General features: G+C 39.1%; 4 protein-coding genes across 8 annotated transcripts in view; 1 reads left to right on the top strand and 3 right to left on the bottom strand.

Moving 5' to 3' along the window:
- LOC145978511 (uncharacterized) overlaps nucleotides 1–4,549 on the bottom strand; it is a 24,499-nt gene extending 19,950 nt beyond the window's left edge. Inside the window, exon 1 of the mRNA XM_083111141.1 lies at nucleotides 4,478–4,549. Within this exon, the coding sequence (XP_082967267.1) occupies nucleotides 4,478–4,492 (15 nt within the window). The 5' untranslated portion in view covers nucleotides 4,493–4,549. The remainder of the gene's footprint in view (nucleotides 1–4,477) is intronic.
- A 54,625-nt stretch (nucleotides 4,550–59,174) lies between these two features.
- On the top strand, nucleotides 59,175–68,154 carry LOC145978630 (uncharacterized). The gene is made up of 3 exons (XM_083111377.1): nucleotides 59,175–59,245; nucleotides 64,312–64,533; nucleotides 67,638–68,154. The coding sequence occupies exons 1-3, from the start codon at nucleotides 59,231–59,233 to the stop codon at nucleotides 67,920–67,922; spliced, it is 522 nt and encodes a 173-aa protein (XP_082967503.1). The 5' UTR covers nucleotides 59,175–59,230; the 3' UTR covers nucleotides 67,923–68,154.
- Nucleotides 68,155–74,326: 6,172 nt separating this feature from the next.
- Nucleotides 74,327–98,041, bottom strand: Glo1 (Glyoxalase 1). 2 transcript variants are annotated; one of them, XM_083112057.1, is made up of 6 exons: nucleotides 97,943–98,041; nucleotides 97,367–97,443; nucleotides 89,673–89,896; nucleotides 84,619–84,686; nucleotides 76,469–76,558; nucleotides 74,327–74,950 (listed from the first exon to the last, which is right to left on the bottom strand). In XM_083112057.1, the coding sequence occupies exons 2-6, from the start codon at nucleotides 97,436–97,438 to the stop codon at nucleotides 74,862–74,864; spliced, it is 543 nt and encodes a 180-aa protein (XP_082968183.1). In that variant the 5' UTR covers nucleotides 97,439–97,443; nucleotides 97,943–98,041; the 3' UTR covers nucleotides 74,327–74,861. The 2 variants fall into 2 exon arrangements, with proteins under 2 accessions (XP_082968183.1, XP_082968182.1); XM_083112056.1 differs by lacking the exon at nucleotides 97,943–98,041 and adding an exon at nucleotides 97,751–97,771.
- A 63,127-nt stretch (nucleotides 98,042–161,168) lies between these two features.
- Nucleotides 161,169–277,248, bottom strand: Cpes (Ceramide phosphoethanolamine synthase). Of its 4 annotated transcripts, none has more exons than XM_083111427.1 (4): nucleotides 277,226–277,248; nucleotides 219,046–219,261; nucleotides 181,539–181,756; nucleotides 161,169–164,676 (listed from the first exon to the last, which is right to left on the bottom strand). In XM_083111427.1, the coding sequence occupies exons 3-4, from the start codon at nucleotides 181,572–181,574 to the stop codon at nucleotides 163,612–163,614; spliced, it is 1,101 nt and encodes a 366-aa protein (XP_082967553.1). In that variant the 5' UTR covers nucleotides 181,575–181,756; nucleotides 219,046–219,261; nucleotides 277,226–277,248; the 3' UTR covers nucleotides 161,169–163,611. The 4 variants fall into 4 exon arrangements, with proteins under 4 accessions (XP_082967553.1, XP_082967551.1, XP_082967554.1 ...); XM_083111425.1 differs by lacking the exon at nucleotides 277,226–277,248 and adding an exon at nucleotides 268,812–268,917; XM_083111428.1 differs by lacking the exon at nucleotides 277,226–277,248 and adding an exon at nucleotides 227,972–228,079.
- Nucleotides 277,249–288,358: the final 11,110 nt, after the last annotated feature.

Here is a 288,358-nt window from a genome sequence, read left to right as displayed (position 1 = left end):
GGAAGTCCCAGTCCGTTGCTTAACTATGCTCTAATTGTTTTATGTAATCTATTTGTATGGCGATATCAATTTAATACAAGTTTGTCAAAATTGAAGCCTACCTTGTTCTCAGATAAGCTCCTCGAAACTGAACATACAGTTTCAAGTGAGTCCGAACCACTGTGACCCCTAATCCGAACCCATAAGCATAATTTGGCGGGGGAAAGGGGCCACTTGCATCTCTCCCCCAAAAGTCAATTTTATTAAAATTTACAAGTACTTTGTTAACCTCCTGTGATCTGAGGAGCAAAGTGAAAAGGAGTAATATTCGTGATTTCGAAAATATAACAGTTATTTAGCAAATCATCCTGGATGGTATTTTAATGAGATGGACAACTTTCCAAGACACCCCCACTCAAAAGTTAAGCCCCAAAGTTCGATTCTGTCCCCTCAAAATTGGGACCCAAGATACGCTTATGCCGGAACCCCTTCATTTCAAGAACCCAGAGGTTCTAGGTTCGAACTTTCGGTGAAGCATTTGTGTATCATTTTGTTTGTGGTATTATCAATGTCATGAGTTCGAACTATGTACTGGATGTCAGTTTCTTACGGGCTGTTTAACTTCGAGTTCTTCTAGCTACACAATCCATTACAATGTACCTTACTATTGAGTAGGTAACTGGGCGTTGGAATTGTATTAAGTTCTGATGCCTTGGTGCACAAGCACGTTGTGTGGTCGAATCACGATCTAGTCCATGAATGTTTCCGATTTCGAGCCCCGATGTCTGCCTTGGTGTTTTTGTCCGCTCATCAATGTCCAATCATGCTTCATCTTCATCGTCATGATTAGCCCAAAATAGCAGAAATACTGACATGGTAGAAGTAATCTAAGTTTTCATGCGTTTTAATATATTAAGCAGTAAGATACGTAATTTCATGCATTTCTTCTTTACAAACTACTATTTTTACTGCTCCCACAAATTAGGCCAACAGATTTCTTAAACCTTAAAGTTCTCTCCCAGATTTCATGAATTGCAGAGAATGAATGCAAAACACCTCTCAACTCATTTGGTGAGAATGAAACAGTGTTGATTGCAACGAGAAATCTCAAGCTTACCAAGCATTGCCGCTGCTCGAATTTACTTATTTTACGCCGCTTTTCTACTTCTATAGGGTAATCGTGACGATGGAATCAATGATTAGCTGAAACTAACGACTGGATAAACCCATATACTAAACACCAATTTCCAGATCGGGACTCGAATCGAGAATTTGTTACGTGTTCATATTTGACAAGCTTGACATATATTTATTCATAATCGTAAACAATTACAATAATGCATCGTTGGCCCCGGATCTTACAATAGAAGATAATAAATAATAAATCTTCAAAAGAAAAAAAGTATGGTGTGCATTCTCTTGGAAAAGTTCATAAAGCTCATTATGTCACCCATATTTTTCACTTATCACAATTAATGTTTTCATATCTTTTTCACCTGGCTTCTTTGTTAGCCTATTTGAACACTTACATCTGTAACTAATGCATTTCAATATTTGTGCAATTCACGAAAAAATAAGTTTTGTAGAGTTTACAATAACGCTTCCTCGTTCAACACAAACATATATTTAGCTAATGTTTAAACAAAATACTAAGACTGATAAAATTTAATTGAGAATTCTTTCATTAATAAGTTAAATATACACATTCTAAATCAGTTCTGTTAGTACTCAATAATTATGACTTTATTTGCTTACTTAACTAGATTTATCTTCCAGTTTTCTTTTACTTCTTTAAGGAGAAACTTAATGAGATCTTACAGCGACATCTGTGAAATGAAAAATAAACTTAATATCTTTAAAGCAAAAATTTCGCCACTATAGTTATTTCCTAATTTTTAAACTTTTATAAGAATCACTCAAAATGACAACTGAAGTTATACAGGAGAAGTGCTTTTTTTTGTCATGTTACTTATTTCACGTCGCTCTTCGGAATCCCTTTAAGTTAATCGTGACGATGAGATTGCTCGAAGTTTTGAAAATAGTAATTAGCTACTGACAATGAGTACACACAGAAAACTAAATACATTATTTTTTTATTAGGAGGGAAGAGTGAGATTTCACATTTTACCCTTCAGTCATAGAAACATAAATTTTACTTTTTATGATAATAATAATAATAATTATTTTACAAATCATAAAATTGAAATTGATTTCTTTGGTTTTGTTGACAAGTTCAGACTTCAGTCCACTTTTTAAACAGATACAGGATTCGTCTTGCTTCCTTTCCATCAACATCTATAAATTGTTTATGAATAGTTTTTTACACAGATATCAAACAGAGACTACTTAATGTCTCAGAGGCGTCTGCTGAGCGCATGCGGTGCATACGGCGCATGCGTCAATTGTGGGAAGAGAATGATTAGCTACTTGCTTTCACTTCAGATTCAAGAAATGTAATATAGAATCACTCTAATCATTCTTTTCCAACAATTGACGCATGCAGTCAGCAGACGCCTCTGGTATCTCTGATCCAAGGTTTTATGCGCCGAAAGATCATGTGTGTAAAAAAAAAAAAAAAATAAATAAATAAATAATAATAATATCAAAATGACTGCACATGAATTGTCAAGGTCAGATCCCGACTTCGGGAAATCATTTCCCGACTTTTCAGGATCCCGAACAGTTAAGAAATTTCAAAGGATCGTATTTAAAAGTAGTTAATTCTTGATATTTTTTGCACTGTAAGTGTCTGACATTTCTTGAAATGATCAGTTTTCATTCCGGAAGTGCAAAAACAATCAGTTTGAGGAGTAAATATTTTGTAGATTTCAAGATTTTAACCTCGCCTGGAAAGTTCGAAAATTTCTCACAGTTTCAACTCCCGGATGACCATCTTCAGTGATAATTTTCGTGGTTTTCCTCCCCGGCCACTTCAGGTGAATGCTGAACCTTTCAGAAAGAACTGGGATTGTGTGATGCTCAAAAGCCAACCTCTCATCTACGTAGTAGGTACATACACCCTGGGCTGTATTTGCTGGAGGCTGACGAGGCTCTGGCGTCTGGATCTACAGCCAGGACGATCGTCCGTAGGATCCCTACATGCATCCGATCTCATCACCATCATCATCCCCATCGTTGCGAATAGCCAAAAGTGGTATAAGAGCAACGTAAATAGGAAAAATAAGAAAATAAATCAACGATTACAAATACTCCTATCAGCACCAGGAATCGAACATTGGTCACTCGTACGGTAGCAAACTCATTACTGAGTGACTGGCGGAAATGACGTTTGCAATTCTCATGATTCCATGATCTGTCTTAGATTAAGTTTGTTGAGAAATTTAGAGTTGGTGCTCAAGTATCGAACTCTGTTTTTTATTCTTAAAAAAATAGTGTGTGTCCGAATAGAATTGATCATACATATTTATATTTGGTAGGCGCGTAACCTTTCTACTTCCGTAGACTAATGCATTATCACTTGATTAAATGAACGAGAGAATAGCTGCAATCTCGATCTGCATTCCAACCTTTGACCCGTGGATTAGCATCAGAGAACTTGCCTAATGCATAGTGACTGATGGTATTCGAGGTTCGATTTCACATACATATAGAAGTTCGGTCCATCTTTAAACTACAGACTATATCTTGTCAATATAACAGAGTAGAAACCAACCTTTGATTAGGCATAGATTAGACTAAGCACCGGGTTACATAGACATGTCCATGGTTAATAAGTGTTTCACTTATGCTTTCGTATCATAAAATTTACTAATTGAATACTATAAAAGTAAATTCAAAATTCTGAAAAAATACACATTCTATTTAAATTTTGTAGTATCGAAGAAGTGTAAGGGGTGAAAACACTCAAATGTCAACTTGTCTTCCACGTAGTACACCCTGCACTGCATTGTGCAGACTAACGAGGCTCTGGCGTCTGGACTCACAGCCAGTATAATCCTCTGTGGGGTTCGTGTTGTGTTTTGTCAATGTGTGTTTGTGACTGTCCCTTCATCCATTTCATCTTTTCACAATTACCTCATTTTCGCGATTAGCCGAAAGGGATAGAAAAGCAAAGTAAAATAAACCAAATCAATTAAGCAACATGATTGACATATCTACATGTCAACATCCCTCTCCGATTTAATCAGTCCTCATGCTTGATTTAGGTAGCATAGTGGTTAGCACCGTTGACTTGTATCAAAGATTTCAGGGTATATATTTTCCCCGGTGGAGTGCTCATATGTAACCTCAAGTCTTGATTAGTCTATTTGTGCATAAAGTCGATTAAAAATGAACTGATCAACCAGTTTCAGTCACTTCGGCCCAGAATGGGACACGAATGTCTTTAATCTACTAGACAAAAGAGGAGTTATATAATATCGGCTATGTGATAATTACGCTTGCTAAATTGTCATCTTGACAGATACACACTTATTGCTTCTTACACAACACAACTAACTAAGCAACACAATGTCAAAAGGATGCTCGATCAACCAACCTTGAGGAACTCCATGCCTGAAGCGATGTTCCCTTGCACCACAACACTACCACTCACTCACTTCTCTGTCACGAATAAGCCAAGCACGCCGCGACTCAAACCTTATATAACTTTCCTTTTTGAGTCGGGTCATGGCTGCGACTCGCCCGTGTGTAAGCCCACCAGCCGCTTCCCTGTAGATGATTCTCATAATTACGTAGAGAAAAGCTGGGTGCTCGCTCCCGGAACGGAGGCTGTGCATCGCGGCTTCCCATTGTCTTAACAGTGTCTTCTGGAGTGTGATAGAGGCTGAAGACTTCAAAAGTCTCATTGACTTCCGTCCGTTTTGCAGGCGTGTTTATGCCGACCTTCGTGGCGGAGTGGTTAGCACAGCGCTCTACGACGGCAAGGGTCCCGGATTCGAATCCCGGCCTGAGCATGGATGTTCTTTGTAAATATCCTTTCATTAATTTTATCCTCATCTTCGCGGTTAGTGGCAGGAAAGATAAGTAAAATAAACTAAATCAATCATCAGTACTTATGCCGGCCTTCGTGGTGTAGGTGTTAACGTTCTTAAGTCATGGGCGTGCGAAAAGGGGGACAAAGGAGACCGTGGCCCTCCTAGAAAATGGATGCCATCCCAAAAGTACATATTTTCAAGCATATAATTTCATTTCAGTCACAGTAATTTGCATTAATTATACTATAAGAAGACTGATAATTACCAGTTAGACTTGTACAAATTGCTGCAGGAATACGATAACTTCAAACTGACACGATGTGTTGAGAAAAAAATGCCTTGGTTGCTCCACCCTTCCCCCGTAAAAAGCCCTACGGACGTCCTTGTCTTCAGTTCGTTTTTTTCTTCTTTCTTTCTTTCTTTCAAGGAATTAGTGCTCTATTGTGTTTGTTCCACTAGTACGTAATCTATTTCCATCGTAACGATTAATCTATTAAACAGAAAATCTCAAAAGTAATATATATATTACTATGTAGCGGTTTATTGTCGGCAGCCATTGATCCGCACTGGACGTACAATTTAGTTAATGATTTTTGGGATTTGATTTGCTTTGCTTTACTTCGCATTTTGAGCAACTTTTGACTAATTTGCGAAGATGGGGATGAGTGATGATATGATGAAATTGATGAATAGACACAAATCTCCATGCCCAGGCCAGGATTCGAACCCGGGACCCCTGGCGTCATAGAGCGATGTGCTAACCACTCCGCCACAGGGGCCGGCAATTTACTTAATGAGAAATGGAACTGAAGTACGAGTGATATGTGGCCCCACTGAAAATCAAGAACATCTTATAAATGTGTAATGGGAACATAATGCTGTCAATTTTAGTTGTATGGCAGATCATGATTGCGCTTTTAACGAATTGAATAAATACTCTCTTAGAGAATGTGACAAATTAATCTAATGATTATAACATTTCATAATTGTGACAACCTTTACAATAAAAATGCATCTATCAGAAAAAATCTCGATGTTTTTGTTGTTATCTACATATTTCCAGGCCCTATGAAGTATTTTCTTTATTGCAGGTGCATTGCTGATGAGCATGGGTTAATAATTTAAGCTAATATTAATATCTAACTTCATATATCAACTTTAAGATTGAACAATTTCATGCTTTGGTGTAGTGCAAATCCCCTGACTTTAAATATTAACATATGATATTCGAAAGTGTTTTATTATCAATCTTAATGACATTGTGAATTCCAGGAGCATAATTAGCTGCTACTGGAATACTCAATACCTATTTTCAAAGATCCCACTGAATATGTTTTTGACATGTTTTGTATAGGATTCTAACATTCAGTATACTTTTTCTGTAGATAGAAACAGTATGTGTGATGTAATGCATCAGTTTCACTCAACGACAGAAAACACAAGCTGCAAATTGTGCAAGCACGGATAAAAGTATAGCTTACTTGACAGGCGAGTCAATGCTAGAATGACAGCGCTGACTGGCACACGAGGACAAAGACTGTCATTTTCCTCCAACTCCACCATTTTACATTGAGAGATGTGATTGCCAAATTATTTCGACAATACGGGTAACTGAATTATTTGAAGAGTTTGCTAAAGATGATTATTTATCTGACTCTTGCCATGGAGTTGTTAGAACATAACTTGAATCACTCGACTATCACCAACGTTTATCAAAAGTATTATATTAGCACTCCCAACTTTCTTCTGTTAAGAAAAATATGTAGCTATCACACTGAGCCTCAAGCGTTTTCGATGCTTTGCTATTCAATAACACTACAAGCAGATTTCATTTAGTTGTTAGAAGTTCTTATTCTGTCGTTGAAAAATAGTTTCCTAGGTAGCATTTGATATGATCCTGTTACGGGCTGCTAATTTAATAAATAACTAATTAACTCAACTGAACTCAACTGAACTGAGCTTAGCAACGCAACAACGAAGAATCGCTCGCCTCACCTGCTGGGCGAATTAAACATTACATGAATTATAATACGGTCAGGATAAGTGCCTAACAGTCGGAGTTACCAAGAATAAACCTAGGAGGATTTGATTTTAAATACCTGAAATGACGTTACATAATACTACGGTGTTTCTGAATATACACATATATTAAAGCACAGATAAATACACATTACATCTTGCCCTCTTTCACTCGATCTCACATTCATTCTCTCATTCTATGGCATATTGCGACAATATGACAAATACAAAGGTTAGATTAATTACTACCTTGACCATACTCTTGCTATGTCTTGGCTACATTGCCTATTACAATTTATCTTTTAGGATTTTAAGTATAAAGTGAATAATTGTTCCTTGTGCGAACCCCTTCTATCTTTTCTGAAGGTATAAATATATTCAATGAATTATTGTTTGCTGTTAACATAAACTCTCATCTTTAACATTTGATTACTCCGCCGGAAAACAGATGTCTAGGGTTGCCATAGCACTGATTTAAGTTATGCAATGATCTGATTCACGCAGATTCGCGGTAGATAGTCGTCATCCTTCTCACACACGCACATGGTTGGATCTTACCTTAGCTGCATTCCCTCTGACCTGGGTTGGGCGGAAGTGGTCCTACAGTTCTGGAAGACATCTGCACTCCAGTGTTGCACTTCGCGGTTATCCTGGTTGGCGAAAGTGGATCGGTCGGCGGCTCCATCTGGCCTCATCGGATCCTGGCTTCACTCGTTCACTGTCGACTCCATACGACAACTTGCGCAATAATAGGTCAGTTCTTCGCGGTCACTCGTAAGTACAGATTCGTGACTTGGGCGGTGAGACGAACATACGCGATGAGCCATTCGCGGTTTCACATGGATATCAAATGTTATTAACTTTCACTACTTTGGACGTTGTTTCGGACGATTGACACGGGTGGACGTGTCTGGCGTTATTCTCACATAACCACACGTATGTGCACGGATGCGTTGACGGCGAGGGGGAGAAGGACCCCCTGATTCTACTTTGCTCTACTCCATGGCTCTGAAACACTCACTCGAGGAAAAACAAATCCAGACTTCGAGTCTGCTTGCAACTCGCAGCTCGGTCGCGCGTAGCTCACACTCCGGTGGTGATTGTAGGCAAAACTGTGGCAAACTGTCTCAAATCATCCCTTTTATTCCAGATTTGAACGTAGTGACGCTGTACCCTCTATGATCAGGTGCTTGTTTATTGTTTCTGGTGCTTTGACCGTTGTCCTCCTATCCTGGCCAATGCTCACTCAGGTCCTTAACCCCTGGCAGCAGCCCCTCGCGCAGAGATTAGGCTAACTCTTCCTCTTTTGTATTCAGTCACGAAAAGCAGGAACAACTCGGTAGGGTAGCGCCTCCCTTTCAATTCGGCGATGAATCTTTAATAAATCATAACTCCCGTATTTCTGTTCTGATTAGGCTCAAATCTTGGAATCAGTACTTTCATGATGTGGTCTTCCGCTGGTGAAAATCTCATCCAATTCGGTCCATTGGTTTAGAAGTTGCATTTTTCTTGCTCTTCCCATAAGAATGCATGTAAATCCGAATTCGGGCGAAAAACGGTGGTTGAGCACGCTAGTGCTGGCTAAGACAGTTCACTAGACACCTGTATTCGCGACGGATATTAATATTACCAATTGCAATTAATTCCTACTAACGGGCAATTAGATTAATTACTTGTCACTCAATATTTGACCGTTATAACATTCCCCTCCTTTTAATTATGAATTTTTTTCAGAACGAACTTGCGAGTGACAGGAAAAAATTCATACCACATATTAATGATATTTGTTAGTGATCGCACACATAGGCGTCTGAATAGGGACTCGAACCCTGGACTGTATAACTTTTAACTCAACATTAGAATGAAGTTATACTTTCTGCAATCGTACTATAATTATGAAAATATAAACGAATATGATAACGTATACAAGAATACAATATAAAGTACATCTTAACATCAAAATCTCAACGTATATTACCACATATATACTAACTTTGGGTACACCCTGTAGTTTTATACATAATAATGTGAATACTGAATAATAAGCTAAATAAGATATAAGTAAATATTTGGTTTGCAACTTGCTCCCTCTCACACATATGTTTGCATACTTCTTGCATTAATTATAAGAAAGGTCTACATTTTTTGCCTTTTAATATAAAAAAAATAATCTCTAATTTTCCTATTGTTTACTTTACAATCGGGGTGGCTCTAGTGCGGTATTTTCTTCAGTGTCTCCTTTGACATGAGCCGGACTGACAAAGGAGTCTTCTAGTCTCCCGTCGTGCCTTGAATATCGGTTATCTGCTCCAGAGATCGCTGTTCTTGCCTCAGTCTACTTCGTCTGGGTTGGTAATCTGGGGAGAGTGAGTCCAAGTTACGGCTAGTAGACGGTCTATTCCAAACGAGTAAATTAACACCAGTCTGTGGGGACACGACTGTTCTAACCGCATTCACAGCACGATTCCTCTCAACTTGACTCGGATTGTTTTGACCCCTGCAGTGTTGCCATCTCGTGTTTTCTCCATCTCTATCGTCTCTGAAGTGTTGTTGTTGTGGGCGGTGATTGCTGTACTGGCCTCGCTGGGGATAAGGGGCGGTTAGCATTTCTTTCACTCCGTAGTCCTGCAATGTGCTTTTCCACTCGTTGCTCAAAAACTGTGGTCCTCGGTCATAGAGCTTCCGTTTCTCAGGGTTGGAAAGAACTTCATATGCCTGTTCAAACTCTTCAAATATATCGAATGGTGGATTCCGCTGCTCGAGCCAGATCCTTGCATTCCCTTTGGGTAATTTTCGCATTAGCCTCAAGCAGTCTGGGCTATCGACATCGTACAACAAACAATCTTTCTGGAAGCCCCCTATGAACATTGACGGTAAAGCCTCGTCGTGATCGGGGTTGTACGTTTGGAAATTATCCATGCCGACTTTTGAGAAGATTCCGCGAGTATTCAACTCCGGGTTGGACACACTGCGTGTCTCCTGCTGGGCGAAAGCGTTCAAGCTCGGCGAGCTCCCGCTCCGGCCGATGACGTCACGCGCTGCTTGGCGATCCAAGGAAGTTGGTGCTGATTGACAGGTCAGCTGGTCGGTCACGTCTGCTGCGACGAGCAAAGGGGTTGGGTTCGCATCCCTGGACGTTGCCTCCAATCGGCGAATCTCTTCGTCCTCATTTCTTCTCCGTTGCGTGATTTGGAAATCCTTCAATTCACGTGTCTCCGCTTCCAGTCGTTCTAATCGGCTGGTTATGCCCGTCTGATTCTCGGTCGTTCTTGCGTCCAGCGTTCCAATAGTTTCTTGAACCTGACGTAACTCTACACGCAGATCTTTCTCCATTGTGACTACATTGTTGCTAGTCTCCTGATGCCTCTTTTCGCATTCTTTCTCCGACTGAAGTACTTTCTCCTTCATTCGGTCATTTTCGGATAGCAGTACTTGGAAACGGCGGTCCCATCTTTCTTCCCACTCTTTTCTTCTTCTTTCTTCCATTTCTTCCTTCTGTTTTCGGCGTTCTTCCTTCCTTTCTTCCTGCTCTCTCCTTTCGGCAGCCTCTATCTTCCGCCTTTCTTCTTCTTCTCTCTTCCTCTTCTGATCTCTTTCTTCATCTCTGGCTTGGATATAGCTGATTAGCTGAGAGAACATGGCCTGCACGTCCATCTTCTCTGGAACTGGCAACCCTGTTACCGACTGATCTTTCCCTAGATCCTTATCGATGTTGCTGGTTGGCGAAGCGCCTGCGTCTGTGGAATGCTCAACCTCTGGGCGGTCCATCGTATTGTCGGCTAATCGCTGGCGGCGTCGAGTGCTCCTTTGCATGCCTCTCTCCCTTCGTCTTCTTCTTCTTCTCGTGGCTTGCTATCGCCGAAGGAAAAAGATATCAAAATTCTTTTCCTGGTTTCTGGTTTCAGATCCCGGGGATCGCACCCCTCACCTGCTTCCGTGTCATAACGCGTGTCCTTTTGTCCTTTATCGTCCGAAGTTAATAACGCCCATTGTTAATAAAATAATAAAATGCTCTAATAATTCTGCTAGAGATAAATGCTATAGTCGCGACAAATTATTTTCACTATTACACCATAAAAACACACACAAAATGGTTCTAGCTACACATCGATTGCATATTCAGTTAATTAAAATCACCGTACAAATTACACATTAATATTTTAAATGAACACGTCTTTATAGATTCTTATCAGGATTTTCAGTTACAGGTTGCAATTATTTAACTTTGAACAAAAAAAATCTTAGTTCCCCCTTAGCGTTAAATTCTTTTACCCTGTCGTAGACATTCGTAGGCTGAAAACTCTCTGTAACAACAAGTATTAAATCCCCTTGGGTAATAGACATAACTGATTGTTAACCATTACAATCAAACTTCATAAAAATTCACCTTGAGTAGATAAGCAACTAATTAGAATACTCGTGACCTCCAGGTTCCTTACTAGCCTGCCTGTAACATCGTTCAACGAGCCTAATTCCTATTTGCCTACTCTTCTATTTGCCTATTCGTCGATTATTCGGGCCTACTTTTTACACCCCTACTTGTCTATTCACATACTCGTCGATTATTCGGCGTACTATTTTACTTGCCTACTTATTTTATTTGCCTACTCGTCGCTTGTTTGGGCAACCTTTTATATGCCTACATATTTATTTGCCTACTCGTCGAATGTTCGGGCAACTTTTATATGCCTACATATTTATTTGCCTACTCGTCGCTTGTTCGGGCGCCATATTTTGTTACGGGCTGCTAATTTAATAAATAACTAATTAACTCAACTGAACTCAACTGAACTGAGCTTAGCAACGCAACAACGAAGAATCGCTCGCCTCACCTGCTGGGCGAATTAAACATTACATGAATTATAATACGGTCAGGATAAGTGCCTAACAGTCGGAGTTACCAAGAATAAACCTAGGAGGATTTGATTTTAAATACCTGAAATGACGTTACATAATACTACGGTGTTTCTGAATATACACATATATTAAAGCACAGATAAATACACATTACATCTTGCCCTCTTTCACTCGATCTCACATTCATTCTCTCATTCTATGGCATATTGCGACAATATGACAAATACAAAGGTTAGATTAATTACTACCTTGACCATACTCTTGCTATGTCTTGGCTACATTGCCTATTACAATTTATCTTTTAGGATTTTAAGTATAAAGTGAATAATTGTTCCTTGTGCGAACCCCTTCTATCTTTTCTGAAGGTATAAATATATTCAATGAATTATTGTTTGCTGTTAACATAAACTCTCATCTTTAACATTTGATTACTCCGCCGGAAAACAGATGTCTAGGGTTGCCATAGCACTGATTTAAGTTATGCAATGATCTGATTCACGCAGATTCGCGGTAGATAGTCGTCATCCTTCTCACACACGCACATGGTTGGATCTTACCTTAGCTGCATTCCCTCTGACCTGGGTTGGGCGGAAGTGGTCCTACAGTTCTGGAAGACATCTGCACTCCAGTGTTGCACTTCGCGGTTATCCTGGTTGGCGAAAGTGGATCGGTCGGCGGCTCCATCTGGCCTCATCGGATCCTGGCTTCACTCGTTCACTGTCGACTCCATACGACAACTTGCGCAATAATAGGTCAGTTCTTCGCGGTCACTCGTAAGTACAGATTCGTGACTTGGGCGGTGAGACGAACATACGCGATGAGCCATTCGCGGTTTCACATGGATATCAAATGTTATTAACTTTCACTACTTTGGACGTTGTTTCGGACGATTGACACGGGTGGACGTGTCTGGCGTTATTCTCACATAACCACACGTATGTGCACGGATGCGTTGACGGCGAGGGGGAGAAGGACCCCCTGATTCTACTTTGCTCTACTCCATGGCTCTGAAACACTCACTCGAGGAAAAACAAATCCAGACTTCGAGTCTGCTTGCAACTCGCAGCTCGGTCGCGCGTAGCTCACACTCCGGTGGTGATTGTAGGCAAAACTGTGGCAAACTGTCTCAAATCATCCCTTTTATTCCAGATTTGAACGTAGTGACGCTGTACCCTCTATGATCAGGTGCTTGTTTATTGTTTCTGGTGCTTTGACCGTTGTCCTCCTATCCTGGCCAATGCTCACTCAGGTCCTTAACCCCTGGCAGCAGCCCCTCGCGCAGAGATTAGGCTAACTCTTCCTCTTTTGTATTCAGTCACGAAAAGCAGGAACAACTCGGTAGGGTAGCGCCTCCCTTTCAATTCGGCGATGAATCTTTAATAAATCATAACTCCCGTATTTCTGTTCTGATTAGGCTCAAATCTTGGAATCAGTACTTTCATGATGTGGTCTTCCGCTGGTGAAAATCTCATCCAATTCGGTCCATTGGTTTAGAAGTTGCATTTTTCTTGCTCTTCCCATAAGAATGCATGTAAATCCGAATTCGGGCGAAAAACGGTGGTTGAGCACGCTAGTGCTGGCTAAGACAGTTCACTAGACACCTGTATTCGCGCGGATATTAATATTACCAATTGCAATTAATTCCTACTAACGGGCAATTAGATTAATTACTTGTCACTCAATATTTGACCGTTATAATCCTATTTTAACTGCTGGTGGTCATGATACTATTAAGTATCAACCCAAGACTGATAAGCCTAACACTAAAGATTCTCTTCATCAGTGTTGACATAAGATATTCTGTGCACTTCTTGCAGTTAGGTTAAATTAAATGGTATCTTTAGTAGGTTTCGGCAGAGAATAATGAAGCAGTAGTATTGTGCCTGTAATAAAATTGAGTTGAGATAAGCAATTTGTCGTAACCTTAGTATAATTCCGCTTTTTCAAGGTGCTACATAACTCAGGCTTGCATAATTTAACCATCACCTTCCTTCTGGACCTTGCACACTTGCACTTGATATTTGATATGCACAATTAAATATTACATTTAGAGCATGATGAATTTTAGTCAGAACTTTCACCCTCTCTTTCCCTTTGATTTTCTAAGACGTAGGAAGAGATAGGCGACCTTGCAGTCATTGTCCTACATCACCGATTAGGAACATGTTCTTTTTCTTTTGTACGTAGTCGGTACTTCACTTGTTATGCACGTTAGACCTGTTAATGGCGAACCAAATTCTTAACTGGAGCATAAGGCATGGAACCAGTGACTGCCCTTTGAGAGCCGCAATTTTCAAATTTCGTGCTCAGAGTAAAAGGAAAGGCAGATCGTTTTTGGTAAGTGGTCTGGTGGGCTAGTGGAGTGGAAGAAGGTAATTTAGCATCGTTTGAAGAAAGTTTCTTTGGGTGTTTCTTGACTCAGATGTGGCGATAGGGTGGAATAGCAAATTGGGCACGCGTTCCGATAGGTCAATGAAACCTGGTAATAATCAATATGTGAGGGAGTTTGACTGAGGGAAATATTTCTGAGAATATCTCTTGTGTGTGTCACAAGGTAGTTTGATACAGTGTGTTATGTCATGAGCAACCCCGGATATTTTTCATTCTTGCAGATAACAATCCCCACTAGTATGGATTAGTACTGTTAATTTGATTCTATATTAACACTCCAGTTGACCTCCGTGGAGCAGTGGTTATCACAACACGCTTCGACGTCCGGGGTTCGAATCATGTCTGGAGCATAGTTGTTCTTTGTAAGTGTTTTTTTCATCAATTCATCACATCAACGCTCATACTCATCGTTGCGATTAACCAAGGGAGTAGAAAAGCTACGCTAAATAACAAAAAATCAATACATTGACACTCCAAGATAACGTCACCTTATACTTTTAAATTACTGTTAACATAAAAAACAGAAATGATATGCTCAAGCATATTACTAGTTCAGTATCTTTACAAATTTAAAGTTCATTAGATATTTTTAATTTATTATTATAATGATTTATCAAAATTCCATTCTGTTTCTAAATTAATACGAGAACCACACAGCAAAAAGCATAATAGATATTTGCAATTTTCTGTTTATGTACAATTTGTCTCGCGATTTCAATTATACTTTCTCAAGAGAGAGACAGAGAAATAGAAAGAAAAAGATAAACAAGTTCATTGTCACCATTAAGAGAGGAACACAGTCATGTAGTTCATGTATAAAGCGACAGAAACAAAACCACCCAATTATAATAGTTTAGCCAAGAATAAAACATGCCTTAGTATGATTAATTTAAAGAACGAATTATTTCGTACGAAATGTGATTTAACGTTACACAGCTACTATTTAAGTTGTTGTTTTGGTATCTTTTTTTTGTTATTTAGCGTCGCTTTTTTACAACTTTCGGCTAACCGAAAAGGTGAGGATGAGCGATATAGGAAATTGATGAACGGACGCCCACAACAGACACCCAGGTCCAGGCTGGGACTCGAAGCCCGGAACACCGATGACGAGTCTGATAGTCGATCACTTTACGCGCTCGCCCACCAAGATGGTTACCTAGTATTTAAGACAATTATACACATATTATGTTCATAAAATTTATAAGGAATATAATATAAGATGGTTTCTGAACAGAGGCCAAAGTTGCGTCTTTATCCTACATGGCTACACTTCAAATTAATCTTATCACTACCAGAATATTACATTTCCTTCATATAAGTAACTCTTTATGTGGCTCTCGTATGGTTTATTTAAAATTAATTGTACTGAGTTCTTCTCTTGCAATTGAGACTTAATTCAGGACAATACGCTCCCTCAAGAATATTATAAGGGGTTCACCTACTGCATTTTCAATACCATATGGATAGAATGAAACACATGTATTATGTTGCTGTAGATTCGGCAAATTAAATTTTTGGAAGCAATAATATTTTTACCCTCCCCGCCCCCCAGACTTTCCATTCATATTGCATATAGTAATGCTATGTGCATTAATTAATTAATTAAGTGCATTAGTACTGGAGACGGTCGTTGTGAGATCGAGGAACTAAAAATTTCCGTAAAAGTTACAATTTTGTTTATAATTTATAATATTTTACTTTAGAATATTCTTTATTCTGATAGCCATTGAAGTATTCTTCCTTTGCGTAAGATATACCAACTTGTCAGTTCATCTAAAACAACTTCCTTTATACATGTGTCATGCGAACGTGTATCCTAGAATGTAGTTCTTGAGCAACGTGTTCACACTATCAATGGGCGACTTTTTCTCCCTTGCTGCTCAGGAAATCAAAATCTCCGTCACGAAGAGGTGATGTAATCAACAATGACAGCGATAGTGCATTAGCTAAAGGAAATGTGGCTACAAATTCATTTTCTACACGTTCACGTTGAATGAAGTTCGATTAGAAGTCAGCAAAGCAGATAACATCATTGTACATTCAAGTTCACTTTTTGCATGTCTGTGAATATATGGCTGACTAAAATGTGGAAATTGAAGCTGATGTCAGATATAGTGCTGTATTAATGGTTCGAGACTGGAATGCACATGCTATAAGGAAATCTGATTTAATCCCTCGACATACGAAGCAAAACAACACTCACGCAATACCAATGGGGTACATTTTGGACCCCAATGATTTGTTTCTTTATTTCGCGTTTAAAAATGAGGGTTTTTCAAATAACGTACAGAGAGTATTTTTATAATGTGTTTCCCAAGTTACAAGTATAAATAATATGTAATAATACAGTACTTGGAGATAAATATACCTTACTGTAATAGAACAACAAATATCATAAAGATATTCACAAAATATCAGTAAATAAAAAATCTTATTATCATATCTGCAACGCAGAGCCACCTGTCGTGCTGCAAGAAAACACGTCATCAAAGAATAAATGAAAATGTAGTTGACAAACAACTTTTCTAATGCCCAAAACATTGCATTTACTTTCATTATTGGAATACCAATGGGGCACATTTTGGACCCCAGAAACAAACAAACAAAAAAAATGCATTTTTTCATAGCAAATTTTTCGAGAAAGGTCACCTTTTACTGCTTGCCATTTACATTAGACTAAAAAATTCAGCTACAAAAAAATCCCAGTTTCAGAACTAAAAACCAGATAAAATACAGCTACAAATATATACGTGGGGCACAAAATGTACCCCTTTGGTATTCCAAGGTAAGAGTTTAAGGAGAAGATTTTTGGATTGAAGCTACAAATTTTTTGTTCTGGGTTTCAGTTCACTGAAGACTGATTGAAACATATACTCAACAGTGAATAACATTTTCTATGGCCTTGTATATAGTATAAATGTTTATACTATGTTTATTCTCTTTTATATTTATAACATGTTGAACAAAATTAAGATTAAAAAGGCAAAGCTTCCACCTGGGCATTGCGCCTAACGACGAAGGCATATGAGAGGTGTGGAAATGGGTCATACACATTCTCGATCTCGGACATAGTGGGAGCGATGTGATCGGCACCAAGCACCGGCCGCTTTTACCTCCAGGTACCCATTGTTTAGAGGCTAGGCATGTCCCAGAGCAGCTTAATTCTGGGACATTATCGGTAAAATTCCACCTGAGATCAACAACCAGAGAATCAAACCCACATGGAATGATGGAAGACAAACTCTCTACCTACTGAACCACTGCAGCTCGTACGGAGAGCTACAATAAAAAATAACTCTTGCAGAACAATAATCAAGAAAAATTAGGAAGGAAAAGTTTTCATAACTAGACTTATTCAGTATCTTAATCATAAAATTTTCTGAATATCAGTAGGCGTGCCTGAAGCAACCCATCAAAAAACAAATGAAATGGTTTTGCCATGTAACCAGAAGGAAGGAGGAAAGAAAACCCATGTAGTTTTTGAAAGCAAGACCAAAAGGAAGAAGGCCCAGGGACAGACCAAGGAAGTCTTACGAGCACATGGAAGAAGAAAGAGGAAGAAACGAGGGAAGACATTCTAAGAAATAGAGAAGATGACCAAGAAGAGAGAAGAATGGAAACAGTGTGTCGAGGCATTTCAAACGCTGTAAAGACATAAGGGGTAGAGAAAGAAGTTCCTGAGATAGTGGTACGGATTTGGAGGACCTTCGTAGGCAAATTTTCCTTTAAATAAAACACAATATGCATGAAAAGACTGTAAAATATACTACTGACTACTAACATAGAAACCACAACCCCTCCCCTATCCTGACGATATTCCTAAGCACGACACTGTCAACAATAATAACAGTGGTAACGATTATAAGATCAACAATCAACATGTACCTAAAGCAGTAGCGGCTTCTACCTATTCGCACATTCGCACGTGCACACCCAAATAAATCTGCAATGCAATAATTTTGTATTACACTTATTCACTGAACACTATTTCCTTCAAAACATCAAACGTTCCCACACCCATCGCCCCGTCGCGTCGGCTTCAATTTTTCGATTTACCAGCACCTGCAGCTGAGATACCTTCGCTCTGAACAGAAGTCGCCGTGTGCTCGTCTGCCGCTGTTTACAGCACGCAAGGAGTGAAAAGAGATTGGCGCCAGTAGCTTGCAGTATCATAGGCTTTACGCACACTGCAATGTCTGTATTCACGATACAGCAGTGTTGCAATCCCATTCCGTTCGAGATCATCGTAAATCAAGGGATTTTCTTTGGAAAAGGAACATTTCTATGGTATCTTCGCCCACCCTGTTCCGAGCATGACAGGGGCAAGGAAGAAGACAAGATAGGGGAGGACCACTGAAAGCGAAACGCGCGCTTTAAACAATGTCTTGCGTTGCCTTTGCTTCACCAAAAACTGTTCTTGTGGCGTTGTAGTCGAATTATCCACCAGGGGAGGGGGGAAGGGAGGGAGACGTGGATCAGTCAGCTGTTTCCATTGTGTGGCAAGATTGTTACACTATCAAAATCTCGTTCCTGTTTCATTGCAAAGTGAGCAAAGTGATGAAAGGGAAAACTGTACATAGCGAAAGCAGATATTTAACGTTGTTGAATATTTGGAGGGAAGTTAGCTACTCGTACAACGACTGCAGTAATAAGACAGATAAGGCGGAAGGACAACACAAATTCTGAAGTACGAAGCAGGGCAGTGTCGGCTGGGTGAGTGCAGTCATTTTCTTTATTCATTTTCTTGATTTAGCTTGAGTTTGTTGGTTTGGTTAATCGGTCGTTAGAAATAAACAACTGCTAGATAGATTACAACTGATTTTCTGCATGTTGCCGTTGAATCGGCTACCTTGTTTGCAGGAGTGGCTCAAGATGAAATTTTCACCCTAGCGAGATGGAATTTTGGCGTCCTCTACTTTCCACATTCCTCCAATATAATTCATAACTATGTTATATATATATACGGTTTTAATGTCGAAAAATAATAGCCAATAGCCTTATTTTAAAAATACTACAACCTCTGACAATAAAGTTCGGTGAATGATCCTGAATATCGAAAGTAGACGAATTCTTAATGAAACCTACCTTACTGTCCTTCGAAGTAGTCCCCTCCCATGGCTATGCACCGTTGAGAACGGCTATACATGTCCTGGAAACTTTTAGAAAAGTCTTCTTTCGGGATGGTGTTCAAGACCCTCGTCACGTTCCGTTGGATGTCCGGAATATCCTCAAATTTCTGACCTTTTAAAGCGGTTTTGAGGCGTGGGAAGAGAAAGAAATCTGGAGGATTCAGATCCAAATTTCTTGAAATGCATTGCTACAGAGGATGAGAGCTGGTGTGTGAGGTACGACCCTGAAACGAAACGCCAAAGCATGGAATGGCGTTCTCCTGCATCACCCCGTCGGAAGAAGGCCAAGGCGGAAAAATTTCTGTTCCCTCCGGCAGGAATTCCTTGTGGATCATGCCATCACTGTCAAAGAAAGTGATAAGCATCGTCTTGATGCGTGATTTTTACGCCATCCCGAAAGAAGACTTTTCTAAAAGTTTCCAGGACATGTACAGCCGTTCTCAACGGTGCATAGCCATGGGAGGGGACTACTTCGAAGGACAGTAAGATAGGTTTCATTAAGAATTCGTCTACTTTCGATATTCAGGATCATTCACCGAACTTTATTATCAGAGGTTGTATAATGCTGTTAAAGAACACGTTTATTGTATATGTGTGTTTATTTAATACCTACGTAATGACATCAAAACAACAATTATCTCTTAGCTTAGATGATTTTGCAATATACGTATTAAGTTATTCAGCAGCAACTTTAATTAATTCTTGTCAGTAATAAATCCAACTTTTTTAAAACAACTAGTCACGCAGCCGGTGGAGACACATAGTGGTTCAGATCCCTCCTTAAACCGTAGGTCGTCTCTATTTGCTTTTCTGTGCATAAAGTGGACTTAAAAAATAAACTCACGCTTAGGATTTGGCTCTAATCAAGAAGGGTGCCCCGGTTTGGCGCCCTGGGTAGTCGCCCGACCCTTCTTGTTTGATGTATGCAAATGTTGTTATTATTCTTGTTCACATTTATCAGCGGAGCGAAGGGGAAAGTTTTACTAAATATTTTTCATATCGACAATAATATTGAATATTGTAGATCGGCATTTCTATGTTTATAGTGATTTTGTCAGGTTATCGAATGTTGAATTATCAATACCCAGTAACACCGCTTTTTTCGTGATCGACGGAAAATTTGCCGCGGTATTTCAAATTTGTGAAAATTAATATTTTATATGAAATAAAACTCTTCCATAGCCTCATTTTTAGTAAAAGGTGTTCATAACTTGGGTTACCAATACATTTAGCATCATTATGGACGCAAAAAAGGGAGCGAGTATTTGAGAGCGGTGATAAAACACTTCTTCTGGACGCGATGCTGAAGTGCACACCCATAAAGTAAGACCACCAGCCGCCACTGACCTAAAGTATAAATTACCAATATGACTGGCACTCCATTCCACACACGTTAGTTGATTAAAGTCCTTACCCTGAAGTTAATCATTTTTAATTCAACAACTGCTTCCGGAAACTGTTGGTCCAATATCTCAACACAATTTTCAGTTTATGCTCTTCATCGAGTTTAATCTAACAATCAAACAATCAGAGAAGTTCAGTAAACCAAATCGAGATAATTTGGGACAGTTGTGCTTGATACTCGTGGAAACAATAGCCAGTCGTGTACTTCTGCTTTGATTGTTATAGGACATTTGTTCAGAGAGGACGACCTAATTCATGTTTGAAAATCTTTGTGCCAGGTAACTGTTGTTTTTCGCCGAAATTTTTTTTGATGTATTATATTGTGAATGCCTATGGCCACTTATCGTAGGATGACGTTGGCAATTTTAAAATATCAATTATGGTGTTAGTAACATAGTTTCAGCGTTCTTAGACTGGACGGCAAAAGTAAGAGAAGAAAGTGTATTTACTTAAAATGCATATGTTTCCAGAAAGTGACGTCATAAACATGGTTCCCAATTTCTTATTCCTTTCTTATACAGAAATGGAATTTTACTTATGCTGGAACAAAGGTTGTCTTCTGCTTATTGAATTTTTTTGTTTCAATTTTAAACATGGACAATTTATTATGTTTGCAGTCTACTACACTCGTACAAATATGTGCAGTATGCACGGTGTGACTTAAGCTCATATAACTTCTACTTGAGGCGGTAAATTACGTTAATACACAAATACCTATTATTAGCCCGCCTGTACAACATACCTGCATAAATGACATTACAGAAAATGCTGGACAATCGGCGCCTCTCTGTTGCAAAGACGGGGTAAATTGTCTTATCATATTGATGAAGGTTGAAACAAGCGTAGCAGAAGCGATAGTGCAATTTCGGTGCCGACGGTGAACGTACGTTAGTTCAAAGTGGGTTGTTTTTGTACACCCTTTGAAGCATCCCCCCCAAAAAAAAGCCAGGGGTGTCAGATCCGGATGGTCAGGGTCCTTAGTAAGCATTCTGTTCTCGAGGAAGGATCTGATGAACCGCATAAATTTGTCAGAATGTGACAGGTCTGGAGGATGATATAATTTAATATGCTGTTTATTCACTTTCGTAATAATTTACTGATCAAGGCAACCTAATGTAAACCAAGTTGTATTCATTACGTTTTCTTCTTCCACATATATACAACCCACACATTATTATTGCTTATGCAAGTAAAATCATTGGAATCTCGTCCTGATGTAACGGCACGACTTTTAGTAAGAAACTTGAAGTGCAGATCCACTTGAACCAAACAACCCGTTTTCAAGTTTTCAGCACAGTATCACACAGCGCAGAGGTGAAATGAGTTATGGTTTCCAGAACATGTGTAGATTCTGTCACGTAAGAGCATGTGTGCAATTTAACCTCCAACACCAATTTGTGCTTGCAGTTCGAATCTTCCCTTCTCAAAGGATCATAAATTTGGGAACAAAAATTGGGAACCTCCAATTATAAAAGAAACCTATCCTCGAGGTCATTTTGAGTTAGAATAAACTGCAGTGTTGATGCAAGAAGTCGCACCTTTCATGATACATGCTTATCTACCTCAAGTTGATTTGGAGGACCCAGTTGGACTGGTCTTTCTTACAAGGGTGAAAGGTACGATTCATCTTTACTGCCACAATTGTGTAATTCTCCTGCAAGTTTGAATTGGGCCTGAGATATGTATCACAATCCTTTTTATTGGCAAATAAAATTGGAAGCATTGAATGCAGACAATGGATTAAGGCTACAGGCTTTCTATTGTAAGAGATCAAGAAGAGGCAATAGGATAATTTCGAGTTATGCAATTTCTTTGATGATTAAAAACATTTTGAAGTTGATGTATGGTTTAACGTCACGACCTTTACAGGAGTTTGCCTCTTGTTCAATTTTTTGCAACTGCGAAAGTCTTTGATAGAAAATGGGGATCTTCTTTCAAAATGTAAATTGGGTTAGATTTCGAAGTATGTTACAGACAAGCGTTCGGAAATGTTCTGTTGAATTGCGAGGAAAATTTCGACATGTCTACACATTTGATCAATGTAAAGTATTCTCCAGATTCTTTCCATGTTTGCTTCGTTTTTCGCTGCAGTTTCATTTCAATGTACGAGGGGGTGCTGATAAGTTCCTAGCTTTACCCAGAAATAATTTAGATAGAGTGATGGTACTACATATTTATTCAACATATTCCCCCCCTAAGCCTAACACATTTAGCACATCTGTTCTGCAACTTCCGTAGTCCCTGCAAATAAAAGGTCTTTGATTGCTCCTGTAACCAGCTCTCTGTGGCTTCAATCACGTCAGAAATTTCACTAAATCGATGTCCTTTCAGATGATTCTTCAGGTGTGGGAACAGGTGATAATCAGAGGGGGCTAAATCAGGTGAATAGGGTGGATGTTCGACCAATTCAAAACCCCGGTTGGAATTTGTCCATCACAATGTAGGCCTTGTGTACGGGGGCATTGTCCTGTAAAAAGAAGATGCCTTTCGTCAATTTCCCTCGGCGTTTCTTCTTGATAACCTCCATTAATTGACCCAGAAGGGTTGCGTAGTATTCACCAGTTATCGTAGAACCAACCTGGAGGTAGTCCAGCATCAAAATCCCATCCCTGTGCCAAAACATTGACGCCAACACCTTTTGTGCACAAAACTTCTTCGGACGGGGTGACCCCTTGTGGCGTCATTCCATGGACTGATCCTTGGTCTCGGGATCGTAGATATGTAGCCACGTTTCATCCTCAGTCACTAATCTGCCCAAAAAATCCTCTTCACCAGCACGAAATCGAGCCAAAATGGCCTCCGATGACTTCACTCTCTGCCGTTTCTGATTACTTTTCAAGCATTTCGGAACCCATTGAGCAGAAGGTTTCCCCATCTCCAGTACATGTATGATGAATCCTACACGTTCCCGGGAGATGTTCATTATCTCGGCAATCTTTTTGGCTGATATTCGCTGATCCATAAGAATCATGTCAGGCACAGCATCACATGTTGCCGGATTCGTCCCTGATGAAGGGCTGAAATGTCCAGTCATGAATCGAGCTCAGGGCCTACCCCATGGCGCAGTGGTAGCGTCATTGCCTTGTAATCGAGGGGTCCCGGGTTCGATACCCAGTGGAGGCACAAGTGGTTCGGATCCCACTTTAAACTGTAGGTCCAGTCCCGATTAGCCTTACTGTGCATAAAGTGGACTTAAAACAGCAACTCAAACCAAACCAATGCATCGAGCTCTCCAGGTTTTTATGGTGCTGTATGAAGGACACTTATCTCCCAGTGTTTGTGACTTCTCACCGTGAATGTCCTTCGCAGACTTTCCTTGGAGGAACAGAAACTTGATCACACCCCGAACCTCCGGCGTCGTGGAACCGACTTGTGCCTCCGCCATGACTACTTCAAACCTGAAATAAAGAAAGAAGCTATTGCGGGAGGAATATTATTTTTGCACCATAACATACTCATATTACACACTTTCAAATGAGACATGAATCGCGAATGGGAAGCAAAGCTAGGAACTTATCAGCACCCCCTCGTATATATTTACTTCGTCCAAATATCACCGTGTTTACTAGGAATATATATTTACTGACGAATGTAATGAGCACCTCCAAAAGGCGCACACCAACGGTATTATGTTATAAACTAATTTTTCTTTATACAACAATGGGTTTATGTCATGAATTTAACATTATTACAGAATAACATCATTATGATACGCTATGTTTTTAACTAATTGTATCACAATATAACGTTATTTTATGCAACAACTGATTTATCTTATTTTTCACGTTATTTTTTTATTTTTATTACAATTCAGCTATTTTATGCAACAATGAGTTTATGCTATTTTTATTTTTAAAATGTTTATTTTTATTACAATATAACACAATTTTACACGAGAAATTTATACAACAATAGTTTTATGTTGCGCATTGCACTAAAATATAATATCCCATCGAATCTATTGCACACCTTAATTTTGGAGTCGAAATTAGACCCATAAAGTGCCCAATAAATTCCACTACATACGATAAATGCAAAGAATTTCATCATAATGAAAGTGAAGCTACATACATTTAATTTTTTAATTACTTTTTAAAGTTTGTCAATGGGACCCGTTTCCATTAAGTGAAATATCTAGATCAAATCAAAATTTGTACATAATTACTTCTGACGACAAAATAGACAGAAAAAACACATCACATTTATATTCCCTTAGAAAAAAACCAACCATCCTCGATTATCAGCATGAAATAATTTTTCACATAAAAGAAAATACATGTAAGCTTACGTCTCACTATACATTTAATTTTTACATTTGTTATTTGAACGGAAACTTTACAGAACATTGAAACAGTGGGAATCTGAAAATCATTTATGTTTTATAACTGCACTAAAGCAATTTCTATTGCACTTGTATCACTTAATTGTATAACTTGGTATTCCTAATGCGAATTTCCTGAAAGGATTCTTGCATGTTTTCTCATCTACATTGTGTGCAACGCAATAATATATTGTGTGAGTAAAATCTGAAATAATGTATGCAGTAATTTCCAACCTCGGGAACTCGTGTTCGAAGCGGAAGGTGTGCGGGTGAAAGCAACGAAAGTCACAGATATTATGTGCTCATCATTCTTGTCGGCATTGGTCTACACGAAAGGATTACATTTTATTTATTAACTCTAGTATAGGCAATGGTGGGAGAAAAGCTAAGTGCTAGCAGGAGCCAAGTGTGTTCGATTGTCATCAAGTAGTTTATTGTGTGAGTAATTGTGGGTGCAACGTTGTTATGCAATAGAAAATACAGATATTCATATTTGTCTTATTTCAGTGTTTAATGAAGTTGTATGGATACATAGAGTTTGTTATACGCTTACAATTACTAGATTTCTAATTGCGATTCAAACTTTATCAAAAATGATAGAATCAGAATTATAATTACAAATGTATTGTAGCTACTCATTTTGGTACTGGGTATATCAGTGCCGGATCTACACATCTTGGGCCTCCCTGCAAAATATCACCAAAGGCCCCCCACATGCCCTAAATGTGCCTTCATGGCTCGGTGAGATATGCACAGGGAACTTTACCTTTACCTGTATATATTGTATTCGTTTCTGTACACCTGAGCACCTACGTTTATCTTTTACATACGCATATACGAACCCCCTACTATGTCAATGGCTGAGAGCCCCCTAAAGGCTTACTTGTCTCCGCCCCCCCCCCCCTTCCGGGGGGTCTTGCGGCTTGTAGATCCGGCATTGGAGTATATTCTATAATTAGTCAATATATGTAATTATTGCAGAAACGTTTCTGTTCTTGTTGTATGGTGAAATACAAGTGAAAAATCCCGATTGAGTTGGCTGATTGAGTTGGTGTTTCATGTCCACTTTTTGCACAGTAAGGCTAATTAGGACTGGACCTACAGTTTAAAGTGAGATCCGAACCACTATGTGCTTCCACCGGGAGAGATCCCGATTCGTTAATTTGATTATTTATGATTATTTAATTGATTACTTGTATTATCAGTCTATGTATTTATGCATGTTAATTGCATTGGTTCTGTATGTTTATCTGCCACTGTTAAGGACAATAATTAATTAAATAAATAGAATTTGGCCATATGAATCAAGTATATTTTCAAAAATTAAAAAGTGAAATTTTGCTTTACGGCCACTTTGTGCTTATGTAGGCTACGAAGCACTGTGCATACCTACACTGGAGATTATATATTCACAGATGATAAGGGAAAATATGAACTTGCATATTTCAATTTCCCCTTTACTTTCTTTTATATTTTTCATTTCCTAGGCCCTGCTATTTCCATAAAATAAAAATAAATTATGAACACAAATGTATAAATAGAAAATTATATAAAAAGACCTACATTGAATGCGAAGCACGTAAAGACAATTCACAAAGCGTTTAATTTATGAGTATAAATTACCTCCAATCATATACTGTACCTAGGTACGTTGGATGCCTTAACTTTTAGTGACATGGAACTGTTGAACACATGAAAGGGTGAAAAAATATTTTTTTCCAGGTAAACATCATATTCACATCCCTTTGATGCTCATGAAATAATGTGAATTCTCTACATTATATTATTTACTAAGAGAAATGAGATTGATTTGGTGTTTTTAAGTCCACTTTACGCACAGTGAGGCTAATTGGGACTGGACCTACAGCTTAAAGTGGGATCCGAACCACTATATGCCTCCATCGGGTATCGAACCCGGAACCCCTTGATTAAAGGTGACGACGCTGCCACTGCGCCATCAGAGAGGCCCAAGAGAAATGAGAGTTGGTGAGGAAAGCCTGACCTCTATGATTAACAATATATTTAGAATTGTGAGAATGTACAAATGTAAGAATGTTCATTGTCACATGACTTCCTTAACGTTTGTCGAAGAAATATTACTTTTTCAATAGCCTACTTTCACAAGTCCCAACTCGATTAAAAGGAACTTCCATTACAGTTCCATAGCATCAATACGTGCAATTGTATAAACTTGCGTTTCACCTAGTTTGCTTTGGGAAAAGGAAGGACTGTATTGAAAGGAGTCGTCGTAATCTTTGTCATGCTGCATGCAATGTAGTGAGGAATCAAATGCAAAAGCAATTTAATGAGGTAAAAGTTTAACATTAGCATGCTTTCATGTTTCTTCTCTTTCATTTCCCGATGGAGGCAGCGTTGTTTCCTCGTTATAAGATTTTCCTGTACAGTAAGGTTAAAAAAATAAAAGTTGTTATTCCGTTGGCTTTGTTTACTAACAAGCTAGAACTAGTGTGAAAGATACGTTTGCCATCCGTCAATATCATGGTAATTCCACAAAATCAAGATGGCGGAAAATATGGCCGCTCAAAATCTAATAATGTTAAAGCTATAACACACTATACACTTTTTTTGGTGTTGATTTTTAAGGTTTTAGGGTTGTAGAATTCTAAAATACCACCAATATTAGTGTAAATAACCACGAAACGAGATATTCAGAAATATTGTGTATAATATACGAGTATTAGTTACAAAGCTGAAAACCTACTTCACAATGGAGGTTGTGCATTGGCTTTCAATTAAGTTGTCACAGGTCAGAAGTGCTAGAAAAGGCAATATTTAAGACTAAACTTCAATTCCGATTTAGTTACTATTGCGTACATGTAGTGTTGCTCAAAGTTAGTTAGTTCAGAAGTGAGTCCATTGAAATCCTATCCTGGTAATAATGGCGATCATTAAAAAAAAATGGCGAACATACTAAATTAACCCCACCTCTATGTATGTATTTGTGTGTTACTTAATCAATATCATTTTATTAATATTACTTTAGTCTTTTCTTCTCCAATTAGCTCCAATTGATGAAAAGTAAAATTTCTGATCATTATTTTTATGCGTATTATTATTAGTAGTGGTACACATAAATTTTCACAGGCAGCGTCGACAGAAAGCTGTACAATTACTATCTTATCCTTATCTTTATGTACGTTCTGGGGGTATAAACCAACTTCATATTAGAGCAGTAAATGAGTATTTTTCTTATTTAATTTTGAAGTTGGTAAGTAGCTACTTCGGGTGCGTCCGAACCCTTTCGACCTCCTCTTATGCTCCAGTGCCCAGGGGGGATTTGCAACTAAGCTATAGTCTAGGGTCACAAATCCAGGGGGGGCGCACAAAAGTGAGACGCTGAAGGGGCAGGAGTGACAAATATCATCTATTAAAATTCCTTAATATTGTGATAATAGCAAGATAAAACAACATGTCAGGTCGTTATACTTGCTTACTTCATAAATGAAGGTAGAAGGAAGGAATTTCTAGCGCTTCAATGACTTCTTACATCCTAACCCTGTTTTCAGAGGTCACGTAGCAGTGCTCGGTCAAGAAACGAATGTAAACATTTTGAATGCCAATAATTGAAAGTCAGGTGGAGGGATGTTGATTGGAGATGAACCGATATTACTTTGAACCGATACCGATCATCTTACCGATTCCCACCGATACCGATACTCTTACCGATACCGGTACTCTTACCGATTCCCACTGATACTGATGCCAATACTCTTACCGATTTTTTACTGATTCCCACCGATACCCATACTCTTACCAATTCCCACCGATACCTGTACTTGAAAATTGCAATAATTGAAATCTATTTAAAATATTGATCAATATTGGTGTATAAATATTCTTCTCCAATACACGCATCAATTTACCACGAAATTTGCTTCATAATATTCAAGAATTACATCAGAATATTAAAATAGATGTTACGTCATCACAAAATACAGTTTCTCGTGCAAAATTGGTGCAAAATGAAAAGAAAGTTTGAATTTTGCATAATTCCCAGGATAATTAGACTCCGTGAAAGTGTCGCGCGGCATTTTTTCGTACCCTGTGAAAGACCAATGTGACAGAAAATTATCGGCTGGTATCGGTAGGTATCAGCCCCAAAATTGATGGTTAAAATCAGTTCGCGGCCAGTGTAGCTGCCGTAATGTAGTGTCGGTTCCTTTTCCTTTGGTGCATGTGTGGTGTTAGTGTTGTGTGGCGAAATACATACTGTAAATCGGGCTTATAAACAAAAACCATGTGTAATTAATAATTTTTAATCAGACGTTTCTTTATATTAAAGTTTACAAGTATTATATATTAGGCTACTTACAGAGTATGCAATTAGTGGAAGAAAAGTACCATGATAACAAAACTGTTAATAATAATAATTATAATAAAATAATAATAATAATAATGTCGACAGGTGCCAAATTTTATAAATCCTCCTTGTATGTGCCCTCCCCCCAATACACACCAGGAAATCAGCCTCTGGTAATAAGATTTTACGTATATAACATACACGATCCATGTTATGAATGTGCACGCAAGCAGCGTTCCACCGGCAGAAACATGAACTAAACCGATTTCACGATTTTAGTTGAAGTCGGAAGGCGTAATAGTATGGCACGAGGCAATGGTACAACAGAATGAAATCTACACAACAGAACTATAACTGTAAACATGTTACTATAATGTATTGACAAACAAGAACAATAGTGAAAACGACAAGAATTCATAGTTCTTTTATTTCGCCAACCAACGTTGATTTTTATTAAAGAGAATAGACATCATGCGAGTGTGCAAACGTTGCATGAAGGAATATGTTGCATTGTTGCGACGGTTGTTCTCAGCAGACTCTGGTACGAACTTTCTATTTCCCCGAACACAATAAAGGGAGCAATGTCACGGATGTCGTCCTTTCACGATTTCAAGCACAGATGCTGTGTTCTGATCCTCGAAGAAAGTGGTATCACTTCACTGGCGGTAGTTATAAGCGCGTAACATCTTCGGTAAGAAGGTTACCGGTAGTTCTTTCACTTTCTGTCGAATGCGCTTCTGTTGCAGTTGCACGTGAAGGAAAAATATGCAGTAAAAAAATCATGTTTGTACGAGTATTGTCTTTTCCTTTACGCATGCAAAAACTTTTCTCTCTCTCTCTCTCTCTCTCTCTCTCTCTCTCTCTCTCTCTCTCTCTCTCTCACACATACACATACACACACACACACACACACACACACACACACACACACACACACAGAGGAGGAAAGGAAATTGCATAAAGGACGATGAAAGAGATATGAAAAGAAAGGGAACAGAGGAACAGAGGAGAAAAATATAAAACAGAGAGAGAGGCAGAGTAAGGGAAAAAGGAAGTATGGGTAAAGGAGGATCAAAAAGATAGAGAAAGAAGGAAGAGAGGGAGAAAAAGAGAGATAGGGAAAGCGAGAGGAATAGAGATAGACAAAATGATAGAACAAAGAGAGATAGAGAGAGAAGAAGAAGGAAGGAATGATGAAATATATAAAGAAAGGTATATGGAATAGAGGGGGGAAGTGAGAATAATGGAGAAGGGGAAAGGGATACAACAGAGAGAGAGAGAGAGAGAGAGAGAGAGAGAGAGACCTATTTATCTTCCTTCTGTTTACACTTGTCTATTTTCCTGTTTCTTTTCCTCTCTCTATTCCCTAGTCTTTCTTCATTTCTCTATTCCCTCCATTTTGCCTTCATTTCCCTATTCCATCCACTTTGCCTTCATTTCTCTATTCCATCCACTTTCTCTGTCTCTCTCTCCAAATTATTAGACACAATTTTTGGAGTGAACTGTTACACAAATGTGGTTAAAGAACATAGCCTTCTCTTTCTAGTTATGTCATCCGCAGTGAAGAAACACCAGTTTAGCTGTCCACTATGTCGGAAAACGTCACTGTAAGTTGGATTTCTCAGCATCCAATAGCTTCGATTTGCAGCCGACTCATCGGTCGAGATCGTTATGTGGTCGACTTTCGATCTCCGCATCGAAGTTCCCAGGTTTGAAATCTTAGAGTGGACACGGGTGTTCTTTGTGACTGTCCCTTCATCAATTTAATCTAATCATCACTCATTATCATAACAATTAGCCAAAAGTGGAAGAAAAGCGACGCTAAATAAAAATAAAATACAATACAATTCACTGGACACTGGAGTATTGTGATGAATTTTGGACTATAGCTATTCCTGACATTATTTAAATATTGAATTGTAAAAATTATATTAAAGGAGACGAAAAGTTGACATTCTGGATATACGTTTTAAAAAGTATAAAATAATAATTTCAGAATGTTGTCCTTAATATACGAATATTCCTCAACTACATACAGTGCACTGCTCGAAGTGGAAATTCCTAGCTGGCCGAATACTTGATCGAGTTTGAAAATAGGGGTTGCATGGTTCAATATGTGTGAATGAAGCATCTGAAGGGGTGTTTATTCAAATTAACTTACTTGGGAGGATGCTTTACAGAAATTTTCTTAACTGGGGGATGGCATCCCCTCATGTCCCTCTCCAATTTGTGCGCAGATATAGTTTAAAATTAAGCTTGGGGATTTTTTTTAAAACGAGTTCATTGAAAATAAGAGTACTGATCGCTATGTGTCTTATTTCAAGATAGCAGGCAGCTAGTTAGAGTATTTGGCATTGATCACGTAAGAAAGAAATGGCTGGGGACGAACCGGTTCAATGGTCGACTTTCGGTCTCGTCATCGAAGTTTACAGATTTGAGTCCTGCTTAAGGGACAGTCTTCCATTTAATATACCCCTAAGTATCATACAAAATGCGTATTTGGACTAAAATGCATATAATTTTCTAGTTTACTTGTTTCCGAGGAGTGACGGGGGTAGTCTTCCCCCTTGCACCCCCTCTGGAGTAGTCACTGTCACCTTCTCGCGACGTCATTATTACGTAGGGTCTTCCCGATGGCGTATTGGTAACGGGCCGCCTTTTATCATTTGTGTAACACCAACATAGACGGTGAACTGCAAGTATTATTGTATAAGCCAGGGGCGTATATTCTGGGCTAGCAAGGTTATCTGCGAAGCCCAGAAACTATAATACTGGAGAATAATCGATTCGGAATTGCAAATAAAATGTTCACTTCAATAAGAAGATGGTTGTGATTCTGGGGTTAGCAACCTCATTTCTTAGGAGTTTGCAACCTAGTTGCCGTTGGCATGGCAACGCAGCTTCCTTGAAGACACAGAGAAGGAGTAATGTGGGTGTGTCTAACCACTTGTACACGGTGTTTACGCGGGCGTAATTTCCTTTCCTCCATAGCCTAGGACGACGTGTCATATGAGATATCCAGATCTTGCAACCAGGATCCACCTCTGTCAAGGACACTTCTTGCAACTTTCAGCTAAACAACTTGAAAACCTTTTACGGAAACAATGATGAAGATGACAAAGTTGATTCAACTAGTACAAGGCAGAGCATTAGAAATCTTCTGATATCTCTGTAGACTTCGTGATAGTTCTGAAGGCAAATATAGTGGTTCTTTTTTTTTTTTTTTTTTGTAATTGCTGGCACACCTACATAGATAATGAAATGCTCATATTGATAGACCCTTGCGTATGCAAACGAACTATCCGTTTGCTCAACAACCATTACGAAAAACTCTTGTTGCAAGATATTGGCTCTTTCATTACTACTATTCCCTCTGTTATGCAACCTGGTAATCACAGTATTTCCAATTCCTAATTTATCTCTTAACAGTGAGCGCTGCAACATTAGCAGTGCATACTGACGACCAAGGCTATAGTGTTTTTTTCTCCACCTAGTTTGCATTCCGCTCGCTAATCAGTATTAAGACGTTAAGAAATATAAAAGGGTTGGATTTGGTCCAAGGACAATAAGGTGTCGTTGTATCTTGCAAAGATATCGGGAAGGAGCTAAACAATAGCTACGCATTGTAACATTTTCACGCAGAAACAATGCTCCATTGAAAAGAAAAAGGTCCCGCGGTCTTTGTAGCTCGTTATTCACCACACTTTGGAGATTGAGGGAGGTGATGACTTCGTTACGCAATTGTTTATGTCACTGACACATACGCCTTTTCTGCAAAGCATGTTTTTTCATTTCCACGCCTGGCGTGCCTTTAGGGACACAGGAGCAACTCAAGCAGCGGCGTAGACTGAAGATTTCTATTGGCTGAACGAAAGGGTAGACGATTTTTAGGTTGGCTCTACATAGGTGGTCATGAATGCTACAATTATATATCTGTTCTTCGTCCATTTCTTGTCTATATCTCTTTCTTTCTGTAGCCATATTTCTCCATCTTCCATTATACGAATATTCTTTTCTGTCTCTCTATTTCTTCTTGGGTTTAATATGTCTCTCTTTCCCCTCATCCACTTCCTTATTTTTATCTTTTTCTCTATTTATCTTTATCTTCCTTCCTCCATTCATTCTGTACATATTTTCTTGCTTTCTTTTTTATCTCTTTCTTTCTGTAGCCACCTTTCTTCATCTTCCATTACACGTATATCCTTTTCTGTCTCTCTATTACTTCTTGTGTTTATTATCTCTCTCTTTCCGTTCCTCATTTCTACCTTCCTCTCATTTCGTTCTCCCTTTTTCTCTGCTACTTTTCCTTGCTCTCTTTTCTGTTTATCCATTTCTCACTGATTGTCTTTGTTACTTTTCTCTCTCATTTTCTATTTATCATTCCCTCTCACTCTTCATCCAATGTTTATCTTTCTTCTTTTCTTCCTATGTTTATCTTCCTCTCGGTTCTCCTTCCACTATTTATCTTCCTCTTTTCCCTCTGTCTATCTACCCTTCTTTCCCATTTCTTTATTTTCCTCACCTTTCTTTACTCTGTTCCTGCGTTTCTACGTTTCTTTCAATCCCCTTCTGTTTCTTTCTTTCTGGTTCCTTATTCTGTTTCTCAAATTCTATGCGTCCGTAATGTGTGTGTGGGACAGTGGCGAAACCACAGGGGGGCCTTGCCCTCTAACCTTGGACGGAAGTGAGTTCTAGGGATAGGGGGCAAAAATTAATGGTCAAATGTACCTGCAGGGGGCAATTACGACCCACAACTTCAAATTCTATGCAAATAAAAATACTTTCCTTAAAATTTTCTTGCCCGCTTCGCTCACAATTACTGGTTTTCTTGATGGTAAGAGACCTGTAGGAAGGCCAAGACGAAGATGGAGGGACAACGTTGAGATGGACCTAAGGGAAATCGGTAGGGATGGAAAAGAGTATATAGATCTTGCTCAAGATAGGGAAAGATGGAAGGCCTGTGTTGCTGCAGCCATGAACCTTCGGGTTTAAGAAGACTAGAGAGTTAGTAGCTTCGTCTTATCAAGTTTCAAAACTGTAGCTAGGGGACGGCGGGAGTCGGCTCTGGGCGCCGAACGATCTCAATGAAAATAAGTTGTAAAATTGATTGATTGATTTGTCTTTTTGAAACGTTCCCGAGTGATTGTGGAATGCTTAGGTGCGAGTTAAACTATGATAGATACAACAAAATACATCCTGTTCATAGAAACACAAACGAGGTTTAATAAACCTTCAACATGCGTACAATTTGTTCTTCTTCCTCATATCTACATGATTGTACATACTATAATGCTCAATCACAACAGTTTTTTTAAAGTCTACTTTACGCACAGAAAGGCTAATCGGGACTGGACCTACAGTTTAAAGTTGGATTCAAACCACTGTGCTATGTGCCTCCACCGGGTATGGAACCCGCACCCCTTAATCACAAGGCGACGATGTTACCACTGCGCCATCGGGAGGCACAAAAGCTGTAAAAGAGAGAATGCATTGACGTCCCGTGAAATTATTTACACCATATTACATCAATATTGATTTCAACCTGCAAAAAAATTTGATCCAAACATTTTCTTGCTCGCTTCGCTTGTATTCCATCATTGTTCTCTCTAATGCATTCTACATTTCCAGACAGAGAAATAAGACTTGCCTTAATTAATTTTGTTTTAAATGCATGAACAATTATTTTGAGGAAGGGGAGCGTGCACATTTGAGAGACAATTTATGTAAGTTTTGCTGTTGGTTTATTGTGAGATGGATGAATTGCTTGTGTAATGTATTTAAATAGTAGCCTATATGTTGTATATACTATGTATTAAAGAAACTTTGAATACGTACGCAATTTAGTGTCCACTTCGCTCCATATTGCATATATGTGAAAAATATATCGTGCATTAAAGTTATACATGTTAATGTAAAAGAGCATAATATTTGGAATGCATTTATCAAGCATTTTCTGTCTTTCAAAAATAGTTTGTGTGCTTGTTTTCCATTATTGTGAAATTGGTTGTGTTGAAGAAATAATTCAAATCGTTTGTTCGAGCACAAATGCTTTAGCACAAACATCTGCCCTCTTTTTGCATAATTTACGAAGGTAACAACGTCTTTGATACTAATACTACTACTACTACTACTACTACTAATAATAATAATAATAATAATAATAATAATAATGTTGGTCCCGGGTTCGAATTTCGGCTTGGTCATGGATGTTTGTGAGTGTCCATTCATCAATTTTATCATATCATCACTCATCCCCATCTTCGCAAATTAGCCAAACGTGGCACAAGAAGCAAAGTAAAATAAATGAAATCAATAATAACAATAATAATAATGTTATAATATTATATATGTTATATATGTTATAATAACAATATTATTAACATTATTATTAAAATAATAATAATTATTATTATTATTGGTACGTTTATCCTGGTACTTGCCCCCCGCAGACAAAAGTTCGTGGTTGCGCCACTGGTGTGGGAGCATTATCGAGTGCAGTTCTCGAATTGTGGGCTTTCAAACTTACGTCCTCGTTTGGTATCGTAGACATGAAAGTGTGTATTAATATACAGAAAACAATATACAATTTGCAAGCCATATTAAGATATAGAATCATATCTGAACAACCTGTTTATGGAGCTGCTTCGATCGTTAAAACATCCGCTAGGATTAAGAGTTAAAAGGGCGTGTATCTTTGAAGGTAATTTCTTTACGGTATTATGATAGAACGGCACACGATGTTCTGTTTAAAACCAATTTACTTGTTTTCCTTCACCTTTGATCTCTGGAACGAGGAAAGCTGTGAAGTCGAAGGCGAACCGCCTTTTTATTCATCTTCTTCAAGAATGCAAGGACTTAGGTTTTGATTTGACAGTTTACGCATGATCTTCTGAAGATATTTGTTACTTAAAAATAAATTATAGTTTGTAACGTTTTCGATCATCGTTAAATTTTTTACGATGTTCACATTTACAATTTACAGAAACGGGTGTTATATTAAATGTGTAAAGTCCTACAATGTGTTTCTTTCGTACCATGCCGTAAAAATGGAAAATGGCATGGCGCTCTATACGAGCAATATTCAATCTGCCATGCTAGAAATTTTATGACCAGGAAGCTTATCCCGATTATTATTTTATATTCTTAAACAGGAGCGTTCCGAGATGAGTTTTGGGGGGATTCAACTCCAAATTCTCTTCGGCATAATTGTGGTCAATTTGAAACATATATCACTCACGTTTAATGGAATCTAAGTGCACAAAACTAGTACGCATGCAAAGATAGAATCAAAATGTTTATATTAATAAACCCTGCAGCTACATAGTATACACTTTTCGCCGCCAGGAGCGACGTTAGATTAAATGGCTTCCATCGAAAGACTGGAGAACTTGTTTCATATTCACAAAATCACAAACAGGTTTTTCGTGTGTAACATTTCCGTCTCACGTTTGTTGAATATCCATACAGTGGGCATGAAGTCCGTAAATGGTACTCCAAATTTAAGAGTCGAGGTTTCATCTATAAGAAAATGTTGACAGGAACCGCTGCACAAAGCTCTCAACCTCAGCTTCGTTGTGAATGCGCAGTGAACATTATTGTTTCGTACGTCAATATTTTCTTGCTAGTTCTTTAAAGTAATTGTAGAAATATGTGTGTTGTGAAATAGAGGAAAGGTGACAACTACAGTTAATCTAAACGAGATATACTCTGTCCCAGGAGTCTGTTGAGGGAGCGAACGAAAATAAGCACTCTGCGCAAGTGAGTGTAATAGGGGAAAACGCAACTGCAGCTACGATCCGTTTGCAGCAGCGCACACTACTTTGCTTCGCTTTGTAGATAGCTGTTGATCATCCACGTCATTTCTGCTGTTAGCCTCACGAAACAGCTACGTCACTTGTCTTCTTGGACTCATGAGTCTGGGGATGCTATCCCTTGAGAATTTCGTAATGGAAAGAATACTGTAACAAATTTATCGTGGCACTTTTCGTGTCGATTCGAAACTTCACGAACAGCCCTTTATCTTGGACAAAAATCGTACAGGTGGCGAAATCATCCTTTTTAAAAAAATCGGTTTAGGTTGCGTGAACGACTTATGGACGACGCCCACGAACAAGTATCATCATGCGCTGAGAACGTGAGAATTGACACCAGAGACTGAAACGTGGATCGTCTCACGTCATCGCAGAATTCATTGATAAACCATACGAACATGGTATCCAGATAGTGGCGTGCGCACGAATTTCTTAAGGTTTGGTGTATATTTTTTTTAGGAGTTACTGCTATACTTTGCCAATTTTCATGAATCTAATTGGGCCAGAAGTGGGAGGGGGGACAATACTACTATATACCTTCCCTGGGTAGCCACTGCACTCAGAGGTATCATTTACAAGAGCTTAGGAAATTGTCAGCGTAGTTCACATTTGTCTTTAGTAGTAATATGAATAAACATCTGGTGTCCTGAAGACAATTGGGTTCAATAAATCACCCACAGAAGCGTACGGTACATATACTCTGTCCCGGGTATCTCTGGAGCAAACGAACGAAAACAAGTCTCTGCGCAAGTAGTGACGCGAGACGGCTCCACCAATAACATGCGAGATGGAATGGGATTGCGTGAAGGGGAAAACGAGACTTCTGTTACCAACCTTCGCAGCAGCGTGTACTGCTTCGCTCTGCCCACTCGATTTCCTCTCCTCCTCTGCCGCTATGCGCTGCCTTGCTTCACACAGTCCGAGGATAGTATATAGTTAAAGCATGTTTTTTTTTCCTGGTGGCGTGTTCGATCCTCGGGGAAGCGCCCGTGTCTTTTGTTGAAGGTTACGTCCCGGTTTCTGCCTAACTTGACAGGACATCTGTGATGAATTCAGGGATGACCCGGGGGGGGGGGGGGGGGGTTGCCTTTGGTTTTCTTTCATTCACTTTAATTTAATGTAGGACGTACTTTTTCTGTTTATTTTTGTGTTAATAAGCACTGATTCAGTTCTCTTTATAATTAAAAGTCAAAATAATGAACGCATTTAAATTATCGTCCGTTTTGATAACTGTAAATTTAAGAAATAGGATACGTTTGAAGCTTGTGTGAAGGTGTCAATTGCGGAGGGGGCATGAGGAATCCACAGAAAGTTTCATTGATGATATAACCCACAGATATGCTGTAAAAAGCCTAGGGGCTTTAGTTTGCTGTAAATTTGAATTTAAAATTTTGGGTGCATCAGGACTAAGGCTATTTTGCACCCGTCACGTTATATAGGGTCCAGCCCCTTATCATAACAAAAATAAAAGCGTGTCTGAAAACTAAAATTTCCTTACCTGGGTTAAAAGCTGAGGCTGTATATGGGCACTCAGCACATGTAAGGACAAAATACAGGACAACACACACAATTATACTGGCCATAAGGCCAGACGCCAGAGCCTTGTTAGTCTGCAACAGGGACGGCGACAGGGGTGGGCACGGGTGGGCAAGCGCCCACCCAAAAATTCCTGTGCCCACCCGATTGCCCACCCAATCAAATTCAATAAGTACATATACTTGGAGATATGTGAATGACTCAATAAATAAGTGTATTCTGGTGTTCATAACATGTTTATTTTACTTGTGAATATTATCTATGTTAGAAATGTTCACATATTATTTTTTTTATTTATTTGTCTCTTATTTTTTTGTGGCGGAAATTAAGGATAATGCCTTTTCTTACACTCAACCACATTATTATCAACCCATAAAAAGCCAATTTTGTCATTAGAAAGTGAAAGTAATTACTAGAGCTATTGAAAAAAACAAAAAAAAAAAAAAACTGTGATAACTAATACTTCTACGCGTATGATTAGAAGCAGCTAGTAGACTTAGGAGGCTCAAAATTATGCAGGGTATGATCAAGATTAGATCAGAATTTAGGGTGAACTTGAAGACTGCAGCTCCGGCCTCCATATACGTATATATATCCCAGCCTGGGTATGGTTAAAGTAATCTCCAAATAAACAAATAAAAACATCATCTTAGCGTTACTTCCTCCAGCAAACAATAAATTATTTCGACTTTTTAATTATTATTAGAATAATTTAATCAAGAAGACTTAGATGGGAAGGCCATGTGACACGAATGGCAGAAGAAAGAATAGTTTACAGGATTCTTGTTGGGAAACCTGATGGTAAGAGACCAGTAGGAATGCCAAGACGAGGATGGAGGGATAACGTTGAAATGGACCTAAAAGAAATCGGCAAGGATGGGAAAGATTTGATTGATCTTGCCCCGCATAGGGGTAGATGAAAGGCTTGTGTTGCTGCCGCTATAAACCTTCGGGTTTAAGTATGCTAGAGATTGTAGTATAGTTTTAATTAGCTCTGCATTCCCGAAGTGTCCCTTTCTTTATTTAATTGCAATTTTTATATACCTGGCATCTTCAAATACCAATATGGCATGTGAAATATCAACTTTATATTCGTTCTAGTAATAAGAAGGAATCACAATAATCAGTACAATACCGAACTCAATAAATTTTGATAAACCAGTTATGTATGGAAAAAGCTACAGAATTACTCAATTGCTAATAAGTGGCTTATTATATGAAAAATTCAATATGCTGACCAAGGCAGTAATTTATTTTATTATAAAACATAAACTAAACGTAACGTTTCAACCTTCTAGCAAGGTCTTCTTCAGACTCTGCACCAAGTACAAATGTAACAAGGTACAAAAACAGGACGATATACTGTATATACACAAACATTGCTCCCCTACAGACTATTAGAAAGTTCTTCTGGAGCATATTGAATTTTTCATATCATGGAAACAAGGCTTAATGGTGTTATAATGACTTATCATATTTAGAAATCCTCGTTCGACACATAAATTTTGCCTTATGAATCAGGTGAAAATGTCGACAGAATCTGTAGATGCAGCTGAAGTAAAGAAAAAAGTTATGTCACGAAGTATCCAGAAGACTTTTTTAAGCCCAATATTATGCTCTGATAGGCTAATCGGGACAAAACCTACAGTTTAATGTGTAGTCCGAACCAGTGTGCATTGTGCTTCCACCAGAGTAGGGGGGAGTCGAACAGGACCTGTTCATTATAATGCGACAGTGTTATGCCATTGGGGAAAAAATATACAGAAAGAACTCTCAACAAACGTGTCATTTTACCTCTACAGAAGATGCGTCCATTTTAAGAGGGTGTATTGCCTGAGACAAATATTTGGGACTTTTAGAAAACAATGTCATTGTTCACGGAATTACATGCCTTGATCCACTAATGAACACTATGCAATGTGTTTCATTAGTAGAAACTACCACCTCAACTCTCGAAGTGGTATGTACTAACGAAACTCTATTTTTGGAAGAGTAAGTTGTGGATAATTTGTTTTACTTGTATTTTAAGTCATTTCTGTGCTAATTTTGATAATGACGACGATAAGGTTCAATGGTGATTATATGAAAACGACGAAGGGCCGAAAACAAACACACACGGACGCTCAAAATACAACTCCCCATAAATTATTATTTCGATTGTGGTTCCAGGCGCCAGGAACTCGTTGCCCTGCAAGAATATAGTTAGCAGGGTATGCTGTACAGCACAGAGGTTGACATTCTAGTGCGTTCGAAATGGTCATGCCGTGCAACCCAAGTAAGTCATCTATGAAAAAATAGATGTATTATTCCTGGCACGGTGATCAACTTCGATGAATTCCTTGTGTCCTAAATATTTTTGTTACCTCAAAAAATATGTTCATGTAACCATACGTGTATTGCCTATCCCGCATGAGTAACATGACTTAGTTCAGAAAACGATTACCAACTTAGCTAATAATATCTTCAATTCTGAACAGATTTTTCAATCTTACTTGTTTTTTACTTATGAGTGACATTTTGTCAAAATAGCCTTTCATTAGCCTAGGAATACCTCATGGACAACGAACAAAGAATTGGTTTCACGTGTGTTTTAAATTATTCCTAATAAGACGTTTATTTTAATCCAAACATTCAGTGGAGGCGATTAGGGGGAGCGGGAGGTGGGGGATGCAGTTCCCCCCGACACATTTTGCCACTTTTTGGCATTTTTGCCCATTTTTTTGACCTCTTTATGCTAAGCCTTTTCTACCAAAATAAAGTATATTGCCCTTGCTCCTCAAATGTTGACACCCAATCGCCCCTACTGCAAACATTCAGATAGATTTGTCAATTGTACAAACCTTGGAAGCTAAGAAAAATGACCCCCAAGGAGTGAGATAACTCTTCAGTCAAAAACTCATACGATCAAACTACTATGCTCATTAACATGCATTTAAATTACGAGAAACGTCACATTGTCTACCATTGCACTTTATATCACTGTTGCCGAATACATAAAATCAAGTATGTGCCTTTTTTTTTTGTTCACGAAGAGCAAAATGTGATGCAATGTAACGGGTTTGACCACTCGTCCGGAAGACCGAAGTCCCCAGTTCGAGGTGCCAAACAACTCTACCGCTAGTCCGTAGGTTCAGGGTTCCGCGGCCGCCCGATTGGACGGTCGTCGGTCCTTGGTTCGCGTCTCCGGTTAAGGAAACACGATTCCTACCACCAGCTAACGGTTTAAGTCCAGGTTCATGTCACCGGGTCGGTTATTTACACCTCCGGCGGTAAGCCACGTCGTGCATAAAGTGGTGCTGTTATTCATTTATAGCAATAATAATAATAATTGTTGTAATAATAGAAAACTATAAATCTTCTGGTCAATGGAGACAAGCTTTACAGCTTCAAACTCAGGACTGAAACCAATATCGACCATACGAGGATATACATCTATACATACATATAAATGAATCAAGAACACCTGTAGGATAACGAATATATACGTGTATTCGGCAAATATAAACACAACAATGATAATATAACACATTACTCGTACATATCCCCTCGCTCTCATTCTATCATGCACTCACACACACACACTGCAGGGGTGGACACAATATAGCATTACATGATAAAATATCTAACCGCCTCTTTGGTTTATTTCCCGTGTACCTTCGAATTTGAGATTTCTATTAGCCCCTTAGGCTTGCTTTCAATGTAAATACGCGCGGTTAGCGCTCTGTCACGTATGAGACGCGATTAGCTAGGCGTCATAGTTACCAAAAGTGAATAATAATTGACATTACACTTGTTGAGGCACTCTTATGCAAAAATAATAAGCATAGACTAAATGAGTGACAAGATGAAATAAACTTGATTACAAGTACACGAGTGCTGGTAATACAAACGACAGTAATATAAACTAGGATATATTCAAAATGATTAACTCAGCTATACCATTTAGTACCTAGTTTTTCTAATACCTATATATATCAAAGAGCACGGTAAAAGTCAAATAATTAATTATATAAATACTCGGCGCGAGAATAGGAAAACAATAACAAATAGTAGGTCTTTTACATTTATAGAACTTCGAAGGGTGAGCGAAATAGGTTCTTAATTTTTGAAGATTTATAGTACTTTCGATTTGATTGGCCAAAATAATTAATAATTGCAGGCAACATTGTTCGATTTCATCTCGCTTTGTGTTATGACGAACCAGTAGCGACGTAGGTGGACAAATGTTCACTCTCACACATAAAGAAATAACTGGAGGATACTATACCGACTCAATGGCGGCGTGGTCCTCGTTGCGGCGTCCTGACGACACTCGTGGCTACGCCAGTATGTCCTCCTGGCGGGCGAAAACGGTCTCTTCGACTTAGACGTAACATTAATTTTTCTTCCCTTTTTCCATCGCGGCGACGAAGATGGGCGGAAAAGCACCTCGCTTCCATCTGTCTGCTCGGGGCGTTGCATCCGATCATGGCTTCAATGGCCGTTCGGGGATACGCAGGGCGTCGGGTCGTCTAAGGGCGGACGTCGTTTCATCTCTATCTCTTCTTCTTTTCTCGGCGTAACATCCGTCTCACCGTTGTGGTACTTTCGTCTCTCATCTGGGTTGGCAATGCGAGTTGTCGCTGCGGCGTGACTTTCATCTCAGACATCGTTATGCAAGCGTCGTGGTGCTGTTCTCTTGACTTAAGGCGTCGTATACTTAAGCAAGGCGTCGTGGCTTCTTCTCTTGGCTTCATGGCAGCAGTAATCGGAAACCCGAAGGTCCCGTCCCTCTCGTAGCTTTCTCAGCCGCCCATATTTATTCAATGTCCCTCCTTACAAAAAAGGGGAAAAACACAACTGCAGCACGTGAAACACGTAATTAACACGGCCTCAATTCCTGGCACTGTCACTGTGATCACACACTCACGACAATTAACACGACGCGGTCGAAAAGTTAAAACAAAGCAAAGTTCCGTATCTCGCGCAAAGTGACGCGGAGATGGTGTTCGGTCTGAATATGGCGCTAAACTGTCTCAGTCCTCTGGAGTCCAGGGGTATTTAAGGAAAACTTGAAACTTCAAAAATCAACCGCCTCGCAGTTCGTTAGCTTAGAAAAAATGCTGGACGGTGGTCTTTCTTCCAGGCTCGTTGTCCACTTGGGAGGTTTGGGGGTGAAGAAAAAAACAGAGCAGCCCTCACACGTGTTGCGAAAGAACTCCCCCTCGGTCGGCAGCTCGGACGTTTTTTCCATTGCTGGACAAGTAAAAGTCACCCTTAGTGGCAAAAATTCCACAAGTCGCTATTGTTTTCCTACCCTCGCCGTCTAGAACCGAAAATCCAAGAAAAGCCAAAAAGCACAACTGGCTACAGAAAGTTGTTAAGAGTATTTACGAAATTCTAAAATACACTTACATAAACTACAAAAAAGACTGGTGACAAAAGTAATTGTCACATCTCGCCCCCCCTAACTTCAAAAAAAAATTGTAGGCTTTAAAATCGCTCTCGGCTGGGGAGATTTTTGAAGGTTACATATTTTTTTTAAAACACCCTGTATGTGAACACTTTTTTTGAAAACACCCTGTATATAAATCGAATCTATACATGAAAAATACTTTTTATGTGAGCACCCTGTATATAAAATTTCACACAAAAATTCCTTGATGAATCACAATAATAATACACAAGTAAACAGGGCTCAATTAATACATAATACAAAAATACATAATGTTGAAAAATAGCAATGATGCTAGTAATATAGAAATAAGTGACATATAAATAATAATACAAAAACAAATCAAATTGTAAAGTCACTGATATGAGAGCTGAACTTAACGGTATCCCGAAGGCTGTAGTCCGGAGACGCCAGGTGTTGGAGAGTCACTGCTTGTTTGCACCTGATTTCGCTCTTCAGTTCCTCGGTCCGACCGCGGGCTCCTTGATCGACCGTGGGGTCGGTAATACCCATCACGTATCTGACCTAGTTGAAACTTATCGTCGCGGTTGCCCTGCACTGTGCCGTGCGGCGGTCGACGCATATTTCCTCCTCCACGTCTGCCTCTCTGGTACTGCCGCTGTTCTCTCTGTGGCGAAGGTGGTGAGGGGTGAAAGTTTTGATCATTGGCGCGTGGATCGTGGTGCTGTCCTCGCTGAACCATCTGAACTCGCTGGGGTCGGTTCCGGCCGTGACGATCATCTTCTCCTCTGGGACGCTTATTCCAGCGCTCTGCCCTGTCGCGTTCTTCTTCTTCTGAGCACTGGTACAGGTTCTCCAGCGTCAGCGACATCGAGTCGGGGTCGAACACGCAACTGCCATTAAGGTGACGCCGGACATCTTGAGGAAAATGATATATCAGCGCCGCGATTATTTCTGGAGCCGTCATTTGAGGCTGCAGTGCCTTGAATTCATTATATTTTTTCCAGAAATATTGCGCGTACGTAACGCCCGCGTTTCGGCTGTAACGTTCATTGCGCAGTAACGTTAACATGCGTTCTACTTGGATCGGCCGCTGAAAGTGCCCTAGGAACATCTCCCGGAAAGCTTCATAAGATGTGAAATGCCCTTCATTCGTTTGAAACCAATTTTTCGCCCGATCTTCCATCAAGCCTCGCAAAACCAGGATCTTTTCATTATTCACTAAGGACAGCTCCTCTGAGGTAGTTTCAAACCGTTCCAAAAATGCAGACGGTAAAACCCGATCAGCCCCGTTGAATCTTTTGAAATGGTTCTTGTATTCAAGTGGAAAAATTGCTCGCCTCGCAATTGTGGGTGGCGAATAATGACCTTCGCAGCTGGTGGTCGCTGGTCGAGTGGGTAAACCGGGGAAACTCTCATTTATCGCTGGCTCATTGACAGGCTCCTCATTATTGCTGGTAACCGAAGTACCTGGGTTTGTCCTCGTAGCCGCGGGCGTTTCTCGTCGCTGAGGGTGAGAAAAGTCCAAACTGTCCATTCTTTTTTCCAAGGCCTGTATCCTTTGCGAATGGTCCTCAACCTCGCCTATTGTTTTCGTCACCCGCTCTCTCAGACCTTCAGAGTTTTGGTGACAGCTCGCCTCAAGCTGGGCCGAGGATTTTCTCATAAGTGCCAGTTTCTCTTCCGTGTGGTCTGTCCGTCGCGACAGTGTTGCCAACTGCTGGTCCTGGTCATCAACACGGGAATCCAAGCGAGCGATTTCCGCGGTGAGTTTCTGCTCAGTAACTTGCAAACGCGTGGAAAAACGTTCAGTCATCTGTTCCACCGAAATACGCACCACTTCCTGGAATCGGGTCTCAAGTTGATCGATTCGCTTTTGTGTTTCTGCGTGCTCCGCCCGGATCAGCTGTCTTATCATCTCGAACATCCTGTCGTTGGTGCCGGGGCCATTATTCAATGCATCATCTGTTTTTTCCATCGGAGCGACTTCTTCCGGGGGGGAAGGGGTCAGCTGATTCGGATCTTCAGAAGGTGGCGTGGATTCAGTATTTACCACTAAGCCCCCGTGTCCTGGAGTTCCTGACGAAATAGCACAAGTACTACAGCGCGGCTGCGCTTCGTTCAACGGGTCTATTTCACCTAATGGGATTTCAATCCCGCAAACTACACAATTCCGTGCTTCGCTCATCTTTCGATAAATAATTTTCTCACTTCTCAATTTCATTAGATATTTAAAACACTCACTATGACCTGAGGTCGTCAGAAAATAAATCTGCACTTCAAAAATATATAACGCACTACAGAAAAACAATACAAACAATTACCTATCAAAAATGCAGAGAGGAGGGCACGACGGGTCCTTTCCTGCTACCTTGTAGAAGCCTAATGAAAATAAAAACGACGCGCACACACAAAAAAATTGCCACTAAATCTGTATAACCTACTTCCTTGAAATATCGCCCTTGCCGATGTTTGCCTACATAATTGCCCTTTACGTTAATCAAATTCGCGCCGAGATAACATAAACACCGAATACTAAATATGGATATCAATAAACATAGCAAAATACGTATAAAAACATTTCAACGCTTCCTGAAAAAATATTATGCACTTGTAAAACTACTACCATTACACTCCCGACGAAGGCGAAAAAGAAGACCGGTCCCTGTTCGGGCGCCAAATTGTAACGGGTTTGACCACTCGTCCGGAAGACCGAAGTCCCCAGTTCGAGGTGCCAAACAACTCTACCGCTAGTCCGTAGGTTCAGGGTTCCGCGGCCGCCCGATTGGACGGTCGTCGGTCCTTGGTTCGCGTCTCCGGTTAAGGAAACACGATTCCTACCACCAGCTAACGGTTTAAGTCCAGGTTCATGTCACCGGGTCGGTTATTTACACCTCCGGCGGTAAGCCACGTCGTGCATAAAGTGGTGCTGTTATTCATTTATAGCAATAATAATAATAATTGTTGTAATAATAGAAAACTATAAATCTTCTGGTCAATGGAGACAAGCTTTACAGCTTCAAACTCAGGACTGAAACCAATATCGACCATACGAGGATATACATCTATACATACATATAAATGAATCAAGAACACCTGTAGGATAACGAATATATACGTGTATTCGGCAAATATAAACACAACAATGATAATATAACACATTACTCGTACATATCCCCTCGCTCTCATTCTATCATGCACTCACACACACACACTGCAGGGGTGGACACAATATAGCATTACATGATAAAATATCTAACCGCCTCTTTGGTTTATTTCCCGTGTACCTTCGAATTTGAGATTTCTATTAGCCCCTTAGGCTTGCTTTCAATGTAAATACGCGCGGTTAGCGCTCTGTCACGTATGAGACGCGATTAGCTAGGCGTCATAGTTACCAAAAGTGAATAATAATTGACATTACACTTGTTGAGGCACTCTTATGCAAAAATAATAAGCATAGACTAAATGAGTGACAAGATGAAATAAACTTGATTACAAGTACACGAGTGCTGGTAATACAAACGACAGTAATATAAACTAGGATATATTCAAAATGATTAACTCAGCTATACCATTTAGTACCTAGTTTTTCTAATACCTATATATATCAAAGAGCACGGTAAAAGTCAAATAATTAATTATATAAATACTCGGCGCGGGAATAGGAAAACAATAACAAATAGTAGGTCTTTTACATTTATAGAACTTCGAAGGGTGAGCGAAATAGGTTCTTAATTTTTGAAGATTTATAGTACTTTCGATTTGATTGGCCAAAATAATTAATAATTGCAGGCAACATTGTTCGATTTCATCTCGCTTTGTGTTATGACGAACCAGTAGCGACGTAGGTGGACAAATGTTCACTCTCACACATAAAGAAATAACTGGAGGATACTATACCGACTCAATGGCGGCGTGGTCCTCGTTGCGGCGTCCTGACGACACTCGTGGCTACGCCAGTATGTCCTCCTGGCGGGCGAAAACGGTCTCTTCGACTTAGACGTAACATTAATTTTTCTTCCCTTTTTCCATCGCGGCGACGAAGATGGGCGGAAAAGCACCTCGCTTCCATCTGTCTGCTCGGGGCGTTGCATCCGATCATGGCTTCAATGGCCGTTCGGGGATACGCAGGGCGTCGGGTCGTCTAAGGGCGGACGTCGTTTCATCTCTATCTCTTCTTCTTTTCTCGGCGTAACATCCGTCTCACCGTTGTGGTACTTTCGTCTCTCATCTGGGTTGGCAATGCGAGTTGTCGCTGCGGCGTGGCTTTCATCTCAGACATCGTTATGCAAGCGTCGTGGTGCTGTTCTCTTGACTTAAGGCGTCGTATACTTAAGCAAGGCGTCGTGGCTTCTTCTCTTGGCTTCATGGCAGCAGTAATCGGAAACCCGAAGGTCCCGTCCCTCTCGTAGCTTTCTCAGCCGCCCATATTTATTCAATGTCCCTCCTTACAAAAAAGGGGAAAAACACAACTGCAGCACGTGAAACACGTAATTAACACGGCCTCAATTCCTGGCACTGTCACTGTGATCACACACTCACGACAATTAACACGACGCGGTCGAAAAGTTAAAACAAAGCAAAGTTCCGTATCTCGCGCAAAGTGACGCGGAGATGGTGTTCGGTCTGAATATGGCGCTAAACTGTCTCAGTCCTCTGGAGTCCAGGGGTATTTAAGGAAAACTTGAAACTTCAAAAATCAACCGCCTCGCAGTTCGTTAGCTTAGAAAAAATGCTGGACGGTGGTCTTTCTTCCAGGCTCGTTGTCCACTTGGGAGGTTTGGGGGTGAAGAAAAAAACAGAGCAGCCCTCACACGTGTTGCGAAAGAACTCCCCCTCGGTCGGCAGCTCGGACGTTTTTTCCATTGCTGGACAAGTAAAAGTCACCCTTAGTGGCAAAAATTCCACAAGTCGCTATTGTTTTCCTACCCTCGCCGTCTAGAACCGAAAATCCAAGAAAAGCCAAAAAGCACAACTGGCTACAGAAAGTTGTTAAGAGTATTTACGAAATTCTAAAATACACTTACATAAACTACAAAAAAGACTGGTGACAAAAGTAATTGTCACAGCAACACAAGCTTATAACTAATTTACATTTGTTTCATTATACACTCCTCACAAAAATTTTGCAATATTGTTATATTAGGCACAAGTTTGGAATATTAATATATTAGGTGATAGGCACGGTGGCATATGTCGGCTTAAAGACGAGAACGTCCACCAGACAGGTATCATATATTGTTGCATTCCATGCCCGTGTCTATCACCTATTGTCTAACGTTACAATATTCCAAACTTTTTGTGAGGAGTGTATTAATATGCACGAAAGAATGTGACTGTGAATCTATGGCTGCGCATGGATAAACACTTCGTTCAAATAATTGTGTCCATCCGAGACAACGCGAAAGGAAATTGAACAAGTTGCGACAATAGATTAGAAAATAACGAAGAGGAAAACCTGAAATGGAAAGGGAAAAGAAGCAAGAAGAAAATCGGAAGTGTAAGAGAGAGTGGATACATATACGTCTTACATGCACATATACGTATATGGTCTTAAATTTGCCTCCCCGATGGTGCAGCGGTAGCATTGTCGCCTTGTAATCAAGGGGTCCCGGGTTCGATACCCGGTGGAGGCACAAGTGGTTCGGATCCCACTTTAAACTGTAGGTCCAGTCCCAATTAGCCTTACTGTGCATAAAGTGGACTTAAAACAACAAATCAACCAACAAATCAACCAATCTTAAATTTATACTGCCCACCCTAATCTATCAATATGGAGCTTCTGCCCACCCGGTCGAAAAGTTCTGGCGCCGCCCCTGGTCTGCAACCTACTACGTGGAAGGCCACCCCTTACACCAGTGTTGTAAATGTAAATTATTGCATGCTATATGATTCTCATAATTTCATTATTCTACACTTAATATAATTTAATTACATATCAGAAGTAAGGGGCAACTTTAAACTATTAGTACCTATTGCTTTATTGGTATTATAATTTCATGCCTATGACATTTACCCCGTGAAGTTTGATGCCCCTCCCCCGTCCCTCCGAGAAAAGTGGTTAGATTCAACCACAGAATTCAACACTGCTCTGAAAATAATAAGGATGGCCAACTGCGAAGATAAGCTTCGGGAGTTGTCAGGAGGTTCGAATCTTGTTTGTTCCTCCATCATTCATCCTCATCGTCGCGATTAGACGAGACGAGAGAAGCAGAAAAGTGACGTAAAAATAACCAAAATACAAACAAATACAGGTAGGTCGGAAACTGTTCCAAGCCAGAAGCGAATGGGGGCGTACAGTTACGTAGTTATTCACGCAACAAGAACAGTCGCCCATACTGCTGTTCCTTTGGGCGAGGTCCCGGCAGAACGCACGATCTTCTCCAAGGCCAAACTTTCCCTCTCGGGTGAAAGAAAAGGTCACGAGTGGGTAACGGTTTCTCAGTCGCTTCCTCCCCCAACGAAACAACGGACAAAGGGCGTATGGTACTAAATAACTAACCTGCACAATCTAATTCAACAGTTGGTTTTGCTACGTCTTGTTATTCACGCACATTATTTTTTTGTCCTCATGCGACGGTTTCCTGCCGGTGAAATCTCGCTGTTCCATATTAGCATTAGAATTATGCTTTATATGTATCTTGGTCATTTTTTCTTGCTCTTTAAGCTATTCGCTTCGCGAAGATGAAGACGAGTAACATAATAATGGTTGGATAAATAGCCGAAAGAATCAGGAACATTTGGCGACAAAGATTGGACCCATAGGCGTGCACAGACCCTTTAGTCTGATGGAAGTTCTTCAGTCGGAGAAAGGAAAATCTCATTGCATCTCACTGTTTGATTGTATTGATGAGTACTAAACAGGGGCGCAGTGGCGTCTCGTGGCCTCAAATTTGGCCGGGCTTATTTTTTAAAGAATTTAAAATATAATGACAATTCACATGAATTACAAAAAATAGGTATATTTTTCTTCTATACTACAAAACTGGACTTACTTTTTTTTAAAGAATTTAAAATGTAATGACAAATTACATGAATTACAAAAAAAACGGGTATTTATCTTCTTCTAACAGTTGGGCTGAAAAGTTCGAAGGCTGACTCATAGATGGCGTTACTAGAATTAAATCCATGTGATTTTTACTTAGTACTAACCTTCAAAAGATAATTTCACAGATGCCGGATAATTAGTTCGTGAGATATACATTGTGAGTGAAGCAGCTTTTGTTATTTGGAAAAATGGATAAAAAATAATTTCGTGTGTTAATAAAGCATTGCTTTTTGGCGAAAAAAAATACTGTTGAAGCCAAGGCTTGGCTTGATAAACATTATTCGGACTCTGCACCAGGAAAATCAACCGTTGAGAGTGGTTTGCTAAATTTAAACAAGGCGAAATGAGCATCGAAGACGATGCACGCAGTGGACGCCCCAAAGAGGCTGTTACCGACGAAAACATCAAAAAAGTCCACAAAATAATTTTAAATGATCGTAAAGTGAAGTTGATCGAGATAGCTGAGACTTTAAAAATATCAAAGGAACGTGTTGGACATATTGTGCACGAATATTTGAACATGCGAAAGCTGTGTGCAAAATGGGTGCCGCGCGTGCTCACAATCGATCAAAAGCAACAACGTTTTGATGATTCGGAGCAATGTTTAGTGATATTCAACCGTAATAAACACGAATTTTTCCGTCGATATATTACAATGGATGAAACATGGCTCCATAACTACACTCCAGAGTCCAATCGACAGTCAGCCGAGTGGACTGCACGTGATGAACCGAATCCAAAGCGTGGAAAGACGCAACAGTCGGCTGGCAAGGTTATGGCATCAGTATTCTGGGATGCGCATGGTATTATATTCATCGATTACCTCAAAAAGGGCCAGACCATCAACAGCGATTATTACATAGCGTTGTTGGAGCGTTTAAAGGATGAAATCACGAAAAACGGCCCCATTTGAAGAAGAAAAAAGTGCTGTTTCATCAAGACAATGCACCGTGTCACAAATCAATGAAAACGATGGCAAAATTATATGAATTAGACTACGAATTGCTTCCCCATCCACCATATTCTCCAGATCTGGCCCCCAGTGACTTTTTCCTGTTTGCAGACCTTAAAAGAATGCTCGCTGGAAAGAAATTTAGCACTGATGAAGAGGTAATCGCCGAAACTGAGGCCTATTTTGAGGCTAAAGAGAAATCGTACTATAAAAATGGCATCGAAAAATTGTATGACCGCTATAATCGTTGTATTGCCCTCGAAGGCAACTATATTGAATAATAAAATCGAATTTTGTCAAAAAAATATTTTTTACTATGTTAGCCTACGAACTTTTCAGCCCAACTGTTAAACTACAAAACTGGACTTATTTTTTTAAAGAATTTAAAATATAATGACAATTCACATGATTACATAAGAAACAGATAGATATTGTTGTGAAACACACCTTTCTACGAACGTTGACTCCTGTTCTTCTGCTCAGCAAATTTTGTTATTACTTTTTCGTTGAAGCCCTCTATGTTTGAAATGTATTCTATCTCTATTGTAAGCAAGTGCCAAGGCATTTGGTCTGTCTTGTCCCATTGCATTTCTTAAGCAGGTTTTAATACGCTTCAATGTGCTGAACCATCGTTCAGATTCAGCTGTTGCCACTGGATTTATTAAAACTATGTTTGTCATTTTTACTGTTTCTGAAGGGATAATAAATCTGGGAAGATGCCTCTGTTTAAAGATTGTTCTCTTTCATTATGTCCTCGTAGAGCAAGTTCATGTCGACCACAGAAGTTTAAGCAATCGATAATTCTATTTAATATATGCCTATTTTTCCGGACAAATTCATTGTGTCTTCTAATTGACAGCCTACGTCCTTCATCAATTTGTGTTCGAACATCAACCCTGCCAAACTCATTCAAACATAGCGAATGAAAGCCACCAAAACACTACAGAACATCACGCGAGATCGAACGCGACGCAACGGAATTAGCCCCGAATCAGCACTCAAATCCAGTGCACTCTCCCCTCCTCTCTCTGCTAGCATGTGACCTTCACTGTAGCGTAGGTGAGTGTAGGCCACGCCTTCCTTTGCGACGTGTCCCGGAAAACGATAATTGACATCAATGCCGCTAGGAGCGCTGTCGTATCCATTGCAACAGACGTTGAATTTACATGGGTAAAAATCGCCTTTTAAAAGACTGTGTGATAGTTATGCGTTATGGTGATTGATAATTACGTGAATACGTCCGTTTTTTTTTAGGGGCTAAGCCCCGGAAGCCCCACGGGAAGAGACGCTACTGCAGGGGCGTATATATTAGAAGAATTCCAGATTCCGTGGCAAAAAAATTGTCTGTTCCCCTCCCCCCCTCATTTTCCTTCTCTGTGGTTCAGACTAATTTACATTCATGATTTAGTACAGCAGATTCAAAACAATTACACATAACTTATTCACTTCCAATGTGTTACAAATTTACAAGTGGCGGCGATTGGGTTTCAAAACTGGGGGAGCAAGGTGCCAAAACAAGGGACGCAAGGACAGTTTTACTTTCGCTTGGTTCATAAGGTTTAGCATAGTGTGGGTGCAAAAGTAGCAAAACGTAGGGGTCGCTGCCATAGGTGTATCACAACCAGGCTAACGAATAAAATGCGTGAGTCTTAATAACAAGTAATTTGCTGGAGAACGAAGTGAGATAGTCCAATTACATAAGAAATATACCCGCCGTACTTGCTTGGAACTTTCGTCAGATTGAGAATACTTTATATTTTAAAGAGAATAACATTGTTTAATAATGGTAATAAGATTGTTTAATAATAGTAATAAGTAGGGCTCGGATGCATTTTGCATATTGCATATGCAAATGCATATTTAAGGATTATTAACTAAAAATGCATATTTCATATGGAGGTGCATATTTGTGTGAAACTAAGTTGATATTGTGCATATTTTTGTACCCACAACCAACACCGAGCATATACTGTATTTATTTTTCTTCTCCTCGCTTCTCTTCTCTTTTCTATATCTTTTCTCTGTCTTTCTTCTTCCCTTTTTCCTGGATTGTATTAAATGAGGCAAGTACGTCATTCTCACCTCAACAATCGACTAAGCTAGCAACGCCGCGTGCAAAGGGTTACAACTTAAAAAAGCATCAAAATTATAGAAGACATTAAAGAGGCCCTCGCCCAAGTTTGATGACTCTTTAGACCGTGTAATTAAAGGGTCCCGGGTTCCATACTGTAAAGGGGCACTTAGCAAATATAAGAAAAAAACACAGGACAATATACACACAGACTTAAAACACCAAATAATTGGATGCAGTATTGAAAAATTCTGAGCCTTGAACCATATTAATTGAAAAAATCTGTGTAGCGAATGAGTATTCAGAATAATGCATATTCATTGCCTGGCATCTAATATTTCATAGTTTGTAATATACAGCATTTATAAATTAAACGGGTTTTTGAAGTGCATACTTAAGTGCATATTTTACACTGTTTTAGTGCATATATTTATGCATATTTTGAATTTTTTAGTGCATAACTATCCAAGCCCTTGTAATAAGATTTCTCTACACTAAATTTCTAAGTGAGAGTATTAGGAGGGGCAAACGCCCCCTTGCCCCTCACCTCCCGTGCGAACGCCTATGATGGACACCGGATCACAATTAATAGCCGTAATACTGACATATTTTACAGTTGTGCACTGGTGGAACGATTTTTCAGACCGCCTTTTTATCTGGAAGGTTAAGCATGAAAAGATGATACCCATAGCTTGGACAGATAGGAAATGTTACTGCTTTCTCCTAGAGCAGTGAATGTGGAATGTTAAAGACTTTTCTTAAAACAGAAATGACCTTTAAATAAGTAAATGCTCGAAAATTGATTGTATTGTCTTATTGCACTACTTCGTTTTTCATAAATATGAAATCAGGCACATGAAAAAATGAGTAGTATTCAACTAACAAATCATTTCCTGTACAGTTCAATGTACGTATTTCAATAAGATTGACGGATGGGTCAGGTTGGGATTTGGAAGTTTGGAACACTTCAGTACAGTACAGTCAAAACGTCCATGTTATACTGATGATAATCGGAAATGTGGAATAGTGTTTCCCATTGCTCAACTCAAGGAGTTCATTAGCAAAATATAAAGTATCTTGTTCTCACGTAGTGGTAGTTCGTGTTTCTTGCATTCTGCGCACACATTTTCTCGCATTCTCACTAGTAAAAGGTTCTGTGTCAAATTAACAGCACCAGACGAAAACTGAACCTCAAGGATTTCCTTCTCACGTACTTCGAAAAGTGAATGGTTACCAATAAAACATTGTTACTAAAGGATGCTTCCGTGTCGAATCGTTTATCTCAATTTCCTGGTAAGTTCTATGCCTCTGATACTTGGAAGAGAAGTGTTAGTTGTATTTATGAGTTTATTTATTTACATACTTTCAATATCCGGCATCGATAATAATAATAAATATTTTAAATTATTCCTGTGATTCGTTCATTTTTTTACAGTCGTAGGAAACAAGGAATTAAACTTCCTTATTATTTCGCTTTCTTTAAGCAACTTAAATTTGTGCGTCTACTCAAAGACGTTTACTACTTGTATATTTACCTTGAAATTTTCTGACTTTCCGTCTGTTAGCTAGTGAAGTCTGAGGTCCTGTGCTTGCCTCCTTGGAAAATGATCGTTGGTTCTTTTTCTCACGTGTTTCGTCATCTGTGGGCGAGAGCGTTGTTGAGTGCATGACTCACAATCTTACCACTGAAGGTCACTAAGGTGTTTGGTTTGAGTCCCGATCTGGGCTGGACTGTTTATTTCTGATTGTCCTTTCATCAAAAAGTGAGCATGAAAAAAACATTTATTTTTAAAACAGGCACAAGAGGATAATGATTCATAAGGTTAGTGATATTAAAGGTATTTGATATATAGGACGTTAATACAAAAATTGCCTTTGTTTCGTGTTTGCGTACGTACTTCTAGTCAGTGGCGTAGCCAAGAGACGTAATCTTTCTTTGTTCCTGTATTCCTAGAAAAAAAGAACTTCAAATGCAAAAGAAGATGATAAAATATAGGACTGACTACTTAAAAAAGGAAGACATAATGTCGGGCTTAGGAAAATCTTGGGTAAACCACTACTTCCAGCGCTATTTTACATTGCATGCCTTGCCTTTCGTTTGTTTTTATTAACAAAAGATAAAATTTCAGGGGACTATTTGATTGATTTGCTTTATTTTTTTTGTGCCACTTTTGGCTAATTTGCGAAGTAGAGATGACTGATGACATGATGAAATTGATGAATGGACACTCACAAACATCCATGCCCAGGTCGCGATTCGAACCCGGGACCTCTGGCGTCAGGAGACTATTTAAAGTGCATCAGATGATCCTCTGTGGTTGGCGCTCCTCTTTAAGTCGAGAATACTCATGGCCTTAAAGTTCAAAGACGAACCAGTTTTGGAAAGTAAGAGAGCATTAATAAGATTTATAGTTGTGTTACGTACGCGCAATGTGAAATGGGAAGTATAGCTTCTCTTTATATCTCACGGTTCTTGTTCCTATTATGGGACATTTCGAGGTTAACGCTATATATATCAAACAAGCAACCAGATCGTATAAAGAATCTACTAAGGCTTGTTGGCTGACAGAACAAGGGATGGGCTGAACTTTTTATCTTAATGTTTCAGCATCGATTAAGTTAGAACGAAAAGGTCAGACATGTTAGGATCCTCTATTACAGGCCATCTGCCCATTACGATGCCCCGAAGAAAAGTTGTATAATCTAGTTTTCCACGTGTGTGCTTTGTGTTCAAAAAAAATTCAAGGCCCAAGTTCAGTTGGGGTTTGCTTGAAACATTTCAATCTTAAAAATAGTTAAAAACATTTCATGTTTTTTTGTTTATTTCTTTGTAACATATTATAAACGTTTAAACGCTGCATTAGGAGGCTAGGTTTATCATCATCTTCTGATCTCTTCCCTGTTGAAAAGCTAAAATAATTATATAAGAACTTCCTACAAAACAATATTGTTGGAAAACTCATATTGACGCTTTATTATAACATTGCGTTATAATGTCTCTTCATTTGTATTAATATAATGGGCATTGTGAAGAATACAGAAGTTTGTTTTTAAGACACTCCATGCACAAATAGGTCAATCGAAACTCAACCTAGTTGGACATGAACCAGTCAAATGTCTTCTTCAAACAGAGAAGTACACAAAGAACAAAATGCCCCATTCATACTTCTGAAATATGATAGTGTCCCACTTTCTACTAAATGCGATGTATAGTATTTGCGGCATCGTATGTACGATATGTATTAACTCTCACACAAAGTCTAAGATATATTATTGGATTGTTGCAATGGACCAGTTTCATTTCACATTTGTAATTGAGATGTATCTGTCTTATGTCTTCTGCATGGGAAGTTTCAAAATAGTAGCACTTTTCAATGATAATCGTGATTTAAATATTTAAAATTTACTAATATTCACTTGCGGGATTCGGAGAGTTAATAATTATCTGAATGTTAGTGACAATAGTTCTGCATTAGCATGCAATGTTAATTGGGAATTATCCATTGTCTAATGCTTTTCACTACTCTCATTCTAACACAACGATTCCAGAGAACACCTCTCCTCACGTCTTCTGGTGAACAAATAGCTTTTTGTCGGTGGTGGGAATCGAACCAACGACCAGCCTGTGGTTTTACGATAAATCCGGTGTGCTAACCAACTACTCCACGGCTATTACTTTGATTGTAATCAATGATTCCCGGGTTCGATCCCCGAAGAAGGTGCATTGCACAGTGGTTCGGATCCCTCATTAAACTGTACTTAGTCTATCTGAGCATAAATTGGACTTAAACAAGGTATTTGCTATTTGTCTTAAGCTTTGAAAAGTGTTTAATGTAGCAAGGAAAACTCAGATCAGATCCCGTGTTGAAACTATAGGCGTGCGACCTAATCAGAGGGTCTGCGCACACCTATGGTTGAAACCAAGTCGGGTAAACATTGTGCGCATGATTATCGTGAACATTATGAGGATTGAATATTTTTTACCTCTTCCGAAGCCCTGCAAAAACAGTGAAAAGAGTGTAAAGTGGTGAAATGTAAATTTTCTGGCTGTGAAAAAGCTTCTCATACGCTTTCCTTAACACACATGAATCTGTTTGCCTGATTTCTTCCCAGAGTACACTGTGTGAAGACGTCAAGTTGAATATCATCCATTTATGAATCTCATCTTTAAATATATAGACCAATGAATGAGTGAAGTAGATCATGTAGCTATTTTCAGAGTTACTTTCACCAAATATCAAAAATAAACTAACACGAGGATCTCCCACCTAACCATTTTCCCACAGCTAACTAGTAGAAGAATCGTGGATGGGGTTATGTTAAATCAAAATTAATATGATGTTATATAACTTCAAAAATGCTGGTACTCATACACGCGATCACTGAATTTTTTAAAAAAACAATTTTTCTCGTTATGAAGAACATCGGGAGACCTTAATTTGAGAAGCTTAACAGAAAACTAGTACCATCACGATTTGCAATGCTACAATTAGGAGGGGGAAGGGGGGTCCAAGATAAAATTACACACCGGGTCTGCATTAGACCGCTGTAAGTGTCAATGCGTTGACTGATGTGTCAAATCGGGCGTAGCCGTTAACGGAAAAAAATGACGTTATCGTGACTTTTGAAGCGGCGTGCGTATTAGGGAACAATGATTACTTGGCATGGCTCACGAAGACCTGAGAACAATTTCACCATCATCGCCAATGCTGGCTTTTAAGTAAATAAAAGAAGAACCTCGGGAATTACGGAGGGGGAGTGCGGCTGCGTCGTGACGCCATCATCACAAACGGTACAAGATCGAAATGGTTGTAAAAAATCCATTTTTACGATCGTCACATCGTTTCCTAACCCGTCTCCACAAACCAATCACTTTGCGAAAGGAGTGTTTTGCCGAGGAAGAACCCCACATATTTAATTACGTCGTCGTGATAGAAAGCGAAGTATCCGAGAATCCTCTGTATACTTATCCAGCCTCCATGTGCATGTATAAAAACATCTGAATGAAAAGCAAGGTGTCAGTGTGTGTTGGTTCGTTTGTGTGGATAGTTCTAGCATCATGAGTTATTACAAGGTATGTCCACCCTTGATCAAACTAGTGTCCCTGCATTTGTATGCAGAGTCAAGTAACAATTCAGTGGAATCGCTTTACTACCTTTATATATTGGTTTATTTTGGTTTGTGGATATTCTTTTGGTAGATGCTGCTAATTGTGCACAAGTAAGCCGACCTCCGCGATGGAGTGGTTAGCACAGCGTGTTGTGACGTCAGAGGTTCTGGGTTCCACCGGGGCATGGGTGTTCTTTGTGAGTGCCCATCATTCATATCATCACTCATCCCCATCGTTGCGATTAGCCAATAGTGGCAGAAAAGCGACGTAAATTAATTCAATCAATCGTGTGCAAGGAATATCAAAAGATTATGCTGAATCTATAAATACCCATAAGTGCCATCATTACAATTTGGGATGGCATAGTGCATAATATATAAATATTATACATAATACATTTTCCACGTATATTTGGGGAATCCCCCTTATCCTCCTGTATCCGACAGAGGCGCAAACACGATTTTTTGTTTGGGGAGGCAAGTACCAGGATAAACGTACCAATAATAATAATAATAATAATAATAATAATGATGATATTATTATAACATTATTATTGTTATTATTAATAATTTGCTTTATTTTACTTCGCTTTTGTGCCACTTTTGGCTAATTTGCGAAGATGGGGATGAGTGATGATTTGATGAAATTGATGAAAGACACTCACAAACATCCATGCTTAAGCCGGGATTCGAACCCGCAGCCAACATTATTATTATTATTATTATTATTATTATTATTATTATTATTATTATTATTATTATTAGTAGTAGTAGTAGTAGTAGTAGTAGTAGTAGTATCAAAGACGTTATTACCCTCGTAAATTACGCAAAAAGGGCTAGAAGTTGGTGCTAAAGCATTTGTGTTTGAACAAACGATTTGAATTATTTTCTCAACATGTTCAATTTCACATTAATAATTAAAAACAAGCACACAGACTATTTTTGAAAGGTAAAAAAAAAGGTAAAGTGCTCCCCTATGCTTAGCACCACGCCATGAAGGCGTATAGGGGGTGTGGGGGTAACGCCCCACACTTTCTTGATCCGGTCGTGAGTGGGGAAGACAGAAAATAATTGATAAATACATACCAAATGTAATTCTTTTTTACATTAACATGTATAACTTTCATGCACGATATATGTTTCACACATATGCAACATGGAGCGATGGACACTAAATTGTGTGCGTCTTCAAAGTTTCTTTAATACATATTATATACAACATATAGGCTACTATTTAAATACATTACACAACCAATTCATCCATCTCACAATAATTACATAAATTGTCCCTCAAATATGCACGCTCCCTTTTCTCAAACAATTGTTCATGCATTTAAGACAAAAATCAATCAAGACAAGTATTATGTCTATGTCTCGGAATTTAAAATACATTACAGAGAACAGTGATAAATTGCGAGCAAGAAAATTTTTGTACCCAATTTTTTTTCCAGGCTGAAATCAATATTGATTTAATAGGGTGCAAATAATTTCACGGTACGCCAATGCATTATCTCTTTAACAACTTTTGTGCCTCCCCGATGGTGTAGTGGTAACATCGTCACCTTGTAACCAAGGGGTCACAGGTTCGATACCCGGTGGAGGCACATGGCACAGTGGTTCAGATCCCATTATAAACTGTAGGTCCAGTACCGACTAGACTTTTTGTGCGTAAAGTGGACTTAAATCACAAATCAATTTTACAACTTTTTTCATTTAGATCGTTCGGCGCCCAGGGCCGACTCCCGCCGCCCCCCAAACTACGGTTCTGAACTTGATAAGACCAAGAAAAGAAAGCATTGCGTGCGAAGCGAGCAAGAATATTTTTCGAATAGTGTTTTCATTTGCATAAAATTTGAAGTTGTAATTGCCCCCTGCAGGTACACTTGGCCGTCAATGTTTGCCCCCCCCCTTGCCCCCCTAGAACTCATTTCCGTCCAAGGTTGGGGGGCAATGCCCCCCTGACCCCCTGTGGTTGCGCCACTGGTTTCCGACACTTATGGTGCCAACGTGAATTTTCGTTGTAGCTACGTTGCGTTCTCTTGTCTTCAAATCCTATAAAACATATTCGGAGAAAATCAACGATTATCATATACACTCTTCGTCTCTTGCTGAAATATGGCCATACTCATGTATATTTGTCTCCAATATACAGGCATATTGTAATATTTAAGAAAGAGATACTGGGTGCAGATAATATTCGTTGATTTTCTCCAAACTCTGTTTTCTGAATTATACCCTTCAATATGAATAGAGCGTGCTCATCAAGAAATAGGTTGAAATAGAACAAGATTACCGTGGAGTTATTGTAGTTCCTCACACGAAAATTCATGGACATATTGGAACAGACCGAGACAATATCTTTATATTCAGTTTAGGGTGAGGTAGAGAGCAGCTGTGATCTAGTCGGTATTTTTCCGGCTTTGTCCCCGCAAAAAGTGGCTCTGGGGCTCACTCAGCTTCAAATCAGTGGGTACCTCGGGGGGGGGGGGGGGGTAAAGGTGGCCGGAGTGTGGTGCTGATCACATTACCTCCAAAATGGCCGACATCGAGAATGTGTGCCGATACTTTCAACCGATACCGACACTCTTACCGATAGCGATGCTTGAAAATTGTAAAATAATTATCAAAATATTATATTAATATTATTATGAATGTTACACTACAATTATAAGCATCAGTTTAGCAGAGTATTGCTTAAAAATATTCCAAAAATTACATCAGAACACACGTTACCTAATCACAAATTACAGTTTGTTCACATTATATTGGTACAGTCACGGACACTTCTGGGTTATAACAATTCCATTAACTTTCAATGGAATCGTTACAACCCAGAAGTGTCCATGACTGTACAAAAGCAATGGAAGCGTCGAACTTTGCATAATTTCCAGGATTATTAGACTCCGCGAAAGTGCCGCGCGGCATTTTAAAGGGCATCGTGAACAACCAAAATGTCCACCGGTATCGGAAAATAAAATCCAACCGATAGTTACATTAGGCTCACCCCTCATCGAGATCCTATAAATTATAGGTGTATATGTATAGTTCCCCTTCATCCCCGCTTCAAATACCAATCTGCTTGAATCGATGGCATATGTCTTTGTCTATTTACTCACTGAATGTTCTGCCCTGTAATGCAAGGGCTCCTGTGTTCGAATCCTAGGTAAATAGTCATCGCTTTTCATTATTATTTTATTCGCTTCATCGCAATTAACTTACTAAACGCATGGCCATGAAAAGAGGCGGCTGGGCAGAATTGCGCTGGTGCCACATATGGGAAAATCAAAGCGAGAGCGGGAGAAAAGTCGCTGGTTCCCGCGCACGATGTTGCAACGTCAACCGGGCTGCGTTGCCTAGTTTGAGCGTCAGACCCACCTCTCCCCGGGGCACTTTTGTTTCATCCCTGACCTTACGAGAAAATACTGTCAGTTTGTATCACATGGATTGCAAAGACCAACTCTACAACGAGATATTTCATTCTGTTAAACCTCCGAACACACAGGGTTGTGCTCCGACGTGGCAACAGTGCGAACTTCTGCCACCCGCCTAATTTTATTGCCGTGCGTTTAGTGTAAGCACTAAGCAGGCGATAATAAAGTTGAATATACGAATTCTGCAGATGCTAGTTTTCATCATGACTTCAAAATTGGTTCTCGATACCACAACTTGTGCAATTGCATCCATGCAAAGTTTTTGTCTATGCTGGTGGGTCAACTTGATTATGTAAGACAATATCTTTAACTATTATTCCATCCTACTACCTCTACAGCAAATTTTCTGGAAAGACACCAAATTCCTATTTCCCCAAATCTTGTCAATGGGTAGTCAGCATGAAAGGAAATTCCTTTTGTGTGCAGTGAAAGCGCAGGCAGGCTTATCTGATACACATCTCTCAGTCTGTGAGAAAGTAAGCAACACACAGCAGTAAAATCCACAACAATGATCATGTTCTAATAATTCCCTGTTATTTATTTTTATAGTTTAGCCATTTTCCCCAGTTCTACAGTATGTAGAGCCTTGGAAAGGAAATGGCTATAGAATTAACTGAGAAAACTTCCGTAGTTCTGAGCCAGTTTTCTCACAATGAACCACAGGAAAAATATATATATTGGCGCTTTCAGGAGCTGTATCAGTTATTTCTTCTCAACATGGACGCCCGCAGGATTTTTTCCATGGAGGGGTAACGAAGATATTTTTTTTCCAGCAGGGAGGGGCAAACAAGCCACATTTTCCCCCATAATAGTGTTGTCCCCCTCAAAAAACATTGCTTCAAATTGAAGTTATCTTGTTCATGCAATAATTAACATATATTATTGTGGCTGAAATGAAATTATATGTGTGAAATATATAATTTTTGGTTGACTTTAATTTTACAGAGGGGGGGGGGGGGGCTGGAGAGCATGGCCTTCTTTACGGACGTCCATGCTTCTCAATCTATCTTGTTCAATCCTAACACATACCCAATAAGTGCCAGCAGTACGCAATCAGACAAAGTTATTGTGTAGATCATTTCTACCAACTTCAATAACAATTTAACTCCATGGTGTACAACAGTATGAGGGCCAAGATTTTTTATTCAATATGATTAGTATTATCTTCATTCCATCACAGCATTTTAATTTGATTTTGATTTGATTTTTATTTTGCATAGCTTTTCTGACGCTTTTGGCTACTGTGATGATAAGGATGAGTGATGATATGATGAAACTGATAAAGGGGACACTTACCAAAACATGCCATGCCCAGGTCGGGATTCAAACCCAGGACTCCTGCCATTATAGCATGCTCCACACTGCCAAGCAAAGCTAATCATGTGATCTGGGTATATTGAAAATTTGTCTTACAAGAACTTTTAATGTAAGTGTCTTTTGGGATTACAATGTCATCTAGTCAAAACACGATTCTCGGGAAATCAGTGCTCCTGAGCTACCTTACAATTTAGCAACAAACAAATATTATTATTGCTGTTAAAAATTACCATTTTGAATTTTCTTTTGTAACATAACTTTGATTTGTTTCTTTTCTTTTAAGACTTCCGCATTAGCCACTCTTCTTGCAATGCTTGTGCATCACATCCATGCACAAGCACCACCTTTCCCACCAGCTCCTGGGCCACACACAGCACCAGGACCACATCTACCACCAGGACCACATCTACCACCAGGACCACATCTACCACCAGGACCACATCTACCAACAGGACCACATCTACCACCTGGGCCACATTCACCACTTCCCCATCCTAGTGAACTGGTAAGTATATCTGTAAATGAAATATACATTTTGAAATTAGAGTATAAGTCCTTGAATAGTGCTTCAAAGATTAAAGTGTTAAATTGTAAAAGTTATTGTAATATATGTAAGGTAAACAGCAGGTTCAAAATTCTGGCTACTTTTCCAAAGGAAATTTTTGATGGCATAATCATTTATTGTTGAAATTTAAGTGAAAATTTTCCATATGGCAATGTTTATCTATCAGATCAGTTAGAAGAACAACCAACTCTGGGTGGAGGGGCTCATTTTCAACATCTGCTTGGGTAAGAACATGATACGCAAGATAAAAGATATATGCATGTAAATTTTTCATAGGAAGCTAAATCGGCTTGTAAAATATTTTGGCCCAAGAGAATAAGCTTGTATTTACACATTTTATGAAAAGGATGTACTGTATTGTGTATTTATATCTGTAACATATCATAAACAAAACTTTTCTGTTTAGTTAGTATTGTGTTTAAAGAAGTTGAATGCTTTTTTGAAATTTGCTTCAAATATTACATCAAAAAGCTCTAATATAGTGGTCTTTAACCCTTGGTCTGCGGGCTACATTTGGTTCCTAGGCTTAAATTTAGCTGCCTGCTAAAGTCTGCAATGGTTAATGTGCTTTAATATATATATATTAAACCAAACAACAGAATGTCCAATTGTTGTGTTGTAGTGACTACACTCAAACCAGCACTTGACAGTGTTCTTTGCAATAGTTACTCAAGCTGATACGCATATTGTTTCATAAGAAAGTAATATGTAAGTGAAGCTAGCACTTTCTCTGTGAATGTGACTGGAACAATGCAGCCCATCAGTCCCTAATGCCTGAATGACACGAGGCTAGATCTCCTGCTGGATTTTCCAGTTGGACTTGGACTAGTTGTGTGGTACTGGCTCAGCTGCTGGTTTTTATCTCACATGATACTTGTTACGAGGGCTGATGGAAAAGTTTCTGCAATCAATATGAAAAAAGACGTGAAATTCTGGGAATGGCTTTATTTCAAAGTATTCACCCTTAAGATCGATACACTTTTGCATACACTCAAACCAATTTTGAAATCATTTTTTCCACTCTGAAGCTGATATCTCAGAAACCGCTGTTCGGAATGCGTCAACAGCTGCTTCAGGCAACACAAATCGCTCACCACACATCTTATTTTTCATATGTGGGAACAAAAAGAAGTCATTAGTTGATAAATCAGGTGAGTATGGATAATGAGTCATTAATTCGACATTTTTACTGGACAAAAAATCAATAGTTTGGTGTGGTGAGTGGGAACTGGCGTTGTCGTGGTGAAGAATAATGCGATGATTTGGGTTTGTTTCACGCAATTCATTGATGACCTCTGGCAAACAAATTGTTGTATACCATTCAGCATTTACAGTCTTTCGATCTTCTTAACCTATTGTTGCCACATGTTTGGTATAACCTAAGAAACAAGCAATCATTTGCTTGGCAGCCTGCCTTGAACGAACAACTTTTGTTGGTTTCGGCTCACTTTGAAACACCCAAACAGTGGATTGCTGTTTAGTTTCGGGTTCGTATGAATAGATCCAGGTTTCGTCCCCTGTAACGATGTAATACACCAAATTTGACTTGCCTCGGTTGAATTTTTTGAGCATTTCTTTACACCAATTTACAAGAGCCCGTTTTTGAGCTTCGATCAAGTTGTGTGGGATCCAACAGCCTGAAAGTTTCTGTACGTTCAGATGACCATGCAAAATCGTATGTATTGCTTTCTTGTCAATGTTCAAGGATGCCTGAATCTCACGGTATGTCACATGCCAATCTCTCTCAATCATTTCACGTACAGCATCAACATTACTGGCAACAACAGACATGGATGGACAACCTTCACGAAATTCATCACTGAGAAATGTGCGACCACACTGGAATTCGGAAAACCAATTGTACAGAGTCCTATTGGATGGTGCTTCATCCCCAAAATCCAAATGAAGTCGCTCGATGCATTGTTTCGGTGTTAAACTACATTTGAAATCATAAAAAATCATTGCCCAAAAGTGTTTACGAGAAATTTCCATTTCTCACACGAAACTACTTCTTCAAACTGCTGTGCAAAATAAACAAATAGGCTTAAACAAACAATCAAAGATAATTTAAACATAAAAAAGGTCTATTCTTCCGATTTTTGTAATAGCAGAACACTAGCACCACTGTTGGTGGTAGTTTGCAGAAACTTTTCCAGCAACGCTCGTACCATACTTATTGGCATACTATTGTTCCCATAAGACATTGCACAGAACAGACAAGATAAAATATTTGAAGAACGTTGTAGGAGAACAGGCACTGCTGTTATTAAAAATTAAAATATTTAAAAGAAAAGTACTGACTAGAATTGAAATTGGCTCGATAGAAAATATGGTAATCAATGCATACTGAATAAGCTTTTTAATGAACTCGGGTATGCATATTCATAATACACAAGATTCACAGGATTCATTCATAAAAAAAAAATATTTTGTTGAACTAAATATGTCAAACATTTAATACACTTGTAATAATAAGGATTTTCATTATCGGCTAATCACTTGTCACATTCAAATCTCATCACTTTGGATAAATTCCTAAATATTAATGAAGTGAACACGAATGCACATCATGTCTATTTAATTTTTCTTTCATCGAGCAACAAAGAAACACAACAAACACTCAGAAATAGACAAAAAAGCTTTCATCCTTTGCCAAACTTGTAGATTATCTTCATATGGCCAAACTCTCGCTCCGATTGGCTGTTCCACAGAATCTAGCAGAGAAAGCCAGTTGCAATTAGAACATGGCCTAGTCGTCAAAACCAGTCAGGCAGCCAGCCGGTGGCCATGATTTCCAGTCAGGTAGACAGTCCAGCGCCAACTAAGGCATTCCTACTGGAAATTCATTTCCGTGTGATTCGGCCGTAAGAGATTGTAAAATTGGCCTGCTATAGGTAAAACATTGAAGATCACTGCTCTAATGCAAGTGACATCAAGTTAAGAATAATGTAAAATTATGTGAATGTAAGTGTGCATAATAAATCAAATTTCTCCAGTTAGTTACCCACATGCAAGTTATATTTTTTTTCAAAATTCTGTTCCAGGAACCAGTGCATTATCAATTTCACTATAATGTTCAAGATGCTGTTAGTGGAAATGATTATGGACACGAAGAAACTCGAGATGGATTTGTAACACATGGACAGTACCACGTTCTTCTTCCCGATGGCCGTGTACAATTAGTCGTGTACACAGCAGATGAAACTGGATACCATGCTACGGTAACTTATCAAGGTGGTCCACCTCCACCTCATCATCCAGGTGCACCTGGATCTCCACCATTCCCACCAAGAGGACCTCTTCCATCTCCAGCACCACGCCCTTACTAAGATAGATGGACAAAGCTTGAGAGAGATGTTATTTATTAACGTATACTGAATGATCAGAGAAACATTGTCAGTCTAACATTATAGGTTTTGGAATTGCAATATACAGAATACTAATTTCAAATTTAGGAAAAAATGGCAGAATAGTTTTATAATCTCGTTGACAAATGATGATGAATTCTCTTGTTAGTAGTTCATAATATTTATGCAAATAAAGAGAGAGATCTAGCCTAAATATTTTATTTGCTTACTTTAGTATTACTACATGCCGCTTTCTGGTTTTAACATGCAACAGTGGGATCAGGCCCGTAGCTAGAATTGATCTCCAGGGGGGCTCACGGATTATCAGGGGGGGGGGGGTGCTTTGTAAACCAAGTTCATTTTTTTAAAAAAATATTAAATGAAGGTAAATTATGTGTGAAATGTTATTCATTTATAAATATCATATACTACACAAATACTACATTTTTCTACACCTTTTAAAACATCTCTTGAAGTGTTAATTGACTGATACTGAAATTATCCCTTACACACCCCATACTATTTTAGATGATACAGATATGTATATCACACAAAAAACGCACAATATTTAATCACAGTGCCTACAGTATATTCCACCCCCGCCCGAAGCAATTAAACTCCCCTTCCTTTCCAAAACTTGGGAGCTGTTGTTGACCTTTGACGCAGATGCAGAGGGAACTTGCATGATGACATCAAAGTCACAGATTTCTGTCTAAACGGGAGGTTGCAACAGGGACAGTGAAGGTACAGATAAAGAAGCTTCCCTATGAAATAACTTTCTGAAGTCTAGAGAATATTCTAAATACTTGCAGCTACTTCTGCTCATAAACAAAATGAGCGAATGTAATAGATACTGTTCATATTCTGTGGATTTATCCTTAAAGTTGTGAGTTGTCTACATTTTCACTCTTCACTGCAAACAAATTATGCAAAATAGTTTACCTAATGTAAAGGGGGGCTGATGGCAGTGCCAGGGGGGGCTGACTGCAGTTCCAGGGGGGCTGAGCCCCTACCTGGCTACGGGCCTGAGTGGGATTTAATTGCACAGCAGAAGTTGGGCAATACCATTTCACAGTTCAGCTATGGAGGTCCTCCAGAAAGAAAAGGGAACGTTTTGGTGTAAAACACAAACAACAAATGATATGTGCAAAAAATTTATGGTACAGAAACTACATACCTTGTTCTACTTTTCCACATATCCACCATACCCATTCAAGCACTTATCGAAGCGTGATACCAGTTTGTTGATACCATCATTGGAAGATGACATATTGGATTCCATTTATTACTTCATCTGGGCCTTCTAGAAATAACAGTAAATTCTGCTTGTAGGCCAATGCAATGAGGGAGTTGCTAGACTTGATGGGAACCATTTTTGAGCATGTTATGTTCTGTGCAAAATGGTATAGTTAAAATAAAATTACAGTTACGTTGTCGTAAAAGAAATGTAAAAGAATTTAGTAACAATTATAATTTTGAGGAAGGATGATTGATGGGAAACTAATCAGCATTAGAAATACATTTTAGATTTTTTATATGTGATAAATGTTTTACAGTATAATTACAAATTCATTTTATTTTGTCACATTTTCTAAATAGCCATTGCATAGCCAATGTCAAAGACATGCAAATTGTCCATTACGTTGTTCATTTACTATGTTTATCCAAAATATGAGGATCATGAATTGAAATAAAAATGCCAAAAATCAAACTACAGAGCATTCCGTGACATTCACTACGAGACTCGGCGGCAAGCGACCCGGCGCTGACCGCGGAGCCGCCGAGTCTCGTAGAGAATGTCACGGAATGCTCTGTATTAATATTACTCTAATACAGCTAAACGCACAGACATGAAAAATAGACGGCAGGGCAGAATTATGGTGGTGTCACATATGGGAAAAAAGCAAAACGAGAATGGGGCAAAAGTTGCTGGTTCCCACGCACTGTGTGGCAACGTCAACCAGGCTGCATTGCCTAGTTTGAGCATCAGACTGACCTCTTTCCGGGGCACTTTTGTGTCATCCTGGACTTTTCAAGCAAATACTGTCAGTTTGTATCACATGGATTACAAAGAACAACTCTACAACAAGATCGTTCACTCTCTTAAACCTTGAACACATGGAGTTGTGATCAGGCATGGCAACAGCGTGAAATTCTGCCACCTGCCTAATTTTATGGCTGTGCATATACTTAAAACGTAGTTTAAAATTTTTTCATGCAATTTTTTTTATTTCCATAATTTGTTTTCTTTGTCAGGTAGACAATTTCGTATAAATAGACCTATTTCTTTCATATTGCCTTCTTTTTTCCATTAAAAATAGGTCCCCTATATTTTATTCCTGCACTTGACATTTCCATGTCTTTGAACATGGATCAACAGAAATAATAATTATTTTTATTATTATTGTGATTGCTGATTTCAATTTTTAAAATGCAAGAATAAGGTACACAATGTCACTTCACTTCAAATATCCCAAAACATGAACGAGGAGAGACTGTCCCCCCCTTTTTTTTTCCCAATTTCAACACTACTGTAGTAAGAGATAGCCCACATCGTGGACTCAGCATGTGCCATCCTTGTCCAATAGTTAGTATAATCATTCTAAGCCTTTGTTCACACAAGGTGACCAAATTTTTTGAGTCACTGCTTTTGCTTTGCAGCAGTTTTTGTAACTGTATATAGGATCCAGCAGTCACTCTCCTGAACAAATGTTCGCTTCAACCGGTCACATCAATTTGAACTCTGGCATTGCTTCAAATGGAAGATTTCATTTGCATCCACTAGTTGCAGCGATTAGTTCAGTGCCCCTTGTTCACATTGCAAGAATATGCACTCCTCTTTTATGCCCTCAAGGTTGGTAATTTCAATTAGAAGTTGCTAAATCTGGCCATTTCATATTGCCACTTGGTAACAAAATTCATGAAAATGATTTTTCTGATTTCTTTGGAAAACCTTTAGCAACTAATGTAGACAATTCACATATTACCTGAGATTTATATCAAACTATCAAACTATTCACGTGGTGAGTGTAACGAACTGCAATAATGAACATGCAGATTGCAAATCTCACCAACTATTAGGTGCGCATTGTGATTCAATAGACCTAGTGACATTGATTGAGACTTGTTGCAATCCATGGGGAAGGTGTTATGAACACAGTAAGTATCCGAAGTGGTACATAATGTTTAAGAACGGGCAAACAGATTTTCGTGACATGGAGCAATCAGAGCGATCCTCTGTCAATCATGGGTCCATCGAAGCAAAAGGTGGATCCCATAATTCAGAAGAATCGACTTCGCGAATAGTGATATGCACAAACAAGTTCAGGAGTGTCGCATACAGTTATGTAAAAATTTTTAACTGAATATCTGCAGTACCGTAAAATCTATGCACAGTGGGCACCACGGATTTTCACAAATGGCCACAAAGCTACAAGAATGGGTGGTGCATTAACACTCTTGGAGCACTGCAGATGGGTTTGCAATGTGTTTGACCAAATTGTTACAGGAAAAGAAGTATGAATTTCACACAACACTCCCTGCCAGAAAACGACAATCAATGGAGCGACACCATGCTAAGTTTTCATAATCCTTTATTATTTGTTTCGAAACTCTCGACTACCTTTTCTTCAAGTGATGTAATTGCCAATACTTGTTCTGCGCTACCATAGTTTCACAGAGAATTCAGCTACTCGGATATAACTTACGCTCTAAAATTTGTCCACAACATATTATTATACATCATAAATTAATAATATAAATTATTATTATTATAAGAGGTACCAATGATTTACCAATGCATAACAATTTGTGTGCCTCCAATTTTGAAACACTATCAACAAAACTGGCAAAATTTAATTTTATGGATGCCAGTAGGCCAATGAAATTGGTACTTCCTCACTATACCCTAGTATTGACGTTTCCATAATACTTAATTTGAAAGTATAATTGTGATAAGTTGTCCAATGCACCTTACCATGTTTTATCATGTGTTACATGGTGTGGATCGTAACTGTGAAATCGGAGTTTTGGGTGGAGCAACTTCTGCTTCGGTGACCAACATTACCTGCAGATACGTGGCACAGCTATGGGTACCCGCATGGCCCCCTCTTATGCCAACCTGTTCATAGACAGGCTGGAACAGGAATTCCTTGACTCCCAACAACAGAAACCACTCCTCTGGCTAAGATTCATAGATGACATTTTCCTCCTCTGGACACATGGCGAACCCTCCCTCACTACATTCCTAAAACAACTTCACTAACCTCAAATTCACCTGGTTCCACTCCAAAGACCAAGTGACCTTCCTAGATGTGGACATTTATTCCACATTGCGGGAGACCGTTTGGAACTTTCATACACATCAAACCGACCAACCACCTCCAGCTCACACCCCTACCACACCAAAAAAGCCCCCCAACCTCCAAAACATCTTGGTCTGAAACACTCCCACCCCTTCCACACCACTCCACCCAGCTCACAGGTGCAACAAACCCAGATGCAAGACCTGCTCCATACTTATCACCTCCCCCACCCTCCTGTTCCCCACAGCCGCAGTGTAACGGTTGTCGGGCCTGAGCCCAGCCCTACCGTTAAGGGTTATGTAACTCAAGACGTCTGGGCTTAGAGCTGAAAGAATGCATTATTATCTAGGTAGAGTCGTAATACTAAATAGGAGAGCCTGTAAGGTGTAGAGATAATTAGGCGCATAAGTAATGATTAACAATAACAAGGTTTATTATAGATAACAGATGTGGCTGATATATGTAGAATATCCCGACCTATGTGTTAAGGGAAGGGAGCTGAAATGCAAGAAGGGTGGATTAGCGATACTTAGTAATCTTGAAGTGAAGTTCCTTGTCCATCTTCTAAGTGCCTGAAGACAGCCTGGACTTGGCTGGGTGGATAGCCATCTTGGGTCGGAGACTGGACAACGCCTCCGGTCGTGGTCTGATGTGTTGGTCGACTATCACCCCCTGGCTGACTGGATTATCAGGACTGCACTCTCAACACTCTGGACTATGAGAATCAACTGCCCCCCGAATTCTATATCCTGCCCTTTTTATATTTGTGTATTTCCTTTGTCTCACCCCTAGTTCTCCCTTAGTGACACTTGCACTGAGTGGCTTGTGTACCCTTCCTAGAGCAGATGCACTTATGACATCCTGTTGTCTTCAAAGTTCATTCCCAGAATCGCCAAGGCCATATAGCACTCCTGGAATCGCAAAAGCCACAATGATATCGTTTATGGTTTTTCCTAGTGCACTTGCACCGACCAGGGGAAGGAGTGAAACTGAAGACAGGCAAGATAAGATCGATTCACAGCACCTTGAGTGCTTCCTGTTCTGAAAACCGTATCCAAATCCAAGTTTACAGAAATTCATGAATGTGCGGAAACTTGCATGTTATAGCAGGTGAGTTCACCCTTCACCCCAAGGGCACCTGCCACTCATCCAACCTGATTTACACCCTTATCTGCCAAATGTGCAGCAACTTCTACTTAGGCGAAACCTCCACCCCCTTGAACCTAAGGATCAATCCTCCACCCAAAACTCAGATTTCACAGTTGCTATCCACACCAACAGCCATAACACCACCTTCAACACTGTTTCCGTGTTGGCATCATCTATCTTTTACCCCCCCCCCCCTTTCTGACATGCTACGGTCAGTATTCTGTGCCTCTACTCTATGTGACGCCGATCTATCTATCTTCTACGTTGAAAATGCGACATATATTGTGAAATATAGAACTATTTCTCTTTGTGTGGTAAGTGTTTACTGTCTCCTTCATCATTTGTATTTATTCGTTCTTCTGGCATCTTTTCTGATCCTTTTCCTGTTTTTTGTTTTTTATATATAAATTATGATATACATATTTATTAAATGTATAAATAATTTACTAAATAATTAAAAATACATTATTATTATTAAATACATATACAGGAATTATAATTTCTTACTTTTATGTGTGACAAATATTTGTAAAGTAGCAAACTATTACTTTAGCAAGTGGTTAAAGATGTTAATAAATTATGAAATAGTTCAAATGCTTTTTATTATGTATAAGTTTTCTTTGTTTTTGCTTTATATTAACATAAATCAATTAGACTCCATAGTAATTTTTGTCTTGCATTCTTGTTTTACTTTTATTATAGATATGTTAGTGACCTTGTGGGAGAGAGAAAATGCATTCAACACCCACAAGCACACAACTTTGTGTGTTTTAGATATTATCCTTAGTAAAGTATATTTTAAGTCAAACCTTCAGAAATTTTTGGTGGAGGGATTTCACACCCTGAGAGAGATTGTGGCTAAGGAACGTTAGTTATGTTACTTCGGTACGTTTAAGATGTGCACTTACAAAAAAATTAATCTACACTGGAATATTTACATGATTGTTCTTTATTAAATTGCCATTGTCTACATGTGGCTACAACATAACCCTGATAGCCAATTTTAATGTCATGGCACTTGTCACTACTTATCACAATGCATATATAAAGCACTGAATATAAACCAACATAAAGAAATTCTATTGTTATATCATCATGCAGTAAACACATAATTACACTGGGAAAAAAATTAAAAATGGCTTGCAGAAAATTAACAAAACAAACTCTCATATACATAATTAACATGTGTGCATATAAATATATACTACATGCATTTAGAACAAGCATCTGTTACTTCAAAATGTATACATACAGCATATAGCAAGACACTTCTCATGTACTGTTTCAAATAACAGCCCAACAATATAATAAGCATTATGCAGTGTCGTTATGTAAATTTGTCAATGGTCAGTGGTAGTCTCAACAAAACAATAGTTTTACACAACCTTTTTTTCATTTATACTCATTAAAAAAGTATTTAAATATAAAAATATAAATTTTATGTACAACAGGGTGTAGTTCTGATCTTTTACGCATAGTTAGACATGTTCTTATTATTCAGAATTTCTATCCAATAGCCGTCTGGATCTTTTATGAATGCTATTCCCTTCATTTTACCTGGAAAGAAAAAATTAACTTAAAAACAGTTATCATTAAGAAATATGCACTGCTACTAGTTATGGCAGTTAAATTAATTAGTAGTAAAAATATTGTTGTCACATGCAATGAGAGCAAAACTTCAATGAAACCAGTTAGTTAGAATCATTAAAGTTCCACTACTAGAGCCCTCTGGAGCCTGTTCAAAGCAACTAATTGCGGTGACACTTAGTATAGAGGGTATGCATGGGCAAGTGAGTACCAAACAAAAGAAAAAAAGTTCAAATTTTTGCCACCAGGTGAAAATGTGGTGCTGAAACCGTACCAAGGTACGTGCTCATTTTAATTTTAACTGTCCACGTAATTGTACGATCTTATTTCATTACATAGCTAGCGGTTCCATTTACGTGGATGTAGCATCCAGTTCCCCGGCAGACTGGATTAGTGTAATAGCTGCCGCTCTGCGGAAGACTCAGCCGTGAAAGGCACTGTATTAGTAGCCTCTTTACTTTGATGTCTTTGGAAACACCAAGTAACTTAGTGGTCTGGGATAGCAACACAAAAAACTGCTTTGGTATAAAACAAAAATTTAAGTCTGTGCTAGCTTGGTATTGAAAACATGTACTAAATTGTATTTAAGGCATTCTTATGTTAAACAACTTTCGAATTAGTATCTCTAAGGATATTTCTCTCACTCACTCACTCACTCTCTCTCTCTCTCTTCACTGTATCTAATAAAGAATTTAAAAATCATACTCTTCATGCTGACAAAGTTAAATTCCAAGATTCACAAGGCAAGTAAATATTGATTATCAGTGCATCTTTTCTGAGAAGAAAGGTTTCGGTACTCTTCAAGTGCTCTTTTTTTTATTGTTATTGTGTTCATCATAAGTGGTACTTAAAAATATTGTGTTCATTAATGATCATGCATCCATGTAGTTACACACACACATTTATTTTGTTAAAATAAAATGTTGTTACTTTTATTTTCAATCATAAAAAAATTGTCATCAAGTGCTGATAATAAATGTAAGGCATGGTAAGTGAAATTCATAATATAGTTACCTAAGTGTGTGCAGTTGGTTAATAGGGGTAATATTGTCCTGAATGGAACAACTTCAGTAACAAGTTTACATGCAAATATACATTAAAAAAATAATTTTACAACACCTTGACATGTCGAACAAAAGGTACAGGCAACTTGATACTGAAGTGTACCTAGAATGGGCACAGAATTATTTATTGAATTTATTTAATTTGCTTTTTTGCCACTTTTGGCTAATCACAAAGATGGGGACGAGTGATGGTATTATGAAATTGACACCCATGCCCAGGCTAGGATTCGAAGCTGGGACATCATGCGTCATAATGTGATGTAGAATGGACATTGAAATCTAAGGTGACAACATTAAAGGTGAAGCCATAAGTTGACTTGGTAGTGCATTGCAATGCCAAAGAACAAAGTTCAATTTCTTGTTATGTACAGTCCTTCAGTTGTCTATTGTTTTCATGTACAAAAGTGAAAATACAAACACTTACCGTCATTAGGTTTCTTCACAAAGTCGACACCCAATTTCTCAAATCTCTCACAGGCTTTGTCTACATTTGGGACCATAATTCCTATATGACCTGCAATGGAAAATAATACTAAGTAGATGTTGTTCTTATTTTTGTGTACTGTTTGTTAAACAAATATTTCAAATTAAAAAATATATAAATTATGTTTAACAAGCATTCTTTGCCACTTCCCATTAATTTGCTTCTTGGCATTTTGACACTAAACATGTAAACAGTTTTACTACAGCTATAAAAGCAATAATCTGAAACATGGGGCAATGAAATAAAAACAATATATATAATAGTGTGTGACTGCTGGAACTTATTTTATTGTTCATAGGATGACTACAGTAATATGGGCGACTGAAAACACACACACCAACTAATACTGTGATTATGTAAGTAGAAATGCAAATTTTTAAAATGAACTAAATCATCATTTCATCATCATCCTTTGCTGTTTCCTGCCTCTGGCTGTGTCGGCACCATTCCTCTCCTTCCACGGTGTTCCAATCTTGTCCTCTTCTCCTAACACTCTCCAGTATCTGCTCTTTCCACCGACATCTTGGTCTCCCCCTTGGCCTTATTCCTACTCCTTGTGCATTGTAAGCACAAGGAGTCTTTCTGCACCCATCCTCTTCATGTGTCCAAACCATTTCATCTGTGCTTGATCTATTCTGTCCTGAACCTTCACCACCGCCACTGTCTGTCAGATCTCCTCATTTCATATTTTATCCCTTCTAGTATTCCCCAATATACTCCTTAAAAAATTCATTTCCACTGCCTGAATCTCTCTTTTGTCTCTCTCTGCCATTGTCCAAGACTCTGCTCCATACATAATTACTGCACATGTGTGTTATATATTAACTTCTTGCATTTCATAGGTACATCCCTGTTCCATATTAATATTCAAACGTCTTGATAAAAGAGTCCACCAGCCATTTGTCCTCTTCTGTTTACCTCATCAATTCTTCCACTTCTCTCAATTATGCTTCCTAGATATTTGAAACTCTCCATTACCCTCAACTCTTCCATGTCCATCTTTATTCTTGGTTCATTTCTGGCTCTGTTTCTTGTTGTTATTAACACATCACTCTTTTCTGCACTGAATTTCATTCCTGCTCTTCTGATTTCCTCATTCCAACTACCAAGCTGTCTGCACTACTTCTTCCCTGTTTCCCCATATTACTAAGTCATCAGCGAACAACAGGGCCTTCATCTCTTCCCCACCTCTCTGTTAATTGAATCCATTGTAATTGTGAAAAGCAGTGCAGAAAGAGCACTTCCTTGTTTTCTTCCATTACTTATACTGAATCACTCCGTTCTTCCCACTGGTGTCTTCACACATTTCTGGTTGGCCTTGAATGTGCTATGCACTCTACACACTATCTCTTGCTCGACTCCTTTCTCTTAGAGCCTTCCAAATCTTTGTCCTGTCCATGCTATCGTATGCCTTTTCTATATCTATGAATACCATTATCAAATCATTTCCATACCTATAGTGCCTGCCTGATGGTGAATATCAGGTCTACTGTTGATCTGCCTCTTCTAAATCCATACTGTTGCTCTCTCATGTTCAGCTCCGTTACTTCCCTTATTCTTTTCTCTAATATTTTCTCATACACCTTTGCTGAGTGGCACATAAGTGTTATTCATATATAGTTTTTACATTCCTTTCTGTCACCCTTCTTTAATATGGGAACTATTAGTCCCTTTGTCCAATCTCTTGGCACTTCTCTCACTTGCCACACTGTTTTCAACACTCTGTATAGCCACTGCACACCAATCACTCCTACTCCTAGTATCATTTCCACTGACACTTCATCTACTCCAGGTGCTCTACCTCTCTTCATTCTCTTCAGAGCTTCCTCCACTTTTTCCCATGAGAGAATCATTTCTTTTCCTTCCTGTTTTCTTTCTCCTTCACTTTTTCATTATCATTTCCTTTTCACGTTCAGCAATTTCTCGAAATGATTTCTCCACGTTCTCCTTCTCACTAATCCATACAATACTTACTTCTTTCCATCTACATCTTCTTCTAGCACTTTGGCCCATTCTTCCATCCACTCTCTTCTTTCCTCCTTTACTGCTGTTCTTGTCTATTTCTTTTTTCATGTACTTTTTTCATGCATTTTGTGATTTAATTTTACACCATTTTCTAAATGCATCATTTTTGTTTTTCACTGCATCTTTAGTTCATTCATTCCACCATGATGTTTCTTTCTTCTATCTTTTCTTGCTTGTACTTCCACATACTTTTTCGGCTGCCTCTACTAATTCTGTTTTAAATCTTATCCATTCTGTTTCTATTCCTTTGGGTTCATCTCTTGGCACTTTGGTACAGAATATTTCTTGACATTTCTCTTTTATCATCTTGTCCTTCAATTTCCACAATCTTATCTTTCTCTCCTGTTCACCCCTTCCATCTTTTATTTTCCATCTCCTCACATCTCCTACTAGTAGCCTGTGGTCACTGTCTAAGTTCTCACTGGGTATTACTTTAATGTTGTTCAGTTTACTTCCTTGTTTACCAATATATAATCTATTACAGACTTTTGTTCATTATTCCAACTGTATCTTGTAATTTTATGGCTGTTATATTTCTTCTCAAACCAGCTTTTACCTACTAACAATCCGTTTATCTTACAAAGTTCAGTAGTCTCCTTCCCTCCTCATTCCTTTGTCCCCATCCATCTGTTCCAAGTATTTCCGTAAACCCTTTCAGTCTCTTCCCACTTGTGCATTAAAACCACCTCTTACAATTTGCCATTCCTTTCCTACACGTTCGTCCAAGTCTTCTTCAAATTCTTTCTTCTCTTTCCTTGTACATCCTGTTTGTGGGGCATACACTTGAATTATTTCTATTACTTTTCCTCTTACATTCATTTTTAGTGTTATTACTATGTCATTTAACCTCTATACTTCCTCACTTATTCCACTTCTGACTACAAATCCAACCCCACTTCTCCTGCCCTGTTCGGTAGATCCCAAGTACAGTTTTTAGCCTTTCCTGGATTTTATTTCTCCTCTTCCTTTCCATTTTGTTTCGCTCATTCCAAAGATGTTGATTCCTCTCCTCTCCATTAGATCCACAATTTCTTCAGTCCTTCCTGTCAGTGTTCCAATATTCAATGTCCCTATTCATAGCCCGTGTTGTCTCCAAATTCCAGTCCAGCTTGATTCCTCTTTTCTCGAATTTATGTTTTCTGCTGTTGGCTAATGAGGCCTGTCACAGCCTACACCTGGGTGGGGGGCAGGTGACTAAGAGAGAAAGAAGAGAATTTGTCCTTGCAATGCTAGATAAACATCGAAATTTTGGATCTCCCATCCAAACATGTGATCACTCATGCTAAAGGCAAGAGTGCTAAGGATTGGGCTTGCTGAGAACTGGAAGAATTCTGTCCCACATGTCACAACTTACAATAATGAAGGCTGTAGTTTTTCAAAGTTAATCAATCAAAAGAAAAGAAGAGCATTGTAGAAACACACATTTTTATAGAATAACTGATGTTATTTACAGATACTTTGTGACATTTTGATTGTTCGTGGGGATCCGATAAAGAAGAGAAAGGTTAAAAACTACACAGCAGGCACAAGGGGGTAAAAATGATAAGCGTTATCCTTATTAAAGCCTACCTGTCACAATAAACAACACACCACCCTTTTCTCTGTACAAATCCTCCTTAACTGCTTAATAAAATAAATCATGCTGCAACAAAGGATGAAATAAATTAAAATTGAGGCTGTTGAGGCCGACAGGGGGGGCCCATTCTGTTTTTTTAGAATAGGATGGAGGGTCAGCGCACCTTACAATACACAATCAACTATCAATTAACGAGTCATTTTTTTTTTCAGAATGGCTAGTACATCAGTAAACTACATAACAGAATGAAATATGATAAAACAAAATAAAATAATATAATCTAGTTTTTTAATTAATGATTGCGGCAATGACAAAACAATTTGCAATAGAAATATATAACTGAAACAACTACCCACTTTTCATAATAAATAAAATTATGTAAAACTAAGCAACACATTATACTTATTATCATTCTGGTTGCCCAGAATGGAGTTTATACTACAAACAAACAACACTTGAACATCAGTGTATTGTATATTCTATTTTTGTTTTACTTTTCTTGTAATACATTATGTATATTATAATTAATAAATGAAAATAAAGGATATAAAATGGAACCGAAAAATTCAGTGGAACTGATGTCCTGGTTTTTTTAAAGGTACCAGGACAATAAGGCCATACACTCGAAAGTATGGGGGCAGTGGCAGGCTTACTTCAAGGGTCTACAAAAATGTTGCATCACACGTTATGAAGTCTAATTAGCCTGTAAGTTATGCAAAATTAGATTTCCATTGATTTTGTACCCATATTATGTGAGAAACTGAATTTTGTGATTACCTAACAGGTAGTTTTATATTGTGATGTAATTTTTGAATATTTCAAGCAAAACTCTGGTAAATTGATGCTTTTTGATTGATTTGGTGTTTTAAGTCCACTTTATGCACAGTAAGGCTAATCAGGACTGGACCTACAGTTTAAAGTGGGTTCCGAACCACTATGTGCCTCCACCGGGAATAGAACCTGGGACCCTTTGATTACAAGGTGATGATGCAACCACTGCACCATTGGAAAGGCCCTGGTAAATTGGTGCTATAATTGGATTGATTTTATTTCGCTTTTCTGCATCTTTTCACTAATTGCGAAGATGGCATGAGTGATAATTTGATGAAGGAACACCCACAAAGAACACCCATGCTCAGGATGGGATTCGAACTCAGAACCCCTGGCATTTTAACATGCTATGTGAACCACTCCACCGAGGGAGGTTGGCAGTATGACATCGGTTCAGCCTAATCACACTCATCATCATCTTCGTGATTAGCCAAAAGTGGCAAAAAAGCAATGCTAAATAAGAAACATCCAATCACATCAAATCACTATTTTTAAGCAATCTTTCTTGAAGCCTTCGGAGTTTACCAGATGTTGCAGGGAAGTATGGGAATGTTATTGCTTCTGGGTTTTGTGTTCCTGGATGTGGCATTCTCTGTGCCATGGGTGCAAGAACTGAGACTTTGCTTTTGTGTACCAGCTTGATAAGATGATGCTCTCTTGGTATATATGATTATCTATCACTTTAACTAGTCACAATCAAAGTCATTGATCTGATGGATCTCTCGATGTAATGTGTCTTGCACTTGCATTCTGCATTATACAAATCCAGGCATGTATAAGGAGAATAAAAGTGCAAGGCACATTACATCAGCAGACACATCAGATCAATCAATGAAAGAATTGAGAAGCACCTAACATATGCAAGAGAAGCCTAACTCATCACCAGATTCGCCAAGCACATCAGATCCAAAAATTGCATGTTAAACACACAGTGCACACTCTCATCGACACTAAAAGAAACACTTGCCATCATGCTCTTCTTACACGAATTAAACAGTGACAACCGGAAAACACACATACTACAGCACACCTAGTAGCAGTCAACAACCTAAAAACAAAATGCATGCCAAGCAACCGTGCAGCAAGTTCCAATGAGGATGGTGGCAGTGGATACTAAATTAATAGAACAGCAACAAGAAATAGTTTAGCGAACAATTGAGTACAAAAGTTCTATGTATTTAAAACTTTGGCAGTTAATATTAATAAGAACTGTCTTTAATGTCTGAAATTCTTTAATATGCTCAATATGTTTTCGGTTACAAATATTGCAACAAATAAAATCCAATACATTATGTTTTCGGAAAGTGATTGTTGTTCTTTATTTTACATGTACTACAGATTATCATGCAAAACCACAGATTCCTGTACATAGATTTGTAATCAGGTGCCTATAACAATATTCTGAAAAACACCAATTTTTTAATTTTTACACATGTCACAGTCCCCCTTGCAAGTGCTTCCATTTTTTCAAGGATTTTTATTTAACACTCAGATTAACATTTTCAGAACAACAGATAGTGAATATTCTTGCCGATTTTGGAATTTCGCGAATTACCCATATTCTATTTTACATTTAATAAACAGCATATTTTGGAGGATTTAACACATTTGGTGGGGGCAGGAAGGGGGAGCCTCAAACCTGATAGCTCCCATATACATCATTTGATATAGGACTGAAGTGAAGTATGCATGATTTTTTCTCACTGATGCATGGTTAGTTTTATTTCAAAAGAGGAACACAGAGAAATATAAAGGTGACAATTTTTCCCAATTGAAAACTGAAAGATGTCTTTGGTTCTCAAAGCAGAAGTAATTTGAGCGATTGCCCTTAACATACAACAGAATGTACCGGGTGTTTCAACAGAAACACCGTGATTTCAAATGGCATTTTAAAATATTTATGATAACTACTCAAAAAAAAATATTTACATAATCTGATAGAGAAAACGAAAAAGTTTAATGGAAAACATGTTCGAAATGTCCACCTTGATGATTTATCGCTTCTTGCACCTGGTTGCACATGTTGTCAAATATCTGACCAAGGGTTGCACGACTAACTTGTGCAGTACAGTGTTCGATATTTGCTTTCAAATCATCTAGTAATTGCAGTCCTCGTTTGAAAACTCCCTGCTTTAGGAAACCCAACAAGAAATAGTCTCACGGGTTTAAATCAGGGCTAGTTGGAGGCCACTCGAAACCATTTTGAAATAAATGTGTGTAGCGATTGTCAGGACAGGTTCAGTTGTATGCGGCCTAGCTCCGTCTTGCTGGAACCATTGGTGACGAATTGGACAACATTTCCGTCAAAGACCAGGAATGAAGTATTCCTGCAGCATTTGCAAATAATTTTCTGATGTGACATAGCCATCAAAAAAGAAAGGTCCAATCAAGCCACGTTTCGATACACCACCATAACAAAACCCTTTGTGCGTACAGAGGTGTCTCCTTCGTTCATGTGGGGTGTAAGGGGTGATCTTCCACGTAGTACACCCAAATGTCAACCTCACTTCCACGTTAGTACACCCTGGACTGAAGACTAACGAGGCTCTGGCGACTGGCCCCATGGCCAGTATAATTTTGTTTGTGTTGTCCTGTTGTTTTGTCCTTATGTGTGCTGAGTGCCCCTGTACAGCCTCAGCTTTTAACGAAAGTCAGAACATTTTAATATTTTATGATTTTAGTTCTGCAACGATAGAGTTGCTATTTGTAACGATAAGGGGCTGGACCCCGTATAATGTGACGAGTGCAAAATAGCCTTAGTGCTGACGCACCCAAAATTTTAAATTCAATCAATCAATCAATCCTTCGTTCATGTGGATTAAAGGTTGCCAAAAATTAAATTTTAGACTTTTGTCAATCATAACATATACAAATTATTACTGTGAATACACTAAATATTTTTTTAGGGTCATTTGAAATCACGGCGTTTCTGTTGAAACACATAGTATGTTATACAGTATAAGAATGTCAATGAATTACGTATGACAATTCATTTGAATGCTTTGAGTAAAATATTTTTTGGCATAAATTAAGGAAAAGTTTTCTTACTCAGACGTGATACGATGAAATTGATGAAAGGACGATCAATAACACACACATGGACAGCACACACCACTAGTCCCACAGATGATTATACTGGGTGTGAGTCCAGATGCAAGAGCCTTCTTAGTCTGCAAAATTAAGTCCGTGGTGCACTACATGGTAGACACGCTAACATTTAGGTGGCTGCCAATCAAAGTGGAATTGGTTTAAGTATTATTTTAAAGTTTCCAATTCTAGCACTTTTTTCTTGTTGGGCCAGGAATTGATAAGACAGACAGAAGAAAAATAATGTCATGTGGTGTCATTTTCTCCAATGAAAGTTCAGCAATATATTAGGTTAGATTTAATTTTTGTTATTTAGTGCCACTTTTGGGCTAATTGTGATTATGAGGATGAGTGATAATATGACGAAATTGATGAAGGCACACTCACAGAGAACACCCATGCTCAGGCCAGACCAATGCAACGATCTTTATTACTTTATGCTAATTATGTAATTCTGTTATACAACATAATTAGTATTAAAATATGCATACTGTACATCCAACTTTCGTAATGAGATATAATTTCAGATCAGCATGAATATTACTGTAAAGTCAAGTAAACAAAAACTTACCAAATCCACGTGGATCTGAATTTCCATTGTGATACTTCTGATCAGGATCATCTTCAGTTCCCCAGTTGCTGTCAGAGAAAAATAATTAAAGTTAACTTAATTATTTACATGCAATTAACACAATCCATATAATGTAAACGTAAGACCATAATGGTACCAAAACTCTGTGTATAGTAAAACACTGCATACATAGTCAATTGGACAATTGATAGGTAAGGTATATAAAGGGATAAACAAAAAATAAACTGTTAAACTCAGTCTTGGGAATATTTTCAAAAGTATGTGTAGAACATGGGGTGACTTTTCTAGTGCTGTGGAAATGAATGCAAGTAAATTGTTTTTACCTTACACATGCAACATTTTCCCACGAATGTGTCTGTATTTCTCACAACTTCATCTCTGATTTGATACAAATAAAGAATGCAAACGGCTCCCAGAACTGAGCTGATGTTCTTAGGGTACTTAAGATCAGCATAGGAATGTGGAACCAAGGAAGTATTAATGCAAAAACATTCATATGTAAGTCAGTGTTGTTGACTGGCACATACTAAGTAGTCACAATTGTCAAATCAGAGTATCACAGACAACCTTCTTCATTTGCTACTGTCATTATTTCCTCAATACAAGAGCTAAGAAATAATTTTAAGACATATTTCAATAATTTTCCTTGACAAAGCTTGAATGTCTGTAAATATTATGTTAATTAACAACTTATTCATGAAATAATTTTATTTGGATTACATACAGTGCAGCACAAAATAAGACTACACTCCATATTGACCTGCATTAAACTTTAGAGGCTGGATGAGATATATATATATCAGGATGCATCAGCAGAATTTGGACAAAGTTCAAGTTGAAGTATCCGCCAAATTTGACTTCAGCAGTAGTTGATTGTTGACGTGTCGAAAGACCAAACGTGTGTGTAAGATATGCAAACATCGAAATGGCAGAGTAGTACAATCAGGGAGTTGCAATTATTATTGAAGGTCTTGGCACTGAAAGGTGGCAGACTGAAATCATAATGATCTTTGAGTACCAGAGATAGACTGTGTATGACATTGCACACAAGTATGTTGCCTCGGAGGTGTCCGATGAGGGTTCAGCTAAACCGGGCAGAAAAATTCATTCAAAGGAGGCAGAAAGGACACTGGTAGCTGTCCAAGGAGCTCAAGAGCTAATTTTGGAAGTGGGAATGTCTCTTAGAAAATAGGCAACCACCTTGAGGGGAGGGGGGGGGGGGTAAGTGAGGCCACTATGCATCTGATCATTGAAGAGGTCCTGAGACACACATCGTATGTGATCAAGGTACAATAGATGCTGTCTGAAGCTTCCAAGACCAAAAGAGTTGCCCGCTGCAACTTGCTTCTGGCCTCCAAATAGTCCAGATTCAAACCCTCTGGACTATTACGCGTGCAGCATTTTTGAAAGGGTCATTAACACGTCCAGGCACCTCTCCAGGATGCTATTGAGGTAGCATTCGCAGATTTGGATCGAGAGAAGTGTAATGGTAGAACCAGTACATGATCCTTTTCTTTATTGGATGTTGGCATATGTTCAGTAATATTATTTTTTATGGGTTGGTGAAGGTAATATTTGTTATTCAGTTTCCAATGTAACTTGCTGTAGGGCTGGCCTACGTGTCTGGGAAAGGCGGTTAGTTTAAAAACTTGTCCTTTCAAAAACCGGAGGGGTGAAAAAGAAGTAGTTTACTGGCTTTTATGGAATCACCTATACAGGGAGTCCTTAAAGTCCTGCAAAAAACAAAAACTCTGTAACTTTTTAGCTGTTGCGTTTAACAATACACATTTTTTGGGTGAGAAGGGTGGAAGTTTCAAGTTTTGTTCTGGCCACACTGCTCAGTAATCACTGGTAATCACGTGATCATGTGATTTAAGATGGCGTCCATCCAGGAAAAGGCACAGTGTGTTCTGTGGTTTGCAGAGTTAAAATCTTGTGTTTCAGTGCAGAGAAAGTTCCAGACAATGTATGGGAAATCACCCCCAGCAAATTCAAGTATCAAGAGATGGTATGAAAAGTTCAAGGTAACAGGAAGTGTGTCAGATTTGCCACACAGTGGAAGGCCAGGATCGAGTGACGATGTGATTCAGTCAGTGCAGGACAGCGTGCATCGGAGTCCATTGAAATTGCTGAAACGAAGATCACTGGAACTGGGAATACCGAAGTCAACATTACACAAGATCGTACGCAAGAAGGTGAAGGCCCGGCCCTACAAGTTAAAATTTGTACACGATCTGAAAGATGAAGACTGTGACATGAGAATGTTGTTTTGTGGGTTAATGCTTACACGTTTACAAGATGATTGTGACCTTCTGTCTCGGATTCTGTTCTCAGATGAGGCCACATTTCATGTGTCGGGAAAAGTGAACAGGCACAATTGCCGAATTTGGGGGGTTGAAAATCCACACGAGTTTGAAGTGCAAACTCGGGGTAGTCCCAAAGTGAATGTGTGGTGTGCGATTTCAATGGACCACATCATTGGTCCATTTTTCTTCGAGGAAGACACGGTAAATGGCAACAACTATCTGAACATGCTACAGACATTCCTTGTGCCAGAACTTCATAGGTTAGGCATCATCAATGATGTCCACATTCACATGCTGCCACATTTTGCCCTTGAAGTTCAGCAGTTTCTTAACGAACAATTTCAAGGTAGATGGATTGGTCGAAGAGGGTCCACACCTTGGCCTGTAAGATCACCAGACTTGGCACCTTGCGATTATTGGTTGTGGGGACATGTAAAGACCGAGGTGTATTCACAGAAACCAGCTAATCCGGATGACCTAAAAGAAAAAAATATATATATGAATATACCAGGAGAGCACCGTCAGCATGCAATTCTCGGTTTCACAAAAAGACTGCAACAGTGTTTGGACGTGAATGGTGCACAATTGGAGGTTTGGCGATGAACCTAACAAGCAGGAAATAAACTTTGAACCTTGCTGTAAATACACACAAAATATTTTGTTAATAAACTTAATAGTTTTCAAGTTATAGAGTTTTAGTTTTTTGCAGGACTTTATGGACTCCCTGTATAAGGGATTCTATTGAGTAGTGGGGGTTTGCATTTTTTCATTGCTTGGGCAAGAGGAGAGACCTATGAAAGTTCTCTCGGCGCCGGTAGTGGCTGTGGCTAGTCTAGAAGGCTAGCGGTCACAGGTCAACCAATTTTGGAGATAGTACTGATGGTCTTGGCCAACATACAAATCTCGTTTGCATCCAAGTTTTAAGTTTTTATTAAACAAACAGCATTTTCAGTAGTGGCTGTGGCTAGTCTAGAAGGCTAGCGGTCATTGGGTAACTATATTTAAATAGAGATAGTTCTGATGCTCTAGGCCAACGAACGAACCTCTATTCTACATACATATATATATATACACTTTTAAAAAATATCGTATTTTAACTAATTTGGATCATGTTGGGGTTGTTGCCTTGTAATTCATCTGTACATATTTAAACAAGAAATAAATACTGTTCATATATATTTAACGGAATGTCTGGACTATCCTTTATAACAAAGAACTAAGATTCACCTATATCCATGGTACATAATAATAACAAGAAACTGTATGGTGGTTATTCTAAGATGTGTAATTTGATTGAACAGCATTGTTATTTTTTTTTTTATGTTTTTACTCTTATTCGTCTGTGGCAGTAACGAAACAAGTAACTGGTAGAGCCAAGGCTGGTTACTGTCTAACAGAGAGAAAAGGAGCAAAACAGCAGTCAAAGATGGCACGCTTGTGCTTCAGGCAGAGAATCAAGGCAATGCAAACACCGTAGTGGCTGACCATCCATGTTGATGACTGATTTGGTAGAAAGTGTGCAGCAAGCAATGCTGCAGAACCGGCGGTTCACAATGTCCGAACTCTCATATCAGTTTCCGCAGATCTCCAGTTTCCTGCTGCATGAGATCGTCTTCTGGGACCAACAGGGTGTCCTCCTCATCCAGTTCTTACCCCAGGGGCACACCATCACTGCCGAACGGTATTGTGACACTTTGCGGTAACTGCGGATGGCGATCCAAAACAAGAGATGTGGAATGCTGAGTGCAGGAATAACATTATTGCATGATAATGCACACCCCATACAGCACGGCTCACGCAGGTTACTCTGCAGCAATATGGTTGGGATATCTTCAGACTTCCACCTGTTCCTCCACCTGAAACGATTTGTGGCCGGACAGCACAGCTAAGTTGCAGACGGGTGTGATATACTGGTTCTAGTCCTTGGCGGCAAAATTCTTTGACACAGGCATACAAAAGTAGGTGCCGCGTTACGACAAATGTCTCACCAAGGATGGTGCATATGTTGAAAAGTAGGTTATGTATCACTAACTCCACAGTAATAAAATCATTGTGGTCTGACGTTCGTATTTCATTTTACAGACCATTGGAACTTACTTTCTGGATGCGCCTCATACATTAACAATATTAAGGATCTGTGTATTGGAAAATTCTAAATCAATTTCATTAAACGGTGTATATATATATTACATACATATAAATACATTTTTTTTTTAATATATAAGGTGTGGAGCTTACATTTGCCAATTCATATTCTCAGACTCATAATACATCTACAAACAGAAGTCACAAATGTTACGGGAATATACTGAGCTTCGAAAAATTGTTAATTGTACAAGAATTTCACACTCAAACTTACCTAATCAACAGCAGCAACAACAAGAATAAAAATACCTAATCAACTTCTTGCACTAACCTTCTGTTTGTCAGATTGTTCTGCATACGACACTAACGAAGGATATGGATTGAGAGAATTGTTTCATTTTCCACGCAGTTTTCTTTTCCTTCCTCGATAAAAATACAACCTAAACTGTGAAAAACTTGCCTCAGGGCATTTATAAATATGCATAAATTCAGTGGGATTGGGATTAATAAAAGTGGCAATTTTTCAAGTGTACGGAGAAAAATTCAAGCAGAATTCCAGGTGAGTAGCCACCCTGTTACTATTAAATATAATATTTTTTTGATTTGGTATTAGAATTGTTGGTATATGCAAAGTAAACTTACTGTGTCAGTTCCAAAGTTGCTTTCCTTGAAAACGTCCATTGTGTTCTGTCCTTAACATCTGTTGGTATATCGCCCTTCTTCTCAAATCCCATAAAATACAATGAGAACTTCATTTCTGGAAAATCTAACTTTTGCAGCAGATTCATTCCTAAAACTCCTGTATAGAAATCTAGGGACTTCCTGGGATCTTTTATGCGAAACATAGTCTGCTGGAAAATGAAATCCTGCGAAAGGCAAAGAAAAAATGCATTTTCTTATTTTCACATCAATGTCAAAATATATGCAGCATGTTGAGGACAATTACTTGTATAAATTTTTGCAGCCACAGGCAGTTTAAAATTAGGGATAAATTAAAAGCAGGAAGCATGCTATATTTTTAAACCTATTGTATTAAGAAATTGTAATTTTTTAAAATTCTTTTATACATTGCATTTCAGACCCTGCGAGGATGAATGGAAATTAGATGAACTGGATGAAGAAACAAAACACACATACATGTATGCATATGATACAAAACTGCAACCCATAGAGGATTATGCTGGTGAGAGTACAAACACAAGAGCTCCATAAAATTTACATGTAAAATTCATAGTCAGGGTTGGCCTGGCTAGGCCCAGTCCAGTTTTTCCCACTTTCTTTTCTTTATTTAGTTATTTATCATCATTTTCTGTAACATACATATGTATGTGGGGTACACCTGTCTCCAAACCCTTTAACTATCTATAAGGTATGAAATATACGTTGAATTATACTGTGCATGCATGCTGAATGTTCTTTCTTTGTCTTTCTTCTGATTGGTTGCAATTCTTAAGTGACATATATATTATAAAGTTAATCTCAGTCGCATGCTTGGGGGACAGTTTGCTCTACGTGACAAAGGCTGTGTCCGAAAGGTACAAGAATATACTTGAAGCGAGCATCCTCCGAGTATGGTCTTGCAATGTGGTCTTGAAATCATGGACTGGAAGTGAAAGTCTTTCGAATTGCACTTCCGACTGCAGTGCCAAATATGATTAGTAGATAAAACTGAGGACACCTTGTTTTCACTGCATCTTAAACACTTGTTTTTCACCGTAGAAAACACATAGCATTTTCAAATGTTCGTACACATATATTTCCACACATTAGAAGAACTTTAACCAACAACTTGCTGACCCATAACGTATATTTAACCTGTGTTGCTGGCTTTCTACCTCCGTGATTTTAAACAAATGAACGAGTGCGGAAATCATGTGACCTAGTCAGCAACCATCTGTGCTGCGAGCTGTGTACTTGGCGCTTTCGAACTGTACTAGGCGACGTCACTTCCGTGAAAACCATACTTCAAGTCTGTATTTTGTACCTTTCGGACAGAGCCTAAATACGTAACACAACGGTGTCATGTTCACTTCCATCCCTCTTCCACTTCCGAATAACATCGAATCTGCTGTGCTCTCTCTCTCTCTATGCTTCGACATTTTTCTTGTTATGTATTTAGGCATGTGAAGGCAACTGTCCCCCCAAGCATACATTGCTTAGAAATGCAACAGAACAAAACAGCTCAGCTTCAAATAAATACAAAGAAAGATCATTCAGCTGCACAAAATCACCCACATGCAGTATAGTTCACTAACTAACTAACTAACTAACTCTCTAGCCTTCTTAAACCCGAAGGTTCATGGCTGCAGCAACATAGGCCTTCCATCTGTCCCTATCTTGAGCAAGATCTATATACTCTCTCCCATCCCTACCGATTTCCTTTAGGTCCATCTCAACGTTGTCCCTCCATCTTCGTCTTGGCCTTCCTACAGGTCTCTTACCATCAGGTTTCCCAACAAGAATTCTGTAAACTCCTCTTTCCTCTCCCATTCGTGCCACATGGCCTGCCCACCTAAGTCTTCTTGATTTAATTATTCTAATAATATCTGGACATAAATACAAATTATATAGTTCTAAATTATGTAAACACTCTCAATTTATGTTCCTCTTTCAATGTAAGGGACCAAGTTTCACATCCATATAATACTACAGGCAAAAATTACTGTTTTGTATATTTTAACTTTTAGTTTCTTAGATATTAAACAAGAAGACAAAAGTTTATGAAGAGAGAAGTAACATGCATTTCCTGAATTATGCCTACTTTTTATTTCCTCTTTAATATAATTTTCATTTGTTAATATTACTCCTAAGTATTTGAATTTGGAAACTGGTTCAAACGAGTTGTTATCAATAATTAGATTTTGATTATTACCTAACACTTGGTTTCGGCCTGTAAGCATATATTTAGTTTTCTCTTTGTTAACTTCCAAACCTATCTCTTTAGCAGTTTTGAAAAATATTTTAGCATTATTCTTAATTGTATTCACATCATCCCCCAGTAAGTCTACATCATCTGCATATGCTAACAACTGAGTCACACCATTTAATTTTAGTCCTTCTTTAGTTTCTTTTACCTTCCTTACAGCATATTCTAAGGCAAAATTAAAGAGCAATGGAGATAATGCATCTCCTTGTTTTAACCCATCATGAATTGTAAATTTTTCAGACATGTTATTACCCACACGAATTTTACTTTCTGTTTCACTGGTGCATATTTTTATCATACTAACAAGCTTCTTAGGTATTCCAAACTCTACTAATATATAATATAATTTATCTCTTTTGACCGAATCATATGCTTTTTTGAAATCAATGAATAGCTGATGGACATTTTGATTATATTCCCACTTTTTTTCAAGTGTCTGTCTGATGTGAAAAATTTGATCTGTAGTTGATCTGTTACGTTTAAATCCACATTGATAATCACCTATAATTTCATTAGCATATGGGGTTAGTCTTGTTAAAAGAATGTTAGATAATATTTTATATGTTGTTGAGAGTAGAGAAATTCCACGGTAATTACTGCAGTTCATTTTATCACCTTTTTTAAACACAGGAACAATTATGGATTCTTTCCACTGTTGAGGGATTTCTTCTTTATTCCATATTAAACAAATTAATTTATGAATTTGACATATTAATGAATTTCCACCATATTTAATTAACTCAGCTGGTATTAAATCAATGCCAGGTGCTTTGTTATTCTTTAGCCTTTTAATAGCATCCTTAACTTCAGTCAAGTTAGGTTCTGGAACTAAAGGTTCTGCTGTGTGTACTTCATTTACTTCTGATTTATCTCCTACATGGACATTTAAAAGGTCATTAAAGTAGTTCTTCCATCTACTTAGAATATCGCTTGGGTCAGCTAGAAAATCACCATCTTTATCTTTTATCAAGTTTCCTTTAGGTTGCCACCCCTTTCTAAATTCATTTACACCTTTATATAAATCTCTGATATTTTTATTTTTGCGGTTTGTTTCAATTTCGTTAATTTTGCTTTTCAAGTAATCTCTTTTTTTACTTCTAAACGTGCGGTTAACTTCTCGCTTTGTTCTATTATAATTGCGTAGATTTGTATCATCAGAGTTATTTAACCACCTAAGTCTAGCCTGATTTCTTATTTCTATTAGATTATGACATTCATTATCAAACCATGGCTTACTTTTTCTTGGTTTATGGTATCCTATACTTTCTTTAGCTGCTGATTCTATTGCATTACGTATGTGCTCCCAATTCTTATTTACGTCTGTTTCATTTATATTTTCATCATCATTTAAATCCTGCAAAACATCAAATCTATTTGACAGTTTAATTTGGTAATCTTTCTTAATTCTTTCATCAGCAAACTTTCCTGTATCAAATTTTATAACTTTTAAATTTTGTTGCTTATGATTTATCACTGAGAGTCTTTGTCTTAATTTAACAATTACTAAATAATGGTCACTGGCACAGTCAGCACCTCTATGTGTACGAACGTCAATTATACTAGTATGCCTTCTCTTATCAATGAGAATATGATCTATCTGATTATGAGTTTTACCATCTGGAGAAGACCAGTTATATTTATGGATATCTTTATGTTTAAAAGTGGTACTTTTCACAATTAAATTCTTTGAGGTTGCAAAAGTAATCAATCTTATACCATTATCATTACTTAATTCATGAAGACTTTCTTTACCAATCGTGGGTTTAAATGTCTCTTCTTTGCCAATCTGTGCATTACAGTCACCTAACAGAATTTTCATATCATACTGGGAAAATTTATCAAAGATCTGTTCTAACTCTGCATAAAAATCATCTTTAGTATTATCATCTTTATCTTCCGTTGGTGCATGTATGTTTATTAAAATAATTTTACACCACCTACCCTGTAAAACTGCATGATATCCTATCATTAATAAATTCTACTGTTTTAAGAGCCGAGATAATTGTATTATTTATGAAAAAGTCTGTTCCAAAATTATGATTTTCAGTACCACCATAGAAAAAAGTATAATTTTTAGTTTTACAATTCCCTTCTCCTGGCCACCTAACTTCCTGGACAGCTACTACATTTAATTTATACTTAACTATCTCATTAACTGTACACTGAAATGCCCCAGGCCGGTAAAGGCTCAGAACATTCCAGGTGCCTAATTTAATATCCTTATTCCTAACGTAGATCTTATCCTTAGTCCAGTATAGTTCACAGTATTGCAAACTAATAATGAATATTGATGGGGGATGCTGACACCCCACTTGCCTAACGGAGGGTAAATGTCACCTTGCAATCAAGCGGCCTGGCTTTACTAACCAGTAGAGGCATATGGTTGCTCAGATCCCACTTTAAACTGTAGGCCCAGTTTTGATTAGCTTTTCTGTGGATAAAGTGGACTAAAAAACACTTGTGGAATATTTATGCTAAGGTATTTTAGTTTTTTCTAAGTAACCCAGCAGAAATTTTGTATAAAATTTCAATAATTAAGCTCACCCAGGTTCCAAGTGTTACAATTATGATTTTTAACCTCATTATACAAATCTCTTATGTACGATTCTTAGAGAATGGTGTGCTTTGTGTGTAGAATGATTGGGGACGTTTACCCACTGTGCCCCTCGAGAATTACGTCGATTTTTTTTAAATCAACAGATTTCAATGTTTTACATAATGTAAATGTGGTTCCAGGGTTAGGAAAGCACAAACAATGGAGATATTTTATTCCAAAGAGTGGCCCACTTAAGTTAAAACCTGCAATTTCAAGTACTTTTGCTGCTTTCTGTTAATAAAAAATGTTTGTATGTACACTAAAATAGCAAAAGAACATGCCGAAAATAACTATCAGTACCAAACCTAACATAACTACGTACAATTATAGCTGCTGTTGTGGAAAGTAGTTTTGGGTGTTACATTCACTTACGCGAAGCCTTCTATTAGGGAAGAAGAAACAGCACAGTGAAAAGCACACAGAAAGTACCGTACCTCCATAGAAGAAAAAGAAAGTTATAAATGGATAACAGCTTTCAAAGAAACTATAAACAACCTTCCTCCAAATATACAATTTGTCAGATAAAAGATCTATTAGACTTAAAACAAAGAATTAAAGCTGAGTTGAAAACAGTTCTGCTTCACAGTAAAGTAACATGCTAAGGTAACAGATGTACTTTACTTTACAATAACACATTTCAGAGAGCTAAAATCAACTGAAAATGCAACAAAATCTTCCTAAACCATGCACAATATTTCACTTTATCTAGGGGCTACAGAGGGTCTAGGGTACCGAATGATTTTCGGTCTCATATTTCTGCATACAGGTATTGTGGACATTCTGTGGACATTATTGTTTTGGTTACCTCCATGTTTTTGAGCAACATGCACAATCTTACTTAATCAAAAATATCACATTACAAATGTATGTGCATTGCATTCATTTTTATCTCATAGAAATATAAAAATTGTGTAAACATGAAACCCACACCAATCAGCTAACAAAAAAAATAAATAAATAAATAAATAAAAATGTTAAGGATGTCGAATCGACCCTTCTTAATAGAAATATGTTTGATACATCGTTGGAAAGGGTATGAATCTAGGATTCCAGAAATGTAAAATTTAAAGAGAAACAATTGGAAGTGGAAAAAAAGTAGTATTAATTGCACCCCCGATTTCGGGCTCCGGCCCTGGGGTAATTAACCTACCGCCCCCTACAGCTACCACGGCCCCGCCTCCGCTACCCGCCTTATTCTATAGTCCCCCATTGAATGAAAACATGATTTAAAAAAAGTTGGATCTTAGTGGAAAGTCTTATATATATATATATATTCCCGTTGAAAACCAAAGTTCGACCTGGCAGTACTGTGTGTTTACAACATGGATTAGGTTCAAGGAAACCAGCTATGGCAAGTAATGTAGTAGTATTTTTTTTATTATTCCATAGAAATGTAACTTCAAATTGAAAAATGCACAGTGGCAATTCGAAGTGTTAAATACATACTATTAGCGCACAATATTTTTTTTTAACTTTCAAACGGTAAAAAACAAGGGTCGATTGTGCATTCTAGCCAAAAAAATATATACAAGCTGACAAGAGATGCAAGTCCTTCGTAACATTTGTAAAATTACATTGTTACATTTTGGTATTTTGTTGGAAACATTACAAACTAGTTATAATAGTATTGAATTGTCGCAAATTTACCAGCTGGATATTGTTTTATTTCATTTCTTTACATAACGGAAAACAAGTTCATCTGTAATATATAGCATTTTCACACATGACGTATAAATAATTTTTCTGTAGGTGTACAGATTTTCACTATCACCACCATGTACATTCTGTTAGATGTACCTATACGATCTCGGCAGAACACCTCTCACTCTCATCATTTTTCACATTCGTACTTACCTATTCTGCATTGCAAAAGATTCCTTAAGGTGTAATTTTGCTTTTTAATTTATCACATTAAGAGTAATTATTGTTCTTCCTTTTTTCGCTTGCGTAACACACAATATGGCGGGTGCAGCTTGAGTAGAGTGGTGGAACATGTGGGTATGCAGTGTTTCGAACCTTCGTAACAGAAAAAATACCTGAATAGCCCCAAAAACCGGAACGACTTGAGATGACCGGACGGAACACTCTCCAATTTTCTTCAAATTTGGCATACTCACTAATTGAGAAATTGCAAAATAAGCAAAAATAAGGTGTTAGTTTTCGGAATGGAAACTGTCTATTTTCGCGAAATTTTTTGTTTCACAACCAAATATATATATATATATATATATATATATATATTCCTGATACTAGCACGACACCAAATTTTAACTATGTTTGCCTAACCTAACCGAAACTAACCTAATCACGCACCAATGGTTCGTGGGGCTAGCATCAATGGTTCACAATTTCTAGACGTGACCGACAAATTTTAACTTCAGATTCGTGATTAGGAGGCCTCAATTAGTGAGTATGTCAAATATGAAGAAAATCGGAGGGGGGTCCGGTCACCTCAAGTCATACCCAAAAACCATTTACAGATAGCCCCACGAACCATTTCCGGCAAGGTTAGGTTAGGCAAGCATCCAGTTCACGTAGAGGAAGCAAATACAAGCAACGGCAATTGTGCTTCGGAGATATACTTTTCTTCAAAAATACATGAATTCCTGGTCCAATACACGATGGAAGAAAATACGTCCACGAACTTTCAGAATGCTACAGAAACTCATTTCCGTAAGTAGTTTCTTCTGTAAAAATGAAACTGCCGAGATCGTATAGTTACCCTGTTGGAAAGTAATTTTCCTAAACGTTAAAAAAATATTATAAAAAGTTGTACACAATCTTCACTTTCCTTTACTACGTAATTACACTTACACTTGTTTCAGGATCTGGCTCTGAGCAGTGCTTCTGTGCTTCGCCATCACTTAATCCTACGGTCTCGCCCATTTTTGCTGCAAGATGAAATGACAAGTTGTGAGTGCACACGTGCATGTGGCAATCGTTTATATTTACTTCTATGCGGACGGTATTACTATTAACTTCATGAGATAGCATGGAGCAAATGGGCAATCAAGTTTTCATATATGATGGTAAAACCCGTCTGTGGTAAAACCTTCAGTTCCCAACTACGAAAACTGAAATCACTTGTGCAATGATATGCATACATGAAAATAAGACAACCACATTCATGGAAACCCAGAAATTATAATCAAAATCTATTTCCTACGGAATAATCTGAGGCTGTAGATTGCAACTCACGAAAAATGTTTATATCGTTGTTAGCGTTCACATAAGTAGAAAAGCCATACATCCAAGAATACGATTTCCCTGTATGTAGACCCTAAAGGACTGTCACTTACTATTAAACGTACGTAAAAGTACACACAAAGGAAGGTATTTTATTTAAGCGTTTCGTAGACAGTTATTTCATTTAAATCCGTTACACAATACCTGAGAAATTGAAGTTCAATTCACTCTTGTTCTGTACGTGATTTTTTTACCTTCCTTCTGGCGCAGAAGCAAAGTAGTTCGAGGCGAGGCGATACAATTCGTCCACACCCAAACAGTGCCCAGAAATATTACAAAAATATTAATTTCTGTTTGTATATTTGTCTGTATTTTAGCGTATATGAGTTCCTTGGTTTTATAAATTACACTCATATCCCTTAAGAAAATGTTTGTGTCACCTCACATTTGTTTCTTACTATTTGGATCTCTCGTATTACGAAAAGGGGCAATTCATTTAGAGGTGCACGAAGGCAGATGCTCCGTTTATGTACAGTGGAATCCATGAGTATTACCGTGCAAATTGTCCATGACTATTTTCATTAATTTTTCTTAGATCCTATGTGATTGTAAGCGATGGATTTTATGTATGCTGGTGCAGAAGTTGTCAACAGCTTGTTTTGAGTTTTCTTGTAATTCTTGAAGCTCTTATTGGGTCAAATGAAGTGCACGAACATGGTGATGGACAATTTGCACGGTAATACTCATGGATCCCACTGTACCTCCTGTAACCACTGTCTCGTTTTACCAATATTTTGTTGGCCGAGTCTGCTGCCACGCACGTGTCAGCAGTAAGAATAAGCATCAAATTTGCTGCTGCCACGTAATTCGTCTGCTAAGAGGATGTTACAAATCTTAAGAACAGATTAAGACGAGAGAAATGCAAGTTTATGATTATAGCTCTTTTCAGTTCTTACGTCTTGCGCTCTAGAAGCTGGCAGGGGAAGTGGGGAGCGGGGAACATGCCGCTGACCAACCAGAGAACAGACCACCTAGCGGTGGAGCCGAGAGTTACGCAGTTGCGGGAGGAAGCTGCAGCGCTAACTTCGTTCTGCACGTTGCTGTGTTGCCAATTCACAGCGTTGCTGATGGTCTTTTGCCCCAGTGTTGATTCCTGTTTGTTATGAGCGGAATGTAGGAATAACATACGTGGGAGTAATTGTTGTCGCGTCGTGTATTGCCTAACTGCATTGTTTCTTCGATAAACGTGTATGTGGCATGTGATGTGACGTTTATTTGTACTCTCGTTGTTCCATTGGGAGCTTTGTGCTTATTAACGCAGTAAGTATCGTACGATGGCGAACAGGAAAGAGGTAGTTTGTAGCCAATGCAGGAAAATAATCAATAGGGTTCATGGATATTTTCAAAAGGAAGCAGAAAACAGTTTTCCCTTGGTAAGTGTGCACAAAGTGCAACAGAGAGTGTCGGAAGCTTGTGGAGTGACGCGAACTGTGCAGCATATTGTTAGGGAAGGCAAAGACAGTCTTGAGGCGTCGGGTTCCACGTCATTTGAATCACCGCGCAAACGAATCAAAAGGAACAGTAGCTATCACAAAGGCAATCGACGGTTGCGATAAAGATATAACAAGAAGAATTATCCTCGGGTATTATGTAAAGGGTGAATATCCAACACTGAACAAGTTTTCGTTGATTTGCATACACGAATAAGCTTTCAGTGGGGAGTTTCGTCGTTGTGGAGGATACTGAAGTATATGGGGTTCAAGTACAAAAAGAGCAATGACAGTAGACGATTTCTGATGGAGAGAGCCGATATAGTTACAGCCAGAGTAACGTTTTTGCGAAAAATGCATCTTCTAAAAAATAAGGAACGTTTGCCCTATATAGGTATTTCATTTAGATGAAACGTACATACATCAGAATTACGCTCCCGCTGCGACGCCAAGGGTCCCGGGTTCGAATCCCGGTCGGGCTTGGTTGTTTGTGAATGTCCATTCATCAATTTCATCATTTCATCACTCATCCCCATCTTCGCAAATTAGCCAAGAGGCACAAAACGCGAAGTAAAATAAACTAAATCAATCAATCAATCAATCAGAATTACGCTCCAACGAAAATCTGGCAAAATAAAGAGGGTGCAGGGGGTTTAAAAGTGCCCGTGGGTAAAGGTTGGCGCATTATTGTTTGTCACGTAGGTTCCAGTCACACTGGTTTTCTACAGGAATGTAAATTAGTTTTCAGTGATTTTTGCAGTTTTTAGATACACTTGACGAAAGGAACATCAAAGACGCAGTAATTGTAATGGACAATGCTAGCTAGCTACCATTCGGTACAGTTGGAAAGAATTCCTACAACGTATACTCTTGATATCATACACTTATCGGTATTCTACTGACCACAAGATGGGGATAATACGCATTGTCAGGCCATACGCGAACAATGGGACGTCTGTATTTCATGGTTCTTTCGATTTCAACTCCTCTTTCCCGCTACTCTGGCAACGCTGCAGTCTCTCTCTCTCTAACCGGCCTGTCTCGTTGCGCTGGATAGGTCGTTTCCCCGCTCTCCACTTCCCCTGCCAGCTTCTAGAGCGCACGCCGTAACAACTGAAAAGAGCTATAGTGGGAATGAATGTACAGGTAATTTAGAACCTTTTTCTTTAGAAAGCATTTAGCGATATTATTTTAATGCTAATAGAACTTAACCAAACTACGAGAGCATTTAGGTTTATTATTAGAAGAATGCTGAGGGACCTAATCTTAAAACATTTTTGTGAAAGTAATCGCTACAACTTTACAGTATGTGTTACAAACGTAATTGCATACATAGCATGATGAAATCACGATAAAACAAAGACCGAGTCTACTGCCACGCGCATTTTTTTGAGGTTCCAGCAGAAAAAGAACGTGGCAGCAGACACTGCCTATTTTGTTTACAGCGATATGTACAGCACCACGCTGCGGCCGCCATTACACCCCCACCCTGGGGCCCGTCAAGTATATGAGCGACGCTCGCTGAGAAAGATTATGTAATGCATTTAAATAATATATGTTGTATAAAATATTATTAAAGAAACGTCGCTCCATGTTGCATATATGTGAAACATATATCGTGCATGAAAGTTAAACATGTAAATGTAAAACAAGAATTATATTTGGAATGCATTTATCAAGCATATTCTGTCTTTCAAAAATAGTTTGTGTGCTTGTTTTCCATTATTAATGTGAAATTGAACGTGTTGAAAAAATAATTAAAATCGTTTGATCGAACACAAATGCTTTAGCACCAACTTCTACCCCCTTTTTACATATTACGAAGATAATAACGTCTTTGATATTACTACTACTGATGATGATAATAATAATGTTGGTCCCGGGTTCGAATCCCCTGGGCATGGATATTTGTGAGTGTCCATTCATCAATTTCATCATATCATCACTTATCCCTAGGGGTGTGAGGGACAAATATTTTTTGGGTCGGGATGGGAACTTTTTAAAATCCCGACATTTGGGACGGGAAAAATTAGCAATTTCCAGACAATGTCGGGAAATTTTCGGGTCGGATGATGTTCGAAGTTTCCCGAAGCTCTGGAAATCTCGAAATCTCAAGTCATTTACACTTTAAGTGATTGTTTTTGAATTTCTGGGATAAAAACTAACAATTCCCGATAATTGAAACTTACATTGCAGAAAACGTCGAGAATTAACGACTTTTTAAAATGACCATTCGGTATTTCCCGACTGCTCCGAATCCCAAAAGTCGGGATCGGGACGGAAATTTTTTTTCCTGATCCCGGTCCAGACTTTTCGGGATCCCGCACACCCCTACTTATCCCCATCTTCGCAAATTAGCCAAAAGTGACACAAGAAGCGAAGTAAAATAAAGCAAATCAATAATAATAATAATAATAACAATGTTGTAATAATATAATATAACATTAGTATTACTAGCATTAATATTATTAAAATTATTATTATTATTATTAATATTATTGGTACGTTTATCCTTGTACTTGACCCCTCAGACAAAAAGTTGTGGTTGCGCCTCTGACTACAAGTAGGCGGACAATAAAACAGTTTAACAACAATGCCAAAAAAGAACTCACTGAGCTGTAGATAAATATCTAAAAACACAAACAGGCCACATAAAACAAAAGAAGAAACAATTGCTAACAACAATACTGACGAAAGAAAGGATAATTACCTCTGATCTTTATAGAGACTGGCGACAGTACAGGAAAATATATGCTGCTTCACTTTCAATGCTTGGCTGTTCCATACAATAACAGCGGTCTCACTACAATACCTAACATTCGGATACGCTCAATGTGACTACGACATATGACGCTGTAAGAGTTAATATTTTCAACATAGGTTTTGAATAGGGGGTGCGGAAGAAAAGAAGCAAGTAGGGAATGAGCAAGCACTTGTGCAGCGCTTTCTGTTAGGCCCGTAAACTTAGCATGGGCCGTGAAAGCGCCAACAAAAAGTCAATTAATTACTGTGTAAAACACAAGTATCTTACTTGCAGTGCAAAAACGTGTGATGCATTTCTTTGTAGATGCAATATGCGCTAACAGCAGCATTTATTTACTATAACGCAACCGCTTCACTACACCGTCCAAGCAATGCTGGTAGCCTAGCTGAACACGTATACAGCATTGTTCATTATACAATATCTATAAAGCCCCAATCCCACCACTCACTCACTCACTCACTCACTGACATAAATGTTCTCCATGAAGGAAGCCCCGGAGCCAAAAAATGCCCGATCACAACCCCCCCCCCCCCCCGAAATTGTCCCAAAAAGGCCGAGAAAATTAAAAAATCGCTCACTTTGCCCTTTTTTAAGGGTGAAAATGCCCTTTTTCATGTTCTTAGCAACCCGTTGCCACGGGCATTTTTTGCAGCACACATTGTTTCCTTCAATTTTAATTGTCTAGCTACATTATATTTCTCACACATCACACACACAGATGAATCAACTCCTGGTTTTCAAAAGGTGCCTCAAACAAGACTGACATCTACATAAGGAGTTTCAGTCCAGATACAATTACGTATATATTGTTAAACTCAATGCCAATATATTTAAATTGTGGTTGTTTTAATTAAATGTTTAGAGGTAAGTAGTAGGATTGACTGTATTATAAACTCAACTTATAAGTGTAGAAAAGAAGAGCTCAAATGATTGAACAGCCTGATTTGCCTACACTTAAAATTATGTCAAGAGGGGCATATGCCCCAATTCTTCAAGTGTGATATGTTTTTAAATTTCATGAATTTTGAATTCTAGTGTAGAAAAGAAGAATTCTCAACAGACAGATTTGCCTATACTTAAAACTATGCCAAGTTTCCATATCATCTTATTGTTTATAGTGTGTTTTTCTGTCAAAATCCCAGGAATCTTGATTTCTAGTGTAGAAAAGATGAGCCCCCTCTCAGATTGATTCTAGAGGGGGCCGACTCAAACCTAGAAGCCTCTAGATTACTAAAGCAAAAATACTTATATAAAGCTCATAGCTCCTGGGTTCTGAGACCCAATAGAGTGTAGTGCATAGCCCCATGGATTTTATTGTCTTGTAAACAAGAGGCTCGGGTTTGAGTCCTCATAAAATGTGAAGCCTCCCCTGATGGCAAAAATGTTAATATTGTTGCTTTGTAAACAAGAGGCTCGGGTTTGAGTCCTCATAAAATGTGTAAGATTGAAATACATGTGGCAAAATAATATCTCCACACGTGAGATTTTGAGAATAATTACTGCTAGTTGATATACAACTGATAGCTCCCAGATCTGAAACCTGGTAAAAAAGTGTTGTACAACAGCATAAAAAAAGCAAAATTATTTTATATTGGGAATCACCAGAGCACATTGATTACAAAGCAATAATAGCAACACTTTGCTGTCAGAGAGGCACAGACACTCTACCAGCTTTGAAACCTCAACTGTATATCAGCTAGCAGTGAATATCTCATGTGTGGGCATATTATTTTGTTGTATGTATTTCAATCTTACATATTTTATCAGGACTCAAACCCGAGCCTCTTGCTTACAAAGCAACAATATTAACACTTCTCCATATGGAATATATCCATATTTTACTGGGTTCTGAGACCCTAATACAGACAAAATTGGATTTTGAACTGTCATAATATTCTCTAATCCTTGCCTATGCTCGTATTATCAGAATAAGAATTGCTTTCAGCATGAAAAACAGTTCATTGCCACTGTGTCAGAAAATTCGTATCTTTATCTCAATGATCTTTGTTACATTTTCCCCTGTCGCACAGAAAGATTAATGTCCCCTTCAGTGAATTACACAGAAATATTATTAATGCTCCCTTCTAGCTGTGTAGATTATATCTCTTGTGTGCCGGCAAGACATGCAAGCAAAACATTAGTCTTTTGATAGATTAATATCAATTCATGTATTTCCGAGCTAAATAATTGCAGGCAACATCTCAAATTTTGCTTGCATTTTTGTATTGAATTAGATCTGTAAGTTGTAGAGCATAGGAATATGGCCAAAAACAATATCAAAAGGGCCATATTTTTGACAAGTTTATGAACAACAATCACACAGATATAGCTTTTACACACATGGCCGAATCTGTCTGAGGAGAGGGGGTGGGGTTTCAGATCTGGGAGCTATCAGTTGTATATCAACTAGCAGTAATTATTCTCAAAATCTCACGTGTGGAGATATTATTTTGCCACATGTATTTCAATCTTACACATTTTATGAGGACTCAAACCCGAGCCTCTTGTTTACAAAGCAACAATATTAACATTTTGCCATCAGGGGAGGCTTCACATTTTATGAGGACTCAAACCCGAGCCTCTTGTTTACAAGACAATAAAATCCATGGGGCTATGCACTACACTCTATTGGGTCTCAGAACCCAGGAGCTATGAGCTTTATATAAGTATTTTTGCTTTAGTAATCTAGAGGCTTCTAGGTTTGAGTCGGCCCCCTCTAGAATCAATCTGAGAGGGGGCTCATCTTTTCTACACTAGAAATCAAGATTCCTGGGATTTTGACAGAAAAACACACTATAAACAATAAGATGATATGGGAACTTGGCATAGTTTTAAGTATAGGCAAATCTGTCTGTTGAGAATTCTTCTTTTCTACACTAGAATTCAAAATTCATGAAATTTAAAAACATATCACACTTGAAGAATTGGGACATATGCCCCTCTTGACATAATTTTAAGTGTAGGCAAATCAGGCTGTTCAATCATTTGAGCTCTTCTTTTCTACACTTATAAGTTGAGTTTATAATACAGTCAATCATACTACTGAGGTATAATACTTCTTCTTCTTTTTTCTGACCCTTTCAACTGTTAGTCGATTTTAGTCATGTTTCTGATTTTTTGCAAAATATATTTAGTTCACTATGCACTTATTTTTCACAAGAATGAAAAAAAACACATATATACGGTTTGTTAGATCGTCAAATTACATCTTCTTGCATATCCGTAAAGAAGCCATATAGTGGGAGGAATGGGATCCGTGAGCAGGGCAATTAGAGATGTAGGGAATGGAACTCCATGGCGACGCAAACCATTATATAGACGGTGTTAAAGGCGGAGCTACTGCGCACTCGTCTGGTCCCCCTCGAACATCCGGTTACGCTTACGATGCTATGGACGTTAATATGAAAGGGCAAAGTGGAGATTATTTTACAAGGAAATAGGGTGTCAGCTGCGTAGCATATGGTTGCACAGTTCGATCGGGAACAAATTTATTGAGTCAAGTATCACTTCGTAGGTTTCCGAAGAACGTAGAGAGACGAAACCTGTTAATACTTTACAAGCAGAACGAGAAAGGATTGGTACCCGGAAAGAGTTTTTACGACTTTCATTTTGTTACAATGATGTTGATCGCTTATCTGCGTATTGTGTTGTGGTGAAAAGCATGCATCTTAGTGAGGTTTCAAACCGAAGCGACACGCGACAGCAGTGGTTCATATCGTAGTGACAAGCGACACAGGCCCATTTAGTCTATAAATAAGCATTACGCTCATGGGAAATCAAGCCTCAGGCGGCACAAAACACACCATTGGGAATCTGAGCGACACGTGCAGCTTGTCGTGTCGCTTCCGTTCGAAAAATGTCATTGATCACTGAGGATTCACTTTTAAGTGGCACAGAGATTACACACCGAAGCGACAAGCAACGGCCATGAACGTCCGCAGGATTTTTTCCAGGGAGGGGCAACGAAGTTATTTTTCCAGGGGGACAAACAAGGCGCATTTTCTCCAAAAATAGTGTTGTTCCTAAAAAAAAAAAAGCATTGCTTAAATTTGAATTTATGATGTTCATGCAATAATTAACACATATTATTGTAGCTAAAATGAAATTATATGTGTGAAATACATAATTTTTGGTTGACTTTCATTTTTCGGGGGGGGGGCACGGACCCCCTTGCCTCTCCTTCCGGACGCCAATTGCAACGGCCCCTTTACTCTAAAGGAAACAATTCACCTCGCATACGAGTACAACAGACCAAGGCGACACGATGCATGGTACTGAGAAAACAGTTCAGTCCAAGCGACACGTGCATTTTCGAATTGGTTCGAAAGGAAGCTTTCAGAGTGCAGCGATACGTGTCTCTTGGAAACCAACATTCAAAAATAAACAACACCTTCCAAATTAAACCGACACGACAAATTGCAGGTGTCGCTTGTCGCTTTCATGTCGCTCGGACTGGGCTGTTTTATCAATACCGTGCATTGTGTTGCCAAGGCCTGTTATTTGCTCAAGCGTGACTGGTAAATGGTTTGCTTTAGATCGAATGCTTCTGTACGAAATCCCGATATCGCTTGTCGCTTCAGTCTGAAAACTCTCTTGTTGCTTGAAGTAAATTCGTGCAAGTGAAGTGCCATATCATAGGTTTTCCCTAAATCGCTCAGGCGGAAAGGCGACGTTGAAAGCACATATATTTACTAGCATTTGTTATGTGTCATTTCATTACTTCTGCAGATTTGTTGGCAAAGATTCACTTAAGCATACTTTCTAATATACTGCTGGACAAAAAAACCCGGACACCTTAATATTTGACATCTGAATTGCAATTACTTATGAATTACGCTCTCAGTTAAGTATTGAACAATTGAACATTCATTATTGAACATTTTGCATAGTTTTCCATTTACTATTTATTTATTTATTTACTCGTATTTACTTATTTGGGACACCTAGTAGGCTCAAAATTAATTTCATGCAATTTTGTTTTAATTTATTGATTTTCAATTCCTGTTGATGTTATTTTGTTTAATGTCTAGAGAGGCATGAATTTTGGTTCATAGTAACCATAGTAACAGATATTATTGATATTGTCATTTCTGGTGTTTATCTTGCAAGTGTATTGTAAGTTTGCTAGCTTGAAAATGAGACGTGAAGAGGTAGTAAAAGCAGTAGCTCTTCGTGATGATGGTCGTATATTGCTAGGGTGCTAAATATAGCACAAGGTACTATCAATGAAGCTCTCAGACGGTATGATGCAACTTGTTCCTATGGTAGAAGACCGGGTTCTGGTCGGAAACGATGCACAACAGCACGGGAAGATCGTTTCATGTGTATCATAGTCTTAACGGAACCATCGTACGACTTCAAATATTGTGGCACGGCGTTTGAGAAATGTTCATAGAGCTGTGGTTTCTTCACGAACAGTTCGTAGAAGACTATAATGCAGAAGGCCTTAGAAAGTTGGCTTCGCGGGCTTACAGCAGACAACAATATGGGGGTGTGTCTGCGAGAACCAATCAGGTCCGCGAATGAGCGAGCCCGGTTGCCACAGCTAGCTCTCGCTGCACCCTTCTGGAAGGGTGAATGACCTCTGCCTCTTGCTACCTCGGCCTGTTTGTTCGGCTGAGGAGCAGACGACACGAGAGTATCGGCAATAGTGTGCGAGCGACGTCTGCTCTTAGCCCGCGAAACGCTCTTTCTAAGGCCGCGTCCGAATCGGCAGCAGATGTCACCTAGAGCACCGTTCCATCCGGGGACTCAGCCAACCTCCGTTGTCCGAATTCGCGGCAGACGTGGAGTTGGAGGGGAGAGCAGAGAGGCGCGACAGATGCACGCTTGAACTCGCTGTGACCCTGCGCTTGGCAGCCATATTCTAACTTTCACTTTGTACAGACAACATTTACTGATTAGACGATGTAAAACTCAGTGATAATTTAACATTTTATCGATAATACTGAATGTAGAAAAATTATAAATGATGAAATAGCATGTTACATTTTTAATATGAGTAGTAAATAGGTGGAAATCATTGTGATGTTTGTTTGGCGTCTGCCTTCTGCTTCCGTGCGGTGCGCCTGCGCCCCAGAGCGCGGTGGGTGAAGTTCGGGCTGACACCTGGCGGGAAAAGTGACAACGATACTACAAGGGGACATGCAGATTCGGACGACTTGGACGTGACTTCGACGGCACGCGAGAACAACGGGAGAGAACGGTACGGAGCGCTTGCCAATCCGGACACGGCCTAAGGCCTTCTGCATTATAAATGAAAGTGGTTTATCATCTCGGAGGCCGGCTACACGTCCCAGGTTGTTAGCACTTCACCGGAAGCGAAGACTGGAATTTGCTACACAACACTTACATTGGAATGTGGAGCAGTGAGAAAAGGTTTTATTCTCCGATGAGTCAAAATTCAACCTACGTTCATCAGACGGGTGTGAACAAGTGTACAGAAGACCTAGTGAGCGTTATGCACAATGTTGTTTCGTTGAAATAACACCCTTTCGAGGCGGTGGTGTAATGATCTGGGGAGGTATTTTTTTACAAGGACGTACAGAGTTGGTTCTTGTAGAGAATGGGGCAATGACAGCTCGCAGGTATATTACAGAATGTTTTGCAGATCTTGTAGTACCATATGCACCATTCATAGGCCCAGATTTTGTTTTTATGCATGACAATGCGCGTCCTCACATTGCAAATATTGTCACGGAGTACCTGGACAAAGTTGGGATTACGCGATGAGAATGGCCACCACAAAGTCTGGACCTAAATCTGATAGAGCATGTCTGGGATCAACTGAAACGACATACCAGAAACCGTGCAATAGTTCCAGGAACAATTGAAGAGCTAAGACTTGCTATTCAAGAAGAATGGGAGCAATTGGACCAATAAGTGATTGCCAACCTTATTCGAAGTATGCCACGGAGGTTACAAGTTGTAATTGATGGCAGGGGAGGTAACACCCGCTACTAGACAGCTTATATACCCCACCAGTAGCACTTAACAATATTAAAACAAAATATTGCTAAGATTTTTTTTTCTAATTTTTTTTGGTAGTTTTCTGTAACTTTCGTTTATGTTCTAATTTAACTTATTAACAATAAATTTTAATTTGCTTTCTGTTGAATATATTCAGGTTTTTTTATTTCCAATAATTTCTGCAACATTTAGTTAGCCTTCGAATCAGAATTTATGCGTTATCACAAAAAATGCAAGTGTCCGGGTTTTTTTTGTCCAGCAGTATATAATAATATCACTAGTTTTATAGAATTATCTTTCCCTCACTTTTCCATTTACAAAATAATTGAATACCTAAACTTCGTCGTGCGTGTACATGAGATACTTGTATGTACGTAGTGTGCTATACAACTGGCGACCACAAAGACACGTCATATTTTAATAATCTGCTCTGCAGTTGATCATCAGACGGATTCTAGACGTCCACTCCTTCATAGTAGAACTGTAACAAATACCTTTCTTGACTATCGTCGCACAATTGATGAAAACAAGCGCTCATTTCTTACTTCGTATACAGGTGAATCTGCTCTGGCAACAACGGGGACTGGCCTAAACCGGAAGTTCCGGGGGGACCGGGCAAGACCTCACCAATGTTTATGTTTACATTTTTAACACTGTCTATAATTTATCTCGTTCTCTGTCGAAATTAGGACATTGTAAAAAGAGATGTGTGGCATCTTGATTAACTTCTCCACATGTGCAGGCTTGTTTTGTTGTAATATGTAATCGTGCTAAATGATCATTAGTGCAATCATGACCTGTACGTAGACGTATTATAAAAATAATAACTGATCTTGGAAGATTATATGAGTAGTACCAAGGTTTATTTTGTGAATGTTCTGCAAACCATTTATATGTATTGCCCGCGGATTGAAATTGTTCCATACACCACTGTTTCCATTTATCTTGAAGTTTATATTTAACTCTTGGGAGAAGATCTGTGTATGGAAGTCTCGAAAGTGAGGTAGATTCCGATGATCGGGTGGCTTTGGCATATACGTCCACACGTTCATTTCCCGCATTTACTTGGTGAGCCTTTACGTAACTAAACTGAACGTTGATATTTCTTCCATTAGCATACTGGGTTTGTTGTATTATAAGGATGATAAATAAAGGATGTTTACAAATCTGAGGATATGAGGAAATCAGCGCCATTAATACGCTTAAAGCATCTGTTATGATAAGAATGTTTGTGTAATTAATATGGATAGCGTATGTGAGAGCTTTATATATTGTGTAACTTTCTGCAGTGAAAATAGAAGTGTCAGGTGGTAAACGGAATTGTTTGCTTATATTTTGATCTGGAATGAAATAAGCACAACCCACACCTAGGCGGTCTTTGGATCCATCAGTATATATGATTAGGTGTGTTGGCCATTTCTCTTTAAACATGATATGTCTTCCTAGATCCCTGAAATGGATATTGCATTGAATATATAAGGGTATGTCTAATTGATAAAGGTCATTCTGAAATGAATCAGAGTAACAAATTTATTTGAAAATGTAAACTAGCACGAAGCAATAACAGTCCAATGCACTCGACAAACAGAAATTTCCGAAACACATCATTTTTGCAAATGACAAAACAATTCAGATTATTTATCTTTACATTATTTCTACAATACCTTTCCTGTTGATTGACTGATTGATTTGTTGTTTTAAGTCTACTTTCTGCACAGTAAGGCTAATCGGGCCAGGACTTACAGTTTAAAGCGGAATCCGAACCACTGTGTGCCTCCACCAGGAATTGCACCCGGGACCCCTTCATTACAAGGCGACGACGCTACCACTGCGCCTTCTGGGAGACCACCTTTCCTATTCTATATGATTTATCGCAATGTCCTTGATGGTACGTTGTCAGAATTTGTCATTATTAGGGAACCATGTACGTGTGTCATGTCGATTTCTTCGTGATTAATCATTTCAGCAATATGGTGCTAACCTTCATTCATTATGTTAGCAGCAGTTGTCATCAGAATAAGTTCATGATTTTACTGTACCAACTTGCAAGAGGCCTGACGAATGCATAGTGAGCTGATTTGCGCAGTAACATGCACATCAAGACGCACACTTACCAACCGTTTTCACCGTGCCCAAGTCTGAGACAGTAAGGTGTTAACCAACATTTTCAAAAAATACCAAAAATAAAAACTTATTTCTTACCTCAGAGTCGGTGCTTTCGCTGCTCGACACTCCACATAGTCTGGGTCACCAAAGCTGTTGTCACCGCACAGAAGGCCATTTTCCTCATCAGAATCACAAATATATGAGGAGGTGCTATGCAAACCTTCCTCGTTATCCGACATTTTCCTGTGGCTTGACACCTTGTTGCACAGAACTTTCCGTTCGTACGTTCCTTTCGAAGAAGGGTACCACGTGATTGCGAATGTGACACAGCACCAGCACCACTTCTTGGTGAATGCAGCAGACGTTCATGCCGCACGTATTGCACGGTGTATCTCAATTTTGACAGAAGTGAGGGTTAGCTCCTTATTGCCCTTCAATTGTTTGTTTTCCAGCGGAGAATTGGTAATGGGACGGGGGAAAAGGTTGGCTTGGTAAAAATTGGGCACGAATATAGATGGGAAAATGATCGCTACCTTGGAGATCATCCTCTATGAACCACTGACATTGAGGGAATAATGAGTCCGATGGATGTTATACCTAGGTAGTTAGTTAAATCAATTGATGTCGGGTTACTTCCATTTCGAGGTATGTGCGTTGGTGATCCATCATTTAGGACAATGAAAGAGTTGTCGTCCATCCACTCCACTACGCGTATACTAGTGCCAAGTCTATCTGTTGCATGCATACCCCAAACATCGTGATGCCTATTAAAATCTCCGACAATTGAATAAGGACTTGGCATGTTGAACGTTAAAGCTTGTAAATCAGTTTGTTTTATTTTTTGAGAATTGTAATTGGAAGGGACATTGATTATCGTAATTTTATATCCTGCTATATAAATTTGGATTGCTCTTGCTTCTTCTACTTTATAAGTCCGAAATAGTTTTTTATGTTTAGGTAATTGTATTCCTTGGTAGGCTACTTTTTCATGGACATATATACCAATTCCCCGTTCCGTATCTTTGTATGGAGGTTCTATACAATGATAATGTGAAATTCTATATCTTTCTTGCTGACGACAATTAGTTTCTTGTAAACACAGTATTAAAGGATGTCTTTCCGTCACTAGTTTTAGTAGATCTAGTTTACGTGCAGAGAAAATATTGACATTCCATTGAAGTAATAATGTCATATTAGTCAACTTTTATATAATTGATCTCGTTTGAAGCAGTTTCAAATTTCAAATACTTAGGAGTAATATTAACAAATGAAAATTATATTAAAGAGGAAATAAAAAGTAGGCTTAATTCAGGAAATGCATGTTACTTCTCTCTTCATAAACTTTTGTCTTCTCGTTTAATATTTAAGAAACTAAACGTTAAAATATATAAAACAGTAATTTTGCCTGTAGTATTATATGGGTGTGAAACTTGGTCCCTTACATTGAAAGAGGAACATAAATTGAGAGTATTTGAAAATAAGATCCTTAGGAAAATATTTGGACCTAAAAGGGATGAGGAGACAGGTGATTGGAGAAGGTTACATAATTTAGAACTACATAATTTGTATTCATGTACAGATATTATTAGAATAATTAAATCAAGAAGACTTAGGTGGGCAGGCCATGTGGCACGAATGGGAGAGGAAAGAGGAGTTCACAGGATTCTTGTTGGGAAACTTGATGGTAGAGACCTATAGGAAGGCCAAGACGAAGATGGAGGGACAACGTTGAGATGGACCTAAGGGAAATCGGTAGGGGTATATAGATCTTGCTCAAGATAGGGACAGATGGAAGGTCTATGTTGCTGCAACCATGAACCTTCGGGTTTAAGAAGGCTAGAGAGTTAGTTAGTTAGTTATATAATTGATTAATTAAGAGGTGAGTTTCTTTAAAACGGCCAGCAGGTTTGTAGATAGGGTATTAATATGTTGTAAAATAAGTTTTTGTTTCTGAAACTCTTTTATTTGCACAAGAGTAGACCATAAAAGCGGTATTGTCTCTAATAATGAGGTGTAAACCTCGTGAATATTTTCAGATGGATGATAAGAGGATGATTGTTCTAAGTTTTTATTTGTTGAATTAGCATGCTGTATCCTTGAAGAACTAGAATTAGAATAAGCATTTTGCACTATATTTAAAGAGGGCTTGGTATCTGACTGAGTAGAAGAAGTGTCTGTAATTGATGATGTGGATGGGTTGGAGTGAGTATGTATCCTTGGTTTCCTAGAATGTTTCGTTTTTTTCTTTTGATGTCACTCTGATATTTTTAAGTACTTCTATCGACTTCTCTGATGTGTGTGGAATAAGATGATGAATCGTTCAAGCAACTGGAGTTAGATTTGATCCAACAGAATGATCTTGCCATTTATTAATGCTAGGGCTGTGGGTTGCAATTGTGATGGGTTTAGATGTGAGGGTGGGTTGTGCATTATGATTTAGAATTTTTGAGACACTGGTTGAAGCATTTAGTCGGGCACGAAACTGAATAGAAGGAAAATCTGTTTTGTTTACAAAGGTATTCAGAATTTCCTCTATAGATGGCTGTTGTATATATGTGCCTAACCTCACGGTAAGAGAGATTATCGTTCACCATTCGCTCCTGTATTTGTTGCTCTCTTTGCTACATTGGACAATTTTTATCAATAGCTGAATGAGCTCCTTGGCAATTAGAGCATTTAGCTGGTAGGTTACAGGAGGAACCATGCTTATTGTCTCCGCAGGTTGAGCATTTTGGTTGGGAACCGCACTGAGTTGCCGTGTGTGCATATCTGAAAGATTGTCTGCTCTGAAGAGCAGCTTTTTGCCCTGATTATTTTTTGGGGAATTATACGCCCCAAAAATGTCAGACATACAAGTTTTGTATCTCGTAACAAAAATGATCCATCATTTTTCCACAATTTCTTTTTCATACGTTTGACGTCAATGACTGGGATAGCCGATTGAACGCCATCCAGTACATCCTGCTCGCTAACATCATATTCTATCTCGTACACTAGTCCCTCTCGTTGAAGATTGCGGTATGCGAGACTTGATCGAGAGCTCAGCTTAGAATTTCGTATTTTTGACGAAATTGTTCGTCTCCGGAGCGGATTTGAACGTAATTCTAACTCTATTAAGGCCACATTGATCAATATGCTTTACTGGTATTTCTGCCTTCTTAAATTTATGTCCTAGGCTTTCCCCAGCTAGATTCCCAATATTCTTCCCTATACCCTCTATCAAGACAATGTATGGCCCAGAACTGTTGAGCTCATATAAATTCTGAGAAGGAGAAGACATCCTTTTGTTCTGAGACTTAATATAGTTCTCTGTGTTTTGAGTCATTGATCCTTCTTGTGAATTATTACATTGATTTTCTTCACTATTAATGTTATCCACTTAGTTAAATTGTGCTGAAGAAGGAGAAACATGGGGATCTATATTTCTAACATTAACACTAGCATTTTCATGCATTAATGCAGCATTATGACAATCGTTTGAGTCTTCCATTTTGACTCTGTTTATAGACATTAAACGGCCATTTACTTATTATATTCTTATATTCACTTCTCGAAGATCTAAATCACACGCGACGCTTGAATATAACTTTTGTTTAATTGTCACAAAATAAACACAATTTCAGTCACTTTCACACAACATCTACTGTATACTACATCTTCTCGATGATGCCAAAAAAACAAAAAACATTTATTACAATTTTAGAGGTATAATAATAAAGAATTATTTAGAGTTTCCGGTGCTTGTTGTTTACCATGGAACCGGACGTTGCTAGGGAAATTAAAGAAAGTTTATCTTCACTCCGAAGACTTACTGTAAGTGAATTATACTAGACTTATCGTATTTCAAAATACGAGCGTCAGAATTTATTACAGAGGCAAGATAGGAATTTGAGGGGAATGACGGAAAACAATTATTTTCCAATTACGTTTAAAAATGTGAAAATGACAGAATACGTAAATATTGCATTTCCAATTTAGTGTCGTTATTGAATTCGTTTATGCAAAATATCCAACTAATTATCTTGAAACGGATATTACTTTACTTACTCAGTTTATTATTAAGAAATTAGACAATAATATTTTGAATATGTTTTTGAATATGTGTACCTTATTAGAGCTCGTTCTAGAGCAGTGATAAACAAGGAGCAATACAGTGGACGGTACGTACCTTTAGGTTTCGAAATAATCTCCATCAGTATCCAACACCTTTTGCCAACGTTCCTGCAGCTGCACAATACCATGGTGATAAAACTCGGCGGGCTTGGATGCAAAGAAGTTCGTGAGTGCGTTCCGCAGGTCTCCCTCATTTGCGAAGGATCTCCCACGGAGGTGGTTGTTGAGGGTACGAAACAGGTTGTAATCTGTTTGTGCAAGGTTCGGTGAATATGGTGGATGGCACAGTGTCTCCCAGCCAAGTTGCTGAAGGGTCTCCCGAGTCCTCTTTGCCACATGTGGCTTGGAATTGTCGTGCAGGAACAGCACACCCTTGCGATTCACCAATGCCTGCCGGCTCCTTCTGCCGCAATGCACGGTGCACCCTTTGCAACTGCTGAGAGTAGAGGTCAACAGTGATGGTCTGACCAGGTGGAAGGAGCTCGTAATGCACCACTTGCCAACAATTCCACCATACAGAGAGCATAACCTTTCGTGGGTGCAGAGGTGGTCCTGAGGTGTGAGGAACAGGGTCACGTGGCGACAACCAATGTCTGGTACGCTTGGGAGTGTCATAGAGGACCCAATTTTCGTCACCAGTGAGCAAGCGATCAACTATGGGTGTGTTCAGGAGCCGAGTGAGCAAGGACAAACAGGCTGTCACTCGTTGTTCCTTGTTGGCTGCCGACAATGTGTGGGGTACCCACTTGCTTAACTTGTATGACTTCCCTATCCCATACAGGTGCAGTCTGACTGTTTCAGCGGAAACATGGAACCCCTCTGCAAGTTCATCACACGTTCGAGCTCTGTCCTCCTCGATGGCTGCTTTCAGGGCCTCGTCATCCAACACATGTGGTCGTCCACTGCGAGGTTCATCCGAGAGGCTCATATCTCCCAAACGGAATTTCTGGAACCACTGCCTGGCAGTGCGTTCGTTCACGGCATTCTCCCCAAATGCCTGACAAATGCGGCGACAATATGCGGAAGCTGACAGGCCCACTTTAAAGTCATACAACAAACACACGCGAACAAGCTGCTTCGATACCTCCATTTCTCTTCGACACTGGACGAGCTATGACTGCTGTGTGTGCGCAACGTGCCTGTATTACTAACAGTCGATGGTCAGACTAACTCCCGATCGCGTGGCAGGCACGTGCGTCATTTCGTTTCCTCTCTGTGAGCGCATAATTAATGGGACGTCAAAAACGGCAAGAACTTTTTTGGTTACCTTGTACTTTCTAAACTTTTCAAATTAGAGAACTTTTACACTTGTTCCATCTTCATCCAATACAACATGCAGACATTTTACCCCATCTATAATATGATTACGCCCATAACGTGGCCTACGGTCACGTATGCGAGTCGGTATATATAGGTTCTGGCCGGCAAGAAATAATTGTTACAATTGTTTGATATGCACTTTCTGATATTACAATATTATTTTGTTCACAAATTTTAGAATTACATTACGTTTAGAACACGTTTTACACGTTAATTTTCCCAATATAAGCGGTGATACGGTAAAAAGTACGTAATAGTCACTGAAATTTCCTGTAGTAAACGACAGGTTTCTTCAGTTAATATTGTATTTTGTAAATGTGTGTATTTTTGCACTCTGTGTGTGTGTGTGTGGGGGGGGGGGGGTGCATCTGTAGTTAACATTGTTGCAATGGGATACAAATGAGGTGATGCTTTACTTAAGTTTTCCTGGTTGGGGGCGGAAGGATCATGTCCTCTTGCACCACTCACTTCGAACACTGCTCATCTTGATTCATCCGCAATGTTGGGATTAGCAGAAAACAGAATACTAATTAGCCATTCGTCCACATCGTTGCGATCAGCCAAAGTGACAGACAGTATATATATCTAGAATAACTTCTTGAACTTCATACATACGTGAGCTGTGAGTGGGATATATTTTCAGTTAGATAATCTAAAGTTTACATAATTTTCATTAAAATATAAAAAATAATTCACATGTATCATGAACATGTAGAGGAAAGAAGTTCACAGTAACCTTATATTTTAAAAATGACGCCATGCAAAACATTTGCACTTAGCAAATGTACCCATTTAGTAACCCTTAATTTGTTTTTACTGTTGAAACGCACAGTTAGTTATAGTTAGGTAGTTACAGTCTGTAACTACGACTTATTTGTTTTGTTATTTTGAGGTATTGTGTAATTAAATTAAGTTACTATTACAGTTAACTACTCGTTTAAAAAATAATTTGTTACGGTTACGCCTTCCAAACACGGGTTAGGGTATTACATCTATTACTAATTTACGGGTCATGCGAATCAGGATCAGGAAGTGTATCTAATCCCAATGGTATGGAATTCAACTGTCCTAAAACTCCCTGCACAGCAGAGAGCAAATTCGTGTTGGAACCTCTGGCAGTCTTGCAAAGCGTGTGAAAATCAATAGAGATGTACTAGTTCAACGAACAAAGGATCTAAAGCATATTTCTAAAACAGAGTGATAATATCTCGGATTTCTGAATTAAACATAATAATCAATAATTTCACTAGTTTATATAACATGCGTTTCATTATCTATCTATCTATCTATCTGTATATATATATATACCGTGCGTCCATTTCGATCTTCAGCTGAGAGATCAGGAGAAGCGTGGCGGGCGGCGCTGACGGAGATACCGACATTTGCACCCTGTAATGCCCGCTTATTTTTATGGACATATGCAGACATTTATATAAATATTGCAAAACGAGCACTAACCTGTGTTATAAGATTACGGTTTTAATTTTAGTAGCTGTATGTGCCGATGATTTTGACACGCCCACCTCTTTTGAAACACGGCGTAGAGGTTTGTTTGGAGAACGTTTTAACGCTGCACCAATATCATCGAGTTTTGCTTCTGTTAGAATCCGTCGTTTTTGCTTTGGTGTTTTAAATTTTAACGATCCAGTTTCTCGTAATTTAAGGACAAGATGTCTAACCGTATCTCTATGTGGAGGTTAAACGCCTGGGAATTTCTGTACAAATTGCCTACACACTTCTCGACACGAGTCTGTTTTCACGTAAGTGTCATTCATAAAAATTCTTTGTTCTAACGTGAACTTTGCGGCTGGCATTCCAATCGTCTAACTGACACAACACACATACACACTGCAATAACACAAACAAGTAACGGCAAGTAACCAAGAATAACACTTTTGCGCACAGTACGAAATTAACACGCTCTTGGCTTACATTGCTCTCCACTATATTCACAGCTCTGTCTTCATCTAGTCGCGAAGTAACAAAAAAACTCGAGCTCGGAGATTTCGGATTGCAAGGAAGCTCACGAAAACCATTCACTTTTAACGGTTTCGTCTGCAACGTAATCTTGATACAGTGTTGCACATTCGAAACCGCCAAACGATTCCCATCGCCACAAAACTCTTTCAAGGATATAAACTTAAGCAGGAAATTACTGGTCAAAATTATGATTAAAATGTTTTATTATCTGTGGCTCTTAACATCGTTTCTAAAGCGTATTTATTTGTGTATATAAGGGCAGAACTTGGATGAATTACAGATGATAAATTATAACACAGGTTAGTGCTCGTTTTTGCAATATTTATATAAATGTCTGCATATGTACATAAAAATAAACGGGTATTACAGGCCGCAAATGTCGGCATCTCCGTCAGCGCAGCCCGCCACGCTTCTCCCGATCTCTCGGCTGAAGATCGAAATGGACGCACTGTATATATAATATATATATATATATATATATATATATATATATTATATATATATATATATATATATATATATATATAATATATATATATATATATACATATACACTCTATTACTTTAAAGTTACAACTTGGTAATCATTATTCGTTACTAATAGATTTCTCGCTCACTAAGGAACCACTTACCAACGGTGTTAAATTACGGCAACATCAGAAGTGATCGCCTTCTTCAGGAAATTCACTTTCGTGTGCCTGCCCACTCAAAAAGAAGCACTCAACTTTAGAAGAAAGTTAACTAAAAGTATGTAAGTCTCTTAACCACATGTAATTTTTCTATGTTATTATTTTTGTTGTATTATGTTATTATTTTTGTCCTTATGTTCTATAAAATCGTTCCAATGTAAAATGGCTAACACTGTATTTGGAATCTTCTATTAAATAAAAAATAAATAATTATTTGATTTTGTAATGTAATTTCCGATTACATTCTTAGTTATTATTAGCTTTGGTTTAATTTTGACTCCGTTTTTTTGTCACTTTTGGCCAATTGCGAAGATGAGAGTGAATGATGATAGATAAAATTGATGAAGGGACACTTAGAAAGAACACCCATGCCAAGGCCGGGATTCGAACCCATGACCCCTGGCGTCAAAGTTCGTTGTGATAACCACTCTGACACGGAGGTCGGCTCTTAGTTATTCTTATTGATTTTGATTACATGACATTATATACATGGTTCAATTTTGCAGTGGGTTGAATAATGAGGTTTGGAGTTATGGACCAGAACGTATTTTTGCTTTAAACAAGGTTCTTCCGTTTGTAGCTTCTTGTAATTGCTAAATCAGTTTTCGAGGTGCAGATAGATGCAATTTGGATTGATGACTTCTCCCCTTCAGTAGCGTACCCCTACCATCTACGACCTCGAATTCTCAGAATAATGTAGGGTCATTTGTTCAAAGACGGCCAGTTTGTTGAATAATGAGGTTTGGAGTTATGGACCAGAACGTATTTTTGCTTTAAACAAGGTTCTTCCGTTTGTAGCTTCTTGCAATTGCTAAATCAGTTTTCGAGGTGCAGATAGATGCAATTTGGATTGATGACTTCTCCCCTTCAGTAGCGTACCCCTACCATCTACGACCTCGAATTCTCAGAATAATGTAGGGTCATTTGTTCAAAGACGGCCAGTTTGTAAAGACGGTCTACCTGCAACGTTTTGTTGTGCAGCGTCGCACGTGGCGAAATTTGGAGCTAACGGTGCCTGTTCCAACACGCAGTGAGGCTTTCTGAAGTGGGGTGACATAAGCGCCGTGTTGTTTAAATGAAGCATCCAGCTGCATACTCGCAAATACAAAGGTAAGTGATAAAATTATAACGATCAAAATGGCTGATATAACTCTCTGCTTAATGAAAAACTCTAGATAAACAAGCGAATCTGTAGTTGTACAAAAGTCAGGTTTATAGGAGTGTTAGATGAGGTGTGGAGCATACAACGCTGCTTCCTGGTTTTAATTCCATAACGTACAAGCTTTTCCTTTGTTGTTTTCGCTGCATGATACGCGTTGGGGTAAGGCGGCCCCTTCTGTGCATTCGTGTCATTCTAAAGTTTAGAATGACACGCATTAGCCATGTGGGGTAAGACGGTCTTCACTAATATTGTTATGCTAGTGGAATATGTCGTGAATTTAGATTAATAAATATGTGTGTTGCAATGATATGTAGTACAAGAGTTACAAGGCTCGCCTCCTTCATGAATGCACATAACATAACCAGGTAATTAGCGGTCATTAGATTGTTTAGGCGGGAGCATGCACTGGCGACCAGAAACAAAATTGTCCAAATTAGTGTAAGTCGTACTTTTGTATTGTGTGAACTTTTTTTTTTGCTGTAAGCATATTGTAGGCTATGTTGTACGTTTCTTTTATATGCTGTATTCTTGTATTGTGTTTTATGTAGACCTTTCTGTGTGGAAGAAAATTTATTTTTTTGCTTTAACTTCGGCATTGCACATAAAAGTCGAAATAAAATAAATAATAAAATAAAATAAAAATAAAACAAGGAAGCAATAAATGTAATTAAACTGAAACGTAGGTTGGATTTAAAAAAAGAGTTAAAAAAATCACCGTAGGCCTATTGTTGAAAGTTGAACCAGAGCGTATAGAAGAAATAGTGTGCGCACTCCCCGAGTTGCCGTGGTCCACCGCCTAGATGGCAGTGGTGACGTTTGAGACGGCGCGTTGCTTACATAACTAACTACATAAGAAACAAAAATGCATGTTACTTACGTTTGGAGAAGAGCTCAGCAGCTGGATAGTTTGGAGAATTTCCGAGATGATTTTGCTGTCTTCGAGGCACTTAATTCCTTTCTTATCTCTTTGGTACGGAAGAAAAATAGACATTTCAGATAGTGAAATACGAGTTTAGATAGCGTACGCAGCACATGATCTTCACAGCATCCTAATTGCGTAGTTTTTACAGCAATTATATTTAAATTGTCCAAACACTCAAAAAATATATCACCCCATAAACTATTAGCACATGATAATTCTTTTTGCAACAACTTCTTCCACTCGTAGCAGAACATCATAAACACTTTTCGATACATAGGTAAGGTATTACAGCCGTCGTCCGAACCATAGGTTTGGATTAGCGTAAGTGGGGCAGGAACATTAGTTGGTTCCCCGTGCAGAAAAGTTGTACACAGTTTACAATCCGTCACTTTGGAAATATACCGCACTATGTATCCTGCCAAATGATACGCCAAGTATTATTTACCAACATTTTGTTCATTTAAGTTCGGTATGTTGTTTTCTCAGTTCGGTATTTGAATTTCATCTTCAACAATGGAAATTTTTCCCTTATTTCATTTTCAGCTTGCTTCTTCACCGAAAGATTTTTATTTTCGTTTGCTCTTGCCAGAGTTCGCATTTGATTAACAAAAGACGTCAGAGGAGATTCAGTCCTGTATTCACAGTTTCCGCCCGAAAGTAAAGCAAGTTTTGCTGGTACGTAAATTGATTGCATAAGGACATATAAGACCCTTCACCAATTTTTCTAAGTGATCTTCAGAAGGCAAAGGTAGCAAATCGTGATGCAAACAGTGTCTATACCCCTTGGGGACTTAATTTTTAAAAGAAGAGACTCCAGTATAAACTCAGAACTGTGTCTATACCCCTTGGGGACTTAATTTTTAAAAGAAGAGACTCCAGTATAAACTCAGAACTGTGTCTTATTCCTGTCTTACATTTCAGTTGGCATTTCTTTAAGATTGTATCAATTACAATTTTTTGATTTTTGCTAAGAGACGCGAACTGTTTCGACTGTGTGACCGTTGTCTTTAACGCCTTTTTCAAGCAAATTTATTTTAGCCTGTGCGACCTTTAGTTTATTCTGCGTTCTAATTAATTGCGTTTCTGATTCTTAAGTTTTTCTTTAGCAATGCTATTGTATTGCTAGCATCCGCAGTGTGAAGCAAATCATCCTCTACTGATAAGCTTAATGATACATTGCGACGAGTACTTACTTTATTATCATCTGTCCGCAAGGATTGCCTTTTCATGGGAGATTTTCGCTTCTTAACTGTCTAAGAGAGGTATTTGGGCAGATTAGGAAATATATGAGGAACAGCTTCTGGTTTTAATTTCCACCTTTGTCGTGGAATTTCTGCTGTATCGCCATCCACTATGAACGAATGCACTTTCACTAAACGGTCAGAGGAAAAATGAATATCACACACATAGCAATCATGACTTAGTTTTTTTATCTGTTCTAGGGATGGCACACTCCCATTTTGTCTTTAGTGGCCTAAAAAAAATGTCTACTACCTGAAGAACAGCGGTCATATCTAGATCTACAGCCGGGTACGAAACACGTAGGCATCTTGTAGTTTTCGCTCGCTGCTGTCTCAAACACAATAATAATGCGTTGAACACAACACAAACTAGTCACAACGGATCAATCACAAATCTAACGACACTAAAGTGAATAACGTAATAACGTTGTCTTTAATAAAAGTACACAATGTTATTCTGATACAACAAAACACAACTCTCTACATAAAGCGCGGCCGCACTGCAAGCAGAAGACGCTCGCAAGCGAAGGTGCTGCCAGTGTTTCGGTGGGTCACCGCTCTATTCACTTGGCTTACGGGAAGAAACCGAAGTGCACACACTTTATCTTCTATACGCTCTGGTTGAACTGTGCACTAATATGTTTTTCTGCAGCTATATTCTATTACGAATGCCATAGAAAGTTTAATTATCCGGAGACTCGCATTCAGTACTTGTTTAGCATGATAAATGCATGATTTTCACATGCAGGGATGATAATGCATGTCTTCGGGGAGCTCTTCACTTAGGCTATACACGTTGACTAGTATACAACTACTTAGGCCTATTTCTCTTTTTGAAACTTTTCCAATAGTTTCAGATGCCACGAGACTACCAAAGAAAGACCACCAGAGGGTCGTGGGAGGAAGATGACATGAAGAGGGCATTGGATGCCATTGTAAGCAAAGAAATGGGGACCAAAACTGCTGCAGCCAAGTTCGGTGTACCTCGCACTACTCTTCGTCGTAGGTTACACCGCATCAACTCCTGTGGTGAGGTGAATTTGAAAATGAAGATGGGACGTGAAGAATATCTGGGACAACAAGAGACAGAACTTGTAGATCTAGTAACTAGAATGGAACGTTCTGGTTTTCCAATAACAACCTCGGATGTCAGGAAACTGGCATTCGAATTTGCCAGCAGAAATAACGTGAATCACCCATTTAGTGTTGAAAAACGTTGTGCAAGCTACGAGTGGTTACGTTTGTTTCTGAAACGTCACCCCCAATTATTCATCCGAACCCCTGAAGCTCTGTCCAGAGCTCGTGCTAGTTCTCTCACCAGGGAAAATGTGGACAATTTTTTCGATAATACTGCTGGAAAGGGAAGGTTTCGTCAATCAACCACAGAAATTATATAACATGGACGAGTCTGGCTTTGCCATGAACAATGCACCAATTAAAGTGTTGGCCACAAAGGGGAATCGCTCATTGAGTATTGTGACACAGTGTGAAAGGGATGAACATGTTTCTGTTGTGGCGGCATGTAACGCAGCCGGACAATTCATCCCACCTGTAGTGATATTTAAGGGCAAGAGACGGAAAGAAGAATTCGGCGATTCACTTCCCCCAGGCTCAATATTTTTTATGTCAGAATCGGGATACATAACTGGGGAATTGTTCCTTGAATATATGCAACATTTTCGCAAATATTGTTCACCTGGACCTGCATTCCTCCTGCTGGATGGGCACAGCAGTCACACAAAATATCTTCCAGCCTTAGAGTTCGCTTTTCGTGAGAATATTCACCTCATGTCACTGCACCCACACACAACGCATGTCATGCAGCCGCTTGACAAAACATTTTTCAAACCACTTAAGGGTCACTACAAGGTCTGTTGCAACAGCTGGGTGAGGAACAATCCCAGCAAGCCTATAAATAAGTTTCGATTTGGTGAAATCTTTACTCAGGCTTGGAATAAAAGTGCCAGTGTAGACGTGGCTGTTTCCGGGTTCTCGAGCACAGGTCTATACCCTGTGAACAGATACGCAATTCCAGCACATTACTTCAACATCGCTGATTCTACTGACAGACCTAGGGCTACTGCAGACGATGTCACAGCCTCCTCCACAGGTGAAACCACTCCATTCAGTGGTCCCAACGCCGATGTTGGCCTTGTTCAATCTCCAGTCAGATCTAGGGCTAACTCACATGTCTCAACCCCCACCTTCGAGCCCATGCCTTCAACCTCTCGTGGGACCATGAATGGAAATGCAAGCATGGTGCGGTTTGCAGATATAATGAAGGTACCACGTCTTGATACTGCTGGCACAAGAAGAAACGCAGATGTGCATCTCCTGAAGAGTTAACTTCCCTTGAATACATAGAGAAAGCAAAAGGGAGAAATGAACAGTCAAAAAAGGAACGTACTCAGGCGCAAAAGAGTTGTGCAGATCGAGGAAAAGGAATATCAATGAAACGTAGAAGAAACCATTGTTCTAAGTATGGCGGTTATTATTACAATGCAAGTGATGGGAAGGATTGGTTCAAGTGTAACGATTGCAAGGGTTGGTTCCATGAAGACTGTTTTGGGCGAGATAGAGTCCAGGTTGGAATATGTGCTGTTTGTGGTGATAGCGATGGTTTATAGTGGGGTACATGGAATATGGAATATGGAATGCTGACGTTTTTTTTTCACTTGTTTATTACATTTAATGTAAGTTTTCATATATCGGAGTACCATTTAAGGGGGTCCATCTTTGCATAACCAACTTTTTAACGGTGGGCCGACTTTGACACATGTTTGTAAAAACGGCCTACTTTACACTACCTGCAATTTTGATTTATTGTGCAGACAGGATGTTTGGTTAGTGGATATTATCTGTATTTTCTGATAACCTAAATAACAATAGTATTAATAAAAAAATTGCTTTTTCTTCAAAATTAATGTTTTCTTGTAATTAAGGGGAAAAGTCCTTAGGGGTACCATCTTTGAACAAATGACCTACATCCTTCGCTGTTCTTCGGATATCTCACGCCTAGGGAAAGGATTTTAAGGTGCAACATTATGGTCGGGAAAGTGGAAAACAGGTTCTGAAAATGTTTTCAAAGATGTGAAAAAAAGGTGTTGGTAAAATACCTTTATTCAAGGCTCTCTTTTTCTGCGCAATCTGTATATCATGCGCGCGGACCGCGTAGAGAACTGAGGTTCTGCCGTATAGGTTTTGATGAAGTTGTGTTTTCTCTCGCGGGTTTTGCTACATTATCTTGTGAACTATTGGGGCTGCAATGATTATATTATACCATTTTATAGCTCTCGTTCTGCTCTACAAAATGAGACTATAGGATTTTTTTATTCTTCTGTCCAATTTTTTAACAAAAATAAAAGGAAGGGAAAAGGTGCCGAAGCATCAAAGGGGGTAAAAGGGGGATAAATGTGCTAATCTCACGAAAAGGTGCAACAAAGTGTGTTTATTTTACTTGATTTCATGTCCAAAAATACATATCTCAAACGATCGGTATGAAAAAAGCTATATTTTTGGAAACGTGCTGCACCTTAAAATCCGTTACCTACTCATGTCTATGTGTGCTACAAAAAAAAAAAGAAAACAGGGAAGGAAAAAAAACCGCCCCCAAAGGAACTTGTGCCGAACTTCTTGGCATAAATGCAAAATTGTAGCAGAGAAGGATGAGTAGAAATGAATGAAAGCTGGAATTAGACACAATGAATTAAAATAAAAGAAATACATTACTAAAATAACTCGTGCATGCATTCAGACTTTTTCCTTAAAGATGGAAACACTTCGGATATGTGAAAGTAAAAGAATGCCGCGATCTTAGACAAGAAAGGAAGACGTGACAAACCATGTCGGTGTCAATGTTTCAAGGTTGTAAGTTTTCGAAGTGCTTTCATAGTTGTTGCAAAGTATTGATGCTCCAAAGGATGGACTATGTTACGTCATTTGGTGCAGTGTAGGTGTTGCTATCTGCGCAGACAAGAAGTGACAGCTAAAATGCATACAATTAACGGAAACATACCTTCTCGTCTGTTGAAAGAAAATTAGAGATAAAGCGTGTGCTGGTTGACCAACTCCAAATTTGAAGAAAGAAAGAAAAGCTGTAGCGTTCCAATGAAAGGGTCTCAGGTTTCTAGTACGTACATGCCATTGGTTGCCATTTCCCTTTAATAATTGAAGGATCATTGTGATTAGTCGTTTTATAATTGCAGTCATGGACGTCCGGAAGGGAAAAAGGGGCCACACCCGCCTGAAAAATTAACCTAAAACTATTTATTACACACATATAATTTCATTTCAGTCATAGTAATTGATTATGATTATTATAAAGACGTTGCAGGGACTGAAGGAGTGTTTCTTTTAGAGAACAGCACTAATACAAGGAAAAATGTGCCTAGTTTGTCCCCCCCTGGAAAAAAATGATCTTGCTTTCCATCCCTGGAACAAATCCTGAGGATGTCCATGACGTCCATAAAACCCGAAATTTCTTTCATAGATGCACAATTTATTGTACTTAGTTTTAGCCCTAAATTTATACGCACACCTCTACTATGAAACCTCATTCTATGAAAAAATTATGTACCAATCTTTTAAGCCCCCTCCCCATCCCTTTGTTTCCCGAAAAAAATGTATTTGCGAAACTGAGTATGTCATATGACTTCGGTGAACCCCAAGGAAAATAATGCACGAGCCGCGCCTGCCCCAGGGTTGCTCCCACGTACCCATTTATTTAAGTCTGGGTGAACACCAGGGACAAAGCCGGGCTCTATAGATCACTCACCTCGGGAATCGAACCTCGGTCTCCCGCGTGGCAGTCAGACGCCCTACCGACTAGTGCACCGCGGCTCCTTTTGAAGCACATAACATTACTACTACTATTATTATTCGGAATATTATCCTCTTCTGCAACTTCTAAAGGCAGGTGTATGATTCTCATTTCTAGTGATACAGGAAAGGGGCCGAGAGGGGGGGGGGGAATACCGGGGTACATTGTAGGAGAGAGCACATCAATCCACACTGCAACACCTGAAAAATTGTCTGACAAGTGAAAATATTTACACTTGGTAGTAGAATTTTGTAATAAAAAAAAGTTTTTTTCACTCGCATCATGTCCAACAGCACTCAATTCCAATTTGGAAAGATTTTTCACATTAAAAACTCTGCAATTTTTCAATATTTATTAATGTTTGTGCAAGAGATTTCAAGAGATATTAAAATTTCTTAAATCTGTGACGCTAGAAGTCATGTGAGAGCTAAAGAAATGAAAAAGACAAATGAACCGATAATTTGCTTAATTTTTTTTCCGGGTCTGTCTAGTTTCATTTACTGTAGATAAAAAAAAATGGCCGAACCTTTGTTATACAGTAAAACGTCGTTAACCCGGACTAATGGGGGGATAAGTTGACCGGTTTAACGAAAGTCCGGATTAACTGAAATAACCTAAAAGAACAGCAGAAAGTGCATTAAAACTCCTTTTATAGCAACAAAACACTTTTATTATGGTGTATTTAAAGGGCATAGGCCTAAATACACTATACAGTACAGTAAAATGTTACGGAGCAATATGGAATGCGATTGTGGACTTCTAGCCACATTTAAAACCTTGCATTCTGCTTTTTTTCTCTCCCTCCTTTTGCCTGTCCAGATTAAGCGAAGTCCGGTTCATTGGGATCCGGATTAACGAGGTTTTACTGTATATACGTAATAACAGTGGCGGCGATTAGAGGGGGCATGGTGGCAGTTGTCTGCACTTTTCCACTTTTTCCCCCGCACTATGGCTTATTACGTTAAGCCTTGTCAGCCAAGAGAAAGTAAACTGTCCTTGCCCGCCTCCAGATTTGGCACCCAATCGCCGTTACTGTATAACAAAATAAATTTTAATGACCTCATTCGCCACTTTCGTTTCATTAATAAACAAGGCCTATTATATACCTCAACTTATATACAGGGTGATTCTAAAGGTAGGGTACAAACAAAAACCACAGATACCTCCCATGAAATAGAGACGAAAGTGCCCCTTCCACTTTGCCGAGAGATGCCTCCGTGAGGAGCTAGACAACGCCGAAAACGTGTGAAAATGAACTTCACACCGCTGTACAGCCAGTACCAGTGAAGATAGAAAGGGCGGAACAAAAGAAGTCAAAAGGAACACCAAAGTCGCCCATCCGAAAAACACCAGGTGGCAGCTGCGCAACGCATGCGCATGGGGTTCCACAAAGGAAATAGGAGTGTCCCGCAAGACAAGTGAAGGGAATGGGTAGCGATCGACAACGGTAGGGACAAAAGAAGCAATGAAGCATGAAAGAACAATTGCACAGCGGGTAACAAACACCATGACTGAAGCAGTGGAGTCGAGAAAAGTAGAGCGGGGTTGCAGAACCACGGGAGAAAGACGTAGGACGAAGAAACACACCGAGAATGCAAGCAAAGTGGTCCGTGACACTCGACAGGCAACAGACGCGTACATGGTTCGGGGCAGAAATGGCGGCGCTGGCGGTGCAGCGCATGGGGAGTCCCCAAACACAGTGGGGAGACAGCGCAGCAAGAACAAAGCACGGTGCAACAAAAGAGAAAGAGGACCGGATGGGATATGGTACCTGCCAAGGAGACAACAAATGCGGGACGAGGGATTCCCCGTAGCAGCATCGAGGGGATGTCACACAGAGGTCGTGCGCCAGCAGGACAAACACAGCAACTACGGGCACAGGAGGTTTATTGCCAATGAAAGGTGCACTTACAGATAGGAATAGTACGTAGTACGTAGTCGTACCCCGGACTGACGTTGTTACAAAAGTTGCTCAAATTGACGACCACCACATTGCAGCATCGCAGGAAATTCTGGAGAACCCTGTAAAAAATCCCTGGCATGGTACACACCTCGACCGATTTTGCAAGTATCCGCGCTACCAATGTTTCCTGATCAGGCACCGGGGTCTCGTAGACGAGTGTTTTCACATGGCCCCACAAGAAGAAATCCATTGGTGTGAGGTCAGGCGAACGGGCGGGCCAGGGGATGGGGCCCGCTCTGCCGATCCAGCGCTGTGGGTAGGTACGGTGCAAAAGGGTTCGAACTGTGCCATCAAAATGTGCAGGCGCTCCATCCAATTGAAACCACATGCGATGTCGCACGTTGAGGGGTACATCTTCTAGCAGCTCTGGAAGGACTGATGCAAGAAAGGTGCGATAGAGGCGGCCATTTAAACGTGGTGGCAGCAGGTATGGACTGATAATCTGTTCATCGATGATACCTGCCCAGGTATTTACTGCAAACTGGGTCTGATGGTGCACCTCGACTGCTGCATGTGGATTTTCATAATCCCACCCATGGCTGTTTTGGCAATTGAAGATACCCTCACGGGTGAATGATGCCTCGTCCGTGAAAAGCACATGGCGCAAAAAACGGGGATCGTCGGTACAAAACTGCAACAGTCGTTGACAGAATTCCACACGTCGTGGGTAATCCCCAGCCAGCAACGCGTGGACTCGCTGTGGATGATGAAGGACACGCCACACTGTCGACTCTGATACTCCCACAGCACGTGCAATGCTACGGGTGCTAGTGGACGGTGTGTCGTCCACGCGAGCAGGTACGTCCTCCTCGACCGCCGCGGTGCGCACATGTCTTGGGTGACCGACATGATGACCTGCACGTAACACACCCGATTCACCAAGGGTACGGTGCACGTTCGAAAACAACATGCTGTCGGGGTGTCGCCTGTCCGGATACCGTTCACGATACAGGCGTGCAGCTGCTCGACCATTGCCATCTGCAAGGCCGTAGACAAAATGTTGGTCCCTCAGTTCTACAAATGTGTAGCGTTCCATGGTACGGTGTGGACAGTGCCAATTATGGAATACTGTACTCCAGTGCACAGGTGGCACACACACACACACACACACTGGTCACAACGGCTTCGAAACAACGTACTCAACTGTCGTACGTCAAGCACATCACCACTGCACCGGCTCTTTCACTGACACGCTCCCTGACGCTGCACTTCCAATCAGCCCACACGTCCGCACGGCGCTGTGGTACAATCAGCTGACGTTCCCGAGCCACCCTTGCCTGTGCTCTTCACTACCTGACCACTGCCGTCAGGTGGGGCCATGTACTCTGGGGGCTTGTCATCGTGGAACACATGTGGCGTCCTTCATTCTTGCCCCATTCACCCACAACACGTACCTCGTTCGTCTTGCTCGAGCCGACGGAGAGCACTACGTACGATCGTGTGGTGTTTGTGTACACCAATGTGGGGTGATCCAGCAGTTGAACAGACGTGCATACCCCCACGTAGCTTCATTCCACGGCTGTCCCACGCAGTTTGTCTGTCCAGCCTCGCTCGGCCCGGTCTCCTCACACCCACGCGGCAGTGTGCGGCTGCGGTGGGGTGAGGCCACGCTTGGTTTCGGAGCGGAAGGCTGCGGCCGAGTAGGGACTCGAGTTGTTCGGCTGGGGTTGGGCTCGGAAGCAAGCAGCCGCGTCAGGTCTGGGGACGGTGGACCAGGTGATCGGGCTGGACACTTTCCGACCACGTCCATTGGTGTCGTCCACCGTACGGAGTGGTGGGATCCGTACGACACTCCAGCAGCCTTTCGCCCCCTCCCACCCAGCGATGTGCCTCCGGCATCATTTCTAAGAGGCTGATTGAGCCCCATCACGACGTTTGTAACAACGTTTGTATGGGGTACGTGGTTCTATCTGTACGTGCACCTTTCATTGGCAATAACCTCCTGTGCCCGTAGTTGCTGTGTTTGTCCTGCTGGCGCACGACATCTGTGTGACATCCCCTCGGTGCTGCTACGGGGAATCCCTCGTCCCGCATTTGTTGTCTCCTTGGCAGGTACCATTCCCCATCCGGTCCTCTTTCTCTTTTGTTGCACCGTGCTTTGTTCTTGCTGCGCTGTCTCCCCACTGTGTTTGGGGACTCCCCATGCGCTGCACCGCCAGCGCCGCCATTTCTGCCCCGAACCATGTACGCGTCTGTTGCCTGTCGAGTGTCACGGACCACTTTGCTTGCATTCTCGGTGTGTTTCTTCGTCCTACGTCTTTCTCCCCTGGTTCTGCAACCCCGCACTACTTTTCTCGACACCACTGCTTCAGTCATGGTGTTTGTTACCCGCTGTGCAATTGTTCTTTCATGCTTCATTGCTTCTTTTGTCCCTACCGTTGTCGATCGCTACCCATTCACTTCACTTGTCTTGCGGGACACTCCTATTTCCTTTGTGGAACCCCATGCGCATGCGTTGCGCAGCTGCCACCTGGTGTTTTTCGGATGGGCGACTTTGGTGTTCCTTTTGACTTCTTTTGTTCCGCCTTTCTATCTTCACTGGTACTGGCTGTACAGCGGTGTGAAGTTCATTTTCACACGTTTTCGGCGTTGTCTAGCTCCTCACGGAGGCATCTCTCGGCAAAGTGGAAGGGGCACTTTCGTCTCTATTTCACGGGAGGTATCTGTGGTTTTTGTTTGTACCCTACCTTTAGAATCACCCTGTATATGCAGATATATATATATATATATATATATATATATATATATATATATATATATATATATATATATATATATATATATGGGTTGTTCGGAGTTTTACGCTATATACAGGGTGACCTGTAATTAGATGTATTCCCTGAAAGGGGTTAAAGTAGAGGCAATTTGCAATAAATTTGACCATATGATACCCCGTCCGAAAATTAGTAGTTTTCGAGATAATCGAATTTCTATTGTTTTTGTAATGACAATTTTACACATAAAAATACGAGTTGAGAAAAAACAGCTCATTGTATGGCTGTATGGCACATATTTCAGAATTTTCTGATTGCTAACAAAAAGTTTGTCCCAATTAACAATCACATGTAAGTAACGGGTGGATCTAAACTTACAAGTGGTGATAAAAAAATCCAATCTTAGTTTACTTGGCAACATATTAATAACAAAAATGGTATGACACGAAGCGTACAAATTACTTAAATTACTTCCTTGAGTCATCAGCTATCCAACAAGGTACAAATGTTGCTAACATTCACATTTGTGTACAAGAAATAATACTTCATTCATCTTCATGTGAATGGAATCAATGAACAATACAATTAAAGAACATTACACGTCTTGCTCAAAGTGGGCACCTCCGTTACGAATGCAGGCACGCAGGTTTTTACGGACATTTGTTCTCTTAACTCTTGATGTGATGGTGTCCTTGATGTGTTGACCAGCTGTTAAGATCCTCTCCCTGAGCTCGTCTTGCGAGTTTACTGGTGTCTTGTAAACTAAGTCTTTCATGTGGCTCAAAATGTAAAAGTCGCTAGGCGTCAAATCGATCGGGGGATCGAGCTGGCCAGCCATCACGCAGGAAAATCATGTTACGTCTTGTAGCTAGAGGCATATCCTCCAACAACATTGCCATCCCGTTCCTCAAAAAATGTTCATAAGTGATGCCATTTAAGATTTGGGGCAGGAAAAATGACTCGATCAAATGATTGTTGATGACGCCCATCCATACTTCTGCCTGGGCGTGCGACAGTGGCTGGATGAAAATTACCCAAAGAAATGGATTGGCCGAGGCGGCCCGATTCCCTGGTCGGCTCGATCCTCCGAATTGCGACTTCTACATTTGGAGCCACATGAAAGACTTAGTTTACCAGACACCAGTAAACTCGCAAGACGAGGTCAGGGAGAACCTGCGTGCCTGCATTTGTAACGGAGGTGCCCACTTTGAGCAAGACGTGTAATGTTCTTTAATTGTATTGTTCATTGATTCCATTCACATGAAGATGAATGAAGTATTATTTCTTGTACACAAATGTGAATGTTAGCAACATTTGTACCTTGTTGGATAGCTGATGACTCTAGAAAGTAATTTAAGTAATTTGTACGCTTCGTGTCATACCATTTTTGTTATTAATATGTTGCCAAGTAAACTAAGATTGGATTTTTTTATCACCACTTGTAAGTTTAGATCCACCCGTTACTTACATGTGATTGTTATTTGGGACAAACTTTTTTCCAACCAACCACTTATTTGTTAGCTATCAGAAAACGCTGAAATATGTGCCATACAGCCATACAATGAGCTGTTTTTTCTCAACTCGTATTTTTATGTGGAAAATTGTCATTAAAAAACAATAGAAATTCGATTATCTCGAAAACTACTAATTTTCGGACGGGGTATCATATGGTCAAATTTATTGCAAATTGCCTCTACTTTAACCCCTTTCAGGGAATACATCTAATTACAGGTCACCCTGTATATATTTTAAACTCCGAACAACCCCACAAACCATAATAAAAATACACCACCATCTTTTCTTCAGAAAAGTGTCGGATTTTAGTTAGAAACGACGCATGCGTATCTCACTGATAGTGAAGAAGTGATAAGGATTGACAGCAAAAGTTATCTTGTATTTTTATCAGTGTTGGATTGTAGTGTGATTTATGTGTGTATTGATAACGTGACGCATCTGGTAGAAGATGTGTGAAAACTGGCGCAGGAAGGTGCTGTTACGAAGGTGTGCTTTATCGACCAGCCATAGTTTTGTAGTGAAGATTTAAATAAGCAGGTAAGTTATTTTGTAATTTCTGTGTTTAATATAATTTCGTTCATGCTGTTCCTACCAGACCTCCATTTTTTTCTGTTCGCAGAGTACCTCTGAACCAGCACACATAAGATACACTATCGATGACTATTTTTAGGTATTTCATAACTGCCTACCTTTTGAAATCAACATACTGTTCAATTGTCGTATCTGAGCTACGTATCGTCCATTGATAATGTTAATTAAATGCTCTATCTCCAAATTGTAAACCTCGAGATATTAGGGCTGTGGTCTATTTAGGATGCAATTGTTTCATTTCCGCTATCGTCTGATGCCTACATACAACCAAATATTGATATTTAAAGAGTGCTTTTGGTTCATCTACAAAATTCCAACAGCCAATGAAATCTTACGACAATTTCCCTCAACCAATCACAAGCGCCATCTGAGTATGAGATAAACCACTTACATTCTAAAACCCCAGTCACTTGTGGGAACTGCTTAGAAGTAGTAGTGGACTTCGCGTTTAACTTTTGTTATTAACAGACAAAAGTTTTGAATTGAGGACTAAAAGTGGTAAACGTTGTAAGTGCCAAAAGCGAAAGTGTTGGGAAATCGCATCGTTCCGCACATCAGCTAAGAACGTTTACACTAGTGACCTTTTTACACGCCCTTTGAACTACTTAGAGGGCTACCAGCCACATTTCACGTTTACCACATTATAAAGCATGGCACATTTCACAGTTTAACGTGGAAAACGGCGTTTGAATTCTTGTGGCACTTACAGCGTTTACCAATTTTAGTCTTCAATTATAGTGGAATCAAAGTTGTTGATTGATTGAATTTATTTATTTTACTTTGATATCGAATAACAAATGTATAACGATATTGTCTCTTCTCCATTACAGAACTACCTAATTTCCTTTCTAATATGAAGTGCTCTGTCTGGCACGCTCACGTCAAAGGTAAAGTTGCGTTCAATTGTTCTATCTGAAATTTCAATAATTAATTACAGCATAAGTAATTAATCTAACAACTACTTTTTTTTTAAAGAGGTTTAAATATATCAGCCTTTGCAATGATACAAACTTTCAGTTCAATGGTGCCAAAGGTTCAATAATTATATTATGTCAAACTTTAAAGGTCTCTCCTGAAAAGAAAAGAAAAGATTGGACATAGAACATTTGCATTCTCAGTGGACGATATGTCAACAGACAGCTAACGGTATTTATAAAGCTTCTATGAATATTACTAATTTCTATCACTCCTCTTAATTGGACTGCTCTTAGTTTATAGGCAGAGCTGCAAAATCTTTCTTTAATTTTCCTTTTATGCGTGTAGGAAAACTATATGATTGATTCAACATTTATCTGCTCGTATTGAGTTCTCATGCACAGTTACCGCCAATAAAAACGAGACGCCTAGATCCTGAAATGCTGCCTTCCCTGCGTGATTTGTGTTTCCTAAATCTGCAGCGAGCAGAACTTCCTACTGAAACGTTGCTCTCAGCTATCACACATAATATGTGACTGGTATCACAATTACTGTTTTAATCTACCACTTTTAAAAGACATTTTAATATATTTGTACTCAATAATTATTAATTATAATCAATAAAACCAATGCTAATAACATTAAGCACAGTGAATAATACAATAATAACGTTAATTTCAAAATTAACAGCAACTTAATTTTTTGTTTCCTCCAACAATTTATCAATGTAAAAAAAGAGACTCAACTGAACTCAACGAAGATTTATTGGACTTACAGCTTTACAGATGGCTGTTTATGCCCAGCATACATTGTAAGTACATAATAAACATTTTTAATATAAATTTTACACACAAAGTTCATAAACGCTCTTAAATACAATTTTATGTAACTACATTAAGTCAGTCAGTAACAGAAGTATATTATAATTTTATATCAGCTTTTCTCAAAAAAGCAAGTATAACATATCCAATTCTAACATCTGGAGCATACAACATTGAAGTCATATTAATAGGGAAAGGAACATTAATTTTTGACAATGTTTTGTATAAAGTCTTTCTTCTCTCTGAGTGAATTGGACATTCCAAAATAATATGATGAGCATCACCCCTTAAATCACCACAATCACAATTCGGAGATTTTAAAATGTGTATTTTAAATAAATGATGATATGTTCTCGCGTGACCACTTCTTAGTCTATTTATTAAAACAATTGCATTTCTTGATCCTTTACAATTATAAAACCAAGGTTTTTTTTCTATTATAATCAACATAAGGACGATAACTTTCACCAACGCTTTCTAATGCATTATTACACCATAAGTTCCATTCTTCAAAAAAAATTTTCTTAACCCTCGGAAGAAGATCTGTGTAATGCAATGGTAACTGGATTGTTTCATTCATTTGAGCAGCTTCTTTTGCATATCTGTCTGCTTGTTCATTTCCGTAAATATTAATGTGTGATTTTACCCACACATAATGAACTACCTTTCCATTGCTAATTAAGCTATTAGTTGCACGAATACAATTGATGACATATGGTGATATTTTAAATAAATTTTTATAATTAGATTGTATTGCTTGTAAAACACTTCGCGAATCAACCAGTATTAGAAATTTCTGTTCAGGAACTGTACCAATATAAATCAAAGCTTGATATACCGCATATATTTCTGCTGTAAATATGGATGCCTCCACTGGTAACCTAAACATTTTTGATATATTTCTTTCAGTATCATAAAGAGCTGCTCCTACTCCACTTTCAGTTTTAGACCCATCTGTATATATATGATAAAAGTCTTCCCAAGATTCTCTAAACTCAGCTGAATGATTATATTTCGGGATATATATATTTTGAATTGGTTGTGTGGGAAATTCTAACGAGTATACTGGCAATGTTCTTGCTATGAGTACTTGACTACATTCATGGTGATATTTACTAAATAGTTGTACCCAAAGGGTAGCTGATTTATCATTGGTTATTCCTGAATCATGCAGCTCTAAAAGATTTAATAAAACATCATTGAATGGATGCCATGGTGAATGTCGTATTTTAAATAACATTTTTATTGCAATTAACTTTATCCTCACAGAAACCGAACATTCTACTGACTCCATATATACCACTACATTAGGAGTACTGTTCATTAATCCCAAACATCTTTTTAGAATTTTTCGTTGCTGGACTTCTAGTGGAGAAAGTTTTGTTACTGGAAGATTACACAAGACCATTAATCCATAATCTAATACTGCTCGATAATAATTCTTATAAAACATAAGCATGCTGGTAGGATGTGCTCCCCATTTGGTATTCGCCATAGCTTTAAATAAATGAAAAATTTTATCGGATCTATTTTTCATCATATTTATTTGATACTGCCATGATAATGAAGCATCAAAGTATACACCTAGATATTTTACTTGTGAAACAATTGGAATTTGTAATCTCCTATGATTAATGTTGAAAATATTTTGAAGACCCTTATGTTTAAATACTACTATTTTGGACTTTTCTAAAGATATTGATAATTTTTTCTGCTTTAACCATTGGTTAAATTCTATTAATTTATCTTCAAACATTGAAAAATCTTTCAAGTGATTGTTTTGAGTCTAAATATATACATACATCATCAGCATATTGTAGAAACTGAAATGGGGATTCTATTATTGTTTTAATATCTGATAAATAAACATTAAATAATAATGGGCTAAGAGGACTTCCCTGTGGTAGTCCTTGTCCAATATATATTGGACCTACCATTTCCGAACCAAAATGAAAATAAAGTTGTCTTTTAGATAACAATTTCCATGTCAATATGAGTATAAAATGTGGCACTTTTAGTAATTGAAGTTGTCTCAATAGAACAGTAATATCTACGTTGTCGTATGCACTTTGAATATCAATAAAGGCTGAAAGTACTGATTGGTTTCTTTTAATAACGCTATAAATATGAGAAGATAATGTTACTAATGCATCCTGGGTTCCATAACCTTTACGAAATCCCATTTGTCTGGGAGAAAATACCTTTTGACCTTCCATAAACCACTCTAATCTCTTTAATAAAAGCTTCTCAAAAATTTTTGCCAATACGGAACTAATAGCTATTGGGCGATATGACTGACCCAACGAAGGGTTTTTTCCTGGTTTTAGAATTGGCATAATAATTTGAGAGGTCCATGTAAAAGGAATTTTACCCGATAGGAATATTTGATTGTAAATTTTACATAAAATGCTTAGTGCATTCTGTGGAAGATTTCGTACCATAGAATACGTAATTCCATCAATGCCAGGAGCAGAATCTTTAGACCCTTGAAGAATTTCATGAATTTCATTTACAGTGATAGAGGATGTGAACCCCTTTGAGTATTTTGATGTAGATGAGAACGTGTAGAATATATTAGGAGGTTCGCAGGCTGATGTAAAGGGTGTAGGAATTACTTTATTAATAAAATCAGTTTTCCATTCAGTGGACAAAGGTAAAGTCCGACTTACATGTGCTTTTCTAAGTGATCTGAACTTGCGCCATATAACGTCTAATTTTGTTTTAGGGTTTATTTCTTCGCAATATTTTTGCCATGAAAATCTCTTAGCCTTTATATATACTTTTCTAGATTTTGCAGTAGCTCGTTTTAAATTTATCAAAGTTGCAGGTGAAGGAGCACTTACAAATTGTTTCAATGCTTGTATTCGCTTCCTTTTTGCTTGAAAACATTCTTCATTCCACCAATCTATTTTAGGAAAATTTCGATCATATTGCGGTTTCAGTCGCGGACAGGCATAATCCATAACTTGGGTTATTATATCCACAAATTTTTCATATTGTACAGTATATTGGTTTTGATATTCTTTAGCTGAAAATTTTAAGTCTAAAACTGAATTATATTTCATCCAATCTGCCCTCTTTACGCTCCACTTACGAATTGTTTTTTGTTTTATTAATTTTGGAAATTTTTGAGATGATGTTAGCGTGATGAAACATGGAAAATGATCACTAGTTCGTAAATCAAAGTCTATTTCCCATACAAATTCAAAACACTGATTATCAGATATTAAAGTTAGATCAATTGAGGACATATTGTTTCCATTTGGTGGTACATGTGTTGGAGATCCATCATTTATAACTGTCAAGTTATTATAATCCATCCAATCTTCAACTGTCTTTCCCAAAGTATCAATTCTATGATCACCCCACAATGTATTATGACAATTAAAATCTCCTGTTATGATAAAGGGATGTTGAAAGCCAGACAAAAGAGAATTTAGATGTGAGCTCTGTATTTGTTGAGAAGTATAATGAGATGGAATATACAAACTAATAATATTATAAAGTAAGTTGTTTAACTGCATTTTTATACCGACCACTTCTACATTATATTTGGAAAATAAATCATGTGTTGAATTAAACTGAATTTGTTGAAATGGTACACTTTCATGAACAAAAATTCCCACACCCTTATTTCCCACATTATAATCATTTAATATAGTATGATAGTGAGCAATATGAATATTTTCTGTTTTTAAACCCCATACCTCACTAACACAAATAATTAACGGGTGACACTCATCTATTAATTTAATTAATTGAAGTTTCCTCGCAGAAAAGGATCTTAAATTCCATTGTATTATTAATGGCAAGATTTTTCTTTGCTGGCAACACATTGTTGTTTTAAATTAGGGGGTGTCCCCGAAATCTTGTAAGTCTTGAATTAGTTTTAAAATTTGTACAGAAATTTCGTTACATTTTAATATTATTTTCCTAATATATAATAAATCATCACTCACTGAAATTGTTGTGGTTAGTTCTGCTATTAGATGTAGCAGATTTACTAGCGATTCTTTCTGAGAAGGACTCTCTGCTGTTGTCCTGCGTCCAATCGAATCTGATTTTCTCTCCTGTTCCTTAGAGGAACACGTCGTGCTCACAGGTTCACTTGAATTACCCACTGCTGATGATGTTGACGCAATTTGTGGATCCTTGTGTTTATTTTTGTCCTTTATCAAAACAGGTTTAATTGTTTTCCTCAATTGTGAAGCAGAATGCAGTCTAAAATTTTCCCCGTGTTGTTTTTTAAAACTTTCATAAGACCGGTCAGATTCTGGTGGCACTTTCTTCCAACAGAGGTTACTTAGATATGTGTCGTTTCTTCTATTTTCCCAATCTGTAACAGAATTAAATCTGTTTGTAGTATAATTTTCTGATGTGCAAGGGCTTTCCTTGTTTATTGATTCCTTTCTTATCTCCAGCAATTTAGGAAAGTCTTTAGCAGAGGTCGCATATGTTCGCCGTTCATTTCGTGGATCAATTCCAAAAAGTACTTGTTTCTTTGCATCTTGATAGGAGATGTTGTTATAAGCAATCAGCCTTTGTATTTCTCTCTCTTGCTCCCATCTTACACAAGACTTATCGGTAGATAAGTGGTTTCCCTTGCAATTAATACATTTAGGACTGGCATTGCAGATTCCATGTTCCGCTTGACCGCATCTATAACACACGGGAGAGGATTTACACTGTGTTTGTGAGTGTGAGAAACGGAAACATTTCTTGCATAAAATCACAGATCTTACTTTTGGCTTCACTTCAAATATTTGTCTCCACAACTTCACTTCTTTTGGTAACTGTTGAGATTGGAATGTTACACTAATCAGTTTAGTAGGTTCTTGTCTTACTTCCCCATATGTCTTCGATTATCTCGTCTACTGGGATGTCGGTAGGTACACCATATATTAATCCTTCTCTCACTAATAGACCTTTAGGAATTCTGGCTTCTAAATGGTATTTTTCCTTGATGAATTCATTTTTAGCAAATTTATTTGCATCATATGCTGTGCGAAATGACAATTTTGCCTGCTTCAAACCACTTTGTTTAACGAATTCAACATCAACCTTCTCCTTACACAAATTATAACCTAATTTTACCGTATTCAGGCTCTGTGATCCAGGTAATGTACTGTCCACCAACACGATATATGGGTCTTGATGTCCCTCATAATATAAAGACATATCATATGCCTCATTTTTATATTTAGCAACACCAACCTTTGTACTTGCACTTACTTTCGGATTTTTGGGGTTTTTCTCCACTTCAGGTTCCGTGCATTCTTCATTAGATCGACCTCTTTTGAAAGAAGTCTTATCACTAACTTCCATTTCCGCTAACTGTTCAGGTACAATCACATTCATATCACTCTGGATTGCTTGCATTAAATTTTCTTCATTAATCTTCACATCCTGAGCCATCTTGGGAAATCACAAGCGTTTTTATTTCGCTTTTCTCTTTCACATATCAAATGTAAAATGTATAGAGAGATTTAATCTTGTAACTCTAGAACTATTATTCTCAAATCAAACTTCAATTAATTAGATCTCAAACTAGAAAATCAAACAATTCAACACGCTATTCACACAGAATCCAAACGATACCACCATGAAAACCTAATATCCCAAAAAAAGAGACAAAAATTATCCAGTTTATTTCCTTTTTTAGGTTACAATATGCAGGTTAGTCGTTAATCAGGTGTTTCTAAAGATGCTTCTTATTCTTTTCTTGACTCACACCACCTTTAAGCGATATCTGGCCAGAGGTGCAGCAGAACACTGATTTTATTACCTTAATTTTTGTTCCACACACAGTACATCTGTATGCTTATTCACTTTCCGCAGGAAATTATATTCTCCATATTCACTTAATAAAACATTAAAATGGTGACCAAGGCAACATTTATTGTATAAAAATATACACTAAAAACGTAACGTTTCCACTCTCTAACAGCGTCTTCTTCAGACGAAGATTCACAATCTTGTTAGAGGATGGAATCGTTACGTTTCTAGTGTATATTTTTATACAATAAATTTTGCCTTGGTCAGCATTTTAATGTTTTATTAACATGGAAACAAGGCTAAACAATGTTACCATTTTCACTTATTCAATTTTGTTGACCTTTCTGTTCCTAACTACGTCATATTTTTGAAGTATTTATGGTTACTGGTTATGGCTAAAATGTATAGAATGTAATATAATTATTTATTGTCATTTAGCCGTTATTTGTTTCTTGGGGACTAGGGCTGTGCCAATACCGATAACAGTGTACTGGTATTTGTATCGGATAGTACTGGATATCGGCCGATATTTTCTGGAGTATCTTCCAGCTAGGAAAGTTTATGCAAACATTCCCCAATTGTCTCATAGTTACCAGGTTAAACCATAGTAGCATCTACCCAGCTAGCCCCAGGGTAAACGTACCACCTAACAATTTCCACTTCGAGCACTGCTCATGATATCGGGGGTGGGGCTTGTAAATATATAAGTTAACGTGTGAGGGTCATTCGTTACACTCGTACAGTCACGGACACTCCTGGGTTGTAACGCATCCATTGGAAGTCAATGGGATAGTTACAACCCACGAGTGTTCGTGACTGTACAGTGGGATGAATAAGAATTGCTCAGTAAATTGTGTATGACTTTTTTCATTAATTTTTTTCCAGCATCCCACTAATTTTTAAGAACTGTATTTATACGTATGCTGGCGCAGCTTATTTATCGTTTTGTTTTAATTTTTGAAGCTCTCATTGCGTAAAACAAAGGCAATAAACATGGCGATGGATAATTTGCTTGGTAATACATATGAATCCCACTAGTACCAATCCTCCAGTGTGGTACTAATTAGCGCGAAAAAATATTTAAAATGAATAATGGATTTATGAACATGTTCAAGCTGGATTTAAAATTAATCAGATGCACTGGCGTATGCAAGTGGGAGCTGATGGGGCTATAGCCCCTCCTGAAATTTGGATAAAATTTTCAAATGAATGCGGAAAGAACTGTGGAAAAACAAAGCGATGAATGCAAATTCCACTTAAAATGATCCCCGATTACCTTTCGTCTTGGAAAAAGTTTTAAATGAAGGTTAAGAAGTTACACCTACCTAGAATGCACCTACATGATATCCACTTTTACAATTCCAGCCCCCTCCGAAAGAAAATCCTGCATACGCCAGTGATCACATGGGGTGAAAGTAGAACATAGTATGGGCAGATTAATTACAAAAGGCACACTGAAACTTTTATAGGCACTAGATATTAGTATCTTGCAAATTTTCGAAGTTCCACGTTTATTGACAAGACGTACGAAAACCTGTAGAATCAGAGTCTATAAAATGTACAGTTCTTATAAATTATATAAGATTATAAAAGTGATAATAGCTTTATAGCCCACAAATTCCTGTGCCATATCACAGGAGATAATTCTGAAAGAGATGACTTGTAAAAGATAAGAGTAAGCAGAACAAGCTGGTTTGAAATCACACACACACACACATGCACAATTTAGATTTCATCTTTTACATTTGCTGTAAAATGCATGGTGTTAAAATCAATATTTTCAAAAACCCATCACGTTCTGACAAAATTCATATAATGCTAATTGCATGAGTGTACTTTGCAATTGAAAAAAGTTCTAATGTAAAATGTTTACTATAGTATGATCATGTGATTTATGTCTTGATCCTTCAAGTGAGAGTTATATGAAATAAATGTTTATTTCTAAAGCCCAACTGGTCTCATTTATAGTCGGGGTTGGCTTACACAAAATGCTACATTCTTACAATCAGTCTAGCCACCATAAGTGGTCTAAACTAGAGGAATGGTTCCTCATCGTCGTGAAGTTGGAAAAACCTTTTTTTTTCTTTTTTTTTTGTTAAGCCCATCTTCGCGACGAGGAGAAACCTTTCCTCCAGTTTAGTCTACTTATGGTGGCTAGACTGATAATTATCAGTCTTATTATAATAAGAATGTAGCATTTGGTGTAAGCCAACCCCTGTTGCTGTCCCAAAGTCCCCTTTAGAATAGCTTTGATGATGTAGATATTTCCGTATTGAATAATTGATGCCCAAAAGAAAATATGCAAAGGCGTAAGGTAACGCAAAGAAATGAACGAAATATCATTAAGTAGAGGGTAGGCCCGCAGAGATACTTTTGCTAACTCTGCGCTAAAGCAAGTGCCAATGGTGTAAGCCATATTATTGATTTAGAGTTATGTTGATTTGGTCATTGCACACATGGAAGCTATGTAAATATGTATATACCTAGTATCTGAAATAAGAACTACAGTACTGTCCATTTTAACCTAGGGACGAAAAATATAAATGGTATGTGAAACCCCCTTTTCGTAATTCCGGCGTTATTATAATCTGCTCGCTAGGCACTCAGGGAGGGGTGTGGAAGGAGAGATTTGTAAAGATTAAAGCAGGGAAGTAATCCAGGGGGCCGGATAGAAACCAGGGAAGCGGGGGCAGCTTTCGCATATGGGGGCTCGTCCGGGATATTAACCCCGTAGCACTGGAATTATCCACTGCAACGTCTTTTGAATGACAGCTCCCCCAACTGGGAAGCTAAAAAACAGGGGAATCTAATATCCAGTAAAAAATGCAAACACATATTCTTACAAGCAATAACATATAAAAATACACACATAGAAACATATTAATTAGCCCTACACCTTGTAGCTGGCCAGCAATTAATTAACACAATAACACAAACTAGTAATGGTCAATCCAACCATTACAGATTAGAGTGTCAGTGACAAATCAGCCTTATTTTCCTGTTGAGTGTGAAAGCTATGAAGTCTGAAGCAATAAAGTCTTCTTTACACAACTGCAACAAAAATGTGTGGACATTCTCAACATTTCTCTTCCAAGCTGATTGCGTACCCCCTTAAAGTTAGTTCTTCATGTACCCCTGGTGGTACGCATATCACAGTTTGAGAACCACTGTTCTAGACCATACTGAAGGGTAGTTGTGAAGAGTTTTCCAGAGAGAATAGATTACATTTTGGCATAATTTTGCAATTTCTTATTTAAAACTGTTTACATTTCCCAATTTACGAAGAACTATTGCATTATTCTATTCTGTATTATATCTATTGAATATCGAGATAATCAAAATTTTTGCATGTTTTATTTGATGTAAAAGTATGTATCTTTACTCTTTTAGACATTATTGAAGGGAAAAGTACTTGACATAGTTCAATCAATGGATGAGAACAGTACTATCCAATTTCCAGTATTTTAATATCAAAATCAAGTACACGGTATATTATCAAATATTTACCTCAGAGAAAATATACCAGGAATGTTCTACATTTGCACAATTTATACATATAAAAAACTGTAAAATATAATATATACGAGGTGGTATCAAAAAGTTTTTCCTGTTGAGGTATAATTTGTTTAATAATGGAAAGATTGAAACAATGAACATACATATAGTTTGCCTGAAGTGTCCTCTACTCAGAGTTACTCTTACACATAGTTCCCATCACGTTGGATGCATTCGTGCCAGCGTTTTATCCAGCCCTCAAAACCAGTTTGAAAAAATTCCACAGAACACTCCCTACCCCACCGTTTAGAGCTGTATTAACCTCCTGAAGGTCATCGAATCTCATGCCATGACGCACAGACTTAGCTCAGACTTTATGGTAACCCAAACTCTCATTCATTGCATGTGTTGATCCATAGGACATGTGCACTGCATCAGAAATTTCCTGGATGGTGATACGTCTATCCTCTCGAATGAGCTCATCATCCCTGTGGCGGTTGTCGTCGGTCAACGACGTTGATGGCCTGCCACTCCTTGTCATGTCCACACTTTCGATTTCTCCCACTTTGAACTTAACTACTTAAGTCTGACCTAAGTCTGTGCTTCGTGGCATGAGATTCGAGGACGTACAGGGGTTAAAACAGCTTTGAAACGGTGAGGCAGGGAGTGTTCTGTGGAATTTTTCCAAACTGGCTTTGATGGCTGGAAAAAACGCTCGCTCAAATGCATCGAACGTGATGGGAATTATGTGTAAGGGTAACTCTGAGTAGAGGACACTACAGGCAAACTATACATATGTTCATTGTTTCAATCTTTCCATTATTAAACAAATTATTCCTCAACAGGCAAAACTTTTGGATACCCCCTCGTAATAAGAACTATAAAAATTTGACTGGAGTAATGACAGTCGTCTATCGTCAATTCTCATTGCTATCCAACTACCTTAAGAAACAGTCAGTCCATCGCCGTTTTTAAAGCATTAACGTCTGTTAAAAGATTAGCATTAACTGTAATTAACGTAATATTAATGATTTTTAACTTTTAAAATTATATTTATGGTGCACAAACCTTACTTTATAATCATTATCTACCTTTTATGCAAATTTACATTGCAAGTTTTTCAAATTGTATGAGCATATCTGTGTTTAATATTCCGAGCGGTTACTATCACAAAGTTTATTTATTTCTCATATTAAACACAGCACGAATAATTGACTCTACGATTGTTTCTGCTCCCGCGAAAAAACAAAAAACAATTGGTCCCGTTTTTGTAAATTAACTGTCAGACATACATTTTAATGGTTGAATAGTGTAATTTTACTTTAACTTCTAACACTGAAAAGCATATTGATTTCTTGCACTAATGCTCACTTGCAAAGTTCCTCATGACAGTATTGAAGATATGAATATTGAAATGAGTGCTTACTTTTTGTCTTTCAGATTCTGAAGGATCATCCAAAAGAGGCAGGATGTTTCTCCTACCTGTCTTGAGAAGACCAGCTTTAGTTTTCTTAATTTCGTTGCTGTTATTCTTCCTGAGTATGGACATAGTATTATATTCAAGAATCCAGAATCAAAATCTGAAGGAATTGGAAAAATCAAGTTGTGACTTCTATATTCCATGTCACATCCAGGTAAAGTCCCTTATGATGGACCATACGACTCTCTACATTCTAAATCCATTAGCGAACGTTGTCGAGTACATATTCAGCCTCCATAAACTCAACTTCGTCAGTCCCAATTTGATTAGTGTTTTACACGTGTGCATAGCGATTGTCGGAGGAAAGTTTCTGGCATGTAGTGATCTTGAGACCAGAAGAATGGGTGTTCTTCTGTTCGAACTCCGGACAGTGTTTGACGCTTTGGATGGTATAGTGGCAAGGAAGCAAAGAGGTGATGAAGAGTCTAACGTATCAGACATAGGCTCCAAGGGCTGGTTGATAGATGGTGTGTGTGATGGTCTTGGTTTTATTGCAATGATTGTTGGTTGTTATTTGTTTTTGAAACAAGGTAATGTCAGACGTGAAGAAATTCTTCCATTGGACGGAGTTGCTACTAGTAGCAAAGATCAGTTGATAGATACAATGTACAACAAAACCATACAAGGCAGACGTGTTATTAGGACATTATTGTGTTTCCTGATTCAACATCTATTCATATCATTAGCTTGGAATAGATATATAAGCATCTACCAGGAGATGCTGCAAGAAAAGACCGAATCTGGGAGAGATGCCACACAATTACAAGAAATATTCTTGAAGTCTGCAGGAACATTGACTATCATGTGGTTATGGAGAATATGCAATCCTCTGTCAGAGGTACAAATAATTCTTGCTTCACTGTATTTCAACAAGCTTTGGAAGGTGATAACTTTTGTTCAATACGCCGGTTTCGTGGTGTTGTTCATACTTGTATGTATAACGGAGATACATATTCGTGATGTTCAATTGATCATGTCTGCTTTCTATGGACAGGATAATTTCACAAAGACGACTCATAGAAGTTATTCAACGTTAGAAATGCAGTTGTTGCAGAATGTATGATTCCTTACGTGGACCAAGTATACAATTTCCCCCAGGGTTCGAAAGTGATGCCTTAATTTTTCATTTTGTGAATGGAAACAGAAAAATGTTCCTCAGGAAGAAGAATAAGAATGTATCTGTGAAAAGCCTTGTTCTTTGACTTGACAACTTCTTACACTCCAAGATATGGCTTATAACGAAAAGTGTGCGTCTAAACGTATGTAATACGACATCTGAAGCTAAGACTTCTGTTTCGTTGATTGAAAAGGAAAATATGTGTGTAGTAGGGAGTTACACTTTGATGCTCAGGATATCATAATAATTCCGGTACTAAATCTCCTGTGTACGAATTGGCCAATGCGTTTAACTTTGAAACCTCAACTGATAGCAATATACTTTCGTAAGTGTCCCTACTGAAGGCCATAGGTAAAAAAAAATCATTTTGGAGGCAGCACAGATACATTTATCTTTTGAAACACCCCTCGTATGTTCATGAACTATGACACAGATTCAAGTTGTTTAAATTTTATATATTTTTACAGATATAATATTTTAAAATAAAGAATAATCTTTACAACGTGTTTAAATCAAATCTGAAATTATAGTTGCCTACCAAACTGATATTTGCATTATTCTTGTTCATTCGGTTTCTTGATATATTTTTTTTTGCTATGTGCATGTTAGACTAATCTTGATCTTTTGAATATTTTCGTTATTTATTGTTTTATAATTAATCAGACTCTATAGCAGTTACAGAAACCAAGAAGATTAAGAAACTGGTGTGTGCGTGTGCGCAGTGACGGCAGCATAAAAAAATGAACATTTGAACAAATTAAATGACAAAAAAAAATATTTCGAATAAAAGTTGTAGCCTAATGTATAAGCTTTAAAACGATATCAGTTTCTTTATAGTTTAATGAAAGATGCGTTACAAAATGTGTCTCCAAATGGAGGACAGCGCCAAAAAAGTGTGTCTTTATCACGGTCCAGCGGTTAAGTAGGAATCATTGACTTTTCGATGAAAGCATAGAACCAATTGTTATACCACTTAAGACATGTTCAGTCGAGTAGCCAATCCCCATCTGCGTGCTGATGGCCGCCATCTTGAAAAGAGTCCGCCATATTGGATATTTTTGATTTGATATATCTCTGGAACGGTGGCACCTGTCAACTTCAGGAATTTTCAGAAATGCTCCAAATAGTGTAAACTTTCATAATATATCAATAAATCTATTTTTGAAAAATAAAAATAACGGTCTTGTAGAAAAACTCACTGTAATACTTTATGTGAATAACTCCGAGTTAAAAGTCTTAATAATTCTCGAACCATGCATTAGTATTGTATATTTGATAACGTTACGAAATGTTTGTTAGAAGAATTTAGATGAACTGAACCCTTAAAATACTATTTCTTGTATTTATAAATTTACCTTAAGTAACATTTTAAAGAGAAATTCAATTGATGTGCAACACAATCTGATTTCTGAAAGTGAAAGTACTAATTGAAATTCTATTAAACTGTTTTATTAAATGATAGAAAAAGCATTCACTGCAATTGATGATACGAAGATATTGACATTTGCTTTACAAAATATTTTGTTATGAATTTCTTATTACATCGATTCCCTTTTTGATCAGGTTTTTAATTCATATCCCTCGCGGATAATATAACACAGACAAGATTTCCCATTCAACACCAAACACATATACTCTATCCTTGGAATCTCTGGAGCAATCCCGCGCATAACGGAAGAGAAGGGGAGAAAGCGAGCAAAGGAGTATATGCTGATGCAAACAGCTGATAACTGCAGTCCCATTCGCCCATCCACGCAATCACGTTTCGTGTCAAAATTTCATTGTTCGAGCCCCTCTTGTGCAGAGACTGACTTTCGTTCGCTTGCTCCATAGATTCCCGGGACAGAGTATAGTACTCTGTGCTTGGTTGTAATGGTCTTGAGCGGAAAACTCACTGCAGATTGCACAAAGTTTTGATGCATATAAATAAGTTTATTTCATGAAGGTTCTTTCCCAGGTGAACAATGTGAAATTCTCTCTCAATTTAGGTTGTTACTGTAATGACCCCGAGTTTGCCATTACTTCGTGGTTTTATATTATTATTAGTAGTATTATACAGTTAATAATTCATATATATATTCATAAATATGGCCGCCTTTATAATCAAAATTATACACATATCTACAAGTATGAATAGCGGCAAATTTAAGCAATTTACATAGTTTCAACATTAATCGTTTCATTTGCTATTAAATGTTCTAAGGAGTGTTATAAGTTTCATTTTGATCAGTGAATTGAAGCCGAAGTTAATAATTTCTGAGTTAAATTCCTTATATCTATTTGTTGTTTCATGTTTCTGACAAACGCCGTTCGTTTCTCTTATATTTTGAAAGCCATTGTTGATGTATTTAAACTTTTGTGGGGTGAGAAGATCACGTGCTTTTCATTGCATTGTTGCCACCACATACCTAAATTCACTGTGCCAGATTACTGTACTTTTCTAATATATTACTGTTGGCTTTTATAGAACTTCCTAGTATTAAAAGGTTATTGTGTCTGGTAACACTGTGTAACTGAGGAGGTGTTTTCGCCTTCCAGGAAAACGGTTAGTAGTCGCGCGGAGAGATTTGAAGTAGCCAGAGGTGCTTCGCGTTACGGAAAAGATTAGGCTTACGCATCTCGTGCTGTACCATTTAAAAGTATTTGAATTGTAATTTTCGTATTACATTATTTACGTGCGTGTATAAAATAAACGTAAAGTTGAACATATTACGGTTTTTCTTTATTTCGAAAGTGTATTTCGTACTTGTGGATACCTGCATCAGTAGGACAACCGGGCTATTGGACTTCACCTGTGGATCCAAGGGGAAGAAACGCAGTAATTCAGCCCGATCCCTGGGATTATCCAGCATGCTCTGCTGAGCTTATAAGGTAAGTGTATTGGTGAAGTGCACCGCTACGTGGGACGTAGCAAGTTTTGGCGCCACATCGCGGGGCTCGTGAAGAGTGAAGATTGTCCTTTCTCCCATTGTGTGAAGTGCTTCCCAGTGGTCCCGAGTGTTTTGTGTCCTCCCAAAATTTATACCACTTTCCCAGAAGATGGATAGGAAGAACCTAAGGAGCCAATCACGCAGCGTAGTACAGGAGACGACAGCGGCGTGTTGCAGCATTACTTGGACAGAAGAATCTGGATACCGATGTCAAAATTGTGACAGGTTATTCCACACTTGGTGTGTGGCCCGAGCAGAGACTGTGGTCGGCGAGAATGACAAGGAGTTGCTGTGTCAAACGTGCTTTGAACAGAGGATGCGGCCGGTGGAACCTGTGCTAGGCACCGTGTCAGTGATCCCGGATTGGATAAAGGCCGTGATGGAGAGACAGGATCAGATGATTGCTGCCATTGCTGAAAAGGAACGTGAGCGGGAAGAGACCAGGTTAGCCCAGGAACGTGAGCGGGAAGAAAGAGACCGGCAACGACAAGAACAGTTCGTCAGCGCTATGGAACAGAAGGAACGTGAGCGGGAAGAGACCAGGTTAGCCCAGGAACGTGAGCGGGAAGAGAGAGACCGGCAACGACAAGAACAGTTCGTCACCGCATTATCGGAAAAACAAAGGGAGAGTAATGAACAGATTGCCGGAAAGTTTGGTGACATTATGCAACAACTAAGTGCTCTTCCTATTCAAATACAGCTTACATCTGAACGTATTGGGCAAGTCGAAGAAGCACAACAGGGTCTAGCGTCCAAGCAGACTGTCCTTGAGTCCGATGTAGGCGTGTTGAAGGATCAAGTGACCGAACTTTCGCAGGACATTTCTGGTCTGCGGACCCAGCTAAAGGAGACTGTGACGGAGACCCACACGAACCTACAAAACGACATTGCAGACCTTCGGCAGCGTGTGACAAATTTAGTTGTTCGAGAGGAAACTGTTACCCCTCCCGTAGGCGAAAACATGGGCCACAACATTACCTCGTCGCCCCGTCACATTGCAGGAATGTACGTACAACAGCAGTCCTTGCAGATTGAGAGAGATCATCGACCTTCTGTGCGCGAGTCCGTACCTGCTCGAGAGGCAGCTCGGGTTGGACAGTACGACGTTGACGAACGACGAGTAAGAGATGAAGTGTCAGATTCGGATAGTGCCCCTTTAAGAGAGTGGAATCTTCGTTTGCCACGCATGACAGACATAAATCAGTTACCAAAATTTGACGGAAACATTGAAGCGTACTCAGCGGAAAAATATCTGACAGACCTAAACCTTAGCTTTCACCTAATGCATGTACCTTATGAGTGTCGAGTAGGTTTGCTGTCTCGAATCTTTGTGGGAACGGCTGAACATTGGCTTTCCGCGAACCGTGACCAGTTCCAAAACTATGAGGACTTTTGTGAACAGTTCCGGGCACAGTTTGCTTCCCCGGAAGCTAAACAACGACAACTTGCTGCTTTGCGACGGCGTCGTTATTCTAGGCAAACTAATTCGTCTATGGAAAGTTACGCCTGGAGTACCTACGCTGCTTTCAAGAACTTGTCTGACAGTTTACGAGAAAATGAAGTGGTGACCTTGATAATCGAACAGCTCCCTTTTCGAGTGCGACATCTGTGCCTGGCCAACGCTCCTAGGAACATTCGTGACCTGACAACATTTCTTAAAAGTTACGAAGTGTGCGAAGAACCGATGGGTTGGCAAACGTATGACAACACGGCTGGCGTACGACGACGACAGGAAGACTCTAACTTTCGTCGTACACAAAATAACCGAGCTCCACAAGTAAGGATGGTAAGACAAAATAACCGTCCTAACAATCAAAACCAAAATTCATTTCATCCGTACAATACTTCTCGACGGCAGAATCAACAGAACCGGACGTCTCAAACAGATGAGCGGTCAGAAAGAACGAGGCAATGGACACCACCTGCTCGTCGACGACAGCGATACAGGCCGAGCTACCAACGGTCAAGATCGGACTCTCCCCGTCATAACCCGATGGTGAACGCTGAAACAAACACTGATGAGCCGCCGTTAAGTCACGAACAGCAACAGGCCATAAATGACACTCGAAACTACTACTGGAACATGAATCAGGCAGGTGGGAATTCTCCGGAAAACTCTCACCTTGCTTAATTGATCAGCTCCGTGTTGGGCAAGGGCATCTTGAGGAGCTATCCCACGTTAGTGATTCGAGATCTTTTGGAGTGACCACGACGATTGATTTAACTGAAACTGAAAAGGCTGTGATCCGAGGTGCCGTATTTAAAATTCAAAAATTATCATCAAATAGCACCACTCCGATCGTGAATAGTAACATCGCTGGACTTCCGGTATCTTGTGTCATCGACACCGGAAGCGAGGTATCATTGTTGAATTATGAAATTTGGGAACGTTTAGTGCAGAAATTCAGTGGTATGACACTTACAAAAGAACCACAAGTTAGGCTGACAGACTTTACAGGAAAACAGCACGTACGTGTGTGTGGAAAACGAAAACTTACAATATCATTTGATGGACAGGAAGTTCAAGTGGACATTTTTGTGATCAAAAACATTCCGGCAGATATGTTTTTAGGAGTTCCGTTTCTGCGTGACTACAAGGCTAATGTGGACTTTCAAACCAATCAGCTGATACTTCGCCTCGATGATGAATCATCCTTGTCTCAGAATATAGTTTTTAACGTGGGTGCAAATGAGCAAACGAAGGCTGTGCACCACGTTCAGTATGACAAGTGGATGGCTAGTGAGGAGGATTTGAAGTGCAAGGTCGATGAAAGTATTACTTTGAGTTTTTCAGAACGAAAGGAACTGTTAGATTTAATTTTAAAATATCAACCGACGTTTTCTGACAGACCCGGAACGGTCAAAGGACTGGAATGTGAAATAAATTTAATAGATCAAATTCCTGTATTTCGGAAGCCTTATCCGATTCCCATCGCTAAACGTGCTGCACTCAACAAAGAATTAGAACAGTTGAAGGAATGGAGAGTTATTCAGGAAATGTTTTATTGCGCCTTTATTGTCGACACGAATCACCGATTGTGGTCTATTTCATCATTGATAGTGTTTTGGCTCCCAAACATTCGATCCCACAAGTCATCCGATCCTTGCCCGACAACTCACAAATGGATGCATTTTGACTGAAGGAAGGAATCTCGCAAGTGCAAATGAACTTATAGATTCAATTGTTGTTTTGTTCTTTATATTACTCAATACTGTCGAACAAAAGAATCCATTGTTAAGTTGAAATGCAAGAAAGAAAGAACTGAGAGTATAAGAAAGATATCTGTTTATTTCTCTTCAAAGCAAGAACGCGCTTTTTCTGTAAAAGCCTGTAACAATGAATGAAGTTTGCGACTGTAATTTCCTGTAAATATTTGTATGTTTTCTTTTGTGGAGAACCATGACTGTAACAATGCTTATAGATTGGTAACTTTTTCTCATGTTCGGCGATGGTTGTCAAAGTGCCGACAACTTTTCCTTTTGTAATTGTTTTCTGTGATTGTTGAAAAGCTTGTATTTACGAATCGTATATGTTTCTAATGTAAGTTAAAAGGGTAGAATATTTTGATTGTCAAAAGAAAAACACGAATTACGTATTGCAAGCTAAATATTAAGCTCTGTGCACACATTCAAATTCTTTTGGAAGCTTATTTTGTAACAATGATTTGAATCTTTTTTTTTTTTTTTTGTGTGTACAAGAATGGAATAGTACACTAACTTTGGTTTCTTATCTCCATAAGCTGTTTATTGTGAATGCGTTACAAAACATTTGTGTAATCAATGCTAAGATACTTCGTTGTTAGTATGTATTCTGGCACAGACAAGTTCTATATTTGTTTGATATATATATATATATATAAAAAAAAATACTTTTCTTCGATTTTCTCATGAAAGATTTTTTTTTATTTTGGAAGAGGGGGGATATTGTAATGACCCCGAGTTTGCCATTACTTCGTGGTTTTATATTATTATTAGTAGTATTATACAGTTAATAATTCATATATATATTCATAAATATGGCCGCCTTTATAATCAAAATTATACACATATCTACAAGTATGAATAGCGGCAAATTTAAGCAATTTACATAGTTTCAACATTAATCGTTTCATTTGCTATTAAATGTTCTAAGGAGTGTTATAAGTTTCATTTTGATCAGTGAATTGAAGCCGAAGTTAATAATTTCTGAGTTAAATTCCTTATATCTATTTGTTGTTTCATGTTTCTGACAAACGCCGTTCGTTTCTCTTATATTTTGAAAGCCATTGTTGATGTATTTAAACTTTTGTGGGGTGAGAAGATCACGTGCTTTTCATTGCATTGTTGCCACCACATACCTAAATTCACTGTGCCAGATTACTGTACTTTTCTAATATATTACTGTTGGCTTTTATAGAACTTCCTAGTATTAAAAGGTTATTGTGTCTGGTAACACTGTGTAACTGAGGAGGTGTTTTCGCCTTCCAGGAAAACGGTTAGTAGTCGCGCGGAGAGATTTGAAGTAGCCAGAGGTGCTTCGCGTTACGGAAAAGATTAGGCTTACGCATCTCGTGCTGTACCATTTAAAAGTATTTGAATTGTAATTTTCGTATTACATTATTTACGTGCGTGTATAAAATAAACGTAAAGTTGAACATATTACGGTTTTTCTTTATTTCGAAAGTGTATTTCGTACTTGTGGATACCTGCATCAGTAGGACAACCGGGCTATTGGACTTCACCTGTGGATCCAAGGGGAAGGAACGCAGTAATTCAGCCCGATCCCTGGGATTATCCAGCATGCTCTGCTGAGCTTATAAGGTAAGTGTACTGGTGAAGTGCACCGCTACGTGGGACGTAGCATTACATTGAGAGTTTTGGGCATTTTTAGTTCCTTGCATGCACTAGTCTTCCAAATTGAGATATCCTGAGTCAGGTTCTGTGTTACAATCGACAAGGTATACATCCTTATGCAGTTTGTAGAGTACATACGTTGTAGTCTGATGGGCATGTGCTGTTTTCCTCACATGTCAAGCTTTACTAAATGAATCTTTTAAGGAATTTTGGTTTGCTCCAGAGTATATATATCTAGGCTCCTCCAGTAAGAACACCGCCATGCATTTTAAGGCAGTCATTTCAAGATGGAGCCTCTCAACATGATGAATCTCTCATTGTCTTCATATACGAGGGCGTATCATAAAGAATTACACTTTATTGTTTTAATGCAAAATGAAATGGCGTAATTCCAAGCACTGCGCAGGATGGGCGCATAGGTACCTTGTCTACCGCCAGGTGGCAGCACCGTGTGACAGTGCGTAGTCTGTGGCCTGTGAAACCGTCGAAGCACAGCGTCACGAGCGCTGTTGCGGACAACATGGAACAAGATGAAAGTGGTCAACGATGGACGAGTTGGTTTTTGTGGAAGGAAGGGGAAACAACGGCACGTATCCATAGACGGTTAGTGGCTGTGTGTGGCGAGTATGCAGTGTTACGGAAAACTGTGTATAATTGGGTAACTGGCTGGAAAAACGGTCAAAGTCGACGGAGAAGGGAAAGAGTCCAGGCGACATGTGAGTGTGAAAACAGACTCAAACATCGCGCGTGTGGAAAATGTCATACTGGAGAACAGGCGTGTGACGTTTACGGAACTGGAGAGGATTATGGGATTAAGCAGACGAACCCTGCAACGCATTGTGCACAGTGACTTGAAAATGGGTGAAGTGTCAGCTCGGTGGGTACCGAAATGTCTTAACGCATGCCACAAACAACAACGCGTAGACATTTCCAGGGAGCTTTTGGAACTTTACGACCAGAATCCAGCTGATTTCATGGGGAAGCTTGTGACAGGTGATGAAGTGTGGCTGCATTACCACGAACCGGAAACCAAATCCCAATCCATGCAGTGGAAACATAAGGGTAGCCTCCCACCCAAGACATTCAAAACAGCGCCCACGGCTGGGAAACAAATGGCCACTGTGTTTTGGGATAGTGATGGCATCATCCTCATTGGTTGGCTACCGAGGGGAACTACCGTTAACAGTGCAGTCTACGTGGCAACACTGACGCGGTTGCGTCGTGCAATTCAAAAGAAGAGGCAAGGCAAATGGGGCAAAGGTGTGCTTCTCCAACATGACAATGCCCGGCCGCACACCAGTCGTGAAACAACAGCTGATATTGACCGACTGGGTTTCAAGGTGTTACCACATCCAGCATACTCTCCCGATTTGGCACCGTCCGATTTTCACTTGTTTGGCGCCATGAAGACGCCCCTGCGTGGTCACCATTTCAACAATTGTGAGGAACTCCATGAGGCTGTCCAGCGATGGGTGCACACAACTCCAAAGAACTGGTTTCAAAATGGTCTCCAACGACTTCCACACCGCTGGCGTAAGTGTCTACAGCTCCAGGGGGACTATGTTGAGAAAGTGCATATAGCCGATTAAATGTATCTATGTCTGTATGTATCGAATACAATAAAGTGTAATTCTTTATGATACGCCCTAGTTGTGGCTAGCCGGGAACCACTGAACCAAGTTCGATATATTGAATACATGTATATATACGATAAGTATATTCAATATCAATATGCAAAAACCTCCCTGATGGCGCAGTGGTAGCGTCGTCGCTTTGTAATCAAGGGGTCCCGGGTTCGATACCCGTTGGATGCACATAGTGGTTCGGATCCCACTTTAAACTGTAGATCCAGTCCCGATTAGCCTTACTGTGCAAAAAGTGGACTTAAAACACTAAATAAAAAAATTAAAAATATGCAAAAGTTGGAACTGTAGTGTTTTCAGAAGATCTACGGTTTCTTGAGTGACGTCAAACCCATGTCACATCATTACGACTTATTTAGTCATTAAGAAACAAAAACAGCAGTGCTGTTACATCACGTGAATGGGTTGAAGTTTGAGTATCCACTCATTGCTATCAACTCATCAAGTTCATAACATGTCAGTAACAGGTGGTTTCTATACTTGCAAGTTCTTCATCAGATCTTGAAGGCTGAAAGGTACTCAGCTTAAGTAACTCACTCACTTTCTAGCATTTCTAAACCCGAAGGTTTATGGCTGTAGCAACACAAGCTTTCCATCTGTCCCTATCCTGGGCAAAATCAATCCAATCTTTTCTATCCGGACTGATTTCCTTAGGTCCATCTCAACTTTTTCCCTCCACCTTCGTCTTGGTCTTGTTTCATAGATATTATGGAGGATAAAAGTTTATGAAGATAAATGTGTTTTGAGCTTAAGGCTATCCGGAAATGTGTAGTTATTGGAAAATATCCCAATCCTTTTTACTCGTTTCGACATGGTTAGAATGGGACATTCTGATCCACTTTTGTCAATATGAGGATGTTAGAATAATGAAATTTCTGTATCATGAAAGAACCTCCAGCACTTATAACCATAGGGTTGGTATCTTTGTAAGTGCCTTTGTTCTCAACGCAGCTCTGCTGATTTCTGATGGAGGAGTACAGAGCGACAGAGGTTCTTGGATACGTCAATGGCTGACAATTTATGCAATTATTTGCTGGTCATAACTAGAGAGAAATCATAAAATACGTGACAAGTTAACAGTGAACTGGACGTTCCAAGTGTTGAATGGAAAATCTTGCCTCCACTACATTATGCGAATATGAAGGATACGATTTTGAGATCTGATCAAAGAAGGGAAACGAACTTCTGAAAAATTAGTAGCAAAATATTTTCCCTATTTTTGTATCATCAGTTACAATGAAAATGTGTTTTTCTATCATTCATATTTTCAGAAATCAAATTGGGTTATATATATATCTTGTATTTCTCCTCAAAAATGTTATTTGAGGTAAATTTATAAATACAAAAAAAATAGTATTTTAGGGGATCAGTTTGTCTAAAGTTTTCTAACAAATATTTCGTAACTTTATCAAATATACAATACTAATGTATGGTTCGAAAATTATTAAGACGTTAAACTCGGAGTTATTCACATAAAGTATTATAGTGAGTTTTTCTACAAGACCACTATTTTTATTTTTCAAAAATAGATTTATTGTTATATTATGAAAGTTTACACTATTTGGAGCATTTTTGAAAATTCCTGAAGTTGACAGGTGCCACCGTTCCCGAGATATATCAGATCAAAAATATTCAATATGGCGGACTCTTTTCAAGATGGCGGCCATCAGCACACAGATGGCGATTGGTGGTATAACAATTGATTCTACCAAGTCTCATGCTTTCATCGAAAAGTCAATGATTCCGGACTTAACCGCCGGACCGTGATAAAGAGACACTTTTTAGGCGCTGTCCTCCATTTGGAGACACATTTTGTAACGCATCTTTCATTAACATATATAAAAACTGATATCGTTTTAAAGCTTATACATTAGGCTACAACTTTTATCCGAAATATTTTTTGTCATTTAATTTGTTCAAAAGTTACAAGCCAAAAACTTTAGAAAGTACTAGAAAAAATTCACTTTTTGAAGATTATTTTTTAAATTACGGCAAAACCACCAACATTATCGAAAAATTAAACAGAATCTTATTTGTAGCCCATCTAATGAGGATTAAGACTAAAAAAGATTACCAGCCTACGATCATTGGTTACGGAGATATAGGCCAATAACTGAGAGTCTGCGAAATTGATGTTTGGGGGAGGCTGGGGGGGGGGGGAAGCGCCGCAAGGAGGGGCGGGGACTTTTGGGATTTTGCACTACTAGTAGTGTTCTAGCAAATGACAAAAATTCATCTTTTACGGAATTGTTCCCAACATTGGCCTTTTTTGTCCTTCATTGACTGGCTAGATAGACAATCCACTTTTGATCACATTGCAACAATTTATTTGGTATTTTTTCTTCTGCTTAATATTCACATAAAGATTCACGTCATGGCATGTAGGAATTTATTGATAATGGTTACCGTGAATACTTGTTATTGTGTTTTTGTAGTGAAAGTGAGGGCAAAAGAGACATGGGACTGAAGGTAAAGAAGTCATTAACTCTTACTGAATGGGGACTGAATGCTTTCATAAGACGTTACTTAAATAGGAGTACACCCAACTTATTATATTATTATTCATGTTTCTGTATGTATGCAAATATTTCAGTATCAATTATTATTTATCTATTAAGACAAATTATGTGTATTATTGTTTAGATGCGGTCTCGATCTGCAGCCATCATGTTTACCCTTAAGAAAACAAGACTAATTACAATTTAAAGAAACTCAATTTAATATTGCAACCGATGAAGAAAATATAACATTGGTTCCATTAGCAAGGCTGTTGCTTCACAAATGATTTGCCAGTATTTATGTGACCAGTAACGTAGTTACTTTTCGACATGGACAACAACGTTTTTAATGTTAAGAAAATGTTTCCAAAAATAATTAACATCACCAATTATGGTTGCTATAAGGTTAATAAGTATGTACAGCAATCTTCAATTATTGGAGAGTGTTCTCTATGTAGATGCTTCTTGAGCATTCGTCATAGGGTTTTGTGTTACAATTGAATGGCCCGGGTGAAAACATTGTAAGTGACATTTTTTTTTTTGAGTTGCAAAGTAAAATGTGCCATCCTCTAATTTTCGAATGACATTGCCATGTCATACAATTTGCATTCGACTCAGTAAAGCCTTCTGAAATTGGTAAACACAACACGAAAACAATTTACAGTATAGCTTCTAATAACCTTCGGAAATGACGAAAATGTCACTTACCATGTTTTACACCAGAGCCCCTTAATTCATAATTTTTTTGTAATAACGAAAGTGGCTTGTGTTGTCTTGTTTAAAGGGCAATGGAAGCAATAATCCTTTAGTAATGAGAACAAAATATTCAGACAACTACGTATAATTCCTCATGTGTACGTGTAGTGCACATGTTCAGTTTATATACAGAAATAATTTCGTGATGAGGAGTCGAGTTGCATGCTATATATTCCACTGCGTCGCAGAGATATTTTATTCAGAAAGAAAATGCGCAATTTTACTGCATAATTCCACAATGATTCAGTACGATCTCCTACTAAGAGACGCCAAAGAGAGATTCAACTTTTATTTTCTTTCTTGAAAAGCCACGGTCTCACAATGGCAAATGGTCCAAGTGTCGCCGCTGATATAAACTCTTATGCAGTGCGACACCCTTGACTTGGGAGATCGATTTTCAAGCAATAGATAGTTCTTGGCGTCGGACACCAAACATGAAAAGAAGACGACGGAAATGGTTTATTTTGCTCTCCTCGTACTTTTGCAGACGTACAGAGACCGACATCCTTTTTCTCGTTTTGTGTTTGTACTCAAGTATAAGGCATATGAATTGCGATTTTATTTTTGTTCTGTTTCGTTGGCTAAGAGTTTTGGCTGATCGACTCACGATCTTGCAACCGAAGATTCCGTGTTCGAGTCGTGGGTGAGAGTTTGCTTTCATCTAATAACTCATCGTCGTCGCGATTAGCCTAAAGAGGATGACAAGCGACGTATAATAAGAAAAAAATACAAAGTTATTTTATGTAGAATAAAAATAATAAGTTTTGTGTTTACACAATTTACAGATATTTATTCTGTAGATAATATTACAAAACACGGAAATAATACATTTCACTTTCGAACAAAGCATCACATATCACATGTCTCTTACAAAAGTTCAATATATCATAAAAAATTATATACGATTAGCTTCTTACAACTTATGTGTTTCAGTCTTGAGTTGTAATTCCACAAATAAATGAAATGAATGTTTTGAACTAAAAGAAGTATAAAGGTTAATTAAAAACTTAATTAACATTAAAATAGGCGTAATTAATATAGTAATTTGTGGATAGTCTAGGAACACGCAGGAAAGCTAGAAGGGAGTACAATTTTATTTCTATATCTGCATCTGTGCTCGTATTTGGTTTTGATGAGGAAATGATTATTCATTACTTATGTACATACGTACTGGTCATCCTAAGGAGTGAATAATGTGTCCTAATGGACAGAAGGGGCTGAAATAAAAATATTCATTTATAAAATTATTTCGTTCACTTTGTAAATCACAGTAGTATTTCTTAAGCCAAAACAGGCTTTGTGAGCATATATTTAATGTAGACTAGGAGAGTTCAAGAATATTGAACCATTTGAACAAATATGATTAATCATTTTCAAAATTCAATCTTGAATCTCTGAACCAAGATATTCGCACAATGTTGACAAAATAAATGCAATCTGAACACATATAGTTCACATTCTTAGATATATTATTTCACTCTGTGCATATTAACAAGAAGACATACTTAAACACCTATAAGATAATGTACACAAAAGATCACAAAATTAATGTACTAAATACGTTGCACACAGAGCAATGAGGAAGAATCGCAAACTAAGCACTAATTCCTTATTAGCGATATACTGTTGTGCAATTTTTAGTTCAATATTACCTACACGGTAAATAAATTTAAATAAAATCATTGTATTAAAGTTTTCTCATCATACTAAAATTGAAAAAGTAATAAATAATTGAATATTTTATGTGTCATTAAACGCCTTATTAATTGGTATACTAGTGTACAACAATATATATATATAAAACAACAACTGAAATTGCCCTTAAAACTTTTCCCGATAGAACAGGAAGTGGGAAAGAACTAACTCATGAAAGTCATTAATAAAGAAAACGATTGTAAAGAGAAGAAAACGAAAGTTACATTTGAAATTAAATAGCTTACGATCAAGATTATGCCGCATCCTATGTTAAATTAGCTTCATACGCGTTTTATCTAATGTGTGTGGGTATAATAGCTTCAAAAAATACTTTATACTTATGTTAAGCAAGAAAAATATAAAACTTATTTTTTTCATCGTGTAAGCATTTATTGCTGTATTAGGTAATACTTTTATTTATTGTATGAACAGCTTTTATTGCTGATATGTTGGTCAGCAACGTTCGTGGTCTGCGATATTTCGAATAATGCCAACAACAGCTTCAATATATTTCGAATTATTTACAAAATATTCTTCGTAAAAATTTCGCACCTGAAGATTTGATTACACATGAATAGGGTCTAGGTATAAGGCTGCTCTTGAAATTATAATGAAACACACACTCGATACAAAAAAGTGTTCCTACGGTACAAATACACACAGATCTGAACATACACGAATACACATAGACGTAAGAATAATATTAGTACCTACTTCAGCTTTTTTCTATACATGAGTAATATCACCCTTGAAGTTTAGAATGCCATTGGTGTTACTTGTTAAGGCAATTGTTCTAACGATTTAGCTGCTCTGTCTCTAATGTACACTGAGAAAATAAAATATTACATTTACAATGTTCTATTAAATTGCATTGATATATCGGCACATAAGCTGATGGTCTTATCACATTGTTCTGTGGAATGTGTAAAAAGAACCAGAATATATGTAAATATCCCACGAAGTTAGGGAAATGTAGTTGGAAATCACGTTATTTTTTCCTCTCTCTATAATATATATGTACATACTGTTAGAGTTTGAAATAAATACGTACTGGATTGTGATTGAACCTTGAAGGCAAATAATATATTTTTAATCCCATTAGTTTATCACTGCTTTTGCATAACCATCACATGATAACAGGTACTCGTTGTTAGCATACGGCAACTCTATTTGGAAACAATTTTAATATCAATTAAGGAATAAAACTATTACTAATATATTACTATTTTTGATATATTATTTCTGAATAAACATGCTATTTGTGCATGTTAAATCCTGTCAAGCGTTTTTGACTAGACACTACCAAGAAGAGAGTGTACACGAATAGATAAATCACTGGTTGTTTCCACTATATAATCAACATATGCTTTTATCACTCGATTTGCTTGTACAGTAGAATATATATTCTCTTTTTAATTATCACAGGCAACAATTTTACAATTTGTGAGGTACAATATGAAGAAAACAAATAAATAAATGAGCTCAGAAACTCTGCATGTGCTGTATGAAAACAGATTTCCATTTCAGATACAAACTTCCAAATATTGTTCCAACTGCTCACGAAGTTGTGTTGTTAATGAGAGACTTAAATATTGTTGCCTGAGCATCCAGAACGTGCATTTCTGTAACACAAACGAGGCACAGTAAAATCACAAACCCTATATACTGCACAATGCAAAGAAATTCCCACAACTTGTTCAAAAATATAGAAAGAAGGAAAAGCTCAATAGAAAAATGGAAGTTACACAGTCTCCACAACCACGTCACGACCCACGTGACGTTGGACTTTATAGTTTGCTCTTGCAGTTCCATCTGGTCGTCTGCAATATTTTTTCTTTCCAACAAGTCTTGGTAAAGAGCAATGTATCTATTCCATGCAGTAGATATCAAGACCAACTGAATACCAAAGCATAGGAACTTCCTGATAACACGCTTGAACACTATCTTCTCTTTGTATATTATGTTAGCATCAGGATCTTTGGGGTCGGAAACCATAAGAAATAACACAAGGGACTGTGAAATTCCTCGTCTTGGCGGGTTCTGCTTCAGGAACACCAAACAACCAATGATGATGGCGATGCACCCGAGACCATCACACACTCCATCAACCACGAACCCGACACTTCCTATTTCAGACAAGTCGCCTTCAATGTTTTTACGTTTCCTTGCCACGGAGCCGTCCAGTGCATCAAAGAAGGTCCGGATTTCGAACAGGAGAACGCCAATCCTTCTGGTTACCAGGTCGGAGGATGCAACGCACTTTGCCGCTCCTATAGCGATGAACACGTGGAAAATACTAATCATGTTCGGAGTGATGAAGGTGATTTTATAGATGCCTAGCACATTGTTCACTTCATTAGCTGCTGGACCGAGTATGTAGTGGTTGGGATGATCCATCATCAATGATTTCACTCTCACGTGACACAATGGGGAGAATGCACAGTTCGTGTTTACAGATTTGTTGTAACGCTCTTGTTTTAGGTTGTACCTTTGAACTCTTAAATACATTAGCACGTCCATCACTATAAAATATGTTAACAAACATATGAGGAAACCAATAGCCAGTCTTCTTACGAGGGCTGGTCGCCCCATTATGTTTCCTTTACCAAGCTTCTCGTTAACCTGAAAATAAATAAATTAATAAAATGAATAACTGTGATATGAATAATAAACAGTACAATATAAAAATGGCATTAATTTTGTTTCAATAGTTTGTCTTTGACTACTACTGAGTCAAAATAGCTGAATAAAGTGATACACTTGGCTTACATTTAATACCTAAGGTGTCACCAGTAATGCAACATAGTTCCACGAATAATAAATTAATCTGGCACTAATAAATACACAATATCAAATTACTTATTCACTGCATTTTCGAAATTTTTACATAGTAATGGTTTCTCTGCTTCATATATTTGTATCCATTATTAACTCAATGAGACCTTTACTGTTTTTAATGCGTAGACACCTAATGCGAGATACACTTTACATTTCATCTGAAAGAGTCGACAAAACGGGAAACCTTGATTACAAGCGACGACTAAGTCAACATAAGCATATTTTGTAAAGCACTGCCCTTATATTGTATCCTTATGTAACGATTTTCGTAATGTCAGAAGGAAAGAGACTAGAAATATCACGAACAGGTAAAAACAGGAAAAATATAATAACGGAGAGATATACTAGAAAGTGAGTTAGTCGAGACGATTCAATTTCTACAGACCTTTTTCAAGGATTTTCTCGAATAAAGGAAAGTGGGTGGCAGAGTGCAATTGTGTTTGATGAAAATAACGAATATCTGACATGTATCGCATCATCGAAAACTTTCGAAGTTTAGATTCTCTTTGGATTAATAATAATGATATTAATGAAATGTTAATGATGGTTTGTAGAACCAGAAATGAAAAGGCACAGAGTTTAGTATAAAAGATAAATGTGGAATTACGAGCCACACGTTACAATCCAGGGTAAAGCATCAATGTTTTGCTTTCTTGTTCATCCTTAACCACCACCACTTTCACGATTGATCTTACGGTTGAAATACTAACTAGATAACAAATTAACAGAGTACGCGGAAGCAGCCACATGCACTAGTGTGGTTACATTCAAGATTCCCGTTTCCTTATTTCAGAGATAAGTCTTGCTTAGAGGCAGGAAGAGAAAACATGAAAGGAAAGGCTCTCAAAACCCTCACCAACGCCAGCATTTACGCAGAAGTCCCGGCGACCAATGGAAGGAAGTTTTTTTGTTGTTTTATTGGCAATTGAATCGATCGCAACTACCAGCACGTGGTTTACTGCAGAGTCGCACAAAGGCTGGCACCACCAAGGTCTCTCCTTTGATGTTGCGAGTGAAATAATGTGGATTTGAACTCTTGACATTTCCACGCTTCAACCGTTGGTGACAGTTGTCGCCTTGCCATGATGACGTTCACAAAAGCCATTTCTTGGACAAGACCATCTTGAATATGAGGTAGATGCCTGAAAGCACTCGAATGGAATTATGGAAGAACAAAGTATGAGTAGGCTTCTCGCTGAACCACTGTTTACTTTCATCACTATAACCTGGTTCCAAATGAGACAGAGAAGTTTTAACGATATTGGCTGTCACAATACGTAACCCATGTCAACTACAAGTCAGATGAGAACTCATTTTCCCACGAAAAGCCAAGTATGACACTCTATTTTTAAGCTCAACCAGAGTAAACCAGGTTGCAAGCACAGGACTGTTTCGTAGTTTGAACAATTCCAACATTTCTGTTCCACAGTTTCTCTTCTATACAGAGTGATATTTAAGTACATTTCTTCACTTGGAATAAACTGGAGGCACATAGTGGTTCGGATCTCATAAAGTGGACTTAAAACTCAGCTCAACAAACAAACTCACACTTTACAAAAGCTAGACTACATGGCACAAGAGACCTTGAGGTCAAGGGCCTAATAAGTATAGCTTTTCGATGGGTGATACACAGTGTGGTATTTAAGAACTTTCCAGTGGGGGGGGATTCTACTGACTGTCTAGGGACAGCATGAGATAATGACTTTATGCCATATAACATTCCCCCATTGATAAAATTTATCAAGCAGAGGGGGGACACAAGTACCCAAAGGGGGGAAATCACCCTCATCCGCCCCTACAAATACCACCCTGGTGATACATGAAGTCCACCTCACATTCTCGACATGCTTATACGTTGAGTTGAGTTGGCGTTTTAAGTCCACTTTATGCACAGTAAGGCTAATCGGGTCTGGACCTACAGTTTAAAGTGGGATCCGAACCACTATGTGCCTCCACCGGGAATCGAACCCGAGACCCCTTGATTACAAGGCGCTACTATTGCGCCATCGGGGAAGCGACATGTTTATACGTACAAGTTGTTCCGGCCAAAGAATGGACTTGAAAATTCTAATTTTATCTTTTCTGTCGAAAGACAAAGAGGGTCACATTCACCGCTGAACGAATCGGCTTTGTCCAGTTGCCGCGGTGACGCGCTGCACAATTTTTCGTTTCGAGTCGTTTTCGAAACAGGTGGCACCCTCAACAAGGCCAAGCACAGCGGTGCCTCATGGTTACAGCAAGCGACTAGGTCTCCGGTTCCCTGCCTCTTCCTGAAATGCCTAAATACGGAACTGCGTACGTGAGAAAGTGCTGCCAAAAACGAACACAGCGATAATGAAGATAGTAAACCTTACAGCAGATCAGGAAAATTTATAAAAAAACGTATGAAAAGAAGTCTTTGATGAGAAAACGTAAGTTTGAAATATGTGAACACGCCTTATCAAAGAATGTGACTAATTCATTGCAAATGTGCCTTGGGAATGTAAGGTTATTTCGGTATCATTTCATGTCGATAGAATTGATCCAACCTTAATTCATGCCACTACTTACCAAGAGCCCACGTGTGACGTTCGTGTTTACATGAAGCAACACACCTATAAATAAGTGCTTAATACCAATTTACCCGCATTAATTACCTTGATTGCTATAGTTTCCTTGATAAAATAGTGTCCCTGAATACATAGTAGGTACTTTGAACGTTGTGAGGGCATGTTCGTTTATCAATACAAAGTAAAATTACCTTATATTTTATCATCTTCGCTACCATTATTTTCTACTTGGTTACTTTTCACACTGTGGCAATGACAAAACAACTTTAAAGCTTTTTATGAATACTATTTATTAGAACTTTTGTTTCTTCAACGACCGAATTTTTTTACTATGCCTGACGTTTTCAAGAGCAAATAATACAGTGAGATGAGATGTAATTTAGAAAAATTAGAGGGAAAGTTTTATAACAAATGATTTACAATGCATTTTTTGAAAGCATACAGTAATTATTATTTTAAAAATTCAGCCACTGAGAAAACAAATGTTTTTCTTCTTATTAGGATATTATAAACAAATGTGGCTACACGGAATATTTGCATATATTTAACTAAAGCTTATTACTTGCTACTAAAAATAATGCTCTCGGCCTTTGTGCAGGCAATGCGATGTCGATGAACGAGTAGCTACCCATAAAAATATCGATCTCGGCACAGTACCACACTATATATTGCCAAAAAAAAAAAAAAATAATAAATCATGTCCATTGCTCATTTCTAGCTTCTTGTCGCAAGATAATTTTGTCTTGGAACGTGAACTTGGGTACTGTTAGAGCAAAAAATGTTTAGGTTAGGGGCGTACGCACTTGAGACCAGAAGCTTACAGTCTCAGTTTGCTGTTTACGATGTAAAACCTGGGGTCCTTTAAATTCCAAGTAATATGACAACCCGTAAGATGTATTCAGCCTCAGACACTTATTATTTGACTGTACCGGAAGTAATTCGGATATACAGGGAGTCCATAAAGTCCTGTAAAAAAATAAGAGACTATAACTTTTTAGTTGTTGCGTTTAACAATACACATTTTTTGGGTGAGAAGGGTGGAAGTTTCAAGTTTTGTTCTGGCCACACTGCTCAGTGACGCTTGCACTGGTAATCACGTGATCATGTGTCTTAATATGGCGTCCATCCAGGAAAAGGCACAGTGTGTTCTGTGGTTTGCAGAGTTAAAATCTTGTGTTTCAGTGCAGAGAAAGTTCCAGACAACATATGGGAAACCACCCCCAGCAAATTCAAGTATCAAGAGATGGTATGAAAAGTTCAAGGCAACGGGAAGTGTGTCAGATTTGCCACGCAGTGGAAGGCCAGGTTCGAGTGACGATGTGATTCACTCAGTGCAGGACAGCGTGCATCGGAGTTCAATGAAATCGCTGAAACGAAGATCACTGAAACTGGGAATACCGAAGTCAACATTACACAAGATCGTACGCAAGAAGGTGAAGGCCCGGCTCTACAAGTTCGGCAGTTTCTTAACGAACAATGTCAAGGTAGATGGATTGGTCGAAGAGGGCCCACACCTTGGCCTGCAAGATCACCAGACTTGACACCTTGCGATTATTGGTTGTGGGGACATGTAAAGACGGAGGTACATTCACAGAAACCAGCTAATCTGGATGACCTAAAATAAAAAATAAGAGATGTGATTCTGAATATCCCAGGAGAGCACCGTCAGCACGCAAGTCTCGGTTTCATAAAAAGACTGCAACAGTGTTTGGACGTGAATGGTGCACAATTGGAGGTTTGGCGATGAACCTAACAAGCAGGAAATAAACTTTGAACCTTGCTGCAAGTACACACAAAATATTTTGTTAATAAACTTAATAGTTTTCAAGTTATAGAGTTTTAGTTTTTTGCAGGACTTTATGGACTCCCTGTATAAGCATTGCAGAAATTCTTGGACCCAGGCATGTTGATTTATTTACCCAAAATCGTTATTCGTGTCATTATTAATACGTGTATCTAAATATATATTTTGTGAATATCAATACTTGGCCTTTGACTCTATCTACTACATCATTATCTCTTATCTAAAGCTATCTCTATATAGATATCTAAACACTCGAGTGAACCGGAAAAAAGCTGATTATTATCATTCGTAGTTAGTCATCTTCACCATTGACTTTCTGGTATAAATATACATAGGTCGTTTAATATATAAGTTGTTGTAAAATTCGTTGTAAAAATACTGGATAAATGGTATGCACATGCATATCTAGCACAATTTATCCCCCTACAAGTAACAGTCCTCAACACTGGAGGAAATTATGTGGAAAAGTATGATGAATGTACCTATCGGGACAGCCGATTTGTTTATATATAATTTTATGTGTGCATATTACGAAACAAAAAATACAGCATGACTTGTATATTGAACGACCCTGTATGTACAACGAAGCCGGCTGTAAGCAGGATTTCTATGTCAAGGAAAGTGATAAAAAACGATATTTCCAGAGCAAAAAAATAATGAATTAATTTTCTGGGCTGTAATGTAGTAAATGAAAATATCAAAAAGTGGTCCTCTAGAAACATAATTTATTAGCTCTAAGGTTAAATTTGATAAATGTCTGTCAACTGGTTCTCGAGATAATACTGGCCAAAGTTACCCGTAAGCTTGCATAGGCTTACCGAGGAAAAGAGTCAAACCTTTGCTAGTGTATAAGATCACCTTTTTGACAGCGCACAAAATGACGCCTAACACGAGGACAATGAACAGACGCCAGGAAAACATTCGGAAAAAGAGCGCTATTGTGGATAACTTGGGAGTTATCACTTAGATAACCCAAGTAACAATCACCAAAAAACTGATTTAATGTTTGTCAGGGCAAAAATGAATTGAAAAAACCGTTAGATAAAGAAGAAGTCCATTGTGTTGCCAAAATAGCGAGGGCTTTTCTTGGGTAAATGTCAATGTTGTTTCCGAAATTCGGTGTGGGACTGTATTAATTTATGTTCAACTTCAAACCCAATGGTTAAGATACTGTCCTATTTCCCAACAAGTATGGTGCCCGTGTGCTTGCACAAAATATCAATCGAAATATGATAATGTGAGTTTTCTTTTAAAGCTAAAATGTGAGTTTCAACATGACATGGTCAACACTTAAAACGGAATAATAATCAAAAGAATAATATGGATTTTTCAACGAGATAGCATCCTACAAAGACATGTTACATAACTTTCCGCATATCAGGGTGATATCGCCTCGGTACTTAACCTTGTTCTTCCAGTATGCGATATTTCCTCTCACAACAATCCGAACTGTTTCTTCTAATTGTAAATGTTTCTTCTACTACGAGAAGGAAGCCTCCAACCTTAGTTCTTGGTTCGTACAGTGGAATGCACAAATATTGCTCGCAAATTGCCCACGGTTATTTTCATTAGATTTTCTCTTGCATTCTAAGCAAGGTTTCAGTTTCAGATTAAGTTTCAGTTCTGAGTACTCAACTTTCGTGAATACCTTCCTTCGATAGGCAAATTCTGCACCACGATTTGTAGTGTAAAATGATTTTATTAGTTACTTCAGTAATAATTAGGGTGACCATACGTCCCGAATTGATCGGGACAACCCCGTTTCAGGTCTCCCAGTCGTCCCGTCGATATTATTAAAAAAAACACTATTTGCCCCGTTTTATGAAAGTATAGAAGTTATCTTGAAAACCAAGTCTAAATTTGAGACACATTTAATGCTAAAAAAAATATATTGTATTGCTTTGTGTGTTCTGTCATTTGTAAAACAGTGAATAAGTATGGCCAAGAAGCGTACATGCAGTTTCAATACGGAATTGCAAAGAGAATTTAAAGTTTCTGCGTCTTGACACAAAAACTCAAAATACAAATCTCGCGTTGTGTGTCTGTCTGATATCTGGGATAAAGTTTTCGTGGAGATTTATAAACCTTTGGTGAAGAATAAAGCTGCTCTCAAGAAGATTGGTTCTTCTGATAAATACTTCTTGCACTCCTCAATTTCAGCGTAGGATTAACATCAAAGGTTGATCAGAAGGGACCAGAAACACTGTGTAAGTCATACCGAAATTATAATAATTAATACCTTTTGACAACGGGAGACCATATTTCAAATATAATAATAATAATGAAACGTTAATTATAACAATAATTTTATAATTAGACCTAACCAATTTTTCAGGAAAATGGGGGGGGGGGGTGTAAACTGATCTCCTTGAGATGTCCCGTTTTTTGGGTCAAAATATTATGGTCACCCTAGTAATAGTCAATATTTTTATTGTTATTATTATCTTAATGTCAGAATGATCGGATTTAAAAGTTACTGATTTATAAATATTATGAAAACATCCCTTAGATAATTATGATAAACATGATTTGCACACATAAAAATGAATCATGCATAGTTTGATATGTTTATTTGTATTGTGTAAAACATGGTGATTTTTAAATTGAATTCGTACATTTACTGTCACATTTGCTTCATATAAAGAAACATTTTCACACACACGCATATGCACACACAAAGAGAGAGAGAGAGAGAGAGAGAGAGAGAGAGAGAGAGAGAGAGAGAGAAAGAGAAGGGGGAGAGTAGAATTGGAATTACACGAGAAAGGTCTCTCTAGAAGCAGTGGCGGAGATTAGGAGGGGCCGAGTGGGGGCAGTTGCCCCGCCCACTTTTTGCCACCTTTTCTCTCACACTATGCTAAACCTTATGCACCAAAGGAAAGTAAACTGTTCTTGCTCCCACCCCCAGTTTTGGAACCCAATCGCAGCCACTGTCTAGAAGGGGGTATAAAAGGTTTAAAAATGTAAACTGCTGTTAACCTTTATTAAGAGCGGCATGAGATTAAATTGAGTTCGAATAATGTTGGAATTGCTGGCAACAGATCACAGTTTTATTTCAATCTTCACTGGCACCGCAGCCGATTCTAAATATTAAAAATTATTATTCAGACTCCTTGTAACTTTAAGTAATATCTCCAAACACATATCTTTAAAGTTTAGCAAATACATACAACTAATGCAACAGATACCTGCGAAGTATTGATGTTTCATCAACATCTTTACCATTCCTCTGTTTGATATGGAAGGTGCAGAGTCTTTAAAACCGTCACCTGATACTCCCTCCCACTTCTCTGCGATAACAGGAATGACATAAAGTATGTTGTTTATTACTTATTATCTACAGAGCACGGCAAGAAGGATGACGCCATCATATTGTGGTTAGGCTAATAACGCTAATTTGTTTCCGGCTTTAAATGTTGAGGCTAAGCAGTAAGTCAGGAAAAAAATGGTATATTTACTTTTAAAAATTACCCATCAGAAATAAGTATTTTGACCAGCGAAGTAGGAATCTTATAGGTGTTCATACCCACACACACAATGTTTATAAAAATTAAAAACTGTTCGTGAAATAATAAAGTTTCCTATCTTTAACTACTCGATCAATGCCAACATGCTGGCGGTAGTTACAAACCTATGTACATAGCTCAAAATTTTACAATGAATCTGATATTTGTTGTGTTTTTGATAATAGAATCGCTAATAATATAACTTGATTAAAGACATTTTCCAAACTTGTTTTTTTGCATGCATACACACATTTGCTTTCTCCTGCCGACAACCTTCTAAACGAATTAAATCGCATATTGTGAGTGTGTTACAATGTTAAAATCACCATCTTGAAAAATTAACTTTTGGATTACCAACCGACACATATACTGGTAACATATAATATATTTAAGTTAAAACTTTCTCAGGAAATTTCTGTATAAGCCTCTGTGCTGAGTCATTCAAGAAAATAACCACGCTATTTCATTTTTACCTTATCTCACATGTGCTTTGATTACAGTCAGGGGATAGATAACGCTAAAATCGAAAGAACAATAAATCAATTGCATAGGTTGGGAAATTCCCGTTATAAACAAGGCAGTATGACTGTACATATAGTAGAATCATAATGACTCAAACTGTTATCGCTTTCTATTTGCTATTTCACCTGTGACTCTGACAAATGCCATGCGAGAGACATCATCAAGGTTGAATTAAACACTTCCTAAAAGTGGAAATGGGGTTTTCTGCTATTGGTAATTTTTAAAAAAAGGAAAGGCTGATGCTTTATAGCGGAAACACATTACATTTATAGTGAAAAAGGTTGAAACGGAAATGGGTGACGTCACTTTCAGGAAGAGAAGTGGTCAAAGTTAGTGCTAGCTAAACAGTGTTGGATGCAGTTTGTGTTTCCGTTGGCAAAGAAGGAAGCTTTTAACCCCCACCCGTTCTCTGTAAAGAAATATTTCAAATTTTCGCCCAGCACTGTTTTTTTTTCACTGCAGTATTACGATGATTCAAATGTGCAAAACCCTTGAGAATAATAAACATGAACAAGAATAAAATTTATTCATCACATCACACCCGCAAAACCAGTTAGAAATGCCATGGCATTTTTTCAACAATTTCTCTTAAGACAGTTTTCAGCACCGCTTTATAGTTCAACACATGTCGACATTGCGAGATTAGGGCATTATCAACCATTGTCAATCACTTGTCTATTCTCTATATATGAAAGCAAAGAAAAGCCCATGTACAAATAACCAGGTATACATTCGCTTGGTATGTTTGAAAGAAGTCTCATAGTAAAGTATCCTTGGGCTTCAGATACGTCGTATTATACCGAAGTCTCGGACACTAAGACTTGTTTCGTCACGACTTTACAGAGTTTTGTCTCGTTTTCGATGTCGTCTCGACAAGTTTCGTAGGGGTTGGTTTTGGTCCCACTTCCACAGCTACCAGACGACGTAATTGTATTGTCGAAAATGGATATTGCTGGCTGAATGTATTGATCAGTACGCCTTGCACGTTAATTGGGATGATACAAGATAGGTATGGAATCACACGTGTGAAAAAGTTTGTGCAAGTCCACCTGATTCTCAGATACTCCGTTAGTGACCGGGCTTACAATGAAAACAGAGCCAGCGTAGTGGCCGAGCGCCTTTAGTGGTCGACTCTCCATTTCGCCACCGACGTTCCCGGGTTCAAATCCCTGCCTGGGCTTAGGTGTTCTTTGTCAATATCCTTTCATCAATTTCATGCAATCATCACTCATTCTCATCGTTCCGATTAATCGAAAGTGACAGAAAAGTGACGCTAAAATACAAATCAAAATGGGATCTAAACAAATAGAACCACTGAGAATCGAACTTGAGACATCTTGATCCCAATGCGACTGATCCACTAATACACAAAAGCTGAACAGCAGTGGGCACTAATGTTTATAGCATTGTGATCACGTAACGTTTCATAATGTCTGTTTATACAGTTATATTTCAGCAGAGAAAACATCAAATTACATAAGCTTGACTTTACATTTCGGTCGTTTCACTCTTTTTTGGTCTATGAAACGAAATATTTTTCTTTTCCTTAGAATTCACTTAACGATATCCATATCCCCTTAACAAAAACAGTATCAGAACTGCAATAAATATGATCAAGACATTCAAATTAAACGCTGCGAACAAACAGGACGTATGGGAATACCATACCATGCTTCGGAAAGCGGAAATAGTTTTTAGACTTAAAAGGCTGTCATTTGTAGTAGGAAATTGATGAAACAAGTCATGTGACGTAATTCACATGCCTCCCGTTGCAACGTCACAACTAAGGGGGAAGAGGAAGCGGAAGTATAAATAAATTCGGAACCTGTTCATATGACTTTGGATTTGCATAATTGTTGAGTCATTTCCAACGCTTAGAACTAATTTTAGACATACTTTCATAAATTTTGTCTCCAATTACAGAAATTATGATTGGAACGAAACCCATTTAGGATGTATTCCATATGTTAAAAATTAGAAACACTCATTCCCTCCACTCACATCTTGAATTCGAATCCAGGATGCCTGGGTTCATATGTTGTTAGGAGTCCGACATTGGGACAGTACAGATATGAGATAAATCACGGTTATGTAACTCGGAACAAGACGGTGATCTGGACTAGGGATGGCCAGATCCGGATCCTAGCGGATCCGAAATCCGGATCCGGTTGGTTCCGGATCCTAAGGATCCGGATCCTAAAATTTTTCGGATCCGGATCCGTGGATCCGGAATTTTCAGATCCGGATCCGGTACTTTCGGATCCGGATCCAGAACTTTCGGATCCGGATCCAGAATTTTCGGATCCGGATCCGGTACTTTCGGATCCGGATCCGGTACTTTTGGATCCGGATCCGGTACTTTTGGATCCGGATCCGTTTTGCCATCCCACATGCGCTTCTTTGGAAAGTAAGAATGTGCTTATAAAACATATTGTTACCTGCTAATATACGTATATATATAATATACATACACACACATATATATATATATAGTGTGTGTGCGCGCGTGCGCGATTTGTAATTAATTAATACACTTTTAAGGGAGCTCTAAGTCTCCCCCTCCGATTTCCATGAAACTTGCAGGGCCCAAATGAAGAAATACGTGTTTTTTTGTTTCGGCAAAAAATTTGTTCTAGGGGGCAACCACCTCTCAAATGTCAAGATGAGGACAAATTGAAGTGGGGATGTGACCCCTGTGTTCCCCTCCGATTTCCATGAAACGTGGCAGGTGTATAGTAGGGATGGCCAGATCCGAATCCTAGCGGATCCGAAATCCAGATCCAGAAGTTTTTTATTTTAATTTGTAGAACTGTAACTGTAGAACAATTGTATAATTTTTGTATAACATTTCTATCTTGTTATATGTGTTAAAGGTTTCATCCTGGAATGGAATGTCTCACATTTATGTGTGTTTTCATTCCCCCCCCCCTCAAATGTCAAGATGAGGAGAAATTGAAGTGGGGATCTGACCCCGAAACCACGTAAATATGGCATAGGAAGAAACAGGGGGGATAGGGCCTCTCTATACACCTGTCAAATTTCATGAGAATCGGAGGGGGACACAGGGGTCAGATCCTTACTTCAATTTGTCCTCATCTTGACATTTGAGGGGATTTTGCCCCCTAAAACAGTTTTTAGCTGAAACAAAAAAACACGTAATTCTTCCTTTGGGCCCCTCTATACACCTGCCACGTTTCATGGAAATCGGAGGGGAACGCAGGGGTCAGATCCCCACTTCAATTTGTCCTCATCTTGACATTTGAGAGGAGGTTGCCACCTAGAACAAATTTTTTGCGGAAACAAAAAAACACGTATTTCTTCATTTGGGCCCGTTTATACACACACCTGCCAAGTATCATGGAAATCGGAGGGGAACACAGGGGTCAGATCCCCACTTCAATTTGTCCTCATCTTGACATTTGAGAGGAGGTTGCCACTTAGAACAAATTTTTTGCGGAAACAAAAAAACACGTATTTCTTCATTTGGGCCCGTTTATACACACACCTGCCAAATGTCATGGAAATCGGAGGGGGACACAGGTGTCAGATCCCCACTTCAATTTGTAGTTATCTTGACAATTGAGTGGGTTTCGCCCTGTAAAACCGTTTTTGAGCTGAAACAAAGAAAAAACACGTATTTCTTCTATTGGGCCCCACTATACACCTGCCAAGTTTCATGGAAATCGGAGGGACACAGGGGTCAGATCCTCACTTCAATTTGTCCTCATCTTGACATTTGAGGGGTTTTGCCCCCTAAAACAGTTTTTTAGCTTAAACAAAAAAACACGTATTTCTTCATTTGAGCCCGTTTATACATACACCTGCCAAGTATCATGGAAATCGGAGGGGGACACAGGGGTCAGATCCTAACTTCAATTTGTCCTCATCTTGACATTTGAGGGGGTTTTGCCCCCTAAAACAGTTTTTTAGCTGAAACAATAAAAACACGTATTTCTTCCATTGGGCCCCACTATACACCTGCCAAGTATCATGGAAATCGGAGGGGGACACAGGGGTCAGATCCTCACTTCAATTTGTCTTCATCCTGACATTTGAGGGGGTTTTGCCCCCTAAAACAGTTTTTTAGCTGAAACAAAAAAAACACGTATTTCTTCATTTGGGCCCGTTTATACATACACCTGCCAAGTATCATGGAAATCGGAGGGGGACACAGGGGTCAGATCCTCACTTCAATTTGTCCTCATCTTGACATTTGAGGGGGTTTTGCCCCCTAAAACAGTTTTTTAGCTTAAACAAAAAACACGTATTTCTTCCATTGGGCCCCACTATACACCTGCCAAGTATCATGGAAATCGGAGGGGGACACAGGGGTCAGATCCTCACTTCAATTTGTCTTCATCCTGACATTTGAGGGGGTTTTGCCCCCTAAAACAGTTTTTTAGCTGAAACAAAAAAAATACGTAATTCTTCCTTTGGGCCCCACTATACTGCCAAGTTTCATGGAAATCGGAGGGGGATACTTAGATAACCTCCCTTGTTAGTCTTACACTTTGTAATTATTTAACACTGCATATATTATAATGTTTTATTTTAATTTGTAGAACTGTAACTGTAGAACAATTGTATAATTTTTGTATAACATTTCTATCTTGTTATATGTGTTAAAGGTTTCATCCTGGAATGGAATGTCTCACATTTATGTGTTTTCATTTCCAATACATTCGAATGAATACATATTCGTTTCAATGGCATTTACAAAATCAACTCTGACATGTGTGCACGAGTGTGTTAGCCGATGCGTAGCAAAGTATTTTAGGAACAACACTTGAAAAAAATTCTTGTAGGACTAACGAAAAATTTCTTTGTAATCGAAGATCATAATACCTTTTAAGGTGTGGTAATATTATAATGGGATTAAGATACGAAACTCTCGGATCCGGATCCAAATCCGGAAATCTCGGGTCCGGATCCAGATCAGGAACTTTCGGATCCGGAACTCTCGGATCCGGATCCAGATCCGAAACTTTCAGACCCGGATCCGGAACTCTCGGATCCGGATCCAGATCCGCGGATCCGGAACTTTCGGATCCGGATCCAGATCCGAAACTTTCAGATCCGGATCCGGATCCGGAATTTTCGGATCCGGATCCAGATCCGTAACTTTTGGATCCGGATCCGGATCCGAATGGATCCGGATTTTTCGGATCCGGATCCGTTTGGCGATCCCTAATCTGGACCACTGCTTAAAAATAGAGACGATGAAAAGATCGGAATCTTCAAGACTTGAATGATTGATTGATTGAATTGTTTTATTTTACTTCGCTTCTTGTGCCCTTTTGGCTAATTTGCAAAGATGGGGATGAGTGATGAAATTGATGAATGGACACTCAAAAGCATCCATTCGAAAACAGGACCCCTGGCGTCGTAGCGCGATGTGCTAACCACTCCGCCACGGGGGCCGGCAAGACTTGAATGAGACAGAGGCAGACGTCTGTAAAAGTCGTGACGAGACCGTCTGGTTAATGTAAAGAACATGAAAATTTCACCGAAATCAAAATAGTTTTCCCGAGTGAAAACAAAATATTGTTAGTCTAAGAGATAGACATTTGTAACAAGAGCCAGTTGTCGGCACAGTCGCAGGCCGACATGTAAAATAATCTATTGGGTATCTACAGTAGAGAAATTTGAACCAAGCTGAGGGCATTACACTTCTCTCAAACTGCAATATCTTATCGCGATCCTCTTAGAGACTTTACCAAGAACGCCTACACAGCTACTTACATATACGAAAGGCCATAGCGTGTTCCGCAACATCACAGGACACATTCAACGAAGGAATATTCACCCGTTGTGTATCAAGCGTTTTTTTGTTCACTTTGCTTTAACTCTGACCTCCTGCTGAAGGGTTCAAAATATGGCATCTCATGAATTGGTGGATTTGGCCGTTTATTGGGATCATCGCCGGAGGTTATTGCCATGGTTTGGGTTCCAAAAATCCCTGTCTCCGGATCTTGATTTATGTGCAAAGCATGTCATGTGAGCAGATAAGACGCAAGAAGCCGTGATTGGAACAAATTTGCTCTGCAGGCAGCACGTGGAGATGGCGCATGTCAAGGGATCCTGACCTCTCGACAACGGAAGAAAATTATCCTATTCAGGCTGTAACGTAACTTATTTTAGGGCAGGAATGAATAGTAAGTCGTGTGACTAAAGCCCGACTGGCCAAAGAGTAGACTTCAGGAAACCCAGACTTTTCGCATCCAGTTGTGGGAGTTTCAAGGAGGGAAAAGCGGTGTTCCTACACGCCTGATTTTTGTTCGGTCGTACACGACGCCTTTTCCTGTCAGCATGCACCCTTCGCTCGCATTTCAGGGAGAGGCAGGTAATCGGAGACCAATTCGCTTGCTACGCGGCGGCAGCCTTGTTGAGGGTGCCACCTGTTTCGAAAACGACTCGATACGAAAAATTTGGCAACGCGGAATACCACGAGAATTTTCCTCACCACGGCAACTAGACCAAGCCGTTTGGTTCAGCGGTTCATGTCGGCCTCACTACCTAGGTATCTTTCGACGAAAAAGACAGAAATAGAATTTTGAAGTGTATTCTTTCGTCGAAGAGGTTTTACATGTAGACACATGAGAAATACCACATTGCACTTGTTGTTCCTGAGGGAAATTCTAATGTCTTGGGGCCTCCTGATGGCGCACTGATAACGTCGTCGCCTTGTAATAAAGGAATCCCGGGCGGATTCGATACCCGGTGGAGGCACATTGCACAGTGTTTCAGATCCCACTTTAAACTGTAGGTCCAGTGAACTTAAAACAACACGTCAATAGTTCTTCAATTGAAGTATGGCTAAAAGGCCTCCCCGATGGCGCAGTGGTAGCGTCGTTGCCTTGTAATCAAGGGGTCCTGGGTTAGATTCCCGGTGGAGGCACATAGTGGTTCGGATCCCACTTTAAACTGTAGATCCAGTCCCAATTAGCCTTACTGTGCATAAAGTGGACTAATCAAGTATGGCTAAAAAGAAATAAAAACTGATAACATTTACCAAAATATCCGAAATTCAATTCATTGTTAATTTCATTATTTTCTACGTTTTTCGTTGATTTGTAAGTTTGTGAGAGAAATATACTAGAGATCAATGCGTACCATTAAGAAACAAATAAAAATATAAACTTTATGATTAAAAGAAACAAGAATGACCTTGAAAATCGCGAACCATTTACCTTCTACATATTCTTGAAACTGCCGGAGCATTACACGAAACGAAATCTACCACACACTGTCCAGTTCCACAATATAACTGACTTTGTTTTGTTCTGCCCTTATCGTCACTTCACAGAGCATCACCCTGCTCCGAGTAAGGAGTCTGAACTTGTCATATGCTCCTTATCACTGAAGCACAACTGGTTTGTTTTTGTTGTTTCACAGGAAGAAAGGGAGACTGATAACGTTCCACCCACACCTCGCGCTGGAAATAGTAATTTTCCTCCTTAAAAAGAAAATACTACCAATGACTAGATATGGAACCCGTCGCAACAGCACCTGTTGAAATGCGGGTGATTAACGTTGCGTGTTAATATGCGGGGTTGGTGACTGTTGGTGAAAATATGAAAGCGTTGTAGAAAATATACTAGTCCAATGGTTACGGCAAGTCTCAAGGTTGACACACACATTCATGCTTGACTTGACAGTTCGACTGTTGATGCCAGAACCGATCATGTGTGTGTGTGGGGAGGAGGATGGGGGGCATGTTTGATTTTTGCTGTCATGCCTGTCATGATGACGAGGTAAAAAAAACTAGGGGTGGACGATATCGGAAATTTGATAGCGCGATATATCGTAGAGAAAATATCGTCACAGACGATTCGATACATTTTTTCGTATCGTGTTATCGGCGATATATCGTCTCCACAATATATATCGCCAAATATCGAGACAATGTATCGTCTGGACGATATATCATCCAACTCTAGAAGAAACTGACCGTGCGTGTCCAACATGCCCGAAATGATGACCGTATGCGCAGTGAGCTTATCGAGCCAATACGCAGTGGTCAGTGATGTCATCATGGACGGACGAGGCATTATACTTGCAATAATACCGTTTGTAAGAAAATGCGGCGGAGGTAGAATTTGCTATTGAAAATTTGCCATTAAAATCCACTTGTCGCCGTATAGTTAGGCAACACACTTAACACCTTGCAGGGAAGCGATCATTTCAGGATATAGGCGTCTCATTTTTATTGCCGGTGACCGTACATCTAGACGAAAAGAAATATAAATTAGTTTGAATTCTTACCTGAAGGAACGACATGGGTCTCAACGACGTGATCATAGCCACACACGAGGTTATAAACAGCCAATGTTTAGGTCGCTGGCACAATAGCTCTGGTTATCATCAAACGGTATATTTATTCTGCTCAGTCCACCAGGACCCTGGAATTCACACTGACGTCCAGCCGGCCAAACATTTTCGTGGAGTTGGGAGTGCGCAACCGGAAACTGAACTTAGAGGCTCTGGAACGAAAAGAAAAAAGAAGCATTATAGAAAACGAATAAACCACATCCGGTTTTCTGACAGCTCAGGAAGAGTTTAATTAACCGATTTGTCACGTGGCGTTCCCTTTGTGTTCCGAATTTCCAAAATGAATTTTCATTTTAGATATATCACGCCTTCTAACAACCACCTTGATGCATGTCAACAGGGCACTTCTTTTGTTTTTTTTCTTTTACAATGTGGTGACAATAACACTAAAATACAATATGTCCTAGAGCAGCTACTGAATAACAATACGGGAATAAATGTAAAAACCATAACCTGTCTTCTTTTAGCAAACGAAGATATACATGCAATTGCTCTGTATTCTGTATAAAATCATGTAACAGGTGCAACATCTACTACAACACACACACACGGACACTCTCAAACATCCATGCCCAGGCCGGGATTCGAACCGGGGACCCTGGCGTCGTAGTTCGATGTGCTAACCATTCCGCCACAGGGACCGGCTAGTCGATATATCGTCACGATAATTGGCGATATATAGTCTATCCTGTCGGCCACATATCGTCACAATATTTTAGCTATATATATCGTGTTGGCGATGTATCGTCACGACATATGGCGATATGTATCGTGGAGACGATATATCGCCGTTATCACGATACGGAAAAAAATATCGTATGGTCTCGTCTGTGACGATATTTTCTTGACTATATATCGCGATATCAAATTTCTGATATCGTCCATCCCTAGAGCAACACAAAGACAAACATTATAAATAAATCGCCTATCAGGAGTATGTATGAACTGTACAACAGTTGCTCCGAAAGAGAACCAAAATTAGATACATTTCACATGACTATTGAGGCTTCCAAAAAGCTATTCAAAGTGTGTAAAAATAAATGTAGACATTGTAAATACAAACGCAAGTTTTCGTATTTGTATGTAATTCCTATATGTTCTTTCCAGGCTATCAATTAACTACAGGTTTTAGGTCCTTTTAGCACCTACAAATATAAGTTTTCTTCTGCATGTAGTACTACTTTTATATTGACTAATGTAAATGGGTTTGCGCTTGTTGTATTCTGTTAGATAAATAAATAAATATATACATTTTGTATTCTATCTATTTAACTAGCTCTTAATGTATCCTTCTCTAAATAAATATATTAACTTCTATTTTTGGAATTTTGATCATTATTATTTTTAAAGCTACTTGTTTTCTTTAGCATACTATTAGCATAACTATATGTGTGCTTTAACGTCTTTAGAAGTACTTACGCACTTCCTATGTTTTAATGCACTTAAGGGTATATTTTCCCAAATTTTTAGTGTATACAATATTCCCACTTGTCTTTCTGCCCACTCCCTTACACCATAACACCCTACTTCAAATTATTGCTTAAGGAAGAAATTTATTAAGTGCTAAAATATTTCTAGGGTAAGGGTGTTTGTCCAAAGACTGCATTAATATGAAGCATCACATCTGCACAGGTTTTGTAGCTCAAAAATTGTTATGTAAATATGTTATACCCTGTTACAGTTAACTGTGGAGCAAGGTTGCGCACAGCGACAGAGAAGCAAGAGAAATCTATTGGCCAGAGAGAAGCCGTAGACGCTGGTCGCTTTCCCCCGCTCCACGCAATTCCGTTCCTCTCACGTGTTCATTGGTGGAGCCGTCTCGCGTCACTACTTGCGCAGATACTTGTTTTCGTTTGCCTGCTCCACAGTTAGCTGGGACGGAGTATAGCCTTTACTGTCCGTCTGTAGCCGACCTCCGTGGCGGAGTGGTTAGCACAGCGCCAGGGATCCCGGGTTCGAATTGCACTTGTAAGAATTCACGAAACATAACTATCCTTCTGAGAATATAATTTCAAATTTATATATTTCCGAGTTTCAGATAAAGACCGGACGAAGTTAGCGTGTGGTAAGCTACGTTACTAAACAAAGGTTCGTGTGTTGAAGTTTCATACAAGGAAGTTTGCACCCTGTTGGCTATGCGTGACTTGACGCTGCCCTTGCAATGCATTGATCTATTAATAGCTGCTAGTTCCCATTTTTCATATAAGTCTGAATGTTCTTTGCGTGTTCTGCACCCACGTAAAAGTACGACGCGATGCCGTAGAGAATGTAAATACATAATAAAATAAGTAACGGGTACTAATTTATGATAAAAGACCAAATAAACAATAACATCATCCTAAATAGTATGTTGCATTGGACCACTTTCGCTCGAAAACACTCGATCGAATCTCCCACGCTGGAGCGTGATACGCTCGAATATATAGAATATCAAACATCATTTCAATGGGACAATAATTCGTCATGGTAGTTTCAGCCCATAATCATCAATTCATTTTCATATATTGCTATGAATTGGTTAGACTAAATTACATTTTAACATATGACTATGTCGACTTAAGTTTCAATTTCACTGCGTCTTTGACTTCAGGATCCTTATTTGAAGGCACACTACTACAGAAAAACTACGGTTACACGTGAACTACGATCGTTTGAATATTCGAGCGTTATTTGCTCGAGCGAAGGGACTGTCCATCCAGTAAGCCATCTAGCGCCTTCCGTGTGAACTACGAGATGTGGCTAGAAAGAAACCGGACTGTTGCTACAAAATATTTTATTGGTTATTTTGTACAATACGAACATTATCCCCTTCAAAGTACTCCACTGTACTATCGATACACCGCTCCATTCGAATCTTCCATTGCTGGAAATCATTTTCTGAAACCATGTTCATGAGCTCCGTCGCTTTTCTTTCCACAGATCCTACGGTCGTAAATCTGGTTCCTTTCAGTGCTGATTTGACCTTTGGGAATAAAAAAAAGTCGCACGGAGCGAGATCCTGTGAATAGGGTGGATTTTCTAACACTGAGATCCCATGCTTGGCCAAAAAAGCCTTGTCTGACAATGCCGTGTGGGCAGGAGCATTGTCCTGATGAAGAATCCGTGACTTGCTTTTCCACAAATCAGGTCGTCATCTTCTTATTCGCTCACGAAGGGTCGTCAGCACAGCAATGAAATAATGTTGGTTGATAGTTTGGCCTTCGAGTACCCAATTCGAGTCAATTCACCGACATTTGCAATGTTTGATTCCGTTTTTGACGTTCAAGGCCGTCCAGGACGCAAGTCACAAGCGATCACTCCTCGTCCCTCTTTAAACCTTTAAAACCCCTCAAACACTTGCGTGCGTGATAAACACTCATCTCCGTACACTTCATCCAACAAACCATATGTTTCTGTGGTGGATTTTCCGAGTTTCATAAGAGACTTCACATTGATACGCTGTTCCATTTTCACACTTAACATTTTTTCGACGGAGCACAGATGTACGGTTCACTTCGTCCACAAGCTACAGCGGAACTGACTGCCGCGCACCTTGGGCAATCACACAGTCGATAGGCAGGATATCACGTTATACACTCATGCACCGCTTGACCTTGAAGCGCTTGCCGTTTGTCGACAGCAATATCAATCCGTTTTTTTCTAGCCACACCTCGTATTAGACGATCGAGCAAAAACGCCTCGATGCAGAACTCTAATCCTAATCCTACTACCGAATATAGGACAACGGGATCCGTTAAGAAGAATTCGCAAAACCACGAATTAATTAAATAAAATCGCAGTTTTATTATCTAAAGAACAAGATGGGTGTGTGCATACCGTCAGCCAATCATTAAAATGAACCATGCAATAAAAGGCTTGCCGGGCCCCACGCTGGGCGCCACTTGCAACAAACAACTTGTTAGCCCCACATTATGGCTCCACTTGCAACAAAAAACGCCGTCAGCCCGTTGCCAAGGCACACGACACACCGGCTCAGTCCCCTCGAAAGACCAAGACCGGGCGTCGCTGTCTACCAATTATCTTTCTGTTATAATTAGAGCCCGGAAGTTTGGCAAAATGCCTCTTTTTATCTACTGCATATATTGATAAAATTTTTCCGGATATACGTTTCTTATGTTGTTTCGAATGTTTTAGAAGCCTTTTCATTTTGCCTATTTTGCCTATTTGGGACCCCACTGCCTATTTTTAATTATAATGCCTTTTTTTTGCCTTTTTCAATGAAATTTGACCATTTTTTTTATAAAAATGTGTATATAAATTATTTTTCTCCCAAAAAAGTTGATGGCATTTATTTTTCTTCCGTTTATTATGTGAATAATTTTCGCCTTATTTAAGTAATATTGAACTCATGCATGTTTCAACATTGCTGAAGGAGAAAAGTGTGAGAAAAATGTATTTCATGCTCAGTTAGGATATTGCCTTTCGGTTAACATTTCCTTGTGCATGATTGACTGCTGAAGTGGACAGGTTGATTTCGAACACAAAGAAAATATTTCTGAAATCTCCCTCTCGAACCCGAAAATTTAAGGAAGTTGCGTCTGAGCTTAGTTTACCTCCGCAACCAGTCCTGACCAGATGGGGAACCTGGATATCAGCAGCTATATATTATGCTAACAACCTTGAAAAAATCAGTGAGGTGATAGATGCTCTTCCAGAAAATGAAGCGGCTTCAATTCTTGAAGTGGAAAAACTCCTGTGCTATTCAAGTTTATTTTTGCACATTATGGTGCATTGCCAGAGACAATTACAATTATAGCATCCATGAAAATCTACGAGGAATCTATGCAGCATATGATGGAAGTGCCAGGAGAAAAGGGGTCAGCTGTTGCGGAAAAGTGCAAACGGGTAGTGAGTGCAAATGAGGACTTGAAACAATTGAAAGCAATTTGTGACATTCTAAAAGGTGAAAATGCTGTTACCAAAATGAGTCCAGCTACATTAGCTTGTCTTATGTATGCTCCAGTAACTTCTGTCGAAGTAGAAAGATCATTTTCTATTATGAAAAACATTCTCTCTGACAGACGACTATCAATGAATGTTGAGAACTTAAAAAAACACCTTGTAGTTATGTGCAATCAAGACGGAGAAAATTGAAATGCTCTTCCCAATGTAGATTTTAACATTTTGCCAGAAATTATAGCTAGATAAAAGTAAGCGACTTCCAAATGTGCCTTTTTTCGGTTTATTTTGCCTTTTTTCATTTTTAGTGCCTATTTTCTACATTATAAATGCCTTTTTGCCTGCCTATTTTAACGAAAATAAATGCCTGAACTTCCGGGCTCTAGTTATAATATATGCCACGACTAATTCTCAGTTCCTGCGGGGCATGAGAGCCCGCATCCCAAAGTTCGGGTAAGGGTCTGCTTTTGAATAATAATAAAAAAAATAATTTATGCTTACTTAACCAAGAACCTTAACTCTAAAGTAGGTAACCTTCCTTACGCTTAAACTTCCATCGTGATCGCACCCGCATCCCACTGACCAGTGAGGATACGCATGCGAGTCGCGAGCGAAATCAGCATAATCGAAACTGACTTCTTATGGGTTGATAAAGCCTCCGCCTCACTGACCAGTGACGGCGGGACACCTCATCAAACCAAAAGGAGGCCAGTTAATTTTACTTATAAACCAAATATACTATGAAGGAAATACCCATTAACGATTACAAATTTATTTACATCTCAAATTTCCAATAAACTTTCCAAAATTAACATGAGAGAAGGTTCTCCGTCTAAACCTTGATCAACTTATTCACAAATCCCAACATAGTTAAGTTAAAAGAAGAAAAATATACAAACTTCTGATCAAAAGGAAAACTACAACAATGCCAAGATAAAATTTAGATCATAACGACTTCCATAATATAGTCAAAACTTTCTATTGAGTAAACATAAAACCCAGAGAGCACTCTCTTATATAACATGTCCATATCCCATCATAGAACTAACACAGCTGTAACTTGGTTTCAAATAACGGGTGACAAATTATTAACTAAAGGTCGACAAAATTACTATTACACAAAACAAAATAAAAATTTGCATAACATCTTTCCATAAATTTCTATTCGTGCTTCTGTCATATCTTCATATCTGCATTATGTTCTCTAGAACTCATGAGGTAAACTACCAACTTCAGGGTCAACCTCCAAAAACATTCATAACAAAATATAAGGGGAGCCTTTTTCTACCCAATATCAAAGCCATATCTCGGCCACAAATTACAAATGTGCACGTGGAATTCCTCAACATAATAGGGGACTCTATGTCTACCCTTTTTGGCTACTCACATTGCAAAAGCAAAACAATAGACTTTTACATTAAATGAATTTCTATATAGAAAAACATATACTCGACCGGTCACCTATTATAGCTGTTTCAAAATTACATCAAATATAAACCTAAATAAGAGAAACCATAAACCTTCCTCAACGTTCCGGATACTCAGACTTTAAAACGGACAAGTGAACTATATAAGCTATCAGATTTGAAAGACACCCTCTGACCAGAGGTATGCTCTCGGATTAAACTAAAAAAGAATCAAATTTATTTAATTGAACCTCCTGACCAGGAGAATTCAGAATGATTTAGAATAAAAATTAACTTGACGAGAAGGATGTATATCTTTGATGAGCGTAATTTATTTAACTTGAATTTATATCGGAGCCACACTGACCAGTGCCAACGTCGACAGAATTTAAATTTATGAATAATTTCAAAGTTCAAATTATTAAGATTAAATATTTATATATGAATTAATTATTTATAAGCCTGCCAAAATCCCCTTTAAGGATCATGCTGACCAGCACTAATCCTGAAAGGTGGCTTACGGAAAACCTCAGACATTGTGGAAGGGGGAGCTGACCAGCCACTCCCCACACAACGCCCGTATTCTCCCAGCCCTGGACCTCGACAAGCGATTTAATCACCTAAAGATTCCGGAATATACTGATACGTATACTAATTATTTTGCCAGCGAAACGGCTGGTATTTATACTCGCGGGATTGCGCAATTCTATTCCCTGAACAAAAGATTTGGACTTACTGAAAGTTATTTTTAACCTAAACAATTACCCCTTCGAAAAAGGCATATCGAGAAACATAATGCAGCAAAACTTACTTACAAAACCGCGCAGCGCCGAACGAAAAAGAATCCATTGTTGATAAGAAAGAAAAAGAATGCAAGCTTCAACTTGCTTTGCGTTGTTTTTCGCTTGGCAGAAACTGCGTTACAATTTTAACAAGGATAAAATATTCATTCAAAGATTTCAAAGAGATTTGACAACAAAAGAATTTATACGAGGGCTATCGAAAAGTAATTTGAATAATAAAGAAATTTACCAAAATTTATCAATCGTTACAACCAGGAATAGGGGGAAAAAAGACCAGGTCTAGTAGCTACCTGGCCAAGATTAACATATAAGGACACGCTATTCCATGTGTACAATGTGATATGCTCACTTTGCACGAAAAGGCCGATTTAACAAATAAGAAGGCATGGCAACAAATCTTGCCGAAACTTCAATGTGTAAAGAAAAACCGACAAGATTGCAGACGAGATGAGATGAGATAACCAGTGACGCAACAGCCCTTTAGGATCAAGGCCTACCTACCGACTGCTGGCCGTACTCCCACATGCCTCAGCTTAGGTGGGCGATCATCCAACCAGTTACAGAGTTACGTGTAGTCAGCACCACGAACCCCCAGTCGTTGTAGGTTTTCCCTGACCGGGTTGCACTACTCGTTCGTAGCTCCCCAATTTCCTCACGATGGTGGGTGGCCACTATCCTCATACACTGGCCGAAATCTCAGGAGAAAAGTTGTTATGCTTCCCCCCCAGAAGACCCGAACCAGCACCCGCCGTCCCGTAGCCCCGAGCCAAAAGCCTGGCGCCTTAAGCTTAACGCTCACTGAGACACGGAGAAACGCGGCAACAGAATTTCTGTTGTCTGCTTCTACTGAAATGAAATGGCGTAACGCCCCCTTCAGGGAAACGCGCCGAACCGAAGCGGGAATTTCCGTGCCAGAAGTCTGCAGGTTATTTTAAAGGTTAACGCCCACTGAGACGCCAAAAACGCGTCTGTTTGCGTTCTGTTGCCGCGTTTAGACCACACAGCCACGTTGCGGGACAATAACAAGAATTAGTCCTGAAATAAAGATATATGAAGGAGGTTGATAATGCATATCCACGTCGATTATACTTGATTAAGTGGCGAGACGCCTGTGTGCGTAATCGCGTAGGAGTGACTGTCACGTGACGCTGATTCACACATAGCATATATAGTTTCCTCCCACTCCACCCACGAGATCCAAATTTTCCTCCCCGTCTTTCTGAGTGCCGACAGTTCAACTCTAAGCCACACCTTTTTTATCAATACTTAGAGGGGAATAATATTGATGCACTATGGGGGTTCCGTCTAGCGAGTTCTCCCTAACTTAGTATTCAGTAATGGAATTCTTTTTTAAAAATAAAAGGCAGCAGTTGTGCCCTAAAGGCCATTTTGCTCCCTTGCAAAGGTTCGTACGCTTCTAGCACAGACATTATGTTTCAGGGTATTACTGTCACTATATACGAGAAATTCTATTGGCCTAAATCTGTTTCGACTGTTACTGCCTATACGAGGGTGTATCAAAAAATAACGGCACTAAGAATATTGACTATTGAATTTCAACTACAAAATTACACTGATACCTGGTGGAAGCCCATGGTAGTTCGGATCCCTCTTTAAACTGTAGGCCCAGTCCCGATTAGCCTATCTGTACATAAAGTGGACTTAAAGCTACGAGGAAATGTCTCGCACCAGGTGAACATTTATTTCAATAACGTCGAAATGTGAAATGGTACTGAAAGAAACGACAGAGGCAAAAGAGAGCAGGATTTTCTTCCCATGTTGAAAGTGGAAGTGGTTTTTTAAAGTTGATTATTAAGCCAGATACGATACGTGAAAAATATGATGAATAAGAATTTACAAGATGTCATATATTCTTTGTGGAGAGGCAACTTCAACTTTGGACATTTCGACTTTTCCAACAGCAAATGAAATCTTGAGCCTGTTCTGTTTCAGTTTATGTGTTTTTATGTGCCATCCGAAGTTTAATATTCCTAACAGGAGAAGTATATAATAACACTCGCATAAGCGTAATGCTAAGTTTTCTCCTCATCCTCCTACCATCCAGCGTACAGTCCTGTCTTTCCACAGCTTGCCGCAGCGAAAGGTCGGTGGGGGAGCAACAGTTTACGGTCTTCGCTTCGGCTGGACTTAGTGATGGGTCGTTCGTGAACGAGTCGTTCCTTTTGAACGACTCCCTCTTGGGAGCTGTGAACTGCCCGCTCCTTCGGGTGAACGAGCAGTTCCTCTGTGGTCGTTGCTCGTTCCTTGGGGTCGTGAGCTTTGCGTGTGTTGCCAGTCACTCCAGCAGCTCCCGCTCGCAGTCCTTCACTCCCAAGTACCTGCGAGAGAGAGAGAGAGAGCGACCGTGTTTTGTTTCTGCTTGCTGTATTATTGTTGTGGCGGTTTTCCACAGAGGAATGCGCGCCACTCTATTTATAACAATACAGTAGCGGAACAACAAGGGAGTGGGGGATGGGCTGGTTATTCACTTTTAACACTTACTGTGACATGTTTTCGCAATGTGAGAATAACTGTAAAAGGAACTTCGCAGGTGGAAACAAGCTCCGATGACACACACAGGGTTCCTTTTTTGTGCTCTTCTTTATTGAAATATCTTTCAATCGGCAAAACGCCTCCAACTACTATCGTAAAGAAAAGGTGGGTCCGGGAGGACTGGGGAGAGCGTGTGAATTAAAGTGCTATTATTTGCAATCCAAGTATTAGCGTTGTGTCCTCCATTCTCTTATGGGTGTTTGTTTGACCGTTTATCCAAATGCATGGACATCAGTAACTGGAGGGGCAAAGGGGCGACGACCCCCTGAAAAATGATTTGCAAAATACAATTGTATTCAACACATATTATTTTATTTCAGTTGCAGTAACTTGTTCATTATTAGAATGGTGTAAAAGGAGCATGACAATTTCAAACTGAAGGACTGTCCCACTATTACGTGGATAAATATGACTCGTTTGCTTCCCTCCAGAAAAAGATACTGTGTACGTCCATGTTTAATTGTCACAGTTAATCTAACGGTACGAAAATGCATGTGACGCAACGTAAGCAACGAATCCAACCAGACCCGTAGCCAGAAATTTCATTTCGGGGAGGGGTTCATCTCTTATCAGCAGCCGCCATCTAAAGGAGAAGATAGGGGTTGTAGATGCTATGAAGATGTATTTCTCAGTATATTACAACTTGTTATACAAGGTGTTTAATCTTGTGGGGGGTAAAATTAATTACCATAGTACACTAATTAAGTTACACATTTGTAGGATTTCGGGGGGGCTTCAGTCTCCCGAGCCCCTCCCCTAGCTACGTACCTGAATCCCAACAAAGAAGACTCAGAACTTATCTAACACAAAATAATATATATATAAGTTGAAATACATTAAGATCTTCTTCCCCCCCTCCCCATCAGTCTTCAATGATTTCGCACCCTGACCAGTACATTGTTTCCTTCCTGCTGTGTATGTTCTCTTCTTTTTTTTTTTTTTTTTCATGTGGAGTAGTAGGCGAAGTTCCCTCCCTCTCTAATCCTTTTCACTCAGAATAACTCCAGCAACAATCCTCTCCTCCCCCTTCGCTCAACTGGACGAAAAAAAAACCCTACTAGTGGTGTCGGTCGTTCCTTTGAACGACTCTCTCAGTGAGCAAGCTCCAGTGAACTGCCTCGCAAAAAAGGAGCTGCATCGTTCCTTTGAACGACTCCTCGTGAACGACTCCTTGCGGTGAGCGAGCTCCGGTGAACTGACTCCCGAAAAGGAACGGCCATAACCCATCACTACTGGACATAACTATTCGTCCTGCCCTTAAAAGCAAAACTCAAACTGATTCCAACGTTCCAATCCACTTTTACAAGCAATAATTGAAGCCATTGTTTGACTGTTTAGGAACTCGAAATTGTTTAGCTCTCCGTTTGAAAATGCAGCCGTAAATATTTTTTTCACATACCTGTGGCATCAAAATAGTACTGCGCAGTGACTATAGACCATTTACGAACCACGTGGTCATAAATAATTCAAATTTTCTCAAAAATATGATTGCCATGCGTTGATGTAGCTTCAACTCAATGCTGGGTGCTAGAAACACATCCTACACTCTGTCTCGGGAATCTGTGCAGCAAGGTCACGTATAATGGTAGAGAAAGGGAGAAAGAGAGTGGGCGGAGCAAAAGAGTGTGCTGCTGCAAACGTCTGGAAGCTAAAACCGCGTTGGTCCCTTTGTGCACTGTTCCCCTCTCACGAGTTCATTGGAGGAGCCCTTTCGTGCCATTACTTGCGCAGAGAGCTTATTTTCGTTCGCTTGCTCCACACATTCCCGAGGCAGAGTGTAATTGGCGCTTACCTCACGAGATCATTCAATGTCACGCTTCTCTGTGTCAACGACTGACGGACGCTAGTGTGCGTATTTAAACAGAATAGATATAAGTCCTGCTTCTTAAATTTATTTTAAATACCCCCTCTTAGGCGCCTAAAGGATGTAAAAGAGAATAAATAGTGTGAAAAGTGTGTTTTGGTGTACTCCCCATGGGAGGATTAAGGTGAAACACCCATATCACATATCCAGGTATTCTCCAGAATCTATTGTTTACATACGTAGATGTACATCATTCTATTGTTTCCTAACCGCTAGTAAAAGTCACGTCTTCACGTCGATTTTCGGTAGCGAAGCCACGGAAGCACTGAGGTTTCGCACAATAGCAGGGGGCCGTTTTATCGGGAACCCCATCACTCCGGCGAGGGAGGGGAGAGGGGGGAGTTTGGCGACGTCGGTTTTTGACCTAGACAGCGGTGAAATTCAGCAGCGCCATCTCTTATTCTGTTTGGTAGAAGAAGTTGAGTCGAAAGTGCCAGTGGTGCTTTCAGCTCCTCTTAGCGGATTATTACAAAACTTCTTGCGAATGGCGATTTCCAGTGGGAGGTCCGTGCACCGGTTTTCCTGCCTTAGATGAAGATCTGCTTACATATATCTTTATCTTTATCCGAAGGAGCTCCTTTCATCAACTACATTTACATTGAGTATGCAAGGTGACTGGCGGCGTCTAGGGGGCGTGGGGCAGTTGCCTCACTTTTTGCCACTTTTCTCCTTGCTCTATGGCCTCTTAAAGCGATAAAAAGTTGTCTATGGGAGCTTTCAGACCAAGGTGAAAAGCAACACTTGTCACTTAGAAACAAACCTGCAGAAATAAATGTAACTTTTCGTTCCGAAATGACACGACAACCAACATGCGCAGATTGTTAATTACGTGTTACTTGGACTGCGCAGTTATCTTCGTGTCGCTTCGGTCTGTTGATAGTGCATGCACAGTGATCTTTTTACAAACTGGAACAAAGTGTGCTGCTTTTCGCTTGCCACTTTGATGTGAAACTTCCGTGTCGCATGTCACTTGAGAGTTGTCGTTTGAAGCTTCTGTGTTATCTGAAAATTCCTTAACATGTATCTCGACTACCCATTATGGATATTTCAAACTAAAGCGAAAGTGTCGCTTGGAAGGGAACCCTAAGTAATCAATGCAACCGAAGAGACACGACAAGCTGCATGTGTCGCTTGTAGCTTGCGTGCGGACTGGGCCGTTTTATCAATACCATGCACCATGTCGCCTAGGCCTGTTGTCGGCTTATGCGTGGTGAATGTTTTACTTTAGCTGAAGGGGTTCGTGTCGCTTCGGTGTGAATTCTCCGTTGTCACTCGTCGCTTCGATCTGAAAGCTGCCTTAAATTGAATGGGCTCGTGTCGCTTGAAGATTTCACCAATCGAGCGAAGGCTTGTGCGGCCGCTCCGGCGTAAAACGTTGCTGTTGATTGGCTCGTTCCTAAGCGACATGTGTCGCCTGTCGCTTCAGTCTGAAATGTACAGTCACCGGCAATACAAATGGGACACCTAGATCCTGATATACTCGTTTCCCTGCAAGACGTTATGTGTGTTGGCTAACTCTATGGAGATAAGTGGATTCTAATAGCAACATTTCAATGGCAACTTCTGTCTCCACCGTAAAGTTAGGTAACACACACAACGCCTTACAGGGAAGCGAATATTTCAGGAACTAAGCCGCGCGTGAGGCTAAGTTTGCAGCAGGTTTTATGTATCAATCCGCGCGACAACTGAACTCAGAATCTTCCGTGCCAGTCTTGCCTCAACCGCCGAGCTGCTTACATCGCAGACATTGAGAAAATCCACAGTATTGCCAACCGCACAACACATCAAAACCCGCATGCATGTCAAGCAGAATGTATTTTTGCTTCTCTTTGTCTCCTGAAACATAACATTTTAAAAGTACTTTCTGCGCATATATTATTTAATAAATGTGTCATTAATATAAGAGCGAAATAACTTCTAAACATGAGAGCATGTGTGTATATTTCGAGCACGCAAAACGAAAAATAAACGGAGATAAAAGTAAACAACAATAGGCCCCTCTTGAATTTAATGACAAATTATTGCTTTTGGTTTAGAAAGAAATACATTTATGAAAAACGTGGTTGCTTCGTCCGCAATACATCCGTCCCTGTAAGACACACGCAATTCAAGTTATACCACCAAAAAGCATGATTTGTTATTGGTGATATATACAATCAGGTGCATTATCTGCTGATATTACTCTGGTTTCAATTTATGAATCACTTCACTAAACCAGGATTCAAATCTTCGTCTGTCCATTTCTTGATGATAATCGCCCTTCCCTTTCTTTGCGCCGAGCAGTAAATATGCGCTTTCAACAAAGACTTCATTGCCGCAAGTGGGTGAAACAATAAGCCTCCCCCTTCCCCTCATCGTCGGTTTCTTCAGCCCTGGCGGTGGTTTTGCATGGTGGTATCCTTCCATGTTTTATTCCCCCTACCCCCACCCACGTCTCGTCCAAATAATAAACATGTTTCTTCTCACTGCAACATCTTTTAATACCGCGGAGATTCTTTTGTCGTCAAACAACAATCAATCGTTTCCTCTTGCTAAACTCAAACCGCAAATCATTCAACACCCGTGATACAATTCGTGCGCACATTCACCTCACGCCCTGTTTTTCTTTGATCTTGTTGCCGCAAGGAGGATTATGCATTTAAAACAACTTGCTTGACTTTGAAGAGCATTTCCCTTCGGATGAAGCCCAAAATAACATTCGGGTAAAACCGCGCGCTGAACAGGAGATTCAGCCATTCTCGCCGCTCTACAATAAACCTAGGGTTAAAATAGTGGGATGTGCAACACTGGTATCACCGATTCCACGCGTTCTGCAACGCATTCAGTCTCGCTCGACTCGCTCTAAACTTTCAGTGTCTCTTCAACGCAATACACATTGCAGTTGGCGAATCTGCGGTTCTAAGTTCGTCTGCACAGTGATTGCAACCAATTAAGTCCATACCTACTAATGGATGTAATATTTTGTCTGTATATTACAAATTAAATAACTGTTTTCTTGCAAGTATGCAGTTGGGTCGGAATGGAACCCGTCTCAGTGGAACTATATTCTTGCGCGCACGTTTGGATCTACATATGCGAAAACCTGCTGCAAGGTTGACTTGACGCTTGGTTCCCATGTTTATTGCCGCTGACTGTACATGTAGTATATTGGTGTGCGTGTGGGTGTCTGAACCACAGCTCCAACTTTCTAATAGCTTTTGGCCAGGCTTTAACTCAACATGGCAGGAACTGGGCTCACAACAGCTCACATTGCAAAAACTGAAAGTCGGGGGGGGGGGGGGCAGGAATGTATGAGATGAACGAAGTGGTTCTCAATGATCAATTCTTCTCGCCTTCCGATACTAGAACCTCGCAACAATGGCGGCGTCCCCCAACTCCTTCCCTTTCCTACGCTGCCTATGAAAGAGCGGAATGAAGCTGACCGATGGAATGCCAAAAAAATAATAAATGGACAGAAATTTCTGGCGACCGACCTAATTGAGTTACAGCATGACTGTCGGCATTCCCTGCGGGCAACCTCACTCCCCCGGAATTCGAACAAGTGACAGGAAAATGGACGTGGGTCTCGTTAAATGGATTCATTTTGCGGCGGTGGAATTATTCCAATTACCAAATACACGCAACGGGCTAATTTAATACGTTCACCACTCTCCATTGCATCACACGCATGTTTATATAAGCAACGTCACTTTCGGCACCGGCAAACTTATAAACTTTGTGATGAAGTAAAATGAAACTGAAACATTCCGTATCCATTCTTTAATTATTAAAATTAATATAATAAATAATATAATAAACTAAAATAAATAAAAATCTGAAAGTGAGGGAGAAGGATCATGCATGCTGGAAAGTGGCATTCACACACCCAGTAGCAACTACCTGCCACACTGTCCCAGGAATGTGTGGAGCAAGCAAGGGTGCTCGACCAATTAGGGTCTCACTCATCGCACAAGCCTCAACCAACCTCCCCGTTTTCGATTTTTCTGCAGTTTCTTGGGGCTTGACCAACAATATATCATTTACGCTAAGATAACCGAACCTAATAAAAAGACCTTGGATTTATATTTTTAACCTATTGTTTTCCTTTACAGATACGTCAGAAACAATAAGTAATGTCAGCGTTTCGTTAAAAAACACAACTGATGAAGTTTTATATTGCCTAAAATAACCTATTTTGCTTGTTAGAACCTATTTTAGGTTTATGCGTCTAAATCAAGCCTTTTTAAAGGTTGTTTATATATTTTTAAAGGTTTTACAGGATTTTTATGTCACACAGAGTCATTTGCTTTGTTTGGTCACGAAAAAATTCAATGACGAACGTGTTTGAAACGTACTCTCTGTCGATTTCCCTTCCTCCAAGTCCATGGGAATTTTTCAAAGCTCTAAACAAAGCAAAATGTCTGGTGCCACTGTTACCTGTACAATTCAAAGAGGTCTCACTTTCGCGTCACTTCGGTGCTTTGTGGCATTCACGCCTTGCAAACTAACATTTCAGCATTGAAGTCTGCACCACTGACTATGTTTTTGTTAAAAGATTATAATCAGCATATAAGATGATCCTCACAGACAAAATTACGTAGTTTGACTGTGGATAACATGAAAAAGATTGTTGCCTAACTATACGGCGAAGAGTAGATTTTAATAGCAAATTCCCAGTGGTAAGTTCTGCCATTGCCTTAGGGTTAGGCAACACACACAACGTTATGCACGATAGTGCGTATTTCAGGATATAGGTGTCCCATTTTCATTGCCGGTGACTGTACCTAGTCAGCATTTTTCAGAAATTTTGAACTATTTTAAGTTTTTTTGAACCTACTTCAAGATTTTTCGAACCTAACTTAAGATTTTTAGGACCTATTTTAGGATTTTTAGAGCCTATTTTAGAAACCTAAAAGCACACTTTTTAGAACCTAAAAATCAGAGGTCTAAATAAGTCTAACCTAACAACGAACTCATTTAGCCTAACAATGAATGCATTTCGACATAGTAACGCGTGAGGGAAAGGGATTGCATGGAGGAGCAACGTGACTGCGGCTACCAGCCGTTTGGAACAGCGTGTAATGTAATAAACAGCTTCACCCCGTCCATTCGCTTTCTCCCATTCTCTACCGTAATGTGCGGCGACGCTATTCACACTTTTCACTTTAAAAAAAGCTGTTAAGTGGTCGTCTTTCGATCTCGACACCGACGTTCCCGGGTTAGAGTTCCAGTCTAGACATTGGTGTCCTTTTATAAATTTCATCTAGAGCTAAGCCGATGCCATTTTTGAAGCGATACAGATACCGATGCTTGAAAATTGTAATAATTAAAAGTTGTTAAAAATATAGATTAATCATTAATTAATAATATAATTATTAATTAAATTATAGATTAATGTTGTGCTCAAGTATTCCACTCTACTTTTATGCTTAAATTTACCAGGATTTTTGCTTTAAATACTTGCTAATTTCATCAGAATATTAAAGTACAGGGTGGACCAAAAAAAAGGTAACCGAACACATAATACAACGGTTCTACATTTCGGTTAGCATTTTTTGGGGCCACCCTGTACATGTTGCGCTATGACAAAATTAAATTTTTTTCACACAAAAATTGGTGCGAAATAAAAAAGAAATTTTGAATTTTGCATAATTTTCAGGGCAATTAGACCCCTTGAAAGTATCTCAGGGCATTCTTGCGGGGTCTGTGAAATAACAAAATGCCGGAAGAGCATCGGCAGGTATCGGTAAATAAATTCCAACCGATACTTTCCGGTACCGATACCATCGTCATCGGTATCGGCTCAGCCCTAATTTAATCTAATTATCACTTATTTTCATCGTCTCAATTATCCATAAAATGCCAGCAAACTGACGTTAAACAATAACAATACGAATACATCTTTACTCGCAGGACAGAACCAAGCAATTCTTGGTCACTTCCAGACATTACAAAGGGAGTGAAATCCTGGTGGCTATATAAAAAAGTCAGTATGGAAGTAAATGGAGTATTTCCCTCTCTTTCTAATACATGAGTTTTACCAATAGCTCTGTCCTTCTCTACCACCGCTGCTTTGCGAGATGTTACAAAATTTACAAAATGTAGAAGTCAAAAATTTCAAACAGTGAAATCATCGTCCTGTAGAGTTTTTAATGCTCTATTTACTGACGGCATTATATAACCTGTCATAAATTTATGTGATCTGAATTTTTCATAATTATGCAATTTTGCAAAACGCTTAATTTTTTTCTAGTAAATACTTCAAAAGCAATAAATATCAAACCGCTTGAACAACTTCGCCAGTTTTTTTCTACGGGATCTATGATGTTTGTAGATATGTATGATATTCTTCGCCTGAGTGAATTAATTTGCTTACGAGGAGAGTTATATATATATATATATACATTGGATATTTTGTATAAATCATCAGACCGTAACACGCAAAAGTTGGTTAGCGAGAAACTTTTCGGTTTGTCGAGATACACGTGCAGACCAAGCGAGAAAAGTGTTGACCATTGTTCGAAGTTATTTTTAGAATGCATTGTTACTCCACAGCACCGTTATTTATTCCGCAATCGTAGTTTGTTTATGCGGGCTGTCTCGTGTATGAAATTCATTGCGCGCCACCGAGGTTACAATTCAGTTGCAGGCAGGTGCCTCGGTTCGTAGGAAGTGGAGTATGCTAGTAGTAATGGCAGCATTTTATTCCTACGCGTCAGCAAAAATTTGATGCGCCTGGTGTTATGTTACATCCGGTCGTAGCGGGCCACGAGTGGTTTTATTGTTGAGTCAGCAGAACGTGTCTGATCACCTTGAAGACATCGGAAGCGGTGGGGGGAGGGGGTCAATGGATTTGTCACGTTGTTTCTTGATGTATGCTAACCTAACACGTGTGTGTGTGTGTGTGTGGAGGAAATGCGCGCGCAACCATTGCGTATGATTCAAAGAGATGAAGAAATGATTTAAAGATGGCGCCGAAGGTGCTTTACCCCGAAAGTTTAGCGGCTAAGGTTATTGCTCTGTAAAACAAGAGGCGTCGAGGGTTCGATTCCTGGTAGAGTCAATATTGATTGATTGATAGATTGAGTTAGTTTTTTTAAGTCCACTTTATGCACGGCAAGACTAATCAGGAGTGGACCTACAGTTGAAAAGTGGTGATTCGGACCACTATGTGCCTCCACCGAGTATCGAACCTGGGACCCCTTGATTACAAGTCGACGATGTCAATATTGAATGATTTCGATTAGCCTGTGTGTAAATAAAGGCAACAAAATGGTTGAGTTCGAAAATCGAGTTGGGTTAGTGGTTAATGTTGTCACCTGGCAATGAAGAGGTCGTGGGTTCGATTCTCTAGGTAGTTAAATTAGGCCAATTGTTTAGTCCCGCCATTATAGGTCCACGATTAGTCCATCTGTGCATAAATAGTGTTTGAATAAAATCAATATGGCGGCCTTGGGTTAGTGGTTAATGTTGTCGCCTGGTAATGAAGAGGTCGCGGGTTCGATTCTCTAGGTAGTTAAATGAGGCCAATTGTTTTGTCCCGCCATTATAGGTCCCGATTAGTCCATCTGTGCATAAATAGTATTTGAATAAAATCAATATGGCGGCCGCGTTTTGTGTTTAGCGGCGGCGGCGGCGCGGGGCGGGGCGGCGGAGCGGCGCGGCGCGGGAGGTGTTTTTTTATTCCGCGAGATGTTTCAACCAAGTGGTTGAGGGTTCGATTCTTAATGTTGGTGAAAATTGGATATTCAATTGTATTTGTTTAAAAGTTCCGATTAGCTTTTTGTGCACAAAGAGAAAATGAACTAATTGGAAATAGGATGTTTATGCTGTAATGAAAAGGTCCCGGGTTCGATTCACAATGTCAAATTGGGGGTGAGTCCCCATTAGTATTTAGGCAGGAACAGATATTAAAAATCAAAACAAAATGCCTTTTGATTACAACGCAAAGACTTTACCGCTAATGTATAAAGATAAATTAGAATCTGTTGTTTTGCCGTGTGGGGCCCCAGTACCGATTAGCTTAAATGCATAAAGAGTAGGTAAAATAAGCAAGATGGCCGTCACTATTGTTTTGTGATCAAAAAGGAGTCACAGGTTCGATTCAATCAAAGGAGGCAAGATTCTATGTTTCATTTCCATGTAAAAGTCTAAAGTTATGTTTCGATTAACCTCAATGCATAAAGAGGAATTAAACAAAAACAAGCAAAATGGCGACAGATGTGATAAAAGAAAAATTGAATTAGTTTTTTATAGTGACAAGAAAAAATAGCGAATCATTGTTAGAAATAGAATGAAAATAAAGATACTTGCCTCTGCGTGTCCAGCGCTGTGCAGAAAAGCTCTCATGCTTTATCTCCGACAAGTCCACAATACACACTTTTTCATTATATAGTTAATTATTAATGTTGTTATTAACAATTGTTACCAGTAAAAATATAAACCATGAGGATTTTTAAAGGGGTGATAAGTGAAAAAAAGCCAAGACACATATTTTATCCCTGTTTATTACCAATATTTACAAAATTCAAAAGAGCCGCACACACACACACACACACACACACACATACATATGTAAAATGTTTATATTGTGTCACCAGTTTATCAGCATGTTATTTAACAAGTTTTTTATTCTTCAAATTTGTTCACTCACCCACATAAGGAATTGTGTCACTATCATATCCACTTTCTGCTGCAACCACTGAATTAAAATGTTTCACTATTTTTTCCACAAGCATGTTCTCGCAAAAAACAAACACTTCTTTGGAAAGTCTTTTTCCGTCGATGTTTTGTATAGACAAAGGCTCAGGTTTTGTACATCCATGTAGATGGGAAAGCACAAACTTCTCCTTATTACATGCATGGACAGGGGAAATATCTGTGCAACCGAAACATTGTTCGCGAAGGTCGAGAATGCAAGATTCCACACAGTTTCCAAAATATGATTTCAGATACGGCGACACTGTTTCACACATAACTTTCGCATGCTCGATGCACACAAATATCTTCATAAAGTTCCGCCACGAACTTTCTGCGATGAACACTATCTCCAGGGAACCGTAAGCTGGTTTCTTTCTTATAATGATCTGACGGCGATTGTACAGTGTGGTTATCAGCAATTCATGTTGCTCACTTAGTGGGTAGGAAACACGAGGCTGCTCACCTGGAATAGCGATGTAATTGTCGATTACTGGAAACAATTCCTGAAGAGCGTGCCATTCCTGCAACTGTAGTTCGACACCGGCCGCCCCGCTTCTGTGTAGCCTGACCACAGGTTGGAAATCCAGATGAGAGGAAAGTCCGATTGAGATAACTTTTGTTTTCGAAGCATTCAAATAGTAGACGTGATCAAATAATATCGACTGGCGTATAAGACTAGTTACTTGTTTTTGTTCTTCAGGTAAATGCTGATCGCTCTCTTTCTGAAGAACCCCCTTGAAATTAGTGTACGGTTGATATCTTTTTTTCAGCGGCATCGAAATAGAGGATTCCATGACTAAGAACTGCGAGATACTGCATGTCGCAGCGTGCAGGTATACATTTGAAGAAATGCGTGGGTGTGTTTTTGAGACGCATGCGCGTGTAGCAAACCAAGCATGTGCTGGACAAAAAAAGGTGGAGGGGGCGGGGCATTACAAAGATCAATGGTGAGAGAAAAATCAGCAGAATATCATAAACGTCATATTGAGGAAATATTGGATAACAAATATTAATTAATTTAATTAAAGCATCAACCGCATTGTCGATCTGAAATTAGGTTTGTAGACAGGGGGCAAAATGGAAAATATCGACGATGTTCTAGTATTGGATTGTTTCTGTATTTCCATCGGTATAATCCTCCACCACATTTGAAGCATACTGTTTTATCCTCTTTTTGAATGTAAAATAATCCTGCTTCGGACAGAGCTTCTACAAACGGGAATTCTTTTGATTGCCAGTTTCTGAAAGAGGACAATCTAGCATTGAAAGATCCCATCTCTGGATATTGCGTCATTGTTCTGTAAAGACACAAAACAAGATAAATATTATAAGTAAGCTGTTGTAAACTGTAACGCTACAAAATTATTAATATACTATTAGGACTATATGTAACTTGTATAAAATTTCAAACAGTATTTACTGTCAATATTTTCTAGTATACGTACCGAGTATTATAAATTTAATTTACGAGTCAGCAAATAAGTTGTTATAATATTGTCGTTTTTTATCGGTACTGGGAATAAAATTTGAAATTTATGCATGGGTTTACCAGAGGCTCTATGGAATAAATACAGAAAACAGTAATGCCCACAGTACACAGACCCGTAACTTTGTATCTGATGAGTGTTGTACGTATAGAATTTAGAGTTATTTTCCAAAAATCGCAAATGGTTATGCACATGTGGAGGTTTTCCGTAACTATCAAAAAATTCCCCCCGGGAGTTACTGTCTATGTAAATTGCTACCCAGTGCTTCCCGGGGCTATCTTTGGGATCTGTATTTACAATCAACGCTGCTGGTAGTTCCACATGTACAGGTAATTCATTAGCTGCGAAAACCCCAACATGATGATTGTCAAAGGCTCTATTTGATATTAACCCGTGAAGCAAATTTAAAGTCGACAGCATTGCTGGACACTAAATAGTAATATTGTGCAACTCACCTTGTTATACAATTAATCCAGATGAATATCTCTTTGATTATTAATTTCCATGAGAACGTCAAATTCAGAGTAGATAACACAAGTCACAGTAGATTCCAAAGCCGATTTGAAGTGGACTTCCAAGCTAACAGCCCCTTGCCGTTGAAGACTGCAGTGGGATATGGCACTTGCAGCTGCGTCTGGTGTTATATCGAAAACAAGTAATGCGTATCCCTGGGGGTATTCCTCACGCGATATATTGTTTCCTTCATCCATATAGTGTATCCCTGTTCCAGAGAATAATGTGTGATATGCTGTTATGTACTTGTTGTTTTCAAAGTCTGGTTGAAGTGGTTTGCCGGGAATTTGGACTCCATCAACATATAAGGTAAAGAAGTTGTAATTGAAATGTTGAAAATTGAATGGGTTTGTAGACAGAGTGCCGTTGAATGCATCGTTGGTAACAAACCCCACAACTAATCGTTTCGGAAGACGTCCAAGTATCACATTGTCAATTGTTTTTGAAACAATATCTTTTGGAATAGTTACAGCTTTAAGTTGTACTCTTGTTAGAGGGTATTTTGCTGTATGTTTTTGCAATATGCGATTGTGACTAAGTTTGATGGATGAACTGACCGATACTTTTCTCACATATAGTGTAGCATCCAGAATTTCCACTTTGCCTTCACTGTCATCTAATCCCATCAAACAGAAAGTGTTTTTCGAAGGAATCAGTTTTATTCGCATTTCCACTCCATTGATCAAAAATTTCTCTTGATTGAAAATATCAGAATGCAAGTAACCAAACATATCAAATGTTTTACTCTGTTTTGTTAGTTGGTTACGTTTTGTAAAGCCTTTGTTGTCTTCCGAAACGTTATCAAAAGCGCCTGCTGTATCTTTGTACCACAATGCACTTTGGAGATGAGATGATTTTGCAGATATGTCATAGTTCAGTGCTTTTTCAAAATAAGACCGGTATGGGTGCATGTGAGATGGAAACGAGATGAGTTTGTTATTTAAGTAGATTTGTACTTCGCTGAACATTGCATTGAGAAAATCATTGACAGGTCCAATTGTTTTATCTGTGGGTAGCAATAACTGACCATTCGCTTTTACAATTCTGGCATCTATATTCAACATTGTGTGTGCTAAATCCATATAATCATCACCATGTCCAGGTATTACAAACTCGGTGGGGGCATTATCTGCCAGAGAACTAACAGGTTTGTATCCGATGGTGTGGTGTTCTAAGATGCTTGTCTGAGTAGGTTTTACCGAGAAAATATCCAATTCACTTTTAAAACACTCACATGATTTCTCCCTAATTAGCGCCATATCTAATCAAAAATATCTGATGTTATTTGAATTTTCTTACGGTTGCGTTTGGTTGTTTTCTTGGTGTTTGTATTGGCACTGGATCTCTTCTTTCTCTGAGCGATCTTTCCAGTTCGCTGTCCCGAAGCAGAGTGATTCCTTTTGAAATGTTTATGCCCCTGATAACCTGAACCAATCATTTCCTTTAGCTTTGTTTCAGCTTTTCTTTTAAGATTTGATCTGGCATCCGAAATTCTGGATTGTAGTGACTGTTTTAGGGGTGTTTTGTCTACAACATCACCTAACACATTTACCCCTGTTTTTAACATTTCTTTCCCTACAGCTTTCGCTCCTTTTTTGATAAGAGGCAAAGCTGACCGAAAAAGTCCTCCAAGAAAACTTCCAATGCCATGTCCTTTTTGATAGGCAGCACCGTAATATATGTTACCCACACCAGATCCAGCTTGTTGATGGTAGTATTGAAAATATGGGTCATTCATAATCAGAGCTTTTCACCACAACGTCTAAAATGAAGTTTCAAACACACTAGTCCGAAGGAGAATGGGATGTGTGCACCAGTGCTATCCCTTAAGTCAATTTCTATTTGTTCGAAATTATGTTTCTGCACTGGGATGTAATGTGGTGAATCGAAAATTTGCACACCATCACTTCCAAAAGTATGTTCCATAGGATTAATGTTTATAATACGTAATAGAGGGGCGACAGCATCTCCCACCATATGTGATTCCGCAATATCTGTGTAAATATACATCTGGGAAGGAATTTCTCTCACAACATTTGGAGGCGAGCGTCCAATTTTTACTTCTGATAGATCATCGGTCGGTTTAAAACCTAATATCCGTGCCAGTTGAGGTGACAATCGTACATTTATGTTTCTCTGCTTGGTAGATATATCAACAGTCACATGTTTGTACGCAGGATGATTTCGGAGACTAAAATTTAATGTTTCAGAATATTTATTGATTTCTGCAACAATGCTGTTTATCGATGCGTAATAGCCTTCGGATATTCGAAGTTCGTTCCATTTGACATCATCCATAGATTTATATTGAATATAGTTGTTAAATCTTGTAATGTTTAGTATTGAATAAGGATAATGCACTTCTACCAATGCCATCTCCCATTTGTTGGTGTCCAACTCCACACGGTTCTGAAGCTTTGTGGTGTAATTAGTTAGAGTATTACTTGGGAAATATTTCATGGAACTGTTACTAGGCAAAGTAAGGTAGAAAGCGTTTGCTTTTCTCATGATGTGTTATGAAGGTTATTTGTACCACTGATGAGAATACCTACAAAAATTTATGCCTCTCTCTCTCTCTTTTTGACTCCAAAAACGATGCGCTAATCCAACTGTCAAATAATCTGGAGTAACCTTTCCAATGAACTAACAACTTTTTACTGGCTCCTTTACCTTTGGTCGCAAGGATTTTATCAATTTCATGCATATCCGGTAAGCGGACCAATTGCAACTCTTCCGTATAAAATGTTCCATCGATTTTCTGTCCTTGTAGATCTTTTAATTCATACACTTGAGGATTTCTTTTCAAAATACGTTCCACCACAAATATTTCTCTTGTCCAATTTTCCATGTAACCTTTGTCAAAGCGTTTTTTGGTTTTTGTTATTCTCACTGTATCTCCTATTTTGAATGGCATCTTCAATGACAATAGTGGAGATGAATCAGATTTGAGTTTTTTGTCATACATATTGTGCCATACTTTCAAAACCTTCTCAGGAGTAACATCTGCTGGTGCCATTTTAATACTCGAGTGAATTTTATGATTATAAGCTTTCAAAAGCTTTGGGAGTACATTAACGTAACAGCTGGTTCTTTGCTTAGTAAAATACTTCCACATGCGTTCCTTTAAAGTTCTGTTGAATCTTTCAACAATACTAGCTTTAATATCAGGATTCTTTGTTGTAAAATAAATTACATTTTGTTTTTTGAGATATTCCTGCACAATACTGTTGGTAAACTCACGGCCTTTGTCAGTTTGTAATTTCAAAGGTTTTCTTTTGCTTTGTTTGAAAATTTGCTGGAAAGCCTTTTTTATACATACACCAGTTTTATTTTTTACAGGGACAGCCCAAGCATGCCTGCTAAAAATATCGATAACTGTGAGTATATATCTGTACCCTTTGTTGTGATTCCGCAAACTCTGCATGTCATTCAAGTCAGCCTGCCATTGGTCATCGATATTATGCACAAAATAAAAGTTTCTCGGAAATCGACGCTTTACAGGTCTATGCAAAGTGTATGCAGTTTGCTTTGTCAACCAATGTTTGATTGTTGACAATGGTATGGATTTTTTTACAGCTTTCCATAGTGTTGAAGCTGTAGAATAGGATGCTGGATGAGATGGATTGTACCAGATATTCTCTAATATTTTTTCGCTCATGGTTTGTATCTTGACCAAACTGGAACAGTACGTTTACGTTTGTGCCCTGGAAATGATGATACAAAAGAAATTGGTTCCTTTTCTTCTTCTTCTTCTTCTGTTAATTCTTGTGCCTCTTCTTGGTTAGCTCCGGACAGCGGAACATGGCGTCCGGGGTTGCCAAAAACAATCTGTTGAATAAACTCCTGTCTCCGGGGGTTTCCAATATATTCTTGAGGAATATTAGATAACGCCAGAGCTCTATTGAATAGTTGCCACCCAACAGGATTGCTTGTTTTTCGTGGTCGAATTATATCCGATACTAGATCGACAATATTTGAGCCTTCAATTTTATTATTGTTAATAAAAACTGCCCCATATTTATCCCAATCAATATTACTATTATGTAAAAGACGTTCATACAACAGTTCGGCTTTTCTACGATACATGCTAGGTGTAGCAGCTAGAATTTCTTCTTTCATATCAGTCAACTTCTCAGTAGATTCTGTAATCGGTAGCGACACAGGTTCTCTTTGTTTTCGAGTAATAGACAGAAATTTTTGGAGCACAATACTGTAACGATTCCATTTTTCATCATCCGAAAGACCTTTGAGATTCAAAATTACTTACATATCCTGATCCAATTGCGATAAGGATGTAGACGGTGCAGACATAACAGGATGTCTCATGTTATCCATAAATTCTTGAGGTATTATAACCATTTTTTTGGCATGCTCCATGTTCAGATTTTTTTTTTCACTTAAATAAACTTGATAACACACCTCCTATTAAAGGGGCTAATAACGCAGGTAGAAATCCTCCGTGTTGCACTAGTATCTGTTTCTTCTGCTTTGTAGAGTGTCCTTTGGCAGAGAGATTACGTATCACCTTCTTGTACCGGCTCAATCTTGTTTTCTGAGGTGTTGAAAGAGGAACATTCCCTTTTAGAACATTGTAACAACACTCACAGATTGAATTAACTAAGGAAGAATCAGCAGCTTGTAATATCGCTGTGCGAAGAGCTGGTTTAGCATCCGACAAAACTTGGAGCACTTTAGCGTGTTTCACTCTTGGAGCCATGATGACAGAATAAACGACTAGTGATTATGCTTGCTTTTTTTGTAGGAATATATACATAATTGATATCATCGTCGGGAAATATCCGCGACCGAAAACGTACTTCTTCCGGAGTGTTCTGCTTCAGATCAAACAGCAAATATCCATGGGGTTCAGCGGTGGCATTGTAATATGCATCTTTTATAAAATTTGGATTCTCCGGGTATACTTGTCTAGATAAATAATTAATTTGGGCTCTGTCTCTTGGATTTTTGAAGCATACAATATAATGACTATTTAAAGATATATCCCTATTCCCTTTTCCCTGATGGAATAGATTTTGAGTGATAAAGAAAAGACTAATATCACGATGATGACACCCTTTTGTAAATAAATCTGTGACTCTTTGATCGCATTCCCTCATCTGATCATCGATAATAATAAGATGAGGTCCAGAATTTGGCACAAATTGGTCAATATTAGGCATTCCTTCCCGAAATTGTACAAAACCAGGGAAATCATTGTATGCAGATTGCCATTCCCCGTAGCACACCAAAATATTGTTGAATTTTACATTTACCATTTGGGGTAAACACTGGAGAAAATGCTTCACAAAATATGTCTTTCCACATCCTGATGGACCAGCCAATATTGCAGAGAACGGGTGTTTCCACAAGCACTCCATTTCTCAAACTGTGAAGAATGTTTTAAATTACATATAATATAAAAGTCGAATGTTATGAATATTTTTCTAGTTAGATTTTACTGATATGTTGTATCTTCAAATTACATATATATATATATTATATTGTATTGTATTATATATATATATATACACTTCATCAATAAATAAATATGCGTGTGTGTCTGTATATATATATATATATATATATATATATATATATATACACACATACGCACATACAGACAATTTTCTTATAGTACAAAATTCATTTTACAACAGCACAACAAATGCCAGATAGCATTGTACGCATGCGCGTTTGTAAACCCCGCCTACATATTCCGAGCATCAGCGTTGTGTTAGATAGCTCTCCATTGTTTCAACAACGATAAACAGCTTGGTGGCCCCCAGATCAAATTGGTTCTGGAATCTACTGTGACGTGTACCGTCTACTTTGAAGTATAAAAAGGTGAGTTGCACAATATTACTATTTAGTGTCCAGCAATGCTGTCGACTTTAAATTTGCTTCACGGGTTAATATCAAATAGAGCCTTTGACAATCATCATGTTGGGGTTTTCGCAGCTAATGAATTACCTGTACATGTGGAACTACCAGCAGCGTTGATTGTAAATACAGATCCCAAAGATAGCCCCGGGAAGCACTGGGTAGCAATTTACATAGACAGTAACTCCCGGGGGGAATTTTTTGATAGTTACGGAAAACCTCCACATGTGCATAACCATTTGCGATTTTTGGAAAATAACTCTAAATTCTATACGTACAACACTCATCAGATACAAAGTTACGGGTCTGTGTACTGTGGGCATTACTGTTTTCTGTATTTATTCCATAGAGCCTCTGGTAAACCCATGCATAAATTTCAAATTTTATTCCCAGTACCGATAAAAAACGACAATATTATAACAACTTATTTGCTGACTCGTAAATTAAATTTATAATACTCGGTACGTATACTAGAAAATATTGACAGTAAATACTGTTTGAAATTTTATACAAGTTACATATAGTCCTAATAGTATATTAATAATTTTGTAGCGTTACAGTTTACAACAGCTTACTTATAATATTTATCTTGTTTTGTGTCTTTACAGAACAATGACGCAATATCCAGAGATGGGATCTTTCAATGCTAGATTGTCCTCTTTCAGAAACTGGCAATCAAAAGAATTCCCGTTTGTAGAAGCTCTGTCCGAAGCAGGATTATTTTACATTCAAAAAGAGGATAAAACAGTATGCTTCAAATGTGGTGGAGGATTATACCGATGGAAATACAGAAACAATCCAATACTAGAACATCGTCGATATTTTCCATTTTGCCCCCTGTCTACAAACCTAATTTCAGATCGACAATGCGGTTGATGCTTTAATTAAATTAATTAATATTTGTTATCCAATATTTCCTCAATATGACGTTTATGATATTCTGCTGATTTTTCTCTCACCATTGATCTTTGTAATGCCCCGCCCCCTCCACCTTTTTTTGTCCAGCACATGCTTGGTTTGCTACACGCGCATGCGTCTCAAAAACACACCCACGCATTTCTTCAAATGTATACCTGCACGCTGCGACATGCAGTATCTCGCAGTTCTTAGTCATGGAATCCTCTATTTCGATGCCGCTGAAAAAAAGATATCAACCGTACACTAATTTCAAGGGGGTTCTTCAGAAAGAGAGCGATCAGCATTTACCTGAAGAACAAAAACAAGTAACTAGTCTTATACGCCAGTCGATATTATTTGATCACGTCTACTATTTGAATGCTTCGAAAACAAAAGTTATCTCAATCGGACTTTCCTCTCATCTGGATTTCCAACCTGTGGTCAGGCTACACAGAAGCGGGGCGGCCGGTGTCGAACTACAGTTGCAGGAATGGCACGCTCTTCAGGAATTGTTTCCAGTAATCGACAATTACATCGCTATTCCAGGTGAGCAGCCTCGTGTTTCCTACCCACTAAGTGAGCAACATGAATTGCTGATAACCACACTGTACAATCGCCGTCAGATCATTATAAGAAAGAAACCAGCTTACGGTTCCCTGGAGATAGTGTTCATCGCAGAAAGTTCGTGGCGGAACTTTATGAAGATATTTGTGTGCATCGAGCATGCGAAAGTTATGTGTGAAACAGTGTCGCCGTATCTGAAATCATATTTTGGAAACTGTGTGGAATCTTGCATTCTCGACCTTCGCGAACAATGTTTCGGTTGCACAGATATTTCCCCTGTCCATGCATGTAATAAGGAGAAGTTTGTGCTTTCCCATCTACATGGATGTACAAAACCTGAGCCTTTGTCTATACAAAACATCGACGGAAAAAGACTTTCCAAAGAAGTGTTTGTTTTTTGCGAGAACATGCTTGTGGAAAAAATAGTGAAACATTTTAATTCAGTGGTTGCAGCAGAAAGTGGATATGATAGTGACACAATTCCTTATGTGGGTGAGTGAACAAATTTGAAGAATAAAAAACTTGTTAAATAACATGCTGATAAACTGGTGACACAATATAAACATTTTACATATGTATGTGTGTGTGTGTGTGTGTGTGTGTGTGCGGCTCTTTTGAATTTTGTAAATATTGGTAATAAACAGGGATAAAATATGTGTCTTGGCTTTTTTTCACTTATCACCCCTTTAAAAATCCTCATGGTTTATATTTTTACTGGTAACAATTGTTAATAACAACATTAATAATTAACTATATAATGAAAAAGTGTGTATTGTGGACTTGTCGGAGATAAAGCATGAGAGCTTTTCTTCACACTGGTAAGAATCTGTGTTAATAACAACATTAATAATTAACTATACAATAAAAAAAAATGTGTATTGTGGACTTGTCGGAGATAAAGCATGAGAGCTTTTCTGCACAGCGCTGGACACGCAGAGGCAAGTATCTTTATTTTCATTCTATTTCTAACAATGATTCGCTATTTTTTCTTGTCACTATAAAAAACTAATTCAATTTTTCTTTTATCACATCTGTCGCCATTTTGCTTGTTTTTGTTTAATTCCTCTTTATGCATTGAGGTTAATCGAAACATAACTTTAGACTTTTACATGGAAATGAAACATAGAATCTTGCCTCCTTTGATTGAATCGAACCTGTGACTCCTTTTTGATCACAAAACAATAGTGACGGCCATCTTGCTTATTTTACCTACTCTTTATGCATTTAAGCTAATCGGTACTGGGGCCCCACACGGCAAAACAACAGATTCTAATTTATCTTTATACATTAGCGGTAAAGTCTTTGCGTTGTAATCAAAAGGCATTTTGTTTTGATTTTTAATATCTGTTCCTGCCTAAATACTAATGGGGACTCACCCCCAATTTGACATTGTGAATCGAACCCGGGACCTTTTCATTACAGCATAAACATCCTATTTCCAATTAGTTCATTTTCTCTTTGTGCACAAAAAGCTAATCGGAACTTTTAAACAAATACAATTGAATATCCAATTTTCACCAACATTAAGAATCGAACCCTCAACCACTTGGTTGAAACATCTCGCGGAATAAAAAAACACCTCCCGCGCCGCGCCGCTCCGCCGCCCCGCCCCGCGCCGCCGCCGCCGCTAAACACAAAACGCGGCCGCCATATTGATTTTATTCAAATACTATTTATGCACAGATGGACTAATCGGGACCTATAATGGCGGGACAAAACAATTGGCCTCATTTAACTACCTAGAGAATCGAACCCGCGACCTCTTCATTACCAGGCGACAACATTAACCACTAACCCAAAGCCGCCATATTGATTTTATTCAAACACTATTTATGCACAGATGGACTAATCGTGGACCTATAATGGCGGGACTAAACAATTGGCCTAATTTAACTACCTAGAGAATCGAACCCACGACCTCTTCATTGCCAGGTGACAACATTAACCACTAACCCAACTCGATTTTCGAACTCAACCATTTTGTTGCCTTTATTTACACACAGGCTAATCGAAATCATTCAATATTGACATCGTCGACTTGTAATCAAGGGGTCCCAGGTTCGATACTCGGTGGAGGCACATAGTGGTCCGAATCACCACTTTTCAACTGTAGGTCCACTCCTGATTAGTCTTGCCGTGCATAAAGTGGACTTAAAAAAACTAACTCAATCTATCAATCAATCAATATTGACTCTACCAGGAATCGAACCCTCGACGCCTCTTGTTTTACAGAGCAATAACCTTAGCCGCTAAACTTTCGGGGTAAAGCACCTTCGGCGCCATCTTTAAATCATTTCTTCATCTCTTTGAATCATACGCAATGGTTGCGCGCGCATTTCCTCCACACACACACACACACACACGTGTTAGGTTAGCATACATCAAGAAACAACGTGACAAATCCATTGACCCCCTCCCCCCACCGCTTCCGATGTCTTCAAGGTGATCAGACACGTTCTGCTGACTCAACAATAAAACCACTCGTGGCCCGCTACGACCGGATGTAACATAACACCAGGCGCATCAAATTTTTGCTGACGCGTAGGAATAAAATGCTGCCATTACTACTATGCTTTATTTTCCGTAAAAAATGTATCTTAATCTTTGTTTTTGCATTTATTTAATTCTGTTTATGTAAAGTATACAAAAACTCAATATGCTGACCAAGGCAGTAATTTATTTTATTATAAAACATAAACTAAACGTAACGTTTGAACCTTCTAGCAAGGTCTTCTTCAGACTCTGCACCAAGTACAAATGTAACAAGATACAAAACAGGACGATATATATACACAAACATTACTCCCCTCCAGACTATTAGAAAGTTGTTCTGGAACATTCTAGCAGGTGGCTGGCTATCCCTTGTCAACTGTATACTTTCACCTAAAAGGCTAATCATATTTACTTCCATCTAGAATGTGGTTGGACTTTTTATCTCACGCTCTTTTTCATTCATTCTTCTTCCTTCTTCTCTCCTCTTTTTCTCTTGTCCTTTCCACTCTTTCTAACACCTTCTCCCATTCTTTGTTTAACTTCAGTCCCCCATTCCAGTTGGTGTTATGGTTATGGTGTTATAAAATGATACAACATTCAACGAGAGAAGTAACAATAGTTGCGTCGTGTATTACACATATAATGCAAATGTAAAATGGTAAATAGTTACGTCGAAATATAAACATTGACATGCAAATCTTGAGGTAACTATCGTTTTTTCCCCCCAAAATGCATCAAATACATAGATTTTGATGATTTCCTATACAATATTAAGGAAGTAAATTTGTCGCAATCATTAGCGATTAACAGCGACTTGATGCGACTCCGTTCGTTGATCTGGCAATGACGCGCTCCATTTAACCCATACTGACTTTTAAGGTTGAGACTAGGGATGGCCAAACGGATCCGAAAAATCCGGATCCATTCGGATCCGGATCCAAAAGTTACGGATCTGGATCCGGATCCGAAAATTCCGGATCCGGATCGGAAAGTTTCGGATCTGGATCCGGATCCGAGAGTTCCGGATCTGGATCCGGATTCGAAAATTTCGGATCCGGATCCGGGTTCGAAAATTCCGGATCCGGATCCGAGAGTTTCGTATCTCAATCCCATTATAATATTACCACACCTTAAAAGGTATTATGATCTTCGATTACAAAGAACTTTTTCATTAGTTAGTCCTACAAGAATTTTTTTCAAGTGTTGTTCCTAAAATACTTTGCTACGCATCGGCTAACACACTCGTGCACAAAAATAATCTTACTTGTTTAACATAAAATGTCAGAGGTGATTTTGTAAATGCCATTGAAACGAATATGTATTTATTCGAATGTATTTGAAATGAAAACACACATAAATGTGAGACATTCCATTCCAGGATGAAACCTTTAACACATATAACAAGATAGAAATGTTATACAAAAATTATACAGTTGTTCTAGTTACAGTTTTACAAATTAAAATTAAACATTATAATATATGCAGTGTTATATAATTACAAAGTGTAAGACTAACAAGGGAGGTTATCTTTCCATGAAACTTGGCAGGTGTGTGTATAAACGGGCCCAAAGAAAGAAGTACGTGTTTTTTTTGTTTCAGCTTAAAAACGGTTTTAGGGGGGAAAACCCCCTCAAATGTCAAGATGAGGACAAATTGAAGTGAGGATCTGACCCCTGTGTCCCTCCGATTTCCATGAAACTTGGCAGGTGTATAGTGGGGCCCAATGGAAGAAATATGTGTTTTTTTGTTTCAACTAAAAAACTGTTTTACAGGGCAAAACCCACTCAATTGTCAAGATGAGGACAAATTGAAGTGGGGATCTGACCCATGTGTCCCCCTCCGATTTCCATGAAACTTAGCAGGTGTGTGTATAAACGGGCCCAAATGAAGAAATACGTGTTTTTTTTTGTTTCGGCTAAAAATCTGTTCTAGGGGGCAACCTCCCCTCTAATGTCAAGATGAGGACAAATTGAAGTGGGGATCTGACCCCTGTGTTCCCCTCCGATTTCCATGAAACGTGACAGGTGTATAGAGGGGCCCAAAGGAAGAAATACGTGTTTTTTTGTTTCAGCTAAAAACTGTTTTAGGGGGCAAAATCCCTTCAAATGTCAAGATGAGGACAAATTGAAGTAAGGATCTGACCCCTGTGTCCCTCTCCGATTTTCATGAAACTTCGCAGGTGTATAGAGGGGCCAAAAGGAAGAAATACGTGTTTTTTTTTGTTTCGGCTAAAAAACTGTTTTAGGGGGCAAAACCCACTCAATTGTTAACATGAGGACAAATTGACGTGGGGATCATCTGACCCCTGTGTCCCCCTCCGATTCCCATGAAATTTGACAGGTGTATAGAGAGGCCCTATACCCCCTGTTTCTTCCTATGCCATATTTACGTGGTTTCGGGGTCAGATCCCCACTTCAATTTCTCCTCATCTTGACACTTGAGGGTGGGGGGCTCTATACACCTGCCAAGTTTCATGGAAATCGGAGGGGGAGACTTAGACCTCCCTTGTAAGTATATTAATTAATTACAAATCGCGCACGCGCGCACACACACTATATATATATATATGTATATTATATATATATATGTATGTATATTATATATATATGTATATTAGCAGGTAACAATATGTTATAAGCACATTCTTACTTTCCAAAGAAGCGCATGTGGGATGGCAAGATGGATCCGGATCCGAAAGTACCGGATCCGGATCCGGATCTGAAAATTCCGGATCCGCGGATCCGGATCCGAAAAAATTTAGGATCCGGATCCTTGGGATCCGGAACCAACCGGATCCGGATTTCGGATCCGCCAGGATCCGGATCTGGCCATCCCTAGTTGAGACGCTCTATAGTCCCTAACGAACACAGCAATCAGCTGAACTGATACGGCGACGCCATGAACATCGAAAGGGGAATTTTCAACTAACGTGATTCGGGTTCGGAAGTAGAAGACGCGTTAAACGTTAAAAAGTACTGAGCACGTTCTCGAAAAAACATAGCAAAGATTAGCTTTGGGCGAACAACTGATAAGTCGAGATAAACTCTTGCGCAGTTTACTTGAGAATGAAAACGGTTTTATGCACGGCACACAACTAGGGTTGCCAGACGTCCCGTATAGGGATTGTCCCCTTCTTTAAAGAAATGTCCCGGTGTCCCGGAAAATGTTCTCGGGAAACCCAGTTGTCCCGTATTTAGCTAAGAAAAAAGAATTCAAATTTCAAAATCATTCTATACAACAAGAAATTAATAACAATTTATAACTAACCTAACTGGATACCAATTACCATTTACCACTCAATCCTCATATTAACATTGGCGTAGAACTCCCGATGTCGAATAAGAAGCGACTCACGACTGGCAAAGGCAGTTCTGGTTCTAATACAGCTATCACTTGTTTCTTTTCTTGGTCAATGGAATCAGAGTGGAGTGGATAATATTCAGGGCTTAGGTGATGTAAAAAAGTTTTCTTTTATTTCGTCATGCCAAAAAGAAAGTGTTCTTATAGTGGTGATTATTCTAAAGAAAGGTCCTCTTAAAGGACGCCAAGTGTTCACTCAAATATTAACATATTTTGTCAAAATGTTAAAAATTCGGCATTAACAATGCTCTAAACTGAAATTGATTTTGTAATATTTAAAAAAATGTTATATAAATTTAACTATATCCACATCTATATGTCCCGTTTTTTTATTTTAGAAATCTGGCAACCCTACACACAACTAAAGCGAAGACCATGAAAATAGTCCAGTCAAGGTCACGTCGCCACAGTGTTGCCAATAAGTAACAATTTCAACCGACGAAATCAACCACATATGTATAATGCGCGGTGTCGATGAGCAACTTAGAAGAAGTGGGGCAACCCTGGAGGCCCAGGGGTGTGGAGGAGGCAAGGGAAAGCTCCGACCTTGACTGATCTTTTTTTTCGTGCAGAGAGCACCACGCTGCGCGCGGCCTTGCAAAAGAGATATCCGAGACAGAGTATATCTAATGATTATTACTGGCACGTATTCGGTAGATTACAGTTTTGTATCCCACAGCCTGATATTCTTCGTTGTCTTCTTACAACTCCAGGGGAATTGGGATGGTGTTTATTGAAGGACACAGACGATACATAAGATTTTCCTTGTCCCCATCTTTCCATCCTTGTCTTTCCATCGTCGCGGTTAAATCAACTCATCATAGGCGGATCTAGATTTTTTTCTGGGAGTGGCATAAAATATGCTGTTAGCACATACGACTTAGCTTTCAAACTATACGGGATATGAACCACTGTGCAATGCAACTGACCCTGGAAACGAACCCACGACCCTTTGATCATAAGATGACAACAGATTTTTGTGAAATGGAATACTTCTACGTTTATTTATATCAACACTGATTACAGGTAGGTGGGTAGGTAGGTGTGTCTCTGGACAGCCAACAAGCGGAAAGTTCCCAGTAACGATTAGGTGATTAGCGGGGCCTATAAAAGGAAGGGAAGGGAGCAGTCGGCCTCAGATGTTTTGGTGCAATACGGTGAGGTAAGGAGGTGTCTTTTCTCTATGGGACGAAAGGGAGAATTTTCTTGATACTATGAATCGGCGGAGACTTTAACTTTCTTTCTTTCTTTTAATACACACACTTGATCATTTTTTCACATTTAATTCAATAGTACATCTCATGTGGGAAACCGGGTACACACGTACACATACCTTCAGCCACCTTTTTTGGTACTGAAGGTTATATATTTTTTTACTCGTGAAGTCAGTGGCTACACGAGTCTACACACACTCTCCTCGGGAAGGGGGGACAGAGCATCACTGAAATGGGGATTTTGCGAATAACGGCCAAGAATTAACTTATGTAAATATAATATTAATAAACATATATATAAAAGGAAATGGACGTTAAGTTATAATTTGAAGAAGTACCAGTTTATTGCCTACTATCATCCACAGAACTTCAGGTACTGCAAGTTTTGAACCTAGGGACAAGGATTCAAAAATGTATGGTTGTGTATATTATGTATGTTGCTGAGAATCGCCTTAAAAGCACAAACTATGCCTATACAAGGGTGTACGCGGAAGGTGGATTGACATGTGTGTGTCTTGGGATAGGGTCACCCTCTTACACCACAATTTCAGTTTTGAAAAGTAATAGACTTAATGAATTAACCATATATTTGTATTAAGCTCCGAACATATTTGTTATGCTATAAAGTCATATTACACATAGTTTTAATTCAGCAGAGCAGGTCACGTGGTCATTCTTGAAAAATGGTGGAAATATAAGGAAGTGTAATCAAAGCACTTATTTTAGAAGATGAAAAAAAAGTGGGGTTTGTAGCATAATTTTTTCACTTAGTGTAATTCCTGACAAGAAATTGCCTAGAAAAATAAGTAAATAATGGCTCAACTCTTACCTTGGACTCTTTAGTTGGAATCAGTCACCACATTCCGAACGCCCTTCTGCTCGGAGGATTCTCCAACTTTGACCTTGCGAACAGGGGGTTAACCCAATTGGTCTCCTTGCACTGGCGCACGAGGGATCCATCCATTTGACCCTTGATCCTTCTTGCCTCTTCTCTTAATCTGGACCCTTGCAGTAAGGCTTCGTCAGACTCAATCACTCAGTTCATCTGAAAGAAAGAGACATCAAATACTCAATTTTGAAACTTGTGGCAGGAATTAGAAAAAAACTTGCAGGTCTATAGCAATTCTTGTAATGCTACCGGTACTGGGTGTGCACAATTAACGTTGTCCAACTCAGAGACCTCTGCAGCCCGTTCGAAGCAACAGATTTCGCTGAAACTTGGTATAGGGCAGTAGTTTCCAAAGTGTGCGCAGGGGCGCCCTAGGACATCGTGGCTGGCTTACAGGGGCGCCGTGAAATGTTCCAATATTTTCACTGAAATGATATGGTTGGTTGTTTGATTTGGTGTTTTAAGTCCACTTTATGCACATTAAGGCTAATCGGGACTGGCTACAGTTTAAAGTAGAATCCGAACCACTATATGCCTCCACCGGGTATTGATTCACTGAAATGATATGATTCTTCCAAATATGTGCTTATTTAGTACTTTTTACACATAAAATGTCTCTGAATTTGAAATATGTGTTTAATTTTTAACTTAAGAGCATGAGGAACAGTTTCCGCGAGGCCCTTCCCCGCTCTTGCTTCCGCGGCACTGTTGCCAACTTAGCCCTTTTGACACCAGATCTGGCTCTTTCGTGCACTCGTTTGGTTGTGAGATGGGGCGCCCACCTCCGTACCCCACTTAGATGCCATCACTGGCTCCGGCCCACATAGACCAACTTTTATATACAGGGTGTATCATAAGCGATGGTCATAAATGACACCAGAGATACATCGCGTCAAACCCAGGCGAAAGTTCCTCTTCCACTTTTCCGAGAGATCCTCAGTGCCGGAGCTAGACACCACCGAACGTGTGGGAAAGTACAATTCACAACTCTGTAGGACGAAAACTATGGCAGTTAGAAAGGCGGTTCCAAAGAAATCATAAAGGAAACTTATGCGCTCTACCAGAAACGCACCATGGGATATCTGTGGGACCTATGGGGAAGGGACTCCCCATAGGAAATGGGGTTCCCCGTAGAAAGAATACGTGAAAGGGGTATCTGAGGAAGCAGGTGGACGTCAATTACATGATATCCAGATACCATTCACAATTACGGAAACACGATAGACGAAACCGAGATAATTTTAGCATGGTTGCGTTGCCGGAGGGGCAATGGGCAGAACAATCCCTTCTTACCTCCCCAGTTACTCTTTTTATAGCCATGGCTGACGTGAAGGTGACATAATATTGTTATTAGGGAATACTTTATTTTCGATTTCATACGACCATCGGTGGATTATTGAGATGGTTCATGTCGCCGGATTTAAACGGGGAAAACTAAGAATAAATTGTCATCACTTTAAAGTTAACGGTAATAGCAGCGCTCCCACCCCTTTGACACCTAAAATTGCCCTAGGAGGCACTTTATCCAGCCTTCGTAAATCTAGCTCCTTGAAAGTCAGTTTTAACTCCATTTAAGTTTAAATTTAGCTCTTTTATGCGCATCAGGTTTGGCGACACTGCCAGGATGGCCGTAGGAGGAAAGGAGAAATGCAATGCGCTTATGGGAGTATTCTCTTATTTTTTCCTCTTGGGAATATCAAACTTCCGATGGCATAAAAAATATATCAACGGAAAGAGAACAGTTTGAAGATGTAATTGTCATGCGGAAAAGTCGAAACTTCCATTTGATTAGCCGTAAGTTGAAGTTGATTCTCCATAAGAAATACATTGGATTCTAAAAATTCTTATTCATCATATTTTTTCAAACATCGTATCTAGCTTAATTAATCAACATAAAAAAACGCTTCCACTTGCAACATGGGAAGATATTCATACTCTCTTGTCCAGCGTGTTTTTTAGTAGCAGTGCCCATTCGGACGATACTGAAATAAATGCACAACTGGTGTGAAACTGTAACTCTTCCCCTAAAGGCAAGCAACCTAACCACACTAACTGAGCGTTGCTAGTGTAAGATAAGCCTACATTCTGACTTGGGCGCCGCGGAAAAAAATTGACACACTAAAGGCGCCGAGGAACGAAAAAGTTTGGGAACCCCTAGTGAGACCATGGGGAAGAGATGTGGGTGGGGAAAAAATAGTTCAAATTTTTACCACCAGGTGTAAATGTGGCGCTTAGAATTGAATTCCCCCTACTCTGAGCCCTCTAGAGCCCAGTTGAAGCAACGGATTGAGGTGTAGAGGCTATAGAGACCATGGGAAAGCGAATGGTGATGAAAACAGAAGTTCATTTTTTATACCACCAGGTTGAAATGTAGCGCTGAAGTAACAACGACCAGTAATTTGAGTTTATGTCGGTACAGCAGTGTTCAATGTGTGCCCTGTCAACGCGAACGACCCTTTGGAAGCATAAGACAGTGTGATCAATGGGCGCAGGAAACGTTTCCCGGGATGCTGTTCATTATGCACTAGATTTCAGCTCTGCGTTTGAACCTGGTGGTGAAAATTTGAACTATTTTTTTCCGTCAGCATTCGCCTCCATCTGGTCTCCATAGCCTCTATACTAAGTTTCACCGCAATCCGTTACTTCGAACGGGCTTCAGAGGGATATGAGTAGGGGAAATTTAATTCTATGCGTCACATTTCCACCTGGTGGTGAAAATTGAACTATTTTTTCCGTCAGCATTTGCTTCTGTATAGTCTCCGTAGCATCTACACCAAGTTTCAGCGCAATCCGTTGCTTCAAACGGACTCCAGAGTGCTCTGAGTAGAGCAACTTTAATTGTAGTTCCGGTATCAGGACAATGGTTTATCTATACGCTATATTTTATCTCAACGTTAACCGCGGCGACGATTAGTTGAATGAGTCTTAATGAAGCAGTTGAGGAATTACGTACAATAAACGACCAAGACTATTAGGTGACTAAGAATAACTAAGAGGAGAGGAGTGTAAAGTTTATCTGTCTAGACATCTAAGGCAAGGGAACTATGATTCTTTCACATCTTCACAGGGAAAACGGTTTTGTTTGATTTCACCAAACGGTATTTGTACTCGTAAACAAATAATATAGCAGCCTTCACTAAATTTTGAAATTTTGATTAAAATTTTTGGTAACTCTAAGCAAATGTGCAGAGAAAATAATAAAATGATTTGGTTCTGTGAACAATCGTTTGTTTGTCGCTTATCTAAACGAATATTTGGTTACAAGAAACTATTTTTTGGTTATACCAAACACACATTTTTCTCTGTGTTCCTTGGATGCAACACTGAGAATTCGAACTCTGACTCGATACCTGGTGGAGTCACATAGTGGTTCGAACCGCACTTTAAAATGTAAATCCAGTCCCGATTAGCTTTTTGTGCAAAAAGTGGACTTAAAAACAAAACTCAAACAAATAAAAAAAAAACATCATCCAGTCATCAGTGCTCATCAAGTGAAACGTTATCATTGCTTATATGAAAAATCTGATGTTCATATAATACTAGCTTACCCGGGAGGGGTAAGGGGGAGGGGTCTGTCGTCAGGCCCACAACCTCTTGTTTTGAACATTTTTTTGGTAAAGAAATTGATAATAAATTGCATTGTTTCCTAGGGTGTACCTAACGTTTCTCTACTATTTTTGTTCATGTAAACATAAAGGTAATGTCCATAGGGGACAAAAATTCACTTGATGGGCCTTTGGGTGCGTGTTCTTCGAGACACTAATGTCAGTGACAGTGAATAATTGGTTGCTCATGATGGTAGTTCTTTTACTTAGCATAGTTACTATATAACTGTACCTATATAAACGAAAAAAGCATTGATGCAATATATTATTTTGAGGATTAGTGAATGAAAAAATAGTGTGTGATGCTAATGAAATAATTGGTTACTGTTTTTTTTATTAATACTGATATTTTTGTAATTATTACAATTAATATATAACTTCACCTATATAAACAACAAAGGAAGCAGTAATTCAAAAACATTTTTGTTTTAAATTTTAGTGATAAGAAAAGTGTGCCTCCCCTCCCCCCAGTGGAAGTAAGTGTCTAGTTCGGCACGGGTAAACTAGTGCTAATGCATTTTAGCTAACATCGAACCTCCATTTTGGAACTCAGGTGTTCGCACTTTTCTTTTGAAGTGCAGAACTTTTCAAATTCATTCACACTCTCAAAAAGCAGTATCCACAAATGTAATTCTTCTGACCACTGGCTTTCCCGACCTGTAAATGACGGTCTATCGTCAGCAGAGGTTTCACGAATCAACAAATTTTTAACTATACGCGTCCATTAGAACTGCAAGCGAGGAAGAAAAGAGAAGTGAACCGAATCTAAATTCAAGCTCTACAATAAGTGTTGTCTTACCTTGTTAGCACCTTTAAAATAGCAGCAGAGATGCTCTTGTTCGCAAGCGCCTGGCAACAACATCAACCTGACTACAGGTTTTCTGTGGGTTGAACTAAATCAAGACCATCCGAAAATAAAAGCCAGCTTTTCCCTACTTTTTTTAAAAATTTACAACAATTTGTTACGACTTTCTGTCATGGTAATAAGCTTATAACCGTTACACAGAATAGAAAGAGGGATTTTTTTTTCATTTCCGCGCAATATTCAAAAAGTAGGAAAAAAAACTATTCTTTTTTACCCGTCACAAAGGGATTTAAACCCCATAAAAGTCGTTTGATAATGTTGGTGAATTACTCTAAAGGCGGAAGTATTGCAATTTTTTTGCTTTTATTTTTTATCTATAAAGTGAGAAGTCAGATATATGGATCAGGAAGTGTGATCACTTTAGTAATGAAATGGGGTCAAAATGAAGTTACACCTTGACATATTTGATTTCGCTGTTGGATGACATACAACTTTATTTTCACAAATATTAATTATTCCATTAATTCATAGATGTTCGTTTTTCACTGTACTGTTTCCATTGCAGGGTAAATCTCAGCTGAAATTTATGAGTTTCAAAACATCGGCTATTTTCTCTGCCATCTGGCCAGGTAAAATTAGCAACATGTAGTATTTTGATGAAAAGTGACATCTAGGTATTGATTGACTCATATCTGGAAGAATCTCAGTTGTACAGTAGGTTAGCTAACTGCACAAAAGTTAGCACTTTAATGAAGTAACTCATTAACTCGTGATTTTTCATTAGTTGAATACCGCTTTAGGTGTAATAATGGTTCTCTTAGCTGTAGAACCTTGAAGTTTTCAAAGCAAAGTCACGTAAGTATTCAAGCGATAACCTATTTTATACATTAGTTACTTTTAGATAATTTTAAATTTTAGACTTAGTGTGGTTGATAGATTTGGTTTATATTACATAGCCAACCGTTTACTTCGTTAACGTCGAATAACTGAAGAAAGCCGCCGCCACGAACGTGGGTGGGGATAAACAGCGGGCGAGTTGTTTTCGTCCAATCACATTCAACCTTCAGCGAATGGGCGCAGCTGTCACTCTGCTCGTCTACTCCACGTGGAGTCTCAGTCACATGACTGCGGATACGCTGTTGCCGTACTTTGCAACTTCAATGTGGAGACCGTGGGAAGGTGCTTGTGCGCGGAGGGACAAGGTGGCGTAGGGTAGACGTGTGGAAACACTGTGCGTTGAATGTGATTGTTGCAGCTGGTGGGCGCTCCGTGGACTTTAAAGCCAGCCGATCGTTAACGTAGCTAGCGTGTCGACTATACTTTCATTCTTCCTGCCATTTTTGGCTAATAGTAACGATGAGCATAAGTGATGATATGATGAAATTGATGAAGGGACACTTCCAAAGAACATCCATGCCCAGGCCAGGATTCGAACCCGGGACCCCTGGCGTCGTGGCCATGTTAAGATCCATCCAGCCCAGCACGGAGGTCGCCTCCAAACGAACCATTTTCGGGAGAACTGGATAAGTAAGCAAGTCCTAGGGAGAAAGACACGAAGCCCAACACAAAAAAATATATTGCAGCTGGCATGGACGTATGCAGAGACGTTTTATTAAATGTCTAATACATATTTACTTTGCACGATCAACGAATTTAGAAAGACTATGTAATATATTTAGCCTGATGTTCCTTTATTTTCACGCTTTGCATTTATGTAGGCCGATATCTTCTTGAAAAATAGTGAACGGTAGATAGTGTGAAAGAAAAAAAAAACTAACCTAATATCTTGGTTCAATTGTGTCATCTCTAACTTTGCTGTAAGAAAGCCGCACAATTTTTCTAACATATCAACGTACTAGTTCCAATTCAGTGGAATACACCATACAAAGATATCCTCTATAGGCTTTTAGTTGATAAATGTAAAACAATACTAGATCTGGTAAAAAAATGTTCATAATTTGTACAACGTATCAAAAACAATATATTTCTGTCTTAAAAAGCTTAAAGTTACTCGTATTAAATACAAGGGCGAAACTACAACACTCCCCCCCCCCCCCAAAAAAAAAAAACAATTCGTATAAGCTCTAACTTAACAGGCCTAACCTAACGAAAACAGTAGAACACAACACTCATTCCTTCACCGTAACATATCTCCGCAAGATAAAAACAACGGAAATGTATAACTAATTTCTAAACCATGCAAAATTATTCACTTTCTCTTAGGGAGTATATAGCCACCAACACCCGAAATGCCACTTGTTTGGAAAGATTTATTTTAAGATAATCAATTTGGTCATGCGCACATAGTAATTACAATGTATTGTCTGTTGAATAAAGTCTTTGGAACTATGTCATAGACTGCTAAAATGAAGACGCTGTACAGAAATATTATGTACACAAGATAAATTCTACACTCTGTAATACTCGCTCATGCTGGTTTATCTCATTCAGAACTACCATTACGTCTTACTTTTATAACTTTAAAGCTAGTATGCTAGATCTTCTATGACTAGTTTCTAAAGGGTTTCTAATGTTATTCCGACATTCTAGCGAATAAAATACGGTCAAACTACTATAGTAGACATTATTGGAAAGTTCCATGCTTCATTTGATATGTAAAGTTGGCCTTCCGTTTTCTGTTTATTTCTAGTCATTTAACGATAAATTTCCATTTCTCTTGTTAATGCATGTTTTCTACTTACATCGAAATGTCAATGTTCTGTCCAGATTTGGAAAATATTTTACACAAATCCCCTTGTTTCTTTAAAAGTCAACATAAATTTTGTACTCGCACCCATGCTTTGTAGCTTGATTTTTAATCCGGCGAGACAGCGTTGCCAAATTTAATGATTCCAGGTGGGAATAAAGCTGGCCGTGGCTCACCTCATTTCCTCGTCTAGTTTGCTTCAATTTTTGACACTATACGGCGTACGGTTTTGGCGATATCGGGCGGGGCCACGAAGGGAGTGTCCTTGGCGATCAGCCAATGGCAGGAGTGCAACGTTGTATAGTTACAAACTGCGGGGTGCAATTTAAACGCCGTGTCCTGTATTTTTCTTGCGCGCAAGTCGTTTTCATAAAACTCTCCACTTTAAATTTCATCATAATATGGGGCAAGACATTTTGAACCTGACTATCCAAGTCCCATAAATTTCCGTCGCCGGAATTATCGTTTCTTGAGGAAACACTGGTAAACAACACGTCTCAACACACACACACTATGACTCTTTCATTTTCCTTCCGTTTGTTTTTTCGATGCCACCGTGTTGACAACTGAGTTGTGTCTTGGAAAACAATGGGTGTTAAATTCTTCTCAATATACTCAATGACCCTTCATTGTCGTGGGCGTTCTCGATCATTGCGAGTCTGAGCAAGTTTAAATTCTTATATGCTGCAGCGATATGATATTATAATCCTGTGTAGAAATATTCACTGTATTATTTCACTGTACTCATATACGTACACTGTGTATGCATTATATAAATTTAAAAAGTTGCATATTGGACACAGCGAATTCTCTTTTTCCCTTCCGCAAGCAGTTAGTTTGGCAACAGCGCAATAGCTCTGGCTGAAGTCATGTTCCTTCTAAAAGCGTACACCGTATAGCCATGGACGTCCGCAGGATTTTCTCCAGGGAAGGGCAAGGTAGGTATTTTTTCCAGGGGAACAAACAAGGCACATTTTCCGCAATAATAGTGTTGTTTCCTCAAAAAAGATTGCTTAAAATTGACTGTATCATGTTCGTGCAATAATTAATACGTATTATTTTGGCTGAAATAAAATTGTGTGAAATATATAATTTTTGGTTGACTTTCATTTTCCAGGGGGGGGGGGCACGGCCCCCTCTTGCACCCCTTACGGACGCCCATGCGTATAGCCTATCTGGGTCAACCAAACCAAAAAAATTCACAAAGACTGGAAAGAATTGGAATTTAATCCCAACAATTACAATTGCAACAATGCTCATCGAAACAAAGAATTATTTGAATATCGTTGCTATAGTTTAGATTTAGTTCTAATATGAAGTTAATCATTAAAAAGCAATAGCTTACCATCAAGGAATATTGTGTTTTGCAACAAACCTTGACCTGTAAAGGGGTGAGTACAACAACTTTATTATTAAGTTATTTAGGATTATTGTAGTCTGTTTAGGAATGACAGAGTATTGGTTACTTATTTACAGATTATAATCAATAACAGTTATTGTAATTACATTCATAGATTCAATTTTGAGAGCCTGGTACTAAATACTTTTAGCTCCCTTCAAAAATACAGCAATTGAAATAGCTACTAGATCATGCAAGGTAAAAATCGGAACGTTATTAACTAAAAATTATCACTATATTATAAACATAATATATAATTGCAAAATGTATAATATGAAAGAAAAGTTTCAAAACATGAAAATGCACAAATCTAATGGAAAATGTATTTTCTGCAATTAGACTACTCTTACCAAGGTATATAAATCGAAATAAAGTTGCTCTACGTGAGAAATATTTATGTTAAACATTCACTCCGCCATCTGGCGACTGAAACTAAAACTAAGCCTCTGCCAAACCATAGAACGTGACGATCCTTTCAGCCTGAGCGCTTTGCTGATGCAATTGCGATTTTTTTGGGGCTGAAATTCAACTTTCCTTCGCTAGAGGCGCTCAACCCGGATACAGCAAACTTTGCATGTGCACCTGTGTGCATTTACGCTGGTAGTGAGTATTTTCAGGGGCATCAATTCTTAGAAAATGTTGGATGCGCTCAAACACTTGAGTTGTAAATTCACAAAATAATCTCATAACTTCTCCTTTCGTAACACTAGGGGAAGTATTCTTTGCAACACTGGGAGGCTTCATAGGAAGTGAATTTTCTTAAAGAATATTTCCAATTGGAAAAGACAGGTGATAGGGAGAAACCGAAATCGATAAGCAAATAAACAATAACGTGCCCAAGGGGGAGTTGATGAAGGTCATAAGCCTCCCCCCTTTATCCAGAACGTCAAAGGCAGAAAAATATGACAAAATGAGAACTGGATACTAAAAGAAAGTAGACATAACACCCTCTTTTCGAAAATTCTGGGCACGACTCTGCAAATAAGTTATATTCTGTTTGTCTATAATTCTATCTCGTGCAACGCCTGACGGGAAAATGAACCAATGTGTGTCAATAAGCGCTCGAGTAAGCCAGATATGCAGTTTTATAGCCATTTCAGCGACAAGTAAGCCGTTTTAGTAACAAATAGAGATCCGCGCGTTGTGACCTGGACAACCTATTACTTCGTAAGTGTATCACATGTTTGAATACTTACTAGCCAGGCCTTCAACCTGGTTAAAGTCAGGGCTTGCATGTGGCGCCGCCTGTAGAGAAAACAATAACTTATTTTCTGGCGTTACATTTTTTACGAGTCTAAATTAAACTTGCTATGAAATTTGTTCCACTTAGGAAAACATAACCGCATTCTTTGGAACATATATTCCCCTAAAAATTATAACACATGGATTTTGGTTTGTTTATTGAAGATTGATTGATTTGCTTTAATTTACTTCGCTTCTTGTGCTACTTTTGGCTAATTTGCGAAAATGGGGATGAGTGATGAAATTAATGAATGGACATTCACAAACAGCCATGCTCAGGCCGGGATTCGAACCCAGGACCCCTGGCATCGTAGCGCGATATGCTAACCATTCCGCCACGAGGACCGACATTTGTTGAAGAATTTAGAATATTGGCAGACAATAATTTTGTCTTCTTGCGGGGTCCGTCATATCTCATTGTTCCTCGCACAGGAACTTAAACTATACGGCGTACGGTTTTAGAAGTGATATCGTGACCGTGGCGACTGGCTTATGGCAGGAGTGCAACGTTGTACAATTAGGAAACTTCGGCGCGGAAGTTAAACGCCGTGTTCTGTATTTTTCGTGCGTGCAAAACATTTTGATAAAACTCGCCATTTTAAGGTTCATCATAAGATAGGGCAAGACATTTTTCAACCTGACTGTCCACGTCCCATAAATTTCCATTACCTACAGCCGGAGTAATCGTTTCTTGAAGAAAGACTGGGAAACAACACTTCTCACACACAATAACCCTTTCAGTTTCCTTCCGTCTGCTTTTTTTCGTTGCCACCGTGTTGACAGCTGAGTTGTCCTGTCTTGGGGGTTCTCCAACATTGCGAGTCTGAGTCAGTTTGAGTTCTTACACAGGGTGTCTACAGATGCAAAATTCTTGACTTTTTCATGACATTTATTTTCCATTTTCTTGACTCCCACCCCCTTTTCTTAACATTTATTTAATCGCACCCTACTTAGGTATAGTTGGATTTGAAGAAAATATAAATATTCAATGGAAAGCCCTACCACAGATCCATGAAAACTGAAATTGTACTTTAACAAGAATTAAATCGAATTGTTAAATCCGCATTATGCACAGAAAGGTTAATCAGGACTGGACCTACAGTTTAAAGTGGAATCCGAACCACCGTGCAATGTGCCACCACTGGGTATTGAATCAGAGACTCCTTGTACTTTAACACGAAATTTAGACATGCATAATTGCATGTAAAAATTAATGCATCAGATTTAATCCTGAATGGGGAATAGCCACATTACTTACTATTTTTACAAAACTTCACACATACAAGAATGTAATTTTTAAGAAACAAAATGAACAAATCAACCTCAGCTTAATACAATTTTAGATTTCCAAACATTCAATTATATCAAACCCCAGTACACAAATACAACCATGTAAATTCATTATACTGTAAAAAATAGCAAAAATTGTTGACCACAAGCATAATTTCTTCACTTTTTCTTGAATTTCTTGACCTACCTGTTGATTTCTTGACATTCTTGACTGGTTATATGTTGCAGTGATATGATATTATAATCCTGTGTAGAAATATTCATTATATTATTTCACTGTACTCATATCCTACTGTGTATGTATTATATATAAAAAAAAACATAGTTGAATATTTGACACAGCGAATTCTCTATATTTCGCTTCCGCTAGCAGTTAGTTTGGCAACAGTGCAATAGCACTGTCTGCGTATTGGCTGAACTGATGTTTCTAAAAGAAAGTACAGATGTAGTGCAGGGGTATTCCGGTGTTAGGCTGGTGCAAGGAAATGACGTTCAACCAAGTAGACGATAGGCGGTGTTAAAGTTCAAAAGATTCAAGAAATGCCTGTCTACTGCTATAAACGTTCGTTTGATTATTTAGCACGCACCACGTGATCATACACAACACACTACACCTCTCGAGAACGTAGTGCAAACGGTGCAGACGCCAAATACGCTACTCCACACTAAATCAACGAAGTATACAACTTTTAAGGAAAGTCTGGAGAAGCGACGCGCATAGGGGAAAGCTTGTGGGCGGGGCCAGACTAGGTGGGGAAGGGTGCTTGATGAAATCAACGAAGTGCTGCGCGGTGTAACGGCCGTAAAGCAAAACGATTTCTGCTGTCAACTTCTTCTTTTATTCTCAACAATGGCCAGTGTATTGCTTATCGCGCGTTTATTGTCTTTTAAGAAAACAATGCAATGCAAGAACGCAAGTAGTTGGCCTGTAAATGGTACATAACTTATTTGTTTACACATGTATTGTTTTTTTTTGCACAACTGCCACCCTAAAAACCTAAAATTTCCTTGTGAATGAGCCTTCGCGGCGATTGGTCCCAAAAATTGGGGGGGGGGGGGCAAGGTGCTAAAACTAGGGGGGCAAAGACAGTATATTTCCCTTTGTAGATATGATTTAGCATAGGGCGGGGGCAAAAGTGGCGAAAATTGGGGGACAACTGCTCCCCTAATCGCAGACTCCTTCGTAATGCCTCTAGCGCAAACTCATCGCAGTCTGCAAATCGTTGAGCTCGTTTCGGATGCTTCTTGCCCGGCGTTTCCAACAGGGATGTTCCATCCTTTTCTCGCGATTGTTTCGCTTCCTTCCGGATATTATAAACGGTGGATTTCCCAATTCCCGTTAGGGCAGCTGTCCCCAAAACACATTCATTTACTGTTTTACCTTGTGCAAATAGGTTCTCGAACACAGTCAACACTATGCGGCGCTCTCCTGATGCGAGCTGACATGTTTACTACAGAACTACTGGACCGCGAATGAGCAGTCGAGTCGCCCCCTCCCGCGCATGCCCCACCCCTCCGCGCGTTCATTGGGCGTGGCACACACCCTTCAACGTGCGCCAAGAACACGTTCGCGTTCTCTTACTCCAGACATTCCGAAAAAGGAATATAGACGTTTCGGTGTTGCACCGTGTAACCAACTAGACGCATGAGTGCAGAGAGAGTCAAAAAGTGCAGCCAACTAGACGGGGATAATATGTACGAGTAAATAGGAGACAGACTGAAAGCCCACGGGGGGAAGGGGGGTGTTGAAGCAGCTTAGCCAGACGCTGCTTCTCTACTTAGCGCGAAAATCGATCACTTTTCCCCAGAGAAAGCGTTTTGTTTACGTTCAGACCTCAAAGCCGCATTGTGTCCAAACCACAATCCTATCACGCAAACTTTCTTCGACCAACGTGTGGGAAACGCCAATGCCCAATGCCTCCACCAGGAAATGCCACACAGCTCACGCACAGAAAAAGTTACACACGTGCACACACACACTCATTCACTTTCTATCGACCAAACAACTAAGTGGGAAGGGGGTGGATCGCGGATCGTTGCCTGGGAATGTGCGCAGTATTTCTTGAGGTAATGTCTTTACAGGCCTCTCTACTTAGGTGCTAGGTTCACCTACATGATTAATGGAGACACGGTAAAACCCAAACGTCAGGTTTTATGAGCAAGGAAATACAGTATGCGCCAAAATATACAGTACTGAAATTAAAAGACGAACATTACATTGTTGTCATCTGTGAGTTTATTTATCCTGAAAGAAACACTACATACACATTATTAGCGAGTTATAACTTCCTTTTCACTACTGAGGACACGAGCTGCTGGAGCTATGCCCCATCGACAAACGCACATGCGCGTTCGAGGTGCGCGAGTTTCAGTATATTTTGGCGCATACCGTATTATGCACTAATAACGTTTGCGGATTTATGCACGGGATCTGACCAGAAACCTGACTCTCCGATGCTACAATCTTGTCAGCTACGAAGGCGGTTAGTAGCAGGTGCCTGCAGTCTCGTATCACTCATTGCTTTCGTTTTGCAGCCAGCGGGCTGAGCTTAAGTTTGTCTGCGTAAGATGGCCGCATCTACTTCAACCAATGACTTCAACAGACAGAAGAACATCGCATCGGCTGCTGCAAGCGCACGCAGCTGGAAGGAGCATGGAAGTTGGCTCCAACTACAAACGAAAACTCGAGGTCTACTTTACACTTAAATCAGAGGCGTCTCGTGAACGCTTGCGGTGAATACTGCGCATACGTCAATTGTGGGGAAAAGGAAAGCTTGCTCTGCGACGACATTCATGAGCATTTCTACATTCCAATTTCTTCATATAGGAGAAGTATTTACTTTACACGAGAGCGCTGAACTAAGCTTATATTACATTTCTTGTATCTGAAGTGAAAGAAAGTATTAATTATTTTCCCACAATTGACGCATGCGTTACTTCAGATCAAAGAAATGTAATATAAGTTTAGTTCAGCGCTCTCGTGTAAAGTAAATACTTCTCCTATATGAAGAAATTAGAAGATAGAAATGCTCATGAATGTCGTCGCAGAGCAAGCTGTCCTTTTTCCCACAAATGACGCATGCGTTCACGAGACGCCTCAGACTTAAATACTACAAAACAAACTATAACTAGCGTTATTTGCTTATGGAATATTAATCCTTCAGGTTTCTGTAGCTTCTGTTAGTTCAACACACAGGCACCATTGCGTCCTAAATCTTATTCAAAAGTACACAAAATTACATGCTTTCTTACGGCGTCTTCGAATGTTTTGGTCTGACTTCTCCTGTTCTGTCACGTGACCCGGCTTCAGAAACAGCGCGCAGGGCTTACTCCTCTCCCTTTCTTACCTCCATGGTGAGTAGGGCCTCCCCCTCCCAGATGACGTAGTGGTAACGCCGTCGTCTTGTAATCAAGGGTTTTCGACCGAGTTCGACACCCGATTGAGGCATATAGTAGTTCAGATCCCACTGTAAACTGTAGTCCCAGTCCCAATTAGCCTATCTGCGCATTGAAACAAAACTAAAACAAACGAAGGCGGTGAGAGCGGAAAGATGATCATGAAAGTGAGTGAAAAAAGAACGAACAGCGGGTTATCTATGTTCTTGATTGATTGATTAGAATTATTTTACTTCGCTCTTCTGCCACTTTTGACTAATCGCGAAGATGAGGATGAGATATGATACGCTGAAAGTTATGAAGGGAAAATCACATAGAACACCCATACCCAGGCCGAGTTTCGAACCCGAGACTTCTGGCATCGTAGCGCACTGTGCTAACCACTCAGGCGGCTTATCCTTGTTGTCAATTCTCCATCATTGTTTCTGAGAGTAAAAATGAAGGAGTGACTCTCTTTTGATGTGAATAACTCTTATCCTCACTAAGTTTCATCCTTAACCCGTAGACATCCTGGACTGCATATAGGTGGGTTTCATGTCACGTTAGGATGCGCACAGACGCCATGTTTGCGGCCAATTTCATTTGTCGTTTGCAAGGGAATCCACCAGGTAGCGTACGTTACATCTGCACCAACTGCAAGTTTGTGTTAGTATCTCCCGCGCGCCCGATACAATTCCGTATGTTTACAAGAACTGGTCTCAATCATGGCTGCTCGAAGCCATAACGCAACAGTTTGTGACGTAGGTGGAACACACATATTGCAGACTAACGAGGCTCTGACGTCTGGACCCACGGCCAGTATAATCCTCTATGGGAATTCTGTTGTGTGCTGTCCATATGTGTGTGTCATTGTCCTTTCATCTACTTTATCATATCACCAGTCTTCATCTTCATCGTCGCAATTAACCAAAAGTGGCAGAAACGCGAAGTAAAATCATTCATTCATTCCTTAACCCCTAGAAAGTCGGCCTCCACGATGGCGCAGTGGTAGCGTCGTCACCTTGCAATCAAGGGGTCCCGGGTTCGATACCCGGTGGAGGCACAATTGGTTCGGATCCTACTTTAAACTGTAGGTCCAGTCAGGATTAGCTTTACTGTGTATAAAGTGGACTTAAATCTCCTCCTCGCTGGTTCTGGATGAAGTAAAAACAGTTTTATTAACAACCCACTATGTTTGCTTACGTAAATAAAACCAAAATATTAATATTATGAATTAGCTCTAGGAACATGAAGCGAAACATCCTAGACAAAAAGTTACCACAGGTTGACGAGGGAAAAATAAATATCGAAAAGTTTATTGGTCAATGTTGAACTCCACTTTGTACTCAGAAAAGGCAATGGGACCGGACCAGCTGTATAAAGTGGGATTCGAACAACTATTCAATGTGTCTCCACCGGGGATTGAACTCGGGACTGCTTGCTTACAACGTTTGGCGTAATCACTACGCCATGAAGAAACTCAACCAAGCAATCAAAGTTTAATTTACACACTCAAAACTTTCGAATGTGATTTTTCTTTCAGCAAACAATATACTCTTTTGAGTTTCGGCTTGACAAGAGCATGCTTGTTCAAAATATAATCTTATATAGTTTTGAATGCTAGGTGTACAGCAATTCTAGGGATGATTTTATGCTCATTTCGCATTTTATAATTTGGGCAAATCTGTTGTTTCCACCAGACGTTTGACGAGTGGTCGGCTTGGGAAACAATACTTTACCTGCTTTGGCTCGGTGGAACGCTTATTGATGTACAGTCACAGGCAATAAAATGGGCCACCTACATTCTGAAGTACTCGCTTCCCTACACGGCGTTATATGGGTTGCCTAACTCTAAGGCGGTGTTAGAAATTGCCATTGGAAATTTGCTATTAAAATCCACTCATCTCTATAGAGTTAGGCAACACACATAACGCCTTGCCCTAAAGCGAGTATTTCAGGATCTACGTGTCCCATTTTTATTTCCGGTGACTGTACGTGCATTGCACACGTCTTACCATATCTGTACATCTTTCTTCGTTTAACCACGTAAACATGTGATTACACAAGAATACGTTGTTTCATAATTGAGTTTATTTTTTAAGTCCAATTTATGCTAAAGGCTAATTGGGACAGTTTAAGTTTTAAGTCCACTTTATGCACAGTAAAGCTGATCTTGACTGGAGCTACAGTTTAAAGTGGGATCCGAACCGCTATGTGCCTTATCGCGTATCGAATCCGGAACCCCTTTATTACAAGGAAACGTCGTTACCACTACACCATTAAGGGGTCTCGGGCTCGATACCCGGTGGAGGCACATAGTGGTTCGGATCCAACTTTAAACTGTAGCTCCAGTCCCAATCAGACTTACTGTGCATAAAGTGGACTTAAAACACCAACTCAACAACAACAACAACCACTACACCATCGACAAGCCCAAATTTCATTTCTGGAAAGGGTGAGTTGAGGCATTTATTTCACTCCAGATCTTCACTACTGCTTTATTTCCAGTTTTTCATTCTTTGTATATCATTACACTACACAACTTGTAAATACAAACCATTCTGAAGAAGAAAAATCAATTGAAAGAAAGAACCGCCAAGACACGAGTTAAAAAGTACATAATTCAACTTTCACAACACGAAGAGTTTGGCATCATCGGGACAGGCGGCCCTTCCATAGATTTCATTAGGTCTTGAGCCCTACACGGTTCATTCTTGTTGTCAACCGTTTTCATTAGCTGATTCCAAGATATCGCAAAGGGAACTTAATTGTTGTTTCTGATTCATTCCTTCCATTTCTCAGCTTCGGCTGAAAAGGACGCTTTTCTGGGTCAAGATATCCTGAATCCTGCAGCGCTTGACCTGGAGAAGTTCCAAGTGGAAGTCGTCGGCGAGATTGATGTTTGTGGTTTAGCGAATGGGAAGTCTCAGCTCCGTACTATACGCAGAGAGTTTTCTTTCCAGTGAAACTTCTATCTCGTTCGTTCCTTTTATTCCCCCGGCCCAAATTCTCTTCAGCTAGAATGCATGGAGCATTGGCATACGAAAGAGAGGGGTAGCTTTTACGGCTGCAGCCCCTCCCGAAAATTTGAGAAAATGAAAGCAATAATGGACTCGAGGAAAGGACTCGAGTACCAAAGTGGTGAATGCAAACACGCCTTAAAATTACTTCCGATTATCATTTGTCCTTGGCTGAGTGGCTACAATGCCAGCGGTCCCGGGTTCGAATTCCGGCCTGTGCATGGGAGTCCTTCCTAAGTGTTCCTTCATCAATTTCATCATATGATTTGTTTAGGAGTGTAAAGGGTGGTCCTTTTAAGGACACTCAAATGCCAACTACACTTCCACATAACACATTCGGGACTGCATTTCCAGACCTGCGAGGCTATTTTCGCCGGGGCATGAGATCACCTTAACAGCGATCTCGGAGCAGTCAGTTCGTCCTTTGGTTCGACGGGAAATCCATTAGCTTGAATCCGAAGATCGGGAAAAGGCTCACATCACGGGAGTACAGAGATGACTTCAGAGACGGAGAGTAGGGGAGAGATATTCTCAAAGGAGCACCTTACGGCTATTTCGGCTAGCTTCTGAAGGAACTTGGAAATGACTTCCGTTCTCCCTACTTACCCCAGTTAATCAACTCCGGGCATATTAAGGAATGTTTGATCTTCTAAATTGTAGGGAAGGTTATGAATTATGAGAGGAAAGTACATCGTGGAAGCAGAAAAATTATATTATTTTTATGATTTTATAATATATTCCTGGAATTCGAAAATTAATTGGAAACTAGTCCAGATGAAAGTTACATTTGCCAAATACAAGTGCAAGATAACAAATACCAGTGGTGTGAATTCGTGCTTAAAGAGGTTCAATTAAACAGTAGGGCAAAATTGACAATTGACACGTTCATTGGTCAAAAGAACATGATTTAACTACCAGAGCAAATAATAAATTCACATGAAAGACTCGAAAGCATACACGTGATGCCTCTCAGGGTATGGGGTAATATCTCTCTTCGTTGTTCAAACCAAATAAAAGTCAAAGTTAAGTTTGCACTAAGAAAAAGGAAGTCTATTTTACTTCTTTGCAAACTAAATACTTATATGCCTAACATATAATCCATGTCACTCAAATAAATTACACTTCTTATAATTGAACTTGATCACTCTATTCAAAAACCGAGCCCGAACTTCAAAGTCAGGACAAAATACACTCGTAATTGCCATGGTAACAGCCCTTACAAGATAAGTATATACAGGTTAGTCACTATCCTGACGTTATCAGTGATAGGTAAATTACAGAAATAAGATTAAAGACCAATAAACATTTGCACAAGAGAAAAGATAATTAATAACAATAAATATTAGTGCAATGGGAAAGGACGTATCACAATATAGGCCACTTTATGAACAGAAATGCTAATCGGGATCGCACTTACAGTTTAAAGATGGATCCGACACAATACGTCCCTCCAAAGGGTATCTGAACCCCTTGAATACAATGCGATGACGTTACCACAACGCCATCCAGGAGGCCTCGGACAAAATCATATGCAGAACAGAAGACAACGTCGGGCAGAAACAACCGACAGTAAGTGGCACACGACAATGGCGACAACACGAAATCTTATCACATATCATTTATTGGTCAAAGAAATACCTAACTTGTTTCAGATATAACCTCTATTTTTTTAAAATTTTTACGAGAAAATTCGGTTACTCCCTTCCTTTGCATGGATTTTGTCGCTTTTTCTTTCTCCCAATAAAAAAATTAATGCCTTCAATATGTTTTGCTGCTGTAGTCTCGTTCTTTTTAGATCACATGTGCATACACGACACTTTTATCGCTGCAAAGTATTGAATCATAATTTGACTTACTTCTTACATTATACGTTGCACTTAGTTTTATATAATGCATGGTGATCAAATATAGAAAGAAAATATTAATCACGAATTTTTTTCTCACCGACATCAAGTTCTTTCTTCTTTGTTTCATTTAAAATATGGCAGTTATAACGTTAAAAACCATTAGAATATTAACTCAGAAAGAAATATCCTACAGACTTTTGTTGCAGATCTAATAGAGCTTCACTTTAATGCAAATAGATCCAAAACGGCGAAGTCCTCTCTATCTTTTTTCGTATGTGTAGAAATGGAATTCAACTAAACACTATCAACGACTGATATAATTTTATAAGACCACTTCAGGAGTGTAGGAACACATGTTTCAAAATTCAAGCAGGGATTTGAGTTTGAGAAAAATGACCGTCCATTGACGAATACATGCGGTTGCACTGGGTCTCAAAGAAAATCTCACCCAAGGCTCAGGAAGAGGTATAAGGTTAGACGTGTTGCTGTTGATAACAGAAAGTCTCCCACAACTCCGCTAGCCCCTGTATCCTTGCTTTTGACGGCTTATGGTAATTCTATTATGGAAGTGGATCGAAGCAGATTTGCATGTGAACAACATCCTGTTCACGCAATTGTGGAAATAATATTTGCATTTGCACATAAAAATAGAGATTGCATATAGACAGTTATTTTCAGTGTTTTATTAATCACACATTAATGCTAATACAAAAGGTAGAGCTATCCCCTGTGCAATGCATCGATTCATAAAGGTACGTAGGGGCTCTAGAGGTTGGATCTCACATATTCTCGATCTCGGCCATATTAGATGTGCACAACGGTCTGGCCACCTTTATTCTCAGCTAATACTCCCAGGTACCTATTGATTACAGAGGTGGTTCTAACCTTTGTATCGAATCCAGGCTTGGGCATGGGTCTTCTTTGTGAGTGTCCCTTCACATCAATTTCATCATATCACTTATCCTCATCTTCGAGATTAGCCAAAAGTGGCAGAAAAGCGAAGTTGAAATGAAATGTATCAACCTTCGTGTGACCGTAGCCCGGGAATTTTTTTTGTCGATACCCTGATCCCAACATTTTTACTCGTAAATACCTAATTTCAAAAGTACATAGTAATTTATGTGTAAATATTAAACATTATTTTAAAGAAAAATCCCCAGTCACTCAAATAATAATAATAATGGCGTGATCCCCCCCTTCCCCCGTAGTCCACACGTCTGAAACGCTGTCGTCTTGCAAGTAAGGTTTACGGCAGAGGGCATTGCATAGTTTTTCGGAACTGTACACCCAGCCCCGATTAGCATGTGAACAAACTGAACCTAAAAGTAACTTTGTCAAACTGTAAAATAAGTTCAGGCAAAGAGCAGAAATCATATCTTCAATGATACAAAATCACACAATGCGAAAGCGCCCACAACTCGCTGCGCGCATGCTCCACTCCATTTGCTGCGCCAGGGATCCCGGGTTCGAATCTCGGCCTGGGCTTGGATGTTCTCTGTGAGTATTCTTTTATCCTCGTCTCTTCGCCATGATCAGCCAAATCTGGCAGAAAAGCGACAGTGAATAACAAAAATATAATCAAATTTACTTTCGCGGATCATACTTTGAGATAAAATATCTCTGTTACTTGTGGTTTCTGCGCCTTGAAACAAATATTATGATACATTAAACATCCATATTGGTCAATTATAAAATCGACTAATTCTATAGGGGTCACAGTCCGGTCAGTCAAGGGTCTTAACAGAGTGTGTTAAGTGGTTGACTTCCCATCTTGCCAACGAAGTAACCAGGTTCGAGTCCTGTACTGAGCATAGTGTTCTTTGTCAAGTATCCGTTCATCAATTTCATCTAATCACCACTCATCTTTATTGTCGCGGTTAATAAAAATTGGCAGAAAAACGAGGCTAAATAAGAAAAAAATGGACCATATTATAATGGTTCACCTGGACATGTTTGGTGGTTCAGTGTAGTGTATATCAGTTCCTGCCAACAATATTTTATTATGTTCCTCTTTATCTATCCAATTTTTGTAATTTCTGCATTACAATCTGCACAAAATTTCGTAATGATAGCGTCGTCGCCTTGTAATCAAGGGGTCTCGGGTTTGATACACGGTGGAGGCACAAGTGGTTCGGATTCCACTTTAAACTGTAGGTCCAGTCCCGATTAGCCTTACTGTGTATAAAGTGAACTTAAAACACCAAATGACGCAACAGTCGAAGCAAAGTATGTCCCGAGTTCGATTCTCGCGTTCGAAATAGAGATTTCATCGATTTCGGTGGTAGGCCTAGACCTAAAGATGAGTCATTCCATGCCAAATCAACACAGATATGTGCAATTTTTAACCTGACCATCTCCGATTTTCATGAAATTTGGGGAGTTGAAACTATGCATAGAACTTAGTAACTATGAACATTTTTAGTCTCGTGCGTCTTGTAATTGTTAAATTATTCAAGGTCAAAGTTTGCAGAAATTGCCTTTTTTGAGCCCGCGTAGCTATACTAAATGTGCTATAACTCCGCCCCTATTTTGCCTAGGAAGCTCAAATAAAGATTATTGTACAGGGAATTGAACAAGCTTTCCAGTGATATATAACAAGCCTACCTTTGGATAAAAATATAATTTTGCCACGTGACCTTGACTTTTGACCTTGAATATCTCAAAACATGTCATCACCAAAAATCGTGAAAAAAATATATTTGGTCCCTCATTCCATACTCAAAAACATACCAAAAAATCATTCTGGGACTGCAATGAAATCAGAAGATACAAAATAATATGTGTAACTATGTGACTGATAAAAGCCCCATTACGTGAACTATGAAGAGTCAAATGTCCCTTAACACCCCCTACAAAATGTGAAGGAGTTATCCTGGGTATATTTGGTCATGAAAGAAATAGGTTAGGCACAGGGAGATCCCTAGCCGTGTGTGTAAAGCGCAGATCCGGCATATTCTTGACCGCCATATTGAATTCAACGCAAAAATTTCAAAGGAAAGGGGATGATGTGATATATCAAATGAGGCTAGAATTTCACGAGAAATGAAGTGACGAAGGTTTATCCAACATATATTTAACCAGCAAAAATTTATAACTGCATGCTTGTAACCATTTTCTCCTTTTCGAGGTGTTAAAAACAAAGCATTGGAATGCTCCTAACGTTGTAGGAACTCATCGAGATCACGCTGACATCTTGGGAGAGAAAGAAGTATACGCACCATTGCATATGATTTTAATCAGCTACATTCACCAAATAGTTGAATAGTGAAGAATATTGGGAAAAGTATCTCAAACAATTACGTGACACGTCCTTTGGAATGAAAAATTCTTCAGTGACGAGGCAAATTTTTATGTTCACGGTGAAGTTAATAAAAATAATATGCAATACCTGTGATTTGCTCAGTCGAATGGTTGTTGCTGGTAAGCTAATTATGTGGTATAATGTATGGCGAACGGAAATGGTTGGTCCATATTCAACAACGGAACCTTAAATGGTGAGGGCTTCTTGGATTTGTTAAGTGAACAGGTTTTTTCACCCTTGCTTACGGGATATGGCACTTTTCGAGAGTTTTGAAACAGGACAGAGTGTGACCACACTATGTAGACATTTTCGCAATTTCTTCATTGTAATTTTCTAGGTAGATTGATGGGCACACGGGGATCTATTAAAAGGCCTGCACATTCCCCAGATCTAACATCTTAGGAGGACTTTTACCTTTAGAAACATTTGAAGAGAATGGTGCATGCAATAAAAGTCCCTGATATTGACCATCTGAGAGAAGGCATAGTTGCTGCTTGCGATGATGGTGCACCTGCTACATTGCCAAATGTTCTATGCGAGTGTGAGAGACGTCAACGAGTGTGCTCACAGGAACATTGACATTATAATGTGCATATATCGTAAGTGAAAGATATGTGTATAACATTTTGCTGGCGTAAGATACGTTGGATAAACCTTCGTCACTTCATTTCTCGTGAAATTCTAGCCTCATTTGATTTATCACATCATCCCCTTTCCTTTGAAATTTTTGCGTTGAATTCAATATGGCGGTCAACAATATGCCGGACCTGTGCTTGACACACACGGCTAGGGATCTCCCTGTGCCTAACCTATTTCTTTCATGACCAATTATACCCAGGATAACTCCTTCACATTTTGTAGGGAGTGTTAAGGGACATTTGACTCTTCATAGTTCATGTAATGGGGCTTTTATCAGTCACATAGTTACACACATTATTTTGTATCTTCTGATTTCATTGCAGTCCCAGAATGATTTTTTGGTATGTTTTTGAGTATGGAATGAGGGACCAAATATATTTTTTTCAAAATATATATTTATTCAAGGTCAAAAGTCAAGGTCACGTGGCAAAATTATATTTTTATCCAAAGGTAGGCTTGTTATATATCACTGGAAAGCTTGATCAATTCCCTGTACAATAAGCTTTATTTGAGCTTCCTAGGCAAAATAGGGGCGGAGTTACAGCACATTTAGTATAGCTACGCGGGCTCAAAAAAGGCAATTTCTGCAAACTTTGACCTTGAATAATTTAACAATTACAAGACGCACGAAACTAAAAATTTTCATAGTTACTAAGTTCTATGCATAGTTTCAATTCCCCAAATTTCATGAAAATCGGAGATGGTCAGGTCAAAGGCTGTGTTGATTTCGCATGGAATGACTCAGATATAAATTTGCAACGTAACGCAGTGTTTATACTATAAGCACAAAATTGCCGTTGTTAATTCTTTATTGTAATACACATTGAAATTTCTACAATTTACTTCTTATCTTGAGAACTATCTTGTATCGCGTATTACCTCTTTTCACATTTGCCGTTACTTGTAGTGTCTGCCAACCAAAAGAATATAAACTACGGGATTTTATCGTAGTATTCAATCAATCTGGATCAACTGTAATTTTCTTTGTGGCTGTATACTTACATGGGTTTCACTCATGACACAAGCAACAACCAACATCATGCTCTGACGTCAGTGTGTGATACGCACCCACTTATTGTATCATTTTAAGTGTTTGATATGTCTAAAATGTTAATTGTCTATTATGACGTAATTTGTTTTGTTCAATTGGGTAGTCTTTTATGGTTATGGACTAACCTTAAAACATTCGATTGTGAGTTGTGAGGAGAGAGATATTATGGATGTTTCTGGAATAATGGAAGTGATTTTGGAAATGTGAATGTTTTAATTTGTGTAGTGGAGAAGTATTATGATCAAAATACACTTTTGTTTGTAATAAGAAGTTTAACTGTGAGTTCTAGTGTAATATATTAACATTAGCATATCCTTATCTGATTTCCCACTACCTGAAGGCTTCATAGTAGGCTGATAAGTCTCAAGCTCGCCGTTGAGGAATAAACGTAAATTGATCCTTTGAGTATATTCCGGGGAACGTAGCAGGTGTAAACTTTTTGGCGCCGCAACGCGGGACCCGATAAATGTGTTTGAGTAGGGTATGCAGAAGCATAATTTAAGAAGTGATCGTCGTAAGTTAAAAATGGATACCTTAAGTTGCTGTTCCGATAAAGGGAAAGCTGATGATGAAGAGGTTGAGTGCAACGATTGTAAAAGAATCTTCCACTTACGTTGTGCTGGTTATCCTTTGCCAAAATCGCAGTATAAGGGGGAAGAATTGAAATGTCTTATTTGTAAAGAGAAGGGTAACAAAGGAAGTCCTTGTTTGGAACAGTTGTTTCAAACCCTGATGGAGAAAATGGAAATGGGAAGAAAAGAAGATAAAGAGGAACAGGAAAGGATAAGAAATGAACAGGAAAGGATAAGAAAAGAAGATAAAGAGGAACAGGAAAGGATAAGAAATGAACAAGAAAGAATCAGAAGAGAAGATAAAGAGGAACAGGAAAGGATAAGAAAAGAAGATAAAGAGGAACAGGAAAGGATAAGAAATGAACAAGAAAGAATCAGAAGAGAAGATAAAGAGGAACAGGAAAGGATAAAAAATGAACAAGAAAGAAAAAGGAATGAAGAAAGAGGAGAATTGATGAAACTGCTCAGCCAAGATAAGGAAGAATTATTATTTAGAATAGAAGAGGGGCGAAAGGAATGTAGAGAAATTAAGGAGACTCTGAGGAAGGAAATTGCGTGTGAGAGGCAGCAAGTAGCTGAATTAATACTAAAGCTGGAAGAAAAACAAAAGGAGGATTATGAAAAGTGGAACTTAGACTTGACACAGGAGAAAACATCTAGAGAAGCTAAAGAAAAGGAAATGGAAAATGAAATTGAGAAATTGAGGGGACGAATAGAGAGTGTTGAAATAATTGCAAGGCCAGAAGTAACACAGGGTTCCTCAGAATTACTTGATAATTTAGAGCTAAATCAGAGAAGGCAAGAAAAGAAACTTGAAGAAGTTACGGAGAAAGTTGCATCTGTAGATAGGCAGGTCGATCAACTACAGATGTTAATGGCAGGCTGTCGGGTTCTAGAACCTTCTCAAAATGGTGAAGCTGTATTTCAACCGGGAATGAACTGTTCAACAACTAGAGGTGATTCCGGGGGGAAGATGAGGAAAAGAAATCGTTACTCGTCAAGTTCTTGCTCTGCAGTTTCCTCTAGTTCTGAGGAAACTGAAACTAGGAAAATTACAAAGCCCAGGAAGAGACATAATAATGGAAAGTCCGAGAGATTGGGACAGGATGAGATATCTCGTGACAATGCCTATAAGAATAGTTCCTACAAATCTTTTCGCATGTCTGATGTTAACGCTCTTTCAAAGTGTACTGGAGAGATTAATACTCTCTCTGCTGAGAGGTATTTAAAAGAGCTAATAACATACCTGGAGCTAATGAATGTCCCTATGATTTTTAGATTGAAGTTATTGCCCTCTCTTATGGTAGGAAAGGCTAAGGCGTGGTTTGTTGCAAATGAGAAGAAGTGGAAGACTTTTGAACATTTTTGTGCTGCCTTAGAAAACAATATGCCTCTGCTGATGCCAAGCAAAGGGAAATGCAGACGCTGAGAAACAAACGGTATTCGAGGAGCTGTGGCCTCTCACTTGAAGAATATTGCTGGGACACATATGGCTCGTATTGTAATCTTGTGGATAGCGTTGACCAAAGCGAAGCGCTGAACTTGGTTATTAGTCAACTTCCGCTGCGAGTGCGTCAGTTGGTACTTACTCGCGATCCACGCAACATGGACCAACTTACCAGCTTCTTGGGAAGATATGAAGCCTCGGAGCAACTTGAGGGATGGAGGACAGAAAACCCGAGATTCGAGGACAGAAGAACCAACCAAGCTAGAGTTAGGCAATTGACGTTCTCCAGTAATCAACCCAATTCAGCAAAGTTGCCTGCAGGTAACGGAAGATCTGATAATGAGAACTTCAGTGGTAGCGCTCGGCAAAGTAACAATCCTTCAGGAGAAGAAAATAGAAGCGGGTTCTACAGAAGAAGGAACTGCGAGGGATCACAGCGATCTTCTGGAGAAGAAAGAAGAACGCCATTCCGAAGAAGAAGTTCGTATGGTAATAATAATTTCTCCCCACATCGCTATAACCGGTATAGAGGTAACTACAATTGGAGGAGGAAAGAAAGTGCTACACAGACGGAAGATTTCAATAGTGGAGAAACTAGTGTTAAACAATTAGATGTTACCACTTGGAATACGTCTGCCCCGTCCTACACTCCAAGAAACTGAGAAGCAGTTGTTGAGTTGAGTGGATGGCCCTAGAGTTTTGAAAAAGAAAATTTACTCCATTTTCATTTTGTTAATTTTCTTTTTGTTTGTGGGAGGATGCCATGATACGCACCCACTTATTGTATCATTTTAAGTGTTTGATATGTCTAAAATGTTAATTGTCTATTATGACGTAATTTGTTTTGTTCAATTGGGTAGTCTTTTATGGTTATGGACTAACCTTAAAACATTCGATTGTGAGTTGTGAGGAGAGAGATATTATGGATGTTTCTGGAATAATGGAAGTGATTTTGGAAATGTGAATGTTTTAATTTGTGTAGTGGAGAAGTATTATGATCAAAATACACTTTTGTTTGTAATAAGAAGTTTAACTGTGAGTTCTAGTGTAATATATTAACATTAGCATATCCTTATCTGATTTCCCACTACCTGAAGGCTTCATAGTAGGCTGATAAGTCTCAAGCTCGCCGTTGAGGAATAAACGTAAGTTGATCCTTTGAGTATATTCCGGGGAACGTAGCATGTGGAATGCATTCGTTGTTGGGTTAGGCTTGTTAGGTTCAGTTTTCTTAGCATGAATAATATCTTATCGGTCAAGCCCAGAGAACTAAACCTAACAAGGCATTCCTCACAGACGTCAGAACAAGATGTTCGTTGTTGCTTGCGTTGTGAGTGAGACCCATGCTTACACACACGCCACAGAAATATGTGCAAAATGTCCACTTCTTAATAAGTTATTTTATTTGATACCAAGTCTGTATTATGAATAAGATGCATCCAGTTAGGTAGAATCACAGAAACAAACTTTTCTGGAGGGATAGCCTACGTATTATTATTGGCTTGTGGTAATATAGCGTAAAGGGTTTAACTATCATTACGCGAAACTGATCACCAGAATCACAGAAACAAACTTTTCTGGAGGGATAGCCTACGTATTATTATTGGCTTGTGGTAATATAGCGTAAAGGGTTTAACTATCATTACGCGAAACTGATCACCTAACGCACTGCTGCATACACGGATCGAACTATCGACTGATTTTCACAGTTTTAATTTACATTTAGAAGTACTGATTGATTTATAATGTCTTTCATACAGCAAACAGTAGACAATAACGTATTTAGGCAAGGACCTCTACTGTGGGACACAGGAGTATAATACTGTTAAATAATTATATTAACAGTTAGTATTATCTAAGTCCTACAGTTATCGGCTCTGTGGTCGGGCACGTTAAGTGTTCGAGTTTCGATCTAGCTATTGAAGTTCTCCGGTTCGAGTTCCGGCCAGGATATGGGAGTTTTTTGGTGAGTATTCCTCCATAACTCATCCCTATTATCGCGATTAGGGAAAAGGCAGAAAAGCGACGTTTTTTTTAAATACCAGTACCATTTCTTCAGTTAGTGTAAGGTGCTGTGTAACTGCGAATCTTCGGTTCGAGATTATTTTTTTTGTGTTTATCTTTCATATATTTTATCATCCTTATCGTCGCAACTAATCGAAATCGGAAAACGAAATGACAAATGAATTGCAATATCAATTATAATATTTCATCAATTTCATTTGTAGTCGCGGTAACTACGTGAATAACCAAAGTGTTGCATTACGTTGATTGGTATCAATATTCAGTATTGTGCTTCTGCATATTAGACTCATGAAAAATAGGACTTTTCGGATGTCAAGTGGTCTGTAAAGATACCCTAACTCTTTGCCATGGAAGGCAGATTTCTATCTCATGAAAACAAGCTGCTCTGTGTGGTCTAATACAGGACAGTCTCATTTTTTTTAAAGTCTCTGTCCCAATTTTTTAAACGTAAAACGGGACGCCAAAATGTCCCTTTTTTGTGACCACGACTTATCGGTATAGAACTACTACGTAACGCCAGAACTATTGGAAAATGGAATCTGGAAAAACACCACGTAGCGATTGTCGGGTAGAAATTATTTCACATTTTAATGTCAACAATAGAGCAATGCCATATTTCTAATTTTAGTTTTTCTTCTCTGTTTACATGGAAGTACTGAACGACTGTTTTCGTACATGAATTGTTTGTGGGCAAGAACGCTCTTTCAGTACAAACTTTGAAAGCTATGTTGATTAATAAAGTAAACTTTAATCACATGTGTCCAAACTTGTACAAAATGTTATTTGAAAAGAAGGATGTGCGGAAGAAGATTCATTCCTCGATAAAAATTCAATGAATAACTTATAATTCTAAAGAACTGCTTGGTTAGAGTGCAGTGCATGTGAGTTATTTACACAGAATTTTATTTATTATTTAATTTTCAAATGTAAATATTTATGACGAAACAGTGCACATTTTGGCGTTCTGTTTTTCCTTCAGAAAAAGTTTGGTTTCAAATATTTCAGTGGCGCTCCTGTTCTACCGCGAAGCAAGATTTCGTCTGGCTTGCATGATTTAAAACCTCAAATGTTGTCTTATAATGTGACTTTGTTCTGTTGTTAGTCGTCATATTTGACCTGCACTTTTCGAGACAGACTGCCAGTTGGCGCCAGTGGATAAGTTTATCCTATGAAGCCCAGAGGTTGGACCTACGCTAATATATTTGTCTATTTATGGATTTAATTATTTATAATCGCCATTGAACAATATTTAAAACAAGAAAACACAAGTTCTAGGTTTTACGATAATTACTGAAAATTTCCATCTCAGCTCGTCATTTCAACGAGGTCATGTCACTCACCATCTCAGATTTTCATAAAACTTGCTTTGCACCCTTCCCCTATGGTTGAAAGACACCCCCTGCATTTTTTCAAACTGTTTTAATTTTACATCACTTTGAAATGTCATTAAATCTATATTTATACTATTAAAAATATATTCTATTCATTGATTTCCCTTTAAAATTGAACATCAGTCAGTTTTTTCCCCAAAATTTCAGCCATTTGCATTAGATATGGTGATAAAAGGTACGGAACGTAAAATGTAGCTTGAAATGTACTGAAAACAATGTTTATTACCCCAGATTTCTATCATTTTTCTTAGCTGAGTTATCATAATTGTCGCAACTGTCTGCAAAGACCAAAAATGCCCCAAGTCATGAACAAAAAATGGCCACCATTTTCAAACGAAGTCTAGTTCTAGAAAATAATGCCCGTTTTGAACTACCCTTGCATAAGGGTTAAAAAAAAAATTAAAAATGGTGGAGCTACCAGTGCTGGACCATTTGGTACGGATTGACCCTGAAATTTTACGCAATGTCCAATAAACGTAAAATTTCCGTTAGAAAGATAAAAAAAAACAACATAAATTTCATTCTTTGTAGAGAAAGAGCATATTCTTGTAATGGTTTTAAACATCAAAAACGTTTGATTCCATCATGCTCACATGCTGAAAATTCAGGTTTTCGCAACCTAGTTTTCTACCACAAAAATTAGGCTACAAGTCCATTATTAGTCTTTTTTGAGGCTTTTATGAAACTATTTGAGTGCTGATATACTTTTTTCTCCCTGAAATCCTCATTATTTCATTGAGCTTTATGTAACAAGTTCAGACATATTTAGCCATTGGTTAAGGAGAAAAGTTATAAAATGTAAGCAAGAGTATCTTTTGTCGAGGGTCTCAAGAGTGATAGACAATACAGATTTAATGACATTTCAAAGTGCTGTAAAATTAAAACCTTCTGAGATAGAGCGGAAAAAAATTCAGGGCGTTTCTTTCAACAATAAGGAAAAGGTGCACACCAAATTTCATCAAAATCTGTGATGGTGGGTGACAAAATCCTTTGTTTTTTGCGTTCATTTGACATGGAATGACCCTTACATTAAATCCTGAGTAAGTACAGTGGTAGAAAAGCGCCATGAAAGAACCAAATTTAAACAAACAACGATGGAGAAACAGTGGATTTTGCCTTTTACATCAAGCATATTGATCGCCCAACGACGCTTCTATTCTAATATCGACATAAGGCTAAGTCACATGTCTTCAATGGACTGAGAGGAAGGGATCATTTATCTAATCAGTTAAGCATGCTGTTTACTCAATTATTTAGTAGTCTCACATGAATTGAGCAATTTTCCAAATGGCTACTTACAAACGCAAGGGCAATTGGGTACGTAATAGCCAATTCAACTGCTGCAAGTCTGTTTCATTATTCTATCATAGGTTTCCATCGTTGAAGTAACCAAGGTGGTATATTACCTTTGTCAAGACCCTATCATAGAACTTCAATGGGGAGGAGCAAAGAGATTTGAATGATGATACGATTTCCTTGGAAAATTTGCATAAACTGCAGTGTGTTTCAAAAGTAACCCAAACCTGACTTACATCAACAGAAACTTGAAAACCATATGTGATGTTTACACAGTTCTTTCTTGCATCTTCAAATCACTATTTCTCATATTTTTAAAAATACTTTACGTTGTGTATTATATGCAGGAAGTTCCATTAATTAATTAAACAGGCAACGCGGAGAAAATTTATTCTTGGAATACTAATTATGGGAGAAGAGAGATGATTTTTTGCGTAGGGTCAATATTCGAAGTTTCGTCTGATGGGTTTCGGAATAGCAGTTATATGGAATGAGTGAAAAAGTGTCATTTTAGGGATATATAATCTTGGTTGGCTGCACGTTAATTTCAAGTGAGTCTGGTGCTCTGCACATCCACCTTCCTCCAAACGCTAAAACTATAATTGCTAAGAACTCTAAACTGGCCTCCTAACCTAACAATTCCTAAGCAAGAATCCCGTTTAAGTGTAATAAGGCATATTGTTGACAAGAATAACGTCTCACGCAGTTATCTCTTTATATACAGTTTATTTACACTTCTACTCTTCGCCGTATATACATCTTTCCTTTACAGATCCTGTTGGAGATTTATCTATAAAAGTAACCATGTTTATTCTTTCTTTATACATTTTATATTGCATATAGCTTCAATTGTTTATTTGTGTATTTTAAATGCCTTAAGTAACCTGCACTCCCATTGGATAATTCAATCTTAGCGCGGTGTCTAGTTGCCGCCATTTTAGCGCGGTAGTTACTTCCAGTGTGTGCGTAGAGAGGCCACTCGGGACACAGCCAGAAACCGTCGCGGACAATTATGGATACCGTAAGCCCAACGTGGCTACGTTTCATTAGTGGCTCGTTGTTGTAACTCCAGCTGCAACTTCGTGTAAAACGTTTTCCCTAGACAGGAGTGCATGGGAAGTGTAATCAAGTGTTATGTGCATATACCTTATAATACATAGTTATAGTTATCAGTGTGTGTGCCTGTGTTTTCTTTACAACTCCCAAGAGGATCGCGGTGAACTTTGCCCTGTAGCGACACAATCCATACCAGAGAGATGTAAGTGGTACCTACAATTTCACTTACATTTAGATCCTACCGGTTTGGATCATCATTCATTTCTGGTCCTTCACAGCCGGACAGGTTCTACATTCAGTTTTGGTCCTGTACGGTCCGGAACGCAAACATTTTTGGTCCTCCGCAGGCCGCGATCTCCTTTGTATTGAACATGAGGTACGTTATCATCAGTGATTTTAGTGACATTGTGTTGTGCAAACTTTATTTTCAAGTACAGTAACTGCAAGTTATTGAAAGCATTACGTCATTCGTTGTAGCGCGCGAGATATTTTCCACGTGGCTGAAGAACACGCCCGGGACTTCCCCGACGAGAACGCTCTCGTTGTTCGCTTGTCAGTGACGTTTCACACTCCGCTCCCTTCTCCCCTCCTGCTGTGTGAGGAACAGTCGGCGACCAGTGACATTACGTCATACACCGGTGGTGTGTCCCTGAGTTATTTTTAGACTGCAGTTTTCTGTTCCTTCACGGGACTGGCTTTTCGTTCGTTTTCGTGCGGGAGCGAGGAGAAACGTATCGCGGAGAGTTGCATCAAGCAGCCCACGCGTGCAGACGTGACATCACCATGGCGACCGTGCATCAGCTGTTCCAGTACTCGTCAGTGTCAACGACTACCTGCAGTGTTGCAGCCTAACCAGGATTTCAGATGCCCAGATGGTCCAGTGAATGCCAGATCGGTGAGTACAACAGTGTTTGGTTCAATATTTCCTCATTTTTTCCTTTCATTTCAATACGCATTGCTTGTCCCTCCCACCTTGAGGCATGGCAGACTTAGCACATCTTCTAAAGCAACGTGCCGCCTACAGGGGGCAAATAACGAGATTGCAGTCGTACATTAGCAGTGTTGATCCAGAGGCGCCGAACGTTCAACAGATCAAGGTTCGGCTGGAGCAACTGAACACATTATGGCCCAAGATAGAAGAAATTCAGGATTGCATTGAATTTGAAGCCACAGACGATGAACACACGGCAGTTCGAGAGACAATCGAACTTTCATATTTCGATCTCAAGTCGCAGATGCTAACATTAATTGAGGGAAATCATTCAAATACAGACGGCGCGGAAAATGAACACAGGGCTTCGTGCAAGTCTCAAGTCAAGTTGCCATTAATAGAGCTTCCGCATTTCAGTGGAAATTACACTCAGTGGGTATCGTTCAAAGACACATTTTCTTCGCTCATACATGATAATTCGGATATTTCAGATATTCAGAAATTCCAGTATTTACGTGTCGCACTGAAGGGTGAGGCATTGCAAATCATTGAAAGCATACCAATTACAGCATCTAACTACGGTGTAGCGTGGAAACAACTCCAAGAGCGTTTTGACAACAAGCGTCTCATAGCTGCTTCACACGTCAATGATATTTTGCATATAAAACCAGTGTCGAGAGAAAACGCAGAAGAGTTGCGAGCGTTCACAAACACAGCTATCAGTTCCATCTCAGCGTTAAAATTATTAGCAGGAGATAGTTCACTATCAGATATAGTGTTAGTTCAACATCTTACCTCTCAGCTTGATGCCACCACACGAAAAGCTTTTGAATTAGAAGTGAATGATTCTAAATTCACCACTCTTGACAGTTTGTTTCAATTTCTAGAGCACAGAACCAAGGCTTTGGAGAAATTCAAACCAATTTCCAATGAAAGATCAACATTCAAACCACAGTTTAGTGGCAACACCAAACAACAAAGTCACAAACCTGCGCATCCTTCTCCTTCAAGATCGTATGTTTCTACTGTATCTCCTTCATGCCTGTATTGCAAGGATACTATGAAGAATAATAAGCATCCGCTGTTTGCGTGCAGTTCTTTCAAAGCAGCTACTATAGCTCAAAAGTACAAATTTCTTCGAGAAAACCAGATCTGTTTCAATTGTCTTGGACAGTCAGATCACCAGGGATTTAGGTCAGGATGCAAGGCAGGATCTTGCAAGTATTGCGGCGAGAAACATAATTCCCTTCTTCATGAAGATAAGAACAGCAGAGAACGTCAAACACAGAAGAAGCCCAGAAGTAAATCGGCAGTGGGCGATGATACTCGTTTTCAGGATAATGATGCCCAGACTAAAGCAACATATTGTTCTGTCAAGAACAGAGAAACTTCGCAAGTTCTCCTAGCCACAGCAGTCATAAAAATCAAGAACGCATACGGCGAGTGGCTCCCATGTCGTGCACTTTTGGATGGAGCCTCGCAGAGTAATATTATGACAGAGAACCTTGCTCAGCAGCTACGCATCAAGAAACAAAAACGCCGAATACCTATCCAAGGGATAAATGAAGCTACAGTCCAAGCCTTTCACACCATGGAGACGCAGATTAAATCCAGCATAAGTGGATTCACCATGGATATATCTTGTTCCATCTTGCCAAACATCACAGGTTCAATGCCAGCGCAGAGGCTCGAAACTTCCACATGGGGAATTCCGAGTGACATACATTTAGCAGATCCTAGCTTCCATACACCTGGCAACATTGACCTACTTCTGTCTGCAGATGTGTTCTACACGATTCTCAAGCCAGAAAAACTTTCAAGAACAGGAAACTATCCAGCGTTGCAAAACACTGAATTTGGGTGGATTGTAGCAGGAAGGATTCCCAATGCACCATCTACGAACGGACCTTCGAAGTCATTCTTTGTTCGCACAGAAGATACAGTCAATTTCCATTTACAGAGATTTTGGGATTTGGAGGAATTCCATGATAAGTTGCCTTCGCCAGAAGAAATCGCCTGTGAAAAACATTTCCAGGAAACTACATCTCGTGATCGAGAAGGTCGATACACAGTCAAACTACCCTTGAAGAAGGACAGATCCGTTCTTGGGGATTCTCTGCAAACAGCGATTTCACGATTTAACCAATTAGAAAGAAGACTTGATCGGAACATGGAATTGAAAAGAGAGTACACAGAATTCATGGTCGAGTACCAACAACTGAAACACATGCAACCAATTGGCACATTGGAAGATGTATCCAGAGACAAGGAGACAAGGTACTACATTCCACATCACTGTGTGATCAAGGAATCAAGCAAAACTACACGTTTAAGAGTGGTTTTTGATGGAAGCTCGCCCACAACTACGGGGGAATCGTTGAACAGTATACAGATGATTGGTCCCACGATACAAGAAGAATTGTTTTCAATCCTGCTCAGATTTCGTAGTCACAAAATCGCACTGACTGCAGACACGGCTAAAATGTATAGGCAAATTAACATGCATTCAGAAGACAGACCACTTCAATGCATCTTATGGAGAGCATCACGTGACGAACCAATTCATGTTTACAGTTTGAACACAGTCACTTATGGATTAACTTCAAGTTCATTCTTGGCCACAAGATGCCTCAAACAGTTGGCAGAAGATGAATCATCAAATTTCACAGTAGCCACTCATGTCTTGACACATGACTTCTACGTTGACGATTTTCTGGGAGGAAATCATTGCATTGAAGGTGCAATAAAGCTGCGTGAAAGTCTCACAGAATTACTCCGGAAGGGAGGATTCAATCTACGTAAATGGTGCTCCAATAGCAAGGCAGTGTTGCAATCTATTCCAGAAGAATTGAAGGCAGTACAGGATCTAGTGCAATTCGACACAGAAGGCACAAAAACATTGGGAATTTCATGGCGCCCATCCACGGACGAATTTCTCATGGACAGCAAGGTCGCCACAACAGTGGATGTAGGCTCGTCGAAGATCTTCTCAAAGCGCCAAGTTGCCAGCATAATTGCACAAGTGTTCGATCCAATCGGACTAATATCGCCAGTGGTGATAACATACAAGTCATTCCTGCAGCAGTTATGGCTCCACAATGTAGGATGGGATGATCCGCTTCCTACAGATTTGCAGAAAACATGGCGTCGTCTTCATTTGCAGCTCACATGTATTAACGAAGTAAAAGTACCACGGTTCGTTTTGGCTCCAGGAGACATACATAAAGTTCAAATTCACGGTTTCTCTGATGCATCAGAGAGAAACTATGGCAGTGTTCTCTTCGTAAGATCAATTGATTCAGAGGGTCACATAAGTGTGAACTTATTGTGTTCAAAGTCCAAGGTGGCTCCGGTGAAGAGAACCACTCTTCCACGTTTGGAATTATGTGCGGCAGTTCTACTAGCCAAACTGGTACACAAAGCATTGTCCATACTGCGTCTATGTATAGACACCATTCACCTATGGACCGACTCAAAAATTGTCCTAGCTTGGCTGGCGTCACCAGCCAGTAAATGGAAACCTTTTGTTGCCAACCGAGTGGCAATTGTACAGGAACTCACGCAGGTCAGTGATTGGAAGCACGTTCCGTCAAAAGACAATCCTGCAGATCTGATCTCACGAGGAGTCGATGCAAAAACTATCATATCACTTCAGCTTTGGTGGCACGGACCCACCTGGCTCCAAGAAGAGGAGACACAGTGGCCATCATCCAGTTTAGCATTCCGTCCAGACGACAACACTATTCCAGAGCAGCGTAAGGTAGCAGCTACCACATTGGTCACTCATGTAACAACTGAAGAAGAAATCATATCTAGATATTCAAGTTTATCCAAGCTACTGAGAGTAGTGTCACTCTGCAAAAGGTTCATCAGCAATTGCAAAAACTCAAGAGAGAAAAGGAGTGAAGATCTTACCACCTTTGAAATTCAAGGCGCCACACTTGCCTGCATCAAGATAACACAACGTGCATTCTTCTCTCAGGAAATCAAAGATTTGTCTGACAAGCATCAAGTACACAACAAAAGCATTTTGAGGAACCTTCATCCATTTCTCGACAATGAACAAGTAATTCGTGTCGGAGGAAGATTGGAAAACAGTGAATTGGAATTCCAAAGCAAGCATCAAATTATTCTTCATCCGAAGAGTCATTTCGCGAAAATTCTGATATCATCAGAACACAAGAGACTTATACATGCTGGTCCACAGCTTCTCATATCATCACTTCGTGAGAAATACTGGATACCTCGCATACGACAGGTGGTCAAACAGATCATTCATCAGTGCAACATATGCTATCGTTTGAAGGCTTCAGCCGCCCAGCAGCTGATGGGGCAGTTACCCTCCAGTAGAGTGAGACCCAGCAAGGCATTTCATCACGTAGGCGTTGATTACGCAGGGCCATACCACATCAAGACCGGAGCCGCAAGAAGCAGATCCACAAGAAAATGCTACATTGCAGTTTTCACTTGTCTTGCCACAAGGGCAATTCATCTAGAGATTGTCTCAGACTTGACATCGCAAGCCTTCATCGCAGCTCTACTACGCTTCACCGCGAGAAGAGGAAAGTGTGCAAGTATTTTTAGCGACAATGCTACCACGTTCCATGGTGCTAAAAATGAATTGCGGGAATTACGTAAACTCTTTCAATCACAAGAGTTCAATAAGGACATCAACAGATTTGCAGCAGAAGAGAATTTCCAATGGAAGTATTCTCCACCACGCAGTCCATCATTTGGCGGGATTTTTGAAAGTGCAGTGAAGTCTATGAAATACCATCTCCGCAGAGTAGCAGGAAACGCCGTGCTAACATACGAAGAACTAGTAACTCTGCTATGCCAAATAGAGGCCTGCCTCAACTCCCGTCCTCTTTCCACACTCCCTGATTCTCATGATGAATTCAGCTACATTACCCCTGGTCATTTTCTTATTGGAGGTCCTCTAACCTCATTTCCTGAACCAAACATTACAGATCTGGCTGCCAACAGATTATCCAGATGGCAGCGCATACAGCAGTTCCAGCAGCGAGTATGGAGGAAGTGGTCTCAGGACTACCTGCATAGTCTGCAGCAGCGACAGAAATGGACAGCCATTCAGTCGAATTTGAAGCCTGGCACACCAGTGCTATTGAAGGAGGACAATCTTCCACCACTCTCGTGGAGAGTCGGCGTCGTCCAAGAAGTGTTTCCGGGAAGGGATAACCTAGTGCGCGTAGTCACCGTTCGTACTAGAGACGGAGTCTACAAGAGAGCATTAAGCAAAATTGTGCCTTTACCACATTGGGAAGAAGACGCTCCATGAGCTAAAACATTGACAATGTATCCCCTAGTGTTAGGTTGGATGTGAACATTCCAACGGGGGGGAGTATGTTGGAGATTTATCTATAAAAGTAACCATGTTTATTCTTTCTTTATACATTTTATATTGCATATAGCTTCAATTGTTTATTTGTGTATTTTAAATGCCTTAAGTAACCTGCACTCCCATTGGATAATTCAATCTTAGCGCGGTGTCTAGTTGCCGCCATTTTAGCGCGGTAGTTACTTCCAGTGTGTGCGTAGAGAGGCCACTCGGGACACAGCCAGAAACCGTCGCGGACAATTATGGATACCGTAAGCCCAACGTGGCTACGTTTCATTAGTGGCTCGTTGTTGTAACTCCAGCTGCAACTTCGTGTAAAACGTTTTCCCTAGACAGGAGTGCATGGGAAGTGTAATCAAGTGTTATGTGCATATACCTTATAATACATAGTTATAGTTATCAGTGTGTGTGCCTGTGTTTTCTTTACAACTCCCAAGAGGATCGCGGTGAACTTTGCCCTGTAGCGACACAATCCATACCAGAGAGATGTAAGTGGTACCTACAATTTCACTTACATTTAGATCCTACCGGTTTGGATCATCATTCATTTCTGGTCCTTCACAGCCGGACAGGTTCTACATTCAGTTTTGGTCCTGTACGGTCCGGAACGCAAACAGATCCAATCGCAAATGCTCTAAGTTGCCTTTTGCTCCATCGCACAGAGAAATGCACTTATCAAGACTTCACTCTACGAGCGCCCTATTTAGCATAGCGCTAACCCACTCTCACAGTTTATCAAGCAAGAGTCCCTACGCCGTTCTCTGATAAGCAGTGTTGCCAAACCTGATGCGCATAAAGGAGCTAAATTTTACCTTAAATGGAGTTAAAACTGGCTTTCAAGGAGCTAGATTTACGAAGGCTGGATAAAGTGCCTCGTAGGGTAATTTTAAATGTCAAATGAGTGGGGGCGCTGCTATTACCGTTAACCTTCATGTAATGACAATTTATTCTTAGATTTCTGGCGGAATCACCCATCTCAATAATCCACCGATGGTCGTATGAAATTGAAAGTAAAGGATTAACAGATAACAATATTATGTCTGATTGATTTGTCGTCTTAATTCCACTTTATGCACAGTAAGGCTAATCGGGACTGAACCTACAATTTATAGCTGGATCCGAACCACTACGTGCCTCTGCCTCCACTGGGTATCGAACCCGGGACCCCTTGATTACTAGGCGACGGCGAGGGGGTGGGGCGACGCAGCCAAAATTTTATATACTCATGGCAAAAGTTGGTCTATGTGAGCCGGAGCCAGTCATGGCATCATATTGGGGCATGAGGGCGGGCGCCTCGTTTCACAGCCAAATGAGTGCACGAAAGAGCCAGATCTGGCGCCAAAAGAGCTAAGTTGGCAACACTGCTCATCAGTGCAGTACATCTTATTTGCGCTACGAGCGCACTATTTAGCATAGCGCTAACCTGCCCCCACTGTTTATCACGCAGAGGTCCCTAAACAAACGACGCTCACTCTCTGTGTCTCTCTATGCATCCATAAAACTGCCTCAATCCATCGGGTCTTGTATCGGAGTATCTGAGAGCCGGCAACTTCCTGCGTATCTGAGATATGAGAGAGCTCTAACAAGACGGAACCTGGTATTTATACCTCCACCAAACGACCCGCTCCCAAACACCGTAGCAAGGTCCTATTGTTATCTTTCAAACAGGGAAGCCGTTGAGGAAAAGCAATCGTTGGCTTCCCCGGCTATCGGGCAAAAGGTAACCTAGGTAAGAGCATTTACAAATATCCAAACTTTTACACATATTATACGTACTTTCCATTTTGCAGCTGTGTGCGTAAAAAGCACACAGCAATATGTGGTTAGGTTAGGAGGACCAGGTTTAGAGCTATTGGCAATTATAGTTTTATCGGTAGGTGGAAGTTGGATGTGCCCCGCACCAGACCTATTTCAAGTTACAAGAGATCAGGTAAAAAAAAAAAGGTAAAGTGTTCCCCTGTGCATAGCACCACGCCATGGATAGGGGGTGTGGGGGTAACGCCCCACACTTTCTTGATCCGGTCGTGAGTGGGGGTGATGTGATCAGCATCACGCCCCTGACCGCCTTTACCCCCCAGAGTTTCCCCCAGGTACCCATGTTATTCGACGCTGGGTGGGCGCCGGGGCCGCTTTCACCGTTAGAAAAGTTCCCGGATTTGAACCGGCCGGGGATCGAACCCGGGACCTTTAGCATGGTAGTCAGACGCGTTACCGACTTTTTTTTTTTTTAAGTTTTATTTCACTATTCTGTTTACATCTATGGATTTTTTTTCCTACATGTATACATACAATTACATTACATCCAGATATTTACCAAAATATTGTGACATTCGGACATTTTGTTTATTTGCTTGTTTCCATCTAGATCTTTTAAGATACATTGTATATAGGGTGATATTTGGTTCAAACTTTTTGCTATATATATAGTATACTGTATGTGCTATTAGCCACACAATGGCATTTTGTTTCTTCAGAGGGAAATATTTGAAGTCTGGTAATATACAAATTTTTGCTTGAAAGCATTGTGGCGATATACGACATATTTTGGCAAGGCACATAATGAGAAAGGCCCAAATTTCTGAAATTCCTTTACATGTAGTGAGGCGATGTTCATTTGTATCAACCTCTCCACATTGTCTACACTCATTTGTTGGTAGTCTTTTTATTTCATTTAGTCGAACATTTGTTGGAACTAGATCATGCACCAGGGTATACCACAAACTTCGTATGTCCGTGTCAAGGAAAGGCTTGTGGACATTTTGCCATACATTTGACCAAATAACATTAGGAAGTTTTTTCTCTATTCGACTCTGCTGCAAAATAAGTTGTCGTTGAAAATGTTCATACAGATATTTTGACAGAGTATTCACCTTCAAATCCATGGGAAACTCCACATAACTCCATTCTTGTACAAAGATTCGTACATACATAGGGTTCTTTGTTAGTCGAGACAAGTTAGGTGGATTTTGCGGTGGAAACGTATCGGTAAATATACGCAACCACATTGATGTAATCGACCGTTCAATTAAGTACAATTTATAATTTCTAGCTAAAAATAGCGACTTACATTTATTTTCAATATTCCATAGTTCTAGACCACCTGTCATTTGTGTTTGGCACATAATCGGGAAAGGGACCCGAAAAAAATGTCCGTACCACATGAACCATCCCACAGCAGACTTTATTTGTCGGAGATATTGCTGTGTGATTGGCAACACTTGAGCGACATAATTTAATTTACTAAAAATAAAAGTGTGTAAGAACCAAACACGCTGAATTAAATTGAGTTGTCTTCCTCTCATTTGATAGCACTGTAACCCGATTTCGCTTACAATTTTCGTCCAGTTTAGATCCAGCATTCTGGATTCGTTAGTATGAAAAGTAATGCCCAATATTTTGAGTTCGTTGACATATTTTAACCCTATGTCCGGATTATCTTGCTTCCAGTTGCCAACAGGTAAAGCCTTTGATTTTGTCATGTTAACTTCCGCTCCACTGGCAGAACAATACAAACACATTGCATTTAGTATATTTTGAAGCTGGTTTGTTGTTGTTACACAAGCTGATAAATCGTCTGCGAATGTAAACACTTGTGTTTCAAGGAAAGCACTCGCTGCCAGCGGGGCTCGGCACTGAATGTATCGAAGTAGCGGGTCCAAGGTCAAAGCGAAGAGAAGCATACTCAAGGGGCACCCCTGGCGAATGGATCTCGTCACGTGTATTGCAGGAGTCACGAATCCATTGATAAGAAGACGGGAGGTTGCCTTTCTATAGAAACTTTGCAAAACAGATATAAAGGCTTCACTGAAGCGATAGGCTCGAAGTACCTCAAACAAATATTGGTGAATTACAAGATCAAAAGCTTTTGTAAAATCAAAGGATACTATACAAGCTGCGGTTTGTTGCATTTCATAATAATACATTATATCACGCATACCTGCAACCGCAGAAAATATATTTTGAGTTTTACTGACACATGTTTGCCGTGAACTGAGTAAAGAAGATAATATAGGTTTCAGTCTATTAGCCAAAACTTTGGCCATAATCTTATAGTCACAGTTTAACAAAGTAATGGGCCTAAAGTCAGTCACTGCACTCGGACGCGTTTTTTTGGCAATCAGTACAATTATACCTTCATTTTGAAGCACGCAATCGTTTCGAAATGCATCTTGTATTATCTTAACCAATTCATGTTTCATAATATCAAAAAAACGTATATAAAATTGGTAGCCTATTCCATCGTTGCCAGGAGTGCGCTTAACGTTACAAGTACGCAGTGCTTCATACACCTCCTCGACAGTGACGTCACTGTCTAACAAAGTTCTGTCTTCGTCCGTCAAAAAATTATTTACCGATGTGAGCAATTGTTGTACAGCCAATTGATCTACTTCTTTACCCGTATACAAATTATTATAATACGTGTAAAACGCCTGTGATATACCTTGTTGATTGCTATGTGTTTCTCCGCCGGGATCGACAATATTGTTTATCAATAGAGCTCGCCTTTGTTTTTGTGTGTGTACATAGTGAAATAAAGAGGTTCGTTCATCTTGCAAGGATGACGCATGAGTAGTTCTTATCTTTATACCCTCCAAGTGATGCCGTTGCAACGTAAGGATTTGTGCTTTGTATTTTTGTATCTGTGGATAATGTTCGGTGACATCAGGTCGCATACATAACTCATGTAAACATTTGTAATAGAAGTTCAACATTAAGTTCCGGTCACGTGCACTTTCTTTCCCTAGCCATTGAAAATAGGATTTAATTCGAGGTTTTACGTATTTTACCCACCACGTATTGTAATCAGTATAGTGTTTTTGTTGCCGGCACCAATACTTCCATTTTTCTTCAAACATTTCATTAACATTAGGCAGTTGAAGTAGGGCAAAGTTCATTTTCCAATAGGACGGACCCCAAACTAATTTAGATTCTTGTAGATTAATACTCATTCTGATTGCTATATGATCTGAAAAAGGTACCGGCAAAGCATCTATTGTCGTCACGTATTTTATAGTATGACCAAGTGTATAGAATCTGTCCAGTCTAGAACCTGCTTTGTTATTGAAATAGGTAAACACGATATCCTTTCGTTTTTCGGTCCAGATGTCCTTCAGCTGTAAATCGCTGATTAAGGTCGTTAATGCTAAACTATTTTGAAACTTTCCTATACAATCACATGATCGCAGCACTTGATTAAAGTCACCACCTAGGATGATACACGAATCATTATTTGGAAGTAAATATACTATTTCAGACTGGTAAAATTGCTCTCTTTTCCATCTGTTTTGCTGTCCGGAGGGGGCGTAGATATTAACAAAAGTATAGCGTTGACTTTGAAAACTAATTCCCCTCCCATCGACTAATTTCTTTACATTTTTTATTTCAATACCACTCTTGATTAAAATTGCCGTCCCTCTCCCGCTTGTCCCTAAGTTTACAATAGCCTCGTACCCATACAGGAAATTAAAATCTACAATACAAACCTCCTGCAAGTATAAAATGTCAATCGAGTGGATTCGGACAAAGTCCGCAAGCAATTTGCATTTCACTGGTGTCAAGATCCCATTGATATTAAGGGTACAAAGACGAGTGCTGTAATTCATGCACAATAAGATATTATAAAAAACTGTATATAAGAATACCACGTAAATTTGCATTTTTGGTGCTCAATTACACTAAAGTAAATATTAGTCCGAAGTGTTTTCAGAATGATGATATTCGTTCATGTGCATGACACAATTTACACTATTCTTTCTACCTGTTATTATATCGATATTCATCTTGTAACTCTCTAACATGTAATATATAACATTACACTGTAGACACTAAGAAAGTACACAAATTTATGTCGCGCACTACACCCATAAATCACTCTCATCTCAAAACATAAACAAACAAACATTTCTCCTTACACTACCACCTAATGGAGGGGGAGGGAAAGGCGATCTGAACCCACATCTAATTAACATTTCACTTGTGTTGGGTCTTCCTGCTGTGTATGACAGACTGCTGGCTTAGAGACATCCTTGTACATTTCTTTTTCTTACCTTCTGTTACCGCTTTCAGTCGTGAACTGGTGCGTTTTTTTCTATTTCGTTGACCTTTGTCCATAACTTGCTTATCATCTGTGGATTCCTCTTCGGTTTGGGAGTCATCTCCTGATACCATTTCTTGCGATTGTGACGAGGGAAGGGGGGGAGCAATTTCAGGTTGGTCATGTTGTTCACTCACGTTTTCTTCTGCTAGTTTCAAGGTCGTTGTGGGCGAGGAAGCGCCTGGCAGGGAAAGCTCATCACCTACCTGGCTCTTTTCACCTTCCGATACCCAGCTGTTTGCGGGGAGGGGAGGGGTCATCTTATCGCTAATCGAGGCTTCAGGCGTGACCTGGTAGTTACTCGAAAGTTCCTCGCGTTCAACTTCTGCAACCCATGACGAAGTGTGACCTTCTGTTGTTAACAAATGGGAAGTTTCCTTTGCTGCTCTCTCTGATGAAACTTTGTTCGTCGGAGGATCCAGTGGCGTCTGTGGGGCACCTTCCGGTTCTTTTACATCTGGGTTCTTTGAGGATTCTTTCATTTCTACGTCCAGGTTGTCGTGGGTACTTGAAAACTCGTAGGCTGGTATGGCAGTGGTTGTTCTGCTGCATCAATATTGATTGGTGATCGGTGGATGGCTTCCGCATATGTTGAAGCTGTCCTTCTTCCGGGTTTTCTACGCTTATCACAACAATTTGAGAGATGTTCTGTAGATTCACATATCCTGCACGTAATCTTTTGACCATAGTACGTTACCCAATATCGATCACCTTTGATAGTGATGTACGATGGAATTGGTTTTTTAAGCGTCATGCGAATGCGCTTTGTACCGGTACGCGTAGGGTATATATGTTCATCTGTGTACTTTTCATCGTCAACATATTTCACATCACCATATGTTGCCAGTGTCTGTTGTAGAACGTCCATTGGAAGTTCCATAGGAACTACATGTACGTTCACAATTACACTATTTTGATCCGCCCATTCCAGTTTTACCTCATGCTCCCCATTGTCATCAGTGTATACTAATGTGCCTCCCGATCGTAATATTATCTGCTCGCCTAACACTCGCGATATTAACTTTATAAACACACACTTACGATATTGATCGATTTCAATACTAAGCACTTGATCTTCTGTTAGTGACAAATTCTGCTGTATCCACCGATGCAGTTGTATCGATGTCGGTTTTTGTCGCACATTCGTGAAGACCAATTTCACAGTATTCACTCGCCGTACAGACATGGTTCAGAACACAGAAGGTAGACTTAACCGGAATTTCACTCGCTTGCACGTAAATGCTCGACACGGACCGCACGTAGAGACGATGCACCGCGTGCCAGTGCTGGCAGCGAACTGACTACCGACTGAGCCACCGCGGCCACCAGTTACAAGAGATCAGAAAGCTTATTTCTATAGTTAATAACGGAAATAAAGTTGAGTTAGTTGTTATTCGAAGAGAATAACGAAATAAAAAAATGCGTTAAATTAATAAAAAAAATAGTGCAAAATACAGCGCATTCGGTTTAGCGTGAGCTCTGGCATGCGCAAGGCGGGAAATGTTTGTCGTCTGCAGAAGATGTCACGTGACTCAGAAGCAGTGTTGCAATACGCGGAAGTTAGAATTCTACTAGACAAATCTATACACAAGTTGTTGTCTCAATAAAAAAATACTTACGAATCTAAAGTAGCACGCTACGATCGTGAAATTCGTCAATTGTTCTAAGAATAAAACACTTGTCAAATTCGTCCACATCACCTTTAAATTTGTTTCTTCTGCGTGGTTTGTTAGGCGTCACTAATCTCTTCCCAGTTACTTTGTAGCGATTATTTTCGTTTCAAAGTACTTACTGACATATCAGTAGATGCGGAAACACGTTTTTGCACTTGTTTCACGTTCAACGCAAGACTACTGTCAGCTTCTTTCTTCATAAACTTATGCGCGTTAAGATAATTTCTCAACTCTGATTATGAATAAATCACTTTGCTTTCCCCAATATTCATTCCAGTTTTCACCTCAGCTTCCGTTCAATAAAACACCCTAAGCAACACAGGTCAACAATCAGCTTACTCGTGGTAACACGATCTGCCCCCCCCCCCCCCAAGAGGTAGGATGCCTCTTTCGCCGAGGGGCTTAATCAATGGGGGTTTCACTGAAATAAGTACCGAACACACCTACCAATAAGTTCTGAAGTCAGATTATGGATATAGGTAATTGTTAAGGCAGTTAGAAACTCTCGCATCGTCGCGCTTACGGCAGGCTTCTGCGCAGCTCAAGGCCAGAGCTCAAGCTAAACCGAATGGCATGTACGTACATGTACTATCATTTAAACCGAAGAAAAATGGTTTCATAGTTTTCAAAATTTAAAAATTTACAGTTTTATGTGAGACACACAACACAATGGCTAAAATTTCCCCCTAACTTTTAAAACTTTTAAATGAACGAGTTGTGTAAAAGTCAATAAACAATAGAATAACTATGCAATATAGTATACTTACTGTATGTAATAATAAAAACAGTTGTGCAGGCTATTCCCTTTTCTGATGGATCGAGTAGAGAAGTTTCCACAAAGATATAATAAAACTTGGAATATATTTGTTTCTAATAGTCATTTTATAAGAATAATCATATACATGATAATTATTGTTATTATTTTTACTATTCAAATTTTATCAATTCCTGACACCCCATACAAAAATTTCTGGCGGCACTGTTGCACACGAGGGACAGACAAAATTGCGGAGTTTGATTGTGGATAACACGAAAAAAGATTGTTGCCTAACTATACGTCGAAATGTGCATTTTAATAGCAAATTTGCAATGGTAAGTTCTGCCATAGGGTTAGGCAACACACATAACGTCATGCAAGATTGTGCGTATTTCAGGATGTAGGTGTACCATTTTCATTGCCGGTGACTATACCTAATCAGCATTTTTCAGGAATTTTGAACTATTTTAAGTTTTTTGAACCTACTTCACGATTTTTCGAGTGTAACTTATGATATTTAGGACCTATTTGAGGATTTTTCGAAACTATTTTAGGGTTTTTCGAAACTATTTTATGTTTAGAGTCTATTTTAGGATCCTAAAGCACACTTTTTAGAACCTAAAAATTCGAGGTCTATATAGTGATAACACAGAACTTTTCCATTGACAATGAACACAACGATTGTTCTTCGAACTTAGGAAACCATGCCGTAAGATAGAGTACAAAAGAGTTCCAAATAATACTCACGTTTGTAGTTGAAACAGCAAATATGAAGACGCGGTAATGTAAAATAGTGCACGAACTGGAAGCGACTCTTGGAACTGACAAAACGACGGCTCAGAATAAAGTCAGCAGCTGTCGAACCAACGGCTGTTTTATACTGATAAAAGTTTAAAAATTGCAATGGATAGTATAGCGCCAAGTCGTGGAGAAAAAAACATCGATACCCCGTCTTGTACGTACCTAAGAATTGATCATTTTGGACTCAAATAGTTACGTTAACAAAATCGTAAAACATAAAACTATATCGCTGAATAAATAATTTATATTATTCATCCACTGTCACTGTATTTTACAATGCAATTAGTCCACATGCATATTTTGCCTTGTTCAGCAACAATGCACCCGAAATTTAAATTCAGTGAAAGTGTTGAACCACCTTCTCTCTGGTTGAACGACACGTGCATGCATGTATTTATATAACAAAGAGAAACCCCTGTGCTAAACTTGCATTATTTACAATTGTTGTTTCTATATAACCAGCGTGACCTTGAACACATGATGCCACTTTCAAGATTGTTAGAAATATCAGTGTTTACACTTGTGGGATTTGAAAACATGGAGACTTATTCATAAAATTCCTTAATATTGTTATAATAGTAAAACAAAACAACATGCCGAGTTGTTCTACTTGCTTATTTCATGAAAGAAGGTAGAAGGAAGGAGTTTCTAGCCTTTAAATGACTTCCCACATCATATCCCTATTTAGAGTATTGTATTATAACCGGAGTGCATGTCTGTATGGCAGACTGCACTGGAAGCCGCGCGACGTCACGCAACAATGCTTGAATAAAAACAATTGGTCCTCAAAGAATCGAATGTAAACATTTTGAATGCCAACGATTGAAAGTCAAGTGGAGGGATATTGACGGTTAAAATCAGCATCTTTGTTTCTTAGTTAATAAAACTGATAATAATAATAATAATAATAATGATGATGATCATGTCGACAGGACGCAAAACAAAGGATAGCCTAGGGGTCCAAATTTTATAAATCCCCCACACACCCCTGTACATTGTCCGATACTAGACATCACTTGACAGTTGTTTTTTTTAGTTGGTGCAAGTAACTTTATCATCAAGAAGCAGTAGGGCAAATCAGAAGTTCGTTGCCTAACGAAACAAAACAAAGCCACCTCGGTGATGGACACGAGTTTTTCTTTGCGAGCGGCTCTTCATGACTTTCATGTGATCATCATTCATCCTCATTGTCGCGATTAGCCGAAATTAAATTAGAAATAGAAACTAGCAACAAAGAACGACGATGTGTATTGTGATTTATAACTGTCTAAACAATATACTTCAAACGGTAGTCGAAACAGGGGCTTAAACCTTAAATATGAATACGAATTGTAAAAGTCACCTCACTAGCCGAGAACGTTGAGTGTTGACCCTCTGTCTCTGACCTCCCAGATTCGAGTCCTTGCTTTGGAACGGGTGCTTTTTTTGTGTGAAATCAACAGGTACATACATATAAAAACAATTATCCTCATAGTAGAGATTAGCCAAACAGTGTCAGAAAAGCGACGATACATAGAAAAGCAGAAAATATGAATTGTCAAGTTCCTTTTATTACTCTATTGTTATTTTATATCGATTTCTCGCTAATCGCCGCGACGAGGATGAGTGGGTGATGATTGATGAATGGGCACTCACAAATAACATCCATGGCCAGGCCGGGATTCGATCCCTAGAACTTCAGTGGGTGAAGGTTCTTGTCAGATGTATTAAGTACACTTTTCAAACGGATAGGTTAACCGGGACTGGGCCTACAGTTTACATGGATTCCCAGCAGGAATTGGCAACCCTTGGCTTGGGGAATTGCACGATAGTTGGAAAGATGTATACGCAAACACACATGCTTACGTCACAAATGCATTCCATGCTCTCTTTAAGCGTTGACACAGCAAACGTGAATGAATTTAAAAAAATGCATCTCACACAGAACAAGCAACACGAATGAAAAATACAGTTGGGACAGGGTACAGATTGTTTTAAGGGAGCTGAAATTCTAAAACTGATAGAATCACAATAAGGTTCTTACCATGTGGCTTTCCGCATTGGCGTCTCGGCGTAGCATGCGTTCGATTTTCCCAGTCGTCGTTCACGGTCGAGGCAGGCGCACCAGCTCAATAAACGCACCAGTCCCCGCGACGTCGGAGCTAAAACTGAGTCATTCAGAACGGAGCACCCCACATGAGCTACTGGTAAGTCACGTGAATCTATCCTGATCGTTATTACGATTTTCCACACCAAACCCTTCCCCCGCTAAGATTTGACGTCGTGAGGGAATCGCTAAGACGGTTGTCCCCTTTCACTCACCTAGCAATATCATGACACCCTCTTTAAGTTAAATATGCAAACTCTATAATGCATTTGATAATCACGAATGTTCAATAAACATTTAAATAATGAATAACATTATGTGTATGAAGCGTATTTCGTTCGGAGATGCGATCAAAAGGTTCCCAGCCATATCACGTCACTTTTATAGAAACAGAACTATACTAATGTCACTTTTTGGGGGTTTTAAGTCAACTTTTCAAGGGGTTCCGGGTTTGATATCCGGTGGAGGCACATGGCACAGTGGGTTGAATCCCACTTTAAACTAGATTCAGTCCCGATTATCCGTTCTGTGCATAAGGTGGACTTAAAACAACAAATCAATCAATCAAGTCCCCTTTTATGCACAGTTAGGCTAACCACGACTGAACCTATGGACTGGATATGATAGACATATCTATCAGTTGTGAAACGAGTTATATCAATAACTTTTTCATCTGCAATATTTGAGTTCCATTTTAAGTTAACTTTTATGCACATATAGGCTAATTGGGACCTAACCTACAGTTCAAAGTAGGATCCGAATCTCTATGTACATCCATCGGGAAGCGAATCCGGGACCCCTTGATTACAAGGCGACGGCGTTATACTACTCCACCGGGATTATCTGCAAGCACCAGATAATCCTAAACCTGATATACAACCTTTGATCAAGAAATACGGTGAATAAATTGCTGGCGTGAGGTGTAGTTGGTACTACTGGTTGACGGTCAGGTCAGTGAACCCCTAGGTCTGTCAGTCATCGTTCGCGAAGCCGTGTGGTTGTCAAGACGTGCAGTTTATGTGTACGCGTTGTGGAAGTAAGATGCAGTGCAGCGACGCTGTTATGGGTGAAATGGAGCAACGCACGAACGTGAAATTCTGCTTCAGACTTGGGAAAACGCCAAGGGAATGTCACGACATATCGCCCATAACCGTGCAGCAATTCCTGGCACTTAAGGGGGTTGTTGTACTCCATCACCCCCTTATTCACCAGATCTGGCCCCTGCCGATTCTTTCCTATTCCCTCGCTTGAAGAAACACTTAAAAAGACAACGGTTTTCGGACATCGCCGACATCCAACGCAATGTGAACGCTAAATTCAACCGCATCCCACAGGCTGCCTTCGCTCAAAGTATGCGAGACCTCTATACGCGTTCTCAGAAGTGCATTACCATTGGAGGCGATTATTTTGAAGGACAATAAGCTGTATTCCTATATGCATGTACCGCCTTTTCTGAAAATAAATCATGAAATCAATCATTCAATCTTTCACCGTATTTATTGATCAGAGGTTGTATATTGTAATTGACTTACCAAAAACCTTAAACTGTATTCTTAACAAGATAGACGAACGGTTATATACCTAAGTTTGTGGCTTACGTTGAAGACATTTTCGTTGTTTTCCTTCTAAATTCAAAATAACTGACAAATGGACAATGGGACTGAGTGATGACATACTACGAAATAAAGCACGTGGCACTATATGCTATTTTGCTCATAAATAGTTTTCTTCCATCAGAGCCGACCTTCGTGGATGGGCCGTTAGCACAGCGCGTTACGACGACAGGGGTTCCGGAATCGAATCTGGCCTGGGCATAAGTGTTCTTTTTCAGTGTCTCTTCGTCTATTTCATCATATCTTCACTCATCCTCATCTTCGTAATTTGCCAAAAGTGGCATACAACCGAAGAGAAATAAACCAAATTAATCAGTCTTTCCCCAGATCGACTCTCTGATGTGGTTGTAACGTCATTGCCTTGTGATCAAGGAGTCCCGGGTTCGATACCCTGTGGAGGGACATAGTGGTTCGGATTGCACTTTTATTAACTGTAATCCCAGTCCACATTACCCTATCTGTGCATGAAGTGGACTTAAACACAATAAAATGAGGGAGATTACTAAGAAAGCAGTAAAAATGAGGACGATAGTGTATTTATTTCCATTTGCCAAAATTTTCAAGAACTATTAAAATGTGCCCCTACGTTACATGTGTGTGTATACGATATAGTTACAAAAAGGTGTATGTGAGAAGATTGGTAAAATATGGATTAACTGAGCCAAAAGCTGCTGGGTTTGGCTCCATTCGGTATTTAATCCAATCAGACACGAACAAATATTGAACCAGTGAACCGCTTGTCCCTCGCCGTGTGGTAAATACACGGTAAGCCATGAATGAATGTGACAATATTAGCAAAGCCAGAAAAAAGAGGCTTTTAGGAATCGATATGCAGACAATTTGTCAACCAGACAAAAATCACGTGCTAGACCAACGAACGCGTGTTGAATATTCTTTCAGTTTGCTCATCAACCTGTAACAAGTTAGACGGTGCAGTAGTCCCAAAATTTTCAGAGACAATACGCTGTTTCGTAAAACATTAAGTGGGTACCATGTTTCATTAACTTTGCATTATATTTATTTTAAATACATAGATGATATCATTGAACATCTACAAAAAAAAATGCTATTGATGGTAGAATGTTTATAATTGGAATAGAGAAGGCATTTTTAAAGTAGAATTTAAACGTAAAGGTTACAATAGTATTTTATAGACTACAGTAGAGCATGTTATTGTATTTTATTGTTGATTTTGTTTTTCTGAATACTGAGCTTGTTAATACTGCTAATAACACTAAAGATGAAAAACTTGCAAAAAAAAAAAAAAAAAAATTGAAGACCGCACTATTAGCATTGAACAGTAAAGTCTTCTTCTGCACCTGTTTCTACCTGTCTACTCGAAAACACTCCAACGTCACGATACTTGCCACTAGAACGTTGTGTAGAGTCAGATTATTTTCATAACAATTCCAGTTGACCGCGCGAGTCCAGTTAGTGAGCCTACCAACAGTTCAGAGCGCGAGCAACAGGGATAGCGATAGGTGCTGGGTAGAGATGACGCCAGCTTCTCGTTTGTTGATTGGCTGCTCCGGGACTTATGATTCGCTCCAAAGCTGCCAATGCAAAACAGCCAGAGATGTTACGAAAGTAATCTCACTCTACAAGCTCTAGATTAAGCGTCATCATTGACGTCCGGAAGTGGGTGCAAGGGGGGCACAATAAAAATCATATATTTCATAAATTTAATTTCATTTTAGCCACAATATATATTAATTATTGCATGAACATGATAACTTCAAATTGGACCTATTTTTTTTGAGGGGACAAGACTATTACGGGGGAAAATTTGCCTTGATCTCCCCCCTGGGAAAAAATACCTTGCTTGCCCCTCCCTGGAAAAAAATCTGCGGACGTCCTTGATTGCAGTAAGGTGGTTTTGCAGCCGTTTCTTCATATATTTCTGAATCTTAAATTAATCAACAGGTGGACCTTCTCGACGTTATGTTCCCAATCACGTGAAACCAGAAGTATTTATGTTAAAACCTCACTGAAGTAATGGCCAAATTACATAAATATAAACGAGACGTTTCACTGTAGCAGAAGGTTAACGGCGTATGCACTCGAGTACAGCCCTGAAGTTAGATTTATTACCTGTGAAATCTTGCATTAAACAACGACGAAGTAACCGACAAACTCAAGCAAGACTTCAAGATGGAAAACATCCACCCCCACTCACTTTTCCGGCATTAGGCTAGCATGATATGCCAAGTAAGATTTGACTCACCCCCGCTTTTTTTACTCTTCATATGTCACTGGGTCACTTCATAAAGGACTGGAGCCTGACATTTAAAGGCATTATCCTCTGCCTTATTGATTAATGCCTTGTGCCGTGACGGATCAAACACCTCAGACGTTCGATCGAAATTTAACGAAGTGGTACAACGCTCAGTAAATGTTACGGTATTAATTTTGTTCAACAGGTTTCAACCCTTGAGACTTCTCTCTGCTTGAGATGTCGCGAGTTCGGTATGTGTTTTCGGGTTACCAGTCAGGTTAAATTGGCGTTAGATTCCTGACTGGTAACGCGAGAACACTTGTTCGAATCACGTCGCCAGGAAAGCTACAATTCCTATTTTCGTTATACTCGTAACAGCATTTAGTGTTCAGGTGGGCACAACATGCAAGTGTGGGTATTGTTTACGCGCGCGTCTTCTGTTGCACTTGTGTTCATTAAAATACAAAATTAGGCTGCATAGAGAATTGGCAGATGTACAGTCTGGTGAAATTTTGCGTTTTATGGCATTATTAAAGCACTCCGAAATTTCTACCAACACAACTAAAATTGCCGTTGCTTTCAGTAAATTGTTCTAATTTTGGCGTGTTTAAATATTTGCATAACCATTCTAAAATCCTCCTGATTGCTTAGTCATTTACAAGGGTCACTTCTTTTAATCCCATACCGTTGGTCAAACCAGTCACAGCGCTGTTTCATTTCAAGGGATGCCATTTGCGATTTTAATGTGAATTATATTAAAGCATAGGCGTGCGCAGGCCCTGTGATTAGGGGAGTAAAAGCATTGATGAAAGTTCAGTTGGGAAAGAAAAAAACTAATTTTATCTCACTGTTTTAGTTTTATTGCATCGATGGGTGTGTGTATATATACACCCCCACCCGATCGTTTAGCAGTAGTACTTAGTTGTTCTTACTTCTCTCCCTGGAAATTTACAATGCAGAACAGAAAAGACATTGCGAGCGAAGCGAGCAAGAATATTATCAGATCCAAATTTTTGCAAAATGAAAACAGTATTGATTTAATATGGCGCAAAAATTTTCATGGAGCGCCATGGCATTCTCTTTTACATTTTTTCATTTAGACCGTTCGGCGTCCAGGACCAACTCCGGTCAACCCTTAGCTACGACTACGAACATTTTACGAAATATATTTTCATTTGTATAAAATTTGAAATCCAGGAAGCAATTGCAGCTCTGTGCTCCCCTTCAGGTCCCCTTCGCCGTCTGGAAGAAATAATGCAAGATAGACGTGAAAACTAATTCCATCTTGAGTATCCTTTTGTCCTGCTACTCTTAGATTCTGCTAGTCTAAAATTGATTTCCGTTCAAGGTTGGGGGGCAATGCAGCCTGGCCCCCTGTGGTGGCGCCACTCCACCCCCTTTCCCCGTAGTTGCTTTGAACTTTCATCGGCTTGAAAATACTTCATTTTCTTTAATAGTATAATATCGTTTAATAACGGCTATAAGCTTCTTCTATCCTAAATTTCTAGGTGAAAATGTAATAATATATGGACATGGACGTCTGGAAAGGGGGCAAGGATGGCCACATCTCCCTCTTTGAAATCGAATGTCAACCTAAAAGTACATTTTCACACGTATAATTTGATTTCAGTTATAGTAATTTACATTAATTATTATAATGGGGATGCAGGAATGCGGTAATTTCAAAATCAAGAGGTGTTTTTTAAGTGGGCAACACTATAAACTGGGTAATATGCCTCATGGAAAAATACCTCGCTTGTCCCTCCGTAGAAAAAATCTGTGGACGTCCATGATTATGGGGGACATTTGCCCCCCTTGCCCTCCGTGCACACGCCTATGTATTAAAGTTATAAGGTTTTAATATTATAAAAATTCTTACAATAGTGCAGTGTCCATAGCAAATGGGGGAAATGTTTTTTATGGCAGAGAGTCGTGAATTTCGCTGTATTTGAGTTTTTTTTTTTTTTAAAAAAGAAAGCTTAAACAGTGGGAGAGGGGCTTAGGACTTTACCACAAACGTCTTATTCACCTGTGTAACTCTTAACCTACTTTCAAATCTAGGCTACTAGTTCAAAAAATATGTCAATTGTTTCAATATTTGAACGCAGTTTCTGTGGCGGAGCAGCTTATTTTCAATTAAATAGAAAAGCGATTCACTCTATGAAGCTAAATGCAATGTCTGAAATAAATCTACCCTTATTTTAGCCCACTTTGTGCTGAAATATTCGTGTTGAAACAGAAAGCATGGTTAATCTAATTAGAGTTAATTTCTTAAATATTAAACTAAGTGGCGGCGATTGGGGGGGACGAGGGTGCAGTTGCCCCCCAGTTTTTGCCACTTTTGCCCCCGCACTATGCTAAACCTTATCTACGAGAGAAAGTAAACTGTCTTTGCCCCCCTGTTTTGGAACTTTGACCCCCTAGTTTGGGAACCCAATCGCCGGCACTGAATTCAGAGGCGCAACCACGAATTTTTGTCTGGGAGGGGCAAGTACCAGTATAAACGTAATAATAATAATAATAATAATAATAATGCTAATAATAATAATGTTAATAATAACAATTTTAATATTATAACAGTATTATAGTAGTAATATCAAAGACGTTATTACCCTCGTAAATTATACAAAAAGGGGGTAGAAGTTGGTGCTGCTAAAGCATTTGTGTTCGAACAAACGATTTGAATTATTTTTTCAACACGTTCAATTTCAGATTAATAATGGAAAACAAGCATACAAACTATTTTTGAAAGACAGATAATGCTTGATAAATGCATTCCAAATATAATTAATTTTTACATTTACATGTATAACTTTCACGCACGATATATGTTTCACACATATGCAACATGGAGCGACGTGGACACTAAATTGTGTGCGTATTCAAAGTTTATTTAACACATATTATATACAACATATATTATTTCAATACGTTACACAACCAATTCATCCATCTCACAATAAACCAACAGCAAAAATTACATAAATTGTATCTCAAATGTGCAGGCTCCCTTTCCTCAAAACAATTGTTCATGCATTTAAAAGAAAATCAATTAAGACCATTCATATTTCTCTGTCTGGGAATTCAAAATGCGTTACAGAGAACAATGATAAATTGCGAGCGAAGCGAGCAAGAACATTTTTGGATCAAATTCTTTTCCAGGCTGAAATCAATATTGTTTTAATAGGGCGCAAATAATTTTACGAGACGCCAATGCATTCTCTCTTTTCCAACTTTTGTGCCTTCCCGATGGTGTAGTGATAATATCGTCGCCTTGTGAATTGTGATTAAGGGGTCACAGGTTCGATACCCGGTGGAGGCACATGGCAGAGTGATTCGGATCCCACTTTAAACTGTAGGGCCAGGCTCTCCCGCCGCCTCCTAACTACTGTTCTGAACTTGATAAGATCAAGAAAAGAAAGAATTGCGAGCGAAGCGAGCAAGAAAATTTTACGAATAGCGTTTTTATTTGCATAAAATTTGAAGATGTGAGCGGTAATTGCCCCCTGCAGGTACACTTGGCCGTCAATATTCCCCCCCCCCCCCCCTAGAACTCATTTCGGTAACAGTTTCATGCATCGGAGACACATTTCTTCAATTTTACACAAGAAACTACTTACGGAAATGAGTTTCTCCAAGGTTTACAACCTCCGTCGATATATATTCTTCCTAAAACTTCATCCTACAATGCAGCAGAACAATAAATAATCACTTTTCATGTAATAATATTGCGCATTTTGTGAAAATCGACATCATCATGCCGTTGTTTCCAAGATGTACCTGCAGATGGCTCTAGCGTCGGAAGTCACGCGATCTCGCTAGTGGAATCAGGGTTTCCAAACGCGCGATTTTTTTCGAGAAACGCGAGTTTTTTTTTCTTCGAGAAACGCGCGGTTTTTTTCGAGAAAGGAAAATGGTTTTTCGATGAATTTAGGGGTGAAATGGGTGCTAATGGAACCTAACCTAACAGGCCTAACCTAACCTCGTGTGAATGGTTCGTGGGGCTACCCGTGGAAGGTTTTTGGGGCTAACGTCAATGGTTTGTGGGGCTACCCGCGGATGGTTTTTGGGGCTAACGTCAATGGTTTGTGGGGCTACCCGTGCATGGTTTTTGATCCCCGGTTTTTTTACAACTTTCATGCACAATAGAGTTGGAAACATTGATATTCGAAAACAAAAGAAGCGTTACAATTCGCAAAGCAAGCGATATCGCACCGTGACGTGCTTTCCGTAGCATTAAGGAAAATGGTTTATTTTAGCAGAAAAAGTGTTTGTTTTCGTGCAAAAAGCATATTGGCACCTTCCACTATGTTCCGCAATACATAATTGGTAAGTACAAACCACGAGAAAGACAAAATATCCGATTTAAATGTGTCTCCGATGCATGAAACTGTTATCCTCATTTCCGTCCAAGGTTGGGGGGCAATGCCCCCTACCTCATGTGGTTGCACCACTGACTGAATTTGAACTACAAAAAATAATACTGAGAATTAACAGAGAAAAAAATGAAAGTCACGACTCACGAGCGGCATGGTGTTGGCCTAACAATACACTACTGCCAACGTATCATATCGCCTGCCTGCCTTCTCAAGATAGCTGAAAAATAACAATGAATCTATATGAAGATGTTTTGGTAAACAAATGTATGCAATAATGGTTGTTTTACTTACTGACGATAAGAATTCTCTGTGCTTATTCACACCACCATCAATTAGGAACAAAGTATTTTAAAAATAATGTGCTCTGAACATGGAGCATTTTGTACTTATGTTACAAACAGGGCGACGAAAGAACGTGCAACCGGAGCGCCACCAACTGGAGAGCATAACCAGTCAAACTTTAAAAAAAAAATACTTTTAAGGCGAGGAGGGACAATTACGCACTAGTTGTGCATTTATTTAAATATCGTCCGATTGGGCACTGCTCTTTAAAAAAGGATTTAGTATGCGAGAGAGTATGAATTTCTCTCCATGTTGCAAGTGGGAACTGTTTTTCAAGTTGATTAGTAAGCTAGACACGATGTTTGAAAAATATGATTAATAAGTATTTACAGAATCCCATGTATTCCTTATGGGAAATCAACATCAACTTCAAATTACGCCTAATCAAATGGGAGTTTCGACTTTTCCTTCTACTATGACATAGTTCAACGTGTCCTTTTCCATCCATGTACTTTTCTACGACATTGGGTGTTTGATATTCCCATGAGAACGAATAAAATAATGGACCCATAAACCTAATGCATTTTTCCTTGCCTCATACGGCCATCCTGGCAGTGTTGCCAAACCTGATGTGCATAAAAGAGCTACATTTCACCATTAATAGAGCTAAAGATGACTTTCAAGGAGCTATATTTATGAAGGCTGCATAAAGTGCCTCCTAGGGTAATTTTAGGTGTCAGAGGGATGGGGGCGCTGCTATTTGCGTTAGCTTTAAAGTGATGGCAATTTATTCTTAGTTTTCACCGCCTAGATTTGGCTGCATTACCCATCTTAATAATCCAATGATGTTCATATGGAATCGAAAATAAAGGATTCCCGGATAACAATACTGTCATCTTGAGTATAGCTACAGCGCTATATATAAAAGTACCTGGGGAGGAAAGAGGGGGTGGGTGACGCAGCCTGTATATGAATGTACACTCATGGCAAAGGTTGGTCTTTATGGGCCGGAGCCAGTGGTGGCATCATGGTGGGGCAGAGGGCGGGTGCCACAGTTCACAGTCAAACGAGTGCACGAAAGAGCCAGATCTGGTTCCAAAAGAGCGAAGTTGGCAACAGTGATCGGCAGCTGCTCCAGTGAGAAAGACCTAGGGGAAATTGTCCCTCATCGCCTTAAATTAAACTGAAGTATGTGTAGCATAAAGAGGGAGGAAATTCAAGAAAATTGTCACTTTTACCAAGAGTTGCAAAAAAGGAACGGTTCTTCCGATAAAAAACCGTATTTTTTTAAAAGAAAAAACAGGAAATTTTGGATTTTTTTTTCTTTTTACTAATTACGGCTAATCTATTTCACTTGCAGAATCAGTTAAGAGTTTTAAAGGTTTATGAAGACATATTTTGGAACTACCTAAATAATTTTACATCCAAGAGACACACATTGGCCATTTCTGCTAGTTACTAATTTCTCTTTGCAGCATGTGAGTTTGTGTATTACCTACTCAATGGTATAGTGGTAACACTGTCTTATAATCAGGGGGTACGAGTTTGATTCTCAGTAGAGACATATTGTATAGCGATTAGGATTCCATTTTAAAACTGTAGGTACAGAGCTGATTAGCCTATCTGAGCATAAGATAAACTTAATACAAAGTTTCATGTGTGCCATCATATCATTGACCTTTTAGAAACAAAATGATTTTGTTATACTCAAGTTGCATTCCTGTGATGTCACAAAACATTGAGCAAATGCTAATATTAAACTATTAGATGTTTCACGACTATTAAAAACTTTACTATTCACAATACGTATGCAAAACTACATGCATATATACTAGGGATGGCCAAACGGATCCGGATCCGGATCCAAAAGTTCCGGATCTGGATCCGGATCCGAAAATTCCGGATCCGAGAGTTTCGGATCTGGATCCGGATCCGAAAGTTCCGGATCCGAGAGTTTCGGATCTCAATCCCATTATAATATTACCACACCTTAAAAGGTATTATGATATTCGATTACAAAGAAATTTTTCATTAGTTAGTCCTACAATAATTTTTTTCAAGTGTTGTTCCTAAAATACTTGCTACGCATCGGCTAACACACACGTGCACAAAAATAGTCTTACTTGTTTAACATAAAATGTCAGAGGTGATTTTGTAAATGCCATTGAAACGAATATGTAATCATTCGAATGCATTGGAAATGGAAACACACATAAATGTGAGACATTCCATTCCAATATGAAATCTTTAACACATAGAACAAGATAGAAATGTTATATAAAAATTAACCAATTTTTCTGCAGTTACAGTTTTACAAATTAAAATAATACATTATAATATATGCAGTGTTATATAATTACAAAGTGTAAGACTAACAAGGGAGGTTATCTAAGTGTCCCCCTCCGATTTCCATGAAACTTGGCAGGTGTATAGTGGGGTCCAAAGGAAGAAATACGTGTTTTTTTTTTTTTTTGTTTCAGCTAAAAAAAACGGTTTTACGCGGCAAAACCCACTCAAATGTCAAGATGAGGACAAATTTAAGTGCGCATTGCACCCCTGTGTTCTCCTCCGATTTCCATGAAACTTGGCAGATTTATAGAGGGCCCCAAAGGAAGAAATACGTGTTGTTTTTTTTTGTTTCGGCTAAAAAAAATGTTTTAGGGGGCAAAACCCGCCTCAAATGTCAATATGAGGACAAATTGAAGTGGGGATCATCTGACCCCTGTTTCCCCCTCCGATTTCCATGATACTTGGCAGGTGTGGGTATAAACGGGCCCAAAAGAAGAAATACGTGTTTTCTGTTTCGGCTACAAAACTGTTTTAGGGGGCAACCCCCCTCAAATGTCAATATGAGGACAAATGTAAGTGGGCACTTGACCTCTGTGTCCCCCTCCGATTTCCATGAAACTTGGCAGGTGTATAGTGGGGTCCAAAGGAAGAAATACGTGCTTTTTTTGTTTCAGCTAAAAAAACGGTTTTACGCGGCAAAACCCACTCAAATGTCAAGATGAGGACAAATTTAAGTGCGCATTTCACCCCTGTGTTCCCCTCCGATTTCCATGAAACTTGGCAGATTTATAGAGGGCCCCAAAGGAAGAAATACGTGTTTTTTTTTTTTTGTTTCGGCTAAAAAAAATGTTTTAGGGGGCAAAACCCGCCTCAAATGTCAATATGAGGACAAATTGAAGTGGGGATCATCTGACCCCTGTGTTCCCCTCCGATTTCCATGAAATTTGGCAGGTGTATAGAGAGGCCCTATGCCCCCTGTTTCTTCCTATGCCATATTTACGTGGTTTCGGGGTCGGATCCCCACTTCAATTTCTCCTCATCTTGACATTTGAGGGGGGTTCCCCCCAAAACGGTTTTTTAGCTGAAACACAAAATCACGTACTTCTTCCTTTGGGCTCCTCCATACACCTGCCAAATTTCATGGGAATCGGAGTGGCACACAGGAGTCAGATCCCCGCGTCAGTTTGTCTTCATTTTGACTTTTGAGAGGGGTTTTGCCTCCTAAAACAGTTTTTTTTTTTTTTTTTTTTTTAGCTGAAACACAGAAACACGTATTTCTTCCTTTGGGCCCCTCCATACACCTGCCAAGTTTCATGGAAATCGGAGGGGGAGACTTAGACCTCCCTTGTAAGTGTATTCATTAATTACAAATCGCGCACGCGCGCACATGTGTGTATGTATGCATATTATATATATTTATATATATATGTGTGTATATTAGCAGGTAACAATCTGTTATAAACACATTCTTACTTTCCAAAGAAGCGCATGTGGGATGGCAAAACGGATCCGGATCCAAAAATTGCGGATCCGGATCTGAAAATTCCGGATCCGAAAGTTCTGGATCCGGATCCAAAAGTACCGGATCCCGATCTGAAAATTCCGGATCCGAAAAATTTTAGGATCCGGATTGTTAGGATCCGGAACCAACCGGATCCGGATTTCGGATCCGCCAGGATCCGGATCTGGCCATCCCTAATATATACCCCATTTAATACTTAAGATCAGTATGCTAGGGGAGACCGGGGTAATTAGAACATGGGGTTATTGGAACATGTTAATGTAGAATAATTTAAAACGAAAAGACTGGTGTAATAACATTTCATACCTATGTACCTACACTAAACCTACATGCAGAAAATTTGTTATTGGAATAACTACACAAAAGTAAGTTTTATTTGACTTTTATTATACACCTGCAAAAATGATGTGACGCATGCTTGGTGTTTCTCTGCTTCTGCATATACTGGATGTGAATGAAAGAACCCTTTCAAAATTTTCTTCACCCCTATAATAAAACATAAGGGCACACATCATTTCATGTGAGTTTGGTTGTCTATGGGCAATTTGCCTGGTTTTTATAAGCAAAGTTCTTATTACCTCAAAAATTTCTGTAAATGGGTTATTAGAACATTGCGTAATTTGCTTGATTTCGCTTGGGTATACTAGATTGTACATGTAACTATTAGAAGTTTTTTCTTTACTACATTGTAGAATGGCCTGTAACCTTTCAAATAAATCACAGAACACTGATTTTCATTCACACATATTTGCTTCACAGCTGGGAAATTGAACTTTATGAAAAAAAGACGATAACTTGGGATTTTATTTAAACAAGCATTGATAACTCCAGAAGAAGTAGAGCTATTGTGTTCAAATTTGCAGGGTAAATGGGACATTTATATATGATGTTCGTATTACCCCAACAGCAATCTAAAGCTATTCAGTTGAAATTTCTAACTTATGTTCCATTAACCCCAAATGGGGTAATTGGAACAATTTTATGGTGTCATGACAATTTTTTTTTTTTTGGACGAGTATTTGCAATGCAGGTATGGTCATTATTTTTTTCAAAAATATGCAAAAGATGTCCTTTTAAATGGTAGAAATTTTTAAAAAATCCATCGGTAACTTTCTGAGTAATTTACAGTGGAACTTCTACAGGCTGTTTCCTGTTCTAATTAACCCGGTCTCTCCTATTACATATACTATTACAAGGGAGATTTAGAGCCCAGTGTTACTTATAAATGCAAGTACTGTTGTTGGAAAACGGCCACATTTCTCATTGAATGTTTAATACAAATAAAATTAATATATTTATATAATTACATAAATAGGTAAAAAGAAGGTATAAGAATAGAAATAACAGCAGTACATAGCCTATTCATTATCTAGATTATGTGTAGTTAAGACAACCAAAATTTGTATAAAACAGCAGTACAGTTAAGAAATTTAACGTCAAGAGACAAAATTGAATATTTACTGAATAACAAAAGAGGATGTTAGATCCAGTTGATGAAAAGCAAAGTTTCTGATTAATATTTTATGCATTAAGTTGTAGCGTTCATAAATCTTCTTTGACACTGTCCTTCAAAGCCATATGATATCAATATAATCCTTGCGTTCCAATAAGTTCGAGAGAAGTAAATAGCCCTCAATTATACAACAAATTCTAAACAAGTATATTTTCATTATTCCATTTTCGAACTTTGTAAGACTTTCGGAGTTGGGGGGAAGGATGGAGTCCAGGGCCCCGAAATAAGTCCTTGGGGAAGAGGGGGGAGATAAAAAATGTGCAACAAAGAGAAGATCCAAAATTCTGTAGGGCTGATTGAATATGGTTAATTTACGTAACTTTTCTGCGAAGTTGAATCGTGATGAAAGATGAAATTGATGAAGGAACATACGCACAAACAATGCCCATACCCAGGCCGGGATTTAAACCTGGGACCCATGGCCTCGTCTCATGCTTTGCTAACCACTCTGCCACAGTGGTTGGCAAAATGCTGTTGGAGTATGACACTAGAGTTGCAGTATTATTGTCCAAATTAACGGGAAAAAATCGATTCCCCCCCCCCCCCCGTCCTCCAGACCCAACAATCAGACACACATAGTCACTTACTGACAAAGACTGTCACACTGCATACAGCTTGTTGCTCATTGTTTACATTCAATTCTCAGAAGTTTTCAATTAGTATTGTGTTCCGCAAATTAACAATGGTTTCAAATTTCCTTTAATTTTTTTATACCACTACCATTGAACAGCCTTGATAATTCTGTTCAGAAAATAATGTACAGGGTGTTTCGGGGCTGATGACACAAACTTTCAGGGATGATGGAGAAGAGCACATGTATCAATTTGAAATAAGGAACCCTGGTCCGGAAACGACTTAGTTGAAAGTTATAAGCGAAAATCGATATGAAGATGTAATACTTTTATTACCTGCACAAGTCTCACAAGCTGCTACATTCACAACAGTTGTTCAAAGTGGCGTCCCCCAGCTTCGCTGCAGGCATGATATCGTCAAGTTCTGGCGTACCCGTTGGAACAACCCCGGGGTCGTTCGAACAATGTCACAGGCAGCGAGAATTCTTGCCAGGAGATCCTCTTCAGTCTCGACTGGTCTCTCGTACACAAGACTTTTCACATTACCCCACAAGAAGAAATCAAGTGGGTTAGATCAGGTGACCAAACTGGCCACAATAGAGCTTGTGAAACTTGTGCAGGTAATAAAAGTATTACATCTTCATACACCGATTTTCGTTTATAACTTTCGATAACGTCGTTTCCGGACCAGGGTTCCTTATCTCAAATTGATACATGTGCTCTTCTCCATCATCCCTGAAAGTTTGTATCATCATCCCGGAAACACCCTGTATATAAAAATTAAATGGTACCTATTAGCAATTATTATTATAATAAAGAACATGTCTAAATGTGAGAATATATATATATATTCATGACTGTTTTTAAAAAGCCGGAACAGGGATTGAAATGAATTGACTCCCAACTAAATTGGGGCGTCTGGCAGCCTCGCATCAATGGTTGTACAAACTAAAGCTACCAATATTGCAGACTTCTCGAACCTGCCTCTCTACACAACAGAATTTTTTTTCAAAACTTGAAATTTCGTCGATTTTATTTGGCTTTTAATAGGTTTGCATTTAAATACACTCATGTGCAAAAGTTGGGATGATTCGGTTATCACAGGGGGAAAATGGAGAACCACCCATATATGGATTGCAGGTTGAATTGCAAATAGTATCAGACTGAAAACAGTGTTAAAAAGGTACAGAGTGGGCAACAGGGACGAAAATACAAAGGGGTGTGAAAATCAGGAAATGTACCCATGTGTTAGTCCAGGAAACAGGGTGTGGCACAGGGACATAAATAGTGTGTGTGATCTCCCCGCACTGCAAGACATGCACCACAACGCGAGTATATGCTGAGGATGAGGTTATCAAGAAGTGGCTGGGGTATGGCTTGCCATTCTTGGACCAGTGCCTTCCTGAGCTCGGGAATGGACCTTGGAGCCATTTGACGACGCGCAATTCGCCTTCCAAGCATGTCACATGCGCTCTATTGGGCATGGTGAGCGACTGGGTAAATCGAATCGTCTGATGTCTTGAGTCTCTTACATATCCAGTATGCCAGCTCGATGGGGACGAGCATTATCATCCATCAGAATAAATTCAGGGCCCACTGCACCCTGAAATAAACGAACATACTTGTCCAGGATGTCATTCCGATACACCGCACATGTGATGGTACTCCGTGGGAAGACCTGCAGGGCCGTGCGAGACCCCAGGAAGATCTCACCCCACACAATGATTCCGCCACCCCTATAATGGTCCAGTTCAGTAATGTTAGCTGGATGGAAGCGTGTTCCGGGTTCTCTCCAGATGAAGACACGTCGTGAATCACTGGTAACTCAGAACCTGGATTCATCTGTGAACAAGACATGACTCCATTGCTCCTGGGTCCACGTTTGATGTTCCCTGGACCAATTCAAACGGGCTCTTCTTTGCACTGGGTTCAATGGAACACACCTTGATTATCTTCTGGCATACAGGTGTCCCTCAGCTAACCGTCTGTACACTGTAAACCTTAAAACGGTGGTCCCTGTAGCAGCTGCAAGATCTCTACCGAGATCCGAAGTGGTGGTCTGTCTATTACGCCTGGCTGTTAGGCGTAAGAAACGATTCTCTTGGACGGTCTCCGCCAAACCTCCGAGTGACGTTTTTACCCTGTTGGAATCGTCGCCAGACCCTTGAGATGACACTCTGGGGGACACCCAGTTCACGCGACACTTCCATCTGCGTCTGACCCCTCTCCAGTCGTCCAAGGATTCTTCGACAAGTGAATCATCCATATGGTGTCTCTGCGCCATTCTCCTTCACGTGCACTGACAATCTGCCCAACAACACTGTTGTGTGTACGCTGTCTGTGATGTATCGAACACAACTACTGGCGTGTTAAAACAGAGCTCGGCACATACCAGACTGCAACGGGTGTATACAGTGCCACCAAACGGTAACTTTGGGAAACACGTGTGGCACACAGTCAAGAACTCGTACTCGGAAATACTACATGCATTTACCACTGTGTTTGCTATGTAATTTCACATTATTCTTAAGTTTTGCACATGAGTGTATTTCTGAGCTCGAGGAGGGGGAGGCATGGTCCCTCCACTGAGTACATGGCTGCCGATGGCATAAAGTAATGTTGTCACCTTGTAAGCAAGGGGTTCCAGGTTCAATCCCCAATGAAAGCACAGTGGTTCAAGTCCCATTTTAAGCTGTGGGTCCAACACCAATTAACGTGTATGAACATAAAGTGGGCTTAAGCAAACAAAATTTTACTAACAGAAAGCCAGATTTTAAAAACATGCCATTTGTGGCGAATCTATTTACGTTTCCGCCTCTGTTTCGGGGACACAATGTACTAGGGCAGTGTCTCCCAACTGGCAAGCAGCAGTGTTCACACATGAAGGGAAATTTCTCTTTATGAAGGGAAATTCGAACCAAATTTTGAACGGAATGGGATGAAAAATACCAAAATATGGAAATTTTAAGAGACCAAACTCAAAAATAGTACAGATTATTACAGATTATGTACTATTTATTAATATCATTTTTAAAGGTTTTTAGTGAAGGGAAAACAGTGCAAAAAGGGAAATTATACCCTCAGATTGTGGCAACACTGGCAGGCAGTGCTGTGGCCCGGTACCAGGTCCTGGCAATAATATACCAGCCACAAGAGTTCATTAAATCAAATAGTTGCCAATTATTATAAACGAAATTTTATATTTGTCAACAAGCCTAGCCATATACCATATTCCATTATTTATTAACACTTAATTTCAAGGGTGCAGATTAATGTGTAAAGTTAAAAAGAATAGAAATTAGAATGCTTTGAGCAGGGCATTGAATTTTATAAAATGAATTTACCATGTTATGGTCTCAAAACGGCTGAGAACCACTACACTAGGTGGCCAAAAAACACGACACATTGTTACATGACCAAGTTTAGTGGTCATTAAGTCAAATTCTTCGTGATGCACTTGAAAGCCAGAATACAAACATTTTACGCCAAATACAAATGTAAAGGAGTTTGATACTAGGTTTTCGTTCAAGAAGAAACTGTATCATCAAGGATACATTTGATTAAGTGTGTTAAAATATGTAGCAAGATTTCTTATTTTTCATTTGCTTTATGTGCAAATCCAAATATTGAAAAGTGCCTCCCCCCATGGCGTAGTGGTAACGTCGTGTGCTTGAGAGCAAGGAATCTCAAGTTCGATACACAGTGGAGGAGGCATATTGCGCAGTGGTTTGGGTCTCACTTTAAACTGTAGGTTCAGTCCCGATGATCCTATCTGTGCATAAAGTGGACTTAAGAAACAAGTCAAACATTCAAAATTATACTATTAGATTGTGTGTACATACATGCAAAACTACAAGTTATGCGTGTGTGTGTGTGTGTACTATGTAGATGCACTTAAAACGCTACTGAAATTTGAAGATAACTTTTGGGAAAAACTATCCATTCAAAAAAGTTGTCAGTTTTGCAAACTGCTTATGCCTAGCTATTAATTCCATGTTGAAAGTTATACTTTAAATTTAGATATGGGCATCTTTTTTACAGTAGAGAGATAAATGAAAGCTGTGAATTAAGATAAATGCAGCCAAGTAATGTATTTTCATTGATTTGAAACACTTTGGGGGGGGGAAACCCGAAAAAAGCCTAGCCAAAAAAGCCGCGGAAAAAACTCCGTTTCTTATTTAAAAAAGCCGTTTTTTCCGACCACTTCCAACTCTACTTTTACCGTGATTTCAATTCCACTAATTGTTATGTTGATACATTTCTAGTTTCAAGGAATAAGTGGCATTTCAGAACTCAAACTACATCCTTTGAAAATTTGATATCTACTGAACCTCCCAGTTCGCGCAGTTGCCTTGTAATCAACGAGTCCTAGGTTCGATTCCCTGTGGGAGCATTATGGGTCCCATCATGCCATTTTAAACAGTAGATTAGCCCTATTAGCCCATCTGAGCATTAAGTGGACCTAAGCTTTGACAAACTTTTTTCAAATGTAATGAAGACACAGACTAAGAGTACGCTGGGCACAAACGCCTGGCTTATTTATTTTCTGGAAAGGGCGTATTACGTTAGCAACTTTGAAAGGTGTCAGCTAAATATGTGCTTCCATTGTATATGTAGTGGATATAGATAAATGTAGGGGTATGTCACCCTTCACCAAACTTAGGAACGTTTTGAAAAATCTGTTTAATATTTAATAATGACATTTTATACATCGCAGTCTCCCAACTTTCGTTAATGTTACCATCATATCAAGGTTCGATAAAACTCTTAAACATCTTCATTTTTAAAAGTGGGGGAGGCCCTGCGATAATTTTCACAGCTTTAATTTAGGCTTTCCACCGTCCTTGATTAGAGAATGGTTTATTTCAGTGTTTCTCAACCTCTGGCATCAAGTGTATGCCGTATCGCGAGATGTTCATTAGATCCAGGGGTTGACAACTCATTTAAACTTAATTTATATTTGTCAACAAGCCTAGACATAATCGTAGTACTCTATATTATTATGCGATGTGTCTAGGGCACAGGTATTTAAGAATAAATTGTTGAGACCGGGACATTGGCCCTTTAAAACAGACACGTACCGGGTTGCTGTCTCACAA

Source organism: Lepisma saccharinum, chromosome 25 (genome assembly GCF_977018435.1).
Source record: "Lepisma saccharinum chromosome 25, izLepSacc3.1, whole genome shotgun sequence".
Taxonomy (NCBI): domain Eukaryota; kingdom Metazoa; phylum Arthropoda; class Insecta; order Zygentoma; family Lepismatidae; genus Lepisma; species Lepisma saccharinum.
The sequence above is the reverse complement of the archived record's forward strand: the minus strand, read 5'-3'. Positions and strand labels throughout refer to the sequence as shown.

Excerpts from the sequence above, each read along its gene's own strand:
- LOC145978630 (XM_083111377.1), top strand. Across the intron at positions 64,534-67,637 it reads TTCCCCATCCTAGTGAACTG|GAACCAGTGCATTATCAATT; the intron begins GTAAGTATATCT and ends ATTCTGTTCCAG.
- Glo1 (XM_083112057.1), bottom strand. The coding sequence starts at position 97,438 with ATGGGCGAGACCGTAGGATTAAGTGATGGCGAAGCACAGAAGCACTGC. Across the intron at positions 76,559-84,618 it reads TTCAGATCCACGTGGATTTG|GTCATATAGGAATTATGGTC; the intron begins GTAAGTTTTTGT and ends TTTCCATTGCAG. Across the intron at positions 74,951-76,468 it reads TGTGAAGAAACCTAATGACG|GTAAAATGAAGGGAATAGCA; the intron begins GTAAGTGTTTGT and ends TTTTCTTTCCAG.
- Cpes (XM_083111427.1), bottom strand. The coding sequence starts at position 181,574 with ATGATCACGTCGTTGAGACCCATGTCGTTCCTTCAG. Across the intron at positions 164,677-181,538 it reads GACCCATGTCGTTCCTTCAG|GTTAACGAGAAGCTTGGTAA; the intron begins GTAAGAATTCAA and ends ATTTATTTTCAG.